This window comes from Arvicola amphibius, chromosome 10, assembly GCF_903992535.2.
Source record: "Arvicola amphibius chromosome 10, mArvAmp1.2, whole genome shotgun sequence".
Classification (NCBI taxonomy): Eukaryota; Metazoa; Chordata; class Mammalia; order Rodentia; family Cricetidae; genus Arvicola; species Arvicola amphibius.
In genome coordinates this window covers 64542655-64831012 of record NC_052056.1, presented here as the reverse complement: position 1 = coordinate 64831012, position 288358 = coordinate 64542655, and the positions used below count along the sequence as shown (strand labels likewise).

The following is a 288358-nucleotide window of genomic DNA, read 5'->3' as shown; positions in this document are numbered from 1 at the left end:
TGACTCGCAAAGGGGTCACAACCCACAGATTAAAAACCACTGCTCTAGAGCCTCTTGAAGTTGTTGAGGTGTGTGTCTAGGGATATTCTAACTACCCGAAGTCGCCTTAGTTGAATCACAGATTCAGCTATATTATAATTGGGTTACAATCTCCATGAAGTCTGGTCTATTTCAGTTTCTCTGGATTGTAGTCTTTGAGAGATTCAACAAGAATTCTAGGAGGCAGATGTCTTAAACCTCTGTGTTGTGTTCATGGCTCTAGTCTTTTGCAACCTCTTCCCTATTTACCAAGTGATCCTCTGGGAATCAATGATGCCTTTTGTGAAAACAACAACAGTAAACTTTATGATTCAACCATGCTATACATACACATCACAAACTAGTATGATGGTCTTGCTTATCATAGTTATGTAACATCTAGGGATAACTGGGCTTTCATTTCAGGCTATGATGATATGGCCTAAAAGTCAGAAAGGAGGTGGCAAATTCTGCATTCACCTTAAGACTTCTATATAGGTGGTATATTCTGTATTCACCTTAAGGATTCTACCTAAAAATGACCATCTTTGCCCCTGTTCTTATTACTTTGTGGAAAAGCAATTTCCATAATCAGTCTTGAAACTGAAAAGTGATGAAGATTCCCCTCTGCATGCTGTGAATACCATTGGTTATTAAAGAAGCTGCATTGGGCCTATTGCAGTGCAGAATAAGGCAAGGCATGAATTCCAAGTAGATGGAGGAGGAGAGAGTAGGTGGAGTCAAAAAGAGCCACTATGCAGCTGCCCCAGCCGACAGATGCCGGATGTTGGATGGAAACTTACCAGTAGGCCACAATCACATGGCAATACACAGATTAATAGAAATTGGTTAATTTAAGATATAAGAGCTAGCTAGCAATACACTTAAGTGATTGACTAAGCAGTGTTTTACTTAATACAGTTTCTGAGTGGTTATTTCAGGTCTGCTTGGCCGGGAAATGAATGAGCAGCCACTGACAACAGATTAACATGCCAATATGTACCAGCTAAATCCATGTAAACCTGAGAGCTTGGAAAGGAATTCAAGACCCAAAAGAATAGAGTTAAGCACAGCTTCTTGGTAGTTAGCATTTTGGGGTGGTGGTAGATGGGCTCTGTTTCCTGGTGGCAATCAGGGGCATTGCAGCTCCTTTAAGAGAGGTCTTTCTGACTCAACTTTGGCAGCAGAAATGTGTAGCTCTTTTAAGAAAGCTTCCTGGTTCTTGATAGTTGTATGAACAGCTCTGGCTCTTTCAGGAGGCCAAGCACTAAAATGGGGTTTGTGAGCATCATTTTACAAACCACTTAATAGCATGACTCAGACCTGCTACATACGTGGAACTCAGGTGGTGTGCATGCCTCACAGAGGCAGTGAACATGCTTCTGCCATGTTGGACTGGGTGGAGCCAAAAGGTAAAGCAGCCTTAGTCCTAGACACTTTAAGAAGCAGTCCTAGTCAGAAAAGGATTACAAACACACAAAAAAGACCTCTAAATGGGTCACAATTTGAATAAATGTATGTAGGCTTGGGAGAGAGAAAAAAAAAGAATATAGACAGTTATAAAAGGAAGCAAATGGTTTTAAAATATAAAGTATTTAATGAGACAGAGTACAGATAGTCATAGGTTAAAAGGAGTAAAGAAAAAAGCCACATAAAGATGGAATATACATACAGAGTCTAGATTATGTATATTATTGTGTTTTCTTGGAATTTTTTTTGACTACAGAGAGCTATTTGCTTCTGGGGGCTGCTAAGCTAAACCAACATATATACTTTAATGGTATATATGTATCTTGATCTCAAAATTTGGGTCTAAGGATATGTTGCTTTGGAAAAGAGGTTCTGCTTTTGTTTCCACAGAGGATGAGAGCCAGTGGATTCTGTCCAGGCCAATGTGATTTGATGGACCAAGACCTCCTGAAAGGTCTCTATAAACCCCATAAAATCACTTTGCCTCTCCCAAAAAAGCAGGAAGCAGTTTGGAAAGAACTATACCCCAATTCCCTAAATGATTGTTTATAAATGTTTGGTTACATTTAAAGGGAGATACAATATAGAGATGAACATTTTGCATCAGTATGGGTATTTGTTTATATATACAAATTTAAGGTAAATTTTGTTATATGTATATTTCTTTTCTTGATTAAGGTATTGTGTTTGTGCAGCTCATTTAAAAATGTAATGTGTAATTAAGAAATACAGGTTAATAGATAATCATCTATATAGTCAAGCTTATAGTCATGTTAGTTAGGTCTTCTAGATATACAGAGATATATTTCAGATGGATAGATATTCTTCAAGCTTTCAAAGACTAACAGAATAGGACATTTAAAATGTTTTAAAAACTTAGGACATTTCGTGACAATGCAACATATCTGCTCCTGGCAGCACCAATCTACTTCAAGAGGATGATGGGCATTGAAGAGGCACCTTATGGAGTTTGCTAGCCTTTGAGGCAAGAAACTACTCTTGCCTAGACTGTTTGATGTTTTACTATATCAAGTGGACACGCAGGACCCACAGAAAAATTATTGCTGAACTTGCCTAAAGGTGATATGGTCCTTTGGGGTTTCTTCTTCATGAAAGAGTCTGCCAGAAATTCTGCAGGACACATAAGAAAGTGACTGACAAACTGCTGATATAGGCAGAACTGTCTTTGAAATTTCCTGCTTCATGGAAAAGTCTGCCAGACACAATGGGCCTGTAGGCTGAAGAAGGATGTTACAGAAGAACTTTGGGTGACTGTCCAGGCAGCAAGATGTTTGTGTAAATTTTAAAGTTTTGGAAGTTGCGTACAATGCTTACAATGTTATATCCTTCTGGAATCTTGAATGGAGTTGAAGAATAGGTAGTTAAAGTTTTCCTTAGTTATGATATATGCTTTGGGCCTATTGCAGTGCAGAATAGGCCAAGGTAGGAATTTCAAGCAGATAGAGGAGGAGAGAGTAGTTGGAATAAAAAAAGAGACACCATGTAGCTGCTGTTGCAGACAGATGCCAGATGGACAGAATCTGACTGGTAGGCCACAACCATGTGGCGATACAGATTAACAGAAATAGGTTAATTTAAGATATAAGAACTTGCTAGCAATACACTTAAGTGATTGACCAAACAGTGTTTTAATTAATACAGGTTCTGAGTGTTTATTTTGGGTCTGGGTGGCCGGGAAATGAACAAGCAACCTCTGACTACAGATAAGTAATTACAGTCTCACTGGATGCCTGGAAGTGGAGATCTGGAATAAGCACTAAAGGAAGATGGATATTGAAATAAAATGTGCCATGATTGATTTATCCTACTCACACAGATTTAAAAAGAGCTACTGGGGCTGGAGAGATGACTTAGCTTTTAAGAACACTGGCCACTCTTGAGGAGGTACTGAGTTCAACTCCCAGCAACCACATAGTGGCTCACAACCATCTATAGCGGGATTCTGTCATAAAGTTGATAGAGCACTCGTATATATCTTTTTTTTTTAAAAAAGAGCTAATGATTCTTTTTACTATTTCAAATATATTGCAACAAATATCCATATCTATGTGCCAGTATTTTTTCAAATACCTGTTTAATGCTAGATTGCAAAATTATAATCGCTCTCTAACTGTGCTAACTCAGATTTTACTGAGTTGTTGTATAGCTGTATATGTCAATAAGTTAGTGTAGATTTCTGGTTCTTCCACATTCTCACTAAAATGTTGTGTTCTAAGATACTTTAATTTCCCAACCATATAGCTGCCACATGTTATGTTATTTAATTATAATTTGTATTCTCCATATTGATAACAACTTCACACCTTTTGTCATATTTGTTGATCATTCAAGGTCCCTCTTTCATAAATTCCATTTTCTGTATACAATAGCTGCCTATCAATGTGTTACTTTTAATTTTTGTTGTCCTTGTTTTTTTTTTTTATTGCAAGACTAAGGAGATAGCTCAGAAGCCAAAATATTTGCCACACTGTGGGTAGCAGGGGTAGCTCTGAGTAGATGTGTAGTATTGACACAATCCCAACTATGTCAAGGACTCTGAGTGTGGGTCAGAGGCATGGGTGAGCTTTTGTCCGGGTCAGGGATAAGCATTTACAAATTGACCAGTGTGTGAAAAAACTAGCAGCTCCAGCTTCCTCCTTGAAAGTGGGTAGGACAATTGATTGCTTTTCTCTTTGGGACTGGAGTAGAACCTTTGGATACTGTGAGAGCTAGTTCTCAGGGAGGATGGGAACTACTTCCAATACTCCTTCGGGTGAGTCCCTCTTCCAGTTTCAAGTCTTTTTTCAATCTCTGTGATACACAATCAACCCAATGCCAAGTAAGCATAGCTTAGTTCAAGAACCAACCTCTATTATTGTTTACCAGGCTGCTCAACTTCACTGAGTCCCCAGGAAAGTAGCCATGACTAGGTGATCTGAATACTTTTACTTTCTGAAGAAAAGCGTTCTTCATACAGGAAATCCCACATCCGGAACTCTCCATATGCTGACGTAGGTCTTATCACTACCATTCCCCAGGGACTAGGGTGAAAACTATCTTCACATCCTCCCTCATCAGCCTCATCAACCTCATAAGGTGACCCTCTTGTGAAATCTACTTCCTCCTGGGTCTTCTTTCCATTTCTTGCATGGGTTCTCTCATTAGCATTCTTCTAGCCACCACAGCCTCGGTGCAGCCATCTCCTTAGCTGCCAATTGCATTTTCTCTTTGCAACATTGGTTCTAAGACACAGACGAGATGGACTTCACTTTCAGATCCCTGCGGACTCCTTCCCCATATGGGAACAGATGGGTGTCTGAATCATCCCATCGATAGCATGACAAGGATTTGATTCAGATTATTTTTGGATATACTACACTGCTCCTCTTGAAGTCGTGGTCTGACTTTCCGGTGGTTTCTGCAAAAGAACTGTGTATTGTAAAAGACAGTGGAAATCTGCTCTGTCAATCTGTCTGCCTGAGGTATCTGTCTACTTGTCTGATTTGAACTCAAATCAATTAATTCATACTTGGAAAAGAACAGCTCTTTGGCATGAAATGGTGAGTTTTGTCCACATTCTTTTTTGATCCAGGACTGAAAATTTAAACTTAAGGCTCTCTTCATTCTGTGTCTGTCTGGTTACTTACTTAGCTGCAATTGATAAATGCCTTTATTTCTGTGTGGCTGGATAATACTTTTATTTCTGCAAGGCATTCATGATAGATTATAAAATCTCTTTAAAGGAAATATATTTTAATTGAATTAAAGAAAAATAAATCCTTATATAAATTGCATTTGCCTAATGTACCAGAAATTAAGGAAGACTGGTGTAGGAGGTCATCAGTCTGTGTTGCTTTCATTGGTTAATAAAGGAATCAGCTGTGGGCCTAAAGTAGAGCTATAGTGGAACAGAGCTAGGCAGGGAAAACTAAACAGAATTCTGGGAAGAAGAGGCAGATGGAGATGCAATGGAGCACCCCCGCCAGAGTCAGACATTTGCTGAGTCTTTACCAGTAAGCTACTGCCACGAGGCGATATACAGATTAATAGAAATGGGTTAAATTAATATGTAAATTAATTACAAGTTAGCCAATAAGAAGCTAGAGCTAATGGGCCAAGCAGTGATTTAATTAATACAGTTTCTGTGTGGTTATTTCGAATCTAAGCTAATTGGGTAGCCTGGACGAACAAGCAGCTCCTTCTCCAACAGAAGTCAAACTTTCAGTGTGTTAAAAACAACCATACACACACACACACACACACACACACAGAGAGAGAGAGAGAGAGAGAGAGAGAGAGAGAGAGAGATATGCTTGTTTACATTATATGTAATTTTAGGTAAATATAAAGTATTTCGCTATGACTTTAAAATATCCTTAGTGCTATTTATTCCTCTTTCTCCCTTTCCTTCTGCATCAATCCCCTGCCTCCTCCATATTTCTATTTTCCTGTTCATATCAGTGCATCCTTTTATTTCTGAATTAATCTCGTCTCCCCCATTTTCCCATTTTCCTGTTCATATCTCATATAGCCTCTTCTCCCCCTTTCTTTTTTTCTTTCGTTCCATTTTACTTTTTTTTTTTTTTGGTTTTCGAGTCAGGGTTTCTCTGTAGCTTTGGAGCCTGTCCTGGAACTAGCTCTTATAGACCAGGCTGGTCTCGAACTCACAGAGATCCTCCAGCCTCTGCCTCCCTTGTGCTGGGATTATATAGCTCCCTTTTCACTTTCCTGCTTTCTCTGCTTTCTGTGCCATATCATTACATCAGAGGATTTGGAGCTAGGAACCACAGATGAGCAAGAACACACAGCATTTTTCTTTCTGCGTCTGTATTGCCTCAATCCTTTTCTAGTCCTGCCTGCAAATTTCATGATTACATTTTTCTTTAGAGCTGAGTAACCTTCCATTGTGTGTATGTGTGCCACATTTTCATTATCTATTCATCATTCTGGGAATTTCCATCCCCTAGCTTTTATGAGTAGCATGACAATGGAGACGACTGAGCAAGTGCCTGTCGAGTAGGATGTCGGGTCCTTTGGGTGGATACTAAGACATGGTCAATCTAGGTCATGTTGGAGATATTTTCATCTTTTTGAGAATTCTCCACACTGATATCCAGAGTGGCTGCACCTGTTTGCAATCCCACCAACAGCGAATGAGTGTCACTTTCCCCATATCGTTGCAATAAGGAGCTATGGGCAATTAATGACTACTGAAAGAGAGAATTAGTCTTCCCCAGGGATGAGCCCCATAAATGGCTATCTAATACCAAGTGGTCAACTCTAAAAATATTTAATACAAATAACTAAATAGACTCAGTAGGTTGCATTTGTGCATTCATTTGCATGTATAACAATATGTATAAAACATATATAACAGTAATAATTTTAAAAGAGGTCACAAATTTGAGAAGGAATGGGAATGTGGAAGGGGTTGGAGGGAACAGAACAAAAGGGGAGTAATATAATTATATTTCAATTAATTTTAAAATATAATTTTATATGTTTGCTTATATTTTATAATAAATTATAAGCAATTTTATTTATTATTATATTCACTTTAATAAACAAGTAATTTAAAGACCTGAAAATTAATTTTATAGAAATGTCTTAAGATATCAAGTTTAGGAAAATTTGCTGTATTAAGCTCGTTAATAACTTTTGGGTTAATTTTATAAAAAGGCACACCTTCTATTATTGTTCAGTGTTGAAGTAAGAATTATTCCCAGATATCACTTTACACAAGTATATTCTTCCTCAACTTATATAAGTTTATTGGCTAAATAAGTTCTTATCACTTCTGTTTCATGTATAATATTATACAAAATGTGAGTTTGCATTTAACCCAATTGAATAATTATTATAACAAAACTCATTTAACAATAATTATGTTTTATAGCATATACCTCAAAGATAATTTTCAAGATCATTAGGTAATTTAAAATCTTCAACTGATACTAAATTGAGTTAATTGATGGGTATTCATTAGCAGCTTGGAATATATTAGACACAGACTGAACATTAATTCCTGACTATATATTAAACACACTTTCTGTCTCTAATTTTTACATAATAGAGGAACTACAGGTGTTTGTTTCTGTTAGTGGAATTGTGCACTTTGACATTCCTAGTTGTTCTTTAAGAAATGTATCTGCCACCAGGGGCCATGGTATTGTCTGGGCCTAAGGTGCCAAGCGTCATATCTGAGTTTGGGGCCCTATGGCAGCCAGGGTCTGTGCTGATGTTCACAACTCCTGTTACAAATTTTATTGTGGGGAGATGCTGCAAGGGTAAAGGACAGATATGAGGGGACTAAGAAATAAAGGGGATTGGAATGCATGATGTGAAATTCCCCCAAATCAGTAAAAATTTGTTTATATGAAAAAAAGAAATGTATATGAGTATAGAAATTACTCTGAAATTGTATAAATAGAACTGTCATGATCAGAACCAAGCGTTGATGGGATTCTTAATAAGCTTTTCAAATACAGCTGCAGCATCAGATACTATATAGTACATTAGTCTTTTATGATCTCATTTTTGCAGCCAGCCATCTTTTCTTTAGAGTACTAGTTTATTCTTACTAAAAGCTAAAAGGTTGTCTTTGATCATTTGCATAATCTACCTGGATACCTATCACTCCCCAGTAACCCCTGATGCCATCTCTTAGCCAAGCTAAAATCTCCTGATATTTTGCCTTATCTAGGCAAATGTTATTAAATCAAGTATATCAGAAATTTCATGCAGTATGTGAAGTTCCGAAAGAGGCACCAGTGTCCTCGAAGTTCATGACATATCTCTTTCCATGACATCACACAAGAATAGAGCATTATTATTCATAACTTCAGTTGTTTTCCAAAAATTGTTAACTTTTGTTATTATTTAATTTGATTCTAACATGTAGATTTTCTTACTTTCTTCTTTATTTTCTGTACTGAGGATTGATCCTAGAGCCCCACCCATGCTAAGCCAGCATTCTATTACTAAGCCATGCCCCCCAGCAAGGCCAGTGTTTTTTCAGTCAAGATTAACAAGATACCTTTGGGATTTCATTAATGGCCACTGATGGCATGTTCTGTCCCAGAACTACCGTATTTTACATCTGGGAATACATTCCCGGTAAAGATTATTTCTATCAGTTATCATAAATGAGACAGAATGATCTACTTTTCTTAGAAAATATTCATCTGGTCGTATTTAAATTTTGGATTGATTTTATGTCATTGCTTTGCATGCTTGTAATAAACATCACTCAGACCTTTTACTCATGCAAATGATCAGCATCTCAAGTTCCCTCCTCTCTGTATGGGTTCCTCAGCTTCCCAGGGTCACCTCAAGTCCCTCCTCTCTGTAGGGGTTTCGGCTGTCCTCGTGCTTTCCTGGAGGCTCTGTGCACCAGCTCAGGTATGAGTAGTGTGTCTTCAATGAAGAAAGACCATCTCTGAGTATGCTCTGGGGTATCACATACACACCTCTGAAAACACCAATGGACGAGTTGGAGGATTGACAGCACTAATGGGAACAGCAGCCATGATCAAGCAGGGTTAGCTGCATTGTTAGTCAATTGGAGATGGTCACAGGTTTAATTCAGAAAGTTGTTCACTGGTTTCTGGATGCACACAAGAGCCTTTGGAGCTTCTCTTGAATGATCCATGCTACTTAACAAAGTAGGTGACTGTACATTTGACATTGAAAAACAAATATCTGCAAACACTACTGTTTTCTCCATGCTTGATCCATCTAGAATTTGGAAACTCTTATGTTTCCCCTCTCATGGCAATACAGGTATTTGTACAGTTCCATAGGAATCTGCTGTCATGGTTAACAGCTATACTAGAAGATATTAGTTTATAACCTAGGCCTTATTTAGACTCTCCTGTTTAAGAATGTTCACTATAACTAGATACTTTTTAAATGTTTTATTTTGTGTTGCTTATTATCAGCATGTGTGCATGTGTATGTGTTGTATGCAGGGGGAGTTAACATATGTCATGACATGCATGTGGAGGCCTGAGGACAACTTGGTAGTCAGTTCTCTCTTTCTACCTTTACATGGTGTGGTGGATTGGGTGAGAATGGCCTCTATGGGCTTATATATTTGAATGCTTGGTCCCCAGTTAGTGGAACTGTTTGGGAAGAGTTAGCAATTGTGGCCTTGTTGGAGTGGTTGTGGCCTTATTGGAGGAGGTGTCATTTGACAATGGGATTTAAGATTTCACAAGTCCATATCAGTCTGAGTCTCTCTGAGTCTCTCTCTCTCTCTCTCTCTCTCTCTCTCTCTCTCTCTCTCTCTCTCTCTCTCTCCTACCTTGTGGATCAGATGTGAGCTCTCAGTTACCATCTGATTGCCAGTTGTCATGATCCCCACCATGATGATCATGGGCTAACCCTCTGAAACTGTAAGCCAGCCCCCAGTTAAAGACTTCCTTCTACAAGTTGACTTAGTCATGGTGTCTCTTCACAGCAGTAACTAAGACAAATGGGTTCTACAGATTGAATTTACATTGCCAGGCCTTTTTGGCAAGTGTCTTTTCCCACTGTGCTATCTTGCCAGTTCCTAAACCAGACACTTTTAAGGCACTGAGGTTAACTTTGTGGAGGCTGTGACTACAAAGTGTTCTTGGGAATGCTGGCCTGGTGCTCAAAGAACACCATTCCTGACTCAAGTTGAATAAAGAAGTTGGCTTGCCGAAAGCCTGAGAGTCTTAGACTATTTAAGGGTCTTTAAGAAGAGAGCACTTCACCCAAACTTACTGGTATTTTTGATCATGGTGTTTTAGCTTGATTCTCTCATCTCAGGAGGCTTTAAAAATCTGAATGACATTCCTCTATGAAGACTTCCAGTCAAGCACACTTGGTATTCCTGGGTTGGTGTGGGAGAATGGTCTATGTTCTGTCAATTATGTTTTAAATAAACACTGATTGGCCAGTAGCTAGGCAGGAAGTATAGGGGGAGACAACGAGACAGGAAGTAGAGGCAGGTCAATGAAAACAGGAGGATTCTGGGAAGAAGGAAGTTCCCTCATCAGTCCTGGACATGATCACAGAAGAAGCAAGATGTGACTGCCTTGCTGAAAAGGATACTGAGCCATATGGCTAGCATAGATAAGAATAATGGGCTAATATAAGTTATAAGAATTAATAAGAAGCCTGAGCTAATGGACCAATGAGTTTATAACTAATATAGACCGCTGTATTGTCTTTGGGACTTGGCAACTGGAGGAACTAGGCAGGACAGAAAACCTAGTCAACACCATGTGATGGGTTTCCATTTGTATTTACCTATGTGAATAAGGAAGGCAGACGAAATGAGCCTGTTCCTCTTTTGTGGTCACAAAAAATCCTTTTGACATTATTTTTGATCAAAGAAAGGACAGTTAGGAGGAGTAATTTTGTATATCAGTGGAAGGCTCTCTCTATCCCACAACCTTATACTTTAGACAATTAATGTCTACCTCAAAGTCATACTATTCTGTACACCTTTTGAAGTTGGTAATTAGAATGTCATGTCTTGACAGAACATAGACCCTAGATATGACCAATCCCATGATCTTGCTGAGATTTTTTTAATCCTTACAAAAGTCTCTCATTTTTCCAGTTTCCTTCAATATCTGATTATTGTGGTATATTTTTTGTGCTTTAACAAATAAAGCTGCTTGAAGACCAAAGTGTGGAGCTAGCCACTAGTTAGTCATAGAAGTCAGACAGTGGTGGCACAAACCTTTAATATCAGCACTTGGAAGGCAGAGCAGACAAATATCTCTGAGTTCAAGGCCACCCTGGGCTGTACAAGATCAATCTAGTCTCAAAGAGAATCAGAGCCAGGCGGTGGTGGATCACAACTCTAAGCCCAGTACTTGGGAGTCACACACCTTTAATCCCTGCACTAGGCAAGTGGAGACAGGAAGAGCTATGGCTGGGAGGAGACAGAGCCATGGCATTCAGTCTGAAGACATGTAGAGACAGGATACCCCATTCGGTTTGACGATTTCTCAGAGATAAGAACTAGTGGCTGGCTGCTCTGCTTCTCTGATCTCTCTGCTTTCACTCCCTAATATCTGACTCCAGGTTTTTATTATTAAGACCCATTAGAATTCACACTACAGATTATAATTCTCCAAGTGAATGTTTACGATTTCCCTCTTTAACTCAGTGTCACTAAGGATCGAGACTAAAGCCAGACTGCCCAAACCCCTCTGAAGAAGACTCCAGCTAGCCTTGTCCCCAGCCCTCCTCGGGACTTAAAGAAGCCCTGTGAGTTTGGCTTGGTCATTTTTACCTCACGAACGTGGCAGATTTTTGAGTCGTGTATGTCTTCACATGATAGCTGACTGAGACTGTGGACCCTGGCATCAAAGGCAAGGACATCCTTCAAGCAGCACAGGAAGCATTGTGGTGGAACCAAAAACCTTCCCACCGGTGCCCTCTTGGGATCTACCAGAGAGATCATCGTGGATTTAACTTCTGGATTATCACTTAGATTGTCTTTGCTATTATTACCTCTATCCATGTGAGACATAGATACAGCTGCCATCTTGATCTTGGGTTTCTGAGGCCCCAGAACCATGAAGCAGTACATTTAAGTTCTTCATAGGTGGCTGGGTCCCTGGTGTTGTAGGGAAAAGCAGGTGGCAGTACTCACGAATGACTACAGATGTCTGGGCCTCCTCCTCTTTCCCCTGAGACAGATTTCCTGAGCCTGTATGTTCTATTGCAATCACCTCAGGAAAGCCCTCTCCTCAGGTGTCCTGTGGGTTTTGTCCTTGACCTCTATATGTTTTTAGTTCTCTTTTTGTTTCTCCATTATTATTTTTTAATGAGTGATGGATAGTTGTCTTGCCCTTTGTTGTAGTTGCCCTGTATGTTTTTAAAACTTTGAAACTGCCTAACTCTTTAAACCACTTTTGAGCATCTGGACATCTAAAATAAGCTGGTTCTCCTCGTAGGAAACCCGATACCAGCTCTGTTCTCTTTCCAGTCTTTGTCGGTGGATGTATTTCATGCTTAGCTCCTTTAGGGCTTTGCCTTTTGATTCACAAAATCCTCTTTATTCTCTTTAAAATAAGAAAAAACCTTCAAGCTTCAACTTTCATAATTTTGCCTCTGAAGTGAGCATCAAGACCATTCTTAGAACTCAGAATCTGAACGCTAACTCTCCTGGCATTTCTTTTACAATGATGCCAATCTTTCTGCAGCACCGATGCCTCTGGGTGAACAGAGGGAAGTCTTTACTGAGGCAATGCAAAAGAAAAAAGAGCACTTTGCTTAATTTTAAATTATCTCAATATGGTCTGAGCTGTACCCAGCTTGTATGTTCTTTTGGTTGCAATGTATGTCTGCTGGGTCTGCATGGAACTATGGGGAAAAGGTTCCTGTCACTCATGCTCTATCCATATGCTGCCCCACCCCTATTCGATCCCGATTTCTGGCTGATTCTCCTCACGTACATCCTTTGCTTTGTTCTTTGAATCAGATGCACCCTCCCACATTTAAGTGTGATGAGTTTTTACTTAGAATGCTATTAATTTCTATATAACTTAAAGTCCATGTATGGTGCACTGCTTGAACAAAACTACTCAAGTATTCCCACCTAACTCCTCTGATTGGTCCTGAACACAAGGACCAGAGGATCCTTTTCAGAAACAGATTTTGGGGGATGAAACAGAAGTGTTGCTAAGGACACGGGAACTGGAACTATCTTCCACATGAAAATGGTGGGCTCTCCTTAGGAATTTAAAAGCCTTACATCTAGTCCTTTAAAGAAATTTTATTGCTCAACTATTAGTATACAATCACTGTTGAAGAGCTATAAAGCGAAAGAGTGGAGTACTGTCCAAAGAGAGCGCTCCTCTCTCTCTCTCTCTCTCTCTCTCTCTCTCTCTCTCCTCTCTCTCTCTCTCTCTCTCTCGTCTGTTTGTGTGTGCCTGTGCACGCTCTCTCTCTCTCATGTCTGTGTGTGTATGTCTGTTCTCTCTCTCTCTCTCTCATGTCTCTCTCTGTGTGTATAACCTAGTAGAAGAAACTCTAGTCATGGACATTTAAATTCTTCTTAATCGTTATCAACAAAATTAATATGATATTCCTTGCAGCCAGTTATTTGTACGGTCATATTGATGGTTCAACCACATGTTTCTCTATTACTCCACATCAGGTACTTATATTCATTATTTGTGATGCAAGAGCTATTAGTGACAGTTTTTTTGATAACTTCCAAGGAGTCAGGATCTTCCAAATGATTAACGTAGATGGCTTTGCTTATTGCCCACTGCTACTGTAGTAGGGCTAGCTCTGTTTTGCAGACAGAAAAACCTTTAAATGGTTCTGACAATTGTTGAAGATCGTGCACTCAGTAAACATGAAAACTATCATTCCTGGTAGTTTTCTTTGAGTTCCAGGGCTGAATTCCCATTTGTTTGTTTGTCGAGAGTTGGCCTTGCTGTTTGGTCTGGGCTAACCTCAGACTCACTATAATCAGCCCAGGCTGGTCTTAATCTTGCCATGCTGACTCAGCCTCTCCAGTACTGGGATTATAGACAGGAACCATCATGCCTGGTTCAGAGACTCAGTACTTAGTGTTTATTCCACAGGTGAGAACACCAGGGTCTACATGTGTCCATGGTCTCACAAGATCTTCATATTACGTATCTATGTGCATAAAGTTGAAATTTACCTTTACTCTAAAAGCCAAACTGTGTTAACATTTTGCCTTAAAGAGGGAACACTAATACATCATTTAATATTTCACATCAATCATGGAAAAGTAAAAATATAAATAAAGTCCGTTTAAGGGCCGCAAACCCCACTCCATTCTCCAAAATGAAGATACTTACTCTTTCTCCCATTTTCACGTGATATTTGTACGGAAGTCTTCTAAACAGATGTGTGGATGACTACAGAGTTCTGAGTCTTGCCTTGGCCACGACACTGATGTTTCTCTGGGCTACAAAATCAAATATTTACATTTTTGTCCCTCTCATGATTCAGACAGCAATCATGTATTACTAGTACCTTAACTACACAAGAAACTTGAGTCTGTACATAAGGTGACCTCCCATCGGGCACAACTGCTGTCATTGTTTCGAGGGGATCAAACACTAAGAAAGACGAGATCCTTAACCTTCGAGACATGGAGACCAAAGCTGATGGGTTGTCCTTTCCTGGCGAGGGTTGCTCAGCATGGGCTCTACACATTTGGCTGGCCAAGCGTTTGCTTCTGGTTGCCAATGTGTTTAAAAGCTGAGCATGCTCAGAAGCATCAGCTGTCTCCAACTGACCTTCTTCTATTACTCAAGCCAGTGACTAGTAGACCCAATAAAGAGGATGCAGAGCAATTGTCAGGTCTGCCGGAGTCACCCACATCATAAGCTGCTTCTGGTCAATGGCGTTGTTATCTTCAGCACTATCCTCTAATGGACTGGTGCATGACATACCATAACATGTAACATGCTGACTCTAATTGAACTGCTGCCATGGCCCTACAGTAACCAGGGTCTGTGTTGATCTCCGTGGCTCCTGTTGCCATCGAGGGCATGCTGACTCCTGGGGTCTGGATCACCACCTGGAGCCACGTTGGTGTCTGAGGGCCGAACTATCTCTGAAGCCATGCCAATCTAGGTGGCTACCGCAGTCGGGGTCTGTGTTGACGTCCATGGCCCTTGTTGCCACCAGGACCCACTCAGAGGCCTGGGGTCTGGGCCGCAATGTGTGGCCTTTGATGAGTCTGGGGGCCATGTTACAGCCAGGTCCATACAGATCTGGGTGGCCTGTGCTGCCACCCAGGGCCATGGTGTCATCTGGGCCTGGGCTGCTGAGGGCCATGTCTAGGTCTGTAGCCTTATAGCAGCCAGGATCTGGGTTGATGTCTGTGGCTCCTGTTGCTACTGAGGGCTGTGTGGATGCCCAGGGTCAAGTCAGCCATTTGAGTCCATGTTGGTATCCAAGGGTCATGCTGTAGCCAGGGTCATACAGATCTGAGTGGTCTACTGATACTCAATGCCATGGTGACATCTGGGCCAGAGCTACAGATGAGGGCCTGTGTTGATGTCTGAGGTCCCCTTTACCATCAAAGGCTATGTGGATGCCAAGGCCTGGGGCTATGTTAGTGTCTGAGGGCCACACTGCTGCTGAGCCCGGGCTGATCTGAGTGACATGCACTGCCACCTGGAACCATGGTGACATCCAGACCCAGCTGCTGCCAAGGACCATGTTTGGGTCATGGTCCTACCATAGTTGGGGTCTTTATTGAAGTCTGAGAACTGTGTTATCACCGAAGGTCACATAGAAGCCTGAAGTTGGGAGCAAAACCTGTGGCCTTGTTGGTGTCAGGGAGCCATGCCACCACCAGAACCACCGTGATCTGAGTGGCCAGAGTGGCCACTCAGAGTCAGGATGTGCCTGGGTTCAAGCTGCTGCTGAGAGCCGTGTCTGGGTCTGTGGCCCAGCTGCAGTTGGGGTCTCTGTTGATATCTGTGGTCTTCTAGAGCTCATAAAGGGACTGGTCCCTTGGGACAATAAGGATACCAGCTGATTTGGGGCAGCTGGGGGATATCCCAGAAGCTCCAGTGAGGGGCCAGTGAGGATGGTGTCACAGAAACCAGAAGCCTCAAGTCAAACCAATGACTGGTAGCGATGAACATTTGCTAGTAAAGCCGACTGGACAAAAGGGTCTACTGTGTGGCATGCCACTCCCAGTGCCACCAGGATGAATGAAGAGGTGTTGGAGACACAGGCAAGTCTGAGGAATGAAGAGTTTTTTTGTTTTGTTTTGTTTTTGCTTGCTTGCTTTGTTTTATTTTGGTTTGATGGTTATTTTTTTCCAAAACTTTCTCTTGGGGGTGGCTATAGAGGTGAGTGGAAGATATGGGGGGGGGGGGATTGAGAGGTGAGCAGAATGAGGGTGCATGATGTGAAATTCCCAAAGAATCAATAAAAAATGATGTTAAATAAAAAACAATAATCGAACATTTGCCAGCAATGAGTAGTATTTGGTAAGACTAGGCTCCAAATAATTTATAAGACATAGTTTACTAAACATTATCTGGAACTGATCCGAAATTCAAGTTTAGCTAGAATTCCTCTCTTGCTATTTACAAAATCTGAAAATTAGTTTGAAAAAAATGACTAGTAGCTAAATCTGCTACTGGTAGGTGGCAGGTGCAAGCAGAGATTAATCCTTGCTCTCTTCCCAAGGACACTATGGTACTGAGACAGTCACTCTGAGGCCACCCTGCTCCAGCTTGGCGCATGCTTACAATCTCAGTCAGTACTTGTTATCCTGCCCAGGAGTTCAATACATCCATGCACTGGTTTGTTTACGTACCTGGTGATCTATTAAAACTAGAAGTTCACAGTAAAACCATTTCTTTCTCTTTATTGGTTTTGGAAGAGTGATCATTTCCGAATAAGATCCCTGCGTCACTCTGGGGGTGGAAGAGTTAATGTCACAACACGTTAAGGGATGGAAGAGCTCTTTCCACATGTCACTAACTGCCAGCATTATTTCTGGTGACCCTTCTTATAACCTGAAGTAGTTAGCTGTTTCTTCTACCATGAATCAAAACTATCTACAAACTTCTCTACTTAAAGATTTATTACAAAATTCCTATGGCACCTTGGCCAGCAATATGTATGCTGGCAAAATAAACAGTCTCTGCTTTAAAGGGGTGTCCGAAGCAGCTTGCACTGATGAGTGACCTCATTTTCCTCATTTATAAGATGAAGGTTTTGGGCTAGGTGATCTCTGACACTGCTTGGCAGCTAGAATGTTCTGGGCTGTAGTCAGCCCAGAAACCACAGACTGTGTGGGAAGGAGCTGAGATCGCCCACAGCCTTGGTGATGGGTGAGGATGTGCAGACTGACAAATGCCCATGAGCTCCAGCTGGCAGAGATGCCTCCCTCCATCACCCTCCTCCCAGAGAAAACTTCACAGCTGATGGATGGATGGCATTGGGTACATTTGCTGGGTGGATTAGCAGGTCCGGGTTGGAATCTTGGCTTTGCCCCTCACTAGCTATTGGTTTGGAGAGCAGTTCTTAAGGTAAACTCTATCCACCCCCTGTAGTTCTACCAAGGTGAATAAATGCCGTGGACGGAAGCATTCTGAAAACAGTAACAGGCATATTTGGTTATGAAAGAAGAGTGGTCTGTGCTGGTAGAGCGGCCATCTCAAAAATAAAAACAGATGGAGCGTGGTTGCCGCAAAGTGACTATCTTAGTACCATAAATGGGACAGCACACAAACAAGGATTTAGTTTTGTTTTTCACAGTTCTTAACATGGAAAGTTCTTGATGAAGTGGTCCGCTGATTCATAGCTTGGTGAGGGCCTGTCTCCGGTTCATAGACAGCGCCTTCTTGCTGCACCCTCACGCGCTAGAAGGATCTAGCTAACAGCTAGCTCTCGGAGCCCCTTTATCAGGGCACAATCTCCTAGGAAGGTCTCTGCCTACAGGAAAAAACTTCTTACTGAAGCAATTGCTCTCTTAACACTATCACCGTGTGTGTGTGTGTGTGTGTGTGTGTGTGTGTATGCGCACGTGCGCGCGCGCCAAGGGGTTCAGAGTGTGAATTGGGGGAGAGCAGAAACATTCAAAACACAGCAGAAGTACACATTCTGCTAGATACAGAAGAGAGGTGCTAGAAGTGTTTGTTGATACTTAGAGAAAGATACTGATCTTTATGAAAAGGGGTGGGGAGAGTAGTGTAGTTTCCAAACCATGCAAAGCACATCCAGGTAATGCATCTAGGTGCCCACAGGGAAGCCTGATGATGCAGTAGAGAGCCACGCCTTGCTCTGGGCTGAAGCTGATGGGACTGCAGAGGACAAGCTTGAGCCGGAGTGATGGTCTCTTCTAGCCAGTCATTCATTGTCTCGCATGACCGGAGATCCAGCACTGTTACATCTTCTAGGCTTTCAAGAAAAGTCAAAATCTGGGGGAGAAAAACAGCTCATTAAAAAATGTTGGAACTAATTAAAATTTTATTTACTGTGCTGGTCAAACAAAATATGCCTGTGGTTCATATTCAGCCCATGAGCTGTCTTTAGAAAATCTTGTCTAGGAAAAGATCTGAGCTTAGGAGGACAAAATAACTTTAGTACAGTCAAGCTTTTTCTGTGCTGACCTATTTGTGTATGCTGTACAAATCTGAGCATATCTCAGATTTTCAGTTAGAAAAAGGTGATAGACACAACAGCTTGAATTGTGATGACTGTGGGGGATGAGAAGAGAAGGGTGTTTATTGCTAAACGGGCTAGGGTGGTATAAAATGGATATGGTGGCTTCAAGAGTGAGGCCAGAGTAAGAGTCAAGAATTCTTCAGAAGCAAGGCACAGAAGTTGTTAAGAGTAAAGCTGGCTCTCCCTCAAGCCCTGTGGGCAATAGGAAGGTTGTGTGATGTCCTGAGCTTTCAAAATAAAGACTGGGTTTGCCCATTTCCAGTGGAGTAAAAAAAAGCAAAGGATAGCGCTGGTGATCTTGGAGGTCGCCCATGGAAGAGATGCGATTTCCAAAAGACAAAAAGATACATCCTACCCCAGAGTAATGTCACTTCCCACACACGGGTAATTGCTGCTCTAGGAAAGTTCTGGGTAGAGAAAGGGCAAAACAAAAGGCTTTGTTTCTGCTAGGGCCTAAGGCATGGCAGAGAAGCTCTAGGTGGTCCATCCCCCACCCCCAGCACTCTTTCCTGAAAAGAGTGAGAGGTGGGAAATAGGAAGTCAGCTTCCCAGCAATTGGGAAGGCTGATGGATCATCCCAGGAGTGTGCATCCACATGGCTCAGACCAAGCACAGTGGCTCTCAACCTTCCTAATGCTGTGACCCTTTGATACAGTTCCTCGTGCATTGGTGGCCCCCAACTATACACTTAATTTCATTGCTACTTCATAGCTGTGATTTTGCTACTGTTTTGAATTGCAATGCAAGTATCTGTGCTTTCTGATGATCTTAGGTGAGCCTTGTGAAAGGGGTCATGCCCCCTGGGTTGAGGACCACCGAATTACGGGAAGTGTCTTTTAGTTCAGAGAGAGTACTGGAAAGTGCAAATCAGGGAAACAGGGAGGAGACAACGTGTGACGGAAACTTAGGGCCTCTGCGGTTTCACACTAAATCATTATCTTTTGGCTGAAATGTGTGCACATAGAGTTAAAACGTGTAACTGTGATATTCTGAAAAAATAAGGCACACAACAACTGTACATACGGAGACTGGCTTTCTTAAGGATGTGTCAGGTACCCCGCGACTCTCCAGGCAAATTGTCCTTTCTGCTCTTTCCTTTGCTGAAGCACTTGGGGCTTAACGACATTAATACGCTCAGGGCCAACCCCGGGCTCTTCTTTCTCAACAAGCAAGCGTTTCAGCCTCATCAGCCTGGAAAGTGTCTTAATGGCAAGCATCTTCAGGGAAATCGGCATTCTTGATTTTCATGGAGTGGGGGTGTGTGGGCTCTAGACTATTTGGAAGTGCTTTCTTTCTCTGCACAACATTCATGCAGAGAGACAGAGAAATGCATTTGTGTTTTGTTCATGAATCTGTCTCACTACCAGAGCAGAGGCCATTGGCTGCACCATCTCAGCTGGCAATCATAACAGATGGCACCAGGGAGAGCATGCTGGAAGGATGCCCTGCCTGGTGACTGCCCATCTAACAGAGTGGGACACCAGAAGGGGTGAGGGACTGAAATCCAGGAAAGTTAGCACTGGATGGATAATTGCATACACACTTTGTATAAATTATTCCATTGTTTTTCTTCTGAGAGTCGCAATGAGATTGATGATTATCATCTCCCATTTGCAGTGGAGGAATCTAAGCTTAATTCAAACGAAGCACTGAGGCTACACAGTCAGTCAGGGCAAGTGCCAGGTTGTTCCAAAACCTGGATGCTGAAGTCCATGGCCCTGGCATGGCATGATTACTGGCCTACAGTCTGGGGTTATTGGATCCAGGTCTCTGTGCAAATACAAACAGTAAACACACATAGGCACAGGTCAGAAAATAAAGGCTTTTCAGTTATTAATAGTCTTCAAAATCAGCTTCTTTACAGTTTTCAAACAACCTGAACACCCATGGGACACTGTCTCTTAGCTCCTTCTAGAAACATGGAGAATTTCATTATCTGCCTCCTGTACTGCTGGAACTCCTGAATTTAGATTTCAGGATGAACATGAGGAAAGATGAACAAGCCAAAGTCTTATTGTGAACTTTAGTTGCTCCCCATCAACTCACAATTACCAACTTTGTGAGCCAGGCTGAACATGGGCATCAAGGGACACACAACCTGCCTTGTTATATGGCACAGGCAACTAAGGGGATCTCCTCTTTCGTTTCTCAGTCACCAACTGGTCTACCCAGCTCTTTTGTTTTTTGTAAGTAAATTATTAACTATACCTTGAACCGTACACATTGTTCTAACTAAAGAGAAATAATGTTTTTATATTTTTAATGGAAAAATTATGGCCCCTACCCCAGAGTTCCTGTATTCTCAAAGGAATGATTTCTTTTAATTATTTTTAGTTATTACTTTGTGTTTGTTTGTTTGCCTGGTAGTCACTTTTATTTTTTAAAAGAAAATTTAACAGGCTCTTGCTATGTAGCCACATCTCACCTCAAACTCATGGTGATCCCCCTGCCTTAGCTTCTTAGTTTTTGGGATCACATCTTTCTCTAACGTTGCACACTTTTTGATTTTTTTCCCATTTCAGTCATTAGCTCTCAAGTCTGTTACTACAGACAGAACTTTATTGAATTTCCATATTCTCCTAGCTTCATCTTTTAATAAAATATATCTTTATCAGTTCCTTGAAAAGATCTTATTATGTCTTTTAGCATCATTATTTTAATTTTTAAGCCTATGAGTATTTTGCCTACCTATATGTATGTCTGTTTGTGTACTTCATTTATGCCTGATACCTGGGGAGACCAGAAGAGGGTCTCATATCTCTGGACCTATAGTCATAGACTGCTGGGAATCACAATATGGATGTTGGTAAACAAACTTGGGTCCTTGGGAAGAACAAGAATTGCTCTTAACTGCTGAGTTCTCTCCCCAGCCCCTCACACAATGCATTTTGGTCACATTCAAACCCTACTCTTCTTCCTAACTCCTCTAAATTCCAATCCTACTCCCTTGCAACTCCCAGAACTTCCATCCTTTAGTTTTAACCCAGGGACTCCAGGGTGTGATGTCCATTTATTCCTGGGTAAGTGAGCATGAATAACTTAGCAACAGTCTAAAGAAAACTGACCGTCCCTTTTATCTGTCTGTAGCTCCTCAGTTAGGGGTGGGGCTTGTGAGCTCCTTCCCCCTCATGCTAGCATGCTGGCTGGCTTGATCTTTGCAGGTAGTCACAATGACTGTGAGCTCATGAGCACATCAGTGCTGTCCCACCAAGAAGACACACTGTTCTGCTCCTCCCCAACCTCTGGATGTCACCGACTTTCCACCTCCTCTTCCACTATTGTCCCTGAGCCTTAGTGTGTGTGTGTGTGTGTATGTGTGTGTGTGTGTGTGTGTGTCCTGGACACTACTCTTCCCTCTGTCTTCTCTCTCCTGGAGGAACTGTTTGTGCCCCAGGTCTGCCATAGAACTGCCATTGTGGGGCTCCCCTTTGCTCTGGTTATGGAACCTTCCTTTTTCTTTCTGCCCAAGGTTCTCTGCAGTTTGGCTGAGGAACAGTGTACAATGGCTGGAAACTCTCACCAAGCACAGCAGATGTCCTGTCTTTTTTGCAAATGGAACTTCCCCGCTGACAGAAGCCAGCCCTCTTTGTTACAGGGGTGTGCTGGCTAGTCAGTCCATATGGGACAATATTTTTATTCATCATAATATTAAGGCATTTCCGAATGTCTCTTACCCAGATACTTATCACTCTGTATTCTCCCATTTTCTATTTCTCAGGTAGTATTCAAATTAAAAGGCTTAAGTTCCCACCCAGCACGTTGTGGCAAACCAGACACATTCCTTGGCCAACAGTTAATCCAATATTCTTCTATATCATGAGGCCTTGCATCCAACTAATGCCATCCTGCCTTCGGATAACAAACATTAGTATTTTCTGGCTGCTGTGTCCTCTCTCCAGAGTCCAGTTCTGAGATCAGAGGTTGTGGATGGTAGAGCGGAAACTGATCTCAGCTGGCCAAACTACTGGCAGTCCAGCACATGAACCCTCCCATCTCTCTGGATTCCCATATCTCCTTGTGTCCCAGTCTCTTGAATCTACAATTCTTCCCGTTGCCAACAGCCACCAGGGCAACACCCAGGATGGTTGTCAAGGCCTCACTGATGCCCTCTTTACCTCATCCATGCTTGGGCGGAGCTCTTGAATAAAGCTGTCTACCTGTCCTGTTCCTATGAACAGAACTCCGTTTAGTCCTTGCTTCACATCTTTCAAATAAGATTCTTGGTCTGCTCCTCGTTGGCCATTATCTCTGGTTTCTCTCTTGAGAGTTTGACTTATGTTCTTATTTGTTCTTAGTTATTACCCATTCATCCTTCCTTGTGGCCAGGTCCACATGGGAGAGCATTTAGTCTTTCTAAAAATTATTCTTATTAACCCATGCTAATTGCACAGTTCTGGGAGCAGTGTGATATGTTAGGATTTGAGTAAAATATGTGCTAATCTAACCAGCGAAGTCAGCATGTCTGTCTTTATAGTTGCTCGGTGTCAGGAGACTTTGAGCCTCTCTTCTGCTTACTCATATAACATATGAGAATGTGCTGGGAATTAGAGTGCCCCACTAGAATGTGGACAATTTCAACTTATTATTTCCAACTACTTATATTTGAGTACCCATCCTCTAGCCTCCTTCTAATGCTTTCCAGCTTCTAAAACCACTGTTATACATTCATATACATTTTTTTCAAAAACACACAAAAAAGGATGTGTGGTATTTGTTTTCTTGTGTCTGACTTATTTAACTCAATGTCAACCCTTCCCATATACTCTATTGAAAATTATAGGTTGTCAGCCGGGTGGTGGTGGCGCATGTCTTTAATCCTAGCACTCGGGAGGCAGAGGCAGATGGATCTCTGTGAGTTTGAGACCGGCCTGGTCTACAAGAGCTAGTTCCAGAACAGGCTCCAAAAGCTACAGAGAAACTCTGTCTCGAAAAACAAAACAAAACAAAAAAGAAAATTATAGGTTGTCATTTCTTTTTAGAGTGACATAATATTCCATGGTATATCTACAGAAGATTTTCTTTTGGTAATTACAGACCTGTAGGCTGATTCCAGGTCTTAGCTATTCAAAATAGTACAGCAATAAATATAGGTGTTTTAGTCTCTTATTTCCTTTATATATGTATTGAGAGGTAGATCATATGGACTTTCTTGGAAAAATTAAGAATATTGGCAAAGTAGTTATCTTACTTAGGGGATACTAATGCTGTGATAAAATATCATGACCAAAATCAGTGTGGGGAGGAAAGGGTTTATTTGGCTAACACTTCCACATTACTGTTCATAAATGAAGGAAGTCAGGACAGAAATTCAAACAGGAAAGGAACCTGAGGCAGATTATTTGGCTTGCTCAGTCTGCTTTATTAAAGAACCCAGAATCACCAGCCAAAGAGTGGCTCTATTCTCAATGGGTTGGGTCCTCATCTTTCAATAGCTAATTGATAAAACCCTCTACTGGCTTGCCTATTGACCAGTCTCATAAAGGAATATTCTCAACTGAAATCATCTGTTCTTAGATGACTTTAGCTTGTGTCAAGTTGACACAAAACTAGCCAGTACAATAGATCCTTTGTCACCTTGACATCCAAACACATCACTGCTAAGCCACAGACTTTCCTTTCTTGTCCATTCCCAAGATCACACATTGATAATAAAGAAATCACAATATAAAACACTTTTACAGACTTAAAAAGTCCTACAACCTTGCAAATTCTTCCCAGAAGTCTTCACCTCAGTGATGCTGGTCTCTTCTTAATTACCAAAAATTTCTTAGTTCTAGCTAACCAACATCAGTTGTCACAGTAAAGCAAAGTTTTAACTTCAATGGTGTTGATCTCTCTCGTTAATCACAGCAAACAACTATAGCTTGTGACAAGTAGACATAAAACTAGCTAGCACAGTACATGATTATAAGATATTGGGAAAGAGACCAGCACAAAGAAATGTTATTACCGCTTTGGTATTTGTATTCTCCCAAAGCAATATTGGTCATTCTCAAACTTGACCACAGTTTTGAAACTCCTATATGAAGCAATGCCCATGGCCAGCTTGACAGCCTGAGCTTTGAATTTAATGAATCATGATAGAATTTGGGTTACAGCATTTTCAGAAAGATGGCTAGGCCATTATAATACTGTCAAGCCTGCGAATCACTATACCATAGAAAGAGAGTGAGTCGTGCAGTGTAAATCTCTCTTGTAGAGAAAAACACAGTGCCAGTAATGCTCAGGTCCAGGTGATCGATGAATCTTCTGACCAAGGTAGTGATTTGAGATGAGGCAAGTAGAGCAGAAAGTATCACTAGAAATGAACCTGCCCCAGGAATGATCCTGCAAGATGAATCCTAGTGTCTATTTGGAAAGCAAACATATTTTATGAACCACAGTGACTTCTATGGCTTCTGCTCCTAGGTCATTAGCCTAGTAATGGACCAAGAGAAAAGAGGGGAAACTGGCACTATGATGGGAGAAAACATAGCCTTGGGGCTTTTAGTACCTGGGCAGGGGCATGGGTTTAGTAACTAGTGTGCCACAGGAAGTTGTCATATATTGTGTATCGTTGGGATTGATAATTGCTGCTCATTAAAAGTAAGGAAACTGACTCATGATTCCTGAGAATGGGACACTCAAAGCAGATTCTGTAAGATCTGGGAAGATTTGGCAATGTCTTCTCTCATATTGCCCCAGATCCTGTGGATGGCAAATTTGGAGAAGATTCCTGGGGCTCCATCTATGTGGACTGGGTTCTACTCAAGGACTAGCATGGAATCAGAGTACAAATGGTTCTAAGATGACCTATGTCAACCTTTTTCAATAAATCTAAGAAGAGGAGGTGAGAGTTGTAACTCTGGAAATAAGATGGTGTGGGGGAAGTGACTGGTAGACTGGGGATGGCAAGGCAAGCCCAGAGAATATTCTTGAAAATCTGTCTTTATGTGGGTTTTTCATGTTCTTTATTTTCATTTGTCATGTATATTGGAAGATTCTTTTTTGTGTAATTAGAGTAGTTGTGGCGATTATTGATTTCCCTCGGCCTCAGTTTTCATAGCATGAAAATATGTCATCTCTAGACTCCCTATCGGCCACCCTCAGATGCAATACTCTAAGTGTCTGGGTGTCACAGAGTATCAGCAGCACTCAATGTGTCACAGGAAGAGGCACAGCAAGCCCCTGCCCCAGTGCTCACAGACACCCCTACCCAGCCGCAGTTCGTCTTTAGTCACTCTTAGAGATCTTGGCAGTTTATTTAAAAAATGGTGTTATAAAAATATCTGTAGTATAATTTCTATTGGAAAAGTATCAAGGACTTTGGTTTCCTAATTCTGGAAAGAAAACTAAGTGATAAAAAAAAATCCAACGAATCACAAATAAGCATAAAAAAGATGAATTCCAAGTCACGAAGATGATTCTGCCCTTTTCTGAACAAAAGCCACAGGAGTGCTGGGAAGTGGGTTAGGCAAGGAAAGAGGAAGAAAGCCAATTTTAGAGGAAAGATTTTTCAAAGTGAAAGCATCAGGGCATTATTTTAAGATTACAGAAGATAATAAGCACATTCTTCAGCGTAAAATTAAGCAATGAAGGGACCCTATCTGCATTATTTCCCCCAATATTTCTAAAGATCATAAAGCCAGAATGGCAGACAGCGGTGTTTGGAGGAAGCAGAGCAATGCACGGATCACTTTTTTTTTTCTCCAAGTGATGCTTTTGTGCAGGTGGAACAAGCTGAAGGGAATGGAGAGGAGGAAAATTATTGCAAGCTGTCGTTATGCTGAGATGTGAAGCGACCCACTTGTCTGTGAGAACCTTAAATTCGGACTAGGTGGTGCTAATATGTCCAGCACCTCCCCCAGGAGTTAATCCCAGGGTAGTAGACATTCTACAAACAAAGGAACGATTGCATGAATGAATGATTGCATGCAATTTACTCTAGGGAGGGAGAAGTGGAGGGAAGGCTGGCTGCAGTGACATTCTGCATGAAATATGAATGAACTAGACTTGAGAATATGTGCTAAGAAGGTATTTTCCATTTTGGCCATGTTTGTGAATTATCATCCACCAGTCAGCAGATGAAGAAGAAAGCAAAGACGGAAAGGAAGTAGTAAAAAGCTTGTGGCTTGATTGTTGTGACAGTGATCCATTCGTTAAGCAAGTTAGACTTCAGAGAAAGTCAATGGTGATAAATATTCCAGAATAACTTCAGTCGATTACTTCTATAGAGGACTGGAGAGATAATTCTTGCCAAGGACCTGAGTTTTGTTTCCAGAACCCATGTCTGGTGATTCACAACTATGTGTAATTCTAGCTCCATGGGATCCAGTGCCGACTTCTGGCCTCTGCAGTCACACGTACACATCCATACAAAGACACAAGAGTAATTAGAAACAACAAAAACATGAAAAAAATCCATCTATACTATAGTCTAAGGATTCTATAGGTTACATGTTTCAAACCTGAGCCCCAAAGTCTTCAGAGCCTCACTTTCCAGGTGGACCCCAACAGTATCAGACTTCCCCCATGGGTATCACCATGAAAACAAATAGTATACTCACAGGTATTTCCACGGTGCTAAACTAACTTCCTTGTTGGGTGTGTCTTGCCATTTCTACCTTTGTGCACTGGGAAGTAAGCCTGATCTAGGGCCTTAACATGAAGCATTATATTTTGTGTGTTCAGCAATAAATCTTAGACATCTCCAAATTTTCAGATACATTAGACCAAGCTAACTTCCTGTGGAAATTAACATTTTAAATTTGACATTGCAAAGTGAGCCTATAGCATGCTTCTAATTAGATGGCTTTCAGATCCCTTTTGTTGTAGCCCCTGCCTGCTTTTCTCTCCCTTTGCTCATTCAGCTGCTTTGGAAGGCCTTCTTGTTATTTGAATACCCCCCTCTCTCTCTTTCCCGCATCAGCACCAGAGGGATCCTCACCAGCATCCTCTAGGAGCTCATTCTTTGCCACCCAGATCTCAACTCATATGACTCCTATTTTTCTTTCTAAGACACTTTCTGTCTCCACCACACCGAGAATTTCATACCTAATAACTCTGTTGCCTTCAAGTATCCATGACCTATCATTGATTGATTACTGCTTTCCAACCAATAATATAAATGCTAATAGAGAAGGACCTTCTATTACTCCTATGTGGACTAACACCTGGCAGCACACAGCAGATAGCAAATATTTGAATTAGAGTAGTGGATTCAATACACTCTTAATTGGGGTGAGGTGAGTTTATATTTATATACCGTGAAGTCAAGTAACACTTATAAGATAGCATTTACATAGTGAGGGTCTAAAGGGGGGGAATGGAAGATAAGACATAAAGATGGCCAGAGCCAACTTTTATCTGTGCTGCTGTTAGCTCTCTGGAGCATGACAAGTCATTTGTTGCTTCTCTGTATTCATCTGAGACTGATATTTAACAGAGGCAAAATCATTGCTCACATCATAAATTCCTAGTTTGTGTTATCATCCTACATGTGATTCTAAACTCAGGGGATAAAGAAAGTCTTAATTATCTTCTTTGTATTGAAACAGGGCAGAGAACATATAAAATTGTAAGGGGGATTTATCTCACACAAATTCTTTCGAAAATCCTTGAAATTCTGTGGTCTGTGACTTCGTTTGCACAAGTATATTTGCATGCCCTAATTAGAGCCATTGGCAAAAATCCTTGAGAAGGAACTTAGCCTTTTGCCCTCCAGAAAGAAATCAATTCTCTCTGAAACAGCTACCATGTGCCTAGCGTTGCCTCTGTTGCAGAAGGCAAGTAGCAGAGGCATTACTTTTGCTTACAGAATTAGAAGGGACAGTTGAATTAGCATCGATTTCCAAATGAAGCTAGATGAGTTGCTCCAAATCAGGTAAATTAGAATTTACTTAGCAAAAACTGTGGCTCTGTGAGTCTATACAATACATCGGCCCCTGTGATGCAGGGAGGAGAACTACCTGGACAGAGAGAGGGATGAGGGTACCAGAACTCCATCTGAATATCTGTGATACACTCTGCTGGGGTCAGGGCATTCTTCAGAGGCTGTTCTAACATAGTCCATGCTTTCAGCTTCACCTCAGGGAAACACAAGACTTGAATGCCTTATCACCCACTAGCTCAAGTTAAAGAAGAGAAGAATCTGGTTTGGGTTGTAAGTCTGTTGTGTGTGACCCCCAAGTATCCTTGGGCTAGTGGCATTTACATCGACTAACCTCTAATCTCTCTGCTACAAATGGAAGTTAAAATTGTCAGCTACCCCATGGGTAGAGATGGGGAGGATTAAATGGGTACCATGTAGAAGTAAAAGGACAAGATATTATGTAAATGTCCCACAGGATACATCCCGCTCTCCATTGCCTATGAAGCCAAAGCTATGAAGAATTCTGCTGCTGCTGCTTCTCCGGGCAGTTGGCTTTACAGCACCCAATGCCAGGGCACTCTATGTGGGACAGGCATATTTTTTTCTCACCCACAAATGTACCAGTTCTCAGTCACAGCACCTTCAACTACCAAGTCTGGAGCCAGTACCGTCATTCTCACTATATTTGTCAAAGAACTGCATTTGCTGGAGTTGACATGAAAGATAAAATTAATTGCTGGCTATCCTTTAAATCTCTAAGACCCATGATACAGTGCCCTGCATCATCTCCTGTCTATTCCACCCTGAGATCATGTGGAATGGGGCACAACACATAGTGATGCCATCCCACCACAGAAAGCCACTTCGCCATCAACAAACACAGGTAAGCAGAGCTGGCCCCAGCAGGCATTTATTACATCTGTGTTAATTTCATAGTGGAAATAATGCAAACGCTCAGGGAAATGTTGGCAATGGTACAACTTATGATAAATCAAATTGCCTGAAGAGATGTGTAGAAGGGCTTTGGAGTGAACAAAGGCTTCGGGACTAAATGTCAGATGACAGGTTAGCAATGGACTGGCTGGGAGTATGTGTACGGTGTAACTGACCAATCTTTTAATTACTGTATGGTTTATTATCAAACCAGATAATTAGATGGCATTTTGGTCCACTGTTGAACCAAACCTTTCCCTTCAGCTTTAAGAAGTGTGTCTTACAGAGGGCTCAGGTGTTAATACTGAGGACATTCTTGGTTTCTGAAGGGTTTTAGTTGCTTTGTGTGTGGGGGGGGCAGGGCCTTCCTTGGTAATCTACCACTTCCAACACTCCTAATTATCAAGGGAAACCTATTTCTTGTCCTCGGGTCTCATATGAGTTGGCCAGGCATGAGGTATCCAATTTAAGGTACAAAGACAAACCATTTCACATTTCCTGGGAAACTGTACTCGCATGACTCTATGGGGGGGGGGGACCAGATCTTGGCTTTATGTCACCAGAGACACAATGGAGAACGACTTCTGTGCAAACTGAAGTCTTTATTTTTTCCTGTTTTATTCCTGAATAAAAAGAAAGATGTGTTTCATATGCAAACAAAGGGCCAAAACTTTTATCTCTACCAGTCCAATTTTCCTACAGGCAATTTATAACTCTCATACTAATATATCTAGTCCCAGAAGTTAAAATTTTAAGCTAAATAAGAGCAAAAGTTTTTTAGCTTAAAAAGTTTTAAGTTAAAAAAGACAAAATTTTAATTTTTTGAATGTAGAGATGACGATATTTATTTAAGATCTCCTGTTAGGGTTTGATTCAAAAAATGTACCTTAGGACAAGTGGATTTTTATTTTGGGCAAGGGTTAAATGTATTGTTAGCTAGCTCTTATATCTTAAATTAACCCATTTCTATTGGAGATTATAGTCCCTTATTACCTGCTGACCCTTTTATAAGCTATCTTTTATCATCTCACCGTGGAGTAGTTAACAATGCCCTTGTAGTTTATAAAGTACTTAATATACCTCATCTGAGCCTCAAGTGGTAGTTTCAGAAATAGAAACATCATTTTCCAAATGAAATATGGCAGCTAAGCTCTAAAGTACTAAGACATTGGACATTAGACTCTGAGTCCTGATGCAGTTTTCTAGAGTTGTAGCCCTATGATAACATATCTGCCTAAAGGAAAAGAAAATGATGCGAATGGGGAATTATAAAAAGAATGACTTAAAACAGGAGGTTTGTCTCCCACGAGGTGTAATCTAGGCCAGGCACTCTTATTTTTCTTCTTTCAGTCTAAAGGGACCAAAACAGAATCAGCGTAGAAAAATCCAGGAAATAAATGTCAGAGAAAACAAGTCTATGGAAGCTAAGTATGTCAAGTGTGGGGTTGGGTGGACACAGCATCAAAAGAAAAGCAGCTGGGAGGAGAGAAGAACGCTGAGTGTCTATTTGCTAATATTTGCGGGGTGTCTTGGTACCTTTGTGATGACTGAGTTAATGGGTTGTTTTAACTGACCAAAACCAAAGCAGCCAATGGCCCCCAGCGCTGGTGAGAGAACGAGCCTGAGCCTTTCCAGGCTGGACTCCCACTGGCTTTCTGCTCTGCTACCACACAATGGACGGAAGTTCTACCAAGCCACGCAGGTCTGGGGGCAGTCACTAAAGCAGGGTGACAAGGACGACTCATGTTATTTTGTTGTTTTCAATAATACAGAATGTCAAAAAGAGTTGAATTCTGCTTGACATCATGATGATGGTTCTCTAAGACTGGACATTTCAGAATGCTGGGAGCATGTGAGCTGGGGAAGGGGAAAGAGAAGTCACTTCCCAAACGCAAACCCTATGGAGTGGAAGATCCTGCTGCTGGTTCACAGCCCATAGAGACCAGCCCACTACAGGCCCTGGTTGCCAGGATCAAAGGATTTTTGGATCCAAATGGTGACTGGTGGAATTCAGTGGAAACCTATTGTCAGACACATGTTCAGTAGTGAATCCACAAACCCATCCCTGAATCCCCCAAAACTGTAGACTAATTATATTAAAGGACTGTGTGTGTGTGTGTGTGTGTGTGTGTGTGTGTGTGTGTGTGTGAATGTATTGGCTTGGAGAGATTCCCTGACTTATTCAAGGCCAGGCAGCTGTTAGTGGGAACATCAAGCTTGAACTAGGAGCCTGAGTTCAAAGTCTGTGCTGAAACAAGAACAGATAAAAAATACGCAGATTCCACACCCCACTGGAGTCAGGGGGCCACAGTCAGACTTCTTTCTTTGTTGCCCCCTCTAAGACTTGGGGACCACTGTGAAAGGAGGGCCAATAAGCATAAACATCAGAGGAAGGGATAGAAGTCTGAGTATTGTTCTCTTCCTAGATAAAAACCTTCTACCTAGCAGGGAAACTCTGGAAAACACAGGATGTTAGAAAGGTAGGATGGTCTAAAGATCGGTAGAACATTCCCTCACCTGCAGGGAATCTCCTTACATCTGAAAGGAAACAACTCAAAGACCTCAGAGAAGTCCTGAAACTAAGTAGATGCATTAAGTCCCTCCCTCCCCAAGCTATAAGGGCCACTGAGAGACACTCAGAGATAGGTTGAGCTCTGTAGAGGAAGCTCGGACAGGCTGGGTTTCCTGGACTGAGCTTCTTAGGAAGGACACTCTGCAGCCCGTGGAGCCGCCCACAGGCTGAGCAGTGTGCTACAGGTTCCCAGCTTTGTGAGCTGTCACCCATCCTGGAGAGGGGCTTGGTGAGGCAGGTGTTTTTGAGTCATTTCTACTCCTGAAAGTAAGCCCTCCCAGGAATTTGAAGTCATTGGCTCACCAAGTTGGACTTTGGTGAGATTTGTACTTGATACATCTCTTTTTTTGTTTGTTTGGTTTTTTGTTTTTTTGTTTTTTGATACAGGGTTTCCCTGTAGTTTCTAGAGCCTGTCCTGGAACTAGCTCTTATAGAGCAGGCTGGCCTCGAACTCAGAGATCCGCCTGCCTCTGCCTCCCGAGTGCTGGGATTAAAGGCGTGTGCCACCACCGCCCGGCCTTGATACATCTCTTTAGACCCATATTTTTGAAGAACACTTGGGTTATGTTCAAGATATAGTAATATATATTTACTTAATATAAATGAATTTTAAATATTAATTTAATAAAATATAGTAAAAATGTATCATATTAAAAGTATTCAGATAATTCAGATTTAGGTTATAGTTCATAACCTAAAAACAGTACCTGTTGTGTTAAAGATTAATTGTGAAATAAATGTACCCTAAAATAAAATTGGCACTTCTTTAACTCAGGACTTGGTATTAATTTAGGGATAGACATGTCTTATCTCTCTGATAACTTGCCTTTGAGACAGTCTCATATATCTACACATACATGCATATGCACACACCACACATGCACACATACGAGACAGAGACAGAGAGAGAGAGAGAGAGAGAGAGAGAGAGAGAGAGAGAGATTATATAAGGAAGGACTATGCTGCACCTTGGCTATTAGCATAAAGCAAAAGGATTATCAATTATCAATGAACGACTTCCAACCATGAAATGTCCATAGCATGCTTCACATCAGTGATGGTTGATTTTTCTCTGTCAATCTGATTGGGTCACAGGATGCCCAGATAGCTAGTCAAATCACTCTGAGTATGTCTGAGGAAGTATCTCTGGGTGTGATTAATGATGAAATCGGTGAGCTGAATAAGGCAGATTACCTTCCGTAATTTAAGTTGGCTTCTTCCAATCAGTTGAAGGCTAAACAGAACCCACAATGTTGACCTCAGCAGCAATCTGAGGGAACTGAACCGTGGGCCTTGAACAGAAGTCTTCCTTCCTTCCTTCCTGCCTGCCTGCCTGCCTGCCTGCCTGCCTTTTTTCCTTCCTACCTTTCCTTTGAACTGAAAGATTGGCTCTTCTGGGGTCCTAATCCTGCTGGTTTACAGACCAGCATTTGCTCCATCAACCCTCTTAGCTCTCCATCTCAGCAGATCTGAGAACCTAGCCTTCATAGTAATGTGGGCCTACTTCTTATTTTTAAAAAATCTCTTTCTCTTATAGTTTTGGTTGAAAGCCTTGCCTTTAATGGCTGAGCCATCTTGAAAAACAACAACAAAAAAAACCCTCTTTGTCTATAAAAATATTCAGATATATGTATATTTCAATTTAATTTTATTGTATTGTGTGGTGCGTGTGTGTGCACGTGTGCATGCACTGCACAGTACAAGCTTCGGGGGGGGGCATGCATGCATGTGTGTGTTCATGCATGTGGAGGCCCTGGGTTGATGTTTGCTGTCTTTCCTCCATTGTTCCCTATCTTTATTCTTTGAGCAGGGTCTCGCACTGAGCTTGAAGCTCATTCATGTGGCTAGGCTGACAGGTCAGTGAGCCTCAGGTATTCTGTCTTCTCCCTCACCCTCAAGGCTGGTGTGGATTACAGTCACACATCACCATGCCAGGCTTTGTATGTATGTTCTGTGGATCCAAACAAGGTCCTCACGCTTGTGTGGCAGGGATGTAACGGACTGAGCCATCTCCCCAGCCCGCTGTATTTTGATGTACATGGGAAAATTTGATCAGGTGATAGATCATGTTAATATCATCCTGTTTTGAAATATATGTAAGTAAAATTAAACAAACTGAATTTTTTTTCTTTCAACTTCCCATTCAGTTTCTAATGGTTTCCAATTGGAGTTAAAGAATCTTTTAATACAAGGTCAGTTTATAACTGATCCAACTTCACGGTGTTGAAATGCCACTCCATCTTTGGGACAGACTGAAAAGGGAAAGCATGATTGGACTGGGGGAGTTCAGTTTCCATTAGTGAAGCTATTTTTACTTCCAGCTTCCTTTTACAGCCAAATTATAGACTATCGCTCCAACCCTGCCATGTGGAAACGACAACAAATCTTTGCCTTTCAATTTTCAGTTTTAATGTGTGTTTTATGTACAGGAGGGTAGTCACCGCAGCAAGGCTTCCTGGTGATAGTTATCTAGACACACTGAAAAATGGGTAGTTTTTCTTCTACATTCCTGGCAAATGGGATTTTTTTCCCTTGGTAACAAATGGAGTGCATCTCTTGACAGTACATGACTCTGTGGATTAATCCTATCAGCATGAAGATTAGTGTAAAACACACTCAATACCCAGGACATTTATTTGTCAGCAGATTTTAACGTGGGCATCATTCATTTATACATAATTCTTTATGCAGGTATTGTTCATATGTTAAAATTAAATATGTATATATGTTTAATTTGACATTTACCCATGCATTATATATTTTCTTTATTTAAAAGAAAGTGCAGAAAAAAAATGCCTACTCTGATATGGATATCCAAGGGCTTAAGGGTTTTATTCATGTCCTTATGGAGGATGAAGAACTGTTAGAAATAAGAATTAATTACAGGATTCTTCCCGTCCTGTTATGTCATTCTTGAGATAAGCTTCTGCCGGAGCATTGTTCTCTCTGCCGATCCCCTCCATCAGCGACCTGGATCTGAGGTGTCTGCCTTTCTTGGTGTGTGTGTCTAATTATAGGTACTACACACCGTGCACAATAGGCTCCTCTTGCATTTCAAATACAATGTGATAATGGGAAACACCCTTCCCATTTCCATTTCTTCTTTTTCTTACCACCTGAAGCTGCTCACACCTAAGTCCCTGGGTTGTTCAGAGGTTTGAATGGTTCTGTGAGAGTGTTTTGTGGAAGTCCAGCAGGATCTAGCAGAGACGGAGACGTCAGAACTAATTTTCTAAAGGGCAAAGCACTTTCAGCTCTTTGGAACCAGTTACATCATTTTGTATATTGTTTTCTTTTGAAAACGTCAGTTTCTAGTTATCAAAAACATTAAAAATATTTTTTTTGTCATGGCTGGGCAGAAGTCTTGTGGAGAGTTAATTGTCCTCACTGTTTGGGGTAGGATGCTGTGCTGGCAAGCAGTGAGACACTCTAACTTGGAAGGATCAAATTCAAAAACAGAAAAAACCTGAGACATGGGTAGGCTTGTCCTTTAATAAGTATCTTTGGGTCTACAGAGGTGGACAGAGGATTTTGGCAATACTCACTGTGGCCTGTGCCTGTTTAGGTGATTGATTTCTAGTCATGTGACACGTATGCACACTTGCTCACTCTACCAATGTCTGATGCTTCCCTTCCTTGGATGAAATAGTACTTTCAACAAACAACTTCAAGACTCTGTAACCCATCAGACCCCCTTTCTACCTCACTACTTTACTTACTCTGTTTGGGAAAGGTTAGATTTTTTTTTAATCCTCAAGAGAATAATGACCTTGATTCAAGCCACAAGCAGTGATGAGCTGAATCTCATACAGTTTTAAAAAGATTATTCCATGACTCCATGTAAACTTGTTGTTGTTGTTTTGTTTGTTTGTTTTGTTTTGAATGACCAGTACATGGCCTGGGTGCATGATCCTCAAAGACCCTTATGTAGAAGACTTTGGCTGCACTGGGTAGTGGGATCTTTAGAAGACAGTCTAGAGTGGGTACTTAAGTCCTCATGGAGGTTGTGGGACTTCCTGCTAATGAGATGAGCAGGTGTTGTTTGCTTACCAACTCGGATGCTCTCTAATATTCCCACCAGAGTCACCAAAACCATGTTCTTTGATAAATGAATTATTCCAGGGACACATTAGTGTAATGTGGAGCTGACTCATATAGCGAATAGGCAAGATCAGTTCCTAGTCATAAAAATCATTTAAAGTAAAACTATAGTTTTTTGTTCATACTTAGTGAAGGATTAAATATCCTTCCACAATGAAAGGAGGAGAGCAGTGGAGTTATGAGCCTGGGTTCACATCATGGCTCCACCAATTCTTTGCTCTATCACTGCATGTATAATACAGTGTGTATGTGTGTGGTATACATATATATGTGTATATATAATAACAAATACCAGTTCTGTTAGGTCTGGCACTGCCTGACTAACACAGCAGCCATGCAGCTTCAGCTCACGAATAGTTGTGAAGCACCCGGATCAATAGCATACTTATCAGCTCTTTGTTATCACCGTGTCTATCCATCCCATGTTAGAGAGAACTGTTTTGAAATTTCCCACATGCACGGGGACAGATAATACTAGGGTTATTTGAACAAGCCTCAAGGAATCTTATTATATATTTACCAAAATTATACATAATATATACATATCTATATAAATCTTCTTTTAAATTATTTTTTATTGATTGTTTGGGAATCTCACGTCATGTACCACAACTGTGCTCACCTCCTCATCTTCCCATGTCGTTGTTGTCCTGCTCCTCCCACTTCTCCTCCCTGAAACAAGCAAACTAACTAACTAACTAACTAACTAACTAACTAACTAACTAACTAAATAAGTCTGTTTATATTTTGTATGGTCCATAGATTCACTGGAGCATGGACAAATTCCTAGTGGTCAGTCTCACAAGGGAGGATGAATCTTTCTCCACCTGCATAGATACAAGAAGCCACACAGTGGCCTGAATGGGGTGGAGCTAGCTCTCTCCCTCCAATACCACCACCTGATACCACAGTGCTGTGGGCTGGTGAGGGGCAGGACCAACTCTCTCTTGTGAGGGGCGGGGTCAGCTCTTCCATGCCTGTCACCATTGGTGCTCCCCCTTCATTGGTCTGTGATGGACAGCACCAACTCTCCTGTACACAGCTGGTACCACCTTATGACTGTCACCAAGGGGCGGAGCCAGCTCTCCTGTACTCACAAACATTAATATGACTTCTGGCCACAGACCCAGCCATGGGCATCTGTATGGGCTTTGGTGGTAATACAGGCTGAGGACATCAACATGGTCCTTGGCTGTATCATGAACACTTACCCACTTGTGGCCCTCGTGGGCTTCATGAACCAAACCATGAGACTCAACATGGTCTCAGATGGTTACACATACCACTCGCATCAACATGGCTCCCACAGGCAGGAAAGCCTGAGGACATCACCGAGATATCAGACATCAGTGCAAACTGCATATGTCCACATAGATCTCAGGCTTCATTACAGTCTGGGGCAGCAGCATGGACCACTGATACCATCATGGCCTCCAGTGGTATCTCCAACCACAGTAGTCCTTCGAAGTGGTGCAATCCAGAAAGTGAATTTTTCCTCATCTCAAGCCTCCATCATTACCCAGAGTTAGGGCAAGCCCCCTTTAGACAGCAGGACACTTGTCTCTCTAGTGCATACAATGTCCCATTTCCTATCTTTCCTACCTCTCCATTACATATTTGTTCACTATAGTGGCACCCACTTGCCCAGGCCAGTGGGGCCTGGTTGGTATTACCTGGTCGGTGCTCTTCCAGGAGGCCCAGGCATTTATATAAACCTTAAAAGAAGCTGTGTAACTTGGGTGTGGCCTGGCACTGCTTCCCACAAGAATCATAGCCTAAAATAATACCATTAACATGTATGTATGAGAACCTCCTTTCAAATGGTTGGTCATGGTAGCCCATGTGACTCCCCAAACAATATAGATTATTGATGTTTCCTGATGCCTGTGGTTGCCTCTCAGAGATTAAAGGTAAGTCCCTATGCTGAAGAAAGTGTGCACTTAGGATACAGAACTCAGATTATTCTAGATGGATCTAAACTGAAAGCCTCTTTTCTGTGGTATAGCTTTCAGACCAAAAAATACTATATAAACTTCCAAGGGAGGGAAGAAATTAATAGTCTTGCACAGTTGCAACAAGAACCAGAATGGCCAGATAATTGATAAAGATGCAGTAGTAACACTCACATGTTGTAGAATAATACTCTTGTACCCTGTAAAGATTTGTCACTCATATTGGTTTAATGAAACATTAATTGGCCAGTGATCAGAGAGTATAGGCAGGATGACCAGACTAGGAGAATTTTGGGAAGAGATAATGCTCAGTTTGCAGTTGCCATCCAGATACAGAGGAAGCAAGATGAGAATGCTGCAATGAGAAAAGGTACCAAGCCAAGTGTGTTTCTTTAGGTCGGAATGACTATGGGACCAGGCAGAAGAGAAACTTCCATCTACAAATGGCACCCAATGTGGGCTCAAACACATGACCCTGAGATTAAGAGTCTCATGCTCTACCAACTGAGCTAGCTAAGAAAGGCTAAGTCTGCAGCTGCCACCCAGATGTAGAGGAAGCAAGATAAAAATGCTACACCGAGAAAAGGTACCAATCCACGTGGCTAAACATAGATAAGAATTATGAGTTAATTTAAGTTGTAAGAGCTAGTTAATAATAAGCCTGAGCTAATAGGCCAAACAAATTATAATTAATACAAGCCTCAATGTGATTCTTTGAATGGCTGTGGGAAAGGGTGGGACAGAAACTTCCATCTACAAATGTCACCAAAATGTTTGGCAAGAATTTCTATATAAAACCTGAGAAAACTTTTAAAAAAGATTCTAGACATACAAAACAGATTCAAGCGTGTCTTCTTGGTAGCAGCATTGTCTCAGGTAGGCTCTATTTCTGGCAGCAAATAGAAGCATGGCTCCTTTAAGAAAGGTTTCCTGACTCAGAGGTAACAACAAAAACCTGACAACACTTTTAAGAGGCTCTGCCACCAAACACTTACATGATGTCTATGAGCAGCCAGCATCATGATGCTTAGTGGTGGCATGAACCTAGAAACTCCACGGAGTTGTGGTAAAAGACATAGCCCCTGCCAGTACTACCACCATGAAGCTAGACAGTCAGAAACCAAGGAGTGGGGCAGATCCAGCCACCAAAGTCGAGGCTTTAATCCTAGCTATATCACTTAGCAGACTAAAGACTTGTGGTCAGAAAAAGATAGAAATATACAGTAAAGGCTGATTCAGAGGAAAAGACAAAAGAAAAAAACCTCTAAATGTTTTACAGTGTGTTAGAAAATATACATAGGCTTGGAAGAGAAAAGAAAACAAGATAGAGAAAATACTTTAAAAAAGAAATTTCATGAGCAAGGAAGTCAGGACCGTGAGGAGTGCGTTTACCCATTGAGACGGTGGGACAGATCTAACAGGAGACCACCAAGTCCAGTTGGAATGGGACTGATGGAACAGGGGACCAAACCGGACTCTCTGAATGTGGCTGACGGTGGAGGAGGACTGAGAAACCAAGGACAACGGCAATGAGCATGAACTCTACAGCATGGACGGGCTCACTGTGAGCCTTGTCAGTTTGGTTGCTCATCTTCCTGGACTTAGGGGGAGCTGGGAGGACCTTGGACTTAACATAGTGAAGGGATCCCTGATGGCTTTTTGTCTTGGAGAGGGGTGGAGTGAGGGTATGGGTGGAAGGGAGGGGAGGGAAGGGGGAGGAGGAGGGGAGGAGATGGAAATTTTTAATAAAAAAATGAGAAAAAATATAAGAAGAATAAAAAATAAAAAAAGAAATAGAGTAGTGGGGGTGTGGTGACACATGCCTTTAATCCTAGCACTTAGAAGGATCACATACCTGTATGTAATCCCAGGATTCGGGAGACAGAGGATCTCTGTGAGTTCTAGGCCAGCCTTGTCTACAAAGTGAGTTCTAGAAAAAACCAAAGATACACAGAGAAACCCTGTCCCCCCAAAAAAACCCAAAAAATTAAAAGAAATAGAGTTAAAAAATATGTAAAGATGGAAAATACACAGTGAGTCTGGATACCGTATGTTATCATGTTGCCTTTGAATTTTTAGAAAGCTGAGGAAGGAGCAACAGCTGCTAAAAGACATTTGATTATAAGTGCTGCTGAATTAATCCAACATATATATTTTGAAAATGCCTTGACTTCAAAATTTAAGTCAAAAGATATGTTACTTTGAGGAAGTTTTGCTTTTGTTTCCATAGGAAATGAGAGGATGTGGCTTTATTCTTGTTTAAGAAAAATAAGGTTTGATCAAGGAAGACCCCTTGAAAAATCTCCTATGGTAATAGATGGCCCAGATGATTCAACAGTTCAGGGCATCTCTGTTGCAGTTTCCTCTGAGTTCTACATTCAGAACAGCCTCAAGACTGCTGACTGAGATGATACAGACAGGCTCAGAGAATACTCCAGTCAGAACTTGACCATATTTCTAAATTTTCTTTAGGTTACCATAAAATTATCAGCAACCCCAATCAGCAAGAAGTAGCCTAGAAAACTATGCCCACATTCCTAAAAATGGATTATGGATGTTTGTCTTAGTTTAGAGTGTTGGCTAAAAATTATTATGGATAATGGTCAGGAAAAGAGCAAACAAAGGAGATTAGATTCAGAGTTCTTGTTTTGCTAAGAAAAAAAGTAGAAGTGCTTAAGATAATGCTCTTGTACAATAAAGATTTGTCACTCATATTGGTTTAATAAAATGCTGATTGGCCAGTGGCCAGGCTGGAAGTATAGGTGGGGTGACCAGAGTAGAAGAATTCTAGGAAGAGGGAAGTTTCAGTCTGCAGTTGCCACCCAGATATAGAGGAAACAAGATGAAAATGTTGCACTGAGAAAAGGTACCAGGCCATGTGGCTAAATATAGGTAAGAATTCTGGGTTAATTTAAGTTGTGAGAGCTCGTTAATATTAAGCCTGAGGTAATGGCCAGATCATTTATAATTATTATAAGCTTCTTGTGTTTCTTTGGGACTGGATGGCTGCAGGACCAGGTGGGACAGAAACTTCTGTCTACACTCACATTTTGGTGGTAAACAAGAGCTGTCTAGTTGGACCTAAGTCCTACTCAACAAGAGGAAAATCATATTTGGTCCTAGAAACACAGTCAACTTCCTGAGGCTGGTGAAGTCATGGATCCTAGAATAGAATTAACTTCTGTTACTTTGCTAGGCCAGCTTAATTCCTAACTATACTCTAAATGCTACCCTTATACCTATAGATAAGTGGACCTACCACACCTCATTAAAGAAGTGTTTCATTACAGCAGATCTCTCTCTCTCTCTCTCTCTCTCTCTCTCTCTCTCTCTCTCTCACACACACACACACACACACACACACACGAGAGAGAGAGAGAGAGAGAGAGAGAGAGAGAGAGAGAGAGAGAGAGAGAGAGAGAGAAACCACAGCTGGATACAATGAAGAGATCAATGGATATGGGGGGGGGCAAATCCCAATGATTGCATCTATATCACTGTTCCTGTATCTGTGGCTCAGGTAATCACAGAAGAAAACTGAGCCAGAATACCAAGAAGTCTGCTGGTTTCTCATAGTATCTCATAGACATGTAAACTCAAAAAAGGTTGGAAGAATGGAAATATCAGTAGACATGTTAACTATGAAGGAGGTAAATCTTACAGGGCCCTTGGTCAAAGAACTACAGCTTCTGAGAGAAGGAGAATAGACCACTCCCAGAGATGAGCCCCTAATTGGTTATCCAATACAAAGTGATCAATTCTGAAATAGTAAATACACAAACAACAAAAATGGACTCAGTAGGTGAGTTTAAATATTTGTGTATACATATACATATATACATATATATACATATATGTAACAATAATAATCAAAGAAGAAGAGGTTGTCAATTTGCGAAAGAGCTTGGAGGAGCATAGAAAGAGGCAAAAAGAAGGATCTTGGAGGGGGATAAAAAGAGGAAAGGGATGGGGGAAAGTGATGTGATTAGATTTTAGCTAAGATAGATACAATATAAAAATAAAACTGGAGTAGGTGTGGACTTACATTACCATTAGAGAGACAGCACACTTCTTCTTGCCTGTAGCTCCCAGACCACATATGATAGCTGGTCATTCTAATCACAGCATAAATATCTGCATCCAAGAAATGATGAAGTATTATAAAATCTGAGCTGTTAAACATGTAAAATCTCTGGGTTCAAAATTTAACAGATAGGCCCAATAGAAGAACAGTTTGTCCACACTACCAGCTTTCAGGTGGGGAATGTGGTCACTGAACTGGACAGATGGGACAGACACCCATGCTTTCTGAGGTCAGTGGGAGAGCAAGTTCATATTGGTCCATGCTTTCAGTATAGGTATCGTCTCCAAGCAGCACGCCAAGTGTGAAGCTTCCAGTGTTGCCTTGTAGTGATGATTGAGGTAAAGCCTTGAAACCTCTTTTGGGTCCTGGGTTTGATAATTTTGTCCAGTGATAATAGTGCAGTTTTATATTTCTACAAAATATATATTTCTCTGTGCATTGTTTGAAAAGTGTTTAATTATTTTATGTATAAAAATGATGGTTCATAGTAAAATGAGTGGTTTTAGAGTTTTACTCTAAATTCATGTATAAAATTAATATTTCAACAGGTACTGAGATTCATATGAAATTTTAATTGAACAACACCTCCAACTTCGTCATATTTGCAAGTGATTATTATGATGATAATAACATATCCAAATGGCATGATCTTATTTACACTTGATGTCAATTCGTTGTCCAGACATGAGGGTAACTCGGACAATCTTATGGCCATTGATCACACATGATCTGGGATATTGGGAATGTATCGCCTTGGGAGGTTAAGCACTTTGATCTTTGAAAGTGTATGACAGAAGCCAAACTGAAGAACAAGTACGGACTGAATTGTGACACTCGAACCATTTAGTGTGTTGCCTTCTGTGGCCCATCCCCGCACGTTTAAGACATTTGAAGTGGATTCCCAATGCACCTCCATAAATGGTGCTTACTCTTGTCTGATTTTAATTCTGCCTTTATCTTTGACTGCCACACTCGTCCATTCTTCATTCCTGGGGGGTATTTGGTCCGAGATGCCCAAGAAAGAGGCTGAGATGCCCATCGGATGAAGGTAAATTTCCGTGGCCAAGCTGTGAGACTGCACATGCACACCGCTGCTTTTGTCCCCGCGTTGAAGGCTTGGTCTGCTGTTTTTCACTCAATACAAAGGCTGCACCTTACGCAACTGCTATCCCAATTGGTAATTGCAATTCCACAGCTACCAACAGCGGTTCAGCTGCACAGGCTGCAGTCAGGTGAGAATTCTGTTCCCTCAGGCACTGACTCTATCACCATGGCTGAGGGAAATGATATCTAAATCTCTATGCTTCTGCAGAACCCAGGATTCAAAGGTTGAGGTGAAATTCTCCTATGTCAGAGAGGCTGAATAGCAAATAACTAACCTCTCCTTGCCTGCAACTCCAGAAAAAAAAGGGTGTTCTTCTGCTCAGTCCCCATTAAAGATCCCTCATTACACGTCTTTCCTACCTACCACTTCCTGTCAGCTAATTGATGACTCAACCTCCTGACCCCAGCTTAATTTAATCAAACAAATGTAATGCATTTTTGCACCATTAACAATAGCAGAAGAAACAAATGTAACACACCTTTACATAGTTAGAATAGTATTCGCCAACATTGGTCCTCAGTGTGGTAACGTGAGACGTGGTGAGACTTTTAGTAAGTGGGACTTTCTGGGAATCTTGCCTTTGAAAAGTCATGAGATCCACTGATTCAATTTCTATAGGAGAGCTGTTCGAAACTGAGTAAGCGTGACAATGCCCCTCCCTCACGCAGACATCTTGTTTAGAGATGTAATCTCTTCTCCTACTGCTGTTACTACCTTTCTGCTATGAGAACTTCACCCGAGGCCAATACTCAGGGCTCTACTGATCTTGGATCCCAGCATGTAGAACTGTAAGACAAGCAAGCCTCCTTTCTTTATAAAATGTGTTTGCTATAGGTACTTTATTATAGTAAGAAAAATGAGACGAACGTGTAAGGCAGAGCAATACACTATCAATATGTGTGCATGTGTTAAGCATGTGTGATGGTCAATTCAAAGTGACAATGTAACTAGATAGAGAGTTACTCCAATAGCTTATAAAACATTTTTTTTCCCTGGGGCCCAGTGAGATGGTCCTTTCCACCAAATCTGATGTCCTGAGTCTGCTTCAAAGAATCCACAGAGTGGAAAGAAAGAACCAGTTCCTGCAAGGTGTCCTCTGACTTTCACATGTGCATCATGACATGATTTTGTCATAGTGCATTTTGTGCATGCATGAAGCGCAAAATAAGTAAAATAAAAAAACCATCATTTTTTGATTTTTAAAAATCAATATTGGCATTTGCATCTGTAGACTAAACAAAGAACTTTGGCCTCAATATCAAGGACAGGTATCATCCGGGTTGTTCACAACTCAGGTAAGACAGAACTGAGGGAAGGTGTAAGTTTACATTCCTTTTCAAACTTGAGCCTTTATATTCTTCTTCCCAGAACACCAGGTCTCAAGTCTTTGAACTTGGGACTTTTCCATGAGCACCCACTGCCCATCACAGGCTTTCCTACTTCCGCATCCTACAGAAGGCCTCCGACAGGACTTCGTGGTCTCCATCATCATGTCCATCAGCCCTCTAGATATATTTTATGTGGATGAACTTTATAGATATTATTGCTTCTGTTTCTCTGGAGAATTTGGGTTAACACTGCATGTTAGCAAATATTCTCACAAATTAAACAACTCACTAGTTAACCACTTACTGAGGGATAGCCTAGATCTCATTGCCTGTGACCACGTCTGTATGGGAATATATTTTGACTGATAATATATGTGGAAGAGCATAACCCATCGTGGTGGCACCATTCCTAGACAGGCGGACCTGAATAAGAAAGCTAGTAAATGATTCCCCTGAAAATGCTGGGGAATATTAGTTTCAAGATGTGTTACATTTGCTTATATTGTGGAATATTTGTTTAATGATTCAAGATGTATTGCATTATTTTATGTTGCTCTTGTTTATCTCTGTGAAGCTGCTTTGCTTCATCTGCCTAAAATACCAGATTCCACGAATAAGAGCTGAATGGCCAATAGCTAAACAGGAGAGGGATATGCTGGGCTGCCAGACAGAGAATCAACAGGAAGAGAAATTAGACTCAAGAGAAGAAGAAGGGGATGTTCAAGAAAAGGAGGAGAGGAGGATGCCAGGGGGCAGCCACCCAGCCACAGAGTAAGAAGGAAAGAAAGACATATAAAATAAAGAAAGGTAAATAGCACAGAAGCAAATATAGTTAAAGAGAAACAAGATAATTTAATTTAAGCTAGAAAATCTGACTAGGAACAAGCCAAGCTAAGGCTTACATTGTACTTACATTCATAAGAAAGTACAAGTCTCCGTGTATTTATTTAGAAGCTATGTGGCAGACCCCCCCAAGAGTAAAAACCAACCAAAAAACAAACCAACAAACAAGAAAAAACCCAACTACATGAGAACAAGTCAGAAAGTAAGCCTACAAGCAGAATACTCCACGGTTCCTGTCTCCAGGTCCCTGCCTTGAGTTTCCGTCCTCACTTTTCTCATTGATAGATTATCACCTAGAAATGTAAGCGAATTAAACCTTTTCCTCAACAAATTGTTTTTGGTCAGTGTTTTATTGCACCATCAGAGAGAAACTATAATACTGGGTCACTTACCTTCAACATGTAGATAGTTTCCATTTTCAGTCATTTCCTTTCTGCTGCTGTGATGTACACCCCAACCAAATGCAACTTGGAGAGGGAAACGTTTTATTTCATCTAACAGCTAATCATTCATCACTGAGGAAGGTCAGGACAGGAACTCAAGCAAGAACTTGGAGGCAGGAACTGAAGGATGGTGCATTGAGGAGTGCTGTTTACTGGCTTGCTCTCTGTGGCTTGCTCATCCTCTTTTCTTATACAGCCCAGGAGCACCTGCCCAGGGGTGACATCAGGCACAGTGGACTGGAAACCCCCACATCAATCATTAATTAAGAAAACACTTCACAGACTTGCTTATAGGCCAATCTGATGAAGACATTTTCTCAGTTGAGGTTCCCTCTACCAAGATGACTCCAGATTGTGTCAAGAGAACAAAAGCCAACCAGGAAACCATTGTTTGGCTATGAAGATGTACATAAAAAATTCCATTTGCCTTAGCTTTTCAATTATGCTAGCTGTATAATCAGAAATGGTATTACTGACAAAATAAACAAATACCTTGCCCAGTTGCATTTATTAGTTCACACCAGGAAAAAGTAATACCTGTTAGTTCTTCATGTATGTGTGTATATAATTACTGAACTTTGTATTCATTGCCATGCTGTAAAATTTTGGGAGTATGAAGTGTGAGAGTCATGAGGGAAGGTAAATTAGTTTTTAGTAATTCGGTCTATTTTGGTGTTTATTAAGATATTGGATATTCTTCCACTGTTATTGCATCTGTGGTTGTTTTGGACTCGTCGAGCCTCTGAATGCAGTCTCTACTAGCTACACAAGATTTCTTACTCTACCAGTTTATGTTCCTCTACTTCAATGCTTCAATTCCTCAGCTCAGTTCTGCAGTTGACCATACTATGCGGATATTTGAATGTCTTTAAATATTCTTTCCAATAACTCAAGGATCTATTATTCAGTACTTCCTGCCCGAGTTGGATGGAACATGGGCTTGTAGGTTTTGTAAAGAAGAGTATTATAACTATTGGGAAAATGACAAAATGAATAGTCTCATACCCTCCTTGTTAACTTCTTAAAACTGGTTTATGTATTTGCAGAGCCACTGTTGCGTTTATCACAACCCACAGCTAAAATGGAAAATGACTCACAACTTCATTGCTGTAGGTATAGATGATCAAAACAGATCACTCCATTACATAAGAAACTGTATCCAGTTCCACAGTGTCCCTGTTCCCTAAAATCCTCCTCAAAAAAGTGTCCCTGATGCTCACTCAAGTGAGAAGTCTATGTCTTAGAGAAGGAAAGAGCTAAAAGGCACTAGACGTTGTCTAACTATTTTCAAATGAAATTGGCCAGAATGAACTTTAAATAAAGAATATCTGGGATGTGAAATATAGCTATTTATTCCCTTGAATTATAAGCATGGGTAAGAAATCACCCAAGCTCACCATTGCCTCTGCGTGCACCCAGTTCTGCCTGTAGCTCCCAAGCCTCAGACTCTGCCTCCTCCTAATCTCAGCAATCACATGGAGTGTGTCTGTCACCAGGCACCAGCCAGCTCAGCTTTCCTCTCTTCCCTGCTTCCTCCCCATATGGAAGTGTTTCTCATCTTTTCTTCGTACTACTGGATTACATTGGGGTGAAAATGTTTAGGATTTCCACCAGTGGCTTACCACTTAACTGAAAGTCCGTGAAACAATAATGCCTTCAGGGATCTGTTCTTTGGAATCTCAAAGCTCCCTAAGCAAAGGTTTGGGTAAGACCTAGCGATTTTGGAAGAATATTGTATTATTCCTGATATGGAAGCTAATTCCAGAAAAGCATGTAGACCCTTTCTTAATGTGAAAACAAGGAACTGGGACAAATCAAAGCTGCAATTAAAAGGAAGTAGATAATGCAGAAGAATGAGCAACACTCCACTTAAAACAGATGGACTTTAAGAAACAGACACATTAAGAAATAATTTTATACACACTTTAAATAAAACTCAAAAGGGTGGTCTATTTCTCAAGCCAGCAGCTAACTATGGCAGAGCTTTACTTTTGGGGAAAGGCATGAACAAATGCCTACTCAGAGAGGGTACCAATAACAGGCCCAACAAAAGATTTTATCCATGTCTTGCTTTGTGAACAAATGAGTTAATATTGAAGTTATTCACGGGAATCTGAATCAACTCACCAAAAGCACACTCAATCATGGGTGATTGTTGTGGGTTAATACTCTTGTACCCTGTAAAGATTTGTCACTCACACTGGTTTAATAAAACACTGATTGGCCAGTAGCCAGGCAGGAAGTGTAGGTGGGGTGACTAGACTAGGAGATTTCTGGGAGGAGGAAATGCTCAATCTGCAGTCACCAGCCAGACACAGAGGAAGCAAGATGAGAATCCCTCACTGAGTCAGGTACCAAGTCACGTGTCTAAACATAGATACAAATTATGGATTAATTTAAGTTGGAAGAGCTAGTTAATAATAAGCTTGAGCTAATAGGACAAACAATTTATAATTAAAATAAGCCTCTGTGTGTTTTGTTGGGAGTGAATGGCTGCAGGACTGAGCAGGAAATAAACTTCCATTTACAGGTGATGCCTCACAAAAGTGACATCCATGGAGCTCCCCGTATAACTGGGAGGCAGAACTACAAAAGTCTCCTATTATTCAGCAATCGTCTAGTGCTTATTTAAATTAATATTATGAAGCCTCTGAGCTCCTACTCTTCCCTGGGTTCCCACTGCTCAGCCCACGTCTAACATACTCCAGGTTGGCTGGACTTACAAACTGTTATTTCTATCCCCACTCTGAGGAATAAAAATGGCATTTATTTATTCCATGCTCATCTGAAGTTCTCCAGAACAGGGTCACAGGGCTTTGTTTCAGCTTCCTTGCAAATAATAGAATCCCACCATTTTTTTTTAACTTTTAAGAGCATCCCTCAAGAAGGGAGTGTTTCGATTGTAGGTACTGGCTACACAACACCCTCTGAAGTACTAGGCACCCAATACCAAACAGAAATTACAGAGGTATACATTTCATTTCCAGGAGATAGAAACAGTCACACAACACAAATCTTTCCAAACATTACAGTTCTGAAGCATTGAAGGCAAATGTGAAAATGATTTCTTTTGACCTCATTATAGTCTGGCACACCGTAGAGTCCAAAGATATATTTCCTTTCACAACTTTTGACATCTGTTATGAAAGTTAATATATTTTACCTATTAAATCCTCATGGCAAACAATAAAGAAGAAAATCATAATGTACCAAAACCCAGAATGGTTCATGCGTGTCTCTAGACACAGCTGCAATAGTGCTTCTCTATAGGTAATTTCTGTGGGTGTGGGAGTTGGAGTTGGAGAAAGGGGCAGAAGGAGGAAATCCAAGCAGATGGAAATGGGGAAATCAATATAAGGTTATATACTTGTGTTGTCGATCTTAGGGAAAGCCATGGACAGAGGTGCTCAGAATTGCTTCCCACAAGGGTTGCTGGGGAGTAAGCGTTGACTCAGTGTCTTCTACAGCCTGGTGACTGGAAGTCTTCCCAGGCCTGTTAACTTCCCAGCACTTTGATCTTCCTGTATGGTTGGAGTCCCATTGATGGCCTGCACAGCACGGGAAGCCCTGGATACAGGAGCACAGGAGGTTCTGAATACTAAGTGTGCTTGTGTGCTGTGTGTCTCCAACAGCCATGAGAGACGCCACCCTGAGTCCCAGAGGTGTCTGGTACAGCAGTTGATGAAACTTATACTACTCGTAGAAAATGTAAATCTAGACTGCTGCAGAATGCAGACCACTGCACTGTTGCTTTTCCTCTGACACACTAAAACATGTGTGAGACAGGCACACACCTGTAATCCCAGCATTTGGGAGGTGGAGGCAAGAGGGTGAGGAGTTCAAGGCTAGACTCTGCTACATGGTAACTTCAAGGTCAGCAGGGAGTACATGAGACCCTGGCTCACATGAAGCCAAACAAACACTAAAGTGATTTTTAAAATAGTAATTATTGATATTTTAGATCTATGAGTAAGGATTGCACCCTTCCCTCACTAACAGAAAAATATTAATCCTGGTTCCATGCTGTGAATTGTGGCCACACTTCCTAATTTCTATGGTGAAGCCCCGATCCCCAGGACCTCGGATTCTCACTGTATTTGGTGACAAGACTTTAAGGAGGGGGTAAAAATTAAACGAAGCTGTTAAGGTGGGTCCTGGTCCAATAGGACCTGATGCTGGTAGAATTACGCAGAGATCACTATGCGCAGTTCCTGGCATGGTACAGAGCTCTCTGACAGTCAGGGAACTCAAGCCCCAAGGGCAAAGGAGTCTTAATAAGCAAAAAGCAGGTGGCCACAGCTGCTAATGTGGCAGCTATCACCACAGGAATAACCCCCGGCCCCAGCTGAGTGAAGCTGGCAGCCAGCAACTGGAGTAGACCAACTTTCTGACAATGCTTTGCTGACTGGTCCTATTGCTAGCCATATGTGAATGCTTACTTCAGGCCAATCAGGGAGCAGCTGTTCTTTGATAAATTTGGGGTACTAAGACTTCATTCAGCATACTGAAAAGTCAAAATACAACTGGGGATGAGGGAAGGAAAGAACCCCAAGGAAGGATTTATTAGAGGCTTCCAGCACCCGAGGGTTCTGCCCTTGGCAGGGAATTGCTGGAGCCTGCTGTGGAATATCAGGTGAGGATGGGTTACATTCATTTATGCTGTGGAATATTTGTTTAATGATGCAAAGATGGGTTGCATTCTTTTATGTTGCATTTGTTTAACTGTGAAGCTGTGTGACTTTGCCTGCCTAACACACCCGATTGGTCTATTAAAGAGTTGAGTGAGCAATAGTGAAACAAGAGAAAGGATAGGCCGGGCTGGCAGGCAGGGGGAATAAACAGAAGAAACAGCAAGACGGAGCAAAGGAGGAGAAAGAAAAGGGGGAGAGGAGGATACCAAGGGCCAGCCACCCAGCCTACACAGCTGGGAGTGGAGTAAGAAGTAAAGAAAGGTATACAGAATAGAGAAAGGTAAAATTCCAGAAACAAAAGTCAGACGGGATGACTTAAGAAAAGCTGGCTAGAAACAAGCCAAGCTAAAGTCAGGAATTCATAAGTAAGAACACATTTCTGTGTATTGAAATATTTGGGAGCTGGGTGGCCGGCCTCCAAAAATGCAAAAAGTAAAAGACAACCAACTACAAGAACAACATGGTCAATGCCTGGAAGCGCAGGGCTCATTCCTGCTGCAACTTCTAAGACCCTGCTGCTGCTTGCATTCTGGCAGCTGCATCCAGCCTTTGAGAGCTGCTAGAAACTAGCCCTGTTATTCCAATTGGTGCCCTGCAAGAAACTGCTACCTGAAGTCCAGAGAGTTTCCTGGGGGCTATTAGACTACCCGAGCTGTAAAGGCTCTTGACTAGGATCCCATAGCTATCAAGAGCTCAAGCTTTTTCTATTGAACTGCCAAATCCCATGTAGCAATTGGTTTAACGTTATCTAACCTATTTAAGGTTGTCAATCCCAAGTAACCAACAAAGCACCTCCCATTTGAACATCCACGAATGTCTGCCCACATGGGAGGAGGGTAGGAGAAGAAGCTAGTGGGAAACAGGTTCATCTCCATTGACTGCTGCAATAGCTCCAGAGAAAAGGAGACCAACTGAGACATAGGGAGACGCTGTGTAGGACCAGGAAGGTCGGCGTAAAGACATAGTAAGAAGGCTGTTGTCTGCTAGCCAAACCTGCTGGCATCCTGTTTTCAGGCTCCTAGCATTTTGAAGTATGAGGAAAGATATTTATATCTCATTCAAATCACACTTGGTGGCATTTTGATAGGGAAGGCCCTGGCAGAGTACTGTCATGCCTGGCGTTAAACACCTCATACACCGTAATCATCACAGGTAACACTTCTCAGCATCCACACCCCTTCCCTTGTTAGTAACAAAATCCAGGTCGTTTCATTGTTTGCTTTCATTTATTTATTTGTTTATTGATCTATCTTTTGAGAAGGAATAACAAGAGCATGGCTTTAGCCATATCCCATGATTAGTTGAAAGCAGCTTTTAAGATTCTGTTCCTTATTTTCTCAGCATCTCTCAAAAGTGGCTAGCTCAGGCTGCAGACATCCAGGAGAAGGATGTGTGTGCTAAGCTGGGAAGGTACTGCTTCCCTGGTAGAAGATGGAGCAATGTGCCCTTTATGATGTGAAGACAATGTCAGCCCTCACCCAAAGCTTCGCTTCATGGACTGGAAGTGTGGTGTGGTGTATGGTGGTGGGTGGGTTGTTGCCTCAAGGGCATTGAAGGGTATTGAAGAAGGCAGACACGACTTATGGCTCCCCTACACCTGCCTGACTCCCACAGCCCCTTCGGTGTAGCTGATTTCCCATGGTTCCTCTGGTCATTCTAGTGTCATCCATTCTTGAACAGTTGCCCTTCTCTCTCCCTCACACCACTGGGCTTTCTCTGCCCCAGCCCTTTCCTAATGTGGGGCAGAGCCTCTTTGCCTCTCTTTATTCCCCATTGGACTACCAAAGCTACCAGGGCAGACATATTGATGATTTCATTCTCCCTTGCAACTCTGCTCTCTCGCAGAGTGCTTAGCACACAAAATGTTTGACAAATGTTTGCTGAAGGACTGAAAACACACTGTAAGTATGCGTCTTGGAAGAAAAAGGTAATTGAAAATGTTTTCAAGTGCATAAACACGAGTCTTTCCCACACCCAACTCTTTATTAGCTCCAATATCCAAGGACAGAAGAGCTGATATATTGATAAGAATATAGAATATTCATTGGACAACCTTTAGTAATATCTCCTTAAATATTGGCAATTCTGACTACTGTACTTTTTCTCCCTTCTGCAGATAGGCATGGTTTTTCTCTTTGAAACAGGTCTAAGCAGGGTTTTTTTTTTTCCTTTCTACCTTCTGAAATCTGTATCTGATGGTCAGATACCACTGCAGATATCTTGCCTTACAGATTCTTTCCCAGAAAAACCAGTCTAGGATTGGGAAGAAGGTGTGGAGCCATATGTCCGCTCCAGGGTCAGTCTCGACCACTTGCTCCAGCATAGCTGACTGTTGAATGGGAAAGCATGACTTTGAGTCCCTCCTGCTAGTTTTCCCTTTCTGTTTTCTCTGTGCGATGCCTATTGGTACAGGTGATGGTAGCAGAATAAGATTTGGGCTCTTCATTTTAGGATACAGGTGAATCGTCATAAAAATGGCAACCCCACCAGCACAGTCTCATCTCTCTGCTTCCCAAGTGGCACTGGCTCACGGCTCAGAAGCTCAAAAGCATTTTCCATTCCTTCAAAGTCCCTCAGGCCACATGAGTGAGATTATTTACTAAAGGCAAAGCTCTAACCAGGTTGAGCTGGGTAAAGGGGGATTATCCAATCCATTTGGGCACTGACTTGCTTTAGTGTTAGGCAGGTAATTCCATGTATAGTGCTATAAGGACCAGGATTCCTCTCATGGTATCAAGTATAGTATTATAAGAAACAAGATTTTCCTCACTGAACTGTAGAGAGCACCAAGGGGCTCATGTAGTCTGTGCAGAGGTGACAGGAATGAATAGGACGAATGGATTGTATTTTTTATCTTTGGATTTTTTTTTAGAAAGTATCTTAGAGTTACTATTGCTGTGATGAAACACCATGACCAAATGCAACATGGGGAGAAAAGATAGGGTTCATTTCACCCACAGTTTCATATAACAGTTTATTATCAAAAGAAATGAGAGCAGGAACTCACCCAAGGCAAGAACCGGGAAGCAGGAGCTGATGCAGAGGTCATGGAAAAGTGCCGCTACTGGCTTGCTTCCCCTGGCTTGCTGAGCCTGCCTTCCTATAGACTCAGGACCACCAGTCAAGCGAGGACGTCACCACTCACAATGGGCTTGTTCTTCCCCTTTAACCTCTAAAATGCCCTACAGGCCTGCCTAGATACTGATCTTACGGAGGGAGGCTATTTCTTAATAGAGGTTTCTTCTACAGACGACTTTAGCTTGTGCCAAGTTGACATAAAACTATTCAGCACAGTAATGTCTTAGCAAAAGTCCTTTCAACAACTTCTGGGTCCATATTGAGAAGCATTATTTAAGCCTCCCTAGTCTCCACTGATCTGGAGACAGGCACACTAGGCATTGCTGCTAGGGAAAGCCACAGCTGCCTCACTCAGCCACGACTGCCTTGCCTCGCACAATCCTGCAAATCTTTTAAGGCTAATGCAAACCTTGCTTTCTCTAGGAAACATGAAGTGCTCTGTTCAAAGCAAATCTTGCTTTATCTCTCTTGCTCTCCAGGTTATATATTAACTAATGTTTACCTTTTGCCTTCTTCTATATTCTTCTATTTATTACTCTGTGCGTATCCTGTATGCGTCTGTCCACTACGAGTGCATGAACATGCATGTCAAATGTGTGGCAGTCAGAGGACAGTTTAGAGGAGTTTGTTCTCTCCTTCCACCTTTGTACAAGTTCTGGGGATTAAACAAGGACACTAGGCCCCTGCAGCAAGTGCCTTTACCCACTGAGCCATCTTGCCTGGCCCTGATTTTGTATTCTTGAAGAGTAGAGGCTCTTCTTAGCCATCACTGAATTCTCCAGATTGGCCAACGCAGTATCTTTCATGTAGCAAACACTGAGTATTTGTTGAACCTGAAATAAGCTAATAACACTAATCAGACTAGTTCTGAGATTTTCAAGGCTTCTATGATGTAGACAGAAAGGGGATGAATGCAAATCCATTTCCGTGAATAGTGTTAATCTGGGACAAGAAATACTTGTTTGGACTTGAAGTGCCTGAGGGTTTTAACTTTGATTAGCATTAGAGGCAGTGCATGTTGTTTTCATTAGAACATAGGAAGACTTTTTGGCATCGTTTCTTGTCATGAACCTTAGCTAGAGGCTGAATCTGATTTATCCAGTGACATTAATGAGCGCGGCTTTCCTTAGTGAGTGCCTGTGTTTAGGAAGGAAGCAGTGGTGACAGTACATCAGACACATCGAAGGTGATGGAAAATAGACTCGCTGATAGGAGCTGAGATAATAAAAAGCAAAGGGGAATATAGGAGGTGTGAAGAGTTAGACCAGACTTGACCGAGACAAAGACCCCAGCTTAGACAGGAAATAGGGCAAGCCACTGCCAGTTCCTGAGACCCTGTCTGCTCAGAGGTGCATCTGGGCCAACGGTGGCCCTGGAGGGCCATCTCTATGAACCTGAATTTACTGAGAGACAAAGATGTTTACTATGAGACTAAGAAAGATCCTGGAAGTTTAAAACGATTTTAAATTAATATTTTCAAGTAAAAAGAATTTCTGGAGACCGAGAAGATGTAAAATGCATTCGAAGGAAGATCTTGAGCAAAGATGATAGGTGCTTTGGGGCCGTCGGCTGTGCCAGGGAGAGGAAACACGATCTTTTGAAAGATGAAGATGGAGGGAGAAGGACAGGAAGCGAGAGTCCATCTGTGCATTTGCGCGAGGGTACCTTGGAGGAGCGCATTCGTTTACAGTGGCTCACTCTGTCCCGAGTTTCCTGTGAGCTCTGTTTTCATTCGCCCATTCCTGCCTGTAATATGAGGCCTCATTTCACCCATGCCTCGGGGCTGCAGACAAACAGAAGTGGCAAAGATGTTTCTTCTTGGAGAAACCTTTTGTGATTGTAATTTTTTCCCACACTCATGAAATAGCCTGAAAGGGCTGGTGATGACGATAATTGGTATTGTTGTTCACTGTGGTGCTGGCTTTGACAAGGCGTCCCTTACAGTTCAGAGGGCCAGCCTAGGTTGTGAATGATTTCCTCAGAACTTCTGCCACAGTTGCCACATGGCAGCCGGAGAAAAGTTCACATGTGCTTGAGCCCAAGAGGTTTACTCTTTTGCACAGAAAAATGGATTTACGGTGTGAAATAATACCTGGGCAACTGGTGCATTCCAATAACAGAGACGGTAGTAGGGACTGACTTTGCCTCACAGTATATAGTGTGTAAATTTTACCCCCCGCCCTGACACCCTTTGTGGCAGATGGAGTTAACTTGCTAAGAAACATGAATTAGGGGTCATTTAAGGTAACACGTTGTGTATATTTTATTTTAGCCTGTTCCTTGGTTTTCAAAAACACAAAAGCCATCAAGATACACGATATTAAAGAGTCTGTCTGAGTCAACAATGGAAAACCTCAGATGCATTTCATTTGGGAGTTAAGATTTCTTTTAAGCATGCAGTTTAAAATCTGTGCTTGGTGTATTGTGCTGAGAAACAAAAGATACTAGTTACTAAATCCAGAGCGGAAACTAACTTCAAAAACTTGCTGTCCCACAAATCACTAGCCGCCAAAAACAAGGCTGGAGACTCACATTACCCAGGGTACAAGTCGAAATGATAATATTCAGTCAACTATGACCCTGGGGAGTGTGCACAGACAGTGCACAGACATGGCTTTGCCATTGACAATTCCCTATCTAGAAAGCGTAAGTTTCCTCTGCAAACGGCCTCTGCCTGGGCTCCTACCTTCCTCCTCCTGGGTAGCCACTGGGTGATAGAACTCTGTAACTCAGACAGGAAACAAGTCAGGCTCATTCAGTCCTGGGTATGTTAATATTCTAGAGTTCATTACTGTTCATCTTCATCTTTCTCTATTCCGAAGCCAAGTTGCCTTCCTCTTTCTTCTACGACAAAGATCAATGCTTGATTTGGATTAAAGCTGTTCTGGAAGCCATGGGAACTAGCATTTCTAGAACCTGCTCCTGAAGCCTGTCCAGAATATAACATTTCCCACTGATTAACTGTCTCAGATCTGTTCATTTTAGGCCTAAGCAAAGCCTTTCCTTTTATAAGAATGGCAAACAATTGAATACACTTTCTTATAATTTCGATACCACCCTTTTCCTCCGTATTGAATATTCACATTTTCCTTACCAGAATCCATTATTTCACTTGATTTTATCGTCTCAAATGTCAATTGCTACAGCACAAAGGACTCAGGTGCGCTAACGTCAGCACACTTCGGTTTGTTCTTCACTTCCTGTTGCACGGGCCTGCCGAAGGCACGCGAGAGAGCCTCATGCAAGGCACTCCAGGAACTATTTTCCTGCCAGCCTGGATTAAGGACTTACTCAGTCAAGGTGACACTCTTCCTCTTACACCGTTTGTGGCTCACAGTTGAATCTGAAGGTGGTGGGGGCGACCACCACGTGGACTGGTATGGATGTCCGTGCTCACGTGATGTGGACTCTGCCTTCTGCCCTGGGTTCCCAAGTGACTGCTCTGCCGCAGAAATAACGTGGGGCTCCTTCTTTGACTTTGCACCGGGGGTGACACAAAGCTCTTCAGGGTCACAGGCCCCGGCTGGTGACTGAAATACAGCATCGCTGTCACCGCGACTCTTATTCTTCCAAAGAACTTTCCAGCAGGGGTAAATTCAGTAAATTTTTTACATTCTAAAGGCACAATTATTGGTGGCTATTTTTTTTCACTATGCATGTAGGAAATTTCAGGAGGTAGCTGCTTCAGGGTGCTCCCTTCTATATTCTTCATTCTGTCACCTGTCTGCATTCCCCCGGCCAAGGATACAAATACGATTACTAAAAATGAGGCTGTCCTTCAGAATCTTGAACTAAATTGTCATGGCGTCAATGTCTTCCTAAAATATCTATGGTTATACCCAAGGACAAATGCTACTCTCAGCCTTTATCCGAGAGCTTTCCTTTGCAGTAGATATTAGTGAACGCAGAGACCCATGGCTGAGTAGGAAACTCCAGGTAGGAAAGTCAAGATTAACGCAACAAAATCAGTTAGCTCTCCTTTACACAGATGATAACTGGGCTAAGACAGAAATCAGGAAAACATCACCCTTCACAAGAGCTACAATAGAATAAAAATCTCAGAGTAACTCTAGCCAAACAAGTGGAAGAACTTGCAATGAGAAGAACTTTAAATCTTTGAGAAAGAAAGAAATTGAAAAGACACCAGAAAGTGAAAATATCTCCCACTCTCTTGGGTAGGTAGAATAAACATAGTAAAAATGGCAATCTTACCAAAAGCAAAACTACAGATCCAATGCAAAGCCAATCACAAATTTCAGCAAAATTCTTCACAGACCTCAAAAGACACTGTTGCTCAACTTTATATGGAAAAGCAAAAAACCTAGGAGAGCCAACAAAACAATCCTGTACAATAAAAGAAACTTCTGGAGACATCACAATCCCTATGTCAAACTCTACTACAGAGCTACAATGCTGAAAAACCGCCCTGGTATTGGCATAAAAACAGCAGGAGGACCAATGAAACAGAATCTAAGACCCAGGTTTACTCCACACACTGTGCCGGCTGCCAGCGGTCGGAGGGGTTAGGGAAAATAACCACGATCGTCCTTTTATAATTAATCAGTTTTAATTACAAGGGGAGATAAGGGAACTTACAGAACCAAGGGTCCAGCGGAGCAGAAGGTACGCGGGGGAGAGCAAAGACCGGGGCTCCTTCCGGGCCCCGCCCCCGATCCTTATTTTAGGGGAATGCTACTCCGCTGGGCAGCCACGCCCTGAACGCAGGGATTGGGCCAGCTGCCCCAACAACACACCTATGAACACCTGATTTTTGACAAAGAAGCAAAAATTATCAAATGGAAAAAAGAAAGCATATTTAACAAACAGTGCTGGCATAATTGGATATCAACACATAGAAGAATTAAAATAGATATCTATCTATTACCATGCACAAAATTCAACTCCAAATGGATCAAAGAACTCAACATAAAGCCAACCACACTGACCCTCATAGAAAAGAAAGTTGTGAAAGTACACTTGAACACATTGGCACAGGAGATCACTTCCTAAATATAACCCAGTAGCACAGACATTGAGAGAAACAATTAATAAATGGGACCTCCTGAAGCTAAAAAACTTCTGTAAAGCAAAGGACACGGTCAACAAGACAAAATAGCAGCCTGCATACTGGGAAAAGATCTTCATGAGCCCCACATCAGACAGAAGTCTGATCTCCAAATATACAAAGATCTCAAGAAACTGGCCATCAAAAGAACTGTAGTGGGGAGCTGCGGGCTGGCTTTCCCGCCGCCCGGCTCCCGCACGGCTAGCTTATACCCCGAAATAAACAACACACAAATTGTATTCTTTTAAATACTGCCTGGCCCATTATTTTCTGCCTCTTACATCTTGATTAACCCATATCTAATAATCTGTGTAGCACCACAAGTGGTGCCTTACCGGGAAGTTTCTAGCGTACATCCATCTTGGGCTGGAGCTTCATCGCATCTGGCTTCTCTCCTGAGGAGAGGCACGGCGGTCTGTCTAACTTAGGAGAGGTTGTAGCATCTGACTGATCCTTCTACCTCACTTCCTCTTCCTGTTCTGTCTACTCCACCCACCTAAGGGGCGGGTCTATCAAATGGGCCAGGCAGTTTCTTTATTAGCCAATGAAATCAACTCAAACAGAAGACTCTCCCACATCATTTCCCCTTTTTCTGTTTAAACAATAAAAAGAAGGCTTTTAACTTTAACATAGTAAAATTACATATAACAAAAACAGTTATCAAGTAAGAATTACAGGTACAATATTTATATCTACTTTATCTTTTATCATAACAAAGGAAAACAACTATAACTATCTATCTATTCTTCAACTCCCATCAGAGACTCCAGAAGGACACAATATTACCTAGGTGAACAAGAAGTAAGCTACTTCCAAAACTCTAGAAATGACAGAGACATCTCACTGCCTGGACAGTCACCCAAAGTTCTTTTTGTACTGTTGGGGCATCCATCTTCAGCCTACAGGCCATAGTTTCCAGCAGACATTTCCATGATCAGGAAATTTCAAAGGTAGTTCAGTCACTATCTGCTGTGTCCTTCAGAATGTCTCGCAGACTCTTTCTTGAATTAGGAAACCCCAAAGAATCATCTCACATTTAGGCAAGTTCAGCAGTCCTCTCTCATTGGGTTCTTTGTGTTCCAGTTTCTGCCAACAGTCCAGGCAAGAGCAGTTTCTTGCCCAAATGGTGTCAAACTCCATAAGGATCCTCTTCGTATGCCCATTTTCCTCTTGAAGTAGCTAGTGCTGCCAGGAGCAGATATGTCTCATTGTCATTGAAAAGCCTTAAGTTATTAAAACATTTAAGTGGAATATTCTGTAGTCTTTGAAAGATATTAGGAATGCCTATCTAAGTAAATATATCTCTATATATCAAGAAAATCTAACTAACATAACTACAAGCTTTACTATTATTGATGATATCAGTAACAACTTATATTTCCTAATTATACATTAGTTTTTAAAATGAACTACACAATCAAAATACCTTAATCAATATCAGAAATTACATATACATATAACAAAATTGACCCTTTAAAATCCATACCAATGCAAATTACTCATATCTATATCATATCCCCCTTTTAAATGTAAAAGATTTATAAACAATATTTGGGAATATGGACATAGTTATTCTCTCCAAACTGCTTCCTGCTGAATGGGGACCGCTGTTAATCAGATCTTTCATGGTGTAACCTGTGTGCCAGGTTCATCTCAGTCATCAGTTGGGTGAAGTAATTTTTTGAGGGTGTTCACAACAACCTTTCAGGAGGGCGTGGTCTATCATACCATATTGGGATAGAATCAATCCAACGGGTCTCATTTTCTGTAAAAATAAAAGAAGAATCTCTTTTCCAAAGTATCATATCCTTAGATCCAAATTCTAAAGTCAAGGTATTTTCAAGATATCTTTCTTGGATTAGTTCAGCAGCATTTGTAAACAAATATCTTTTAGGAGCTGTTGCTCCTTCCTCAGCATTCAAACAATTCAAAAAGAGCATTAATAGCATACAGTATCAAGATTCTCTGTGTATTTTCCATCTTTGTGCGGCTTTATTTTAACCTCTATTTCGTTTATTTTTACTTTTATTTTTTGAGACAGGTTCTCTGTATATCTTTGTCCTGGAATAAACTCTGTAGACCAGGCTGTCCTTGAACTCTCAGAAATCCGTCTGTCTCTGCCTCCCCAGTGCTGGGATTAAAGGTGTGTGCTACAACACCTTGAACTCACAGAAATCTTTCCGTCTCTGCCTCCCAGGCATTCGGATTAAAGGTGTGTCCTGCCACACTTTGAAGTCACAGAGGTCAATCTACCTCAGCCTCCCAAGTGTTGGGATTAAAGGTGTATACCACAACAAACTACTTCCTTTTTCTTTCTTCTTTCTCTTTTTTTTTAAACTGTAAGAACTTTAACTTTTAGCCTGCATGTATTTTTAACTCACTGCAAACCCATTTAGAGGTTTTCTTTGTCTTTGAATCTCTCTTTACTGTATATCTCTCTTTTTCTGACCACACGAGTCTTTAATTTACCAAGCAATATAGGTAGGATTAAAGCCGTTGGCTTTGACAGCTAGATCCAGCCCATTCCTTAGCTTTCAGGCCTCATGGCAGAGGTACCGGTTGTAGCCATGTTTATCACCACAACTCTGTGGCGGTTCAAGGTCCCTGCCAGCAAGCAAGCTGCAACAGTGTTAAACAACAGTCAAAAGCTCCATAGTCAGGACCTCCTGCTTGAAAGAGTAAGAGTTTGCCCTGGCAGGACGGCCCCAGAAAGCTGGCATTTTTAAAACAGCCACAGCTTTTTTCCTGCTATGGCTGAAACCGAAAAGCATGCAGTTAATTTCATCAAGTGTTTCGTAGCTGAACCTCTTAAAAGAGCTGCGATGTTTTGCAGTTGAAGCTGAGTCAGGAAGCCTCTCTTAGATGAGAGTGCTTGCTTGCCAGACCCGAAAAATAGAGCTTTACTCTATTCTTTCCCAAGCTTTCTCAAGCTTTCTGCGGATTCGGTTATCCACGTGGGCGCCATTCTGTAGTGGAGGGGCTGCGGGCCGGCTTCCCGCCGCCAGGCTCCCAGCCACCAGCTAGCTTATACCCCGAAATAACAACACACAAATTGTATTCTTTTAAATACTGCCTGGCCCATTATTTTCTGCCTCTTACTCACATCTGATTAACCCATATCTAATAAATCTGTGTAGCACCACAAAGTGGTGCCTTACCGGGAAGTTTCTAGCGTACATCCATCTTGGGCTGGAGCTTATCGCATCTGGCTTCTCTCCCTGAGGAGAGGCACGGCGGTCTGTCTAACTTAGGAGAGGTGTTAGCATCTGACTGATCCTTCTACCTCACTTCCTCTTCCTGTTCTGTCTACTCCACCCACCTAAGGGGCGGTCTATCAATGGGCCAGGCAGTTTCTTTATTAGCCAATGAAATCAACTCAAACAGAAGACTCTCCCACAAAGAACAAATAATTCAATAAAAAATAGAGTACAGATCTAAACAGAGAACTCTCAACAGAGGAATCTAAAATGACTGAAAGACACTTAAGGAGATTTTCAACATCCTTAGTCATCAGAGAAATGCAAATCAAAACAATTCTCAGATTCCATCTTACACCTGTAAGAAGAGCCAAGTTCAAAAACAATGATGGCAACTTATGCTTGATAGGTTGTGGGGTAAAGGGAACACTCCTGCATTGCTGGTGGGAGTGAAAATTGGTACAGCCCCTTTGGATAACAGTATGGAGATTTCTCAGAAAATTAGGACATAACCTTCCTCAAGACAAAGCAATACCACTTTTGTGTATATATCCAAAGGATGCCCAATCGTATCACAAGGGCATGTGTTCAACTATGTTCAAAGCAGCATTGTTTGTCATAGCCAGAACTTGGAAACAACCTAAATGCCCCTTGACTGAAGAATGGATAAGGAAAATGTGGTACATTTACACAATGGAGTACTACACAGCAGAAAAAAATGACATCTTGAAATTTGCAGGGAAATGGATGGAGCTTGTAAACATCATATTGAGTGAGGTAACCCAGACTCAGAAAGACAATTATCATATGTACTCACTTATAAGTTATTTTAAAACATAAAGCAGAGAAAAACAGCCTACAAGTCACAATCCCAGAGAACCTAGACAGCAATGAGGAACCTAAGAGAGACATACATGGATCTAATTTACATGGGAAGTAGAAAAAGACAAAAAAACATATGAAGTATGAAATCGTCAAAGAACAAGTTAAATAATCAATAAAACCTTCAACTGGAAGCTAGTTCTATCATTCCCTAACTATCAAGTCAGAGTTGTTATAGCTTGCATGTAGAATGCCTCCTCAAAGCCCACTGCTTGGAGGCTTCAGACCCAGCTCCACTCACTACTGGAAAGTTTGGAGCTGTTAGGGCAGAGGACCCACTGAAAGGAGTGCTAAGCACTGGGAGCAAGACCTCATGGGAGATGAAGAGATCCAAGTCCCCTTTGTGCTATTTTTACTCCCTAGCTACCATGAAGTGAGCAGACCTTTGGCCATGTGATCGTGGCTAGCTGGGCATACCAAGTACAGGCACAAAGCTATGGAGCCAATGGCTATAGAGTGAACCCCTCAACCCTAAGCCCAGGCAAACCTTTCCCCCTTGCTAATCACCGCTTGTGTTTAGTCACAGTGATGAACACCAGCACGAACGTTCCCAGTTCTCTCTACAAACTGTATTTCCTTTCACAACTTCTCAAATTTTATTTTAAGGTGGGAGCAAGGTTTAAAGGAAAGAAACAACAGTTCAACCTGACTGTAACTGGCATAGTGTAACCAGTTTCAAATTCCTCACACCACACCCACATCCTTGGCTCCTTACTAGGATCATTCTCTCTTGGAACTTTAACGCCTTTATCCATCAATTTTGGCAAATTCTTTTCCATCCATCACAGATGTGGACATGCTCAGTGCCTCAAATGATGGAGGTCACAGAGGAGAAATAATCCCGATTTGTAAAATCAGCTGTGTTCTCTGACCCCAGCTGAGGCTCGTGATGGAACCAGACAAGATTATCACTGAAGATACTGAGGGTATCAAGGAAACTCTGGGGAATCTATCTAAATGTTTAAGCAGGAAAATGCTCCTTTAGATGGCTGATAAGTTTTAGCTGTATTTTGGAATGATTAGGTTAAAGTAAGTGTTAATTTCAAGTATTTAATTATGCTACCCACTTAACAAGCATAATACAGTGGAGGCTTGTGATCAAGGCCCTAGGATGTTATTCTTACAGAATACCAGAGCAGACTTTACCTCCAGCATGGCAGAGAGACTGCGTGCATGAGGAGACGCCATAAATCCACTCAGTGCTAATAGCATGCAATGGAAGCTCCTTTCAGAAGAGAGATTTTGCACACAAAGAGCCCCAAGGGAAGACATGGCAATGGAAACATCCATCAAGGAAGGAAAGGGTGTTTAGAAAATTGCTCTTCTGACTCCATCCATCATGCTATCAGAAACTGCTGAGTTAATCCATTTCCCACCACTGAGTGCGAGCCCGAAGACGCACGCGGAAGGATGCCCTGGGGAGGGTTTCCAGCCAGTCTTCTGGAGAGGCTAATGTGGACACTGGAGATGTGCTCCTCACACTGAGGGGGACCGAGTGCAGCTCACACACCGACGTGCAGCTGTCTGCAGTTGTTCAAGGGTGAGTCACCGCTTGATTCTGCAGTCTCAGAAGCATCTTCTTTCCTCATGACATTAAGCTGGAGCTATGACTAGGTGCTGCATTCCCACCCCCACCCCTTCAACAGCTTATTAACTTGCTATCCACCTGTGGCTATTAACAAAATGAGCTCTTACGTCTCCCGATGTCACTGCAGCTTGTAAACTCCCCATAAAAGAAAGGTGCTAATTAGAAATGCTACCAAGTTTATAGGGGGAAAAGTCACAATATTACTTTCTTAGCATTTATAATTTCCCTAAGGAGGAAAAGCGCAAGCTAAAATAAAAATAATCCCTTTATTTTTATAGCCTCTCTCTATTTTTATAGTTTCCCCGTCTCACTTGATTAGCTTATGTGTGTGTTCTAAAAGCAAACCATTTCCTCGCCTTACTGAACGAGTCTCTTTCACACTGAATGGACTGAATCTTCTTTCGGATCGAGGGAAACTTGGGGGAGAAGGGAGAAGTGTGAAATACGAGATGGGAAGGGTTGTAGGCACCCTGTGTTCCAGTCGCTTCCAAGGCCTGTTAGTCATGTATGACAGTGAGCGGAAGAAAGAGGCTGTGCTGTGGAAACCATCGTGAGTGCACAGCTGCTTGGGAGAGAAACTGGTTGGCTTGTGGCGCAGCATTGACAAGGGTCATTGCGGGGGCCAGAGCGGTGACTTGGTGATGAAGAGCATTTGCCACTTTCGCAAAGCCTCCCAGTACCCGCACAGCATCTCACAACCGTCTGTAATTCCAGTGTTGGGCAACTTTCTGGCTTCCTAAGGCACTGCACACACCGGATAGGGATACATGCATGCTAGCAAGCGTGCACACACATAAAATAAAATCATATAAACCTTTTTTTATAAAAAAAAAAAGACAAGGTCATTTTCTAGGGAGAATAGATTTTGTTTCCAATCTCTTCAAGGAGTCTGTGAACTCATTAAAATCCCCTGTAACGGTGATCAGATGTGATGCTAATATTATGGTTTTCAATTTTTTTGAGTGTGAACCTGTTTCTGCTATAAGATATTATACAGATATGATGTTTAAATTTTATTACTTGGCTTCTGGAATTATTGTAAGGATCATATGCCTTCAGTAATAAATACATGTATAATAATGCTCCTTAAGTGGTGGCGTTATCATTTCCATGGGTTTCTAGGTAAAACTGTCTGTGGTTGTGGTTGGTTGACAGATTTTTGTTGTACCCTGTTATGTGAGATTTTCCCCAGGAGATGAAACCTAAGCATCTATTCACCCCAGGTAGGGAGTCAGTAGGAGACCAGAGTAACTATTCTACCAAAGCACAATGTGGCAAGCTAATGACTTACTGACTTCTTCAAAGGAGAGGGGATGAGAAGTTACTGGTAAAAGCATGGATGCCTGAGAGAGAGCGACATCACTGAGAAGCCCACCCCAGCCTGGGCAACAACTCACGAAAGCTGCAACCCTAGAGCCTTCTTGTAGGCAGCTTAGCTGCTGACAAAATATTATGACATTAGATAGTGGTGACAGTTGTACGACTTTGTACATGTTCTAGAATCCACTGAATTATACACTTAAAAACGTTGAACGTTTAATATATGCTGCAGATGATTTAACTCAAGTGGAGAAAGAATCAGTATGCTTTCAAAAAGGCTACTCAGAGAAAAGAGTCTGTGAACAAAAGCGGGGGAAAGGCTGACATAAGACCAGTTGGAGTCATAAAGGAACAGGACGGATGACAGGAGAAGGCCAAGATGTAAGTCAGACATGTCCTAAATGTCTTCAAATATATATATATATATATATATATATATATATATATATATATTTGAAATGAGAATGATATATATATTATATATACATGTATATAATATATATACATATATTATATATACATGTATATATATAAAATATATATATATATCATTCTCATTTCAAATATATATTATATATACATGTATATAATATATATACATATTATATATATACATGTATATATATAAAATATATATATATATCATTCTCATTTCAAATATATGTATATATACATATATTATATATATACGTGTATATATATATATATATATATATATATATATATCATTCTCATTTCCGTGCACTAAACAGATCTGAATAGTCCTATCAATAAAACAGAAATCTAAGAGAAAAGAAAGCATCAGGGAACGGTACAGTGACAGAAAGAAGATGGGCTTCCCACCTGGAGTAAAAACATTCTAAAAAGGAGGAGCATTGAAACGCTGGGTGGTTCTGTTCAGCCGGGGAAATGAAAGCCAGAGGAGTGGCCCCAGATCACTGAGAGAAACATACCAATTCAGAACTGTAGGTTTGCTGGAAAATGTCGTCTAGTGTGCTGCCGGAAACAACAGAATGTGCCAACAACAGCCTTTGCTGTACACGCTCGCGCTGTAAGAGGAAATAACGAGGAGAAAACAGACAAAGCGATGAGTAAATCTGAACAGAACTCAACAATGAAAACTAAGAAGGAGGGGTAGTGTCTAATCCATGGCCCATTTTAAGGCACAACCAAAATTTGATACAATGTGTCACGGAAATTGGGAGGAGGCTGATGAGAGAAGTCAATGGAGGGCCAGAACTGGTGGTGGGAGAAGGAGGCGAGGATGAACTGTACGCTGCATGCTAAGATTTTACAGCGAGCACTAACACAATAAAACCGGAAAGGCAACAGAGGATCTAAGCATTTTTTTTTAAATGAGGTGAGTGAAAGCCCCAAAGCCCTGCATCATCTAGTTAGCCACCCTGGGATCTTGTGCTGTAAAACAGAGCTGGTTTATTACTGCTCATGAACTCCTGTATTAGCCACGCAGTTCTATTCCGGCCTAGAGCCAGCTGCTCTTGGATGGAGTGGCTTCTGCCAGGCCTGGTGAGTACGCAGTGGCCTTGTCTAGGAAGGGTGATCTCTCTGCCCCATGAAGTCACACACCCTCAAAGGCAGCGAGCAGCTTGTTCTGTTTCACCTGAGCAGTCAGACATGTTCTATAATAGATTGCGTGCAAGGTCTCTTGAAGCCAGCCTAGTGGTCAGCTGACCTTCTCATGAAGGTCTAGATAGTAAATATTTTTGGTTTGCAAGTTGTAAAGCTAGTGTTTCTCAGCTCTGCTCTTTTGGCAGGAAATCATTCCTAATCAAAATGTAAGTGAACGAGGATGGCTGGGTTCCAATAAATCTTTATTTATAAAAATAGACAGCTGTCCAGATTTGGCCTGTAGGCTGTAGTTTGTTTGCTCTTGGCCTAGGCTTAGAGTTGGCATCGCTCTGCTTCCACCTCTTGCTTGTTGGAAAGGTAGTTCTTCTTACTAAGAGGATTTCTCCACAGGGAAAGAAAGAAATACATCTCATTTTTGACAATGTATCATAATTTCATGAAATCATAAAAGAGCCCAAGAAAAGAAGGGAAAGTCCACAGTAGGAGCAGAAATAAATGTAGAGCACTACAGATAAAGTCAAGCATGTTGTAATTCTCAACTTCACAGTAAGGTTCAAAGGCATCAGCTCTCTGCTCTAAAATATAAGCCAAAACCATTGGCTTGGCAAGGAGGGCTTTTAAAATCCATCATCACTGTGAGGCACTTTTGTTCATTTCTTGTAGTGAGGGGCTACGGGCGGTTTCCCACCGCCCTGCTCTCGGCCACTGGCTAGCTTAAAACCCGAAATAACAACACACAAATTGTATTCTTTTAAATACTGCCTGGCCCATTATTTTCAGCCTCTTACTCACATCTTGTCTAACCCATATCTAATAAACTGTGTAGCACCACAAAGTGGTGCCTTACCAGGTAGATTCTAGCGTACGTCCATCTTGGGCTGGAGCTTCATCGCGTCTCTCTTTCTGAGCAGAGGCATGGCAGTCTGCCTAACTTAGGAGAGGTGTGGCATCTGACTGATCCTTCTACCTCACTTCCTCTTCCTGTTCTGTCTACTCTACCCACCTAAGGGGCGGTCTATCAAATGGGCCAGGCAGTTTCTTTATTAGCCAATGGGAGCCCTCCATCATTTCCCCTTTTTCTGTTTAAACAAAAAAGAAAGGCTTTAACTTTAACATAGTAAAATTACATATAACAAAACAGTTATCAAGTAAGAATTACAGTTACAATATTTATATCTACTTTATCTTTTATCATAACAAAGGAAAACAACTATAATTATCTATCTATTCTTCTTCAGCTCCATCAAAGACTCCAGAAGGATACAATATTACCTAAGTAAATGAGAAATATGCAATTTCCAAACTCTAGAAATCACAGAGACATTGTGCTACCTGGACAGTCACCCAAAGTTCTTTTGTACTGTCGGGGCATCCATCTTCGGCCTACAGGCCCATAAATATCCAGCAGACATTTCTATGCAGCAGGAAATTTCGAAGGCAGTTCAGTCACTATCTGCTGTGTCCTTCAGAATGTCTCGCAGACTCTTTCTTGAATCAGGAACCCCAAAAGATCATCTCACATTTAGTCCTCTCTCTGTGGGTTCTTTGTGTCCAGTTTAGGCAACAGTCCAGGCAAGAGCAGTTTCTTGCCCAAATGGCTGTCAAACTCCATAAGGATCCTCTTCGATGCCCATTTTCCTCTTGAAGTAGCTAGTGCTGCCAGGAGCAGATATGTCTCATTGTCATGAAAAGCCTTAAGTTATTAAAACATTTAAGTGGAATATTCTGTAGTCTTTGAAAGATATTAGGAATGCCTATCTAACTAAAATATATCTCTATATATCTAGAAAATCTAACTAACATGACTATAAGCTTTACTATTATCGACAATTATCCATTAACAACCTATATTTCCTAATTATACATTACATTTTTAAAAGAACTACACAATCACAATACCTTAATCAAGATCAGAAATACATATAACAAGATTGACCTTAATATCATTAACCAAGATTCACAACAATCCAACTTATTTATATCTATATCATCTCCCCCTTTAAAAGTAAAAGAACATTTATAAACAATATTTGGGAATATGGGCGCAGTTATTTCTCTCCAAACTGCTTCCTGCTGAATGGGGGCACTGTTAATCCGATCTTCTATGGTGTGTAAACTGTGTGCCAGGTTCATCTCAGTCATCAGTTGGGTGAAGTAATTTTCTGAAGGTGTTCACAGCAACCTTTCGGGAGGGCGTGGTCTATCATACCATATTGGGTTAGATGCAATCCATAGGGTCTCATTTTCTGTAAAAACAAAAGAAGAATCTCTTTTCCAAAGTATCATATCCTTAGATCCAATTTCTGAAGTCAAGGTATTTTCAAAATGTCTATGGTGGATTAGTTCAGCAGCATTTATAAACAAATATCTTTTAGCAGCTGTTGCTTCTTCCTCAGCATTCAAACAATTCAAAGAGAGCATAATAGTATACAGTATCAAGATTCTCTGTATATTTTCCATCTTATACGACTTTATTTTAACCTCTATTTCTTTTATTTTTACTTTTACTTTTTGAAACAGGTTCTCTGTATATCTTTGACCTGGAATAACTCTGTAGACCAGGCTGTCCTTGAACTCTCAGAGATCCACTTGCCTCTGCTTCCCAAGTGCTGGGATTAAAGGCGTATGCTACCACACCTTGAACTCACAGAGATCTGTCTGTCTCTGCCTCTCAGGCATTGGGATTAAAGGTGTGTGCTGCCACACCTTGAAGTCACAGAGGTCAATCTACCTCTGCCTCCCAAGTGTTGGGATTAAAGGTGTGTACCACCACAACAAACTACTTCCTTTTTTTTTTTTTTTTACTTTTAAGAACTTTAACCTTTAGCCTGCATATATTTTTAACACAGTGTAAACCACTTAGACATTTTCTTCAACTTTGAATTTTTCTTTTACTGTATATCTCTCTTTCTGACTACATGAGTCTTTACTTTACCAAACAATATCAGTAGGACTAAAGCCGTGACTTTGGCGGCTAGATCCAGCCCATTCCCTAGCTTTCCAGCCTCATGGCAGAGGTACCACAACTCTTTGGCGGTTCAAGGTCCCTGCCAGCAAGCAAGCTGCAACAGTGTTAAACAACACTCAAAAACTCCATAGTCAGGACCGCCTGCTTGAAAGAGCCAGAGTTTGCCCTGGCAGGATGGCTCAGAAAGCCGGCATTTTAAAACGACACAGCTTTTTTCCTGCTACGGCTGAAAACCGAAAAGCATGCAGTTAATTTTCATCAACAACATTTAAGTGTTTCGTAGCCGAACCTCTTAAAGGAGCTGCAATGTTTTGCAGCTGAAGCTGAGTCAGGAAGCCTCTCTTAGATGAGAGTGCTTGCTTGCCAGACCCGAAAAATAGAGCTTTACTCTATTCTTTCCCAAGCTTTCTCAAGCTTTCTGTGGATTCGGTTATCCACGTGGGCGCCATTCTGTAGTGAGGGGCTACGGGCGGTTTCCCACCACCCTGCTCTCGGCCACTGGCTAGCTTAAAACCCGAAATAACAACACACAAATTGTATTCTTTTAAATACTGCCTGGCCCATTATTTTCAGCCTCTTACTCACATCTTGTCTAACCCATATCTAATAAACTGTGTAGCACCACAAAGTGGTGCCTTACCAGGTAGATTCTAGCGTACGTCCATCTTGGGCTGGAGCTTCATCGCGTCTCTCTTTCTGAGCAGAGGCATGGCAGTCTGCCTAACTTAGGAGAGGTGTGGCATCTGACTGATCCTTCTACCTCACTTCCTCTTCCTGTTCTGTCTACTCCACCCACCTAAGGGGCGGTCTATCAAATGGGCCAGGCAGTTTCTTTATTAGCCAATGGGAGCCCCTCCATCAATTTCTCGTGGGAATTGACTAAACAAATGGTATAACTGAGCAGCACTGATCCTTGCTCAGCTCTGCAGCTCTGATAATGTATGAATATTCCCACGATCATCTTACATGTGCTTTGGGTCATGTATAAAATGACTCACGGAAGTGTTGACTACCACTTGAAAAACTAGAAGCAGTCACTGTAATTGCTCCATGTGAACCAAGAGGAGAAATAACCAGGTAGAGGCCATTAGTAGGATCCTACGCCAAGAGCAAGGGAAGGATGGCACCTACAGGGTAAATCTCGGGAATGGAGGGGTGTATCCAAATCGTGGTGTGCAAGAGCAATCTTATCTACAAGATGTTTAAAACACATGCAACTAGGCAGTATGTTTGGGGGAATGAGTACATCTGTAATAAAGTCATGTAGTGGGCACTCGCTCCTCAGGTTAGGACGGTAGAGAAGGCACAGAAGAGATCAAAGATGTCTCTTGAGAAGAGTGTCCTTCTACATCCTCTCTTCTCAACATGTACCAGGTCTGCATCTCTAAGATTCCTGACTTCTAATTCACTTAATTTATGTATTACATATCCCAGAGAAGCTGAACTCACCTCAGCCGAGGCAGGGGACATCATGTAGCCTGTGACAGAAAACAGTGTGGATTTTCACACCTGAAAACTCCTCTTTTAGCCTGCAATTGTATTACACAGAAAGTAGAAACTGCTCATTCTCCTAAACAGAAAATCTTTAAGCCCCATTTTCGAATCCTTACTAGAGTTGATCTGTATACTCAGTAGAATATAATTAGCCCTTTATATTTTATTGATTCTGGCCTTTATAGCAGCTTTAAATAAATGTGCACTTAGTAATTTTGGTATTGAAAATTTGAAATGTTGTGAAAGCCCAAAGCCTGCAAACTATGTGTGATTATTTAAGCCACTGAATAGAATATGTTATGGAAAAATAAAATTCAATATGAGTGGTCTCCCTCAGCCAATGCAGTAACAAGAAAGCTTGCCTGTAGCATCTGTAAATTCCTATGAAGGATTCCACGATAACCCACAGACACATTGTGGGAACTCCATGCAATAGAGTGCCACTGTGTCTCAAAAGACACATCATGGACACCCTGCGCCATAAATTAACCAGTTTACAGCTCTGTGATCTTAACTGGGACAACAGAATAAAAAAGGGGCATGTTTTCCAATTGTGAGCAAAGCTTCCCCTGTAGATGTGACCTTCAAAAAATTTGGAATGCTGTGGTTTCAATGGGAAGTATTTGCCCCACCCCTGCCAAAGACTCGCACATTGAACAGGTGGTCCTCAAGTTGTCTCTCTCCTCTCCTTTTCCTCTTCCCTCTTTCCCCTTCCCCCTTTCTCTTTCTCCTTCTGTCTCCTTCCCTTCCCTTCCTCCCATCTCTCAGTGAGAGATATCTGACTCCACCAGCCAGCCTGAGTCAGCCGAACCAACCATTTAGAGGTACTGTGATCGCCTGCTCAGCTCGGACCCTAAACCTTCATTGATCTGCTCATACATATTAATTTTCTGCTGATGTTAAGACTAGTGAATGTGGGTTGGACAGTGGAGACGCACGCCTTTAATCTCAGCACTCAGTAGGCAGAGACGGGCGGATCTCTGTGATTTTGAGGCCAACCTGGTCTACAGAGCGAGTTCCAGGACAGGCTCCAAAGCTACAGAGAAACGCTGTCTCAAAACAAAACAAAACAAACAACAAGAACAACAACAACAAAAAAGAATAGTGAATATGGACAGCACAGCAAGGCCCAAATCCCAGTTCCATCACTCATTAGTTCTATGTTCCAAGCCAGACTGCAATGTCTCTCTGTTCCTTGGTTCCTTTGCTGTGATTGCATTTTTTTTTAAAATGTCTGTTTCACTTTAGACACACAGGAACCAGTTCAGGTTAGCAACTCTTCCCATTGTTTCCTGAGGGGCACTCTGGGGGCAAGAGGAGTTTATGTCTCGAGCCTAAGTACTGACTTGGAGAACCCCTTGGTGTCAGCAGCAGAGCCGCAGTTCTGAAACTTGTCCTGGGAATTTCACACTCTTCAAAAACGATGACGGAACCAAGGCATCTGTGTGTTTGCATGATATAGTAACACTTGCTTTCGTCATAACCAATCTGGAGCACTTTCATATGTGATTAGTTGAAAGTAACAATAATCCTTTCTCAAATATTAATCGGTTTATTTAATTTATCCTTAAATGGCATAGGTTTTAGAGATGCCATGTAATGTGATGAGTGGCATTTCTCTACACTTTCCCACATGTCTCTGATGTCTGGCTCGGCAGAAGCCAGCTGGATTCCCCTACTGGCACTGCATTCAGTCTGTTGTGAAAGTGTCTTGCAGCTTCTGGGAGGCACAGTGTAGTCATGAGAGAGACTTCATATGAAAAATGAAAATAATGGCTCCGAGCTGATGTGAGAAGAGTTTTGACCTTGCACATCGCTCTAAAAGGGCCTCGGGAAACTCGGGTCTGCAGATGATACTTTGAAAACTCCTGCGCTAGAGTGCTTAGGAGTTGAGCAAAGCTGAGCTGGAGAGAAGGCTCAGTGGTTGGGAGCAAAGTACAATTACAGGAGATGCAAGTTCAGTTCCCAGCACTCAGGCCAGGCAACTCATAGCCTAGATTCCTATGGGTACCTGCATTCACAGGTGCACACCCCACATATATACACACATACACATGGACACAGACATGCACATAGACAGATGCATACATGCACACGCACACATGCACATAGACATATACATGCACATGGACACATACATGTACACCACACATACATACACATGGACACATGCATACACACGGATACAAACTGCACACAGACACACATGCACATGAACACATACATGCACACAGACACATATATGCATACATCATATTTCTATAAAATTTGTATAATAAAATTAAATCTACAAAGTAAAAACAATGACCAAAGCAGGCTTGTGTGGTGCCAACTGGTTTCAGTCTGTTTTTATCCTTTTCTGACTCAGGGCTGTCGTGTCCCTAAGCGTTAGCATATACACACCTTTCCCAGCAGGGTCGCCCAGGCCGTCAACTATTGTGGGCAACTCTACACTTGACCACAAAACACACTCCTGTCTGCCCAGATTGCTGGACGCCCCGTGCCCTAATAATTAAACTCCCAGAGGTGGAGCCCTGTCTGTTTTCTCCACTGCTATATTCCCAATGTCTACCTTCTTTTATTTTTCTCTTGTCTCCTACTCAGCCATCAGCAAACCCTGTTGTCTTTACAATCAAACTGTATCCAGAATCAGATCCCATTTCCCCTCCTCCTTTCTGCTACCCTGGTTCAAACACAATGACCTTCCAAAGACTACATCTACAACACAGCCTTTTGAATAAGCTACACCCTCTTTTGTGTCCATCCGCCTGTGTCTATAATCAGGTTCACAGATAATGCAAGCAAAATCAGCCCATGCCTTCGCTTCTGCCATCATGACGATCTGTGTGTTCTTCAAACAGGGAGAACGTTCAGGGTCTTTGTATTATTGTCCCATCTAGCTGGAGAGAAGTTCCTTTAGACAACTCAGTTCTTTACTACTTTTGACACCTAGGACAAATGTCATCTTACTGGATAATGTTTCCCTGATGAATTTTTACAAAACTACAACCTGTTTTCCATCAACATTTTTCTCTACACATCCTAAGTGATTTGTTTGGTCTTGAGTTCTTATCAATATCCAACATGTTCTATTTAGTTCTGCGTTTATCTTTCCTCTCTGAAATGTACATTTCCAGACTACAGAAGTTTTGTCTTCTGCCCTCTACTGGATCCTCTCTGCCAAGGACTGTGCCCAGCACACTTAGCAGACACACTTAGCAGAACATTGGTGAGTTCTGAATGACAGAAGAGGTGACTGGAACTCTGTGAAATGTGGCTTTTCATTTCATGGAATGGAAAGACCTTGGTGTGGGTGTGTCACTGAGCATGAGAAATAGAGGTCACTGGCCTGACTTTCCGCTCCTGCAGACAGACTACCTGATGGTGGCATTTGTCATACACAGTGGAACAATCTTGCTTTCTTGTCTCTTTGACAGAGGATGACATTGTGTTCACCTTCATATTTCCAGCAACCAATCCAATGCTTTGCCCCATAAGATGAGCAAAGTTTGTCAAATAAATCTGAGAATACGCTAATGAACAGCCAGTATCAAAACTGAAGTTTGAAAAAGTAATTTATGGTTTTGTGTCTCTACAAGCTGGCATATGGAAAGGAAAGTATACTCTTTTCTTACTAAAACCCAGAATAGAGGATAAATACAAAATACAAATGAAAATGACAGTAATATTTCAATTTAAAAGGCTATGGTAGAAAAAATCCATTTATTAATTTAAAATTATTTAAGATCCAGTTGCTCGGGTGACTTGAGCTAGCATTGTTACACTATGGGTAGCATAATATAATGTACTTTCAGTTTTCCCTTGTTACAAATAATCTCTTAAAATAAGAACACACAACAAAATGACTTTGCTCTTAGCAAAGCACATTCTGTCGTTAATCAGTTGGGAAGGTTATGGGATTTCCCACTCCTACCTGAGCCTGGTGACTCTGAGAACACTTGACTGGGAAGAACCAAATGGATCCAATAGAATCTGTACTATTTTCCCGGGAAAGATGATGAAATTTCCTTAATCACCACTTCCTGGTACATCACTGTGTAAGTCCATTTCAGGAAGATAGTTATGAGATTTCTTGGATTCCTATGAAAGTGACATTATTTTACTCATAGACAACATACTGCAGAGAGAGCATCCATGCCCTAATTGTGTCACTTACTAGATACATGGCCTGGGTCACATTATCAATTCTCTCTGAGCTGCAATCTCCCGTGTTTAAAAAATTGGGCCATTAGAGATCTGCAGAGCTCACCCAGTGGCTTCTTCTCCAGCCATTTTGGTTTATACCGAGAAGCTGTGGTGGTTTGAAAGAAAATGACCCCCAAAGGGAGAGGCACTATTAGGAGGTGTTGCCTGGTTAGACGGGTGTTACGGTGGGGACTGACTTTGAGGTCTCTTTTGCTCAAGCTTCCCTCAGTGCGCCTGCCAGTTGACTTCCTGTTGTCTCTGAGTCAAGATGTAAGGATTGTTAGCTCCAGTACCATGTCTGCCTGCATGGTGTTATGCTTCCTGTTATGATGATAATGGACTGAACTTCTGAAACTGTATGTGAGACCCCCAATTAAATGTTTCTTTTAGTCGAATTGCCATGGTCATAGTGTCTCTACACAGCAATGAAAACCCTAAGACAGATACCCACAACCTACCTGTGTTACGGTCAAGACAGCAGGCTGTCACAAGAAAAACTATGTTGTGTTTGTGAGAGAGACCATAGCCTGCCTTTCTCTTTTCTCAGCTCCTGGTATACAAAGGCAAGTGTTCAAAGGTTGTAATACAGGATGCCAAGAAATTGTGCTCCTCTTTGCTCTTCATCTCCATAGTCCTTAGCCCAATGAATGTTTATGAAAAACTAAGATGATATTAAATAAGAAAATGTTAATATTCAATTAAAATGCTAAACTAACACAAACTGTGTGTAGGAAATTTTTGAAGCACATACTTTAAGACAAATAAATAGCTATAAAAATTAATAATCAAATTAATAGTCTTCTCCTGAAAGGGCCCACCTTGTGAGTCTTAATCCATTGCCTTTATAAAAGCAGCTTTTCACAGGGCACAGCATGAGACAGCTCAAATTGGAAGACCTCAGGATATTCTTTTCATCTCAGAAAGCAGTGAGGAGTAAAGCCCAGGGCCACTCATTTCAGAAGTCAATAATACGAGTCAATGAGGAAATGTTCATACCAACAACACAGGAAAAGATGACATAATGATGTATTGTTTCCTCTGGAAACAAAAGGAGATGCTCCTTTTTCATTGTGGGATATGGGGGTCCTTCACTGTTCATCCAAGCAAGATGATGTTATAGCTCTGGGGGTGGATGAGCATTGCAGGGACCATTCTAGTCAGGGTCAATACCAAGTGGTGGTTCTGGGGACTTCTTTGTTATGTACTAAGATCTGTTGTCAGTCTGTCTGTATCAGAGAAATTGTTTTCTCCAACAATAGCACTGTCAACTTGGAGTTAGATGGTCTCTGTGAATTATACCTAGAAAGCATCAAACTTGTTGGGAAAATCATTCTCTGTGCTTGGTCTGTGGGTGGAGCATATCAGCTTCATAAAATGATAACACATTTGATATCTCTATGTGGTAGGTAGTTTTCTGTCAGCTTGACACAAGCTATAGTCATCTGAGAGGAAGGAACCTCAATTAATGTTGTAAGGAAGCCACTTGTTCATTTCTCAGCTGCCCAGGCTCCTGAAATAACCACACAGAAACTGTATTAATTAAATCACTGTGTATTGCTAGCTAGCTCTTATATCTAGAATTAACCCTTCTCCATTTTTCAATATTTTACCATGAGACTTGTAGCCTACTGGCAGGGTTTCAGCATGTCTGTCCCTGATGGAGGATCCATGGCTTCTCCCCTGACTCTGTCTTCCTTCTCCCAGCATTCAGTTTAGTTTTCCCCACTTAGCTCTGTTCTATCCTATCAGGCCAAGTCAGTTTCTTTATTAACCAATGATATTCACAGCAAAAAGAGGGGAATCTCACATCAAATTGAGAAAATGCCTCCATAAGACAGTGCTATAGGCAAGCCTGTAGGTCATTTTCTGAATTAGTAATTGATGTGGGAGGGCCCTAGCTATTCTGGGTGGTTCTCCTGTGGGATGGTGTTCCTGGATTCTATAAGAACACAAGCTAGGAAAGCCTTGAGGAGAGAGTTAGTTAGCAGCACTCCTCCATGGTTTCTGCATCAGCTCCTGCCTCCAGGATCCTGAGAAATCTGTCATGGCTTTCCTCAGTGGGCTGTGACGCTGGATATGTAAGCCAAATAAACCCTTTCCTTCCTAAGCTGCTTTTGGCACTGTCATGAAATACTATAACAAAAAAAAGGACAGTCGATTTCTGTGTGACTAACTTCTACTTGTCATTCATGGTCATGTGCTAGAGATGGCTTCTCCATGAAGCCTGTGTAGACGGTCTTGCCGCAAGTGAATTTTCTGCCCTCTTAGATCTAGTTTTCTCTTTTGACCTTGGAATGTCTTCCTGCACTCACTGGAGCCTGTGCTCTCATTCTGAAGGTATCACCTTCTCATGTGAATAAACTCTACTGGCCTTAGCTTTAGAAACTAATCTAGACGAATCTACTTAGTCTAAGGCTCAGTAGACAGAGCTTAGTCCAGAAGCAGCGAGAGATTTCTTCGTGCTCTTTTGCTGATGACCTTGGAGGAAATGTTTCAATGTTAACATGTTGTATCTCTTCCCAAATAGCTAAACTGGAGAAGTTCTCCAATATACAGGTCATTTCATCTGTTTCCTGAGACAAATGGATAAAATTGGATTTGTGTAGGTTGGCACTATTCTTTCATGCTCAGGCAAGAGCTAAAACCTGTCCTCTCAACCTGAACCTGTGCCACATGAATCAGCAGAGGACTGTGTTTGTAAGAAAGGCTAGAAAGAGGTTCAGGGACCTGTGCCATGTGATGGAAATGCCATCATCATCTAAGTCCAGATGCTGAGCACATGCATAGAAAAAATATCTCTGTAGTTACTCATCCAAGATTTCATGTTTTACAGAAAGCAGCTCTAGACCCAAAGGTGAGGGAAAACCCCCACAATATCTAAATGAAAGTATCTGGTTCTTTATCCACAATTATTGACATTTCTTTCACATTTGTAATTCTTTTATTATTGCATAATTACATAGTGTGCAAAAAACTCCTACAAATCAGAAATGTAAAATCTGGAAAATCATGTCTTCAAAACACCAACTCTCAAAGACAAAACATGGTTACTTTAACAACCTGTAGGTTGTGTTCTTATGCTGGAAGAGTAGTACCTTTGAGAGCATGGAATTATGGAGTGTTGCCACCCACCAGATGATCTTTCCAAAACAGCACGAACCTGTGTAGAAGGTGCAAGGGACTAAGCCCTGCTTCTTAAGCCACCGGGTCTCCTAGGTACTCTGCAAGTTCCAGTTTTCTCTAACTTTTCCTTTCCCACAGACAACATACGTTGAAGCTTGTCACTTTCCCATAATCCTCTCTACCTGTCTACACTTCCTCTTGAACCTACTTCCAGATCTAACAACAAAAAGTCTTCAAATTTCACTACTTTGTCCATCTTCAAAGATTCTGAAACAGGTTTCCATCCCTGCTCTATTAAATATGTTTGTTGCTACACCTAAACAAAGGGATGAACTTGAGTGGACATATGAGTAACCATCACTGGGAACCCACAAAGTCTCAGGTTGTGAGGACACAAAGAGTCTGAGACTTCAGAAATGGGGAAAAAAGCTTTCAAGTTCCTTCTTGCTACCACCTACATTAGCCAAGAGTTGATACCTTGTTTTGTTTCCCGTGAATGCTGATGTAGTAGGTAGGAGAGTAAGGACAGAAAGGAACTTGTTTATTGAGGCTTAAAACTTGGTCAGCTTTTCTCTTGCCTTCTTTTTCCTCCCTGGAACGTTCAGTCCTGAAACCACTAGGGGGTGTGATAGTTTGAATGTCAATGGCCCTCACAATCTCACAGGAAGTGGCACTATTAGGAGGTGTAGCTTTGTTGGAATGGGTATGCCTGTTTAGAGGAAGTGTGTCACTGTGGGGGTGGACTTCCTGTGCTCAGGATATTACCCAGGGTCTCAATTGACTTCCTGTTGCCTACAAGATGCAGGACTCTCAGCTACTCTTCTGGTACCATGTCTGTCTGTGTGCTGTCATGCTCCCGACCATGATGATAATGGACTGAACCCCTGAAACTGTAAGCAAGTCCCCTTCATTCAATGTTTTCCTACAAGAGTTGCCATAGGCATGGTGTCTTTTTTACAGCAATACAAGCCCTAACTAAGACAGTGGAACTGAACAAGTTAGGTCGGAGCCATAGCACCTAATGTTATCAGGATGCTGGTCAAGCCTTAAAATGTTCATAGTTCAGCAAAAAAGACTCAAAGACTAAAATTGATAATGAGATAAAAGATTTATAGGAAATAAAATGACTCAAGGGAATGGAATCGATTGATTAGATTAAACAGAGCAATATGGAAAACCAACAAATATACATAGTTTCAAAACCCTTCCCACAAACACATGCCAATAGAAAGTTTAAGGGAGTAGAGAGATGGAATATTAGGAGATGGATCAGTGGTCAAGAGCACCGGCCCTTCCAGAAGTCCTGGGTTTGCGTCATAGTACCCACATGGCCATTCACAACCATCTGTACCTCCAGTTCCTGAGAATCTGAAGTCCTCTTCTGGCTACCAAGGACAGCAGACACACATGTAGTGTCCAGACAAGCATGCAGACGAAACACACATACAATACACATAATATAACAAAGGGACTTCTAAAGAAAAAGCATAACTCTATGATGGGTAGGCCCAGCAGATTTCAACCAAGCAGTGAATGTGGGCATTCAAAGAAAGGCACCAAAATGACAATGGTGCAGCACTGGCTTTGATGAGGCTGAGAAGCTGGGAGCCGAGCTGGGCAGTGTTCCTACCAGCAGTGAATAGCACAGGTCTGATGGGGAGGATACACCTGGGGATTGAAACAGAGGCACCGTCTATAAAATGACTACCCTAGAATCTTCATAAGAATTAAGGCCATGAACATTCCAAATGGAATGATTAAAATGATACACATTGTGTGGTTCTGAACTATGTGCTCTTTCTATCCAGGACAACTAATGAAGTCTCAGTGGATTGCAAGAAGGAAATGCTGACAAATTGTGAATGTGAAGTCTCTCATTTTAATAGTTATATTGTAGTCATAGAGGCAAACTTAATTTTCTTTTCCTGTTTTTTTTTTAACTTGACACCCTGAATTCTTTGCTTGGTTAGAAGGTATAATTTCAGTAAGAGATTCTCAACAGTCCTGAATGCACATGGGTTTATTCTGCATACACAGTGCTTCTGTGCATTTGAGATAATTTCCCAGTTTCAAAACCCTATTCTCAGGCAGCGATTTAAATAGTCCTCCAGATAATGTTCTACTTTAAGGCACAAAGTGCTCTACTTAACTCTCCCTTCCTTATGCTCCTCTTCCAAAGATTGTTTGAGGGACTGAGTGCTTGTGACTGTGGAAGGGAAGCAGATTATGTAACACAGGCCTCTGAAGAAGGGAGATCATCAGATCCTTTTGTCTCCCAGCACTGTCTGCCTCAGCGCTGTGGAACAGAGGCCGGCTTTGTCTAGTGCACAGTATACCACACACAGGAACAAGGTTTACTATTGACTGAGGTTTCTGTTCTGCCCAGTCCCACAGCCGTCAGCTGTTCAATAACAAAGAAACACACAGAAGTCTACATTAATTATAAACTGATTGGCCAGTAGCCAGGCAGGAAGTATAGGTGGTGCAACCAGACAGGAAGTAAAGGCAGGGCAATGGGAATTCTGTAAAGAGAAAAGTTTAAGTCGGCAGTTGTGACCTAGCCTCAGAGGAAGCAAGATGTGACTGCCTTGCCAAAATAGATATGGGTTAATTTAAGTTATAAGAGCTAGCTAAAAAACAAGCCTAAGCTATAGGCCAAGCATTTATAATTAATATTAAGTCTCTGTGTGGTTATTTGAGGAGCAGATGGCAAGACATTAAAGTTCACCTTTAGAGGGTAGAGTTTGTAGCCTTGGATGTTAAAAATTAACTATCAAGTAGTTGCACAGGCCCAGGGCAAGTATCAACAGAAAGTGCCCTTCAAGGCTCTAGGAAGTAACCTATTACTGTTGACAGCCTACTCATCTGAGGTGTTATCAACTTAGAACTGATAGAAAATGAATAAAATTCTGGTTGGTTATGTCACCCTACAGGTCACATCCTCCACCTTCCCACTGCTGCCACAAGGACTCTCAGACTTGGTTGCCAAGCCTTTGACAGAGGACTCAACGTCCTGTCTTAGGGCGATACATGCAAGCTGTCTCAAAGGTGGAAGACTGCAAGGACCTAATTATCTTCCGTCATGGCCATCATATGACTTTCTTGTTCCTGGATATAAAGTTGTTTATCAGTCAGACTTAGAGAAGGCAGTCATCAATTTGAAGGACAGAGCCTAGGCTGCCCAGGGCTGGAGTAAGGACATGCGTTGTGTTCTCCATGGTCACTGCACCATCTCATTCTGCAAGTAGGTGAAGGCTGCCAAGGTTTGGATTTCTCACTGCCTATAATGATAAAAAGCAAAAATCTACAAAATAGTTTTCTTGATAATCTTTGATTAAAAGCTCTAACTTGAATAAACTTATACGTCTCCCGACTTAATTCAGAAAAGAGAAAAGGGAGCCTGAGGAGATGGCTCGCTGAGTAAAGTGTCTACCACACATCCATGAGGACCGCAGTTCGAATCTCCAGAACCCATGTGAAGAATCAATTGGATGTGTTTGCAAGCATCTGCTATCCCAGTGCTGCTGTTTAAAGATCAAAGGCAGAGAACAGAGAATCCCGGAAGGGCATAGGCCAGCTGTGCTGGTGTTCACGGTAGTGAATGGCAGAGACCCTGCCTCAAATGAGAATCCCAGAAGGGCATAGGCGAGCAGTGCTGATGTTCACAGCCAATGGCTGAGACCCTGCCTCAAAGGAGAATCCCAGAAGGGCATAGACCAGCTGTACTGGTGTTCACAGTAGCCAATGGCAGAGACCCTGTTTCAAATGAGGTTAAGTGAGGGCTCACAGTTGAGGCCACTCTCTGACCTGCATGTACACCAAAGCTCAGGGACACATATACTCACATGCAGAAATGTCTACATACATAGTCATGCATCATACGGACACACATAGGGGAAACAAAATGGGGTAATGAAAGAGAAGAGTATAATCTACACATTTTCTCTAAAGAACTTTGTGACTATAGCTAGTCCTCTTTCTGAGCCTGAGCTCATACGTCAAGAGTAAAGTACTACCAAGTTTAAATGAAGCTTATATTTTAAAAATATTTAGTAACCATATAAATTTAATTTTAGTAGATTTATCAGAATTTTCTCTAAAATCAACCTTACAGTTTATGCATGGGATCATTTCATTCATTGACAAAAATTAAAAGTAGATTCATTGGGGCTGGGGAGATGCACCTTGGGTAAAAATGCTTTTCATGCAACCCTGGTAACCTGAGTGTAAGGAGGAACTGACTCCAGAAGTTGTCCTCTGGCATCCACACTGGTGCATCCATGAATGCTCTCACACAAATAATAATAACAAAATCAAAAAAATAGATTCATAGTAACGACTAACCCCCTCAGGAATAACACAGTCCCCTCATAGAATCTGCCATACCGCAGAGTGTAAGAAAGTTTCTCAAGTGATGATTTACTATCTGACTAACAAGAAAAGGATAGCCTAGAAGGTAACAAGAACATCCAGGTAGTAGTAAGACCAGAAGACAATGGTGTAAGACTCCATTAAAAACCATTTAGTTGTGTGTATGTATGCGTGTGCGCATGCGCGCGCGTGCGTGCGTGCGTGCGTGCGTGCGTGTGTGTGTGTGTGTGTGTGTGTGTGTGTGTGTGCCACCTGTGTGAGTGCCTGCAAAGGCCAGAATTCCCTGGAGCTGGAGTTACAGGTAGTGGTGAGCCCCAAGACATAGGTGCCAGGAACTGAACTCAGGTTTTCTGGAAGAACAGCACACTCTTAACTGTTGATAATGTAAGGATGGTAAAAACAACACTGAAAGTCTATGTCCGGGCACAAGCCTGTAATCCCAGTATTTTGGAGGTAGTAACAGAATTACCAGAAGTTCAAGGTCATCTTTATCGACACAAGTTCAAGACCAGTCTGGGACACCTGAGACCCTGCTTCAAAGAAAACAAAACAAACCCCAACAAGGGAAGTAAAAGAAAAAGACTGAAACCAGCCAGAAGCTACCCTAATTTTGTACGTGCTCAGTAATTTTAAACTTGTCAGTGATAAGAGGTCCCCTTTAGGAGGAGCCTTAGCCCAATCCCCCTCTACCCCTGCCCACACCTCAGTGTCTTAGAACAGAGACCCGACATTTCTGCAAGGCTGGTCACAGGCTATCAGACCTAAATCCCCTTTACACCACACAACCACTTAAGCAATGCCCAGTCTGCCTCTCCTGACCCAGCATCCAGAGATTCCTGCAAGATTTCCAACAGGAGAGATGGTACAGAGGTCTGAGTTCCTCTTGGCTGACTTGCTGCACAGAGTGGAAAGATAGCATCAGGTAATAAAAATGACTCCTGCAAATGTGAAAACCGGCTTTGAGCGAGCGTCAAATCCTGAAGCACCTTGCCTGAGGGTGGCCATCCATATCAAGGGCTTGCTTGGGCCTCACATTTTGGTTTTGAAACATTTTCTTCCACTGCTGCTTCTGACATCTGACTCCCTGTCTTTAAGCTCGTGATGGCTCCTTTGTAACTTTCCAACAGCAGCTAGATTTTAATGTTTGTGCCTAGATATAATCCATGTGTTTTTTCTGTCTTTGTGTATAAACTCTGTTCTAGAGTTTCCTTTAAACCCTTCCTACCTGAAAAGTCCAAGTATAGAATCTAAATATGAAACTTGAAACTTTATCATGGAAAGGAATTAATTGCTAGATGTCTTGAAGGTATTTGCTGAAAGAAAAAAAAACCCATGTATTTGTAAGCTTATTGGCACTCTTGCCCACCCCCACCCCCACCCCCTACCCCCCAGGAATGGTATTTTTCAGTTTGGAAACCTGTCTCATATTTCACTTTAAATATTTCACTTTTGTGTGCATATTTCACTTTAAATCTAAAAACATATGAGTAACAAATGTTTGAAGCTCCTGTTTGCCGATTCCTGCATCTTGGTCATCTTAGGATCTATGTTGATCAACTCCCACCTTTAAAACTACCGTCTTCTATTGTGATCTCATATTTAAATATCATATAATTAAAAAAATCATATCCTGGCATTCACTCATCTCCATGTTTGAGGGCATGTTGAATTGCCATGGTAATTTCCTACTGGGTCCCTTTGGGGGATTGATTTTCAGCTTAGTCAGGCAGGGGCAGACAAGGCCTGTGGTCCAGAGATGATATCTTCCACACTCAGGAAGGTCTTCTCCCCACGGATAGTCAGACACAGTGCTTTGCTACCAGGTCTTGCCCAGTTTCCCCTGTGTGGAATTAACACTGACTTTGGCTGATGCCAAGGCTCCCGGCGCTCTTTCTCTATACAGTATCACTTTATTGGGCCTCTGGCCCCCGAGTTCAGGCTGCATGAACACTGGAGATTTCTGCTCCTCAGCGTCATCTGTTCTCCCTGACCCTTCTTAGACAGAACCTCATGCTAAAGGCCATTTATCCTGGACTTCACTGAACGTATTTTAGTTCTCTGACAGTCTCAAAGTTGGTCAACAATTACTTCATATTTTATGATCATGTTTTTATTTGCATGAGTTATTAGTCATATTTCTATACTAGGTTCCAAAGATTCATTTCCTTGCTTTCAGCTCTATTGTTCTTCATTTGTTGATATTTTGTACATGGACTGTACATGTTTGTGTGGGTGTGTGCGTGTGCCAGTGGAGGTCGGGGACTGATACTAGACATTTTTTCTTTAGCTTTTTTTGAGGCAGGGTCTCTCTCTGTGTCCAAGATTATAGATTTGTCTAGGCTATCTGGCCAGAAAGCCCCAGAGATATACCTGCCACTGTTGTGCCTGGCTTTTACATGGGAGCTGGGGGATTCGAACTCAGATCCTGAGGCTTGTGTGGCAAGCACTTACCTGACTGAGCCATTTTCCCAGCCCCCAGTTTAATACAAATTTTAAAATACATATTTATCTTCTAAAAATGTAGTATCCACACACATTGTTTTGAAGAATGTAAAGCAGTTCTGTGATAAAAAAAAAATGACCTGGAAATGCATTTTTATCGACAGTAAAAACACCTCAATGGATTTGGACAAAACCTGTGAAATGTGGATTTCATACTTTTGAGAGTCTGCATTAGATGCATTTTTCAAATTCATTTGACCACAAAATCCACATTTAGCAGCTAGTCTTGTGGGAGGAGTGGTTGAGAACTCTGGAAAGTAGTGTTCAGTGATTGCTATATATTAATTGTATTAAAAATTTATGTGCCTAATTAAAAAGCAATCATGGCTACAACTATCTTTTAAATTAATTTTCAGATGGAAAGTAATCCTAGCTTCTCCTTCATCTTTCTATTGTTCGTCTACTTCAAGGAAGAAGTTTTTGTTGTGCTCATCATATATTTTATACATTATGGGGGAAATAGTTTTTAAAAAGAGAAGGATAGTACATTATGAACACAATTATTTCATTCTGACATTGTTTTCCAAGAGAAAAGGGGCAGTGTTAGACACACACACACACACACACACACACACACACACACACACACACACGCACACACACAAATAGTTAGCATTTTCTTTTCTGGGCAGCTATCATTGTAACACGCTGTTTGATGAAAGAAGTATCAATAAGATATGACAATGAAGAGACTCCAGCAGCAGTGTCACCACCACCATCATCATCATCACCATCACCAACAACATCAGCAGCAGCACCATCACCATCATCACCCTCACCATCACCAACACCATCACTATCATCATCATCACCATCATTATCATCACCATCACCATCAGCATCATCACCATCATCATCACCCATACCAGCAGCAGCAGCAAAATCACCATCATCACCCTCACCATCACCAACACCATCACCATCAGCATCATCAGCATCATCACCATCACCATCATTATCATCACCATCACCATCAGCATCATCACCATCATCATCACCCACACCATCACTATCACCCACACCATCAGCAGTAGCAGCACCATCCTCATCCCCATCATCACTATCATCACCATCATCATCACCAACACCATTACCCACACCATTAGCAGCAGCACCATCCCCATCATCCCCATCACCATCCCCATCATCATCATCACATCATCACCATCCCCATCATCATCATCACCAACACCATCACTATCATCATCATCACTGTCATCATCAGCAGCAGTTGAATCTCTTCTTTACCATCTATAGCTGCTTCCTACAGGGCAGTGCTGCTCCTCCAAGTACACCATCAAATACCTGAGAATTCTCTAGAAACAGCTGAAACATAACAGACAAGACACTTGCCTAAATTCAAGGCCTCGGCACAATTTGACTCCTCCATTAACCTCTGCCAAGCGGCTGCTCTCTCTGGACCTCTGTTTCTCAAACAGGAAAATGAGTTCATTCATCTGGATGGTTTCGGGGGTTTCCTTCCAGCTCCTGTGTTGCACAAGTCTTTGAGAATAACAGCCACTGACGAAGAAGTGGCAGCAAGGCCATTTCTGTGAGGCATTGCCTCCCTGGCTGGAAATAGGGGACAAATGATCAAAAGCACAGGGGAATACATGACTTTAGCAACTGATAGTTTTGTTTCTAGCTTTGTGCCTGTAAACAGAAAAGCCTGGCTTTGTTGATCTGGACCTTCAAGACTTAAATTATTCCCCTAATCACAACCAGTTTGTCCTCTGTCAAAACCCAACCACTCAGTTCTTGCCGTGTGACAGAGGCTATGGCCTTTGCCCTGCAACTTCATTTTGACTTAGCTTCCTGATTCTAGCAGACAGCTATAAGGCAAGGGGGAGAGTTTCCCCCCAAATGTACAGTGGGAATTTGCTGAGAACCAGGACAAAAGGTTTCTGGATTTCTAAATGTAACCAGGAGGAAAAATAAATCTTCCCAGTTTCAGTTGCTAACCAAGGCAGAGAAAGAAAATCCAGTTGCTATGTTACTTGTCCACAAGCAAACTCAGCACCTAGTGAGAATGGATTTCCTGATATAGCTTCCCATTATCTTTGGCTGCATTATTGGCTTGGATTATGACAGAGGGGGAGAACCCAAGATTCAAGTTATTGTATTTCCAAGAGCCTGAAATGCACCCCTATTGGAACTATCTTACATGCACACCCTCAGGGCTGCTGCACCGTCATGCCCTGCCCTGGGGCTGGTGAACCTGGACTGTTGTAAGGCATTGAACACACTGGCCTAGAACAGTGCAGAACAGTAGCAGAGAGAGGTCCAGACCAGACGCTGGCCTAGACGGGGATTCGGCAAGAGGGCAAAGCCTGTGGGGGAAGGAGACGTGAGATCTAAAGCAAGAAAGATGAAGAAGAGACTGGGCCATCTAACAAAAGAAAGACAAAGAAGAGACTGGGCCAAGAGTAGGTCAGGGGATGGGCAAAGGAAATCATAAGGGAAACAATACAATGGTTGAGCAAGAGATACAGAGATATGCGCCAGTTTTTAAATCCTTTTTCTTTCTTTCTTTTAATGTTGCCCTAGCTCCCTAGTCGTGTAACTTAGGTAGGACCCATCCACTACTCCCTCCAGTTTACAGCCACTTCAAGGTCAGCTTCAGAAGTAGGGATCATTGTATTTTGCCCTTACAGGCCAATTGGCTTCTGCTTTCTCTTTTCGGAAGTTTTAAGAGCATCGTGGCTGTGCCTACCAACACATCGTTTACACTACCTGGGGAAAGAGACAGCATACAAGAAGTTTACTCCTGTAAACTTCAGCCTTTTCCATAAAATGGAGAAAACTGACTTGATAAAAATAAAACAGGTAAGGCTGGGGAGACTGCTCACTGGGTGACGTCCTGGCCTCGAGAACATGGGGTGTGTTCATCTTCTCAGCCCCGTATGAAAGACTAGGCAGAGAGACCACCAACCTTTCATTAGAGGAAGCAGGCGAGCTAGACTAGTCAAGCCAGCAAGCTCTGAGTCCAGTGGGGAATTCTGCCTCAGTAAAGAACTGAAAAGTGATAGAGGACAGCCTATGCCAACCTCTGGCTAACACACACATGTGTGCACACACACATGTGCACACACACATGTGCACACACACATGTGCACACACACATGTGCACACACACGTGTGCACACACGTGTGCACACAGACACACAGAGAGAGAGACATGCATACCCTCCTATACCTGTGCCACACACATGTGACTACATACAAATACATACACACTACACACACACGTAAAAAAGATAAAATAGACGCTGTCCCTTGGGCCCGCATGTCAGGGCTAGAAGTATCATGACCATCCAATGACCCCTTTGCCTACTTCCAGCACTGGTGTTAGTAGCTACTGGCTTTCAACTCTATGGAGACAAAGATCATGTCCTTCAGATTCAACAGACATCTCTTGTCCCAATAGAGTCTGGCATATGTAGGCACTTCATAAACATCTGTTGCAGAAACAAGAGGAAGAGACTGACCAGCACACCAGGATGGCTGCCCTGGGTTCCTGCGAAAGAGTTTTGCACAGCTACCAAAGCAGGAAGCAGATTAAAGCAAGACGCTTCTGACCCTGTCTGGCTTGCCTGGGGACTCTGGCACACACCCCCATTTTACAGGGCTCTGGTTATTCAAGCAAAAGTGTCTGCTTTTCATTGCTATTTCTAGCATTTTGGATCACATCTCTTTTATACATGTGTGGGAGTGTAACATGTGTCCCTTGTTAGTATTTTCACACAAACGTTTTTAAATTCATGGTGCTGGGCCAATAGTATAGTAATATTACTTTGTCCTATCTCCCATGTTATTCCCAAAGAGAGCAGCTACAGCAGGCATTTCTCTCCTCTTCTATAATAAAGTGTATATGTGCACAGATAGCTCGTTATCCCAACACAGATTTTACGCACTCAGTTCAGCTGCTCCAAATCCTGCTTAAATCTCTTTCGCTGAATCCCCAACACATCTCCAGGGACTTAATTTCACAGGAAAGGAAAACACAAGGAATCCAGGAGGAGACACTTTGATGGTGGTGCAAGCAGTGGTTTAAGAGTGTAAATGAGAAAGTCTTGGGACAAGAGGAGTCACGGTGACAGACGGAGAATGGAGGGAGGGAGGCCCCGTCACACTAACACAGCGTGCTGTTTGCATATTATAGCCTGCACCATCTTCTGTGAAATCTTATTTTTTCAAAAGTTGCTCCTATCTTTGTTGTATGCTCAGTGACGCCAAGGCTCTGCTTTTTTTCCTGGAGTCTAACATGGCCTTTGACACACAGTAAATCTTTACGGTTTTGCATGAGGAATTGGATGGATGTGTGGATGATCAGAACCCAAACAGGAAATCCCCAGTCTTTAAACAGGAGCTAGCAAAGGATCTAACCTCCAGCTCCTCCCAGGGCCAAGCCCAGGTACAGCCTGTCAGGGTCCTTGTGCTGAGGAAGCCTGACTCTGAGAAGAGAAGGCCAGGGTAGGCATAGCAGTCATTCAGAAGTCTGGGTTCAGCATGACAGACACAAAAGCCCAAGTATTTCCTCCTCTAGGAGTCAGAGGTTGGAGGGAGTAGTATGGATAACAGGAAAGTAAGTTATCTCTTTACATGCACTCATCTTGGTAGCTCTGCTTCTAGATGTCCTTGGCATCACGGCGGCAGGTGGATAGCCCGTGATATTTCATAGAAGAGGTGTTTGGAGTGTGGGCTCTGGATTGGCGATGGGAAACCATGCCTCTGGGTAAGATACAACCTCTAGGAATTGTCTGAGTTCCAAGAGCTATAGTCCCTTCAGTAATGCCAAAGCATACAGATATAGAAATTAGAGAGCTATGGTTAATATATTGAAGCTATAGAAACTATTGGGAACCATTCAAGCCTCTAAACAAAAATGCTTCAGCAGCTGTAACTGAGCGGTGTCTATGATGGCCAAAATAAACCTTGTTCCTATTCCTAATGCGTTTTCATTGGAAATAAATGAATGCCTAAAGATAAGCAGCAGCTATTATTTTTAAAAAATCTAAGAAGTTTGGAAAAATAGAAAAGAATTGCATGTGTGACCCCGCACAGAGGCTGGTGACCCAAACAGTCCGATGCTGAGCAGAAGGAGTCAAGAGTAACAGTGAGTGATTCTGTAGCATCAAGTTGTCTAGACTGAAGCTGACTTTTGAATGAGCAAGGTAACAGTGCAAAGGGATTGGACGCGTTACCAGGTTGTTAAAAGGAAAAGAATTAATGAAGAAATTGGCAGGCTGCTTCAGCAGTTACTCAGGCCCAGAAAGACAAACCCTGCATGCCCTCTCCTTTGGGGGTTCCTAGCTCCAGATCTGTACATGTGAATATATAACTTGGGATGAGCACAAAGACCAGGAAAATAAAAAGTGACCCTGGTAACAGCAGGGGTGAGGAAGGGTGTTGGGGGGCACAGGAGTTCTTAGAGAGAGGGACAACAGGACACAGTCACTATGAAGAAGAAAATGAGAGAAGTGGAGGACAATACCCAAGAAATGGTAAGGAAGGAAGATAAATAACATTAAAGATATTTTTAAAGGCCATAGGGAATTATATTTTGTGGTCACTTAAAACAACATATAATATGTATAAGTGTATGTGCATATGTATGTCTATATTAATTATATATAATACATATACATTAGTTATAATATATTTATTGACATTACTCCACTTGGGGTGGCAATGCTTCTAGACCCCAAATTCCAGACTATCGAACAAAATAACCAATGTCAGACATGGAAAACCCACCTTTTGAGTTGTTGGTCAGCCACTCCCCTGGAAGGACGGAGAGTGGAGGGAGAGGGAGGGACAGAGAGGGCAAGAACTAAATGGAGAAGGTTTAGGAAAGAAGGACCAGGGAGGAGTTAGGGGAAGACTGTAAGGCGAATAAGATCAAAATATATTATGTAAAATTCTTAAAGAATTCATAAAAATATTATGTTTTAAAAGTAATGCCTTTAAATTAACTTGTCTACAGGTCCTCTGATCCAATTTTCAATCGCTGTCTCTATTGTTTATGGTCAATATGGCTGTTTACTAAATTAATTTCATCTGACAATTGATTTCCTTTGGCGGAAAGTTAAGACGTCTTCTCTAGACGCTTTTGGCAGTAAATATTACCTATGAGTGAGGCCGTAAGATCGGTGCTGCTGCCAATGAAGGTTCTGGAGACAGAGCAGCCCCTCCACTACGCTCTCCTTTGTGACTAACTGGTTTGTCATTGTGCCCCACCCCCACCTACACACATGATCCTGTAAATGTCAGTGAAGATGGCAGATGCTAAACATGGGTGCCTGGATGGCTTGACAGAAAGCGGGCCCACAGACCAGGAGCCCCAACTTTGGACTATGATATGAACCAGAAACAAACTTTTCATGTTGCTTCCTTTACAAAATGTCTTTTGGTTTTAGTGATTCTAACTAATGCAAGGCAAAATTAAATTAATTTTTTTTCTCAGTGAATAAAGGACAAAGGGGTCATTTTCACTTTTTTGTTTGTTTGTCTCTTAAAGCCATGATAAATCTGTGCTGGTATCTAAGTTTTAGAACGCAGAAGAATCTCTCTGCAGAGCAAGCTGAGTCTCTGGCTTTTACAAAATGAAGGTATCTCCAAGACGATGAGCTAAATCACCTCTCCTATGTAAAAGTGATATGCCTGAAATTACCTCAGAAATCTCTTAGGAGGGGAATGGAAAGGGTCCCAAGCATCAGGCCATCAGTTTGTTGTGGATATAAGGAAAGTTTTACTTGCTCTTTGTAGCTTGTTATAATTTAAAGGGTTTTTTTGAGATTCTGTTCATACTATCTAACATGCACATACATTTTTAATGATTACTCCATATTAGTTTTATCTGTCTGTGTATGTGTGTGCATTCATGTGTGTGTGTTTATATGTGTAATGATAAGGAGAGTTCTCCTTGTTGGCATTAACTATTTTATTTCCTCAATTAACCAGACATCAAATGAAGTGCGGGGCTTTGCTGTTTAACACAAACTTAGAAGTTGCGGATTTGGCTGAGTGGTCAAGCAGCTGCTGGGGAAGGAACGCAGAGGCTGGGAACAAAACAGCATGTGTTACATGGAGGGAAAACACTTGGTAATGTCGTCATCTGTAAGTTGGAGGGTAGAAAAATGTATCTTGTTTTTGAGTCATAGTGTATTACAGTTGGTTTTAATGTCAACATGCCACAAATCAGAATCACCTGGATAACTAGAGCAACCGAAGAACCGTCCTGATTGCCTTCATTGAGACAGAAAGACCTAACCCTGCTGTGGGAGGCACCTTCTGGTAGCCATGCAGGAAAAGGGGGTGTTGCAGAAGGGAGATTACTCAGCTTTAGCTTGCTTGATGTTCCCTCTTGCTGCTGAGTTGCCCTTTGCTGGCAATTACAGATTCCTTAACTAACATCTGAACTGTAATTTCCAGGCTTTCATCATTGACTAAGGACCAGCAGCTCTCGAGGAATTTTCCCGGTTTTCAGTGCCAAATTGGGACTGCTCAGGCATCCAGCCTCATGAACCAAACCACTACTGGGTCCTAGGCTTCCCCAGTAGCAGACAGCTTCTCTGGGATTACTCTGGGTGCAGAGGCACCCAAACCTCAAGGACAGAATTTCAGTCTCTCAGGTGCCATTCAGTTGTTGCTTTTTTAACCAAAGCTAAGTTCATTACATAGATTCATCTAGGATAGTATATGCAGGTGCACAGCATATGCAGGTGGACAGTGTATGCGGGTGCACAGCACATGAAGGTGGACAGTGTATGCAGATGCACAGCACATGCAGGTGGACAGTGTGTGCAAGTGCACAGCACGTGCAGATGGACAGTGTATGCAGGTGCACAGCACATGCAGGTGGACAGTGTATACGGGTGCACAGCACATGCAGGTAGACAGTGTATGCAGGTGTACAGCACATGCAGGTGGACAGTGTATGCGGGTGCACAGACATGCAGGTGGACAGTGTGTGCAAGTGCACAGCACATGCAGGTGGACAGTGAGTGTATTCAGGTGCACAGCACATGCAGGTGGACAATGTATGTAGGTGCACAGCATATGCTGGTACATATAGCAAGGAGTTATAATAAAGGAACAAGGGGTGGATGAATTGTGAAAGCTGGTAGCTGGTCGAAATAGGACCTGAAAATCCAAAGCATCAGTATTCCAAAGAGTAAGAAATATGTGGAGGCTATAAGAAACAAACACAATGAAAACCCAAGCCCCACTGAAACAAAGCCAAACAACACAAACCAAAGAAAAACAACATAAGACCCAAACCAAATCCAAACAAGTTTCTCAAAGACTTCCCTGAGTGAAGAAACCCAGTCCTTCTGCACAGAGCAAATAAGATCTTGCTGTCCTGTCTGTGCCCACTGTTTTAGGCATACTTCAGAATGCTTAGCTGAAAGCCGTGAACACTGTGTCTGGGAACAAGTTAACAAACACAGGCCTTTACTGGCAGCAAACCCACCAGAAGTCCACTCTCCTTTGAATAGAAATGTGCGATTGGAGAAACTGCAAGTTTAACATTAAAAAGTCCCGACGCTGGAAACTTTTGAGCCACCAGCTTTCCAGGACACAATCCAGGATCTGTTCCAATTCCCTCTCATTGTAGAACTGTGACTCTTCAGCAGACCCAATGATGTTCCCTTCTTGTCAGAGTTCCATGATGCGTGAGGTTCTCACGCTTCCCAAAGAAGCCTATTTATTGGCTTATCTGCCTGGTCCATTTATATACAGTAGGGTAGAGGCCATAGTAGACAAAAGTTGTCTCCTTTGTATGGCCATCCTTTAATAGTCATGTTGTGTGTGGTGGTTTGAACAGGAATGACTCCCAGAGACTCCTGTGTTTGAATGCTTGGCCCATAGGGAGTGGCACTACCAGGAGGTGTGGCCTTTTTGGAGGAATTGTGCCTCTGAAGGGGCAGGTTTTGAGGTCTCATACATGCTCAAGCCACGCCCAATGGAACAGTTCACTGCTGCCTGAGGATGGAGATGTAGAACTCTCAGCTCCCTCTCCAGCACCATGTCAGCCTTCATGCCGCCATGAACTAAACCTCTAAACTGTAAGCTAGCCCTAGCTAAATGTTTTCCTTTTTAAGAGGTGCCATGGTCATGGTATCTCTTCACAGCAATAGAAACCCTAACAAAGACATTGTACACCTGCAGATTCAAAAATAGTGGATTCCTTTTTTCAAAATTTTACCTAACATTTTCGTTTGTTTTCTGTTTACTGCTCCCCAAACAGCACAGCATTTGCCGCTATTGACAGATCCTTCTCTCATCTTCGTCAGGTTGCAAGAGACTGAGGTGTATCAGAAGCTGGGCATAGGTCAGATGCAAACACTATGCCATTTAATATATGGAGCTCAGTCACAAGGGATTTTGGACTCCCCGGGTAGAAGAGGGATGCGGGAACCAACTCCCCCATGGGTACTTAAGGGTAAGTGCACGGCTAAAGAACAAGTTACCATATCCAGGGTGACAGAAAGGACCAGATTGCCAAAAGATTGTGGGCTTAGGATGCTGGCAGAGAAACTAAATGAGGATTTAAGTAGTCTCCTTTGGGAAGACGAGTAGGTGGAGCTTTGTGGGTAAAGTGGTATTTAGAGGGAATTTATACTCTGTTCCATATCATACTAATCTCTATTCAGTCTTATTTGTCTCCTCTTTGAGTCTTCAGAAAACATTCAGGATATTTTTTGCGAATTTCAGAAATAGACTTTTTCTTCTTTCCCATCGACATGGATTTCCAAAGCAGGAACAGAATACTGAGCTCTTACAGGGGCGACCCACATACTGCATTTCTTTGGCTACAGAAGCACAGCCTGGGAAGGACAGCATTAATAACACAGTCTTTTAAATGTCCATTCTGCTTTCAGTCCTTATAATTAAGTTTTTGGCCCTGAGTCCTGACAGTAATTTATTTTTCCCTTCTGCTTCCATGAAGGATTCTAGTCTCCTCCGTGCACAAATAGGTTCTGATTATTTATTTTTAACTCCGGGGTGTTTCTGTCATGAGCTGTAAGGGCAAAGAAAGCTGCTATGTCCCCACAGAGAAAGCATGCTTTGCTTCCTACATTCTGGGGCTGGGGTGGCCCCCAGTTGCACCCGCTTAATCACGCCTGCACCTGGCAATCAATCACTCTTCTGGAGACGGTACCACATTGGGCAGCAGCATGAGGAGGCCCCTTGACAGCCAGAAACAGAGGCACAGAATGCAGTTCCAGTCTCTGAGAGTGATTGAATAGAGATCATGCCAAATCTTTGCCTGGCATCCCTGGATAAGAAGCACACACGCACAGAGAAGTTACAGAGCCGGTGGCTCATTCTCCATTCAGAATAAGGACACATTTAGGTGAGGTGCGACCCTAAGCACACAGCTGAAGGTAAAGAGATGTTTCCCGATAACCCTCCCTGTTTATTGCAGTTTTGGGACAGTAGGAGCACTCTGCAAATTAAACCTCTTCTGCTTCCAGTTAAACCCACAACTGCCACCTCATTCATCTCCTCCCCTAGAGTGCGCTGAAATCCTCGATCCATTTTAACTAGCTCTGTCTTAGAATCACAAAGTCACAAGAATGTTGGCATGAGAACGTCCCCAAAGCACTTTGCCCTGATCCTTTATTTTCAAGGCTGATAAAGAAGTCCAAGAACAATGAAGCAGTTTTGTTTGTGATTTTATTTTATTTTTCCAGGCTCAGTTGGGAAGCCTCAGATTCTGGATTTGAACACCAGCCCCCATTTCCTGGCCTAGGCCTTATTTACTGAGATTTCTGAATATTGGCAGATAGTCTCTGAACTGAATTTTAGGTAATAAGCTACAGGTCCAAGTTGCCGTTCCGCTGAAGAAAGGTGAAGAGACCGCCTCATTGCTCTGTTTGGAGAAGGAATACCCCCTCCTCAGTTAGGAACTGAATCCTTCATACCCACTGATCTTCCTCACAAAGGTGTCTTGCTTGAAAATCTGTCCTGAAATATGCCAGTGTATCAAGAGGAGCATTTCCTCCCAGCAAGAAGTCAGCAACTGCAGAGCTTCGCATAGAAAACAATGTGCTATGGCGATGGATAACTGTTCCGTTAGTTAAATTTCCACTCATGCCATATGATCTGATGATTGCACAATATTATGCTGCGGTTTATAGAGACCAGAGCTCCGGAAGGGCGTGTTTGCCCTCAAGGAGCTAGCATCCACTTGTCTAAGTGCTAAATCCTGGACAGCGAAGAGGGCATTTGGTTCAATAGGAAAGGGAGTCACTCAGATGATTTTGAAGAAAAGGCTTAGGTGGCATATTTCTTGCAGTGTCCGTTTTATAAAGCAGCTGTGGTGTGGTTTGACTGACATACAATAAACCTCAGACTTTAAAGGGACCGGTGTGATACATTTTGACATCTATAAACACCCATAAAGCCACCACAACCATCCAGATGATGAATGTGTACACCAACCTACAAAATTGGCCTATGCCCTTAATAATCTTTCTGTGTCACCCCACTCCCCAGACTCCAAGAAAATTCTGCCCTTTACCCTGTCATAGATTAGGATATAGTCTATATACTATGCAAATGAGTTGTACTGTATGTACAGTTTTGGTCAGCTTTTTTTACTTAACACAATCACTTTAAGGCTAATTAACATTGTTTTGTATATAAACAGTTTTCACCTTATATATGAATGTGTGTATTTATGTTTATATAATATATACATATACATATACGTGCATGTAATTTGCTAAATGACATTCCACTGAATAGGTACCTATTACAATTTACTTTTCAATTCATCTTTTCTGAGAAATATTGTCATTTCTAGTTTTGCTATACTACAGAAAGTTATAAACACTGATGTATCATTTTACCTATGCTTTCTTCTCACTTGCATAAATATTACGGACTGGGATGGCTGGGCAGTGTGCTGCATGTTATGGTTAAGTTTTTAAGAGTTACCAAAGTATTTTAGAAACTGTAAGAGATACTGTGCATTCTCCCAGCACTGTGTAAGGCCATTCTACATCTTTCTTGCACTTGGTGTGGTTGGCCTTCTCCATTTCAGCAGTTCTGAAAATGTCTGCATGTATCCACTCCTACCCACTGATCTACAGAAAAGCTGGCAGCCTCTTTGGGAAACAAACAAACAAACAAAACCTTGTTTTTTATCTACCATTTCTATTCAGAGATATGTGTCTGACCCTCTTTGCTGAGACATAAAACAGACCACTGGGAAAGGTTTGCCTGGAAGGCAAAGGGAACCTGCCTCCATACTTAGACAAAAGAATCCACAGCAAATGGCAGGGCTAAGATGGCTAGGCAGGCAAAGGGCTTGCCATGTAAGCAGAGGACCTAAATGCAATCCTTAGCACCCACATTAAAATCTAGGCACTGTAGTAGGCATCTATAATCCTAGCATCGAGGAAGCAAAGACAGGACAGTCTTTGGGGTTTGCTGGCCAGTCAGTCTAGCCAAATTTGTGCACTTCAATTGCAGTGAGAGGCATTGTCTCTGTAAGTATGGTGGGAGTAAAAGAGGAAGAGACTCAACATTGTCCTTGATTCCCACACGTGTACACTCAGCATAAGCACACATATGCACACACAAACGTTAGCATGAACATATTAAAAAAACAGAAAGAAGACAATTGCAGTGCTGGTGGCCATGTAGTGGAGAAAACAGCTCACGCGGTCCAGTTTTGAGCATAGAGAGGACTGTGGCTCTATCTCTAAAGCTGGATGAACTTGGGCATGCAAGCAACATCATGGAGGGTCTCCCACAAAAAGGCACTTTATCAGTTTGACTTCACCAGTGGTGTCTGTGGCTGAGTCACTCCCACTCCATCATATGGGGTAAAGCTGTTTTCTAATTCTGTCTGGTTCCTGGAGATGGCAGGGATATTGATGAGGATGGAGTTCCAACGCTAAGCAGCACCACTGAGAAACTGTTGGGGATCAGGCTGACCAAGAGCATGAGTTTTAATCAGGACTTTATTATGAAAACAATAACAATCTTGTGTTTAATTGAGAAGGGACTTTGACTTCCCTTCTGTATTTCTAAAACGATCAGGAAGAAGACCACAGTCATTGGTATTTGGCAGAATAAATGAGATTACATCTGTCCCTAATGCAGCTGAAAGCCTGAGACATTTCAGGTAAGATAAACATTTCACCACACAGCCAGGTATAATTTAAAGGGGCCAGAGAGATGGTTAATGATAGCAAACATTTATTGAAAACCTAAGGATGTGGCAGGCAGTATTCATTCAAATGGATGGTTTCATTTAGTCTCTTAACACAAGGTATTTTATATCATGAGCTATAAATCCACAGAAAGCTTTCATTTTCACAGTGAGGGTTTTGTTTCTTCAATTATGGGGATCACAACAATACACAGGCACATTTTCTGTGTGCCTACTACCTGTGATCTACTGATTAAGTGAAGAATTCCATTACCTGATGAGGAAACGGGCTCAGTGAATCTCAAGTTCTTGTTAAGAAACGAAGATCAAACTCAAAGTGCCTGGTTCTACAATCCATGTTCTCAGTTTTTGTAGTGTTGAATCTAAAGATAAATATTAATTCTCTCAAATTTGGAGATGTCTCACCATCTCTTTTAAAATATCAGGAAGAGCTTCATTCAAGATGTAATATTTTAGGTGGTATCTTTGAAGGATTATGACAACAGAATGTTGCATGATTTGCGAGGAGTATTTCTTTCTGGTGCATTGCCCAGACCAATAGTTTGGGTTGTATTTTCATTAACCCCAAATTTGAGCACACTTTCAATAGATGTGGCTTTTATCTAATATAAGTGAATATGCATTAAAGAATATACACATATGTTGTAACAGGAGGAACTGGCTGCTTGTTGTCCCATTGGGTGCCAAACTGTTGCACGAGGAGGGTGGCCCTTTGTTTCATCCCAGTGGCCTGACTAGCTTACACCTGAAATAATCACACAGAAACTATATTAATTTAAACACTGCCTGGCACATTTAACTCTAACTTCTTATTGGCTAATTCTTACATCTTAATTTAAACCATTTCTAGTAATCTGTGTATCACCATGTGACTGTGGCTTACCGGCAAGATTCTAACCAGCATCCATCTCAGGCAGGAGCTAAATGGCATCTGCCACTCTGCCCTTCTTCCCAGCATTCAGTTTTGTCTACCCCGCCTACCTAAGTTCTGCCCTATCAAAAGGCCAAGGCAGTTTCTTTATTCAACCAATGAAAGCAACGCATAAACAGAAGTACCTCCTACACCAACGTATGACTGACTTTTATATAATATAACAGTGTATTAGTTACTTCCACATCAGCTAAGAGCACAATACCTGATGAGAACCAATTTAGTGGATGAAAGATTTATTTAGGCTCATGGTTTCAGAGTTTCAGCCCTCCATGGTGGGGAGGGCAGGGTGGAGAAGCTCAATTCATGGCAGTAGGAGTATGTGCTAGAGGCTGTTCATATCACAGTGGGCCAGGAAGCAGAGAGAGGAAGAGGAATCAATGCCAGGCATAGCCATGAAAGGCACGCCTATAATAAATGACTTGCATCTCTGAGCTTGACCCCATCTCCTAAAGTTTCTACTGCTTTCCAAAATAGCTCTGCTAGATTTAGAACAAGTGTTCAAAATACAAGCTTGTAAGGACATTCAGATTCAAACTGTCACAAACATATGTATGAACATTAATTTGAACGTTTGGAAATTCCATCAAAAATAGGCAGCCTGTGGTGAGAGTTTTAGGCACTTTCCTATTGCTGCAATAAAACGCCATGACCAAGGCAACTCGTAGAAGAAAGTGTTTATTTAGGGATAATAGTCCATCATGGAGGGGACTGTGGCAGCAGGGAGGAAGGCGCGACACTGCAACAACTGTGAGTTCACATCAGGGACAACAAGCCGGAAACAGAGGTACAACTGGCATGGCATATGAGTATTGAAACCTTAAAGCCCATCTTGTGTGACACACTGCCATAGCCACTGTTCTCCTGCTGTAAAGAGACACCATGACCATGGAAATTCTTATAACCGCAGCATTTAATTGGGGCTTGCTTAGAGGTCTAGAGGTTTAGCCCATTATCAGCATGGGGGGACCATGGTAGCATGTAGACAAACATGGTAACTGAGAGTTATGCTTCTGGATCCAAAGGAAGAAAAGACAAACACTGGGCCTGGCTTGAGCATTTGAAACCTCAAAGCTCCACCCCAGTGACACATTTCCTCCCACAAAGCCTCACCTATTCCAGCAAAGCCACACCTCCTAATCTCTGTCAAGTAGCACCACTCCTTCAAGACCAAGCATTCATATATATGAGCTTAAGGGGCCGATTCTTATTCAAACCACCATATTGTATTTCCTGGCTCTCATAGACTTGTAACATTTCATAATTCCAAATGCATTTAGTTCAACTTCAAAAATCCCCATAGTCTACCACAGTCTCAACAATTTTTAAAAGTTCAGAGTCTTTTGGGAGACTCATAGCACTCTTTTAACTGCAATCCCCTGTAAAATTAAAAAGCAGATCACATACTTCCAACACAGAATACCAATTAATATACATTACCTTTCCAAGAAGGGAGGATAGTGAAAAAATACTGAACCAAAACCAGATGGGCAAACTCTAAACCCTGTACCTCCATGTCTGATGTCAAAACGCTCTTTAGATCTCCAGCTCCCTTCATCTTGGTTGACTGCAACACCCTTCTTTCTCTCGGGCTGGTTCCAGTCCCTGTTAGCAGCTTTTCTAGGCAGGTATCCCATGACTCTGGCATCTCAAACATCTTGGGGTCTCCAAGGCAATCCAGACTTCACCGTCACAGCTTCACACAATGGCCTCTCTGGGCCTCCCAGCACGGACATCCCTAACAGCTGCCTGGCCTCAGGGCTTTCCATAGTCAAAGAGGGAAAGTTCCTAACTGGCCACAGCAAGATTTTTCAAGGTCATTTGTTGCCATAGAATGAGTAAACCTGAACAAGGGAACAGTCTGATTCCACATCAGACACTGCCTCTTTGCCCAGAAGTCTCAATTTGTTTTCCTGCCAAACATTACAGTTTGTAAATAACAGAAAACAAATGTATGTTGTTTACACTTGAGTACCATGACAACTGAGAGAAGCTTGGAAGGGCAGTCTGCATTAGTCTGGCAGTTTACATTCAGAAAGGAAGAAAAAGGCAGAAAACACACTCAAAAAATTGATGGTGAGGATAGAGAGGCCATTGCTACCCTGCCTATCTGTGGGGGCCAGCCATGATAAGCCCAGTATGGGCAGGTCACCCAAAGGAAGTTCTTTACTTCCAACCATTATCACCTGCCAGAGTAGAACTGGGCCATCCATAAATTTAATAAGAGGTCTGTAGTTTACCCTGAGGCAATACCTGGTTGCAGGAGGGACCACAAGCTGAGATTAGCTGACCACCACCCAAGAACAGACCATTCAAAGGAAATGCATAACATTCCAACAGCTGTAGATAGGATCACCTGCCAGCACACATTCACCAGGACACCCCTAGACAAATGTCAGCCAGTCAGTGGTCCTGAACCTCGGAAAACACTCACCCCCACCTTTACTACTATAAAAATCCAATTCAAACTGAGTTCAGGGCTCTCCAGTTATTCCAATACGTTGGCATGTGGAGAGACCAAGTTTGCAAACTTGATTAAAATAAAGACTCTTTGTTTTTACATACAGGACTCGGTCTCCTTGTTGGCTTTTGTGGGGACTTTGTGGATTTGGGCATAACACTATCCTCGGTGTACCCAGTCCCCCCCCCCCCCTTGACTCTGTTTCCCCACATAAAAGCATGCATAACCTGGACCTTCTCCTGACAAAAGGCTCTGGTACACCGTGGGGAGTTGCATCCTGTCCTCTCCTCGTGTCTCTGCAAGTCAACATAGGCAACCCCTTTCTTGTATCCTTGACTCTACAGCCAGAATCCTGTGGCTACAGCTGCCAAATTCTGCTGCTTGACTGAGTTGGAACTCGACCCTCTCTTTCAATTAAGTCTGCATCAGCTATCTGTTGTGAAATAGTGTGCTCACTGGGCAAAGATGTGCTACATTTGTTTATGCTGCAGAATATTGCTTTAACTGTGTAAAGGTGTGTTATGTTTGTTTATGCAGCATTCGTTTGATGATAATAGGATATGTTTAATAATGTAAAGATGTGTTGCATTTGTTTCATCTGCCTTGCCTAAGGCACCTGATGGTCTAATAAAAGCTGAGTGGTCAATAGCTAGGCAAGACAGGGATGGGAGGGCCCGGTAGGCAGAGAGAATAAATAGGAGATATCTGGGCCTAAGAGAGGAGAAGAGAACCAGGAGAAAGAAAGGGGAAGTCTAGGGACAAGAAGCCAGGCGGTTGCCAGATAGACAAACATGAGAATTAGTAAAAGTAAGATATACAGAAGAAAAGAAAGGTAATAAGCCCCAAGGCATAAGGTAGGTAAAGAGAATCATATTAAGAGAGCTAGCTAGAAAGGAGCCTAAGCTAGGCTGAGCATGCAAAACTAATAATAATTCTCTGTGTCATGATATAGCAGCTGGTTGGTGGCCCAAAAGAAAATGTCTGGTACAGCTTTCTGTTATTAATGGATTCCCTCACTGCTTAAGATTTTCTTTAATTCCTTTTCACAAGCTGGAAGCTTAGCTGGGTGAAATCTTGCCCTGAGGTCTCCACTCCCTGTATTCCCTTTAGAACCAGGTTTTTCTTTAAACTTTTTATCTCCCTGAGTACAGGACTTAGTGCCATCATTACATTTCCTGGTGCTCTTTTTCTCCTCAAACTGTACATCTTTTATTTCTTGCTGTTCAGCTTGCTCCTTTTCATTATAGATCTGCCTAAGAATGATCACTAATAACCACACAACACTGTCAATACTGGGCTGTCTTGAAATCTCGACTAACACTATTAATCTGAAACTTAGGACAAGAGCAAAGAGCAGCCTTGTTCTTTGCCAAAACGTCACAAGAATGGTCTCTAGGCCAGTTACTAATTTTCTTCCCTCTGAAACATCTTGGGCCAGGCAGGCATAATTTACACTGCTGCCAATACCACTATCTTCCACACTTCTGCTATCGTGGCCCCCTTTGCCCCAAACCATTCGACTGATTTCCTAATCCAAAACCCCAACATCAGCCTTCCACCACCAAGTAGCAAGGCCAGGCCTGTCACAGCGAAATCCCACTCCTAGTACCAACTTCTGTCTCAGTCATTGTTTGATTGCTGTAAAGAGACACCATAACCAAGACAACTCTCATAAAAGAAAGTCTCTAACTGAAGACTTGCTTACAGATTCGGAGGGCTAGTCCATTATCATCATGGTGGGGTGCTGTGGGAGTCCCCTCTGTGTGCTGTGATGACCATTAATGAATAAAGAAACTGTTTTGGACCTATAGCAAGGCAGAATTTAGGTAGGTGAGGAAGACAAAACTGAATGCTGGGAGAAAGAAGGCAGAGCCAGAGAGAAGCCATATAGCCCTGCTGGAGACAGACATGCTGAAACTTTGCTGGTAGGCCATGACCTCGTGGTGATACACAGATTAATAGAGATGGGCTAAATTAATATGTAAGAGATAGCCAATAACAAGCTAGAGCTAATGGGCCAAGCAGTGATTTAATGAATACAGTTTCTGTGTGATTATTTTGGGGGTAAGCTAGCCAGACAGCTGAGAACTAGGCAGCGGGACAAACAAGCAACCTGACCTCTCCTCCTACAGTAGGGAGCATGGCAGCATGTAGTCAGGAACTGGAGCAGTAGCTGAAAGTGACATCCTGTTTCCCAGGCAGTAAGACTGGGCCTGGCATGAGCTTTTGAAACCTCCAAGCCCACCCCCGTATCATACTTCCTCCAACAAGGTCAGACTTCCTAATTCTTGTAATCTGTTCAAACATTTCCACTCTCTCGTGACCAAGCATTCAAGTATATGAGCCTATGGGAGCCATTATTGTTCGGACCACCACAGTACCCCTCCTCCAGCCCTGGGGTTACAGGCTTTTGTTTCTGCACCCTGTTTCTTACCTGAGTGCGGAGGATCTGAACATGGGTCCTCAGGCTTGTACAGCGTGGACATTACCAGCTACCTTATCTCCCTTGCCCTTCAGTGAGATAAAATTTGAAAAGAACTCAGAAGAGTACCTGCCATATTTTAGGCATTCAATAAAAGTTGTTTTAGTACTTTAATAAAATTTTAAAGAAACATCCATGACAGAAATTTTCCTGTGTCCATCACATTTTCCACATTGGGGTACTCTGTACACTGGCACCATGCTGCCACCATGGTCTAGTCGCAGAAGTGGCAAAGCTGGAACTCTGCCTATTAATCAGCTTCGTCTTCCTCCAACCCCGGCCACCACATCTCTGCCTTCTGCCTTTGTGAATTTGGCCATACTAGAGACTTAGTCCACCAGGAATTATGGAGAATTTTTCTCTTTTTTGGCAGCTAGGTCTAGTTAATACAAAGTTCTCAAGATTTACCCAGGTTGGAACACATGTCAGGAGTCCCTTCTTTTTAAGGCTGAATGATATTTAATCATGTGTTAACTAACAGTGGGTTTTCAGGTGTCACCCAAAAGTTCATCTGTTTTCACCTTAATTCAGTGTCGGGAAGTGTGACCTAGTGGCAAATTCTTGAGTCCCTAATGGGTAAAGCCAATTAACGAATAATGCCTGTCTCATCCTTGCTCTCCAAGGACTGTGTTAAACACCAAAAGATGGGTTTTTACAAAGCAAGTCTGACCTGTATGCCTTAGTTCTTCTGCATTTTCCTAATTCCTTTTCGTTTTCCACCCTGAGTTGAAGCAGTCTCAGACCTTCTGGAGAAAGTATGCAATTGCTATTTCTGTGCTCTTAAACCCATGGGTCAAACAGTCCCCCTTTCTTCATAAACCACCTAGTATCAAGAATTCTATTATAACAAAAATAGAGTGAGTTCTAGGCTTATAGCATGTTTTGTTTACCCTTTCATTGGCTGATGTGGGTCTGTGGGTACTTCCACGCTTTGGTTGTGGTGGTGAGCATTTGTGGACAAGTATTGAGTCCTTGCTTTTATCTATCTATCTATCTATCTATCTATCTATCTATCTATCTATCTATCTATCTATCTCTATCTATCTATCTATCTATCTATCTATCTATCTATCTATCTATCTATCATCTATCTATCTATCATCTGTTTATCATCTATCTATCTATCTATCTATCTATCTATCATCTATCTATCTATCATCTATCTATCTATCTATCTATCATCTATCTATCTATCTATCTATCTATCTATCTATCTATCTATCTATATTTTTTTCAGTACATATCCAGAAGTGGAATTACCAGACCACAGAACAGCCATTATTATTATTATTATTATTATTATTATTATTATTATTATTGTTGTTGTTGTTGTTGTTATTATTCTTCTCTTAGTGTTTTTATTATTAATAATACTGTCATTACCCTAAGCCCTCCTATAAAGAAAGAAAACTTGAGCAATTTTGTTGAGCAGCAGGAAGTTTGGCAAACAAAGTTTGTATGTGATCTGTTACCTCAAGCTCCTGCTCCTGAGTCAATCAGCCAAGACTTCAGCATCTCCTTACAGGTTTCAGGTCTCTGGCCTCTCTTTTATGTCCTGTACTAACTGTAACCACAGTTCCATCCTCAATCTCCATAGGGCAACACACAGAATATTCTTCTAGGTAACTGAGTTCCTTTAAAGGTTTGGCCGAAATTTGAGGATGGGTCATCATGGTTTCAGCTCTGTTCTACAGGAAGGAATCTTTTTCCTCTAAGACCCACCACTATCCCTGGAAACAGGAATGCCCAGCTATCTTTTATTTGCAGAGTAGTTTATGAATGCTGTCAATTTCCCCCAAAACTAGCCCATGGCCTTCTTTTTATTTTTTACAATGAAAGACCCATTAATAGAATTTTCATACGCAAAAGAACATTTTCCCTTGAAGATAAATTTTACAATTTCTCTAGAACAGGACTGTGATTGAAGTCAGATGTAGAGTGTCTGTTTAGGGGGTGGGGGGATATTGATTGTTTTCTTCTAGTTCCGAAAGAAACGACTAAGAAATGCTAGTGAGTTTTAAAAAACACCCAAAAGATTGCTCAACAGTTTTATTCTCAGCCTTTCAGGGATAAACCAGAGTACATAGAGAACACTTAATTGATTTTCCAAGGAAGGAAAAGCAACAAATCCATACCCAGAGCATAACTGGGTGATCCCTAAATGCGCTATAATTCGTGTTGTTAACAATTGAGGTTAAATAAATGTACATGAGTTTTAGCTTGCCATTTCAGTAAGAAATCTTAGCATGTTAACAGTGCTGCTCCGGCGTCTTCTGTGCAGTATCTTTTTACGGCACAATCAAAGGCAAAACTATGATATTTAGAAAGGATTTTAAGTAGCAAAAAAAAATATGACCATTTGTGAAGCAATTCTTCGCTATTTGCAGAATTACAAGACTATTACTACAGCCTAGGTACCTACAGGCATGACAAAGGGATGAACTCCCCTTCCCGTAGCAGTTTCTGTGAAAGAGACTGGCTGTACAAAGGTACGTATGGCTGCTTACCTTTCCTTAAAAAATATTTTCACAGTACCTTCACTTTTGAAAAGTTAGGCGAATAATTTAAATTTTCCCCATTCTTCAAAAGCCATAAAATACCACATATTTTATATCAGCATTTAATGAGTTTGCTTTGAGGACTAATTTAATGTGTAATTAGCCAGAACTTAATTGAGTTACAAAAATAGAAAATGATTGATCAGATGCCTGCATGACAGGTGCATATTAGCCGAGCACAGCAGACTCCCCATGTGGGGACTTTCAGGGAAGCTGTCTCTGGTTTGTTTGCTCTGGACAACCAGAGGGATGAGTAGGGTGCCGGGCACATTAGTAGGTGAGAAGCCATCCCTTTTCTGAGAATTTCTTAGCCACCTTCGACTGGGATTGTTTCCAGTCCTTTGGTATTTAAACAGACCATCTCATTGGTGCCAAATTTCAAGAGAGAAAATCACAATTCATTAAGCCACAGATCTCATACGAAGAAATGCAGCTTCCTAGCCTTCTCTCTGACAGGGAGTTGCCACATGCTGCAGGGACCGACAGAGACACCTAACAGATCATCTTGGGGTAGAAGCCAAGAGCTAGACATTTATAGTACTGTGCCTGACAGCTGGGAGAGCACAGACAGCCTCCTAGTGCAGCTGTTGGTCAATACACACTATGGTTTAACTGTAATTTAACCCCTACATTGAATACTTTGGGAAGTTTTCACAGATAACGTTCTGTGAACATGCAGCACATACAGACACCATGGAACGGTCAAAATCAGTTCCTACTAACGTACCAGCAGGCAAACAGAGACGGGGGAGGTAGATGAGACGCTCAGAACCTGGCTGATGTTGGAAGTGCTGACAAGCTAACACTGATGGTGATGGGGGTGTTAGATATTAGTTTTGTTTTGTTTGTTAGTGTGGTTAGTCATAACGCTAGGGGCACATTGCATTTGACTCTCACATTCATTTTGCTCTAAGAGTCTTGCATCTGAGTTAAGGGGAGATGTGTAAGTGGTGGAAAACTGTATATAACTTAGGATTTAATTGGTATCTTTCTGTGGCAGGTGCTATTTCAAACAATTATTTCTTCATGGCAGTATTATGTTAAACATAGGTACTGATAGCTGTATTATCTACTCTTTATCTATCATCTATCTATCTATCTATCTATCTATCTATCTATCTATCTATCTATCTATCTATCATCTAATCTGTTTTGGCTAGTTTTTGCTAACTCAACATAATCTAGAGTCACTTTAGAAAAGGGAACCTTAGTTGAGGATTTGCTTCTATCACACTGCCTGTGGGCAAGTCTGTGGAACATTTTCTTGATTAGTGATTGATATAGGAATGCCCAATCTTCTGTAGGCAGTGTCTCCCCTGGGTAGATAGAACAAGCATGCAGGTAAGTGTGCAAGCAAGCAAACGAGCAAGCAGCATCCCTATGTGGTTCTGCTTCAGTCCCTGCCTTTTGGTTCCTGTCTTAGCTTCCATTGATGATGGACTATAACCTGTAAAATGAAAGAAAAAAAAACCTTCCCAAACTGTTCTTTGGTCATGGTGTTTATCTCAGCAACAGAAAGGAAACTATCTAAGGCACTGTTATTTATCTATGTCTGCATCCTGAACAAAACCAGAAAATAAGAGAACTAATTCAAACTTAAATTTTTAGTAGTTTATATTAGTTACACAAAACAATGGACTTTATTTCGACACCTCACACGTTTATAATGTACTTTTATCATGCTCCACCTCCATTATCTTCCCCACCCCACTTGTTGGTCACCTTCTTCTTAATTCAAACAACTTGCCTTATTAAAACATAATTTTAAGTATACAAGATACTCATTTAAAATGAACATTTCTGTGATTAGTATCACCTGTATGCCATCATAGCACAATTTAAATACCCAACTGCTCAGGAACTCTTTATCTTTATCTATCACTCCCAATTCCACCATCTCCCTGGTCATATGCAATAATCAACCTATTTTCTGCCTATAATATGTTTATTCTAGGCTCTCATATGAGCAGAATTTTATAATTTATGGTATTTTGTAACCAGCATCTCTCCATATGCATAGCATCCCCACAGCATCTCCATGTTGTATCATGCACTCAAATCCTGTTTGGGAGATGAATCATATCCTGTTCTACAGATATAACACTGTTGTTTAGTTTCTTCACTGATGAACATTTGGGTTGTTCCACCTTTGGGCTCTGATGAATAATGTATGTGAGTGTTACTATCCTGAACATTGACATACACATTTTTGTTCGGCGGTATGGTTTTGTTTTTCTTGAGACTGTACCTAGGAATAGAATTGCTGGGTTGTATGGAAACTCCAGGTTTCATCATGTGACGATCTGCCCAATAGTTCTCCATAGTGGCAGTACCATTTACTTTCTTAAAAGCAGTATGTGTGTATTCTATATTCTCTGCACACTTGCCCACACTTGCTTGGTAGTATCCTTTCTGTCTGGACCACCACCCCACAAATATGGAAACTTATTATTAACTATGAAAGCTTGGCCTTTAGCTTAGACTTGTTTCCCAGTAGCTCTTATAACTTAAATTAACCTGTTTATGTTAATCTACAGTGTGCAACGTGGCTTTCATTCTCTCCCATTTTGTATGTTCAATTTATTCTGCACACCTTGCTGGTGTCCCCCACCTTGCCAGATTCATCCCTAGTTCCCCTCCTGCCTAATTCTTGCCTTACCTCTCCTGCCTAACTATAGGCCATTCAGCTCTTTATTGAACCAATAGGAAGGTGCCTTTGACACAGTGGGATCAAATATCCTACATCACCTTGATTTTTTTTTATTCTAACCATCATATAATGTTAGGTGTTATCTCATTATGGCTTTGATTTGCATATTGACATTTCATGTTAATGAGCTATGTCACTAATTTCCGTTCTAATTTTTATTTCTGTTTGTTTAAGTTTGTTTAAGTTTGTTTTAGTTTGTTCTTAGTTTTTCAGTGTTTCCAAATGGGATGTTGGGTTGATGATTTGAGAGATTTCTTCATCCTTAATATAGTCATTTATGTCCTTTTTCCCCTTAACTCTCAGTTGCATTCTTTGACAGACCTTCATTTTTTTTAAGCTTTCAATACTCTAACTAGATGTTTTTCATTTTTAATTGTTTTCATTGAGCTATATATTTTTCCTCTACTCCCATCTCTACCCTGCCGTCCCCTTTTACCCTCTCCTATGATCCCCACATTCCCAATTTACTCTGGAGATCTTGTCTTTTTCTACTTCTCATGTAGATTAGATCCATGTATGTTTCTCTTAGGGTTCTCTTTGTTGTCTAAGTTCTCTGGGATTTTGAATTGTAGGCTGGATTTCTTTGCTTTATGTGTAAAAGCCAGTTATGAGTGAGTACATATTATATTTGCCTTTCTATGACTGGATTACCTAACTCAATATGATGTTTTCTAGATTTATCCATTTGCCTGCATACTTCAAGGTATCATTATTTTTTTTTCTGCTCCACAATAGTACTCCGTTGTAAAAATGTACCACATATTCTTTATCCATTCTTTGGTCGAGGGGCATTTAGGATGTTTCCAGATTCTGGCTATGACAAATAATGCTTCTATGAACACAGTTGAACACATGTCCCTGTGATACAATTGAGCATCCTTTGGGTGTATACCCAAAAGTGGTATTACTGGGTCTTGGTTTCCAAAGTGGCACTCTACTTTGCACTCCCAGCTTGCACTCCCACCAGCAATGGAGGACTGTCCCCCTTTCCCCACATTCATAAGTTGTCATCAGCATTTTCGATCTTGGCCATCTGACAGGACTAAGATTGGAATCTCAGAGTTGTTTTGATTTGTATTTTTCTGATGGCTAAGGATGTTGAACATTTTCTCAAGTGTCTTTCAGCCATTTCAGATTTGTGACTGATCTTCGTTTTCATCATCTTAAAATGTTACCTTCTATCTCTTTTAATTTACTTGAGACATCAGTGATTAAAGTATGTTTTGTTTATATTTCATATATTTGGGGTGTTCCCAAAATTTTCCATGACTCAGCCTCATGGTTCATTCTTCTGTGGTGAGAGAACATAATTTCTTTTTATTTAAATACCCTTAAATCTACTAAGGCGTTATTTCTTAGCTACAGCATATAATTGGTCTTGGAGAGTAACACGTAACACACACTTGAGGAGTATGTATGGTCTGTTGTTGGATGTCTGTTAGTTTCTTGTGAGGTTTTTTTTTTCCTGTGCCTAATTTTACAGATTATTCAAAGTGGGTCCTTGAACCCTCAAACTTGTTTTGTTAGATTTCCTTTGTTTTTGTTTGTTTTTTTCCCCTTGGTGCATTTTTTGTGTCTGTTATTAGGTATGTCTGTTATTTATAGTTGTTGAATCTTTATTTGTTTTACAGTCTATGTGGTCTGACATTGGTGTCTCTCCAGTTTTCATGGAATTGCTATTTTAATCTTGGATCTTTCTCTTTCTTTTTAGAGCCAATCTTTCTGTGTGTCTTTGCATCAAAAGCGTGCCACCTTGTAGATGACTTGTAGTTGAAATAGGCTTTTTAAATTCAGCCTGCCAGACCTGCCTTTTGACTGACTTCCGGTTCACCCATGGTATCACTGGTGACGATCCTATAGGACAAGCCTCAGTACACAGTAGCTGGATCGTAAGAGTTATACATGCCTTATGCACAATCGCTACATTTTAAGAACTAGCTGATCCTATGCTCATTCTCCATCATAGTCTTCCTTGTCATTTGTGCCACAAGGATGTTAATACCTTTAGCCCAGATAGACTCATCATCAGGTGTAGACCGTTGGTCCTGTTGCATAGCTAACGATGTAGAATTGCCCCAGTGTTCAGGGTTGTGATGCGGAAAGCCAATACCAGACAGCTGAAAGGTACCCTAAGATGCCTAGAACAGAGCTTTAATTTGGCTTTTAGTCAGTGCAGGCAAGTGTCATGCAGCGGATCTGAGTCTGACTCAAGGGCACATATTAAGTGGTACCCATTAAGACCACTGAGAATGGACTAATCAGAAAGCATGCAGATTCCTGGGGCCCAGGTTGGCCTTTCATCTGGTGTCTTAGCTCAGGTTTCTATTGCTGTGATGAGACACATTGACCAAAAAGCAATTTGGGGAGGAAAGAGCTTATTTGGTGCACACTTCCACATTGCTGTTCATCACTGAAGGCAGGAACTCAAACAGGGCAGGATTTCAGAGGCAGGAGCTGATGCACAGGCCATGGAGGGGTGCTGCTTACTGGCTTGTTTCTCCTGGCTGGCTTAACTTGCTTTCTCATAGATCCCAGGACCATCAGCCCAGGGATGGCACCACCCACCAAGGGTTGGAACCTCCCCCATTGGTCACTAATTGAGAAAACACCTTACAGCTGGATCTCTTGGAGGCATTTCCTCAACTGAGGCTCGCTCTTCTCTGACGACTCTAGCTTGTGTCAAGTTGACACACACAACCAGCCAGTCCATCTTGGCATTGAAAGATGTCTCAGGCTGCATTCTTCACTTGCTCTTCCTGAGAAAGACGCTTGTGGAAAACCTTAGCCCTCCCAGGAAGGCGTGGCTAAAGCTTTATCATCGCCCTCTATCCGTTCTGGCAAACTTGCTACTTTGTAAAGTTTCTGAGTGCCTCACAGCCTCCGAACCCATAAAGGGTCGCAGAACAGTAGGGGAACGCTCTGACTTGGGCTGCATAGATGGCAGCTTTACAGCCCAGCCTGGAATTCAGCCTCTGCCTCTTCAACTCTGCCAGCAAACAAATCAGCAGGGAAGGCTGGAAAGAGCTCCAGGCACCTCACAGAGCTGCCTTCCCAATAGCTCCCAGGACAGGCCTGGTGACAGCAGGTGATCAGGGCAGCAGCTTCTGCAGCGGTTAATCTGCAGCTCAGAGCTCCGTAGATCATCTCTCACGTGCCCTCCAGGACACAGTCACTTCGCCTTACGGTCCCTCACGTTTCACAGGGCTCGGAGGGACCGCACATTGGATCAGGGAGAACTGGCGCTTGTGAATAGCCAAATGGACCCCTGGCGGGGACAAGAGTAAAGGAAGACAGAGGAGAAAGGGCTTGTTCGTTTTCTCAGTTGGTTTACTATGTATTGAAGCGCGCCCACAGCAGCGGTTCTGAGGTAAGAGGAAGACGCTTGTCGCCGGTTTAGAGTTGCCCTTGACATATAAGAACACTTGCTTGCTTTGGAAACAGGTGACAGGAGGATGGGATGGACATGGTTGCAAGATGCCATCTGTCAGGGCCAGGGAATTGTAAGTTGCTCAGAGCAGCTGGAACATATGGCTTAGAGACCTGGGGTGGCTGTATCAGGGAGGGAGGGGGAAATGGGGAAGAGGTCTGAAAGGCAGTGCCTTCTGAGGCCAAGGTCCACGGGCTTACACTCTGCTGCTTGTAGAAGTGCTCAATCAAGGCAGTGATATGATCAAATCCACCTTAAGAACTGCAGATGGCCCTGGGGTGATTAACCTGGGACAGTGGTATAGGGTGGCCAGAAACAAAACAAGACAAAAATCAAAAGTCAAAAACAAAACTCAAAATGTGTCCACTTTGCTGGTATTTTTCTCTCCCATAAGCTTCTGCTGTTCTTTCTTGCATTTATTCCATTCTTTCCGGGATGGAGATATTGGTACCCTTTGCAGTCAGATCCGAGAGTTAGCATATGTGATGTAATGTGACAAGATGGATCGAATGGGCAACGTCCTGGCAGGCTTAAGCTTGAGCACTTGATTACTAGTTTGTGATACTGTTTGGGAGGTTGTAGAGTTTCTTGGACATGGGGCTTGGCAGGAGAATATGAGATGGTAGGGGTAGGGCTAGGAGGTTCTATCTTAACCATGGTTCCAGCCCCAGTCTCTTCTTCACAAACAACCAATGATATAATAGGCCACACAACGGGCTCTATAAATATGCCAGGCCTTCACACCATTGTGGACTGTACCCTCCACCTGTAAGGCAACATAAACCCTTCCTTAAGGTGATTCTTGTCAAGTGTTTGGTCATAGCAACATGGACAATAATATACGCAACACACATGGCTTCCTTCTTATGCTGAGAACATAATAGTATGGTAGAAGGCCATGAACAATGAATTCAGAGTGTGGAACTCTGATTGTAGCATTGCGCATGTATGTCTGTGCACCTGACCGAGAAGTGACAAGCTGTGCAGTAGCCTGCCAGGGAGCTGGACTATTGTCAAATAAACATACATATGCCACAGTACCCACCAGAAGCCACTCTGCCCTAGGTAATCTTCCTATACAGTAATTCCGTGCAAAATCTCAGGCTATAGTCCCCAAGCTGCCGATATGAGCTCGATAAAATTCATGTCAAGAATCAGTAGCTCAGGATCCCTGACAGTTGTTTTAATGAGACGTCGAAGAGAGTTGGCATTCAAGGTTTAACATTAAAAAAACAAGTACCGCTAGGCAGTGGTGGTACACACCATTAATCTCAGCACTCGGGAGGCAGAAGCAGGCAGATCTCTGTGAGTTTGAGGCCAGCCTGGTCTACAGAATGAGTTCCAGGACAGGCTCCAAAGCTACACAAAGAAAACTTGTCTCAAAAAAACAAAGCAAAGCAAAATAAAACAAGTACCAATCATCATCTTCAGGAAGAGCAAAGCAAAGGCTTAAGGATGAATGAGGGACCCTGTTCCTTGTTCCTGACAGCCTTCAAAAATGCCTTTTTAGTTAAGTGGTCCTAATGGCATCAATCAGTTTGGGTAGAGAAAGAGGTTACTTGAGCAAAGCCTGCAGCTTCACTGATTCAGTTTCTTGGATGGAATGGTGAATAATTTGTTCCTGGCTAAGTTTTCCAGCCAGTTCAATTGAGGGGGGGCAGAGAGAGATTTTATGACATTTGCATTGGCTGATGTCTTTAGTATTTTTTGAAACAAACATTATGCTGTAATTTCTTACTAACAGAATTTACAATTCTGTTTATGTGGGAATAAAATATGCTTCATCTACTTTCTAAAATTGGTTTTATCGAAGACATGTTTCTGCTTGTTCTTCCAAGTTTCTGTTTACTAGTCCTGTATAGATAACTGCTAATACCTACATCTAACTTGTCGGGCCATGTTCTAAGAATTTCCTGTTTGTTAAACTGTTACAGAGTCCACATTAACCTAAAGCAGGCCATCTTCATGAAGATAAAAGTGCCTGCCACAGTCACCTGTCACCCACTCTACACAGCAGAGCCAGAATGTACCTTCCCACCTCTCATGACACAACATGGTCAAGCATTCACCCATGACAATGACAAGAATTAAGTTGAGAATCCAATTATCTCCCCAGGCAAATGTCCACTACTCGTGGTCAGTCTCTCCTTAATTTTGTCTTCAATAATGAGCAAGAAGGACCAAAGCCACTTCTAATAAATCAGCAAGCCTGCTTACTGATACGGAGACATATGTGTGAACCAGGTAGCAGGTCTGTATGCTCACCCGGCCAGACCACATTTACCAAAGGATGCTAACAGCCCTGACGATTTCAATTGGCTCCAATTCACCTGCTGCCCGTTGCGCTTTTTTACAAAAGCTATCCATGCATGGACATGCAAATGTCTTTCATTTCAGGTGTTTGTCCCTCATATCCAAAGCTCCAAAACATGAGAAGTGTGTGATACCTGGTGGCATCTAGAGCCCCACTCTTCCTCACTCTGATTCCAGAACTCTGGTGTTGTGGAACATTGTGTAGGACCTTGTAGTAGGTCTTTCTTTGGATCACCAGCTCCCAAATAAAGACATGGAGACTTTCTATTAATTCTAAAAGCTTGACCTTAGCTTAGGCTTGTTCCCAACTAATTCTTAGAACGTTCAGAACTTAAATTAACCTATTTATATTACTCTAAGATTAGCCATATGGCTTTTTCCTCTCCTCAGTACCATACATCCTAAATCTCCAGTGCCTCTGATTCTCTCCGGAAGTTCCTATCTCCCTGGAAGTCCCACCTATCTTTTCCTGCCTAGTTATTGGCTGCTTAGCTCTTTATTAAACCAATAAGAAGGTGCCTTAGGCAGGTGAGGTAAGAGAGGGACGCCTCTTCACATAGTGTACAAAAAGATTATCCCAACAGGACCTGGTAGCATCTTGAGCTCCTCACTGTCTCACTTTCTGATTCTAGGAGTCTGTCATCATGGAACACTATTGGACACACCCGAGATGAGAAAGAAGGAAGGTCTCCTGGCTTTTTCCTCCTGCCCTCTTGTTCCGGGCAGATTACTCTTTTGCCTGTTCTCTGACTTGTCAGGCCTGCGGAATCCATCCTCCACATGGAGAGCTCACGGGAGCCAAGAAGAACTTCTACTTGGGGCATGGAAATGCTAGCATGAGCTTTAGATTGCTTTAGAACCCGGAGGTCACTGCCACTGGCTACAGCGTCAACCTGCCAAGACAGGAGCTTTGAAAACATTTTGAAAATGAAAAACAAAACAAATCCCTATGCTGTAGTTATCTTGGTGTTTGGTTTAGAAATGTTATATAATAGCTTGATCTCCCAGGCTTGGGAGAAGGCTCAGCTAGAATGCTTGCCATCCAAGTGTGAGGACCAGAGTTTGGGTCCTCAGAAGCCATGAAAAAATGGAGCATGGACAGTGACTGCCTACTAACCCAGCAGTCAGGAAGCAGAGACAAAGGATCCCCAGGGGCAGCTTCCAGCTAGACTGGCTGAACCAGTCAATTCTGGGCTCGTTGAGAGACCTTTCTCAGGATATAAGGTGGAGGACTGTAAGGCTGAGAAAAATCAGCTGCCGTCCTCCGCACGCGCCCACACATAGCAATGTGTTCCTACATGCATGTAAGCCTTTACACACAGATACACCCACAGGCACCCACACATACCACATGTGTTCCCACACACCTGTAAACAATCACACACAGATACATGCACATGCACTCACACATACCACATGTGTTCCTACATACCTGTAAACATTCACATACAGATACACACACATGTGTACCCCCACATATACACAAGCACCCCTCTCTCTCACTCATACACACACACACACACACACACACACACACACATCAAAACAAAATTGTTTGCTCTCTCATAGACCCTGAAAAAGAATCTGAAATAAAGTAGGCAGTCTTGGACTCTCCCTTCCACCCCTGGCCCCGCAGGGCTGCCGCCAGCGTGCCTGCCTAGCTTGGCGGACCTTCTCTCCCTCTTTTTTTCTTTTGAATGCTCCAAGGGAAGCATGACTCTGGCCGTTTTTCTTCATCTGACCACCCCGCTCTCCCCTTGCTTTACCCTTCTATCAACCTCCCTTAATCATGAAAATATATAAGCCATTTTCCCACATAATGACTCGAGAAGTTTTCATTTCATAAAAGTTATTAAATTGGAAAGGTAAGTTATATAAATGGCTGTGTTTTCACGATGCGAAGAGAAGAAAAAGCCAGAGCCCTGACAGATAAAAATGCCTGTGTGTACGGTGCTCTTCTAAGTTAGAAGACCTCTACTCAGCCGTGGGAGAGCTGCAGCGGGGATGAACTAGCCCTGGCATTTTATTGACATTCGGATGTTATTAATCTTACCTTTCTCATCTGCATTTCTCTCTCTGCACTGACTAGGAAATCAAACACATCCCCAGGTCTCTTGGAGATAGGGACAGCCCATGACCCAGTTCTAGTCAATACAATGTGAAGGGAAGACCGCAGGGGACTTAATTCTAGGAAAGATATTTGTCTTCCTAGTAATAGAGAAATGCTTGTGGGGAAAGACTTGTGTCCACTGACTTCCATTTCTGAAAGTGGCATGTGAGCACGTGATGGTGGGAGCTGCAGCAGCCATTTTGCTTCAAGGAGGAGACGGTCCCCAGAATTGCTGAGAAACTGACAGAGGAGTTTTTGTTTTATCATTTGCAGAAGTATTAACTTAGCATATGCTCATTATACATGAGCTATCATGCTAATTCTCTAAGGTACAAACCATGCCACTGTGTGTGAGGAGTTCCATTCCAATAGTGGCAGCGTGGCCAATAGCCGACGTGTGTCGGACAGGGTTTAGAGTTACAGCACAGCCATTGACGTAAGTGAGTAAGAGTCGTGTGATATCTTATATACTTTGATTAAACAGTGTAACTGAGACCTAAGGTCAGGGCCTGTAGCTCTTTTGGGCTCGGGGGCAGGAAAGAGGAAGTGCTCCAGGAAAAGGGGACAGCACACCCAAGTCTGATGGGTCAACAAACAGGCAGATTCCAGAAGCAGAGGGAAGGTACAAGCTTGAGCAACAGGAAAGTCCAGGAGATAAGAGAGATCCTGGGGCCGAATCATAAACTGAGGAAGAGTTAAGACAGAAATATGAAATCACTGGAAGCTTGGGGGAAGTGGAACACCACAGGTTTTGAAATTCAATAGTAACTTTCTGGTTACTGGATATGCCTACCTCACAGGATAGAGGGAACAGGCAGAAACATTTGAAGAATATTGCAAGGAGTACCAGTGCCTGGGATAAGGTAGAAGAGGCAGAGCCGGGAGAAAGGGAACTGGATGCATTCTTCTGATGACTTCCTGAACTTGCCTGGGGATCCACTCACATGTCAGCCCTGCAAGGCATGGCTTTGAATTCCTTGGCAGCTGAAAACCCAGCATCCTCTCCCTTAATGTGCCTTCTGTTACAGCGCCAAGTATTAATTCAGCCCGCGCAAAACTAGTGTTTATTCTCGTGTGCCCTCCCCTGAGTCTTACAATTCAAACAGACTTGCGGCAAGAGAAGATCACACTGAAGCTCTGGATGAAAGTCCAAGCTAGAGCATTCACTTGATTATTAGGCTCCATTAAAATATTAATCAGGATAAAATGGAATTTGAATCCCAAAGAGCTAAAACATATTGGCCAAACGTTGCAAAGGCCATCCACGGCAACAAAGTCATGACCCAGATTAGATTAGAATACAGAATGTGAGCTACTTTGCCATTGGTGTCCCGAGAGAAGGGGCTGAGCCAGTGTCCACACAGTGCAGTAAGGCCTTTTGGGGCACTTGCTAAGTCTTCTCTTGTGCGGACAGGCCTGCAGGGGACAGCGTCCAGGATGGGTGCCCTGCCTCAATGACTCTCAGCAGCCATGACAGAGGAAAGGGTCAGTTTATTGACTGAACCTCGACATGGAGAACTGCATTGGAGCAAGGAGAAACCTGGCACGTGGCCAACAGGGCCATTTAATGCCTTTGAGAGCAATTTGTAACTAAGCTCCTTATAACGGTGAAAAATACAGTGTGTCAACTGCATGATTGTGCATACTGTGTGCACACCACATTAAAAAAAATAGGCACAAATAAACCCTCTTTGAAAGCTGTGGGCAGTTTCATCACAGTGGAGCCACATAACAGTACGCCGTACCAGTCCCATAAACACTTACATGCTTGACCAAGCCATTGAAGCATTTCAAACAGGTGCAAGTGCTGTGTTAGTGTCCCTGCTACAACAAATGTGTGTGTGTCTTTGTCAGGGTTTGCAATTACTGTGATAAACACCACCACAAAAAACAACGCAGGAAGGAAAAGCCTCGTTTCAGCGTAGTGGTCCACATCACGGTCTATTGCTGAAGGAAGTCAGGGCAGGAGCTCAAACAGGGCAGGAACTTGGAAGAAGGAGCCGATGCGGAGGCCATGGAGGAGTGCTGCTTACTGTCTTGCTCCCCCTGGCTTGTTCAGTCTCCTGTCTTACACCATCCAGGACCATCAGCTCAGAGGTGGCATCACCCTCCATATGCTGGGCCCACTCACATCCACCATTAATCAATAAAAAGCACTGCAGACTCATCCACAGGCAAATCTTATGGAGACATTTTTTCCAATTGAGAGTCCTTCTACCCAAATGACTTGTGTCAAGTTGATGCAGAAAAAAACCGACACAACGGACCCCTCATCAGTTTGACACATACAAAATATCACTATTAAATTGTAACCTTTCCTTGTTTGATCATCCCTAAGATCTCATATAAATATTAATACCACATTATAAGAAGCAAATAACTTCAAAAGTCTCACAGACTTTAAAATTTCAAATACTTTAGAAGTTTAATCTCTTTACTATATCCAGTCTCTTTAGAAGTTTGTAGTTTCTCTAAAACAGCTAATGTCTCAATATTTTAGGTCTCTTAACTCTGGGTTCCTGTAAAATGAAAAAGTTAAACAGTTTCTTACTCAGAGAGGGAAGATCCAGGGCACAGTTTCGTTCTGAACAAAGAAAAACCAAAATTAGCTCAACAGTGTAAGAAGCTGGGACCCACTCAGGATCATCTGGGCTCTGAAGGGCCTCATCTCTTCACCTCTGCCATTTGTTTTGCAGGTAGCTCATTTATTTTTAGGCCCAGGACAGCTCTACCCCACCACTGCTGATGTCCTTAGTGGTCCTCCCATGGTATTGACATCTCCAAAATGCTGGTGTCTCCATTGCAACAAGGCAATACCTCTTACTTACCAATAGCCTCTGCTGAGCTCTTTTTAGGGGCTCTGGCCCTGTCACGTTGTGCCAGCCCTCCAACTCTGGGGCTTCTACTTCAACTGAGGCAGTTGATAGTTCATTCACCAATAGTCTCTCCTGGACTTTCATGGTGTTCTAGTGGTCTTCATGACCCCTTCATATCTTCAACACCAGTACCACCTGGGGAAACTTTTACACATTACCAAGTTTGTGTTGCCAAGATGAGATTTTGCTTTGTTTTGAATATAATTTACCGTGCATTATCTCTTTTGGTAAGGGAGTGTTGATTTTTATTTTGTAGGTTCCCACCTTCCTCCAGACCACAGCTTCTGTGTGCTGACCCTGAGGAAACAAGGCCAGAATTTACTTCAACGATGCTGGTTTCTTTTTATCCACAGCGATTTTCTCAAGTCTATGTAACCAGCATCAATTGTCCCCCAAAAGCAAATGTTTCACTTTAGTGGTTCTGAATTTAAAGTACCAATGGTCTTGACAGAGTTTCTAAGGGAACTTTCCCCGGGAAACTCCACAAGCCAGGCCTCCACTGTTTGTGCTTCTCCTGGCAGCGTCTTCTGAGATCTCAAAACAGCTCATTCTGCTCTAGGCACTCAACATTTTTCCAGTCCAAAGTTCCCAATTATCCTCCCCAAAACTTATGCTCAGATCTGTCACAGCAATACCCCACGGCTTGGTACTAACTTCTGTCTTTGTTAGGGTTTTTATTACTCTTATAAACACCATAACCAAATTTGAGGAGGGAAGGGCTTATTTCAGCCTATAGCCCCACATCACAGTCCATCCCTGAGGGAACGCAGGGCAGGCACAGACAGGGAAGGAATGTGGAGGCAGGGTTGATGCAAAAGCTACAGAGGAGTAATGCTTACTGGCTTGCTCATCGTGGCTTGCTCAGCCTGCCCCCTCATACCATCCATGACCAGCAGCCCAGAGATGGCACCATCCCCAGTGAGCTGGGCCCACCCACCTCAATCATTAATCAACAGAGTGCACTACAGACTGACTTACAGACAACTCCTATGGAGGTATTTTTCCTGTTGAGAGTCCCTCTTCACAAATGGCTCTAACTTGTGTCAAGTTGACACGGAGCAAGACAATTTAAAAGGAGTCAGGGAAGAAGCATTCTGGCTTCAAGTTTGAGAGAGGCTTCAGTCTACCACAGTTGCCATTTCTGTTGTCTCTGGCCCTGTGATGTTGTAGCACACCATGCCATGGGGCAGGTGGAGCAACTGCTCCCTCATGGTGGTTAGAAAGGAGACGGGAAAGGCGGAGACAAGGACCAGCCTCTGAGGGCCACTTAAAAACCCACTTCCCCAGCCAGCCCCCGCCTCCCAAAGTTTCCATCACCTCTTACAATAGTGCCACAGCTGGGTCTTTATCCTTCAACACATAAACCAATAGGGGCAAATTCCTACCAAAACTATTGCAAGTAAGGTGCTCTAATTAATCTATCACACTCAATATTATGTCACACATGCGCCTGCCACATCTGAGGTATTGTGTGTGACAATGGCCACCGCACAGGGGTGATGCTCCATCAGAAGACTGAGTGTAAGAACAGTTTCAGAGAGGAGAAAGCACAGTATTTTAAAGACCCACTAACAATTTTATCTCTATTTCCATGTGTCAATCATCTCTAAGTTATTGGGAAAAAATCCAGGACTTGGCAACAGAGGGAAAATGGAAAAAAAAAAAAAAAACAATACATGGCTTTATAACTCGGCTTCTGTGAGCAGTGGCACTTTATCTCATTAGAAGCTTGGTCCTCTCCTAGAACTACTTCAGTGTTCTGCAGGTGGTCCCTCTGACCTCCCTTCCCGCTGGAATTTCTATGCAGTTTACTTTGAAAGTGATTTATAGGAATCACTGGGCAGGATCACATTTAAATCTCCAAGAGTAATCAGTGTGATAAAATTCGTGACATTTTCTTCCGTCATGCAAGAAACATGCTCATCTGTTCCCTTGGAAAACTTTTCAGAGGCTCTGAGGTAGCCACAGATGTTGGGTGGGGGGGGGGGGACTACTGGCTCATCAAATGTTTTCTGCTTAAAACTCAGAGTGAAGGGCAGTGTATTCCAGGATTGAAGAACATGCAAACACACATGTATTTTTTTCCTCATTGATGTCTGAAGCCTCTGGATGTCCCCGTAATTACTTCTAGCAGAGAAAAACAAGCTGATGCATGCCTGTGTAAGTGGCTCTCAGCAATCTCTCAGCCCTCCACAGCGCCATAGCACACTGATCCCCCTCAGCCCAAGGATTAATGCTGTAGACTGTGGGCGCATGCGCTCAGGAACTTCAAATGTTTCCATGGATACCTGAATTCTAGTGCCAGCACACATTTACTATGGCTTTTCTTGTCACCAAGAGTCCTGTAAACACGCGTGCTTTAGAATTTTGTGCAGAAATTTGGATTTTATAGAGGACCAGTCAAAATTACCCTTTTCCTGCTGCCCAGAATGATTTTCCCCTAGGCTCAAGTCTAACCCACTATCTGTGGCATTCTTTCAATGATGTGTTTTTATTTACAAGACCTATAAAAGACAAAGAATGTTAACTGTATTGTCAGTATAACTTTTAAGGGACACACTTATAGTATAAAAGTGTTGAAATTGATAAGACAGCTTATTCTATATTTTAAAATGGAAAGAGGCCATAATGTATATAGATATTTTTCTTTCTCTAAATGATGAAATGCAAATGTGATTTTCAGGGGTACCCTTTGGTTATTTTATTGAGCAATTATAGTTTCCTTACATATGTTAAGCTTTTCATATTTTAAAAAGCCATCCATGAATCTGTGATGATAGCAGGCTATGTTATGATTTTCCCACTTCTTTGTCACATAAGCTCAGGAGATCTGAGGACTGTGCTTTTGTCCTATAGCTAGCAAGGTACAAACCTAGGATTAGAACTCGAAACTTCCATTTTACTGTCCAGACCTTTCCCCTAGGCAGAATGCATGCTACTTCTATCAAAGGTGCATCCATGTTCTTCTCTGCCATGTACTGACAGGTTTCTGTACCTCTTATTTGGATTTTATGAAATTGAAAGTTTTGGTAGCCAACCCTTGACTGCCCCAAGAGTTGCCTCAGTTGGCTAATTTAACAAGCTTAGTCATTTCCCACCAACCTAGCTCTAGGCAAGCAGTAGTCACATAAACCAGAGCCTGAGCAAACCTTATCTACGTAAGGCATCAGTAAAGGAACAGATGTCTAGTTCTAGCCATCAGGACCAAGAATGTGCAATGCAGAGCGAGGAAGAGAGCAACTTGCACACTGAGTGGTCCTTTTCTAGACTTGCACACTGAGTGGTCCTTTTCTAAACTTGCATACTGAGTGGTCCTTTTCTAGAAGGCCGAAGTCAAGGAAGAAGCTTTTGCTTTCACACAATCGCTTGATGGGAAAGAAGCAGGGTTTGGGTTGTTTAAATGACTCTTTAACTCACTCGTGCTCATGTAACCCACAGCTTCTGCAAACTCCCAAGCATTATCTTTATAAGGCCCTGGGGTCATCACAAAGACCACTTACTACACACCAGCTCTTATTTACCTTATATTTATGCAAGTCTTTTATTTTGAGATTATTTTCAGTATATATAGTGCTTATTCATTTTACTTTGATATTTACTTATTTTATTTTTATTTTATATTCCAATCACAGTTGTCCCCCTCTCTTCTCATCCCCCCTAAACTTCCCCCCAGTTCACCCCCTCATTTATTTCTCCCAACAGGTAAGGGCTCACATGGGGAGTCAATAAAGTTTGGCACATTAAATTGGGGCAGGACCAAGCATGGCATGCCACCATAGGGGATGGACTCCATCAAATTAGCTCATATGCCAGAGATAGATCCTGGTCCTACTGCTAGGGATCTCTCAGATAGTCCAAGCTTCACCACTGTCTCCCACATATGGAGGGCATAGTTCAGTCCCATGGAGGTTCCACAGTTGTCAGTCTAAAGTGTTGTGAGCCACAAGCATTATACAGTAGAAGGACAGCTGACAGATCACTAGGAAAACTCACAGGAGTAGTGAGGAACCTATTTGCAGAGCCTTGGGAACCCCTGTCTTCCAAATAGCCACTGTCAGTTCTGTAGAAATCTTGTGAGGCAATAGCCTTTCTCCTTTCCAAAGTGGGACTCATCCCGAAACATCCCAGCAGTGTATAGATCCTCCCTTAGACATGACTTTTCCTGTACCGATGATTGCATGACCTTGCCTCACACTGTGGGGCACTGGTGTGGAAAGCATTCTCTCGTTCAAACCTTTGTTCTCATAATCAGTCCACATAAAGCTAGCCCCATCCTTAACTAATCTTCCGGGAATCTACAGGGGAGCTTCACAGCCACACCCCCTCTGGGAACTGGTGCCAACTCTCTTTGTCAGTCTCTTATCCGTCTTGTTAGCCCTAAGAAATGCATGCTTGGTATCCTTGTTGTTGTTGTTTTCCAGAGAACTGGTAACTATTCCATGTGAATGTTATAAACTGGAAACCTTGTGGGACTGGGAGGAACATCAGAGAGGAATATTAAAGAGGAACATGGAAAAGGAGCAGCAATGAACAGTGAGGAACTTCGAGGGGAACATAGAGAGAACTGGAGAGAGCATAGGAAGAATAGATAGAACTTGATGAAAAGACTCGTGTGAATTAACTTATCCACACTCAGGCCTTTTCAGACAGTTTTCACCTGCTACAGTGCTCCTTCTGAACCCTGAGAGGTTTAGAGGGGCTGGCACCCTGCATAGCACCCTCGACACTAGAGTTCATGGGTTTCCCTGAGCTTGGCTCAGCTGTCTCTGTAGATCTCTCCACCACGATCTTCACCTCCCTTCCTTATGTGGGTGGATGCCCAGAGCTCGGTCTGGTGCTCAGTTGTGGATCTCTGAATTTTTACCTTGATTTCTGAGATATTTCTCAAAAATTTAACCCCAGCCTCTAGCTTTTTGTTTTCTTGTATCAGTTTTGTTTTTAATAGATGGATGCTTAAACATATTTGTGGAGTACTCGATAAGGTTTTAAAACATTTATACATTGTATAATAATCAAATGAGTGCCACCTTCTTCATTGATTTTTTTTGCGGGGGGGAACATTTAAAAATCTTCTCTTCTATTTAAAAATATCCAAGATAAAATAGTTAACCTGTTTCTTGTTGTTATTATCATTATTATTTTCAATTTTAAATTTTATTTTAAATTAAATAATTAAATATTATTATTTTTAATACAAAAGTAAGGCTGTGGAACTCTGCTCTAGATCAGGGGCAGTGCATTGCTGTGGCATGGACGAGGCTGGGGTTAAATCCCAGAGCCACTAAATAAAGAAATCTGCGTAAGATTTTGATTTTGCTGTCCCGTGAAGGAAGGACTCTGGATACAGGATGACTCTCAGCTAAGAAGCCTGACCTCTGTTATAACCAGGAGACTCTAAGCTCAGAGATCCATGTCTCAGGCTTCTCAGCAACAGCCAGGAACCAAGGAGCTAGAGGTGCAAATGGGAATATTTTTCTAAGTGTAAGAAACACACACACACACACACACAAATGTGTACGTGTATGCTTGGTTGGGGGCTTCCATCTAATGCCACACATGTTATTGTTTTTTGTCTCCGTATGGTAAAAAGACAAAGGACGGCTCTTGTTTTCTCCCAGAGCTGTTGCTTAGACAAGAACTTGACATTTATTTAATAAAAGATGTGACTAAATTGTGTCCCTTATGGTTATTTCAATGCTTCAAACCTTATAACCCAAATAGGCTCTGACTCTAACAGAGAAAACAAAAACCAGAAAAAAAAATGAGAAAAATGACATCTGGGCCCATCTGTATTGTGCACAGCTTTTCTGATCCAGGGATAACTCTCCATGTAGACAAACTTTGCCTTTCACGGTCTGGGGGCGTCCTTTCTGAACAGGAATGGTAATTCTGTGCTGTCCACGCATAGAGTGCCTGGGAATGACCAAGTCGCTCCCATCTACAGTTAGAAGGAAGAACTCCATCCTGCACACAAAGCTTTCTCCTGAAAATTTCGTGCAGTATTAGAATTGCATTTGCTTTCGGCCAGATGCATCTTCTCCACACCTGGCAGGGATCTAGCACTGAAATTACAAGATTTATTTCATCTTAATTCTATTATGAGGCATTTAAGTCAAAAATACCCCCCAAATGAAACGATCATTTATCATCTGGCCCTGACTGAGCACCTCTCCTCTGCTGACATTCATGAATCCGTAATGCCGAGAGGGGGCTGGATGATTAAGTGTCCGATTAGAGAAAACAGATTAACCTGGCAAACGTCATAAATTTAGCTCATAAGCAGGATGGCTTTATAAATGTGCACGCTAACTCTCCTGTATAAAATCTTACACCGCCTCCTTCTGTGATGGCTCAATTGGAACGGCTAAGGAAGAGATCCCAAAGGGCATATCTGATTCAGTTCATAACTAAAAGGGAGCCTTGGAAGAAAAACACTAACTCGCGAAGCGCACACCTACTGCCTCTCATGGACTCTCATTTTCCCTGTTGCTACTTGAAGGTCTCAGATGCCTCTTTATGTATGACTTTCTATGCCCTCTTTTTAGAAGGTGTCACAGCTGACCCTGAGCAGCAGGTCTAGGAGACTGACTCCCCAGCCATCTAAACAGAAACGGATCCCTTAATGATCAAGCAGCTGACTACTAGATAGTAGTTCTCCCATGTGGCCAACATGGAAGCCAGCAGCTAATAAGCTTTGCATGGCTGGGGGTATCTTTGGGTTGAAGTTCCGTGTATACCAATGCACAAATCTTGGCTATGCCTCGTTTTAAGCAAAGTCCCCTGCAGCTGTCAGAAAAGCTCAGAGAGCCGTTTGCCCCTCCCCTCTTGGCTGGACTTTCAGGGCAGTCTTTTAAGCCGGCACGGGGGAGGGGAGGGAGATCCTTGTCATCCACAGGTATATTTTTAGCCTCAATGGCTGTTTTTCTGAAGTCTGGTCTTGCCTGCTCTGCCTGGCCTAAAAAGGCAGAAGTCAAGCTGAGTAAGGGACCTCTTCTGTTGAGATCCAGGACATCTTTAGGTTAGACGAAGATGCCTCTTGTCCTTACTGAAGGCCAGCCCCATCTCATCCCAAGCCAGGTAATTTCCCACTTGGGAAAGCAGTACCCAAGGTCTAGGGGATGGAGGACCCCCTTTTACCCTTTCTCCTTCTCTTTCCCCACACTGAGGTTGCATTTGGCATGTGGGTAGGGTCATGGCTGGTCTGTCCTCGCTGACCCCTGGTCTCTAGGTCAGTCTAAGCAAGACTGCTTTGGGTGCATGCATGCAGGTGTGTATGAGTCACGGGTATGTCTACAGGAACCCATCTCCCACTCTTTGTTGAGCACAGACCTAGCCATTTCTTTAGGATGCAGGCAGAGGAGACAAACCTTTGGCCCAAAAGGAATCCGCGTCCAGCTTCGTCCCTGTATCCCATGTAGCCATAATGACTATACCCAAACATTTCTGGACTCCACTCGATAAATCACCCTTAAAACTGTAACACCCAGCAAGGCCAGAGCTTGATAGCACAAAAGTTTGTCACAGAAAGGTCCTGGTTGCTGAGAGGATGAAATCAAGCAGGCACCAGGCTGGGGCTGAGCTGTGAGCAGGTTTGTGTGTCTGCTCCAGCTGGCTGGGAGGGCCCACCGTGTTTGGCAGGCGGGCATCGAGGTAGGGGCATCAAGGTAGGAGCGTGTGGGGGTGGGGAGACGACGACTAGCAGATGGGATTGGCAGCCCAGAGCCCCGGTATATGCCGAGGATTTTGAGAGTCCGGGCCTGCGGTATACAGGAGGATCTGGGGATTTCTGGCCTGCGGTGTGCACGGAAAATCCGGGGATCCCAGACTTGTGTCCTGTGCGGGGGATCTGGGAAGGGCTCAGGATTGGGGCGAGCGCGGAAGACCTGGCACTGAGAGCCTAGGACCCGCGGTGCAGTGCAGGAGCCGGGCAGGCGCGCGCCAGAAACCGGCGGAGGGAGCAGGGGTTGGCGCGGGCGCTGGCGTTGATGCTGGGGGAGGGCGACTGTGGCCTAGGCGGTGGCCTTGGCCTCGGGTGGTGCCGATGAAGTCGCCCAGGGGCTGCTAGTGGCTCCGCAGCGAGGCCTGGGAGAGCCTGGGAAGCCGGCCGCTGCCTCCAGGGCCACAACACAAGCCAGTTTGAGCAGGGAGGTGCGTTGGGGGAGGGGAGGGGAGGGGAGGGAGGCGCTCTAGGAGCTAAGCAACCTTGTTTAGACCCAGGAACCGAAGGAAAGTTCAGAGGCAAGAGAGAGCAGCAAGAGAGCACCTGACATCCGTCATTCAGTCCCCTCTTTTTATAAATGGGGAGCAGGGGGGATAAAAGAGACCTGCTTCCAAGTCGGGAAAAATGTTGAGAGGCAGAACAGAAATTGGAAACTCAAACCGCTGGGCAGGGGCGATTTCTCAGCTCTCTTCTCACCTCATTAGTGAGGACAAATAGGTGACAGTGTTGTCTTAAACCTAGAAACCGTCGGTGATATTATTCTTTGGCATTTAGTACTATGATTATAACTCAGGTTCTGGAGAAACGTGAACAGGTCTCGAGTTCTCGGTTCCTTTTTTTCATTTAAAGGTATTTGTGCCTGGCACTGTTCTTGAAACTGAACCTCTTAGAGATAAACAAGAATCATCCCTCAGTATAGGAAAACAGAGAAGGTCTCCAGACACCAGTTACAAAGGCAGGTTCAGGAAGGGGATGGGTGAGGAAAAAAAATGAGCATACCAGGGAAATTTAGGAGGTGTCATTAGGGCACGCTGAGAGATGATGGGGGCGGGGGAAGGCCTCAGAAGATGGCATCCTGACTGGATCTAAATTAAAGAGAAGGAGGCCAAGATTACTATGGAGGAAGCACTAGAGAGCCCAGGAAGATTCAAAGCCCAGTATGGTTGTGCCATGCCTGAAGGTTGGTTTGGGATGGATGTGTACCCAAATGAAATGTGTACCCAAATGTCAGGTGCAGGTTAAATGCTGGTTTAAGGACCCATGCTTCTCCCAAGGTCTGAGTGTAAGGCATTCTAGACACACTTCTTCACAGAAGCCTCCCAGTGTGGTACTGCTGTGGATGGAACTGGGAAACCATCCGAACTGAACTGGGAAACTCTTGGAGACTGGGAAGCCTTTGGAAAGGCAGTGATGGCGTTTCTTGCTTCCGCTTCCGGTAACATTCTTGGAGGTAGTCCGTCAAAAGTTCTCCTGGGTATCCATCCTACAACACAGGCGGCCTTGTAGACATCTGAGCAGCACTCGTGAAATGTCCCTATACCCGTCTCTGCACTGGGCCCTTGTTTCTTTTGATGTATCCCCAGGTACATCTGACATTGTGCACTAAACAGAGCAGCCCGTTTTTGTAATTGAAAACTAAATCCCTCATATGGTTCCGTGCAAGGGAGCTTTTGAGTAAATCTTCATAGCCCCTTGCCCAAGGTCTGATCCTGCAAACCAGAAAGATGAGTCTAGCATCACCTGGAAAGGCTTCCAGGGCAGAAAAGAAAAAGGGACTCCCCAGCAAGGCTCCCTTGGTTCATATGTCTTTGTGCTTTTGAACCTTCTCCCTGCAATGGACCTCTGAGAAGCAGGAAAGTTGCAGTGATTTTTTTTAAGCAACATTTCCTCTGATTAATTATTAATTATATTTGATGGTGTAAAAGAGCATGAAATTGGCATAGGAAGATAGACTTGAAATTGAATTTCAGGGTTGTCACACCCTGCCTGCATGAACTCAGCTGGTCTCTCCAACACAGTCACCATCTCAGTCCTTCGGCAGCCATGTTACAGCCACACCACTTTCCCTCCCGTCATTTCCTTAAGCTCCAAGGACCACCATTTATCCCCTAAGTTTTTAATGTTGTCATTTCAAGAACATTACAGAGTGGACACAAAGAATGCAACCTTCTGATATTGTTTTGTATTTTTAATTTTTATTTTTTTTTCCACTCGGCATAAGTCTCTGGAGATTAATTCAGGTTTTGTTGACGAGTATTAGTTGTACATATTAAAAGTATTATATTTCTATATATGTGTAGAGTATACACCAGTTCCTTTCAGCTACTTCTTCCTCCGGTACCAGTGAGTTCCGATCATTACTCTGCTTTCAAATAGACTTTTCAAGCATCTGCATGGAAAAGAATATGCAGAACTTGCCTTTTTTATGTCTGGCTTATTTCATTTATTTGTTTTCTTGGACTGTGTTTTTGAAATTCCTTATATATCCTGGATGACAGCCCTTCCTTGCCAAACATACAGTTTAAAAATACCCTCTCCCATGCCGTGGGCTGTCTATTCATGCTGTTGCATGCTTAACTTACTGTTTGGAAGCTTTTAGTTCGGTGTAATCTCGCTTGGCTGTTTCTGTTGTTTTCTATGCTTTGGGCAGTCCCATGCGGAAAATCATTAGCCATGTTTACATCTTGAACTACCTCCTGTGTTTTCTTCTATGACTTCTGGAGTTTCTAGTCTGCTATTAGGTCTTTGATCCACTTTGAGTTGGTTTTTAGATAAACCTCCTGTACATGAATGTGAGATTTAGGGATGCTCTCAGCAATTATTTCATTAAACAGATTTTCAGTGCCTTTTTTTTTCATCTTTTCTGGTGTTCCATCTGATATATAAATGATACAGTTAGACAGAGACAGATATAGATACAGATACAGATAGATAGCCTTCAAATTCACAGACTATTTCTTCCACCATGTGTAGTCAGTTGTTGAGGCTTTCAAGGGTTATATATTTTTATTTGATTCATCAGCTTCCTCATTCCCAATGTTTCTGTCTGGTTTTCCCTGCAGAATTCTCATTTATATCCTAAATTGTCTGCCTAATTTCATTTAGCTGTTCATCTGTATTCTTCAGGATCTCATTTTGATTATCTTATAATCATTCTTTGAGATTTCATCCACTTTAATTTCTTAGGAACCTGTTGCTAGAGAATTACTCCATTCTTTTGGAGATATCGTATTACCTCCTTTTCATATTTTTTTGTGCTCTTACATTGAGATTTGCACATTTGCTGGGTCAGATGTCTCTACCACCTTTTAGGGGTGACCTTGGTAAGTGGCTTTCTTCTGAAGATGTGTCATCTTAGAGTGTCGGTTTGCTTTGCATTGTTGACTTTGATTCTAGCTGATTTGATTAGAGTATTGTAGTATAGTTTCCCTATAACTTCCACGACTATGGCTTATGAGTTTAGGCATGATACAGAGTTCAGGCATGATATAGAGTGCGGCAGAGTCTGGGACCCACCCCCTCTGAGTGCCGTGAGGGTGGAGATACTTTCGCAGTTTTCTTGGTGGTCCCATTAGATGTTGATGTTTCCATCCAACTATTGGTCTTCCACCACTGGCAAGGAGCCAGGATTCTTACAGTGGGACACACTGGACTTCTATTGGGGTGCTCCTGCCCAGTCCTAATAGCATTAAAGTCAGAATTGACCAGATGGCAGCCAGACAGAGTGGGGTGGTAGTAAAAACTCCAGTGTTCCTCTCTGCTACTTCGATGACTCTTCCTGCCAATGAGTGAGACCAGGGGCAGAGTTGAGTCACATTTCTTTCAAGAGATTCTATTTGACTGTATATGACTAAGGCAGGAAGGACCTGGACTTGTGATATTATCCAGGACCTTCCCATCAGGCCCCTGTATGCTTGAGAATCATGGGCATTCACTCCCCACATTATTCATAACAGGTACATGAATACAAGTCTTGGGGAAAGGGCCTTAGATACTATGTGACATCTCCCTTCAATCCTGACACTGTCCCTCGTCCATAGATGACTAACTGTATCCTCAGAGAATAAATATGCTGGTATCCGGGTGTTCAGAGGCAGCACCTTCCAATCTCCTCTGGTTATGGCTCCCAACCCGTACAGAGCAGGGTAGACATCCAGCAGGATTAGTCACAGTTCCCCTGCTATGCTATGTTGGGTTCAAGAGGCAGCTATCTGCCAAGCCAGTGCTGGGGAGTAGTTGTGTAATACAGGAGAAGAAAGTATGCAGGAATGTTTCAGTTCCTGAAAATATCAGCTCACTTTTCAAGATAGGTGGTGGCTACCCTGCCCTGGACCTTCCCTATGGCCATGTGAAATCCATTTCCAAAGCCAGGCTTCTGTGCAGCACTTGGGCTACAAACTAAATGGGCTGCAAACTGATCATTCGGTAGCTAGGATTATCAGCCTCCACATGGATGGAACCTCCTAGAACACTCTATTTTACATCACTCCTCCAAAAGGAAGACTCCCTTACTCATACTGTGGAGCTGGGGTGGCAGATGCTGGGGTATTTTGTTTCTCTCTCTTGTTTTTTCTTGCTTTTTTTGAGGGGTACCACCCAGTTCCCAAATAAATCACTCACACGGAGGCTTATTCTTAGTTATGAATGCCTGACTTTAGCTTGGCTTGTTTCTTGTCAGATTTTCTTAAATTATCCCAACTACCTTTTGTCTTTGGGCTTTTATCTTTCTCTGTTTCTGTATACCTTTCTTTACTTCTTTTTCCATGGCTTGCTGCACAGTTGGATGTCTGGCACATAATGTCCTCCTCTCCTTGTTCTTTTGCTCCTCTTCTCCTTTGTTTCTCCTATTTATCCTCCCTGACTGCCAACCCTGCCTAGCTTCGCACTTGCTTTACTATTAGCCATTCAGCGCTTTATTAGACCATCGGTTGTTTTTGGACAGGCAAAGAATCACAGCTTCACAGAGTTAAACAAAAGCAGTGTAAACAAAAGCAACACACCTTCGAACAATATTCCCCATCATCTTACTATGGCCCCACGTGTCTGAATTGAACTAGACTGCAGCCTCTGTCCTAAGGATTCCCACTACTCTCTCATAGCTGTTGGCCTCTCGTTGCAGCTCTGCATGGGTTGCTCAGGTTGTTCTCTGTAGAAGGGGGGTGAATATTGGGCATTTCCTCTGATTTTTTTATAAGACACTCTTACTTTTAAAAATACTTATTAATTTACCTTTTAAATTTATGCCTCTGTGTATGTACATGTGTGACGTTATGGGCCTGTGACGATGCCCCAGGAGTGGAGTCACAGTGAGCTTCCTGATGTATGTTCTGGGAAGCAAACGCAGGTCTTTTCCAGGGAGTCAAGTGCTCTTAACTACAAGCCCTTTCTCCAGCCCCACGTAGTAAGCCTTTCTATTCAGCCATCTTGAATCTTGAGAGAGTACAAGTGTTGGTTGCCATTCACCCACTGAAGGTCAGCGGAGCTGTTTGAAGCTATTAGGAATAAAGCCACTGTAAATATTTGCATACCAGTTTTTGTTAAACATAAATCTTCTTTGACTTCGTCCCTTGAGGTAGATGCTTAAAGATAAAATTGCTGGATTATATCTTGGTAACAAGGTAAAAACGTAAAGACATGGGCAGTCTGTTTCCAATGTGGCTGGATCATTTTGTCTTCCCCCTGGCAATGAACCAGTGAGCCAGTGGCTCCACATCTTTGCCAGAGTTCGACATTACCTCTCTCGTCCATTTGAGCTGTGCTGGGGGACATGGAGTAACGCTCCATTGTGGTTGTAATATACATTTCTCTAAGGGTTACTGATGAATACAGCTTGTTTGAAATCTGTTTAATTTCTGGAATATGAAAGGTGTCTTCATTTCTTCTGCTTTCATCCTAATTGATCTGTTTGCCTTTCCACTGTTGAATTTTGAGAAATTTGTTTATTCATTTATTACTCTTAATTGTGTGTATGAAGAGGTGGGGATGGGTTTATGCCATGAGTGCACTGTCCCCAGGGGCCAGGAGAGGGCATCAGATAACCTGGAGCTGGGGTTACAGGCGGTTCTGAGTCATATGATGAGGATACTAGGAACTGAACTCAGGCTTCTCCAAGCAGCCCTTTCTCCGAAACCACTGAGCCACCTTTCCAGCTGCATCCTGGGAGGTCTACATGTGTTCTTGATGCTGTCTTCACTTTTGCACTGCGAATATTTTTAATTTTGAGGATAAACAGTTTATTGAGTGTTCCTTCTACAGATTATACGTTTGACAGTAAATATAAGTACTCTACCAGCTTTTAACACCAAGGCTTTTTCTCCCTATTTCTCATGTGTGTGTGACATAAGATCTACGCTGAAGTCTATTGGTGGCGGTGGGCTAGCTTCCACTGGAGATAACTCAATTACCCCAGCACCAATTGCTGAAAATCTGTTGTGAGACAATAGATAATTCTCATCGGTTGAAACTATTTGCTGAGTTCACTTTTCTTTATTTTAAGAAACAACGGCTTTGAACCTGGACCTGCGAGCTGTTATTTCAGCTACATTGAAGTTCTGCGATCCCAGAAGCCACCTTTAGGAAAGCGGTAAGCTAATAGTATCCGAGCTTTCGTCTCGCTCCCGCTTGCTAGGATATGTCAGAGGTCAGTGTGAGAACTCACACACCCCTCACATGTGAGGGTTTTTCTCTCAGCTTCTGGAGGGTTACACATGCTTGTTGTCCTGCCGTCTGTTTTTATTAATTATGATAAGTTTTGTATAGTAATCCGCTTGTGCTTTATAAGTCAGGCTTCGGACAATATGTCAGAGAATGAAGAACATTAGATATCAAAGCTCTACCATGAAGTCACCCATTCCATAAAGTCATACAACATGTCTCAGAGACAGAACAGGGACCAAGTCACATATGAAACATGGTCCAGTATAAAGTAGACAATAGTATGTCTTACCTACCTGTGAGTTCCTGCCGGTTTTCTCAAGGTGTTCTTAAGAGTATGTAGAGTCCATTCACAAGGAATACTTTCCACCGTTTTTTGAGATAAACACGTCATTCTACTTGTTATGTTCATCTTTGTTGTGGTGACAGTTGTGTTGTTGTTTGGTTTTTCAAGACAGGGTTTCTCTGTGTAGCCCCGGCTGTCCTGGAACTCACTCTGGGGACCAGGTTGACTCAGAGATCCATGTGCCTGTCTTCTAAATGAGGCAGCTGAGGCTCTGCCTGAGTGACCTGCATAGTAGCAGAACCTGCATGTGGCAAGTAGAATTCAGGGAGCTTTATCAAAAAGTTGGAGTTGAAAAGACAGCCTTTGATCTGTGAAATGGGCTAATAGCATAATAAACTCAAATAGAAATGAGGGTTTTTCAGTTCAATGGGGTTAATTGAGATGGCGTTTTGTAAAGCTTGTTACGTTTCCAAGTATCCACCGTTCAAATGGGGATATTTAATTATTAATGGTAGTTATTAATAGACACTCGGCTAGAATAGGCTTCGATTTCCGCAGCTATTGGGGGCTTGCTGATTTGTACTCATGGAAAATATGTTTGTTTATATCATAGTCTAGTATCTGTTTTTCCTAGTAGGGACCAAATTGTGAACTTCCAAATTAAATAAGGCACAAAAAAAATTGAGAGGATGGATGGACTTAATGCTTCCTAGAATTGCTTTAGTAGTTATTTCTCAACAGAAGGACTGTTACATGTGGCTGCATTTCTGTGACATTGTGCTGAGCGAAGACGTCAACTAACAGCACGCTCATACTCAGGGAAACGCCCTCCAAATGTTAACTGTTGCTGGAAAAACCATCAGACTCCTAGAGAGCCAAGAAAGACAGACAGAAAGGAAGGGGGGGAGAGAGAGAGAGAGAGAGAGAGAGAGAGAGAGAGAGAGAGAGAGGAAGGAAGAAAGGAAGGAAGGAAGAGTGTCTTCCCAAGTCCTTAGCCTATGCTATTACAATTGTAATTTAGGTGAGTTTGGAGTTCCTGGCACTTGCATTTCTTTGGTGGGGAGCCTGCAGAGCTGCACAAGGGGGATATGGTGAGGAGCATCATTGTCGAGTAGAGGCTACGCATGTGTATGACGTGTATTCTTCTACTTTGATTGTGGATAGACGCACACGGCTTCCTCTTGCTGACTCATTCTATTTCTGTGAGTGCACAGAAAGTGTAACCTCTACAGAAGCCAACTGTCAGACCCTACGTGCCTTCTAAAAGGGTATCGATTTAGAAGGAGAAAATGCTGCCACCTTGGACATTCCAGGCCGTGTTCATCAATGCAGTGAGCTTCTCCACTGCTCAAACTGGCTGCTTCTGCGGCAGGCCACCTTGCACTGTTTCTGGAATCACAAGTGAAGCAGGAAGGGATGGGGTGGGGCGGGTTGTCATGGTTACAGTGACAAAAAGTTGTCGCGGTGGAAGCCAGAGTCTTAAACACGCTACAGTACAGAGCACATTCTGAACTTGGAAGAAGTGTTCCAGAGCCTGCACTGCACCTGAATGTCTGACTTGACATCCATCTGGCTTGTCACTTGTCCCTGCTTAAAATAAAATGGCAGGGTGGGTTTTGCGGGACAAGATAGCTCTTACATATTTTAATGTTCACAGTGCTCAGCATCCACCCACACCCCTGCTTCTTAGTTGTATTGTGCAGCATGTAGCCCCCCGAAAGAATTCTAATCTTAGACTCTTAACTCCCGACTTCTTTATACAAAGAAAGCAAGAGCAGACTGATACTTTCTAGTATTTTTAGTACATTTACATACAAAACAAACATACATTTGCTTTCTCTTTTTTGTTCTTCCTGCTCCAAAGAAGACATACTTCCATACTTAATACTACTACAATTTAGAGTAGAGGGAAGTTCTACAAACCGTGAATTCTAGATTTAAAGAATGGTCCTGGTAAGGAAGCATCATTGCGGAGAATTACGTAAGAGCTAATTTGTGCTTGCATGCTAGTTAGCACAGACAGAATCATCCAAAGAAAACATGCTGCGAGTCTGATTCATTACCCGGGGAAGCCATCTCAGGAATTTCTGTGTCCCTCTGCTAAAGTGGAAGGCTTCCTTGGACTCTCTTTCTGTGAGCTGTACCAGCAAGACCATCTCCGTGCCTGTCATTGCAGATGGAGTTTAGTGACTGCTTCAGTCTGGCCTGTCCTCACAACCCTCGCCCAGGAGACTTGATTGAAGTGTTCCGCCCCGGCTATCAGCACTGGGCACTGTACTTGGGTGATGGTTATGTTGTCAACATTGCACCTATCGGTAAGATTTGTTTCCAGGGGCCTCTGGGAGCTTTGGGGTTGTTTTGAAACGAAAAGGAATCATGAACAAAATCATAAAGCAGATAAAATATAGAAACTAAGTCCAATGAATTTAGAAAATGATATTCAAAGACCAAGACATCATTTAAAAGATTCCACCCACATAGCCAGGCGGTGGTGGCGCATGCCTTTTATCCCAGTACTCAGGAGGCAGAGGCAAGTGGATTTCTGTGAGTTCGAGGGCCAGGACAGGCTCCAAAGCTACACAGAGAAATCCTGTCTCAAAAAAAAAAAGATGCCACAGACTAAATCACACAAAATTCAAAGAAACCCCTATATTAAAAAAAATCCTACTTACAAATAAATGACTGAGGATGACATTGGCCGCAAACGTAGCTAAGTTCTATGTCCTTATGTTTCACACAAGCGGGTGGTTTTAACTAACTGGCAGCTATTAATAGGTTGTACAGTATGTGCCGAATGCTAGTGTAGGCACCGGGGCTACACGGCTGTATAGACAGCTCCATGGCGGTGCTCACATTTTTCACAGACAGAATCAGAGAGCAAGAGCAAATTATAGACGTGTCAGGAAGGATGTGGAAAAATAAGTGGAAAAGGTCATTTGTGACGCGCTGAATATGGGAAGATGGGAGGTAGGGAGGGGGAGGTAGGTAGAGGGAGGGGTGCTGCAATTAGGAAACTTCTGCGAGGAAGCAGCCAGGGAAGTGAAGCTTCAAAGAAATGAGAAAAGTAGTTCCCGGCATACCTGGGAGATTGGTGCCTCCGAGGAGAGACAGCGAACACCATGATCCCAAGCCACAATTAGGAAAGTTTGGAAACACTTGACAAAATAAGAGAACAGCAATTTCAACTTTGTATTCATCTGCAGGTTATAGACAAAGACACTGACCGATTTTGTGCCCATCTCATTAGAAAGGGATAAAATGACAGCATCTGGTCGAGACGGACACAGTGAAATTAGCGCAAGTGTATCGAAGGAAACAGAGAGTGTTCCATCAACAAGACAGCTGAGCAGTATGCGTTAAGAGCCTTAGAAGATTTCTTAAGCTCTGTATCTAATTTTGCTTATAGGAGTCTGGGGAAACATTTAGACCTGTGAACAAATTTCATTTCTAATGGTTTAAAAATGAGACGATACCTTAATTTTCTGTGGGAGAAGGGGGCTGGCTAAGCACATTAGGAGTTAGCCGCTGGGGATTAGGTAACTGTGTTTGTTAGAATTCTCTAGTGTACGTAACAAGTCCATGGCTTCCTGGGAGGAGACATCAGAAAGGGTGGAGCTGGCCTCAGAAGTTTCCAGGAATCTAAGTGTGTCTAGGAATGTCATTACGTTAGGACCTTCAGATTCGGAAGTCGCTTTCCTTTCCTGGGTGGTAGCCTCATTCCCCTGACTTTGTTACAAACCAAGACTCGTGTTCTTAGAGTTTCTGACTCAACAGGAAAGAGCTAATCTGTTCTCCGTTTGTTGGAGTTTAGAAATCATGGAGAATGACTCTTAATTGGTCCATTGTGAGCCCAATGCCATTTCTGGGGAATACGATATAATACAGTGATTGGCTCTGACAGTCATCTCGGGGAAGAAATAGGCAATGGTGGAATGGGTACTAAAGTCACTATAATAGCCATTTTTAAAGCATATTTTTGGACTTGTTTAACTGCTTAAGAAATAGTCTTAACAAAGAATTTAAAAATTTCTAGTTCAAGTACAATATGTGACATAATACCCCTCTTAAAAAGAATTCTATGTACATCTGTGTATGCAACATCTGTTCCCGTATGCAGCGAATGTCTACCGTATTAACTGATGCCTGCTGCTCTGTCAGGGAGACCAGTCGTCAAAGAATATGATGGCCATGCCCAGCATGTAGGCACATATAGGGAGAGACTAGGTCCTGGCACTAGACCAAGCCATGAGGAGTCATCTTAGTCTCTGTTACTGACATGATAGGACCGGATACAAAGCTTCCTGGGCGTGTAGGGAATGCCTACCAACAGAGATATCTCTGATGAAGAGAAGAGCCACGGAGGATTGTTTAGGCAGTGAAGACATAGCATGGGGCTCCATCTATGTGCAGTGTCTGCTGAAGTTAGCTTTGGGTTTAAAACGTTAGTTTGCCGGTCAGAGGAAACGACAGAAGAAAGGCGGGAATTTAGCTGCTTCCTCACAGGGCTGCAAGTGCTACATCAGGAAATCTGGACTTACATAAAAGCCCAGGGAAAAGCCAGTGTATAAAGAAGTGGGGAGTGCAGTGAGGTGGTTATGTGAATGTAGCATAACTAACCCCTAAGATCTGGAAGACTTCAGATGCTGAGAAGAAGCAGGCGCCATAAAAAATTGGGCAATAATCTTATCCATACCCTGCTAAAACTATCTGCAAAGCTTTCTCATAATAATACCAGTCATTAGAGTGCTTACACCCCAAGACCAGGCAGGGAGTTTTATGCCACTTATTTTCTCACTCATACAGCACTGTAATTAATACCACAGAGCGCACAGCTGAGATCAGGCACTTTTGGTTCATTGCGTAAGGACCAGGGGTCAGTCTAAGTTCCACAGCATCTCCGGCGTTCTAGATGACACTGGTCATCTCTGTGGACTGGATCCCTTAGCCCCAGTAACCGACATTCTCCCTACAGATGGTATTCCTTCAGCCTTTACAAGTGCCAAGTCTGTGTTCAGCACCAAGGCCTTAGTGAAAATGCAGCTTTTGAAGGACGTGGTGGGAAACGACACGTACAGAATAAATAACAAGTACGATACAACACACCAACCTCTCCCCATGGAGGAAGTGATGCAGCGGTCCGAGTTCGCCATTGGGCAGGAGGTGGCCTATGACTTACTGGTCAACAACTGTGAGCATTTTGTGACCTTGCTCCGCTATGGAGAAGGAGTGTCAGAACAGGTGAGGTTTTTTTCTCTTTTTTTCATATTTAAGGCGGTATGAGAAGCTTTTCGTGTTGAGAAAATCCTGTTAGGATAAAGTTTTTAGGCTTCTACCAAAAGGCAAACAAGAGGTAAATGTGGAAAGTGGGAAGACTGAAGGGAAGAGGACTCTGTTAGAATAGAGTAAGTGAGTGAACGGACTAAAACCTGCACATCTTCAAATTTGGGCTGGAAGGGACTTGAAGTAGAATCAAGTCCTGTCAATCTTATTGACTCCTCTTAGACAGTTTTCTCTATTACTCCCTATACAGCAATCTCAAATCAACAACTCCACATATTGAAAATAATGTAACCGAAAGGAAGGTGAATGGGGGTTAATTTGTAGATTCTTCTCCAGTAAGGAATAGCGGTGACAAGTGACATGTCTTGATGGGTTGGTAAACGTCTCCTATTTCCTTATGATACTAGTTTTCAGTGACATGCTATGATTTGACGTAGATATTTGATTCCCTGAGCTTCTAAATGACTTCTACTATATTAACTGACTGCAGAGTAACGTGCAGTCTTGTGCATTTCTAGCACTGATTTGCAGTATTGTAGCAGAGTCCCGGCAAAGAGAGCGTTCACCTCCCTCACCTTTACCAGGCCTGTCCTCGGGTCAGAGCAGTTCCATCTCTGAGGGTGTAACCCAAGCATTATTAAGGTGATGTAAGAAAAACTTAGGCACTCTTTGTCCAAAACACATACAAATGTGTTTTGCTTTAAACTTAAAAGGCCCAAAGAGTTGAAAGACTACTAACCTCCAGTAAGTTGCTTCTTAAAACAGAGACTAAGACTCAAAAGTACAATACCAAAACTTGAACACATTTTAATATCCTCAGCTTACTCAAAGCTTCCTGTGTCTTGGGCTAGCTATTAAACGACATCCTAGAGAGTGAGGTTCACTTCTTTTCAGAACTAAGTTCAGAAAAGTAGGAGACGGAGCATGATGAAAGGGTGTGTGTATTTTCTTTAGGAAAGAACTCATTGGCTGTGTGTTCCCATCAGGAAGTACATTAAAAATGAATACTCATTCAGATAATAATATATCTTTTGAGGCACAACACAGAGACCACACTTAAATTCCTCTACGTCTTTGTGTTGAGAACACTTGCACTGTTGTTAAGAAACAGATTCCATCTGTTTAATTGGCAATTATCTAGCTAAGTGGTATTATTTACCCTAATAAAGAGCACGTGTTATGCTTTGGATATATAGTGTCTCATGGAAGGCTTGTGTGGCATATTCTTCAGCTGGTGGCTGTTGTTGAGGCAGAACCAGACTTAGGGGTCTTTGGTAATGATTAAGTTGTCCACTACATTAACAAATAATATTTATTCATGTAATTTCTACAAATAGGGAGGGGTAGTGGTCAGAGAACACAAATTTCTGTCATATCAAAAAAAATCAGTTCCAAGATCTACTCTGTGACATAGTTTCTATGATTGACAAGCCTATGCTTTTATTATAAATTTATTTTTTATTTTTATTTGTGCCAAGAAGGTAGTTCTTAGGGTTAAATACTCTTACAGCAACAACAGAGTAAAAACAAAAAAAAAAAAAAGATAAGTCCACCAACCAACCAACTAAAATTCCAAACCAAAAGAACAGAATGATTGAAGATAGCTATAAGAAACCTGTGGAGATAATAGATAACTGTGTAGCACTGATTATGATGACATTTACGGATGTAATCTTACCTCCAAAAATACCAACCTGTACATATTAAATAAATGTTTATAGCACTTCGCCTGTAAATAATGCTTCAATGATTTGAAAATGTGGTTGAATAAGAACAGATTACAATCATCTTGCTTTGCATTTGGTCTGAAATTTGCCCTCATTTTACTTTTTATATCAAGACTCAAAACCCCGGGGCAATCATTTCCTCAACAAATAGTGGAAGCTGTTTCTAGCAGGTACTGGTTAAAGTGGAGTAAGGGTATCCTGAGTGCCCCCACTCTGCTGGCAAGAGCTAGTGTCCTAACTATAGTCACTGGCCGGATGACTTTGAGCACACTGTACACGCTTTTTACTGCACCCTCAAGTTACTTTTCTTTTAAGGATTATAGAGGTATGTGAAGATGCTTGTTTAGCTATATTACAAATCATTTGTCCAATACATGTGTGCTATGCTTTGGATATATAGCATCTCGCCAATGGCTCGTGTGGCATGTTTCACAGCTAGTGAACTTTGTGTTGAGAAACAATCAGATCAATGTCTACTGTCTAATCAATGGATTCCTATGGCATTATTGGGAGGTGGTGGAAAGTAGGTGGGGCCTCGTTGGAAGAAGCATGTGGAGGGTGCCTCTGAAGTAGGCATCTTGTCTCCACCCTCTTCCATGTTTCTTTTATTCCTGCCTGTCCCGAGGTGAGCTACTTTCCTCTGGTACCACCTAGCCTTACTGTTGAGTGGCCTTGAACTTAGAAATGTTTTCTTTTAAAAAAAATGCATAGAAATGATGAAAAGGGGAGAAAGACTATGATCCTGTTTAACTTTTGCACTGTTTTTTGTAGTTGTACAAAATCAGCAGGCAATCTTTTGGACAGTTTTTAGAATTACAAGATTATCCCTGGCTATAGAGCAATCTCACTAATGCCTGCACATATATAACCTCCTCCATTAATGTCTCTATCACCCTAGACCTGGGCAACTTTATTGGATTATTTTTAATTGCATACATGTCTTTATCCTTGTTGAATCTCACCTAGTTAGAGACAGGTCAGGTCTTGCCTTATGGTGGTTGTATTAGTTTTGCATTCCTATGAGAACTAAATGACATTTTCCATTATGTTATATCCTTGTCATGTTTGGTGACATCATTTAAGCTATTCTGATAAACCTGCAAGTAGTCTCTATCTCATTTCCTTAATTTGCAGTTTTCTAGTTGCATGTGATATTGAGTATCTTTTCATGTGTTTATTTTCTCTATGTGCATCTATTGTGATATATTGCGGTGATATTTTGTCTACATCCAAATTTTGGGTTGTTCATTTTCCTATTGATTTTTAGGATTTCTTTGTATATTTTGGATGGCCTTTTAACAAAGTTCTCTTTTGTAAATGTTTTGTAAAATGTGGCTTTTTTCCAATGCTTTTCAAATTTTTTATAAGCAGCATTTTTATTGTTATAATTCAAATAAGTCACTAAAATTGTCTGTCTCTATATAAGATGATCACACCCTTAAGTAAGCCTAGACAAGTCATATGTAAATACACCAGGCCTGTTCTTTAGTGCATCAGTGAGTCACTGAGTCTCAGAAAACAGACATGATCAATCCTACGGACATGTATGACCCGCTCTGCTGTTGTGATACACAGCCTCAGATTCAGTCTGTTTTCAGTGGGTTCCAGATCCTCAGAATGAGGACTTTACCATGGCCTCAGACATAAAATCCTGAAAATATTAAGTGTCCAGGGTCAGACTGATAAATTTAAAATCCTGATCAGGCCACGAAGTAAAAAGTCCCCGTATGTGTTGATCCACCGGGACCACCGTGAGATGTTCAAATCCTGCAGGTCAGCTCCCATGCTATGTAACTTCTACAGATTGTTCTGGTTATGAGGGATTTTCCTATCTAGAATGAAACTTGAAGTAAAAGAGCATTTGGGATTTGAGGAAAAACATGCACTACACTCTTGGGAGGGCCTTTGTCATAATGGTCTCTGCCCTGCGATCAAGTTGTATATTCCTTCTCTATGCCTCATATTTATGAGATTTCTCCAGTATCTCAGATTTCTAGAGGGCAAAATACATCTAGTCAGTTTGGGTTGCATCTTGCTGGAGGTTACTCCAATCCCAGGATGCTACCATTTTCCCAGGGTTGGAATCCTCTGTCCTCTGACTCCATTTGGTGCCTGTCATATGCTCATGTTTTTCAGTTCCTGCCCCATGTCCCTGGGTCAGACTTTCTGTGAGTTACGAGGATATGATCTGATTTACAACCCTGATTTTGGCCTCTCTCTTTCTTGTCCTTGGGAGTTTTCTATACACTGCATTTATTTCCCTCTCTCTTTCTCTTGCTATGCCGCATGGTTACCTTTTGACATTTTTGGCAAATAGTTAAGGTAATGGTTATAAATTTTAGATAAAATGAACATAAAACACCCGGGTAAGTAAACGTGAAACGACAGAAGCAGATGGAATTTTTTCAGGTAAGGCCAGGTTGTTTTTCTGACTCTTCTCTCCACGAACCAGGGACGAGACAGAGGCAAAGTCTTAATTTCATTCTGTTCTAAAGACCAGAAGCATCCTAGGGTAGGAAAGCCTTAGCTTACAGGTTGCTGTCCACCACTGAGGAATGTCAGGGCAGGAAATCAAGCAGGTACTTTTGATCTGTACTTTAAGGCAGTCCTGCATCGATGTGAGATAAAGGCTGGTGGAGAAAACCCAGTCCAGGGGGAACAGTGGGACGGGGAATATTTGTAGCTACATTGCATGCTGTTCCACACAAGGTTATCTCAAATATATGAAATTACTTCACATACAAAAAGTACAGCAATTCCTGATACCTGGCTTGTGGACTGGTTTATACCTAGCTAGCTTTCTTATGCATACCAGGACCACCTTCTCAGGGAATAGGATCACCCACTGTGGCCTGGGCCTTGCTACATCAATACCCCACAGACATGCCCACGGGCCAATCCGGTCTGGGCAATCAGTCGATCGACACTTTCTCCTCAGGAGATCCTAAGCTGTGTCAAGTTGGCAGTTAAGCAGACTAGAAAAGACAAGGAGTCCCAGTTGTCAGCTTAGTCCCCTCTGACCACAGGCTAGCAGAACAAAGGGGACATATGCTGTAAACACACGGAGCCTTCCACATGCCAGTTTGCCACGGGGAAGCAGCAGTGAAGAAGAGAGTACAGAGTTTCAGAATAGGTAAGTGGAGGCTCTTACAGTTAAAACGGTTAGACAGAGGGAGCTATCAGCTGTGACCTTGACCGAGTTTCCAGATGTTAGACCAGTCCCCAGATATTTGAGAAAGGTATTTTGCTTTATTTGAAAGCCCTGACTCTTGAGTCCTGGAGACTGCATGTTGTCTTCTGGGTCTGAGATGACTCCAAAGCATCTGAACATGACCTTTCAGTCATGAAACTGCTCTCAAGCCCATGAGGATGCAAGGCAAATATTAGCTGAGTGCCATGGAAACCATGAATATTCATTAGTTGCCCTCACCGTGATGATGGTTAATACCCTATTGGCCGTGAATGTCTGAACTCTTTTATGGACAACTCAGTTTGAGAATGGCTTATTCTGTCTATGTGAAAACCAATTCTGTCTATATCAAAAACCATGGCAGTTGACTAATATTGACTCACCTTGAAGCATACTTAGTTTCCTGGGAGAAAACACTGCCTGAAAGTACAATTTAAGGATTAGTGTTAAGGTTAGGGCAAAAAAAAATGTTTTTGTCAGCTTACAGGGGACAATTCATCATCACAAGAAGGTAGGACAGGGATTCATGCATATGCCAAGTCAGAAGCCATAGAGGAATGCTACTCCCTGGCTGACTCTCCATGGCTAGCTCACCTTGCTTTCCTTTACAGCCCAGGACCTCCTGCCCAGGGAGGACACCTGCTGACAGTCAGCTGAGCACTCCCACATCAATCATTAGTCAAGACGGTGCCCCCCACACAAACCCAAAGACCAGTCTGATGGAGGCAATTCCTCATTCGATGTCCCCTCTTTCCAGGCGACTCCGGTTGTGTCAGCTTTACACAAACTGACCAGCACATGTGTTTACAATATCCACCAATAGATGTAGTAAGGAGCTTATAGCTATTTAGCTCAGATCCCAGTCCTGGGCTATTGGAGGAATAGGCATCGCACACTTCCGAGTGAGAGTGTGCGCATACACCCCCCCCACACACACACACACATCTTACTCTAGTACTGTGTGGAGGCTGCTGGAGGGATAACATGCATCTATGACACTTTGACTTTCACCTAAACATCTTGATAGTATGATCTTGAACAAAAGAACCATTTTCTTACACCCTCTCGATTTTGCAGAAGAGCGTAGTACTCTTCTCTCTCATGAGAGGATTATGATGAGCAACAAGGACTCATGTTCATGACGAGTTAAACACTGCCAAGTGCTCTAATAGTGTCTAATAAGGGTCAGGAATAAAAAACTATGCATGTTTGTATCTTTTGAATAATTAAAAAAAATTATAGCCAGGCAAGGGAGGTGCACACCTTTAATCCCAGCACTTGGGAGAAAGAGGCAGGTGGATCTCTCTGAGTTCAAAGCCAGCCTGGTCTAGAGTGAGCTCCAAGGTAGCCAGCGATACGTACAGAAAAACCTTGTGTCAAAACAACATATATAATTTTATTCACACCTTATTTTACCTTGGCACTGGACTTTAAACACATTCATTGCACATTAAAATAGATCTTTGGTTTAGGGAACAAAGTAAAGCTTCAAGGGAACACTAACATCGCTAGAATAAAATCCTTCTTTTGCTTCTTGTTTCCTTTTAGGCCAACCGAGCAATAAGCACCATTGGGTTGGTGGCGGCTGCTATTGATATCTTCGCATTCCTCGGCTTGTTTCCAAAGAAACAAAGAACAAAATATTAGCAATTTACTGAAGAGATTGGAATTGAAGGAATCTGTGAGGAGAAAGAAATTCTGGGACGAATACTTATTTTGAATGCATCATAATTTCTCCCGGTCCCCATGATGGATGGCAGACTCTGTAATAAATTGCTTGCTGATTTTAATCTTATCATTGAGACAAGGAAAGTTTTTCCTCCCTGCCGCTAGTATAGACTTGCTGTGGCAGCTTGAAGAAAAAGCAGTTGCCTTTTGATTGAGCCGGTTGAGGAGCTTAACAAAACCAAGATCACATTTTATCTTCCACTGTAAATATTGTTTCCCTTCCCCCAAAGGACAGCCATTTTGCCAGAGGGGTGAAAGCTATTTGCATATGCTTCTGAAAGACAGTTGTCAGGGCCAACGTCTAAATTCATATTCCTTTTCTTGTCAGAAACAAAAAAAAGGAAAGTGGATATTTCTAGTATTGGTTAGGCAACAACTCGAGGATCTCTGAATGACAAAGCATCTGATAGTACCCCCATACTGCTACCCCTGTGGATGCTTGAGCGTGTACAAAGAGGATTGGAAGGGCTTTTGTGTGTGCGTTGTTTGGGGTGCTTATAAATGGTGTGCATGTGTGGCGACAGTCGTGGGTGCCAGTCTTTGCTCTCTGAGACAGGGTGTATTGCCTTTCACAGCTTAGGGAAGGTTGCCTAGCCCATTAACTTCCTAAAGGTCTCTTGTCTTTACCCCTGTTTCAGTGTAGGAGATCTGGAATTACAGATGTGCACTACCAAGCCAAGCTTCTATGGAAGCTGGGGATCTGAACTCAGGGCCTCAGGCTCATGAGTAAACGGCTTTCCCCACTAAGCCATCGCCTGGATTTTTGCAGTGTTTACAGACCCAGTGGGTTCCCTGGAATCTACTTGTTTGACAGGAATCAGTGATGGGCAATGGGTTGTATTTTTATTGAGCTAAATTGTTCCCTCTAGGTTGTATAGTAGCTCAGTGGCTTGATCTTTGAGCCTTGGCAAGTGATCATTAATATTGATGTAAAATGTTATATTGGGGATACAAAATCCCATATCCCTTTAAAGACTTTTACTCTAAGCCAAGGAATCCCATTATTTTATGCTTTCATCTTATTGATTATGTGTTGAATTAAACTACCTTTAAATACCATGCCTGTGGAATTCTCAGCAGCAGCGAGTCCAGGAAAAGTGGAAGGTAAGTCTTTCTACACGAAGGTGGCGTCATCATAGCATTACACAGGCAGCCTGTTTGTACCATCATTAAAAGCATGTCAGTCAATAAGGAAAATATGTCTGTCGTGGGGATAAGATGTGATTGGAATACAGTAAAGTAACTATATGAGACTCAATGGAAACCTCACACCTGTGAAACTGGTTTTACGCTGCGGCTAGGAACACTCAAGCCAATGGAGGTGGGCAAGAGTAATGGTTAGCAGAAGTGTGTGCTGCCATCCCAGCCCGAGACCCTCTGTCTCTTCCTTAAATTTCCTTAACAGGCCCTTCTTATTCTAACCCCTGAACTCATTCTTCTCCACTTGGGTCTTCTGGGAAAGCATGAGGTCACTTTTATCCTGGATGCAGGTCTCTGTTCCTGAGTAGCAAAGCATGCGCCATTCCCTAGGATTGTCCTCTTAAGGTGACGCCAGCTGCAACCGCTGGGTTACTTTCCACTTGTATGCCAACTTCTCAATAAAAGATCTTTAGAGAAGGAAACCAAGCTCATAGCACAGCATTTATCTTTCACAGAATTACTCCACTAGAGGGAGTAGTAGAATTCAGAACCAAAAGCCTCTTCGGACTCAAAGTCAAGCCTTTCTAGAGAAGACTGGTGTCTCTGTTGTGGGATAATGCTTTGTGCGCTTGTAAAGATTTGTGACTTGTATATGCTTAATAAATGGTGATTGACCAGTAGCCAGGCAGAAAGTATAGGCAGAGCAACCAGACTAGGAGAATTCTGGGAAGACGAAAGGCAGAAGAGAGTCAGTCACTAGCCAGATGCAGAGAACACAAGATGAGAATACCTCACGGAGAAAAGGTACTAAACCATGTGGCTAAACATAGATAAGCATTATGAGTTAATTTAAGTTGTAAGAGCTAGTCAATAATAAGCCCGAGCTAATAGGCCAAACAGTTTATAATTAATATAAGCCTCTGTGTGTTTCTTTGGGACTGAATGACTGTGAGACATTTACACATCTCCACTCCAGAAGATAAGCAACACATTTTTTAAAAAAATGTCAGAAATTCACTTTTTAATTCATGGGTTCGTTTCCTCCAGCAGCCTCAATTTGCCATGGGAATGGCCAGTCTTAGGATGAGCAGCTCAACACAGCTGGCTTTGCTTTCTTGTAGGTACTCATTACCCATGGGATTCATGTGACTTGTGCTTAGACCAGCTTTTTCCCCTACTCTATGATATATGGTTGGCATACATTTAACAGTCTGTAATAGAAGTTCAACTCTATCATGTTCCAAAAAATGAAATGCAATGATCATCTATATCGGGTGATAGGTTGTTGGTAAGACTGAGAAGGAAAAGCCTGTATTTTACTGAATGCATACATTTTACAAATAAAGTCTGCTATCTAAATGTCACACCATATCAACTGAACCTGTTCATTCCAAGAGTCAGTTTACTGAGTTTGACTGTCAGCTAAAGGAAACTTTCACCTCTATACTTTCAAGGATGCTTTACATTTTTTAAAAATGATAAGCTAATGTGCTTTTAAAAACAGATTTATTTTGCCTTTTATGTACAGTTGTGCACACATGTGCACCTGCAGAGATCAAAAGAGGAGCTGGAGCTACAAGAGGTTATTAGCTCAATGTGGTTGCTGGCCTCCAAACTGCTCCTCAGCAGTGCTCAACTGCTGAGCATCTCTCCATCCCTAAAATCTTTTTAAAAGGACTATTAATGTTGTTGCTTTTTGCTAGTCACTGTAACAGTAATTTCTCTCATTGTCATTATTAAATACCTACCAGAAGCAACTAAAGAAAAGAGGGGCTTCCTTGGCTCACAGTTTTGGAGGGATTTCAGTCCTTCACACAGGAAGGTATGTGGGCAGAAGTGTGGAGCATCCGGCCACACTGTGTCCACAGTCATGACATGGAAGAAAGGGACACAGGGGCTCAGCACCCTTTCTCCTTTTTATTCTATCAGGAACCAGCACCATGGATGGGCAATTCCTCTCATGTCAGTAAAAACTTTGAAAACATCTTCAAAGACATACCAGAGATGTCTTCTCTACATGAGTCTATTGAACTCTCTAAGCCCAATCAACTTGACAATGAAAATCATTACAGCCAATAAATCAGACAGATTTAAAATTATCCTTCTCCAAAGAGCTGTGAACATACAAAAAAAATCTTAAAGGCAAAAGTATTATTTTTAGGTATGCACATTGGTGCTGCTAGTTTGAGTAGTGGTGTCCATAATGCCATTTACAGCTGTAGTTTGCTAAAATGTTGAGAACTAGAGATTTCAGAATGGTAAGCCAACAGCCATCTTATAGTGAATCCATCCATTGTGGTACTAGTCTCATAGTCGCTATTCATGGGGTTCACCTGATAACTTGCCTATGATTGCAGATGATCTGTTGAATTAACAAACTTATATTTAGCATTTAAAAGAAAGCCTAGTAGTTAATTTCAAATAATCCACCAGAAATACTGCCTCTGGAGCTCACAGCCAAGGTGATCCTGTTAAAGGGACTAACTCATGGGGAGGGCTCGCTGTGAAGGATGCTTTCTTCTATTGTCTTTAATGGACAGCTACAATGATCTACATAATCCAAGTGATGAAATACTTGCCTAGTAGCCTGGAGTCTCATTCAGGGATCAAAGCCTTCTTTAGAATTTTGTTTTTAAGATGATCAATGATGAGATCAGGGAAGTTTCTAAAGTCAGATTTTGATACTTCTGTGTATTATTAATAACAATAAAGATGGGAACGTACTTTATGAAGTGAAAAACACATTTGAACAGTTTATTACTTTAGTCTACTTGGAACTGCCAAGTTCACTGGCCCCATACAATAAACATTGGGAATGCACAAAGTTGGTGTAGTTTGCTTATATTTTGGTAGTGCCCACACCGTGCTTATACATGATTAGCGCTGATCTCTATAGTTCTCCACTTCCACAATCTCTGGCTTCCTGTGTAGTTAGGGTGGAATTCTTCCTTCTTTTTTTCTCCTCTCTCTATTGAAGCCATACCAAAGGCATAAAAGAAGGAGGAATTTGGTGAACCTGGGCCAAAATAGGTACAATAATGTGCTTCACAAATTAGCATAAAATTAAGGAAACTTAGCATCGATAAATGCATCAGGGAAACTTTCGAATACTAAATGCTTTGGTTTTTCTTCTCTCTTGATGTCCATACATCTAATGTCATTGCATGAGAGCTGTGCAGTTAAAAAGAAAGTTCAGTATGATACAGTTTATTAAAACGGTGATCTGAGCTATGCAGGTACTTCTCGTGCTAGTGAGGGTATAATGAACGTAGGGTTCTTTGATGCAAAGCTCGATATATTGAAGTGCTCGGAATGCTTAGATGGAGAGACAAGAGAGGGGTCTGCAACTTTCACCTCTCCACAGTGTTCAGTTTGGAGGATAAAAAGGTGATGATGTGGAACAAGCCTGACAGCTGCTCAGGTCATAGTCTGGTCCAAAAGTGTTGTTCTGAAGCTTGCCCGGCCAGCCTGAGTCTCCCTTTAGGGACCTGTTCAGGGCTTTCATAGGCTCTGTTGATGTAGAATCCATTTTTGCCATCATCTGCATAATCTGTCCTGTTCATGGGAGGCCAGGTAGAGTCTTCTGCCAGCTTCCTCTGCAAGATCCTGTACTGACTTTTTGAGTAGAATCCAAATTCTTTCTTTATAAACAGCCAGAGTTCTCTGTTTTGAAGGATGGCATCCTGAAAAATTTCGGGAGAGGTGATAATGAAATCATTGTGGCTACGTAAGTGAGCCCCTCATAGCCAGACAGCACTGGAAGCCTGGGACCCAGGGCTTCCTCTCAGCTGAGCTCAGTGCTGCTGCTGTTGCTGTTTCCCCTGGGAGCTAAGATGTTTACAGGCACAGAAACCTGCTGAACACTAGAGGCCTGTGCTTTCTTCAGATTTCCTGGTGAAATCCTGGCTGGGGATTCATTTACGGTTCTTTCACTAGGGGGCTCAAACTAACAATAACACACCAAATATCAGGAAAACAAGAAGAGATGGGAAGAGAGAAAGGGAAGGGGAGGGGAGGGGAAAAGAAGGGAGGGGAGGAAAAACAAAGAAACCAAAAACGGAGTTCCACCACCTTGTCACATACAAAGTGACAAATTTTGTTGGTTGAATGAATTAGTCTGTAGCAATCAAATGTTTTTCAAATTTATTTGTATTTATGTATGTGCGTATGGTGGGGTGGGGGTATGTGTATGTGCCTACAAGAATCTGCAAAGGGCAGAGGGTATCAGATGAACTGGAGCTGGAAATACCCAGGTGGTAAGCTGTCTGATAGGGCTGGGAGCCAAAGTCAGGTCCTCTGCAAGAGCAGCAAGTACTCATAATCATCGAGTCTCTCTTCCCTCAGGCTTGTTTTGCTTCTCATCCTTTTGAGTTCCCTTTAATTCTTTCCTTATGCGATTTTTGCAAATGATACAATTGATCCAGTTTTGCATTTTACTTTCTTTTATTTACACTGATTTTCTGTCATGGACAACCTTTGTAATTATATCTAAGACATTTTATTGTGGTTAACGTTGTAGTTGTGATCGTATTATCTTTAAAGGCTAATTTCTTCAGATTGCAGCATAAGCATTAAAACACACCATTTGAGTCATATTTTGCTGTCACAGATAACACTATCATAGATCTCTTCATACAAATTAGGATTTAAAGCTTTTCAATCTCATTAAAAATTTGATATAAAGGTGGAATTCTGAATGAAAGAGTACAAGAAATTTACACACACACACACACACACACACACACACACACACGCCTACTTAATTTAGTTAGTCTTTTCCCTCAAAGGATGTGCTAATAATTTGAGTCCCTCCTCTCTCTTTTAAACTCCTTTTAAGAAGCACCATCCAATTCTTTTACTGTGTGAATAAGCCATTCAGTGGTCCTGAGAACCGTGGACTACCCGTGAGAGGTCCTCCACGGGTAACAGTTGATGACAATGAAAGTGGGTTTCCTTTCTCTCCCGATTAGAGGAGGCAGCCCTCCTGAAGATGCTGTTTCTCTCCATCTAAAGGTCTCCTCATATTTCAGAGCTGCTGGGTCGCCTGGTCTCCCTGCTAGGTGATGGAGAATAGTCGGGAGTGAAAACAGCGCCTCTAGCCACAAGCATTGGAACTGAATCGATTTTTCAGAAGAAAGACACCAGGGCTATTTCTCAGCAGCCTTCACAGAATTTTAAGTCACACTCCGAAGAATTCCTCCCAACAAGATCATGCACAGTCTTCAAAATGCCTTTACTAACCCTCTTTTGGGAACTGAAGAATTTACTGTAAACAGTGAGTGTAGGTTGAGAGCAAAACAATTTACATAACTACCTTAAAATAATGAGAGGGGCCGTGTACTTTACCTCCACAAAGAAGGCCACACAGAACTGGACAAGGGCTGCCACCAGAATTGAAACTCTCCATGACAGGATGGTTGGGATGAACTGTTGAAAAAGAACGGCCACCGTTATATATTTTATATTTTACATTTCGAAAAGCTACACCATGCTTGCTATTATTTAGAATTTCTGTATTTACAATAACCCTGAAGTTGAGGGTTGGCATTGTTTTCTCTACTTCGCAGATAGGAAAGCTGAAGGCTGGCCCACCTTGTCCAAAGACTCACTCAAAGCCAAAATCTAAACTAAAATGGACTCTTCCAGGCCTAAGCTCCCTCCATAGCTAAATGGCTTCTGTCAGGTGAGCAAGACGCCTTGGGCAGTGAAGCAGAGGACACTTCAGAGGGGTCCTCTTCATTTAAGCTTTAAAACATTAGGGAGAGGTTGTAAAATTTAGTAGTTCTTCTCCAGTTCTTACTGGTTACTGTGCTCCTAAGGCAAAAATTAACCTTAATTTCCTCCAGCAAAACTGACTTGTGGGTAAAAACAATCATAAGTCATGACAAACGATTAAGGTTGCTTTGACTGAGTATGACGTTTTGTACAAATGCTACTGGTCCCAAATTTAGCTGCTTCATGAAAATCTAACAACCTGTACAAATACTACAGGATCACAGACTCACCAGGAAACATCTCTGTTTATTAGACATAAGAGCTATACAACCCAGTTTTTAATGTGCAGAAAGTTATATGGAATGTGTAGGAATCTGAGGTCTAAAATCACAGAATCCTCCACCCCCATAGTGTCTAACCCAGTGGTTCTCAACCTGTAGGTCACGGCTCTCTGGAGGTTACATACCAACTATTGACATTCGATTCATGGCAGCAGCAAAGTTACATTACTGAAGCAGCAGCAAAAATAATTTTGTGCATGGGGGTGGGTCACCACAACCTGAGGAACTGCATTAATGGGTCGCAGCATGGTTGAGAACCATGGGTCCAGCCACTCATTCAAATGCTCATCCTGGGCTGGACTGTTTCAAGGCACTACTTGGTCATTTGTTTCCCTGCTCTGCCTGGGCTTTGAGGAGCATCACATCAGGTGGAAGGCTTTGGGGAAACAGGATCAAACTCTGGCCCACTCAGTTCTCATTGCTGCTCCCACCGTAAATGGGGAAGGTTTTTCTCCACCCCTGGGCTGGGAATGTACTTGGTTTGGAATTATTCATGGCAATAATTTGGAATTATGCAGAGCAGACGTTCATCACTTCTAAATTACTCAGAGCAACACTACTTAGCTTCTGATCGTGAACCAAGCACATCGCGAAGTTCTGTAACTCATACACTGTGAAAGGCTCGCCTGAGTTTTCGTTTCCTATGTGTCTCTCTATCACCTTGCTTGACGGACCTTGTTTAATGAATCTGTCTGAAATATCCTTCCAAGGAACCTTCAGCATCTCCCTGTTATTTTGGCAGAAAGTACAAAGCTGGTTGGCTGTCTCATAGGGTACCTGCCTCCCTTCGTGTCCTGTCTCCAAACTCCACAGTCTGGCACCTGACTCTGCTTTAAATACTTTCCTACAGTTCTGTAGAGTTGTTCTGCAAAGCAAGCCTTTCTTGGAGTTTTTTTATCCCTATCACCCCACATTCTTTCCATTTCCACACCCAAAGTTGTTCTTTTAGAAACAAAAGCTCCTCAGCCCTTTCTCCTAGTGCTGAGGCAGTTCTGCCCAGCAGAAACAGCCTGACCTGGCAAGATCCAGCCTGTGTGTGGGCCCGCACCAACCAGGTTTCTTCCCATGAAGCCCTCGCGGTTGTCACAGTGACAGTGAGAATTCCTTCCTACATCTCTCCCAGCTCTACTTAGATTCTCTTTAATTCTCTTAGATTTTTAAACAGCTAAGCTTGAGAATTAATTATATTGGTGCATTGTTTTCACTGTATTGATAAAATATGGAAAGACAAAGTTTTTATACAAGATAGTTAAAAACATTTTCTTACATTTGACGTGCAAACATGAGTGTGGCCGTGTGTATATATGTGTATAAAGGGACATACATGCCATAACATACATGTACACGTCACAGGTCAATGTGTGGGAGCTGGTTCTCTCCTTCTACCTTGTGGGTCCCAGGGAATGAACTCTCTGGTCATCAGGCTCAGTAGCAGGCACATTTTCTCAACATGTCATCTCTCTGGTCCCAAACAATGTTTTAGGCATTAACACTATAAACATGCTAAAAGATGACACTATTTATATGAAAATGTATGTGAAATACAGAAATATTTCTCTTCTAGAGAATAAAAGTTCGTGGTGTTTAGTGAGTCAGAGAGAATGATTGACTTAGGACTGGCAACGCAAGTGCAGCTTTGGCACGTCTGAGTCGTAACGGATGCATAATGTACAACACTTACCTCCATTCCACGGTATATAGCTGGAAAATCAGAGAAGAGAAGGAAAATGGTGAGGCCCACAGCAGATGTCAACAGAAGTGAGAACAAATCTGCAGACACACAAAACACGATTTTCAGGTGCTAAGAGAACGCCTCGCAGAACTTGGCACATGTTAGCAATCAGTTCGTGTCGGGCAAGTGCTAGGTGGATCTTCAGATGTTTGAGACATCATCATATGTTTCAAAATATGTTCTAATGTTTGCAAGATAAAGGTGTCATATTAAAAAATCAAATCCTTCCATGTAAAGATAGAATCAAACATGTTATAGAAACTTCCAGGCAGAACTCATCTTCACTGGGGGTGTCTTGGGTGCAAACATCTTGCCATGACTAGCCCATCTGAATAGATGCCAGAGAAGCCCCGCGCATGATCACACCATCTAGTGAAACACACCCACGTGGGACTCACCCAGTACCCATAGCTTCTTATATTTCACTCTCAGGAGAATAAGGTACAAGAATCTGCCACTGACACTCAGGGCTTTCCAGGGTCAGGCCCAACAGCCTTTCTGAAGCCCTCTGTCCACCTCCATTCTGTTCCCTACCAAGAGCTCACTTACTGCCAAGGGTAGACAATATTCCTTCTGCCATGGTCCGTTCTGTTTTCCTGTACTTAAAGAGCCGAATTCACATACCACTTTCCTTCCAACTCCTTAATCCGCCCTTTCAAAGCTTATTTCATATCACACATCACATTCTGATTTGTATGGTCTCAATTGATCTATCAGTTAGGCTGCAGTTGCTCCAAAGTGACTGCATCTGGGGTTTAGGGACTCTGACTTTGGAAAGGGAAGTTAGAAATAAGTATTTGGAGCTAGAGAGTTAGCTCAGCAGGTAAGAGCACTGGCTGCTCTTCCAGAGGTCCTGAGCTCAATTCTCAGCAACCACATGGTGGCTCACAACCAACTGTAATGAGATCTGGTGCTTTCTTCTGACCTGTGTGCAGGTAGAACACTGTAAAATAATAAATAAACCTTATTTTAAAAAAGAAGAAAATGTTCAAAGGTGCTAGGCTCCTCTCTTCCTGTATCCACCACTGCTTGACTATTGGGACATAAACCTCCCTGGTGTATCATATCAAAATTCCCATTCTTACCACCAAAAGCCCACCTGCTCCTGTGGCTAACCAAGGAAGTCTGCAAATAGTGCCTTGGAAATGTTTTTGATAGGGGCAGGCCCAAAATACTAGAATCCACTCCATGTTACCACTATAGAGATGATTCTTAAATCCTCATGAGGTGTGTCTGAGAAGCCAAGCACCACTACCTAGGTTTTCTGTATCTGGACCAACTAGAACCCAAGATGAGTCCACAGAAACTCTTTCTGATGACTCTACGGGTTGGCCTCACATTTAAGTACCTGTACCCATCTTAGCATTTATCCATCCATTCTCAGAAGGATGACCTCACTTACTTAGAAGGAGGGTGAGGCAGAGATAGAGATAGAGAGAGATGAGAGAGAGAGAAAGAGAGAGAGGATTGCTCCCAAATAGAGCAATGAGCCTATGATCACAGGAGACAGCAATGCAGTCTTTGCATTTGTTCCACTGTGGGGTTTTCAGGACCCAGGAGCTGGAAAAGGAAGGTGGCATCAGCTGTGAGTCCTGCATCCCCCAAACTGTAACGCAGACAAGCACCTCCCCCACTAGGCGCTTTCTGGTCACATCCTTGGCCACAAGAATAAGAAAATAAGAAAGGAATGTGGAATGCTCCTGTGTGGGAAGATTAAATTATATAAATCCATAAATTCTTCCCAAGGTGTCAAGACCCCAAGGGAGAAATGTTGAAGCTGGGCACATTATTCTACAATTCATATGGAAGAGAAAACGTGAAAGTGAGATACTGTAAAAAATGAAGAGAGACGAGAGCCTGCCACCCACATGCTGCTTATTAATACACCAGGAAGCGATAGTTGGTAAAGCGCCACTGCACACAGGACCAGTGAGCTAGAAAAGACAGTGTGGAAGCCGACCTGCTCTACACACATATGTAATATGTGCAGGTAACACAAAGGTACATTATATAATACAAATTACCTAGAATTAAACAATGACTTACATGAACATAGATATGATGAGGCTGGTATTACTCTCAGTGAGGGAATAAGTGAATGGGAGGAATATTAGATATTCAATAGTACAAAAATCTGCTAGAAAAATTGATTACTTGGGTAGACTAACTTGACTCACAGTAAACATACCTCACTGTATTAAAATTTAAAAAGCATTAAAATAAGTAAGTTTAATCTGTTCTGTTTTGCAATTAGAAAAACCTTTCTGTGCATAAAGGCAATGAGAAAAAACAACTACATACAGAAAAATAAGGAAAGTAGCAGAAACCTAATATGAAAATAGATTAAATGTATACAAACAAGTCAGAGACAACATGGTTAATAGTACAGATATCTATTTCTCTTCATTGTTGATAAAAGATCAAATTAAAGCTAAATTAAATACCATGCTTTAAAAAGTCTTATCAGATCAGCAAAAGTTTGGTTTTAGTAAGCATTTTCATATTCCTTATTGGCTGTACTGTTACAAAACAACTAAAAAGCAACAATTAAAATTGCTACAAATATTCTGAAATCAATATAAATCATATCTCAAAAGCTGAAATACTTATTTTCACCTGATTTTACCAAACAGTTATGCTGGTTTTCTCAAGGAAATCGGAGGTCAGTTGAAATGATTTATAGGAGTTTTTGCTTTTGCTTTAATGCTTTGTAACCCAAACTGCTTCAGATTTGCCATGTAGCCCAGATGCCCTTGACCTCCCATCCTCTTGCTTCTACCCCCTAAATGCTAAGAGTGTAGGCATGCGACACCACTCCTAGCTTTATGTGGTACTGGGGACTAAACTCGGGGTTTCTGGCACGTGAGGCGAGGAGTCTAGTAACTAAGCTATACTGCCTGGCAGCATGAGGACGCTTTGACGTGGAATTACTTAACAATGCTGATATGGCAAAGCCAGCTGTGTGGTAGACAGATGTTCACACACCTGAACTTCCTAAGGCTCTGCTTGAACTGCCATAATCACTAACAGTGTCTACTTCTGCTTTCAAAGGTGTGAAAGGACACACTCTGGATGGTTTGTTTACCTGACCCTAGGTCTTGATTGTAGCTTCGAACACCTTGGGCTTTTGTTTTGGATTTGCCTTTATTTTACTTAGAGAAATGTATTGGAGAAGACAGGCATATTTTTTTTTAAAAAAAGCACATATTATAAATGTGAAGATATTCCTATGTGTTTCACTAGGCCCTTTTCATAAAATGCTTTATTTAATTCTTACCACAAGACTGAAGGTCATACAACATTTCCATTCTACACATGAGGAAACTGGGGCATAAAAGACTTAATGTAACTGTCCCAGCTTTATGAAGCTACTAAGAGGTTTTGTGAGTTCCTTAAAAGCCTTCTACAAAATCTCTTGATATATAAGCTTGTGTGTCGAATGACTCATTTGAACATTTAATATCTGTATATCCTCAAATGAGCAGGTTTTCTGCCCTTGGGTACTCTCTCTCCCATCTAAGGCCATTTGATCGGGTTTTACACCAGAGACATGCAACGTCTCATTTGTTGGGAAACTGTGACTCTGAGGAGGAAGGGGGGACAGGAAAAGACTCAGAATGGAACTTTAAACTTTTTACACTTACAGTTTGTGTAGATGGGTTTCCGAAATGGCTTTCCCTTAGAAAATATAAACGCTACTGAGATACAGTTGAAGGTGACGATGGGCCACAAGGTAGTGCTCTCAAAACTTAGAACGGAAGCAGGAACCAAAGTTGCGTTTCCAGTCCAGTTTTGCTCCACACTCATATTGGTTGAGAAATTACTTTGGTTGGTCAGGAAGCATTCACTATGAAAGAATTGCCAGTATTTATGAATATTTTCTATACTTTCTTAAAAAATCTATTAGATGACAATGTAATTTAATTACTACCAGGTGACTTCGGCTTTTAACCTGTCCCTGTTGGTGGCTGACAGGACAAGTCATGTTTACTTCTCATGATGACAAAACAGAAATAAAATTCAGAAGAAATCAAAATTATCTCTTATCTGTCCTCCAAGTAGAACAAATAATATGTCTTGAGAGGCCTTAGGTGACAATTTCTAGGGAAATTGCTGTCAAATCAAACAGTAAATGTACCATATGGAAAAATGTGTATTTATGTGTCTGTTTGTGTGCTTTTGTGTGTGTGTGTGCGTGTGTGAGTATGTATGTGTGTTTAGGCTTATGTGCTTATGTGCTTATTGTGGATATTTATGTGAATGTGTATACGTATGTATATGTCTGTGTTGCGTATATTTGTGTGTGTATATTCTCTTTTATTTATTGATGTAAGCCTCTTGACTTGCATCCTGAGCTGTTTCCCTGCTCCACTCTCTTCTCGGAAGCTAAGGGACTGTAGTAAAGACCCAGCATGGTGTTTCTGATTGTGAGGTGTCTCTGGCTTTAGCTTACTGACAAGGTAAACTCAGACTTCTCAGCCTCACTTAGAAGACTTGCATATTCTGCCCTTGATCTACCTGGTCTTATCTTTTCCAAGTCCCCTACTGAAACCTCTTATTCTGATAACACAATAACGGCTCTTCCTAAACTACTACAAAAGTTTGAGATGGATGTATTATTCCCATTAATTGCAGTTTTATTTATTCTTCACCCCTCATTATATCTAACTCTGGATGGGAATTAGTTCTAGTCCCCCTCCCCTGTTCTTTCCTCTTGCTGCATTTAGCTCATTATTTTGTTGAGTTTTTTTTTTTTATTTTCACCCATATATTATGAGTCTCCTTTGTGGTTTTTGTATTAATTTACAACAATTTTTGGGGGCATCAATCATAATGGGATCATACAATATTTACTCAGCAAAATATGTCTTTACGATCTAGGCTTTGTCGGGTCTGATTGACCTATTTACAATGCTCTTCTTTATCACAATGACGAAACCTGAAAATTAGTTCTAGTTGACTTTCTTGTTTAGCTGGAAACTTTTAAATTAGTTTTCATCTGTTTATAACTTATTTTCCAAATAACTCAAATGTAAGATGACTTCTTCTGCTTCTTTCCTTACTTCTTTCTTCCTACTACCTCCCTTTCTCCTTCGCCACTGCCACCTTCTTCATCATCGTCGTCTTCTTTTTTCTTCTTTATTCTCTTCTTCTTTGCTGCTGCCTTCTTCTTTGTCATCATTGTCTTTGTCCTCCTTTTCTTCTTTTTTATCTCATCCTTCTCCTCTTCCTCCTTCTTTGAAATAGTGGCTGCTTAGCTTTATGTCAACTTGACACAAGCTAGAGTCATTTGGAAAGAGGGAACCTCAACTGAGAACATGCCTCTCTCGAGTTGGCCTGTAGGCAAGCCTGTGATGCATTTTCTTGATTGGTGATTGATGTAAGAGGGCCTAGCCCATGGTGGTGATGCTCTGGGCGGGTGGTCCTAGATGGTGGAAGAAAGCAGGCTGAGCCAGCCATGAGGAGCCAGCCAGTAAGCAGCACCCCCGCACAGTTTCTGCTTCAGTTTCTGCCTTCAGGTTTTGCCAGATTCTGCCAGTTCCTTCCCTGACTTCTCTCAGGAATAGAGTGTGATCCTAGAGCAGTACACAGAAAATAAGCCCTGTGCTCCCCAAGTTTCTTTTGGTCATAGTCTTATGTCACAGTAGAAAGCCTAACAAAGTGAGAAAGCTGGCATTGACCTCATTATCTTTCTGCCTCAGACTTCTAAGAACTGGGAATATAGGTATGCATCACTATGCCCAGCCAGGTTTAATTTTTAATACCTTGGGGTCTATATGATTTATAAATGTGCTTTGTATATAGTAGGTGTTCAGTTGCAAAGATCCAGCAGTCATAGTCTTGATATGGGTGGGTCCATAGGCTAGAGGCCCTGGATCTCAGAGCTTAATACCAAAGAGTTTGCGATTCTGTCCCATCACATTTCAGATGAGGAAGGTGAGTGCCGGTGTGGGGCTAATAGTGATAGACCCAGGGCCATCTTGGTTTCCTGGCCATGCCGCAATGGCTCCATCCTGCTTCTTCCTATTTCCAATCACAGTTGTACTTCTCTGTGTATATTTGCTCCAAATGGGGGGGGCATTTAGTTCTGAAACTTTGTGGGGCTGTGTATTCCAGGTCACACTTGAATTGCGGACATGGGAGTCTGAATGAAGATCTTATTTGTCACTTGCTCCACTCCTGTTTCTGTGCTCTGGGGTTCTGATGCCATTAGGCTCATAGTGGAGAGTACAAGCTTCAGTTCAGAAGGAGAATAATATTTCCTCAGGAAAAGGAAATCCTGAACTTCCATATTGCCTATGGCTGTTCCTGTACTACAGTAGCATCATCAACTAGTTGCCAGAAGATCCTCCACCTCAGAAAGCCTGTGATGTTCTCCCCTGACTCTGTGCAGGATTGTTTAACCAAGCCTTGGTCTACATGAAATCCAAGCCCCAAGGAATGGACACATTCAGTCATCTAGCTGTTAGATCATCTCATCAGCAACCATGGTGACAGATCTTTCCCTGCAAACTCCACGTGCTCACCCAGCATGCCACCCATTAAATGCATTCTGTCCTATCATTTATGATTTGCAGTATGAAAGTATTGTTTTTTTTGTTGATATCAAGTTAGATAATGTCACGGTGCACTGCTTACATCTCCTTCAGAACGGAAACCTAAGGGAGTGGACTCACCTGTACTGATAGGCCTCACAGTACCAGGGCTGCTGTTTCACAGAGAGAAAGGCAGACACCAGCACAATGCATGTAAAGCAGGAATTCAGGAAGACCGAGAGCAGCAGCTGAGGAGAAAGCAGTTGTCCTGCTGGTCTGTATGGCGCCAGCTTCGGGTAGGCATGATTTATGCTCACTGAAAGACAGGTATATGTTTTTCCTTTAGAATTTCGTTTTGGAGGCTGAAAGATGAGATGCGTGGCCTCTTGAGTCTCTGAGTAAGACTCAGCTTGAGAAAGCACCAACTGAAGGGTTAGGCCTACACCAGCTATGATGTCATCGCACATCCATTTCTACTAATCTTGGTCTCCTCTGTGCTTTGGCTTTACCTTCAGAAGTAACACGCAAAGGACTGATAGGCCCTGTAATTGACTACAAGATGCTCATATTTTTCCTATGGATCCAGCAGAGATGATACATAAAGCAAGATGAGCAGTACCATCCTAACGAATCCCTGTATGGTAATTAAAAGAAAGCATCTACTCTGCTCTTCAACCAATGGTATCCAAGCACTTTAATGGGCCAGGCACTGTGATAGATCTTATGCTGTGCTTGGTTCTTTTCTGAATACACATGTCAGGGGGAATTGCTACTACACATTCCATTTGGTCTGGTACAGGAGGCAGGCTCATAAAAAACCTTGTTTTCAGATCATAAAGCTAAAACATATTGCATTTTCAGCCCTAAGGTTTGTCATTTAAAGTGATTGGAAATACAAAAAAAAAGAACATATAATTTTTTAAATATGACTACATCCTTTGTAGATGCTTGGTGCTCTAACAGACCAATGAGCATGGAATGTTGCTCTGCCTTTCAGGACAGAGCAGGAAAAAGGCATGGGGAGTTACCAATTCAGACCATCTCATTTAAAGATTGACATAAGTCAGGCTTTAATCTCTGTCTGCAAATATGTCACCTCATCTCCTTTCTCGGCTTGTTACTTTTCAATTTTAAGAAATTACAGCATGTGTACTCCAGTTTACGTTCATGGGTGTGGAGGTGAGGTAGAAGGGAATTGATGTGGACTTTGGGATAAGAAAACTGTGAAATAGATTTCTGTTCACTGTGTGATCTGGGATAATGACGTACACTCTCTGGTACTTGACATTTTCATGGAAAGTAAGAGTATGGTGTAATGTTTAAGCGCTTCTCAAAGGTCCTCCCAACTAACTTGTTCTAAAGCTCCTCTATGACTGCCTAAGGCATCGCTGTTACATCCCAGTGTTTCACAGCAGGTGTTAGAGGCTGGGAAATAGGCAGAGTCTCGTACTCTGACTTCCCAGTGCTAAGTCGATTGGATGCACAGAAACTATGTTTATTACCAAGGAATACGATGGGCACAAAGGTACTAATTTAGAGTACAGTTTGGTCCTGTATCATCCATTTAGCAAAATACTGGTAATAAGTTTATCCTGGGTCCTGTGAGTTCCTCAAACATCAGTTCTTAGCCATATTCACAGTATCAGGCACACATTTTTTTCTACTTAATTATAAGCAGAAAGTGGTTGGTTGCCTCTGTAACCTTTGTGACACTATTGCACTCATGAACAATTCTTGCAATACGAGATACTAGTCATCTAGTCATTATGTGGTTCACAAAGTTCACAGCTGATGAAACTCTGTTGATGACTTTTCCCTCAGCAGCCTACATAACGCTTTCCAGTGCTAGGAAAGATAGGTAACAAGGAGGAAGCTTCCTTGACCGTATTAATTTGATTTTTCTATGTCCTATGTGTTGTGTCTTCAGTAACAAGGTCTTACCACCAAGTTGTGGTGGGAAACCAGAGCAATGGCCATAGTTTAGGTTTCTGGGGGGGGTTATCGCTTGGACACTCCTATTGAACACTATGCTTTTTATAGGGCAACCTCTTTATTTAACTTTTAGGAATGCTATCCCTTATGTAGGGTAACTACAATACTTCTATACAAATATATATATATATATATATTTGTATGTGTATAGAATATGAATATATATGAAGCTTATAAAAAGAGTGGGTTTGCATATGGCTTTTTCAAACCTCGTTAGTGTTAATTATCCCTTCTTCTACCCCTTTCTCTCTCCCAACTGTCCATCCAGCCTATACCTTCCCTTCTCATCAGTCCTCAGAGAAATGTATCTGTGCAGTGGATGGTTGTTAACTCAGAAACACATGCTGATCAAAGTGCAGCAAATACGTGGCATGATTCAACCACAAAAGGGCCATCTCTATTCCACCACCCACAGGGCTCAGGAAATATGACAGAAGAGGGTGATTGAAAGATTGTTAGAACCAGATATCTGGGAGGACCAGACTGAGACAATGTCATTTGGACATGACTGGACCACTGCATTAATGAATTTATAGCAGCTCTGTTATACAAATAATATATAATGGCATAAGGTCAAGCAAGACAGCATTATAGCATGGAGAGAGGAGAAGCCCATGAGACCACACCCATAATCAAGGAGGTGGTGACAGTTTGCTATGACGTCTGATGAAGACAGTTTTCTTTAATGGTGTTGCCTACAGTAGGTGGACCATGCTTCAGCAGATGGCCCCACACCCACGGGTATGTGGGCAGCATAAAATGGACTTGATGAGCTATTTTATTAATAGAACATGAAGTTGGAAGGAGGAAGATGAGCCTTGAAGGTGTCAAGGATAGGGAGGAAATATAATAAAATGACATTCTATGAAACTGTCAAAGAATTAATAAAAAAAAACTTTGCTTTTAAAAAAGAATATGATGACAGACTTTTATCCCTAGATTCTGAGATACATCCCCTGAATCCTTGACATTTTCTAGCTGAAAGGAACATCTTTATTTTCACAGTGGGTGCTAACAGTTTACTAATGCTAGGGGCTGGGGAGATAACTCAGTAGTTATAGAATGCTTGTTGTTCTTGAAGAGGACCTGAGTTCAGTTTCCAGAGTGGTTCACAACTGTCTATAGCTCCAGTTGCAGGGGATCTGATTCTCTTCAGGCCTCTGTGGGCTCTAGGCACACATGTGGCACAAATACATACAGACAGACAAACACCAGTACACACACACACAGAATAAACCTAAAAGTAGCTTTTAAAAGATGATTGTGGTTTTGAAGAGAATTGGAGATAACCATGTCATGCAGAAATGCAGCTGGCCACAACTCTATAGACCAACTCTATAGTAAGACTGGGGCTTCAGGCAACACATCTGCCTGACCTGGAAGAGGAGAAGAGCCAGAGATTGAGTTCAGTCTTGTGGCAAATGATTCAGTCGCTTGTGTTAGATAACGAATCCGCAGTACAAACTCCAGATGTGGAAACTTAGTTGAACTCTGGTTGCCAGTATTCTGTACATTATCACACGCGTGTGTGCCAGAAAGATGAAGCAGTTGGATTTCACAATGGAAGGACAGTGGAAGGAACCTTTAGGACCCTTCCCAGAGTTTGTCCCAGTGTCTCTCCCCTTGTCTAATTCTAACTTGTATCATTTTTCTATGAATAAAACCATGATAATAAATATCGCACTTGTGTGAGCTCTGAGAATCAGCAAATTATTGAACACCGGATTACTAAATATTGGATGATATTATATTATATATTATTGATTATAATATAATATTATATATTATATCCTAAATTATAGATAGCTAGTCAAAATTCAGATGACTTAGGAGCTCCAAATGTTGGCCCTGGTGTCTGAAGTGAAGTTATTCTTGTGGTTGTGTCCTCAGCCTGTGATATCTGGTCTAACCATGGGTAGCTGGCATCGTGGCTATTTGAGTGCACTGAGAAGTGGACGGTGATCATATAATGTGCATGGTCATAAGAGTGCTCATGCAATGTGGGCAGTGGGCAGCGCTGATGCATGTGCAGCGATCTTGCCTCTAAGTCACAGAAGGCAAAGGCTGCAGTGCTTAGGATGCCTTTTACACCTCACCATCTGAGATGCAACTATCAAGTTCACGAGGAGGCTGTGAACACTCAGCACAGGTGCCATCACAGCTCTGGGCGATGGCTCCTTTCTCATTGATGTACTCTCCCACACATGCTCAGTACAGTCTCTGCCTCCCTCTTCAACACAAAAACCATAGGAGATTGGGTAACTGGCTTGATAGAGATGGCATTTAATTGGGGCTTGCTGGTTATGGTGATGTTAGCATTCGTTTCAAACATTCTTGCATGGCTCTGCTGAAAATACTCTGTCTGGTCCTTCACAGTGGCCCTAGAATGAGAAAGGGGATTAATCTGAGCTCAACTTGATTGAAATAAATTATTTCCAGTGTAAAACATAGCCGAGAAACCTAGATCCGCTGAATGACAGTCAACATCTAGGCCCATAAACTGGAAGAGAAACTGCTTGGTGACATAAGTCACCGAATTTGGGGGGAGTTGTGACGCTGTAATATTGTGGCACCAGCTGGTTGTTATTTTTACACTGGGTATTTTAACATTTTCTGAATCAGAGATTCCTAGTATTTCTAACAAGAAATCTGTATTCCTGGTTATTAGAAGAAAACAATTACTGGTATGGGACACCCATTAAACTCCAGGGATTGTGCCAAGTGATTTTATAAGCATTATCTTTGCTTCCTTAAAAAGCAATGCAAAATAGGTAAGTTTCCCAGATGAATAAACAAGTTAAAGTTTCTTAAGGACACAGTGAGTAGCCCAGCAAGGGTATGAACACAAGAGAGTCTGATCCTAAAGCCTGTGGTCTCTGACTGCACAATTTGCAACAGGATGAATTTTCTAAGTTTAAGAGAACACAGTGGGATTCCTGAACCAGCATGGAGAGCAGCGTGGTTTATAACAAGGCAGGAAAGTTAGAATTGTCCAGATTATCTTAAAATGAAAATGATAACATTTGTTATTCAGATTGTATGCCGAAAAATGCAGGCTTATGAGATAATATATTTCACCTAAAATTAGTTGTTTCCTTTTCTGAGCTCACCCAGTGTGTTATTCATGTTGGTATTTTACTGCAGGATGTTGTACATTAAACCATATTGTTCACACATGCGACCTTGCAGTCTGTGAACTCCCTGCGAAAGAAACCCTGCCTTGTTCCACTTTTATCTCTCACCAAACCTCACACTGAGCCTGCTACAGGGGAGAAATTGCCATTTCAAATTATGATCTTTAATTGTTCAAAATCATTGGATGCATATATATTGGAAATTATACATTATAATTCATGTGCTCCAAATTTCAAGGCGATCATAAATCTATAAGCCAAGCTCTGAGTGTTCCTCATGAGATTCCCAGGTTGTACATCTCCCACAAGAGTCTCCAAAGGATCATACACAGAAAAGGTAACTGCATTTGATGAGGTTTGTGTAAAAGATGCCCATGTATGATGGACGGATGCCTTCTTAACCTAATTTTCTCCATGTGGCCTCTTCCTATCTACTGAAATACGTTGTCTTACTGGACCAGGCTGGATCCCATCATCAGCTACTGCAATGACTGTCTGAAAACCATGCTAAATAAACATGTTATCCATTCCAAAGACTTGCTGAAGAGACAGTGAAAGTTTGAGATCATTAGTTGTGGGGGGGGGGGGCAAATGAAAATGACGGTGCTTCCTCTGGAGTATCGCCTCTTAGGACATTGGCCATGGGGGTGACCCGTGAGGATGGGGATGAACAAGCAAATATAGATGCTTCTCGTATTTATGTGAGGAGAACACATTAAAACTGTAAGTTGCACTGAAGAAGAGAGAGGGAATGGCTTGAGAATAAAGGGATCCCATTGTTGACCCTTTAGTGTGCAAGAAATATATCTTTATTACCTCCTTCCTGTATGTTCTTGATGTAGTCTCACTAGATCTCATAGAAGGCAGCAAATGTGTTCCTAGCTCAAACTCCCACGCAGACTGGAGTCAAGCTGGACTGCACACTGAGCATTTTCTCAATTGACTTCCTCCTGGTATCTTTTCTTCACTTTTTATTTACTGTATTGAAGGCGTAAGTCTTCATACCAGTTTGGAATTATGATTAATAGAATGGTTATTTATTTAAAGGGGAAAACCTTACAGATCACCGTCCCAGACAACAGCCCTCTGGGCCATCAGGAAAGGAGCCTAGTAGCCGGAAGCAGAACCGGAAGCAAGAGAGTGAGCTCAGGGCAGTTGCTGCTTTTTTTAAAGAGAGAGAGAGACCACGCCCCAATGGGCTGGTATCTCAGCGGCTATTGGCTAAAGGAGCAGAAGGTGCTCCCGCAACACTGCATCATATCTTGTATTATTAGCTGCATATGCTCCAACCTCTGGGATCTTTGGCAAGTTATTTAAGAAATAGTAATTTCCCTGAGTGAAATGGCCCTGCCAGGTTCCACAGTTCAGCTAAAAGGATGCTGATGGAGGGGCCACCACAGTACATGGAACAGTAGACTCACGGCGTGCTGAATGAGCTCACAATGAGTCCTTCTTTTCCACCTTTTGGGAAGACTGGCCATCTTGGTAAGCGCTTGAGAAGAATCAAACTGTTCAACAAGGCTGGTTTCTTTAGAAAATGAAAAACATGGGCCACAGTTCTAACCTTACTTCAGAATTGGATGGAGTTAATCCGGGCTTTTCTGCACTCACTTGCATGGTATTAGTTATGGAACAGACCGGCACAGTGGTAGGGCCACTGACCAGCATGAAGGTGGGGCTGCCGCACCCCTTTCCGTGGTACTACCCTGCTGACTCTCATCCCAACTGTTTGCCCTGTGAAACTCAGTGTCTCCTCAGAGCACAGGCTCAGCTAGAGACTAGGAGAGACTAGGATGGCTAGGTTCAGGGCCATAGCTCCCTCAAGGGGAAGAGTTTCTCAGAAGGTGATAGGTCAGACACTGTCCCGTTAGGACAGTAGCATCTTATCCTATCACCAAAAATCATGCAGCACGTTCAGTCAACAGGCTGAACCCTGAGGAAACCTGGGACAGTGAGGCTAAAGGCAAGAAGCAGCTATTTTTGCTTGTTCATCCCCCTTTGCTTTCAGACATTCTGTTTTCCCATTTCCATAAGCTTAGTCATAGCTCAGGTAGATCTTTTCCTGGTCGGTATCGGGTGTTGGAATGATCCCACCTTTTGATGTGAGAGACCCAGTTGCTTCACTGCCTCTAAGATTCCTTTGCTTTTCACCTTACTTCAGAGAATGGGGGCAGCCAGGGGGAAAGCTCTTACTTAACCTTAGTTGCTGTTTCCCTCCTGGTAGATGCTCTCTAATGCGGCAACTATCTAAACTTAGACAGTCTGCACAGGGCTCACTGGTGGGTTCTACAGGGCTTCCCTGTGGACTGGTATAGACTGGTGTGGATGATAATACTATCTGGACTGGTGTGGATGGTAATCACATCTGGACTGGTGTTCATGGTATTCACATCTGGATTAGTGTGAATGGTAATCCCATTTGGACTGGTGAGGATGGTAATCCTATCTGGACTGGTGCAGATAATAATCCCATCTGGATTAGTGTGGATGGTAACCACATCTGGATTAGTGTGGATGGTAATCACATCTGGACTGGTGAGGATGGTAGTCCCATCTGGACTGGTGTGCATGGTATTCACATCTGGATTACTATGAATGGTAATCACATCTGGATTTATGTGAATGGCAAGCTCTCCTTCTGACTCCTCAGGAATGTTTTCTTCAAATATCTCCTGGAATACACACCATAAAGACCTGTGCAGCCTGCCCCCATTAGGCAGCTAATTGCTATGATACTTCCAGCTTGAAAAAGTTCTGTGACTTCTCTTTTACCTACAAGATAATTGATAGATGGCTTCCACTCATGGCTCTCCTCTCTTTCCTTCTTATTACTATGAAGGGGTGAGCAATACACAATGCCCCCTCAAAATCACCCAGACTTTCCTAAAACACTTCCTATGACTCTCTTTCCTTGAGTGTGGCAATCCTGAGAGGAAGCAAGACTTCATACCTCTCCTTTCAGTTCTCCTTAAAGCACCCCTTCATAACCATGGCTATAGTTCTTCATTGGACCAATATGCAGGTAGTGGATAGAGGGGGAATGGTTTTACAAGGGAAGGACCAATAAGGATCTCTTGAAAAGGTACTGTAGAGATATTGCCATTATCTCTCTTCATGCTCAGTGGGCACTACCATTCATTGTTCTCAAATATTCGGGTCAGCAAACCTCCACCCAATAGGAAAGCATCATTCAGCACCCACCCACACCAACATTTTCTTCTTACTCTGTGTTAGACACATATAGACATCTGGGGCATAAGATGCTGATGGCTCAGGTTTAGAGTTTAGTTGGGGAGGTTATATTCATGAGTTGAAGAAGCACAAATTCAAATTAAAGAACGGCCTGATGGCATACACTTAGGAAGTTCAAAGAAAGGAGACTTGGTTGTTTTAATGATGATTTGTCATTAGAGAAGAGAGAGAAGAGAAAGACTAGTGGCAGCTTCAAAGGAGAAACAGGATCCACTCTAACCCTAAAAATATGGGAAGGTTTCAAAAGTGCTCGGGACTACCGAGATGTCTCAGTGGTTAAGAGTGGGTACTGCGTACTTATAGCCCATAGGTACTGTAACACACACAAGACATACACATGGTTTGGTATTTTTAAAGAGTCTTTTACTCAAAGAAGGACATTTCCAGTAGAAGGAACAAGCATGCATAAGAGGCAGTAGATAAATATGGGATGCAAAATTTTCAGCTTGACAGCAATGTAGGGTAAGTGAGAGGAAACAGCAGAGATATCATCTGAAAACTGAGTCAGGCCAGATCAGAGAGTGGAGTCTTGACTGCCAGGCTGAGAATGTTCATCTGCTTCCTTTAAAGCTGACGAGTATTGGATATGACCTCTATCAAGGACCCTCATCAAGACTCCTTATGTTTCCAAGTCCCAGTGTAAAGCTTATACTGGGGAAAGGCAATATTGCCATCATTTTGTTATTTACTTACATATCTGTACATGCCATGTCTTGTTCCCAGGAGATATTTGAGTGATAGAAGACAGCCATGGCCTTCAGCCCATAGCACCGCCTGCTAATGTAAGCTCTGGAAACTCCTGGGCTTCCTTCCCTTTCCAACATCACTCATAAATAAATCATTCAAATTGCTTAAAAAATACCCAGCATCATAGAATCATTATCACTAATTCAAAATTATTCAGCTCGGTGACTATTAATAACATTGTAGTAGAAAATATAAAATAGGCTTGGAATAGGCACTTCGACCTAATAATCAAAATTGATATTAGCTATATCATAGAGAATGGTAAGTTTTTATCATTGGGTAGATAAAATAGATGACTTCAATATCAGTTTTGTACTTTAAGATGCGACATGAAACTGTCAAGGTTATTAATATCCCGAAATGGCAGATATTTCATCTGTTGTTTCTCATAACACCTCACTGTTGAACAAAGAGAAGGTGACAATGCCATTCTTCTTCATGTTCTCTGTTGAGACAGTCACCTTTCTCGCTTATTAAGAGTCAGCATCGAGCCCCGAGTTCTTTGATCAAAAGCACTTTATCAACGTCATCTCGGGAGAAGGAAGCGAGCAACAGCTGCTGCGAGCCACACCTCGCACTAGAGAGAACGGTACCAGAAAAAAACAGTGGCCTCTGTTGTCACGAGTCACAGAAGGAGCAAAAATCAAGTTTTGTGTCAATGTGAGACGGAGTTGAATAATGGAAAATGACCTTTGGGTTTAAAAAAAAAAAGTCCTTTCTTGATTCCTTACCCATTTTTCTATGGACAGGACACAAAACTACAAAGAACTACGAATATATTGACAAGTTTTTAAGACAAAGACCTATTTATTATCAGGTTATTTTGCCACAGGGCTAGACGCCCCAAGCTTCCACTCGCTCCTAATGTTACTTTAAATAAAATCAAACACAGTGAGGTTTTCGTCATTATGTTGTTATTTACTTATAACGTTCTTATTTGTGCATATATGGGATTTTACAAACAAACTTACACGCATACTCACTTACTTGTTAAGCTGACCATCAGTGTGATAGACACGTCTTGCATGAGATACTGGTAATTACCAAAGATCTGCAGTTGCTGAAAGAAGGGAGAGCCAGTGTAAGTCTCATGCCTGTTATCGTCGTATTTCCCATTCGCAGTGCTCGGCAGGCAGCTGCTAGTTCCTTCTTCTTTTCCAAAAGAAAACATGGTCTGAAACCCATCGGTATCCCATTAGACTAAATGACCCCAGGGGCTATTTTCTCCGTATTTAACTCATCTCTTCATTACCAGTGGCATAATCAGAACCCAGCCAGCCTCCTCCTGGCCACGTTGGCCATGGCAGGCATCACAACAGTCTGGACAGCTGAATTCTCAGCACAAGATGTAAAAGTCGGAAAGTTTCTAATGGAACTTTAAACAAAATTTAAAGTCAAGGCCCCAGTTCATTTAACTGTGTAGGCCTCCACTCTTGAGTATGATGGACTACTGACAGCATAATGAAGCGGAGTTCACTCATGTCCCCAAACTGAACAAGGCTTTCCCCTACTAACTCAGTGGTTCTCAACCTTCCTAAGGCTGCAACCCTAAAATAATTTCATTGCTACTTCATAACTATAATTTTGCTACGGTTATGCAACCTAATGTAAATATCTGCTCTTTCCAATGGTCTTAGGCTACTCCTGCGAAAGGGTGGCTCGACCCCCACAAAGGGTTTCAACCCTCAGGTTGAGAACAAGTGCCCTGATTAAGCCACCGCAGAATTTAGTCTGCTATCTCTGCCTGCCCGAGTCTGGCTACACACAGAACTTAGCTTTCCAGTTCACATTTTTGGAGCTGAACTCATAAGGCCAAAAAGTCAAACCCTTATTCTTAGGGACTGTCTTTGCTGGAGCTTGGGCAGCCAGGCCTGGGGACCTGCTCCATAGCTGATGATTGAGTTCCATGCTGTAATCTGGTTCGGATGTATTGCAGATGTCTGCAAGCGAGCGTCTGCTGGGCTTTCCAAAGTCGTCTGGCTGAGGTGCTCAGATGACACACCCATCAGGCTCCGGACAGCAGTGGAGAATTGCTGAGCAGACGGATTCCAGCTCTCCTCAGTTCTGTGCCCAGTTTCATGAAAAGGTAGAACATTTTGCCTCTTGATCCCCAACTGTCCTTTATCCACTCCCTCCCGTGTGTGTGTGTGTGTGTGTGTATGTGTGTGAGTATTGAACACATTCTGTGTGCACTTGCATGCAAAGGGGTAAATGTCTGTGTATGCATGTGTGAGGCCAGAGGTCAGGATCAGGTCTCCCTCTACAGCTCTCCATCTTATTTATGTATTTATGTATTTATTGATTTATTTTTGAGATGGTCTCTCACTGACCCTGGAGCTCACTAGTTGACTAGACTACCTGGCCATCGAGTACCCGAGATCTTCCAGTCCCTGCGTTCCATCACTGGAACTACAAGGTGTGTGTTAAACCAAGTTCAGCTTTTTATGTGGATGCTGAGCCTCTGAACCCAGCAAGAACTTCACTGACTGAGTCATCTCCCTGGCCCCGGGTTACTGTCTCTTGTCCTTTCTCCGAGTGGGAAAATTGCATGAAAAAAAAAAAAAAACCACAAGGAAAACTATTTACCAGCAGCTATAGAGTTTTCAATAAGAACAGCTCTCGTGGAACTGTGCAGACGTGAAAATAGGGTCACTGACTTTCCGGAGGGGGGAGCTGGCCAGGGGCAAGATCCGCTTTGCATTTTGGATTGAGCTAAGGCTTGAGGGTGGTTTCCTGACTCCCTCCCTACCTGCTGGCTACTTAGCCTCCCACCTGTGTCCTTGCCAGCAATAACCAGCGATACACCCTAATCCTGGGTCTCCCGTTCACCTCTAAATGTCCTCCCCAAAGAATAAAACAGCTGAATTCCCCAAGTGTCCTCTGAGCCTGTTGGATTCTTTCATTATAGAGCAAACTATGCTAGAAATAATGAAGATTATTTTTAATCTATACACAGCTCCTCTGTGCAGCTAACTCCTAAACCAAGACCACCATTTGTTTTTTAGAGTCCTTTGTTGTTTTAAGGAATCACCACTCCTTCACTGATGTATCTAACCCTATTAAATTCTGAGTAGGTTCTGCAGGACAGCCCCACTGTGGGAGAGTGTTAGCATTCCTGTCCTTCAAAATCAAATTCAAAACCTTCTCTTCCTCTTTATCTCTTTTGAGTCTTTTACCAAAAATATTCCACAGTTGGAGGCAGATCCATTTCCTGCGGAGTTATATTTAGGCTGCTCTCAAGCTCTGTTTATACCCCAAGGAAGAGACAGGCTTGCAGAGGTCAAGAGTCTCGGATTATCCAGAGAAAACCAACACCCTAGACAACAGATCCAGGGCTACTGACTGCGAGCCTAGGCTGCACGAAGCACACCGGGTTCTCAAGTTTGTGGGCATCTGTTTCTGAGAAATGTCACGTATTTATAAACATTCGACAGGGTGTGGGATCCACATCCCACAGCTATAAATACAATGAGATCTGAGAAGAAATGATTTTAATTCATACCCAGTAGAGAAGTGACGTCCCAATAAACTGGATGATGCCATACATGGTCAAGTATTTAAATACACCAAAGGACGAAACCAGCGCAGCTCGGCCCTCCCTGTGGAGAGCAAACAAGCACAAAATCTGCTTAGCTAGGCCACACAGCCCCTAGTCTTAACATTTCAAAAGGAGTTCATTTAATTTTTTTTTCATTCTTTGGCAATTCCCATGTGTATATAATGTATATAATACATTTGACCACTCACCTCTCCACCCCCCCATATCCTTCTCCCACCCTTACCAAGACCCTTACCCCTTGCACCAAATCCCCATCCCACTTTTGTGTCTTTGGGTTCTGATTTTTGTTTCTGCTTCATTTTAAAGCATTGCATTACAGGTCTAACCAGAGCCACCCATATGAGCATGCGTGTGAAGCTAACCACTGAGGCATGCGTAACAGGCCACTGATTGCACCTCTGAAGACAGCCCTTGACTGACAGTAGAGTCTCATGGAGGCTGCCCCGTAGAGGCCATGACTGAATGTTTGCATAGTAGGTCATGCGCATGCCCTGTGCCGGCAACTGCCACACTTCTGAGTTCATGTGTGGCACAGCCATCTCACCCTATCACATTCTCTCTCTGGCAGTCTTTCTGCCCCCTCTTGTAATGACCCCAAGCTTTAGAGTGTGATGCAAGTGACCCACCAGAGGAGGTAATGTGGGTGACCCACATAAGGCTGAGGAAGGAGTTCGTGTTTAACTGCCTGTCTTAAACTTAGCCATATATATTCATTCTTTCAACTGTTTTTTTTTTTAATCGTATGCTTACCTTTTTTTTTTTTTACGATGCTGGAAATCAAAATCAGGTCCTTCCACATGCTAGGCAAGTACTTTACCACTGAGCTATGTCCTCAGGAAATTATTTAATCTTTTTTTCTGTATGATTCCTTAAATTTTTATTTGTGTGTGTTACATGTATGTTAATATACAGGTACATACACACATTGCACATACATGTAGAGGCCAGAATAGGCTGTCTTCTTCAATCACTCTCCAACCAGTGGCTTGAGACAGAGTCTCTTAACTGGTTAGAAGTTTCTGGTTTTGCTAAGTGGCTAGTTGGCGAGCTAGTAGGGTCCACTTGTTTCTGATCCTCAACACTGGGGTTCCAGGCAGACAAATCTATGCCAAACTTTCTGTGTCAGTGCTTTGGATTTGAAATCAGGTCCTTAAGCTTGCGAGCCACATGCTCTGACCCAATGAGCCATCTCTCCAGGCCCTTGTTTTATTCATTGAACTCCTGATGCTTCTACCTCCACCTCGCAAATGATAGAACTACTGCCATCTACTGGCTTGTGCAGTGCTAAGAATCAAACCCAGCATCTTGTCCCCAACAGGATGCAATTCACTGTATCCCAAGACCTACTTAACCCTTCATTCATTTGTTCATTCTCTCACTCAGTTCTTAATTCCCCCTTTGATTCTTCATCCATTTTTACTTAGGTCTTATGAAGCACTCACCTTACACCAAAACTCATTACAAAGGGATATGAAATGAGTCCGGCCCTGTCCTTTCTGGGAAGTCAGAATATTATTGTGTATATTCTAAGCATAATGCAGCATTATGATAATCTGCCGTGGCAAGCATTGACTTGATCCTAATTTCTTCTAGCTCAACACGTGCTTCCCGGAATGGAGTGAGATTTAGCGGCTCTCAGACACACTAAGCTAAAATGATTGGTGCTCTTCAAAGTTTAGATGCAACTCTAAAATTTGAGTTCTGACGTTTCTGCCATCAGTTGGTTTGTTTTTCTGGTGGAAACCAAGGTACTATTCTAAACTGGCGAAGAGACCAAAAGATGAAGCCTGCTGTAGACACTGCAGCTTGGATACTGCATCTGCATTATTCGGGGGAAATGAACTTTCGCTGGGGTTTGTTGGATAGTGATGGATCTGAGGACTATGTGAGAATGCAGCGTGATGGTTCTGCAGCTTCCTGTAGCCAAGGCAGACTCAAGCCCACATGGCTTTAGCTTTGTTTCTAGTCCCTAGTGACAAGGGCACCTGCTCAGCTCAAAGATGTTACAACTATACAGAAACATAAAAGGGAAAACCTGGGAGCCCAGCTACTAACTACTTGCCTCAGGCAAGAGGAACGTTAACGTTGGGAGATGGGCCAGGGTACTTGAGGCAGATGTTGCCCACCAGGCTGTGAACAGCTAGCATTTGCTTCCAACAAAGGATGGAGGAGAAAACAGACCGAGGAAAGAATGCAGAGCCTAGATTGTTTCCCCAAGTCTGACATAAACATTATGATTTCATCTTTTTTCCCCCTGCAGTCGTATATAATTTCAAGAAAATTAAGACAGACAGATTCAAAACAAGGCACCAACACGGCTCCGAGGGCAGGACGAACGCTGTCTTCGTGAACTGCCAGGATCGCTGCCACTCTTAATGGTTATGAATTTTAGTCGCTCATACATGTATCTGTGCATCCTGCAGCCATGCATCTACTGCTCTGCAGTGCCAAGCTTAGAGCTAGATACAATGCTTGATAACGAGCTGAAAGCAGATAGCGGCTTTCCCCTCAAGGACTTGAACAACCGGTGACTCATGCTCTGAAGAATGACAATGAGACCTGTGGACCTGGGCCTGCTCGTATAACACTTGTACCTCATTACCTTTCTAGATCTCTCTCGGGAATAAGCATGTGTGGAGAATACCAATGGATAAAAGAACTGAACACAGAACCATATGTAATATTTTGAGGCTGTGAAATATAGAAGGGAGGAACCTCTTCCCTAGAGTCTTAACAATAATCCATCTGGCCCTAACAAATTTTGTATCTTTACTTGTATTGTAAACCAACATACTTCATTCTAAATGCATTCTAGATGCATTAAGGCATTGGGTCACAGTTATGTTTTGGGGGTATGGGAGTGATGGTGCTTAAGAATATAGAAAAACGCAGGTGTAGATGGCCAGGGATGAAGCACATGTGACCCAGATGTTAGGGTGACAGAAAGGACAGGGTATTTCAGTCTGGATGACTTCCAGTCATTTCTCTGGGGCACCAAGAAACACAATGGAGAGTCATGCGACTGCCCTTTCAGTGTAAGCTGAGTGATGCCTTCCAACCCACTGGCCATGGAGAGGCTCAGCTACCAGGTATTCCAGGAACAGCATGGGGAAAAGACTTATGAACAAAATATAAAGCTGGGTGCTTTATTCATCATCACACTTAAAATGTAGGTAGAAACGAGGTTAGAAAAGAGTGCAGGGAAGGAAAGCAAACACATGCCCCTCCTTCCCTTTCTCCAGTCAAGTACAATACCTTCTGCAGCAACATCCCGGATGTGTTTGAATTTTTATTTTAGAGTTATACAATGGTATTGGGGAAAGCTATTTAATGATGTGTTCTCATCCTGTTTTCTTAAATACCCCAAACTCATAGTAAAATATCAAAGAAGGCATCCACTATATGAAAGTCAGAGAAAGAGAAGACATGCAATCAGGTTTTAAGTATCAAAACAATCTTCTACCAGTCTACCTGACAACCCATCTATTTCTTAAAACTCATTGAAAGTCAGCTTCAAGGTTTTGCCAGTGTTTGCAAGCAACAGGTTATCATTCCTTGGTTAATGGTCCTGCAGCACTAGACCCACACCTGTGCTGGCTTTTATGACTTGAAATTAGTGTCCAGTTCCATCTATTTCCAGAGCCAGAGAATGAGCCATAACGATGAGGTAGAGAGGAAGGGGCAGCTTACCTGATGAGATGAGGCACACACTCAATATTGGCTGTTTTCGAGGTGAAGGGAGAGGCCACGGATGCTTCCTGTTCTGATAGCGAGATGCCTGCATGAGCCATTTTCAAAGCCTGGAATGATCCAACCAAATCAAACCATGACTCCTCAGAACAGGCTCTTTCTACTCAAATACCACAGCTATTTGAAATAGGTCAGTTCAACACAATGTGTGGCAGTTTGAATATAATTGGCCCCATAATCTCATAGGGAGTGGCACTATTAGGAGGTGTGGTTTTGTTTGAGTGAGTGTGACCTTGTTAGAGAAAGTGTGCCACTGTGGGGATGGTCTTTGAGGTTTCCTATGCTCAGAATACCACCAGTGTCTCAGTTGACTTCCTGTTGCCTACAAGATGTAGGACTCTCAGCTATTCCAGTACCATGTCTGTCTGCATGCTGCCATGCTCCCCACCTTGATGGTAACAGATTGAATCTCTGCAATGGTAAGTGAGCCACCCCAATTAAATGTTTCTTTCATACAAGTTGCTGTGGTCATGCTGTCTTAGACAGCAGTAGAAACTCTAGCTAAGGAACTGCCATTGTCCATATTCAGTTTATGGTTCATGCTATCTCTTCATCCATATACCCCATCTCCTCTGGTCCATAAAGTCACAATGAAAAAGAAACTGACTATGCATGATTTATAGTAGAAGTGTGTGTGTGTGTGTGTGTGTGTGTGTGTGTGTGCGCGCGCGCGCGCGCATGCACACACTTCCATACATGCTTACTTCTTACTTAATGTACTAGCTGTGTGGCATGCGTATAACATCAGGAAATGGAAGAACCCATTTATAAAGTCTGTAACAGGAGGACAGAAGGGTTGGAGAGAGGACAGCACAGTGGTTCTCAACACTCCTAAAACTGCAACCCTTTATCACGGTTCCTCATGTTGTGCTGACTCCTTACCAGGAAATTAATTTTGTTGCTACTTCATAACTGCAATTTTGCTACTATTATGCGTCATAATACAATATCTGATATGCAGGATAGCTGATACGTGACTCCTGTGAGAAGGTTGTTGCATCCCACAGGTTAAGAAACGCTGACTTAGCAGCTATCAGTCCATACTCTTGCAGAAAACCCAAGTTCAGTTACTCCCACACTGGGAGGCTCGCAGTTATCTGTAATTCTATCTCCATGGTATCTAGACCCTGTAGGCACTTGCATTCTCTCTCTCATGCACACCCACCCCCCCACACACACACTTTCACATAATGAAAAAAGAGAATAAATTGTTTATAAAGGATGACATGAATTGGAGACTCCTACTATCTCATTTCTTACTCTCAGCAGAACCATCCTCATGATGGGGAAAGATATCTAACCCCAACTTTCCCTGCTGATTGATCTAGTCAACTGGTTAACTGCTGGTAAAGCGTGTGTAGCAGGCAGCATCACCACCAGATGCCCAAATCAGGCCACACCCATCTGTAGGCACATGGTGGCACACGCTACTGTACAGATATGAGGATTCATTCAGTTCCTATGAAAGTGAAAAGCTGGCCAGAGAACATCCAGCGGACTAGCCTGTAGGCAAGCCATAGAAAGAATGTAATCCCACAGGAACTGCATGACTGTGAGAAGAGGTTTTGTAGTCAGGTTGCCCTACAGTGCCTGGTCGCATGGTTTGGTAGGCAGGAGATTCCATTTCTATAAATCTTAGAACAATGCCTTCCTCTCCCTTAGTGTTTTATACCTCTACTGTATGATTTAAGATCGTCCGCCGTATGTTAGAGTTAATTTAATGCATGATTCCTCCATCAAATGAGTGCCTTTTGGGAGAACAGAGGCTATGTCTTTTTGATATTTTTGTTTTGCTGTAAATGTCACATAGTGAATAGCTTTAGGTATTCATCCTAGGTTGAATGAATGGTCTAACAACTGCCCTCTAATGAAACACAGGCAGAAAAATTTACCCTAAGTCCTTAAGTATGAACACATTTTTTAGCAGACACTGGAAAAAAATATTTAAGAGGAAAATAAAATGAACAGCCAGATTCTATTAAGCTTTTATGGATATAAACATATATAAGGAATAGAAAGCAAGTTTCTTCTCCCCTCTGCCATCTGTCACTCTTCCCTCTCCTCTTCTTTATCCTCTTCATCTGTGTGCACTGTTTTGATGGGTTGAGCATTACACACGCTAGGTAAATGCTCTAGTATTCAGCTATAACCTCATCCCTCGTCTTCAATTCCTGTACCACACTTACCTATTAAAGTACATATATACATATTATATATATATACATCTTTTATATTTTATATATATATATATATATGTTTCTCCAAGCCAACTGTTATTTCACCCACATCTTCCAAAGTCAGAACATAAAATGTATACTTCACTTCTGATAAGAATGAAGAATAACCTGAGACTCATCTAATTTTAGTTTTGCTCTAGTGTGTAAAAACCATACCATTTAGGATTTCATAACAATTTAGGAGAAACCTAATTTTCAAAAATTAACCTCAGAGTGGGTTTGGTGGGGATAAATGCAATTTACACATAATTAAAAACTTTATGAGTTTCAACCTTTTCCTTCTCTAAGGCATTGCCAGCTGTGCACCCTGTGCAAAAGCATGTCCCCTCCCAAAGGCTTTCTCTCCTTATAAGTGGCATTAAAGGCTTAAAGCAGGTAATCTTGTGGAGTCCTCAATGGGTCTGAACTTTGGGAGTGTCAGCAAATCACTTTATTATTCTGGGAATTGGCAGAAGACAGCGGAAGTGATGCCACCTCTTTCTGTTTCCAACCCACGCTGAGGGAGAGGTAGGCAACGGCCCAGTGGCTGCTGAAGGAAGGATGAAGAGGCCCCAGGGGTTTGTTGGGGAGCTCAAGAGAGATTCCAGAGTGCTGCCCGGGTTAGCCGAAGCCATGTGTACTCACCCCACAGTCATTGGCCCCATCTCCGCACATTCCCACACAGTAACTACAGAGAAAAAGATAGAAGAATCAACGGCTCAGAAGCTCTCTTGAATAGCTTCCATTATAACTAACTCCAGTGGTGTGTGGTGTGCGCGTGCATGAATGTGTGTTCTTGAACAGATGTGGAATCAAGAGTATGACTTAGAGAATCTCGGTTCAAGAGGGAAAACGTCCTCAAATCAATCACTGAAATGCCAGTGACAACGGCACGGACATCAGCAATGACGGTAATCACACATTTGAAAAGGAAGTCAGGTTGATTATGCCCACTATGTCAAGCTCAAGGGCATGGACTCGTGATTGCAATGAGGTCATGATGACAGCACTTCTCCCTCAGTTTAAATAGGAAATCACAACCTAACCTGGCCAAGTTGCTCTCACTGATGCCTAGAGTTCACTTTCAACATTAGGAGGAAGAGTCCCTGGCACGGCATGGCTCGGCAGATACACCTAGAGCATCCACGTGTTCTGGATGCGTCTCAGAGAGGCAGTGAGGTAATGCGTACCCCTTGTATATCAGCTTGGTAAGTAACCAGGATCTAAATGGAAGAATCCCTGCCAAGGAAAAGGGATTTCTTATGCAGAGTCCTTTGTGCCTTCTATTACAAGTGAATGACACATTATCAACAGTGACTCGTGACAATGCTTTAAATGATTCTGTGGCATTTTTCCAGACTCAGATCATAGGTGATAAAAGTGTTGTTAGAATATCCTTATTATGAGCTGATCCATAGGAAGTTACCCTTTTGACCTGCTCTGTAGTTCCAATGTGAACCAAATGTAGACAAATTGAGCCTAATGCTGGGCTGGTGAAATCACAAGCTTTTGCATACCATGGCATAGTGTCCCCTCTACCTGTGGTCATCTAATTTGCTTCCCTTCTCAAAATTTAAAGCCCATCACGAGTGTCTGCATCACTCCTGGAATCTTACATCTTGTGTGTTTCCTGGGTTTAAAAAGAGAATCCAGAAAGCTTGATCTGTAAGACCTCAAAGAGGATGATGGGTAATTGAGAAGACAGCTCATTCTGTCCCAGTATGTGGGACATTCCTAAGCTGTTTCAGGGGGATATACCTTTCAGAGTGTTAGCCAACAATGTTCCTCAGGCATCTGAGACAGGGACAATTACTCTCTTTAGCCAATGTCCTGTAATGGCGGTGTGAATGAGCTAGCCACTTACACCTGGTCACTTACACAGTCTGAAAGCATAGGGAAGCTAATGGAAGGCATTTGAGACTTCGCTATGAAGCTCAGCCAATAAAATGTGATAATAAGAGGAAGGATCCTGATTCTGAGAAGAGTAAGCTGCAATTATCTTGCTTCACAACTCCCTGGGCCTTTTGGCTATCTGAAAACTTCAGGCTAGAAATCGTTAACACTTGCAGCAAGCAAGGAATGGGTAGGTCTGATTTCCACAAGGACTTTCCATTTAAATGGATCAGTGCTCTGAGAGAGTTCTGAACTCGCCCTCTGTCTCTGGTCCCTACCAGCTGCCATTTCACTTTATGCCACGAGGGTCTGAAAAGACCACTTACCGGATCAAGCAGATGACTTCCGGAGAGAACCCACACACTCCCGCCCTTCCCGTTCTCGGCCATACAAACCCTCATTATTTCTTCCCTCTACACTTAAGCAGACAATCTTCCTGCAAGATAGGTTCTATGGGCCACAAAATGAGTGCTTTTGGGGGGTAGTAGGTGTCTTAATGTGCCTCAATTGTTGCCGCCTCCTGTAATTCATGTTACTGTGAAATCTACTCCCTTGAGTATGGGTGGGACCTAGTGACTCGCTTTGAATGAAAAGAAGGCAGTCTACATTCTAAGATTAGGGAATGAAAATGTAACACCATCTCCTCCTTTCCCCTTCTCCCCTGCATCCCCCTCACCACCTCTATTATTATTCTTGCTTTCTCGCTCTCCATGTAGAAGGCAGTGGTAACATTATGAAATGGCCCACATCTCAAGGAGCTCAGACTGGCTTCTTCCAATGAGCAGTAAAAACCAGTGTCTCTAGTCCAACCCATGAAAGGAGATTAATCTTGCGAGAGGTGGTGGCAGAGCCATCCCTCCTAGTGCTACCAGACTCCAGGTCTGGCTAACAGCTGATTACCGTCCTTTGATAATGTACATCCTTGGTTACCTAGCCAAGGCTTACCTGAGCCACATTTGGACAGCTGATCCATAGAAGCATAAAACAATCAATGAAGTCACCCTCAGACACTATGGGGTTGGCAGTTATAAAGGGGTAACGGACAGGGGTGGCCCCTTCCCCACTCCTGTCACTTACTTTAATTTCTGAAACTCTTCCACAAGGCTTGATTTCTGCCCAGGAGACATCCTTGCAAAAACGGTTCCATTCACCAGAATCTAAAAAGAGAAACAACCATCGTAGGAAGATTAAGAAGGGGAATGTTTCAAAAGTGAAAAGCCTGAAAATTCATTCCTGGCCATTGATTTAACACAGTGCTGAGCGTGTGACATTAGACCCAAAGCCAGGAATCAGAATGAGGGATCTAATGCTTTAATATTGAACTTGAAGTCCTCCATTACAACTCCATTATTTTTTGGCTGGACACAATTATTTCTTTTCTCTTCTCCAAAAAGGGGTAACTTCTCATTAACATAGCAACGAAGAGGCACATGAGCAACTCATTTCAACTACACACTCTCTGTTGCCACGGACAGAGAAAAGCACAACTGACCAGATGTGAGAAGTGAGGCTCTCTGCCCAGATGTGTCCCAACTCACTGTGCAAACCTTAGTTAAGTGACTTAACCTCTCTAAATTTCAGAATAAGAGCTTTCTCAAAACCTTCAGGCCGCACCTTCTTTGGTCCTTGACTTACCAAGGAAGGTAAGGAGGCAGAGAATATTTTAGCCTCGGCTTAGAGATGGCTGCTACCATCAGTTTATATGCCCTGTTTCTCTAACACACTGACAGCACAACCCTGCTCAACACTATTTTAAAGCAGGACACACAGAGAACAAGATAATAAATGATTTTGAAAATAAACCATGGTGGTTTTTGCTTCTTTCTGCTGTGATTTAAGACTCCAGGCAGCAGGGGAAAGGAGCTCCGCCTGATGCAGGCTAGTGGCTAGAGACTGATGTACAAGGAAGGCTGATGTGTGGGTCTACTAAGAAGCTGTGCCAGGTAGGGAAGGGAGGAAGGAGGGAATCTGAGCATGGGCTGGATGTACGGCTAACCACGTCTATCAGTACTGATGTCTAAAGGGCAATGGTGTGTATGTGCAGGATTTGGAAGGTTTAGACATGACCAGGAACCTCCTGGGCCAAAATGATTTTAGCAAGGCACATTCTCAAACCCAAGCCCACCTCGGTGACCCATCACCTTCTTGGTTCTTTATATTCCACTCTCTTGAAGACCCTGACAGCCACCAGGACTTACTTTGGGTAGAATGCTGTAGAAATGCTGAAATAGAACTTGGTATGACTTCCCACTCATTGCAAAATGGTAACCTTTCCCACCAGGTGCAGAACTGTTTCCGATATCAATGTAGGTTTCCTAAAATCAAAAGGCATTGTTTATCTGCATGGGCTCGTAAACGGCACCCGCTTCCCTGTGAGTCATGGAAGAAAGCAAATGTGTGTTGCACAAAGAAAGAAGTATCAGCAAGCAGAGTGGGGGAGTCATTTGCCCATGGACCATCAATCTGCAGGAAGAAGACAAGCAAAATGCCCCCTAGAATTATATTAATATATGATGCTCTAACAGTGTCCATCGTTTCCTGTGATTGCGTCTTCATGTCAAGGTGCCAAGAACGTCTCTCTACTTCCTTTTCATGTATCCTTGTGTTTCCTAATATCTTGTAGCATTCATTTACCCAGTTCCTTCACTGCAAGGAAGTATAGTTTGGTTCTAGATCTAGCTTGTGACTGGGTTCTGACTTTTGTTTGTCCTACTAATTCCCTCACGGTGCCCAGAGCTTCTTCCACACCTATGGTCCTGTGCACAGTTGCCATATGCTCCCAGGCCCTTCCCTCCTTGCCATCTACAGGTAGCCCCCTTGGCTGTGCTCTGCTCCATCCTGGCTGATGGCACAGCAGGACACATTGGATGGTGTCCATTGGCTCTTCCCGTCAGTCATTCACATTCCCTGCTGTCAAGATTTACCAGCGGGCTTTGCATTCCTGTAGGGCTGGGTTTACACAGTACAGGAGGTGAGACAATTTTATTCATCAAAGAAATACATATCATAGAAAACATTGTGTTTTCTATGGGGAAGGGAAAAGCAACAGGAGGGAAAGCCCATCCTCCTCGTCCACTGCCAACTGCAAACCAATGAAACAAGACAAAAATCCCTTCTCTTGGAGGAAGGCAAGGAAAGAGCCAGAGGTGAGGAGAAAAGGCTAGCACTCCGAAAAGGTATTAATATTATGAGTGTGGATGCAGCCAGCCTGTTTGTTAAATTAGTGAAGGCCCAGGGTTCTGGAACACAAGGAGATGCAGAGACTGTATGAAGCAAACAGGTTCACAATGAAATGAGTACTAGAGAGACACAGAAGGCGCAGGGGCAACCATCATCTCTCAGAGTGACGTGGGAGGGTCTATCTTTGTCCTGGAATAACTCTGTAGACCAGGTTGTCCTTGAACTCTCAGAGTTCCGCCTCTGCCTCCCCAGTGCTGGGATTAAAGGTGTGTGCTACAACACCTTGAACTCAGAGATCTGTCTGTCTCTGCCTCCCAGGCATTGGGATTAAAGGTGTGTTCTGCCACACCTTGAAGTCACAGAGGTCAATCTACCTCTGCCTCCCAAGTGTTGGGATTAAAGGTGTGTACTACCCAGACAAGCGAACAGGAAGCTTGTTTGCTGGATGCTACTACTGTCAGCTTTCCAGCAAGGTGCTATGCAATGCAGATGCCTGTGGGGATGTGTGTGGTGTCAGGGCTGTGATCTGGTGTCTGCTGTGAGGCTTACCAGTGTGCCTCGGCGAGCTTATTGCCTTCCTATCCGGGGACGCTGACTCAACTGGTGCAGCTTGCGGTAGGAAGTTTGTAAGCTCCCCAGGCGATGACAGTGTATGGCTGGGTCTGCAAAAATGTCACTGGAAACATTTTGCATGGTGTCACACTTGAGACACACCACCCTGAGCTGTGATAACTTCCAGGACTCAGAAGGTTGTGCCATGCCAGGGCTGTGTTCTACAAACCCGGGGCCAGCCAGGGGTCTTTCAGCATCTGCTCACCTTTCTTGCAGGGCTGGGCTCTTGGGTCCCTACCAGCTGCCAGGTCACAGAGGCAGGAAGGAGGTCTCCTGGCTCGTTAGCCTCAACAATGATGACCTGGTTGCCATGAGGAATCATTTCAGAATTCTTAGCAACAGTGATGGCGGTTTGGAGGTTGTCACCTAGAAAACAGAGATACTTTTAAGGACAGACCTACAGCCACTGGAGTGAAGATGTCTCTCCCTCATTAAATACATTTAGTGCTCTCTGCACTGTCTTCTATTTCCTCTTACCCAAGTGCATGCCTCTAGTGAGCAAACACCAGGTTCAACATCTCTCCCACTGTGTTTCCAAGACATGCATAAACGAATGAAGATGTGTGTGTGTGTGTGTGTGTGTGTGTGTGTGTGTGTGTGTGTGTGTGCGCGTGTGCTTCATGGCTAATATTGACATAACAGCTAGCTCTTAGTGGTGAACATATGACTCCAGGCTAAATCACTGTATGTCCCTGGGATGTTGACCAACAACAAGAGGAAACACTGAGGATCAGGAGACACTTGGGTTTGCTTACCATGCTCTATGCCTGGCCATCTGTCCCCATGTGTAACCCCCCCATGTGTGTGTTGTGTGTGTTTGTGTTTATGTGTGCATGTGTGAGTGTGTTTATGTGTGCATATGTATGTGTTTGTGTGCATATTCGTATATGAGGTCAGAGGTTTCTTCATTAATCATACTCCACATTTTTGTTTTGTTTTGTTTTGTTTTGTTTTGTTTTGGCAGAGTCTTTCTTTGAACCTAAAACTCCTTGATCTGCCCAGGCTATGGCTAGAAAAAAACCTCAGGATCCTGTCTCCACCTTCCAGGCCAGTACACAGGCATGAGTCACCTCACTCCGTTTTTATTATTGTTTATTATTATTATTATTATTATTATTATTATTATTATTATTATCATTACTATTATTATTAATAACATGGGAGCACAATTTCTGAACTCAGCTCTGCTTGCATGGCAAGTCCTTTATGACTGAATCATCTCACAACCTGTGTCCAAGTATTTCTCCTCCTAGAATCCCAGTCAGGATCCGTAGTGCTGGGCAGAGAATAGGATCCACACTGCCTCAGAAACTGCTGCTGCTGCTCGCGGGAACTGCAACGGTGGCAGGGCCGCACAGCGCACTTCTTGTCTACCTCAGCCACATGGATTTGCTCAGGTCATGCTTCCTTGCATTGTGCTGCTGGCCAGGCTCTGGAACCTACATACCTGTAATCATCACGGTCCTGATGCGGGCCTCGCTCAGCTCCTTCAACACTGGCTTTGTTTCTTTTTTCAAGCGATTCTCCATTATGAGAAGTCCCAGGAATGTCAACTCGGACTCCACTTTCTCCCTTAGGATTCAGGAGAAAAATGAACATTTGAAGGTGGAGCAGTGCAGTGCTCATGGCTGATTTATTTCTTTTCTTTGGAAATCTATCTATGTTTCATCAATGAAATGGTACACAGATTAAAAAAAGAAAGGAACCAGGATTTTATAATAAAAGCCAGTGGCCCTGTCTCCATACCATCCTTTGTCTCTTTCCCCAAAGCAATCACTTCCAGTTTCCTACTACATGTTAGAAATGGTGTTCTTATCTTCCCACTTTTGTTGATTTAATTGTCAACCATGGAAATTTTTTTCTCCAAAAATTTCAGTCTTTTGAAATCCTTCAGTATTTGTCCTTGACTATATATGTGTGTGTGTGTGTGTGAAAATATGTATGTATGTATATATATATATATATATATATATACACATATATACATACATACATACATACAGTTTGACAACTCGGAACATTCTACATGAATGTCATCCTCACCACAATATCTTATGATCATAATGTGCCCATTAAGTACTAAACTGTGTTCGATTTTTGCATTAAAATAAACTAATATTTTCTTGCTAATTAGAAGTGAAAACTCACCAGTTAATTACACTTATTGTTTATGCGTGTGCTCGTAGGCGTGTGAATTTTTGCCCACATGTTTGTATATGCACAACATGTGTGCCTGATGCCATGGAAGCCAGAAGAGGGTGTCAGGTCCCCTGAAACTGGAGTTATGGGTGGTTGTGAGCTGGCACATAGCTCGTGTGGAAACTGACTGCACAGGACGGCAAGAGTGCTTTACCTTCGAGCCATCTCTTCAGTCCCTCATCAGCCACCTGACTAGGCATGCGAGGAACTCGTTGTGCTTTGGATTTTCATTTCCCCGATTGAATTTCAGTGCCTTTTTATGCATTTTATGCCCATGTGTATCACATGTCTTAGTCGAGTGTCTACTTAGGGCCTTGGCTTTTTTTTAAAAAAAAAAATTCATACTTTTCAAATTATGAAGTTATGCTCCTGATAAACTTTGAATAGTGATTTCTTATTAAATTACGTTGCTGGGGGCAGGCCTGGTTCAACCTGTGCTCCTCGTTTCCTGGTTGGCTGCCATGTGAACCTCCCTGGGTCCCTCTGCAGCACAGCAGATAGAGGTACTCCCCTCTGCTTTCCCTGCTGTGACTGGCTAAAATCCCACTGAAATTGAGAAGGGGAATAAGCCTTTCTCCCTTGCAGTGTTTCTGTCAGGTATTGGGTCCTAGCAGTGCAAACGTAATTAACCCAGCACGCGAAGACAAACTGGAAACGAACTGAAGTTGCCAATGTAGGACTGAAAACCGAAACTCAGAGAGGAAATCACAAAGGGACATTTTCTTGAGATTAACCTTGTCAATGATTTTATGGTTATGACATCAAGAGATGGGCAAAGGAGTGCTTTTGTTTCCAATGCAATTCATCGCCTCAATCAGTTCTCCAGGCAACTGAGCCTCTACTGTGGGACCACGCCATCAGCCATTGTGCCCACCACCCTGTCCTTCAATGCCCAGCCTCTGGCAAGTTTTGTCTGCACTTATTTAACTCACATTTTTGTTTAAATACCTCTCCCCAGAGGATGTCTTTGACCTCCTTAGATGAAACTTTAGTGTGCATTCTTAAAGGTTCTTTCCACTTGGTCCATTTCTCTCCTATGAGATATTTAAGAACCACCAAGAATACAGTTTATTATAGATGTATTTTATTATCTGGTTCCCCAATTAAGATTTAAAATACTTGGGGTCAAGGAGTTCATTTTATTCATTTCTGTAGTTTCTGAACATTTAACACAGACTGCTCGTTAATAGACATTTAGTAAACCAAGAAAGGGTTAGGCTTTTTTTTCATTTCTTTTAAATTTTTTTTATTTTGTTCAGATATATATTTTTCTCTGCTCCCCTCCCTTCCTCTATTCTCCCCTTCTACCCTCTCCCAAGGTCCCCATGCTCCCAATTTACTCAGGAGATCTTGTCTTTTACTACTTCCCATGTAGATTAGATCCATGTATGTCTCTCTTAGGGTCCTCATTGCTGTCTAGATTCTCTGGGATTGTGATTTAAAGGCTGGTTTTCTCTGCTTTATATTTAAAAACATTTATAAGTGAGTACATATGATAATTGTCTTTCTGGGTCTGAGTTACCTCACTCAATATCATGTTTTCTAGCTCCATCCATTTGCATGCAAATTTCAAGATGTCATTATTTTTTTCTGCTGTGTAGTACTCCATTGTGTAAATGTCCTGCATTTTCCTTATCCATTCTTTGGTCGAGGGGCATTTAGGTTGTTTCCAGGTTCTGGCTATGACAAACAAAGCTGCTATGAACATAGTTGAGCACATGCCCTTGTGGTATGTTTGAGTATCCTTTGAATATATACACAAAAGTGGTATTGCTGGGTCTTGTGGAAGGTTGTTTCCTAATTTTCTGAGAAATCGCCATACTGTTATCCAAAGGGGCTGTACCAGCTTGCACTCCCACCAGCAATGTAGGAGTGTTCCTTTTACCCCACAACTTCTCCGGCATAAGTTGTCATCAGTGTTTTTGATCTTGGCTATTCTTACAGGTATAAAATGGAATCTGAGTTGTTTTGATTTGCATTTCTCTGATGGCTAAAGATGTTGAGCATTTCTTTAAGTGTCTTTCAGCCATTTTAGATTCCTCTGTTGAGAGTTCTTTGTTTAGATCTGTACTCCATTTTTATTGGATTATTTGTTCTTTTGATGACCAAATTCTTTAGTTCTTTGCATATTTTGGAGATCAACCCTCTGTCCGATGTGGGTGTGAAGATCTTTTCTCATTCTGTAGGCTGTCGTTTTGTCTTGTTGACCGTGTCCTTTGCTTTTCAGAAGCTTTTTTAGTTTCAAGAGGTCCCATTTATTGTTTCTCTTGGTGTCTGTGCTACTGGGGTTATATTTAGGAAGTGGTCTCCTGTGCCAATGTGTTTAAGTGTACTTCTCACTTTCTCTTTTATGATGTTCAGTGTGGTTGACTTTATGTTGAGTTCTTTGATCCATTTTGACTTGACTTTTCTCCATGGCGATATATATGGACATATTTTTATTCTTTTATATGTTGATACCCAGTTATGCCAGCACCATTTGGTGAATATGCTTTCTTTTTTCCATTTGATATATTTTGCTTCTTTGTTAAAAATCAGGTGTTCATAGATTAATATCTATGTAGGTGTGTGAACTAATATCTGGGTCTTCGATACAGTTCCATTGGTCGTCCTGTCTGTTTTTATGTCAATAAGGCTGTTTTCAGTACTGTAGTTCTGTAGTAGAATTTGAAGTCAGGGATTATGATGCTTTCAGAAGTTCCTTATTGTACAGTATTGGTTTGACTATTTTGGGGTTTTTTTGCTTTTACATATGAAGTTGAGTACTGTTCTTTCAAGGTCTGTGAAGAATTTTGCTGAAATTTTGATGGGCATTGCATTGAATCTGCAGATTGCTTTCAGTAAGATTGCCATTTTTACTATGTTAATTATATCTACCCAAGAGCATGGGAGATATTTTAATTTTCTGGTGTCTTCTTCAATTTCTTTCTTTAAAGATTTAAGGTTTTTGTCATACGGGTCTTCAACTTGTTTGGTCAGAGTTACTCCAAGATATTTTATGCTATTTGTGGCTATTGTGAAGGGTGTTGATTTCTGATTTCTTCCCCAGCCCTTTTATCACCTGTGTACAGGAGGGCTACTGATTTTTTTGAGTTAGTCTTGTATCCTTCTACATTATTGAAGGTATTGTTGTAGAAGCTCCTTGGTAAAATTTTTGCGGTTTGCTTATGTAAACTATCATATCATCAGCAAAAAGTAAGAGTTTGACTTCTTCTTTTCCAATTTGTATACCCTTAATTTCCTTTTGTTGTCTTATTGCTGTAGCTAGAACCTCAAGGACTATATTGAATAAATATCCAGAGAATGGACAACCTTGCCTGCTGAAAGGGTTAGGTCTTAAAGAAGCTTTTCTTCTGTCATTCAGTGTTGGTTGATTTCTAAGTTCTTTCAAAAATCTCTTAATTTCCTTGGTGACTCCAGTTCTCAAAAAACTTTTATTTTTCTAATTGTAAAAAATTGTTAAATATAATTTTATCTTAATAAAAATCAAAACAATGTTATTTTACCCTGCTCAAGAAAATCAACTACATAACAAGCAACATTTTGGATCTTGGGAAAACTTGTAATGGGTGAGAAGATAGCATAGTCTACTGTTGTTCGTGTGTGTGTGTGTGTGTGTGTTTTCATTTCTAGTCATGTGCATTCCCCTCTGGCTCTTAAATGAGACTACAGCTGTGCTTGTGTGTCACAGCTGGACTATCTAGAGTCTATCACTGGCTATGTAAATCTCTGGTTCACTCATGACCTTAACTCTATTATTGAAATTTGTATATGGAGATTTACAACATCCCATGAGTTACGAATCTTTCTGTTTGCTCAAGGCTAGCCAACATCTGAAATGTTAAGGACATGGACGTCACTCTTATCTGAATGAGCTCTATGATTCTATTTCAAAAACAAAAATGTCTTATCCGAAAAGCTCCCTGAAGATAACCCAATCCTGTTTTATAGATGGGGAAGCAGGCACCATGTGAGGCACCAATTATCTTAGGAAAACATAGGTTGCAGATAGTAACATTGAACTAAATACGTTGGTACCCTATACAAAGGAGCCAATTATATAGGAATGAGAACATCTGAATTAAAAATACAAATTTAATAAATTGAATATAAGGACTATAAAGGCTATCACCTATTTAGTTTTCCTGTTCTTTTAATGTAGATCACAGAAAACGAACCTCTAAAATCTGAGAGAAAGCAGTGTGTAGATTATCTTCTAAGTAGGGCAATTCATCCCCTTAATGTAATTAAAAATACTAAGTTTTTAGTTTCTATATGGAATTCAGTTTGGACTCACTACCTCCCTCCCAGATTTGAGGGAAATAAGAAAGCTGGACCTGAGAAATTCCAGAAAGAGGGAGCGGTCGTCCGAAAACTTTCCAAATTTTCAGCTGTGTTCTCTAGAGGGACACCTCAGTACATGTGAGATCTCCAAAGTGTGTTGGCCACATGGTGTTCAGAGGTGGGATGAGCACGTGTTGTGAGGGGACAAAATCCAAGACTATGCTCTGTAGGGCAGGGCAGAGGTGAGCTGTGGGGTCTGGGAGGTCACAGCTGCCATATTTGTTCTTTCACAAACCACCATGTGACCTGGGCAAGTCCTACCTGCAGTTGGCCATCTCCAAGCCAGAGGACTGGATGAGAACAGTTCTCCACCCAAGAGCTTCCTAGTGATGCGGGCAGCCATCAGTCCACCTCCAGGGCTTCTGCCCTGTGTGTACAAAAGCCCTCCCCGGTCTGGATTTCCAGTTCCTTACCTTGCTAAACGGTCCACATCGGAAAGCTTCTCCACATTCAGGGTTTTATGGGCAAGGGCGATGACACGGAAGCCTTGCACTGTGTAATTCCTCAGCTCCTGTGGGAAATTCCTGGGCACTGTGAGGAGAGAGGGGGCAGGGGCTGTAGGGTCGCAACGAAGATGACCTAGCATCCAAGTGACTGCAGGAACCGCAGGATGCCTTCCAGCACTTCAACTTTCACTTCGTAAAAAACGCTTTATTAGAAAACATAGAGCTTCAGACAGAGGTCACCAACAGCGTCACAATACTCTGATGAGGAAAAAAACGGCAAACTTACGCTGTTCCTTAGCTGTGCTATGTCCTGGTTCTGTGTCCTAAACTGTGTTAAAACCTCATATGGCTGTACTTGGACACAGACCTTTGGAAAATAAATAAGCCATGAAGGTGAAACTTTCTTGGGTGGGATTAAAGTACAGGATGATATAAGAGATGCTCTCTCCTCACCAGGATACAACAGCAAAGAGGGCATCCGCAAGCCAGGAGGCTAGCCCTCACCAGAGCCAAATTATCCAGCACAGCACAGCACAGCTTCCAAAACTATGAGAGATAGGCATCTGTCGTATAAGCCACCCAGCCTGAGGCACTAAGTTATAGCAGCTCCCTTAAGATGACTGAGATGAATCTGACCAGTGTCCAGTATACTGATTGGGTTCATGAAGGACAGAGTTCATAACTGTGTGCTCTTGAGTGAAATCAGAGAAGTGGCCAATCTTCCAGATCAGGGTTGATAATGTTCAGGCTACATTTGATGCAGTTTGCTCTTTTCAATAAAGTTTTGAGCTATGTCCACTCGCTTGTTTACTGTCCATGATGGCTTTGTGGCCACAGTGGCAGAGTTGGTTAACTGATGCAGAGACTGTGTGACCAGAAAGGCCTGAAATATGCACTGAGTGACTCTTTTTTTTTTTTTTTTTGAGACAGGGTTTCTCTGCAGCTTTTTTAGAGCCTGTCCTGGAACTAGCTCTTGTAGACCAGGCTGGCCTCGAACTCACAGAGATCCACCTGCCTCTGCCTCCCGAGTGCTGGGATTAAAGGAGTGCGCCACCACCGCCTGGCGCACTGAGTGACTCTTTACAGGAATAGCTGACCATCCATACTTTAGTGTGTGTGTGTGTGTGTGTGTGTGTGCGCGCGCGCGCGCACGCGCGCGCGTGTCTATGTGGATGTCAGAGGGCAATTTTGAATCTTCACTTTCCTCATTGTTCTGAGACAGCATCTCTTCTTTTGCTTATTGCTTCATAGACCATGTTAGCCATCCTGAAAGCTGCTGGCATTCACTTGTCTCTGGCTCCTGGCTCCTGGTAGGGGCTCACTGAGGTTACAGATGCATTCGTTACACATCTGGCTTTTAAGAGTCAGTTCTAGGGATCCAAATCAGTCTGTCAGACTCCTAGCGCTTTACCCACTGAGCCACGTCCCCAGCCCACAATCCTGCTTTACATGGATGCTGACACAATTCTTTGTGGCTTCTAATGTGCCTATATGAGGGAGTCAGATGAGATCTGAAGCACAACCGTGGCTGTGGTGGCCTAGACAGTGGCACAACCGTGCCTGTGGTGGTCTAGACAGTGGCACAACCGTGGCTGTGGGGGTATAGAAAGTGACACAACCGTGGCTATGGTGGCTCAGGCGGTGAAGCAATTACGTTTTATTCTCCATTCTACTCCCAATTTACTTTCTGACTTCAACCTATTAAACCTCTTCTGCACCTTGGCTTACATCTACAACGTGAGTGGTGAGTAGATCTTACTTTCCCGTTTATCTTAGACTCTGTGTATTTCTAAAATATTCCCAGAGGCATGGATCTAATTTCAAGGAATCTTCTAGCCCTCATCTCTTTATAGTAGAGGTGGGGTGAAAGATCAAAGGTCAAGGCGAAAGGTAGAATTGTACAGGCTGTTGTGAAGATAAGAATGGCAGATTGGAGGCTGAACTCTTCCTGACATAGAAGGGGCAACAGGGAGATTCTCACTAAAGTCTACATAGCTAAACACAAAAGAGAATAAAATCAAATATAGTCTATACCCTGTCTGAGACATAGTTAATGGGATTTGGGAGGAAAGTCAACATCTGGACGAGAGGTCCTTTCTTTCTCATTCTGGAAATCAGATACATATCTTGTGCATGCTAGGCAAGTCCTTCATCCTTGACCTAAGAAGGGAGACATGTGCCCAACTGTGGTGGCACAAGCCTTTAATTACATCACTTGGGAGGCAGAGGGAGAGGCAGGCCGATTTCTATGAGTTGGAGACCAGCCTGATCTACAGAGTGAGTTCCAGGACGGTCACTGTTGTCAGAGAAACCCTGTTTCAAAAGAAAACCAAAAAAAAAAAACCCAACAAAACAAAAGAAATAAAGGGAGACTTACTAAACATTCATGAAATTTAGAATTCTGGGCACAGCTGGAGGCTAATCATAACAAGTAGATGAAAGCCAGAAGAAAAAAAAATGCCAGTTCCATCCAAGTGAATTTATTTGAATGCACAAATTTTCTATAAATTTGTCCACCACTTAGGATATGCATATGCTTAGGAGAATATTAAATAACACAGCTCATCTCAGAGTCGGGACGAGAAAGACACAACATTGCTGGGGAAAACCATCTAATTTAGTCTAATCACTCCCCCCTGAAATATTTCTCTTTTAAAAAATATTTCCAACTAAGATCTGATTTGATTTAAAGCTCATTTCATGAGCTAGACTCCATTATCAACACTGCTTGGGTGGCCAAGAACCTAGGACTAGATAGGCGTGGGCCTGGCGGAAACCAAATACTGTTGTTCTGCTGTAGGAAGACAGCGAAGAAATGATTCCACCGGCATTTGGTTATACTCACACAACAGTGCCTTGCTCAGCCATCATCAGAGGAGTTTCCTCCAGCAGCAGCTGGGAACAAAGACAGAGACTCATAGCCAGACACTGCAGAGTGAGAGACCTTGGAACGCTCAGGCCTAAATGGGACGTCTCCACTAAATCCCGCCCCTAGAGTTCAGAAAGCTCCGCAGAAAAGGGGGAGTAAAGAGTATAAGAGTCAGACGGGATGGAGGACACGAAGGGCACAGAGTCTTCTAAACACAGAAGCACTAATGGACATAGGAACTCACAAGACCGAGGCAGCAGACACAGGGCTTGCACAGATGTGAACCAGATGGGGCCCTAGAGCTGTGAGAAGCAATGGGCACATGCCCCCATCCCTACAGAAGCTAGGTTCAGTTGGTAACCACTTGCACATGAGAAACTAGTGTTTCCCCAAAGGAGTTTCACTAGGGAAACCCTTAAGGGTGGGCCCCATGCTCAGCAGGAGATGCCAACACAGAATGAACTCAACGGCATCTTTGGAGGTTCCTTGTCTCAAAATGTTGTGTCAGGGCCTTTTTCTTTTTGTCTTTAATAGCTTATAGGTCCTTTGTGCATATATATATATATATATATATATATATATATATATATATATATATATATAGGCTTCCAGTTCTGTGTTTCTATGGGATTCCTGTGTATGTGAACATATGTGTCTTTACATTTATGTGTGCCTCATGTTTTTTTCTGTTTGTTTTTTACCCTTTTCTGATTTGTTAGATTTTGTTTTATCTTGTTTTATTTTATTCCTTAGATGTCTGTTCATTTCTAGCAAAAGACAGAAAGGATGTGGATCTGGATGGAAGGGGAGGCAGGGAGGAACTGAGTACTTGGGGGAGGGGGAACCATAATCAGAATATATTGTAAGAAAAAAATCTATTTTCAATAACAGAACAAAGTAATTTAAAAAAATTCCCAGGGTGGGGAGATGGCTCAACAGATACAAGATTCCAAACTTGATCTGAGTACAAGTTCTGGACCTACATGGTACATGGTGGAAGAAGAGAAATGACTCCCACAATTTTCATCTCTCTCTCTCTCTCTCTCTCTCTCTCTCTCTCTCTCTCACACACACACACACACACACACACACACACACACACACACACATACAAACATGCACATATGCATAGGCACACACAGACAGACACATATTTCACAGACATATATACACACACAGAGAGACATACATACACACATGTACACAGAGAGACACAGACACACACACAGACACACACACACACACACACACAGAGAGAGAGAGAGAGAGAGAGAGAGAGAGAGAGAGAGAGAGAGAGAGAGAGAGAGAGAATTTCCTTTCTATTGCTCTGTCTCAGCTCCTAATAGCAGAGCCAGCCCTGTCCCCTTTGCTGGAATGCACAGTACCCTGTTGTTCAGATCTGGCCAAGTGTTCGGATCCCACCCTAGGTTCCCCACTAGTCATCCAGCCCAAGTACCTCCTGCAGCTTAGCCTTACATCTTCTGCCACGACATCCCACTGTGGCTGTACTCTGCTGCCTGTGTAACAGCCAGATGTTTACTCTCTACCTCTGCACCTTCCAATCGGCCCCTCTGTGCCACAGGAGCTCCCGGGCTGCTCTCACCTGCCTACAAACCAACCGGCTCCTTTTACTGGCTTTGGTGGTTGATATCTTCATGCACTTTTATTGCAGTGGTGCAGAAGTTTGCTTTCTGGATTTGGCCTTTAAAATGGTTTTTCTTCTGAAAGATAAAGTCAGTACCTGTTTCGGATCGGCAGAACCTGGCCACCATTTCCGGAGCACCCTTCATGTAGACCTGGAGGTGAAGGTCACCAGCCAGCTGAGCGATCACAGACATTCTCTGCAAGCCAGAGGAGAAGGGAAACTGGCGCAGGACAGTAATGGCGTCCACAGGACTCTGCAGGGACATCAAAGAGGAGACCAAAAAGCCTTCAAGCGTTACTCGGCCAACCAACAGGGTTTCTAGTCCAATGTGCCCAGCCACATCATGGCATATTATATCTGTTATAATGCTTATATTTTTTTCTAGCCTATTCGAGGGTGACTCACTCAATATATTATCTGGTCTCAAAACCGCTTACTGGTGGCTGTCTGGAGAAATCCTAATCTCCTTCCAGGTCATCCTCTGTGATGGGATGCTTCTTTTTCCCAGAAACACTATTCATTCCCAGCTTGGCTCTCCCACGGCTCGTTTGTCAGCCTTTATTACAGCGCTTGGCAGGGTGTACTGCGCTGACTTGCACTCGTATTGATTTCCGACCACTGCGTGCTCTGCCCATGCAGAACCCAGCAGTGAAGTCTAGCTCGGTGCTCCAGTGCGCCTGGACACTCACTGAGTGTTTGCTGGAACACTAATGAGGGAAATTGGGACTGTAGGCATGGTCATAACAACGATGGAATAATATATTAGGATAAAGCCTAACAGGAGAAATGTAAAATATGTGCAAGACCAGAACTATCTCTCCGGTGTCTGGGGGAAGGAAATACGTGATCGAAGGAAGAAAATCGTACCTGACTGGCTTTTGGTCCTGGTTTTATTACGGTGTTTGAATCTGACAGGCCCAATTTGCAGGAAGGCACTTGGCAATCTTCCATATTCTGTTACAAAATGAAACATTCATAAGATTCCTTGGAGACAAATAGGAAGAAACAGTTTTCCATGTGCAATGTGCTAATATTTTCAAAAACCCTTTTCAGGTAGCTTCTCTTCCCAGATGTTTCCTTAAATACCACCAGTGTCAAGTTTCTGCCATTTTCATTAACAATAAGGACTTCATTGTAAAAAAATGTCAAAAATCCCAAAGTACTGTGAATACAGTAGGGTAGAAAGGGATGGGGAGGTGTGGGGTATGGGGTCACTGCTCTTCCCAGTGGCTGTGTCTAGTGGCTGGAGGAGGAGGTCAGGTCTTTAATCTTGTTCAGCACAATAGCTCTCAGCTGTGTTAACAGCTGTGCCCCCAAGATAAACACAACAACACAATTTTATGTTACCCCTGTGTTACTGGTCTAATTTAGTTAGCTAGAACGCTAGCAAGTTGTCCACTACCAAAGTAAAAAGCACAGTTGAAAATGGATTTTATTTCTTGGCTAAAACATCCAAATATAGGCATTAGTATTATTGAGAAATCAACATTAACCAATATCAAAATATTAGAAAAGAATTTACTGTATTTTTTTCTTAATATTCTGTAAGGATATTGTCCCTCCCCCTTTATGTCTAGAATATTCCCAGCTAACAAAGGATTAACTCAAGGCTCCATCAGATCCAGACTACATCTCAGTGAAAAGTGTTTTGTTTAGAGGTGAATATGACCATCTTGACAGTTTTTACAGATTAAAGATTCATGTTCACAAACAAGTTCTCAAAGTGTACATCATTAGAGCAGGTAGAAGGGAGCTTACTAGGATCAGGATCCATGGGACACGTAGTAACAATGTCTGCAGGTCATCACTACATCAGTTCTGCTGGCGCTGGGAAGGCTCTGCTCTTTAGTCATTCACTGCTTTTCCTTCACTAATACCCAGGAAACTGGGTATGATTCTTGCTTTGCATCAAAGCCTTCCTCAGAGCCTCCAATCGCATCTCAACATACTGATTTTAGGAATTTCCCTTATACCAGGTTTTCCTTTTTAGGCATTGGCCTTCTAGAGAGCCAAGACTTCCCACTGTTCATCTCTGCATTAGCTTCTTGGGAGGAGTGCTTCACACTCTGGCAGTCATTTAATCCCATTATGTTGATCCTAACATTAAATGTTTTCCTGTGAAATATGTTTGTGTGTGTGCACGTGCGTGCACGTGTGTGTATGTATGTGAATCCAGGTGTGCAAGAAGATGCATGTAGTATCTGTGATGGGTTTTAGATAGAGTCTCCAACTGGCACCCAGAACTCTGATTCAGCTAAGCTATGTGACCAAAAGCCCCAGAGATCCATTTGTCTCTGCCTTCCCAGCTCTAGGATTACAAGTGCATGACACCATGCCTATCTTTTACCTGGGTTCTAGAGATCAAACTCGAATCCTTGTGTTTGCAAGACAGGCACTTTTCTACCTGAGGTCTCTCCCCAGTTTTTCCATGCCTTTTAAATATTATTTTAAGTGTTTTTGATGCCCCCTCCCTTTCTTTGGAGGTCAGCATAATGTCCCTAATCAAGGGACTTATTAAGGAACACTCACTATTTGCTTGGCACTTTATAATGCCCAAAGTCATTCCAAATCTCAGTACTCACCCAAGTCTGTGAAGGAGGTGTTCTTACTGCAAATGCAGAGATAGGAGACTTATAGTCTTAGATATAGATCCACAGGCCAGGGACAGGTGGAAAGCAATATTCACTGTCACAGCAGCACCCAGGACAGCTTTATGGTTTGTGCCCTTCAACTGTCACTCACACCAGGCTCAGACAGTAGGATTATTTTGAGCAAGGTTCCTCTTTGTTCGTGTATAAACCTCTACTGCACAATACGCTACCAGCCACTGTGGCTACCTAAATTAAATTTACTAACAACAACTGCAATCAACAACTCAGTTCCTCACTTGCATTTTCATATTGCAAATGTGTGTTAGCCACATTTGGGAGTCTGCTTTAGAATTCTCTTTCTTCCAGGTTGTTGGAGAGCATCAGTATCAGCTTATGGCCTTTCTAGAAGGATTTAGGGTCAAATAGGTTTCGTGAAAGCTACATGTCATGTTCTCCCTGGAATATTCAAAACACACCATAGTATATTAAAGAATATCCCTAATCAAAAACTATATTTAATTTTGTTTAAAGAGCAGTTCCCCAAATTATGAATTTAGGGACTCCTATACCATGTTATACTCTGTAGCATAATTCTTTGAAAGAGAGGTTAACAGATCCTGTCAGGATAATACTAGAATTCATCCAAAGAAGATTTCTTCTTCTTCTTCTTCTTCTTCTTCTTCTTCTTATTATTATTATTATTATTATTATTAATAATAATAATAACATAGGTACTGCAGGAGCAGATGCTGGAAAGGTGCCACTGTGCCTCTCTACCTCATATGCTGGGGCTGAGGAGAATCTGATTCTGAGAGAAACTTTCTATGATAGTTAACTTTAATTGTTAATTTGACACAACCTAGAATCATCTGAGAAGACAATCACAATTATGGACAAATATAGAATGGACTGTAGCCATCTTTTAATTAAGTGATATGAGAAACCTCAGAACGCTGTGGGTGACACCATTCCCTAAGCAGGAGAACCTGAACTATATACAATAGGGTAGAAATCAAGGAGAACACAAACAGGTGAGCAAGTGAGCATGTGTGCATTCGTTTCTCTCTGCTCTTGATTGTGGATGTGATGTGACTAGTTATTTGAAGCTCCTGTCTTGACTTCCCCACAACACTTCACTGAAAACCTAGAAATTTAAGCTGAAATCAACTGCCTAGGTTGTTTTGTGTTAAGATATTCTTTTTACTCTTCTGTCATGTGTTACATCCTGACCACAGTTTCCCCTCCCTCCACTCCTTCCAGTTCCTACCCCACCTCCCCTCTCCCCCAAATCCACTCTTCTTTCATTTCCTGAAAGGGGGGCTTCCCAGGAGTAGCCATTGAACAGGGAGGGCATAACAAGTTACAATAAGACGAGGCGCAAACCCTACTATCAAGACAGGTCTAGGCAACCCCATACGAAGGAAAGGATCCCAAGGGCACACCAAAGAGTCAGAAACACCCTCCACTCCCACACTTGGGAGTCTCACAAGATCACCAAGCCACAAAACCATACTATATATGCAAAGGGCCTTGCTCTGACCTTACAGGGTGCATGTTTATCACATCAGTCTCTACGAACCCCTATGAGTCCTGTTGATTCTGTGGGCAGTGTTCTCTTGGTATCCTTGACCTCTGGGGCACCTACAATCCTTCCTCCCATCTTCTCTGGGATTCCCCTGGCTCCACCTAGTGTTTGACTGTGGTTTTCTGCCTCTGCTCTCAGCAGTTGCTGGATGACAATGCCTCTCTAATGACAATGGGGCTAGGCACCAATCTATGAGGACAGACGAATATCCTTAAGAATCATTTCATCGATTTTTATTTTTGCCAGTTGTGCTTGGTCCTATTTTGGGTCTCTGGGCTGTCTCAGATGTTTTTATTACAGCAACAGAAACGACACTAGAACACTACAACCAAGCACTGTCACATCTTCTAATCCGAAAGGCCACTCCCTCCACTAAGTGTCCGACTGCCCTCAAATTCTGTGAACAAGGAAACAGCTGACATGAGCACAAACTTGCGCAGACTGTGGGCCCTGGCGGAAAAGCATCCTGAGCTCTGGGAACAGAAGACTATCTAGCTGCGAGGGAAAAATACAAGCATGTGTCTGCCTCCATCTCAGACCCTGAAAGAGATACAGCGGAAAGTGTGGCCACCAGCAGAGCAAAGCAGAAGGACAGCAGTCAAGAGGACACTTCATGCTGAGTGCCGGAGATACTCATTCTGAGTAGCAGGGAACAACTTTCAAGTCATGTCCACACAGGACTTCAATGGAGCAGAGAAAATACAGGAAGCAAACTGTATACAGTCATTCTGCTTCGACCTGGTTGAGCTCCAGACAGATAACAGCTGCTTTCCCACCAGCAGAGCAAACTTCAGAGATGACCTAGGGGTAGGGGAATCATCCTAGACAGGAAAAATATTGACTACTAGTATTCTGTTTTAATTTTTTGCTTTGCTATTTTTGTTTCGGTTTTGAAGTCACTTGATTAGGATTTACAACTATGCTTTATCTGCACCTATTCTCTCCTGTTCTCAATTACTTCTCAAAGCTTAAGCCTGTTGCTTTACCTCTTATTCCTACTTCACGTCCTCCTAGTTTCACTTATTAATTATTAATATTTCGAGTCTTAGTAAGCTTTGAACACCTACTTTATCCATCAATAGCTCTTTTATTTTCTTTCCTCATTGGGAATGTAAATGATGCACCTAACTGCTTTTCACCCTACTACCCGATTACTGACAAAGCATTGCTTTTGTTTCTGTTCTTTGTGTCTTCCCTCTAGATGGCAGAGATCAGACTCTCAAGAGAAAACTACTCAGTAAGAAGAACCACATGAAACAAAACGAACAAAAGATGGGGGAAAACCATAAAAGATGCATCTACCCAGACAGACGTGCAAATCACACGTGAAACAAAACAAACTCCGAAGTTACTAAACGCCGGAAACAAATTACTAAAATTCCAGACAAATAATTTAGAATCCCACTTTTAAAAATGTTCAGTGACTTCATAGAGGATTAAATGAGCAGATGAATGAAGCAAGAAAATTAATTCAGAGACTGGGTAAGTAAAGTGTGCATTGTCAAGAATAAAGACGAGTTCAGAATCCACTTAAAGCCAGGCACAGGACCACCTGCATGCCAACCCAACCCAATGTTGCTACAGTGAGATGGGAGGCAGAGACAGAAACATCCAATTGAGCTGGTGGGCAAGATAGTCCGGATTACACAGTAGCACATGGGAAGATTACATGGAAGATGGGGACTGATACCTAAGGTTGTTCTCTGCCCTCCATGCATACCTCACACACAGAGAGTGGGAGGGAGGGGGAGTTCTGCATGGAAATGGAGATTTTGAAGAAAGTAAAAATTAAAAATGTTGGAAATGAAAGACTTCAATCAGTCAAGAAGAGGTGGGGGAAAGAAAACCCAACAATGGAAACCACTACCAATAAATAGAGTAGGCCAAAGAATATTAAGGATAGAAGATAAGGTCAAGAAAGTGTTAAATTCAGATAATAATTTAAAGACAAACATGATCACAATTTGCAGAAAATCTGGGACACGATTAACAGACAAAACAAAAAATTCATGGGGTAGGAGGGGCTTGAAATAAAATTTAAAAGTACAGAAGAACTATTGAATGAATTATATAATTCATTTCCCCAAATTTAGGGATATGTATATATGTCTGTATGCATATGTGTATAGGTATATGTATGAGGTGGGGAACCTCCTTCAGCCAATGGCCTTTCAGAGGCTGGGCCAGGTTGGGCATAACCTTGGGTACCTAAAAGCCCACAGGATTACCCGCTTGCTCTCTCACTTTTTGCCCGCCACACCTGGATGTTGGATTTTGTTCCTGTTCCTCGTTGTGATCTGTGAGTTCTCTTTTAATAAAGAACTTCTTATTATACCGTATTAGGAGTTATCATGAGATTCCTTTATTTGCATCATCCCCCCATCTGATGTATTCCCCTTCATGTATGGCATTTAGAACTCTAAAGGAGAATGGTTGGAAAAGAACATCTCAAATAGATTGTTATGAAAATGTCAAAAAGACAGAAGAAAGAAGCAATATTAAAAGTTGCAAGGGGGAAATCCCAACTTACTAGCAAGAGCAGAACTAGCAGAATAGATCAAACTTTTCAGTAGAATTCCCAAAGCCAGGAAAGCAGGGAAGGAAGTATTTCAAGCCCTGAAGTATAAAACATCCAACCAAAATTATTACATACAGTAGAATTACTTTTCAACTTAAAGGAGAAATCAAGACATCCCAAGATACGTACAAACTAAAGCATTCCATAGCCACTTTGTCAGAATTACAGAAGATATTTATAATAATTCTACATACAGAGGAGGAACATAGTTACAACATGATGGCACAAGGAAGAAAAAATTTCATGGGAGAACAAACAAATAAATAAAAACTAGGAGTCAAGCACACCCAGTTCAACAAACCAGCAAGCTCCATTGCCCCGTGAAAACAATAAATAGAAAAAAAATAAACAAACCTACAGGAAATAGTAAGTATATCTCAATAAGAATTCCAAATATTAATGGCCTTAACTATCTAATTAAAAGACACAGACTAGATGATGGAATCAGAACACAAGATTCAACCATTCGCTAGTTGCGAGAAATACCTTTCACTGGCAAACACACAGAAAAGTTGAAAATCAAAGATTGGAAGACTTTAAACCCTGCGTCAAGTAGATGCAGAAAACGGGCAGAATTAGCCAGTCTTACATCTGACAACGTAGATGTCAAACCAAAATTAGTAAGAAGAGATAAAGGATGTTACTACATGCTACTAAAAGAAAACAAACATCAGCTAAGAAGATGAAAAATTTGAAGATAGGTCCAGTGTTGAGGCGCCTAATTTCATAAATCACGCTTAAAAAGACACATAGGGCCATATGCAATAAGACTGCATTGATTCATTCACTGCTCTCATCAATAGTTAAATCTACAGTTCATTGTTCAACTATACCATAAACCAGACAGATGAAATGGACTGATGGGACAGACATCTGCACAACACTCTACCAGCTGTGAATATGTGCCGTTGTCAAAGCCCATGGAACGTTCTCAAAAACAGATCTTATTTTGTGCCACAAAGCAAGTCTTGATAAATAAACTACATTTCTTAAGTTTTATAAGCTCACAGTAGAATAAAACTGAAAATCAATAGGAAATAAAGCTACATGTATGTGTGGGTAATAAATAATACTCTCTTGAATGATCAATATGTCACTGAAAAAGTCAGGGAGGAAATTAAAAAAATTCCCAGAGTCAATAAAAATAAAAACACGATTTATTGTAACTTTTAGGACATAAAAAAGTTAGTTCTAATGGACATGAATTAGTATGATTTCTACACTTAAAAAACAGGGAAACCTCAAGTACATAACTTAATGGTTTGCCTCTATTAAAAAAAATAAGCCAGGTAGTAAATTATAAGGGTAGAGCTGAAGTAAATAAAATGAAGATTAAAGGAGAGTTTAAAAAAATCAGAGGATTGGTTCTTTGAAAAGATAAACAAGTTCAATAAAGCCTTAGTCAAATCTACTGACAGAAATAGAAGATCCAAATTAATCAGAGTGGGGATGAAAGGGGAGTGGTCACAACAGATTCTAATGAAATCTGATCAATAAGAAATGCTTTGAAAACATATATTAATATCAATAGTATGGAAAATCTAGAATAAATAGGTCAATTCCTAGACATATATGACCTACCAATGTTAAATCAAGAGAATATAAACATGTAAGCAACTTATACCAATCCATGACAATCAATAAATTGAACAGCAACAAAAAAGTCTCCCAACTAAGGGAAGTCCGGAGCAGACCAGTTCACTACCAAATTTTGTTAGGCCTTTGAAGAACTGACTCAAATGCATCTCAAACTACTCCATACCACAGAAAGAAAAGAAAGTCAAGTGAATTAACTCTGTGAAGCCCTTGTTAGCATCACAGTATAAAGAACCAATAAAAAGTTTATTCAGCTACAGATCCATTTCCCTGATTTAATTCCAAAGATCATCAATAAAATACTTGTAAACCCAATCAAAAAAGACACTGGAAAGATTGTACATCGTAATGGAGTTGTTTCATTCTAGAGATGTGGACGGTTAGTCAGACAGATCAGTAAATGTAAAAAGCACAGATGGACTAGGGACCGAAGCCACTTATCATTCCAACAGATGTAGAAAAGACCTTTGACAAAGTTCAGCAGGCTTTCATGATAACAGCTCTGAAGAAATCAGGAACAAAAAAAACATACTTGAGCAAAATTGTGGCTGTATGACTGTGGGAGCGGCATAGGGTTTTGTGCTCACAGATAACCACAAGGAAACCTTCTGGAAACAGATGGGGCTAATAGCCTGGTGACCTCTGCACATTCCCCCTGGCTCCCCTAGACCCATATCTTGAATTTATTTAACTCCATCAATCTATATATCACTAGCCTTCCCCGGACCCTTATCACGGTCTTTTTTACCTGGGGCCTGCTTTCTTAGTTGATCTATAGAACCCATTTTTGTGCAAGAGTTTACTTTATAAGTACTTTATAAGACTTTTGATGTGATCATGTCTTAAGCTTTGTTGTGCACTCATAATAGGGTTAATTATCAGCAGGAAGAATTTTTCTAAATTGTGCTGTGCTTAGGTACACCTAAAACAAACGACCCAATGTCAGGCTCTTGAAGTTTATAGCAACACCAGCTACCGAGTCATGCCGAACCAAATTGCCTTCTTGCCTCTCCTGCTTCAACACTCTGCTGGCGCTGGTGTTTGCAGAGACCCCCACATATGGCAAACATACAGCCAGCATGTGAGCAAGAGGGGAAAACTGAATCTCCTAGAAAATGTGTGCTTTCTCAACTCTCCCTCAATCCAGTGCTTGAAGTCATAGCCAGAGTAATCACAAAAAAAGAAAAGAAAAAGAAAGGCATTCAAACAGGAAGAAGCCAAATTATCCCTGCTTCCCAATGGCATGATCCTCTATTGAAGTGCCTGAATACCTCTACCATAAAATTCTTCAATGTGATGAGCGATTTCAGCAAAGCAGCAGGATGCAAAATCAACAAAGAAGTTGCAGTAGCTTTCCTGCATGTCAACAGAAAGAAGGAAATCAGATGGTAACCTCATCCATAACAGCTGCAAAAGATACCTTGGATATGAATGAAATTCTCAAGAACTAATAGAAATATACATAAAAACATAATAATAAGAAAAAATTAAACTTTACTGGAACAGTATTGAAATTTTAACAAATGAGTTTTATAACACAGCAAAGCTTTTCCTGATTCATCCAACCCAGATAGATAGCTCTCCTATGTTCACTGATACACAGAATCAACGTTATATACAGTGCCACATTACCAAAGGCAGCCTGCAAATTTAATGTGATCTCCACAAAAATTTCGAAGACACTCTTCACAGAGCCAGAAAAAAATAGCACAAAGGGGGCCAGAGAGTCAAAGCAAAAGGGAAAAAGAACAAAGCTAGGGGTGTCACAAAAGCTGACATCAAATTATACGCAGACTCACGATGACAAAACCAAGGTGGTCCTCACATGTCTACTAACTGTCTACTACACAGAATCAATGTGGTCCTCACATGGCTACTAACTGTCTACTACACAGAATCAATGTGGTCCTCACCTGTCTACTAACTGTCTACTACACAGAATCAATGTGGTCCTCACATGGCTACTAACTGTCTACTACACAGAATCAATGTGGTCCTCACATGGCTACTAACTGTCTACTACACAGAATCAATGTGGTCCTCACATGGCTACTAACTGTCTACTACACATAATCAATGTGGTCCTCACATGTCTACTAACTGTCTACTACACAGAATCAATGTGGTCCTCACATGTCTACTAACTGTCTACTACACAGAATCAATGTGGTCCTCACATGTCTACTAACGGTCTACTACACAGAATCAATGTGGTCCTCACATGTCTACTAACGGTCTACTACACAGAATCAATGTGGTCCTCACCTGTCTACTAACTGTCTACTACACAGAATCAATGTGGTCCTCACATGTCTATTAACGGTCTACTACACAGAATGCAGACCGAAGAGATAGAGAAGACCTAGAGGTGGACCAGTTACAACCATCTGGTTTTTGAAAAAAAAAATACACAATAGAAAAAAAATCATTTTGACAAATGGTGCTTGGAAATCAGGATCTGCACATGTAAAATAAAACTAGATTCCCATCACCTACCTGGTGAAAATATGATTCAAAATGCATCAAAGACTTTAAGACCTGAAATTTTAGAACTGTTTGGGGATGGGGGGAACAAAACTTCACAACCTCCACAAAAACACAGATTTTTCAGAAAAGAGTTCCAGCAGCTCAGAAAATAGTAGCAAAAATTGACAAATGGGAATACATGAAATTAACAAGCCTCTGTGCAGCAAAGAAAACTAAGAGTGAAGAAAGCCCTTAAATTGGGAGAACAAGCCCAAACCAGCACTGATAGGGATTTAAAGAAAAAGGAACCTCCATATACCGTTGGCAGTATTGAAAATCATTATCAAAGTTCATGGAAAAAGCTAAAAATACAATTAATATATGATCCTGTTACATCACTCCTAAGATCACCCTTGAAGGAATCTAATTCAGCACAACACAGAGACATCTACACACTAATGTTTATGACGGCACAGTCTACAGCAGCCAAGAATCAAACTAAGTGTACACCAGCAAATAAGTGGATAAGGAAACTGGCACGCTTACACAATTTTATTAGTTCATAGAAATGAAATTGTGTCATTTTGAATAAAAATTGATGAAACAGGAGATCACATTAAATGAAATAAACCAAACTCAAAAAGCCAAGGATTGAATGTTTTCTTTCCTATGTGGGACTTAGATAGCACACACATACACACACACACACACACACACACACACACACGCATGCATGCACTCACACATCATAATTATGATGTGTACACACGAAGGAAACGATTTACAAAGAGAAGACAACCCAAGAAAGGTCAGGAGAGAGAAATGAATGTGAAGCTCATTAAAGTACATGATATTGATAAAGATGCCATAGATCCAACCACTTTGTATGATGAACTTATACTGATAAAATTTGGGAAATATATTTATTTGCAATATTATTCATCTATAACAATGACTAATGATAAAGTATGGCCATCTCAATTTGTAACTGAATTAAAAAGGATCTGGTTTTACTAATAAAGTTTTCTTCAAGTTCTCATTTGTTTGATTGATACAACATCATCACCTTACCCAGCCAGTGCCTTCAAACATTTTGAGGTCCAAAGGGTCTCCTTGGATGGTGCCATCGAGAAGGATCAGGGAGTGGCAGCTGGTCATGGCTGCACACAGCGGGCCCCAGGGCACAGCCTGGCCTGAGGCGAAGCTGTGGACTGCCTGGAAACTGGAAGATAATGTTAAATTTTCAATAAAGGATTTGTATGCTCCTCTATCTGACCTTTACCCTAGACCCCTCCAGTGACCTTCCCATATTCTCTACCACTGCTTCTTAAACTTGAGCTATGAAAAATACGGTGACAGTTAAATGTTTCTGAATGCCAACAACCATAAGTTAATATAAAATCAAATTTGTAATGAATCGGAGATGTTTTGTGCAGGGTTTAGCCATGTTGCCTCCAGTGACTTCACTGCAGCCGTGGTTCTGAACATATAACATGCCCAGGTGGCTGCCAGCACATGAGGTGGAATCAAGGACCAATGCCCAGAACGAACACCTTGGCTCGGAATATAGACTACTGTTAACGTTATAAATTGCAGGGCTTGCCCTCTCCACACACAGCTTTTGGCTACAGTACATGATGGGTTCTTTATGGAAAGCGAAGACCTTGTAATATTTTCCTGCTGCCATTTCTGAGCATGCATAAAAGTAGCATACTTTTGGTGATATTCAATTAGAACATTTGTTTTAAAGTTTGCTAAGTGAGTTGCTAGGAACTTGTGTTTCATTATAAAAAGCATTTAGAGAACTTTGGTTTGGAGTCAGGACTGAAATTCCATCATTTTATAGTATGAGTTTATCTAAAGCAGCAATCTCATGATTGTCGATTATAAGAGCAAAACACTGATCAACGCAGGAGAGGACCCGGGATCGGGTCCCAGGATGCACACAGCAGCTCACAGCCCTCAGTGACAACAGTCTAAGATTATCTAATGCCCTCTTTGGACCTCCGTGGGAACCAGGTTCACACATGATGGATATGCCTATGCTGAGGCACCCACACAGACACACAAAATAAACAAAATGCCCATCAATACTGAGTATGTGCCTACTGTACCAAATATTCAACCAAGATTTAATTCTTTATCTAAAAACAAGAACATTCACATTCTTACTATGCAAATTTGCTTTTGTCTTTAATAAATGGTAAAATTGTATGTATATAAAACATAGTTTTAAAATAAATTTATGATTTATTGTCAGTAAGTGTTTGGTTTGTATATTCATTTTGGTACCTATATACCCAGGGCTACATACAGATGTCTTGGATGAAAGGGATCGTATTTGGACACATTCCAAGCCACCTGCCAATCAAGGCTACCTGACCTAGCTCTAGCTCTTCTTGCAGCTGCTGATGCTGCTAATATCCTCCTGCCCCGAGTCTAGAGCTCGGCTAAGCATCTTGTGTTGTCTCTCCTTATTCAGAGATTTCTCTGCTCATGCTCCTCTGCTCACTGGAAATTTTCAATTTTCAACCGGAGTGTTCGACCTGCAGAGTAATGTTTACACATTACTTCTTTGAGTTCGATGTGGATTTTCTCTTTGACATAGACTGCCACTGGTCAGTCACAAACCAAATTTCAGGGGACTTAGATATATATGCACACTATATAATTTTGTGATGTTGCCTAGAAACCCATGGAGCTCTCTAATACCCGACATGCCCCAAGCAAGAAGCCTTTGGATTCATGAGGTAATTGGTGCAGGGAAGAACCTGCTTAGTGCTTCCAAGCAACTGAAAACAAGCAGAGGCTTTAAACTAATTCTCATCCCTCGGTTCCATGGAGTCTACCACCATTTTCCGAAACTGTAGTCCACACAACTTTCCACTGCAGCTTCCTCTCCTCACTGACAGTATAGCCTGGCATCATGTGGTTTCCTCTCCTCCTAGTTTCAAGCTGAATAGTGATTGCATTTAGCTGATTCTACCCCTCGAAAGCTTCAGCATGCAAGCGCCATGGGAAGAAGATGGGAGTGGGAAGATCATCCTCCTCCTTCATTGCTCTGGACCACAGGCACCCTGTGTCTGTGGACAAAGGCCTAATTGATACATCTGAACAGGCAGGAACAGACACACATGAATAAAGCTAGAAACCGAGTCATCCCTCGTGCTCAGTCTGGGCTCTCTCTGCAACATTGCATGGTACCTATGTCAATTCTGGCCCCAGGGCTAGTTTGCTGGACCAGCCTGGCTCTTTCTCTGACTCTGCAGCTGCCTCAGTCACTGTCTGGAGGTGAAGTAGGGTTATCAAAGCTGAGAGGCAGAAGCCATCACCATTGAGAAGGTGCAAAGGCATGCCTCAGTCCTGCAAGAAGGAGCAAGGACCCTTCTCCTTCCCCTCTCCTGTTCTGCTCCAGGGTATGTATTTATATGGTTATCTTCTTTGCTTTACCACGACAGTCTTTAGCACACATCTGTAAAATTTCAACCTAGCTATTCTTTAAAATCTTCTTCATATGCCATCATGTCAAGAGTCGTGATTGGGGCACTGAAATTAAAAATTTCTACCTTCAGCCATCATGTGTTATAAGAAATCAGAACTATGTATTATATCAAGGGATTTTATTATTTTGTTCCCATTCTGATTTTCTGTCTCCAAAGTAATAATTTTCATGGCCTGCGTTACACATCTAAAGTGAATCCATTCATGTGTTTTCATTTCATTAGACTGTGAGTTCCACAGGAAGGCGATGGAGCCTTTGTTCTGGGTCCCCGAACACATTCATCTGCCCAGCCACCCAGGAAGCCTTGCCATCTTTAAGCATGGTTTTGAGTTCACTCCTTGATCCTCTGTCTTACTAATTCAGTTCCTTAATCATCTACCTCATTCTATTCCATTTTTCATGCTGAATTTGCAGATCTACTTTCTTTGTCTAACTCAGAATTTGGGACATATTTAATTAAATTGGGTTAGACTAATTGGGAGCCAGTGTGAATCTCATTCCTCAAGCCTGCAAGGGTGGGTTTGAGCATCAGCATAACCTCCCCACCACATCTCCCATCTTAGAGTCCTACCTGTTGCCAGCCGTGGGAACAGTCCCCCAGAGGTCCAGCCCATCTTCTGTCAGTGTTCCTGTCTGAATAAAAAGTTATAATTGACTTTTAGGAGGACACTAAAAGCTTTGATATCATGATTAAAACAAAATCCAAGTGTGCAAAAAACTATGCCACATCCAGTCATCCAAAACCTTGTTTATAAACATTCGCTTTTAAATCTAGCGAAGGATGCCCAGGAAGTTCCAGTTTCTGTGTGACTCTGTGCATGAGCTTTGTTTGGCTCTGCTTATTGTCCTGTCTGATGCTGTTGGTACAGTGAGACTTTGAGAGGAACCCCAACAGCAGCCACCTCATAGCTGACTCTGCAGGAGGCACCTACTGTCTTTTCAAAAACATAGTTTGTGGTTTTGTGTGGGAGGGGTTATTTATTTTGCTTTTTTTTTCTCTTCCCAAGACCAGTTAACCCACCCTTTGCTATTTGGTTCACCATTATTACTTAAACTACGGCTGATGCAGTCACTGTTCAAATAGTAATGAAATGTTGGTAAGAAGCTTTCGGTCCATAGACGGGAATGAAGTGCTAATAATAAAAATTAATTAATGCCTGGAAGTGATTTTTATTTTCAGATCAAGAGGAAAGTGGTCATGAGATATTTCATATTATGGGAAAGTATTTGACATTTTATGTAACCTAAAAATCAAAATAGAACTGAGTCTATTATATCATTTTTTTAATGTGCCAACTATTCATTAGCTGTTTGCCCTATAGTCCGGCAGCCTTAGGCTAACCACCCTAAGCCTGCTCCGAGGAAGCAGAGCTGCTGCTGCTGCTGCTCCAGAACAGGCCAGAAAAGACCTGACCTTCCTAAGTACAGACACCAGCAGCTCCCCCATGCACTATTTAAACACATTGCCGTGGGTTTCCTGGTTTTCTATTAGACGGCATCGTCTGTCATCATAGCGCATCATATCCATGTGATGGTTTACAGGCATGGGCTTCCAAATCCTCATAAAACTGAGCAAGCCCAGGAGAGACAGACAACTGCACCCTACCAGGAGACAGTGGTCCACAGCCAGGAAAAGATGGAACTAGAATCAAGACAACCTTCCTCCATCAGCAGGTATGTTGGTGAATTCTGCCAGGAATGTGGGAAGATAAAGCCCGTTCTTAGTCTCCACATTACAAGAATTAAAGAATTCTTCTTTCTTGAATACATTCAGCCCTCCCAAAGACGGGCAGCAGGCTGGAAGAACTCATCCCTTAAGGGCAACGTTTGTAAGGAAGAGATTTGCTGCGTTTTCCTCCGCATTTTCTAAGGTGCCAACCTGCATGTTCACCATGCAAATCCCCTTGGATTGTTCCATTTAAAAAATATATCAGCTTAATTTTAACTAAGATATTCTCCTTGGGAGGTTATGCTTTGAAGCACCAATGTTTTGAGCATGAACATAGAACAACTTGGCAACAGAGTGAGAGAATTGAGACCGTGTTACTTCTCTATGTGAAAATGACCTCGTAATACAAAAATAACCTCAAGTTAAAAGAAGATGAAATTATAGTTCTAATCTAAAAGGAATAGAATGGTCCAGGAGAAACTCTTACCATAAAGTACAAACCCAAGCTCAGACTGAATTGAATAGAGAATCTGTCTTAGAGAGCATATAACAAGGAGAGAGAGACAGAGAGAGAGAGAGAGAGAGAGAGAGAGAGAGAGAGAGAGAGAGAGAGAGAGAGAGAGAGAGAGAGAGAGAGAGAGAGAATACACTCAGAAGCCCAGTGATACAACACAGTTTGAAAGTTAATTGTAGTTAATTGTGGGGTAGTCAACTGAAACATCATGTTGATAGAGTTTTATAATTTAAAAGGATTTAAAGATAATTATAGCTCAAGCTTTTGCATTAAATAGCAATGTAGACACTTAGTTTTAAACTCAGGGTTAGAGTTCTCATTCTGCCATGCCCCATCAGGTGTTCCAGCACTACAAAAAGCTTCCACACCTTGTGGGATTCAGTCGAGGGGGTGGAGAAGCAGCCCCTCCGGCCATCTAGCAGATGATGGCATCAGGATGCAGAGAAAGGGGCCACACAGGAAGTAAAATAACAGTCGCTGTGGGAAATTAGTCTTTGGGGCAGATGGCTATGTCAGGGACGTGGTTGGTACAACCCTCCGTAGTCTAGGTACTCATGGGCTGTTGGGTGTTTGAGAAGAGAATCTATCAGAAAGCTGACAATGAGTCAGAATCTGACCATCAAGCCAAAGCCAAACTAACTGCTCAGCTAACTCTCTGGTTCCTACCTGATGCAGACTGACTACTGGTTTTGCTAAATGGAAAAGGAAGAGAAGGAGAAATTACAATAATCTGAGAGACATGCTGCTTCTACCTGAGCGGAGCAGTGTCAGGTGTCCTTGTGTGGCTCCCCTCACTCTCCAGGTATAGGACCACGAAGGCTTTCTATTGGCCCCAGGTAGTCCACTCCCCTGCATCCCTCCTCTATCCCTTCTGTTACGATGTGAATGTTGACTCTCCCCTACAGGCTCACGGGGTTGAATATTTGGGGGCACTGTGTTGGAACACTGTAGAACCTCTGGGCATAGATCTTGAAAGTTATAGCCCGCCTCCACTTGCAGTCTAGCTCTCTGCTACCTCTGGTGCCCCAGTTGTGTGTGAACACTGCCATGCTCTCCTTGCCATGACAGACTGTCCTTGGAGCAAAGTGAATCTCTCCTCCCTTATGTTGCTGGGTTTTTTTTTTTTTTTACGTGTTTGGTTATAATGACAAAAAAGTAACTAAGAGCTGTCTTATAAAGCTCCTATCGAAAGAACAAAAACTAAAAAATTCTACAAAATTTCATGTTTTCCCCTGATTTTTCAAGACAGAACCCTCTACAGCTTTGGAGCCTGTCCTGGAACTAGCTCTTGTAGACCAGGCTGGCCTCGAACTCACAGAGATCTGCCTGCCTCTGCCTCCCAAGTGCTGGGGTTAAAGGCGTGCACCACCACTGCTCAACTTGTCTTATTTTTTTCAAGGCCTCACATTCATCCTCAGGACACGGCCCCCTGGTTAGCTTGCCACATCGGCCTTCCAGCACCATTTTGCTGGATGGTCCAACTTCTTGCCCTGTCCTGTGATCTTCTGTCCCTGAAATTGTGGGTGCCTTTTACAGCCATGTGTTCCAAACTGACCATCTTGAAATCTGTGCCATTCCATATCCTGCAGCTCCAAAAAAGCCTCTCCCCCACCCCCTGGTGACAGATCAGTTCCTGCTGACGTTTGTTTAAACCTCCATCAAGCACACACCTTGGAGTATGCCGGTTGTCTCTCTCCCATATTCCCTGCACCCTTCATTAGATGCTAAACCTCCCCCAAATGAAGAATGACCACCCATGACACTCTATAGGCACTGTGAGCAAGATTGGCTCTTGAGGATGGGGACTGGCGGAAAAATAGCCAAAATGTTGGTTAATATTCCAATACAAATGACCTTAAATGAGGAAAGACCAGCCAAGGCGCAGTGCACCACGGCCTGTCCAGGTGGGCACAAAGTCTGCATGTCAGAAGGCTGACGCTGGTGCCATTCCTGGTTCCCATGGGAGAACTGTAGTGTCTTGGACCACACCCAAGAGCAGCTGTCATCCTCACCCAGCATGTATTCTTCCTCTGCCACTTCTCCAGACCACTGAGGACAGACATGATGCTTCCCTAACCTAGAGTCCTGACCCCTGGAAGAAGGCGAGAGAGGGTGGTGGGAGAGGTGTCTACACTGGCTCTGCTTTTTCTTTCCAGGAAGCCGTGAGTGGAGGTGCAAGGGATTGCTCACATAAGTTCCAGACAGGGCACTTTTAAAACACAAATGTTTCCCACGTTTTTGCCTGAAAAGGAAATTATCGGACCTTGAGACTATTTCAAATCAAAACACAGGCACAGAAAATACTAAATTCTACCGTGGAAAGGAAGTCATGATGGGATGGCCACAATGCCACGCTCCCCCACCCCCCGGGCACCAAATTTGTTTTCTAGACTGTGACCTCACACAACCTCGCTCTGTGACTGCCTCTGGCCTCAGTGTCTCAGCCATGAAGTGGGAGCCCTGGGACAGATATTCTCCTAGGTCCTTCCCGGCTCCGCCATGTATCAAAACCGTCAAGCCCAGCCCAACCTGGAAAGCTCGGAACTCACTTTGTCAAAGCACACGAGGTTGATCTGGCCGCACATGTTGATTCTTTGAGGGGAGATACAAAAGATCTTCTTCTTCTTCAGTCTCTTCTGAGCATACACATTGCCGATGGTCAGGGCGGCCGGGAGCACGGGTGGGACAGTGGCTGTGAGGAGGATCAGGGCCATAGTTGCGGTTTCTCTCGGAGGAACCTGGAAAGGAGAAAAGGGTGTGCACAGGGTAGAGCAGGGCAGGATGGCGCCGCCTTTCTTCCAACTGCCTCCTGTAACACCTAGGGCCATGGACCTGAGCTCAGAGCATTCCCGGTGAATTGGGGGGTTTTCTTGGTGGGGCTGGGTGTCTCTTGGCTGTTCCTAAGGCATGCACATATTGTCCCTACTATACACCAAAGGAGACCTTTTGACCCCGTTTGAAGTCTCCGTGAGCTTTCCTGACTCAGTTTTTCTCCACCTAAACACCCATCTGTATCTCTTCTATTCATCCTCTGAACTTCTGGGGGCTCACATGGCCCCCACTCTGCTCACACAGACAGTTTTCGGTTGTAACATTTCACTCCAAAGCTTGACATTCCTTTTCAATTCTCTCTCCCTCACCAGCCTGCAAATATCCTACATACAGGAGCTGTAGCTCATTCACGTTTGAATCCTTGTTTGTCTGAAAGTTCAAAGGCCAGCTCAGTGTCTGGGGCAGAAGAAGTACTCGGTACACAGACGGAAGGAATGGTGACCTGATAAACCCTGGGACCAAGGCTGCTGAGATCACCGTGTCACAGTGTGTGCTTAGCTCTGGGGAAGCCAAGGCTGAGGTTAGTTTCTCTCACTACGGCCGCCACGTGTCTGCAGCAGATGCATTATTTAGTTGTTTCCTGCAACCACTGCTTTCTCCACTCTCTCCAACTACTCACACAGAGGACTTGTGATCCTGCAGACTCCAGCCTGTCTCCTTCTGAACTTATGCAGATGGGGGCAGCCATGGGACCAACGTTACTAACCCATGAGGTCTGGCATCCAACTTTCAGCTTTGGTGTGGATTGCATGTTGATCTCTGTCCAGGAAACCTTCATTTCTAGGTTATGCCGAGGCTTGTTTTGCTTTTCTGATTGGTGCCTCTTCTCTCCAGGTGAAACGGAACACTACATCACATTCTGGACTTAATGGCCTTGGTACTCTGCCTACTTCTCCCCAGATTCCACACCAGTGACAAACGCACTGGACTCCTTAGAGCTCCTTCTCTGGAGCCTTATGCCAGTTTGAAATGACTATTTAGAGGGTTTTGGCATGTGTGTCAACTGGAAAATCTTTGGATAATGTCATTGTCCACCAATATCCTGGCTGCTTGCACACTCACTGACACCAGCACTTGCTGGTACTGCCAGTTTGGACAATGCCCAGCTTCACACCCAAGCTTAACTCATAATTCTCTCTTCTCCTCGACCCGCCCATAGGATCCCAGCACATCTTGGAGGCCACATGAATGAACAGTAAAGCAGGTCTCAGGACCAGGAAAACTCTCAGAGGTTAAAATGACAACCTCTTCCCCCCTGCTACCATTCAAAAGAAGCACCCACATGAACTTGGTACCCTATTGAGCATCTACATGAACTTAGTACCCTGTAGAGCATCCACATGAACTTGGTACCCTGTGGCTTAAAGGGAAGTAGGGATCCCACTAGGCATCATCAGCTCTGGAAAGGAAAAGCAAATGTATAAGTCTGCCTCAGATACCAAAGAGAAATCACGAGTAAGCCATTTCTGTCATGTCTGGGGGTTATTTGGGACACCACTTTCCAAAATGCATGGAAAATGTTAAAGCTGGAGGTGCCATTCAAGATCTCCATCATTCTGACCTCTTTCTACCCTGCTAGGCATCTCCCTTAATTGCTTGCCAGTTCTAGGAGGCACTTAGGGATTTCTGTGGTTTTGTTCATTTTAACTACTGTGCTCTTCCTGCCCCCTGACCTGATTAGCACATTTTTCTTACCTGTTTGAATGGGTGTTGAAAACATGTATTTCCTATAGAGCTCTTTGGGTTGCATATTGCCTATGTCACCCCTGGAGTAACCCCTCATTCGAAACCAAACGGTGAGGCAGCCAATGAATTGTGCAACAGCGTGTGTGCGTGTGTGCGCGTGCGTGCGTGTGTGTGTGTGTGTGTGTGTGTGTGTGTGTGTGTGTGTGTGTGTGTGAATTAAACCCAGGCAGGGCCTTGTACATGATGGTCATTGGGCTAGCTGTATTTCCGGCCACGTCTTTTCATTCTGGAGAGATAAGCAAAGAACATTTCTACAACCTAAGAACGTTCTTTTGGACAGCGGCACTGACTCCCAGAATTATGGGAGGTAGACTCAATCTTATTTAATCATCTGGAGTTAGGTCCAGCTCTCAGAAAACTATAATTGACAAGATCTAGTCACAGTACTTACTTCATGGTACATATAGACACCCAGGGCATAGAAAAATCCCACAACACCAATACAGGCCAGGAACACCATGAACTTGAAGGCTTCATTATACAGTTTGAAGTTCAGAGGTCGCGGATAGAGGATGGATCTCACCAAGTCCCCTTTTGCTGTATTATAACCTAGGAAGATAAACACAGAGGGATCAAGTCTCTGCTTCTTTCCAAACATAAATGGTTGTACCACTGGAGTCTGACAGTGGCTGTGCCACTGGGGTCTGAGAGGGGCTGTGCCGCTAGGGTCTGAGGGAGCTGTGACACTGGGGTGTCAGAGGGGCTGTGCCATTAGGGTCTGAGAGTGGCTGTGCCACTAAGGCTTCAGAGGGGCTGTGCCACTGGGGTCTGACAAGGAAACAGCATTGCTCTGACCTAACAGTGCATTTGCCTTCCTTGTCAACAATCACAGAGAGCAGTCCGTTGCAGTCACTCAACCCTGTGTAATTCCTTTTGTTCTGGGAGTCAGTGCTTCAGTGACCCCCACAGTACAGCCATCCACCCATCTGCAGGGCTAAGGAAAACCAGACTTGCGAGTTGAAAACTGTGACCCAGAGAAAATAAGATGCCCAGAGAAAAGCAGGTGTGTGCTGAAAACAGGCACAAGTGAGGAAAGAACTGAGAAGAAAAAGAAGCAGAAGGCAGAAGGCAAGTCATTTCTTTACGATGTAACTGCACAGGCTTCTCATCATGACCCCCCAAGGCACTGGCTTCCCTGGACCAAAGCTTAAAGTTCTAGGCATGGTACTGAAAGCCTTTCCCACATCATCCGCTTCTACCTCGATAGACTAACTTCACTATTCAACGGTCCCAGAAGACCCCCGCTCTTTTTACTCCGAGCCCGTCTTTCTAGTTCTCAGACAATTGTCCAAACACTCCCTCACCTTATCAGGCTTGGCTTCCTGATCAGATGCTGCCTCATTGGAAAAGTGTTTCCTGAATTCTGTGTCCATGCTTGAACCAGCAGTAATTTATTTCCTGCAATACATGACCATATGGCTTCTCTCACCACTCCACAGGTTAGTTAACTGGGAGTTACTGCAAGTACATCCATCTGTCTCTTATATCATAGCATAACCTTCCTTAAAGGAACAAGCGCTAGTTTGTTACCTCATATAACATTCAGTATATGCTTACTTCTGTCTGACTTATTGGCTAAATCAATTGACCTGTCTATATTTTAAATATGGGTCATTTACTGTATAGGTACATATGTACGCACACACACTCACACAGAGTGTGCCTTATCTCTGTTTCTTGCCACTTAAGCACTTAGAAGCACCCATAGAAAGGTATGGTCTCTTAATTCAGCATCTTGCTAAAGTGAAAATAGCATTGCTTTATAGGAATCTAACCTTTAGTTTCTGTTTAGACACCTGGCTGGGGGATCTCAAAACTTGTTTTAACCTAGAAGCCATATTTTAAATTAAAGCAGTATTCAGCAAGCATACCTAAATAACAGACCAAACTAAAGCACAGTATCAAAGAGCAAGATGTGTTTTGTGTGTGTGTGTGTGTGTTCATGGATGTGTGTAGCAGCACAAACAACCACTCAGCCAGGGCCAGGGCAAGGGAGGCACTGGTTGTGCATTGTCATATAAAAAATGAAAATAGATATAACTATGGAAACATTCTGAGCATGATAGGAATACACAAGCCCAGCTCAGGAAATGTGACTGTGATGACAGTCTTAAGTAACAGTCTAGAGAGAGAGTAGAGCAAAGGCTGAAAAGAAAGAGTCGTCTTTCTGGTAAAATGCTGTGAATGTGGAATGGCAAAGCCTGCATAAACCATAATCATGACAGAGAAAGCAAGGGCACCGTGACTGAGCAGCTGGTAGCAGAGTCCTTAGGATTTGATGCCCACTTGGTCTGAGAGAAAGAGAAAGGTTAAAGATGATACTAGCAGCTGGGCAGGATGGTGATGCTGTTTGCAGAGAGGCAATGCAAGACAGAGTTCATGTCTAGACCCCTGACTCAAAAGTATCTAGCAAGAAATGTTTGGACATGAAAAATCCTTCTGAGTTGTAGCTGACATTGCTCTACAGGGAAACCTTGAGAGGAAGAATTGAGAGTAAAAGAGAAGCCTGCAGACACAAGCCTTTAAGGACATTTGCAACAACTATGCATGTCACTCAACACAAATAAGGGTTTAATCATGAATATTTGAGGTGGTGACCACTTAGAATCATAAGGGTCTGGCTAGAAAAGCACGTGGCTATTATTACCAGAACACGGCAAACTCCAAAATCCTAAGCGAAATTTCCCACCTTCAGTTTTCCCTATCTTGAGCACAGCTTAAGTTTACAAAAGTTGAATCCACTCACCTGTCTGCAGAACAACGGCCCTAACAGGTCCCTGCCCAGATGGCTTGACCTGGATCACTTCCGTTCCACAGAAAAGTACATGTTTCCGGTAGTCCTCTAAGCTGTGGGTTTTCCAGGGCATAGTTTTCTCCGTCTGAGGCAATGGCGTCTTCGTAACAGGTATGCTTTCTCCTAAAGAAGATTGCATTTTGTTGATTCTGTGTAAGCTCAGGTTAGTTATTCAGAACAGAGGTGGGCCAGTTCCAAGAAACTGTATAGCCATAACCAAACCCATATTAGAACTCATCCCATGAGTCAAACAACTGGTCAATGATGCCCATGGTTCATGCAATCGAAGGCTTACTTCTAGTAAAAATATTTTCTTAATCTCTGCTTAGCACTCCTCTACATGGAATATGTGCTTTGTTGGCATGATTTAATGAGCAGTTAAATTATCACGTAGCCATGTCCCCAGCATCCATCACCCGACATTGTTCCGGAACTGGAAACATGTGCGCTTGTTTCTATTCGCCTTCCATCTGATCATTTACACACACACACACACACACACACACACACACAATTTCCCCCTTTATTCCACAAATACCTTAAAGTGCTTTCTGTGCCAGAAATCAAAGTTCTTATTCTGTGAAGAACTGGGAATATAATGATAAACACGACACAGAAACCTGGTCCTCATAAAACTCCTGGCCCCGAGCTGGAAAATGACGATCTTTCCACACATTTTCCAGGGGACTCCTAACAAAGCCACCTCTTCCCCCTTGCCATTGAAAAATAGACCCCAGACTCCCTTCTTCCATTCCCAGAGCCCCAGAGTCCCAGTGGACCCCTGGGCTTATTTCCAAACAAGCTGCAGCTGAGCAGGGCCCTTTCTGACTTTCTAGTCAACCTCCGGGCACTTCCTAGCCTTGGCTGTCACAGTCTCTGTCCCCTTCTCAAGCAAGATGACATTCTGTTGGACAGAATGTTTTAAGTTTAAAGAATGCAAGATAAAACTTCATTTCACAGTAAAAAAAAATGTGTGGATAACTTCCTAGGTCCCAGATTTAAAATGCACTAGAGCAGATTTAAAATTTCATCAGTCTCTTGTTAAATGTTCGATTAGCAAAATAATATGTCATCTTTCTAATTTAAAATTGGTGTTATATTGATTATATTTACAGTTCTCTCTATGAGGACAAGAACTTTGGCATAAGGAACTTTCTATATTCCTCGTTTTCCTCTAAAGCATATAAAAGGTTTTAAAATGTGTTTTCTGCTTAGTCAAATAAAAGAAATACTTAGGTTTTTCTATTACCGTTCTTTCAAAGCTAGCTTTCCTAGCACAGAGAATGTTTACATAGTAAGGAATGAGAAACTCTAACATTTTATTGCAGACTTGCATATTCTTCAACAAATCCCTGAGGTGAGCACTGTCCTTGCTCCATTTTCTTTAAAGGGTGACGATGCCCCCTCCACTCTGTAGATTGACCAGTCGCATACAAAATGGCTCTGTAGAAGAGACAAGCCTCCACATAATTGTACCACATTGTTTTTGAAAGTCAGCCCCTGTAATATGTAGATACTTACAGATTGCTTTGTGACAAGAAAGATTAATCCAGATCATTGTTTTGCCTAATATGATATTAGCAGCTAGTTTTCTTTTATATGTCCTAGAGAAATTAAAATCAGACAGGTGCTGATCAAATAAAGTCACTTGGAGATAATGTTAGGGAAATGATACTTCAGGCAGATAAATTTACACAGAATTAATATTGCTCATATATTATTAAGACTCTTAAGCCTGGGCTTTTCTGGTGGAGTCCCAAAAAGAGATGAATTCACCTAGAAAAGATTAGGGTGCAAGGAATTACTTTGATTTTGTACTCTCAATTATAGAGTTGGTGCAAGGGACCTGGAGACCTCAGCATCTGTCAAAGAGAGGTTCTCTCGTGTCCCCACAGAGCTGGATGCCACTTCATGCTGACAATGCTTGAGATGCCATGCTCCTGTTCATTGCATCACTGGGACCATTTGATGGGAAATGGTGTGTCAGTGGAGCCAGTTCTCTTTTATCTCACTGATCCCAACACAGTGCCTGGCACATCGTGGGCATTCCAGAGCTTGTGTCAAGTAAACATATATGTAAGCAAGACAAAGGGGGGTGAAAAGAAAAGAATAAACAATGAAAGAAAGGGTCTTGGAATAGGTATGATCTACCCGTGGCTAACAAGCTTGTGTGGCAAAATATCAATTCAGAAAGACCGCAGAGGAAAACTCCTGTGTGTCCATCTCAGGTGACTGCATCCGTCCTAAACTTAAGCTCCAAATCAATCAGTTCTTTCATGAATAGAGGAAGAAGGAAGAAGGCTGCCCTCTCTCACATGAGCTTCCCCAGGAGAATCTAACACTGGCTAGAAGCATGAGCTCTGGGGAGGCAATGTGCTGGCTTGGGTATTGCTCTTCACAAAACAGTTGTTAGGAATGTGTGTCATTTCTGACTTTCATGATTTCCATTTGCTCCAAAAGTCTTCCCGGCCCGGCTCATGGCTGTAGCCCCAGTAGATTTTCTGCTCATAGCTGGCGAAATCGGGGAATGAACAGCCCAGCAAATGCACCCAGGTCTCAGAGGCGCTGCTTTTCTTCTGTGTGCATACTGGCAAATGATTGCTCCTCTCCTGGCCTCATATCCACCCATCTAAAAGACTGTAGAGTAAATGAAACAGTGCGCAAAATGTTGGTAGAAAACAGCACACACAAGCCAGGCAGTGGGGGCACACACCTTTAATCCCAGCCCTCGGGAGGCAGAGACAGGCGGATCTCTGAGTCTGGGGCCAGCCTGGTCTACAGAGCGAGTTCCAGGACAGGCGCCAAAGCTACACAGAGAATCCCTGTCTCAAAAAAATGAAAACGAAAACAAACAAACAAAAGAAATAGCCCATACTAAAACTAAGAAAATGGTAAATATTAATGGCTTCTCCCTCGTCATATGCCCCTTTGTGTTTTGTCTGTTCCCCCTTGGGGGAAAACAAGGACATGAAGGAGGCCATTTCCTCAGAGAAGGAGGCAAGGGAGACAGGGAAGTAGGATAGTAGCTTCTGTGTCCTGAAAACCAAGTCTAAGCTCAATCACAGACTCCAGGGACATCAAGAGAGTAAGAGAGCCCTTCTCCTCCCCCATGCATTTCCTCTCCTGCATTTTCACTTAAATTAGCAGTCCTGAAAGAGTAGGAAGGGGATCCAAAGGAGACTTATGCACATGTGTCCCTAAGAAAAGGGACCTGCACCTTAGGAGGTTATGAGAACCCCCAATAAGACCATAGAAGCTGGGTGTCAGGCCTCATTCAGCCTTCCAGATGTGGGGAGACTACAACCACATAAAGAGCCTGGGTCTAGATTTCCTCCTGTCCTGCTGGTTTGTAGGACTTGAGTAGCTAGAATGAAGTCAAGAGTAACTGAGGCAAGATCACTGACTTGTATCAAAATAAACACCAAGCCAACAGCATGATGAAGTGAGATATAAATGCTATTTATAAACTATGTTATTATAGGATACTAGGAGTATCCGCATATTATTTCTACATAAATAAAACTTCTATATCTGCAAAGAGTTACTTTGCAAATGGAAAGTAGATGCCTCTGAGCTGTGTTTGTGGACACGCGCTCTAACACTGACCATATTTCAGCCAGGAGTCTGATTCTAACATGGTGGCTCTGTTGGGATGCTTTTCACTGTATGTGTGCCAGTGGGTCCATTATGCTAGTGCATGCTGGGATTTACACGTTTTCTGAGAAATTAACAAGATACATACAGTTAGTTTCATATGCATTTCTATTTCACTGAGTCTGACTCTGAAATGGATCATTTTATTTTATTTTTCAGCTCTCAGGATATTGGTGCTAGTGACTTCCCTTTTGCCATAAGTGAGCCTGGGAAAAGCCCGCTGTCATTCAAGGTCATTTTAGATCAGTTTTAATTCTCTGGTGCATTCTGGCTTTTTCTGAGGCTCAGGACAAATCCTGTGGATCGGGAAAGGATAAGGGACAGATGGAAGGCCTGAGCCGCACTGTCTTTCCTGCCTCTGATGTCCCCACGTCATGTTCTCTGTTACCCAGTGAGGGAAGCGTTCAGAACGCAGGCACACTCGGGCTGCAGGAACAAGCAGGGTAGAGTCCAGCCAACATCTTTCGTAGCTCGAGGTCTGCACACTGGATACTATGGCAACATTCATTGCCACCATCACAAGACAGGTTGATTTCAACATATTAGAGATAGTCTGTAATTATACCAAACATATTTAGGTTTACCACATCATGTGCCCATTTAAAATTAAGTAGAGCCTTTCAGAAATGTTAAGATCTGCTGATGTTGAGCACGTGAGGAGCGGACAATGGGTTTCTGTTACCCTCAGGTTATGTTCAAGGTTTGTGTAAACTTCTTCCCATCTTTATACCAGATGGAAACAGGAAAGCCTAACAATCCATCTGCACAAAGGACAAATAGCTTTTAGCTTTGGGTTTCCAAATAGTCTCTCGCTAAAATGCTCTGTGCTGCAGAATTTCCTAAACTAAAGGGCAATTGTATAAATAGTATCTTCCTACTCATACAATTACAAAAAGCCTTTAAAACCTGTAGGTGAACACTCCATCCCTCTGTGTCGCGACGTGAGATCCACCGGGGCTGTGAGACTGAGGAACAGAGCACCGGGCTGTTGACCGTGCTAAGGCTCACTAGAACTTTCCTGTGAGTTTACCCAGCTCTAAGCAGTTCCCACCTGTAGAGCACAGGGCTAGGCAGATCTCTCCTCTTTCTGCCTGGGACCTGATGGTCTTTTAGGCCGTGCTTTGTTTCCATGCAGACAGAACTATTCTCAGATTTACAACGAGACTCCATTTCCACCTGCTTTCGTGCCCACACCTCCTTCCACTCGCTCTTTCAGGCCACCGACCAGCAAAAAAAAAATCCCACAGGTTAGTAAATGTGTTCTCTAGGTTTCTGTTTTGTGGCTTAGTCCTATTGTTAACCAACACTGCTTGTGTGTTCTGTGTTTTTGCTTGAATAAAAGGGAAGCACAGATTTCCCTTATCTATTTCATATCCTAGTGAAGAGCTTGGCTCCAGCCAAACAGGAACAGTTGATCTGATCTGATTTGGTTGGCTGTTGGGTAAGAAAGAGGATGCTGGGTGATGGCAGCCTACCTGTGAGCATCCCTTCGTTCACCACGCAACTCCCATCGATCAGGACAGCATCACAGGGCAGTGAGATTTTCCCTGGAAGGATGAGAATATCTCCTGGAACCAGGAGACGGGACTCCAGCTCCTGCAGACCTGGGTGACAGCAAAAGGCCCATGACTGGCTTGGCCTTCTCCTGTTTTCCCTTAAGAATTAAAATAACTAAGAACTCTTATTTGCTTACTTTCCTGTTGGATAGGACCTACCCCACCTGTTCACCTGCCCAGGGCCCCTTTCTGCTCAACTGAAAATCACCAGGGAATTAGATTGGGAAATTGTTGCTTGGGATCTAGAAATGCATAAAAAAAAGTTCCTGTTTAGAACCTGGTACGCAGCCAGGCTCTGTGCAAAGTAAGGTTTTCAGAGCTTCAGTCAAAAGGGAGGCGCCCTCTGGCTGCTACTTGCTCTGTCTGGGCACTGGGACTCTGTGAGTAGCTGTGGGGCTACATGGAAACCTTCCAGAGACCTTCTGCTGCTCTCAGTCCAACTCTCTATTCCTTATACACAACCGTGGCTACCCTGCCCCAAGCTAAATTCAAAGCCAATGCCAAGAGTCCAGACAGTGCACATCAAAGGCTTCATCCAAGCCTACACTCTAGATGACAACCTGGAACATAGGATGCAAGGTCTGAAGGATACAGCAAGTTGAAAATGATGTAGGAGCCTTTAGTTTTCACATGAGTATCTAATTGTCTGAAATATGGAGGACAGAGGGAATTGGAGACTGAAATCTATGGCTAAACTTCGGAAGGAGGCGAGGCAAGCCAGGCCTGGGGCTCTAAGCTGAACAAGGCAGTCAGTCACTCAGGGTCCTGCAGGTATTAGGTGGCATGTGAGGTCTTAGCCTCCTGCCATCTTATGAGTTAGATGTGTCACTCGTCTCATCATGCTTGCCATCCCGGGTTCAGTCAGAGAGGAGTTCTGTCCTTGATAGGGAGGACAAACTGCCTGCCTAAGACTGTAGAGGCTGTAAGACTGTGCGGAGAAGGTAGCCTGAGCCGCTCACCTTTGCCTTTTACAGTGATGGTGACCTGGACTTTGTTGTGGTCCTCCACGAGGTTGTGTAGCTTCACAGATTGCTGCCAACAGAAAGACAAGGCTTTACCAGCACATAGTCTGTATCCTGACAACCACCTAAGTACAGCAAAGGACGAACGGCCTGGGCAAATGACTCAGCTTCCACTTAATCTATTCTTTTTGATCTTTGAGACAGGATTTTGCTATGTAGCCTAGGCTAGCCTGGTACTCACTATGTAGCCCAGGATGGCTTCAAACTCAAAACAATCTATACGCCTTTCTTGGCCTCCGAGTGTTGGGGTTGCACATATGGTCTACCACACTCAATTTCTACTTTGGCTTTTGAAGCTTCAGTTCCCCTTCTCCCACTCCCAGCCTCTTGACATGACTTTAGGAACAACTCTCCCGATTCATTTAACACAACTTTACTCCAAGGGGTAAAAATGATAAACTTCTACGGAGTTCAGGACCCAGGGAGAGGAACCAAGGTGAAGAAACAAGCATGGCCAAATTATGAAAGTGTCTGAGTTTGCTGTGTACATGACTGTCCACTGGGAAGCGAAGGCTCTCTTCACGCTTGCTCACACTGGGTAAGCCGACAGACCGGAGTCATGCCTCCAGATTTGGAATCCTGAGGCTAGCACGAATGAGTCAGAGAGTCTGTCTAACCCCATTTCGCTCACCTGAAAGGGGAGATGATAATATAAGCCTTTGGAGGGGTATTTTGAGTTTGCAGTTAATTAAATCTCACAGAAACCTATTGTGCCGCGTCACTATGCTGAGGGCACGTGAGTGCTAGCCACTGCGAAGGAGTCAGCTGCTGGACAAACTGCAGCGAGACAGAGCCTGGAAAACCTTGCCGGGGTAGAACTTCCTGAGATATGACTGTAAAAGGTGGAGGGAATGGAAGCAGCAGTTCCGAGGATAACGGAGGACAGGACAGCAGAGGCAAGAGGGGGTTCGGTTCACACACTTCTCATACTGACACGGTGTGACATCAGCATGAGAAAGGGGGCACCGGCAAATGGGGGAAGGACCGACTGCTGGGCAAGGTTCTGCCGCTTTCCAAATGGTGTCAGAGAACTGGATGTCCCGAAGAAGAAGCAAGTCTGGCTCCTGATGTTGCTACTCCAATTCAGCCTAAACTAAGCCGAACAGAACCCTTTTCTCTTTTACAGTTAAGCTACTTTGATCTGTTCTGTTAATGACTTCGAATGTTATAGATCTTTCCAGACTGATAAGCACCATGTACACCCAGGTGCCTGTCCCCAGAGAGAACATAATGAATTCAAGAGTAAGATTTCCATGGGATAAAGAAGAGTATTTACTTTAGTTCCGCAGGAAAAACCAGACTTCACTCATTTGGGTCAACTGTGCGGAAGAAGTGTTACAGCTATTAGTTACATATTCGTCACCGTAAAGTGACTGCCTGGGTCTTAGCTGTCGGGTGCATTCATTTACACCTGGCCTTACCTAGGAAGCTGAGAGAGTCAGCCAAGGTTCTGTGTGAAGGACCCTGGATTTGGTCAAAATTATTGAGTTGGAGGTGTGGCTTACCACAGCAGCCAGCCACATCCAATGTGTGTTAAATGTCCCCCAAGACGCTAGTAGCTTCTTTGGTAAACAGCTGGTAATAGCCTGAAGTTACCTGCAAGCCTTCAAGTGACATTCTCCTGGTGTGTTTTACATGCCAGGGACTTCTCCCAAGCCTGCGAGGCTTCATCAAGGAGATCCATAAGATACTGTAAAAGACTCAAATGACTATGTATATAACCACTCATAGTATTGAGTTGCTAGTACATACTAATGGCTGTGGAAGGCCCTTTAGAAAAGCTAGATACGCACAAAAATAAACAAAAATGCTACCTCTACCATACATGTAAACACAGAGGCAAAAGCCTGGAGGGGAAGATGCTGAAGTGCTTTGCCACAGTCATGCACTTCTGAAGCATTGAGGGTGACAGTCAGAGAGAGTCACCTGAATCAAAGCATATTCTTAAGTGTGTTCTCTTCATGCTTAAAATAGCTCCCCTTTCCTTTCGGAGCTGTTTTTCCCTGCTAACCTCCTTTCGGTTTCTCTCTGTTCAGCCAGCTCCCTGAGCCTATGCCACGATAACTTCAGCTGGAGAGGATGCTAATCAGCACATTTGGAAGTGGAGAGGTACGAGTTAATAGCGCTTGACTGTAATTCTCAAACCTCATTATGCTGGGAAGCTGAATTTATTTATCAGACTTAGCATTCTGGGGAATCTGCCATGCTTCCATGCCTCTGCTGGGGCTATTCCCTAGAATGTTCATCCCAGCTTGTTGCTAGCAAGCTCTTTTTAATCCTTCCCATGAAACTCTGTGTAAATATGAGCTCCCCCCACAAGGATCAGATCCAGGAAGAAGGAAGAGCTCTGCTGCTGGCTGCACACCTGTGATGGCATACTGATAACTTCCGGTACAGCTACCTGTTGTCCTTTTTCCCTTGTGAGACACCCAATTCCCAGGGTGGGAAAGGAGCCGTCACCAGACTCTGTCATGTAGAAGACCCTCAGTGAAAGTGTCTTTCATAGACCTGGAGTGTTCTACATCTCCAACAACACAGGGATAGGCTAATGTAAGCATTCTCTTTGAGCTAATGTACTAGGAAACCATAAGCATGGGTTTCTATGACAACCAGCCAGCCAGGAGAAGGCAAGCTCTGTGATGCTCGCCATGGCTGCAAAGCTCATTGCCTGATTTTCATTGGGCCCCCTCTTGTTTATACAGTCCCTCTTCAGGGGGACCAGGATCAGTTTCCACAGCTCATTTGCATACTGTTATTATTCCACATCTGCTGCCGGATATCTTTGTGTTTGCTGTGGCTGGATTTTCTCCAGAGATATTGGAAGTGGTGCATTAACTCAGGTGCCCCAGGGCCCTGCTAGGTCAAGACTGAAGGGGAAAGGGGGTACAGTGATACCCTCAGTCCTATGCTAGCAGGTGCACTGGTAGAACCCAGATATACTGTGTGCAAAGTAAACACAGTTTGTGGTTTGCATTCAGTCCCGGCTTGCATTCTCCTAACTTCTTAGGAAGAGACTACAGCTCAAGTGTTTCTTAGCCATGATAATGTAAGCTTTCTCTAAGTGGCATAATTTGTGGTAGAATAATCAGGCAGGGAGATTATCCTTCTTAGCTTCAATTCAGAGAAACGATGAAGTCAGCACAATGACTTAGATATTCCTTCCTTCATTCCTACTAGCCTCTATTCCTCAAGATCTTACTGTTACCTCAAAGTCCACAGGTCAGGTTATGAAAATACACTCAGTGCAACAGCATGTAGCACACTGGGAGCTGGGAAACCTGGCCACTGTTTCTCATGTGGAGAAGAGCAAGATCCTCTCAGATGGGAAGAAACTATTCTATGACATGTGTCTCCTTCTATAAACATTGTGCCCAACATATGTATATGATGGGTATAGGGACCATGAAATCATAAATGGCATTAATGGTTGAAGGCTCGTGACTGAAGCGGTGAAGGAAATAGGCTCACTTGGTGTGGCATCACAAGGTATTTGATGAGTTAGGTCAGTTAAGTTTTGTAAAGGAATACCAGCTGCTAAGAAGATTAGCGTTTGCCTTCTAATTCCTCTTCTTCTGAAACCCTTTGTCGCGCTGCCATTAAAACTCATGTTCCCACGTGGCTCACTGTGTTAGAGCAGAGTAAATTAGGGATTCTGTTAAGAAGACATGAGTTTTCATTTTTAAATTTTTTTAGATTTATTTAATTTTTATGTGTATAGCTTTGCCCACGTGTGTGTGTGTGTGTGTGTGTGTGTGTGTGTGTGTGTATGTGTGTACCACTTGTGACCTCGTGCTCCCAGGGGCCAAACGGGCATCAGATTCCCTGAACTGGAGTGACAGATGGTTATAAAGCACCAGTGGTTGTTGGGTCCTCTGCCAGAGTAATCACCACTCTTAGTCACTAAAGCATCTGTCCAGCACCAAATGTTTAATTTCAATACATGGTTTAAAATACAGGAAAAAAATACTAAAAATACCTAACTTTGGATAATGTTCTGCAACAGTTCCATCAAAGATTAAAGCTTTCCCTCTTCCAGGGAAGTTCCTTAAGCAGGAAGGCAAACAAAAATAACTTCAGGAAGTCCCTGAAACTAACCAGATTCACTAGGCCCCTATCTGTCACAGTTAAGTCACAGAAGCTGAGATGTCCCCTCAGACAGAGGGAAGCTGAGCTGCAAAAGACCCTGAGACCAAACCAGTTGTTTGGAAGAAGCAGAAACCAGCAGAGCTGCCTGGAAGCGGTTTAAACCCAGTCACTAGCAAAGGGCAGAGCCCAAACCTGTGGAGCTGCTGCATGGTGCTCCATGTTCACAGCCTTGTGAGCTGTCACCCATGTTAGGGTGGACCTTGACGACACAGCTGCTTTTGAGTAATTGCTGATTCTGTAAGTAACTCCTCACCCATAATCCTGTAAGAAACCCCAACACAAGTTGGACATCGGTGGTAGCCATACTTTGGTCTCTTGTGGGATCCCTGTCTGGGGTGAGTAGATGTGGGTGTTGCATCTCCCCAGCACACGTTTTGTGATGCAACAGATGTGCAGATCAGGAAACCAGAAACCAAGACAGAAAATACATTTGCCTCTGTATAATCATTAGTGTATGAAAAAGGCAAAGTAGAGCAGGAAAAATCAGCCAAAAGTGAAAGTTTTCCATAAGTGTGGTGGGTATGAGAGGCCCTCGAATATAAAAGAAAAATGGAATGCTCAGGTAAATAAAATACGTCTCTTTCATTAGCGATCTCTTAGTTCACGAAGACTTCCACATGCCCGTATCTATTACACAGTGCAGGTGAGGATCTGGAAAAACTAATGATCTTGCATGTTGCTGATAGGAAGAATTATTTCATTTTGATAAAATTTACACTACAACATCTATTTCAATTCCAAGTATACCTATCCTCATAGCTAGCAGCCTGACTTTTGGTTGTTATACTAAAAAGAAATACGAAGTAGTATCTTGTGTCTTGGTTAATGTGAGCTTTGAGTCACTGCCCCCTCCAGCCTTGGCAGTAAGACCAGCATCAGTTCATGCAACATTCTTCACACCTACTCACACACAACCTCAGCGTCCTAAGTATGGTCCAGTTAAGTCCCAGTCGATGACCAAACTTTGCAAAGACTTTTGAATCTTCTTGATACTCCCAATGCCCTGTCCCCCACATGTTCCCTAGTAAGATTTGCTAATGCTACTTTATGACATGTGTTGGACAGAGCTGCTCCATGCTTGGGGAAGGGGATTCTATAGGCTTTTTGTTGTTGTTGTTTAGCCAGAAGCTAAATACAAATGGAATCCAACCATGATTTCAACTCTTACCTGTCTCAAGTCATACACACTTAAGACTATAGAGATAACGGTCAAAATGATGATGGCCACAGAGTATTCTATGTAACCCTGAGACAGCCACAGAGTAAGGGTGAAGGCTTGGAACACATAGAATGGATTTAAAACCTGTAGGTATAAAAATAGCACAGGAGTCATTTATGTGGTAGATATCAGAATTATATCATGACTTTATAGAATGTCTTTTCATTTTAACAACATATGATGACTTCTTCTATTTAAGAATTCCCTTAGAACTTAATTAGCTCAAGCAAATGCAATGCCAAGCACATAGAAAGTGATATGGTAGAAGTTACTCTAAGTACTCAGAGTCATGCTAGAACATTCCCTCTTCTTACTTCCTAAAACATACTTCACCAGTAAGAAAATCTAGCAATTGGCCATTTATCCGTATGTCGTGCAGCGAACTCCAGGTTAAAACCCTCCATTTGGGAGGGAGACACAAGGTGTAAATGGAAAAGTGAAACAACGGGGTGCTTTAGGAGAGGATCTTTACAAGGGGGGTGTGTTAGGAGAGGATCTTTACAAGGAAGTGAACCAACAGAATGTTCTTGTGTTGATGGGGGCATTCCATTTGACAGGAACGTGTCATTAAGACGGGAGGTAAACACTTAGGATAGCTTCAGGAAGTTCCAGAAACTGACTGGATTTACCAGACTCTTCCTTCCCGAAGGATTTATAAGCACGGAAGACTGATGAGAGTAAACTGAGCTGCTTAGCAATCACTCTGACCAAACTGCTTGGAAGAAACCCAGATCAGCCACAGTACCTGGAAAATGTCCAAGCCCCCGAGACACTAGGACAAGACAATTCTAACCCGTTGAGTTGCCTGCACATTCTACAGTTCACTCCAGGTTTCTAGATTTTCTGAGCTGTCATCCATCCTGGGGTGAACTTTCGTTGGTGCATCTCTCTTTGAAGTTTTTATGCACTCATAAGTAATCCCTCACCCATGTTCCTGGAAGTAACCCTAACCAAGCTAATTGGTTCACCAAGTTGGACTTCAGTGTTGTGAGTAGTTTGCTGTCTGAGCTGAGTAGATTTTGCTCATGTCTGCCCAGGAATAGCATTATAATGGAGGAAAAACATAATTCAGTCTCATTTTAAAATCATAGGTTTATCTTTATGTTCTCCCATGCTGTGAACTTAGATTAATTGTGCTATGGAAATGGAAGATTCTTCTTTTATCCAGGCTATTTTAAGATAGCATATTCTTTCTGTTGAAGGCCATAGTAAGATCCTTTTAGAGGCAGTAGAATCAGCATGTTCCTCCCCTTAAGCTCAGAAGGACCCTGAGCATCAGTGGCTAAAGGGACTCTGATCAGCTCAGGCATGGAGAGCATGGCTCTGTCAGGCCTTGCCCTTCTCTCCATTCCCTCTGCCTTCCAAAAAACCATTAGATTATATACTTACAGATAACCACCGAGGTCTATTTCCTTATTTGGCCATTTTCTCCTTCTGAGAGTGCCTAGCAATGTCTAACTATCAAAGTAGTTAAGTCCAGGAACCAAAAGCCCCCTTTGTCTCAACTAATTAACATTGCCAATTAAAATTAAACACCTCATTCTAACACAGGGTTTCCCCTTTTACCTTTGTAAGCAGCCATTTGCCTGTGGACCAGTCTGTCTCCTGTCCATGCAGAGGCAGTCCTTTGTCCCTCCAGGACAAATAGCCCTTTCCCTTCTTCCTTGTCCCTTTTCTCTTCTCCCTGTCCTTTAGCTCTGTCTTTGTCCCATATCTCTGCCCTTTGTCCCTGTGGGGCAAATAAATCTCCTTTGTGCTGAGAATTTGGCCTTGGAGGTCCTGAATCCAAACTTTCTCTTTCAGTGGCTTTCTCAAAGCTTTAGCAAACATCATCTGGGATGGTGTCACCAACTCCAAAGCTGATCATCAGGCATGGGTGTCTCCATAGCACCTTTCTCTCTTTTATCCCCCATATTTCCCATTTTGGTCTTAAGGGTTCCTATGATGATTACAGTAGAACGCTGGGGTGAAGCTCAGCTGTAGAGTGCCTGTTTAGCATACCCAAGGCCTTGGATCAGCCTCAGTGCCCCTAAACAGATAAATATAACAATCCCAACCTCAGTATCCCTAAACAGATAAATATAACAATCCCAACAGGGAGAGCAGCTCTTAGGGAGGAATTGAAAGAAGTTTCCACAACACACAGAGGCAGCAAAAATGAAAGCACCCGCTAGGATGAAGTGGATTCCCTTCCTGAGGAAGGGCTCTTTATCATCCTTATAAATTAGATGAAATACTGGCTAACATCGGGGGTATGCTTTCCAAATACTGCTTTCTGCAATTATCTCACACACTGAATAAAATTCCACTTTGCTCCTAACAATGAACTGATAGCTACTTAATAAGTTAATAAAGCTACACATTAAGGGTTTCTCAAGCCTTCTGGATATTATTTATAAATTTAAAAAGCTTTTGTTTCTTGGTGTCTCGTATTATCCCCATCTCAATTGCTTTACTTACAAATTATAGCTCTTGAGTTCACTTGGCATAAAATGCTCTAATTATAGATTATGTACTAATGATAACATGATTCTGGATTTATAGGAATACAGTGGAAAGTTGTTTAAATATTTCTTCGGAAGAAACAGCAGCAGCGTAATTAATTTATCCCCCTTATTCAATACCCTTGCAAACTAAATGCAAAGCAATTTACACCCCGCCCCCACAGATACACCTTTAATTTTGCTAAGGTTCTGACTGATGTGGGCTAAGAAATACCAGAGTCCTTTTGAAAAGGATCAAATTTTGATCCTTTGAAAAATACTTTGAAAAATACTCTGCAGTTTTCAAATGCATTTGGCTAGCAGCTCAGAAGGTGGCCTGCCTTTCCACAGTTGGGGAGGCTGTGTGCGTGTGGGGAGGAAATAAACGCATGAGAAAGCTGTGCCCCTCACTCCCTTTGGCTGGGAATAAAGCACAGTTCTAAGATCTAATGCTGGAATAATAACAGCCTGGTGTTTGCTCCAGAAATAGAACAATGGTGGATGATATTTTATATTAGACAGATATGGCCATTCTCCAAAACAAAGCTGACCGTTTTCAAGGGTTAGAAAAAGACTCAAAATATGCTTGCTGGCAAGATGGCTCAGTGGATAAAGACATTTGACAGTGCAAGCCTGTGGGACCTGAATTCCATCCCTGAAATTCATGTAAAGGTGAAAGGAAAGAAGGAACTAAAAGTTGTCCTCTGACCTCCACACATGCAAGCCTTGGTACATGAACCTATGTTTCCCATATGCTCATTTCCACTTCACACATCATGCGTAAACACAGATACATATGATCATATTTTTAAATAGGTTAAATTGTGGAGCATTGTGTGGAGCCAGAGAGCGGCAGCCTGGATCAAAAATAAATAGCACAAGGGAGGAACACATTGCGAGAGGAAATAGGGACAGAAAATCTCCCATAAGAGGCAAGGAACTGAAACCAGGGCTATGGAGAGAAGATGTATCAGTATGCTTCCTGCCCCAGCGTGGAGGTTGAAAACACAGCCAGCGGACGATGGAATGGGACAGAACAGGGCCCATGGCACAGCCATGACTTGCACCAAGCCCCAAACAGACCAAAGGGCCTATAGATAAAACTTGTTCTCTCCAATATAGGCCTGGCTCTGACCCAACAAAACACTTGGGACCAGATGGAGACAGGTACAAAGTCATCAGAGAGGGACAGCAAGCTCAGAGAGTGGAAGGGGGGAATTTTCCCACCGAAGGTTGGCTTACACAAAAGTACTAACAAAAGTGTCAAAACACACCACACTATTTTTTTTTAAAAAAAAAAACTAATAAAAAGTCACACTCAAGGAGATAGAAATAGTAAAATAATGTGTAAAGGACCAAAACTATGAATTTCAAAATCTTAGGGATCATAGCTGTAATAACGTGACTCTGTGGTTAGACTGCATGCTTATGGCCTCTCCAAAAGTCTTCCCTTGTTGAAACATTGACCCCCAGTGTAGTGGTACTGGGAGGTGGGGCTTTGAGATATAATTTTGGTTACATAGGTCCTGAGAGGCAGAGATCAGTCCTTCTTCATGAGAAGACACAAGGAGAGGCTGCTGGTCCACAGGTCAGTAAGTGTCTCTTGAACTTGGATTTCTACCCAGTCTTTGTGATTGTGTTGTCATACCCTGAGCAGATTAAGATGCCACAATAATACCACAACAGAAACTAAAGACGACAAAAGGAACAAGATATTACAAAACAGGAATCTGACTCCCACTTAGAAGAGTATTTCAACTTAAATAAGTGTTGTTGGGCTGATGAGATGGTTTAGTAGGTGAAGGCACTTGCTACCAAGCCTGGTCACCTGGGTTTGATCCCTGAGACCAACTTAGTGGAAAGGAAGAACTGAGTCCTGTGAGTGGTTCTCTGACCTACACACACACACACACACACACACACACACACAAAACACACACACGACTATGTCCCCAAACACTAGATGATAGATAGATAGATAGATGATAGATAGATAGATGATAGATAGATAGAGCAGTAAATAAGAGGCAGTTGTAAAGGATCAGCCATAAATCCTGATGTTTGTGTGTTTGCTGAGCTTAAATAAAACTGAAAGGAAGCCTTAATAAACAGAAAAAAAATATAGGTTAGTGTCAAGCAGCATCACGAAACAGATAGCATTCCCACTAAGGGATGTGTTATTTACAATCCCTCTGGGCCAAGAAATTAAGAAGCAAATTCTGTTTTTCAAAAGGAAGAAAATTGTCTAGTTACCTGTTTAACCAGCAGCTTCCATATGGGCTGGATCTCCACCTCGATAGCGTTGGGCCCACACACTAACCTTCTGTGGGAGATTGATATCTGTTAGTGTCAGCCTAGAAGCCCAGTGACAAGTGAGCACAGGCAAGCTGACCAAAAATCAGCCACCTCTGTCCTTTAGGCATCTTATCCCTTGATAACTATAGTCTTATTCTAAACCATGATTATACCTTTAAAATGCAAGTTGATACATGACTAACAAAGTTGGTTTTCTCCTGCTTTAAACTGTCTTTACTACAACTCAGTCAAAATGAAATTAGAAAGACATTTTTAAAAATAATCTGATTACATCCTAAGAGCAGCTAAAAAGACACAGGTCTAAAGACATTCCTAGACTCATCATTCATTCAATTTACCCCAGGTTTCAATGATGGTGTCTGCCTTACCCTGGAATCTCCCAAGGCAGGTTCCTCACATGTAAACCCATCAATGCACCAGAAAAACGAACAAATTCCCAGGAAGATGCTCTAAGCTTGTCACTTGCAAGTGTCTGTCTCCCACACAAGGTACATGACACATGTCCACTACAAAGAGAAGCCCTCATGTTTGGGATACGCTTTATGATTTTTCAAGGTTTTGCAAAAGATTCATTTGATCCTTACAGTGTTCTATAGAGTTCTAAAGGGCCAGTCTTTCTAATAGGAAAAGACACTGTGGGTCTTCAGTTAAAGGCTCATCCCGCTAATATTAATTATGACCAGGAACTTTGAAGTTTCATATGATCACTGTTTATAAAGAAAACTGAAGTTGGAGCAAATTAAGTAGCTGTCCCAAGTTAAGACCAGAAAAGAAAGCTCCACCTAACCACGTCCTCCACAGCATCAAATTCACAACTCCACCTCTGCAGGGACCAGCATGGAGAGCCTATGTGAGGGGCCTTTGGTCTTGCTATCGGATGACAGACTGACTGAGTTGAAGTTCACTTGACTTTTAAGGCATGTTACACAGACTTTCATTATTTCTTGCCACGGGCAGAGATGACTTACTCTAAAGTCTGCTAACTCCATAATGGGGGGGGGGGGGTGCTGAGGCTCAGGGGCTGAAGAAGCAGAGTGGAAGAGGAGCCTCATTGCTGTGTGAATTTATGAGCCCTAAATCTCATTCTGGAACCTCAAAAGACTTGAACTCAAGCCACATTGAGTCTGTGACAACAATCAGTTATTGGCCAACTGTCAGAAGCTCTCAGACCCAAGGCTTGTTTCGTCCACCTTCACCCACCGCACCCCACCCCACATGCGTGGTGTGCTTGCCCACAGTCTTGTCTCTGTAAATGCTACTCAACCTTTAAAAGCCAAACCTGACAAGCAAGCCAAGTAGCTCAGAACGTTGAGAGTGACCATACCTCCCTCCACACCCAGCAAGCCTCTGCCCTTGCTCTTCCTTCTACCTAGACCATGCATCTTTGCATGACTTGCTTCATTCAGAGCTCTAAAAAGTACTTCTCCTTCTTGAGGCCTTCCATAACAATCCTATGGAAAACAGCCCTCTCCCAGGCCTGGGGTTATGGCGTCATGGTAGAGTATTTGCCTAGTACGTGCAAGACCCTGGGTTTGCTCCCTAGCACTGGGAGTGGGTGGAGGGGCAGGACCTACCTAACTTTCCTTAATTTCTTTAACCTACCTTACTTTTCTTTACAGCACATGTGAGTACCTGAACATAGGTCTTATTTGAACGTATGTGTGTTCATGTGTACATGTGTGGGCAGGTGCATGTGCACATTCACATGTGTGTGTGTGTGTATGTGTGTGTGTGTGTGTGTGTGTGTGTGTGTGTGTGTAAACCATATAGGAAAGCCTTTACTATCCTTCGACAGAGGCTGTTCACCTGTTTTATTAGACAAGGTCTCTCATGGAACACACCATGTAGGCTAAGCTGGTTGGTAAGAAAACCTCAGTTCATGTCTGTAGCACTTTCTAGCAGTGGTATTCCCAATAAGCACCAACATGCTTAGTTCTTTTCACTTGGCTTCTAAAGATCACACCCAAGTCCTCGTTCCTCCAGGGCAAGCGCTTTCCCAACTGAGACTGTCTCCACGGTCCATGCCTTCTTCCAATGTGTTACTTGGCTGTTTCTGCCATTATAATAATGTAACTTTTGAAGGGGCGCTTAACAGATCCTGCAGAGCTAAAGTAGAGCCTAATGCATACAATGCAGGCACTATCTGCTTAAATTAACGGATAGCCAAATTGGAGGTGGGAGAAACCTAGTTCCCTCATCTGAGAAATGAATCTGATAAAATATGACTAATAAAATTGTGATCAATCTCTTAACAAGATAAATATGCAACACAGTTGTCAAAAGTATGCTGAGGACATGGTAAATTCCAGATAAACGGCAGCTGTCTTTGAAAGACGATTCTGTCTGACATAATCAACTTTTTTCTCTCCTTCAACAACTCTTTCCTTTTCAGTAGCAGCACTTACCGCATTGAACTTAAATATGTATTTACATGTTTCTTCCTCAAATTGCTTCAGCTGTTTTTAAAGGCAGAAAGAGAGCTTTTGCGGATCTGTTTTTCTAGGATCTGGGGTTAGACATAGAGTATGTTCCCCAAAAAGGTTGGAGTTAATGAAAATCATGGAGCCCCGTGTCTGGAGTACTTTCTCCCCTGACAAGATTCAAAATTGAACCCTGATGGACAACTAAGGATATATTGATACTACAGAAATCGAACTAAGAATGCCAGCTGAGGATTGAGAATCCCATACCCCTGGTTTCTCCCTGTCTGGTGATATAGTTCCTGAAATTTCCATTGAGGGAGGAGCTTAGGTCATGGAAACATGAAGGATGGGATAGGGTGGATCAAGCCTTGCCTGTGATTGATGCTTTGGGGCTCATCTGGAACCATGATGGAATCACAGCCAGCCAGCCCTTTGCTCTTTTGCCATGTCTACTATCCCTTGCCAAAGGAAATTCTCACATGTTTAGAGATTGTGTACCCATATCAATCTCAGAGCCAGCCACAGAGAATTCTCAGGGATGTTGACCAGCAGTGGAGCAACCAGAAGCAAGATTAGGCTTGATGCCAAGTCACACAGGGAAAGGTCAAAGCTATATGCCACCACTGGAGATCTGATGAGGTGGCAGAGAAAAGAGACTGAGATCATTCTGTGTGGCCTTTCCAAACAGCGTAGGTCATACACAGCTAAGTAGGTTTTGCTAACATCCGTCACTATCTATTAAGGGGGAAAACTGCTGTGATGGCAGACAGCTCCTTCTCAGAGGGTGGATATGACCAGGTCCACAGCTGAGAACTCTGGAAGGGAATGTCATTCTCCCTGTGAATTTGGGTTTGTGAGTCTGGGTTCATAAGGGATTTCCTCCAGTTCTGAGATATTCAGATCTTGTGGAATGTATGGTTCTGAAATACCAAGTGTGAATGGTTAGGAGTATTTTCCTTTGAGGAATAAACCAAATGAATACATCAATATATCTCTCAAAGAATTGCTAGAGTGATTTGTGTGAGGCCCTGGAGCCCAGACAACTAGAGTCGGGATCCTTACCAATGAAGTAGAAGTGTGCTCCAATCCCTGGTGCCCTCTCAACCTTCACAACAGCCCTCAGCTTTTGCCCCACTCTTTCCATTCAGGCAGCCTGCTGGCCTGCGAGGGTATCTCTGGCAGGAGAGATTCCTGCAGTTTCCCAAGTAGTCAAGGCCAAGCAGAAGAGGCCAGCATGACTCAATTCTGTAGGAAATCGAACTGGAAAAGCTCCTGGGGGTGTCTGCTGGCCTGTCACCCACTCACTTCTTCAAAATTCCCGCTTTCCAAAGAAATAGAGGTCGAAGATGCCCAGGCTATGACATCCGGTGCCTGGTATTTGGGCATAACTGCATAGTACAAGTGGGTTGTGTTATGGTCTTGGGTGGAAGGTGGTCCTAGAAATCCCCCATCATAAAACACTTTGGGTATGCCATGAGAGATTGTTCACCAGAAGAAATGTCCAAGTTCCTTAATGAAGCAGTGATATAAAGAAATCCATGTCTCTAAATGATGTGCACTAACAGTTGCTTAGCTTTTCATCCTGATCCTCCTCTGCTGTCTATCGATTTCTTTCATTTCCTAAATTACAAGCTTCCGTAAAATCGGGGGAAACCAGCTCATGAAGGAATCTGGCTCTCAGTATGAGCTAGTGAGATGCTTCCAAGAGTCTCTGCTGATGGAGAATGCCTGAGCATTCCGTATATAAAGGCCCAGAAGGGAAAGAACCAGAAAGTTGTGGTGAAGGTACAGCGAAATCTAGGCATCCTCTCCATCATGCCGCCTACAAGGCTCATCAGGACGTACACACACTGCTGTCTCCACAAGCTTCTGCACTGGAGCTAGGTGGTTTTATACTCCCAACAGACCCAGACCCACAAAACTGTGGGCCTGAAAATTCCAACTTATTGAAAAGAGACCATTGACCTCAATTTACTTGGTTTTATCAAATTATATTCTAAATAAAATATAGTCTTTTAAGATAACTTCCTATCTCCTAGTTGAATATTAGGGATTGAGATCATGTTTTTGGCTTCTAGAGGATGAGTAAGACTTCTCTCCCATTCTCCAACCAGCTGTAACTTACTCCTTTTTATAAAGATACTGTGGAGCACACACTTCCTGCTCTTCCTGCAGGGGTTATTCTCCCCGGATACTGCCTCTCTCTTCCTGTCCCTTCCCAGCTTGCACCCAGAACCCCCCCCCTCATCCTCCCTCTTTGGGGCCACAAAATCCCACAGCTCAGCCTGTTTGGGCGCCGGGGACCTGGAATTGAGTGCACCCAGGTCGGTGAGAGGTCCCCTCCTTCATTAGCCTGCCTGCAGCAAGGTAGGAAAACAAATAAAGATACTGTGGAGGCTGAGCCTGTGTGACTGGACCATTCTCTCAGAGTGCAACTTTCAAAGGCATAAGAGTAACCGTTGTTTCTCTTTCCAGCTTTGGGCCCACCCACACCTGAGGAGTACCACAGGAAAATCCCATGGTGGTCATAATTTCTCTTTCCTTCCCTCCTCTGTCTTCCAGGTGGTTACTTTTCTGTTTTCAGGAGCCTAAGCAACAGGTCAGGAGCAGGATGGGCTGAATGGCAATGAAGGTGAAAAGATACCCTACCCCTGTCCTAGGAAGAAAGCCTAGCGAGGATCAGATAGATGCGGTGTTTTCATAGGATCCCTTCTTGTGAAATGAATCACTTAGCCGTCAGTGAGCCTGTCCAGGATGGCTACGATGATGCAAAGCAGAGTTCAGCTCGTGAGAAAGTGAGGATCGGAACAAGCCAGTTCCTCAGACCATTTACGTACACACTTTTTGATGCCTTTTGCAATTTATCTGCTGGGTAAAATCCACTCTCCTGGTGGCCTGATAAGCTTTTGCTGCCGAAAAGTGAGAACGATGAACATCCTACATCCCGTCTCTTTGCCAGGCTTCTAGGATCCCCACAGGGAAGTGTGTGCATTTAGATGCTGTAACGTATCATTTTGTCAGATTTTTGCCTGCCTTTCTTCATCTCTTGCAGTGAGCTCTTGGTTTTTAACGCAAGCAAGCTCAGACTCAGTTATTGAATTTTCATGCTGTCCAATCAATCAGTCCCTTTTAATTTCTCTAGAAAGGCCCCCAGCTTACTCTAAGGAATAAGGGGGAAATGTGCCACATCCACCGGCTCCTTTTGTCCTTCAGTATGGCATGCCTACAAGATAAAATATGCCTCTGCTTATGAGATTATTTCTCAATTCTTCATATTTGGGATACTGTACTCTGTCTTGCTTATTAGATTGTCAAGTTCTTTATGTGTAGACCAGATTTAAATTTAATTATGTATGATATTTATTAAAGCTTGGCACTTGATAAATAAGGACAAATGTGAGCTAGCTATCCCGATGGAGAATCTTTCTTGTGGAAATGGTTTCTTGTGCGGAATATGTTGGCATCTATCATTAAGAGCTCTTAAATGTTCTAGATCAATCCTCTAAACATCTTGCACTACGTATTATTAACTAAGTTTCCTTTTAATGACTTTGAAAAGTCTCTGTATCTCAGCGTATTAAACATTCATTTCTAACACATTTTGCAACATTGTTCTGGTTATAGACACCTGCTTCACTTCTCGTAGCATGTCTACAAAGGAAAAACTGAAACCAACACTTCATGTTTCCTAGAAATGTATAAGAATTATGGTGGTGGGCAAACAAGCAGGATGGCTCAGTGAGTAAAGGCTCCCGCTGCCAAGCTTGTGAACCTGAGCCAGCTTCCTGTGACTCACATGGTAGGACAGAACCGCCTTCTGCAAACCTGTCTCCTGAACACTCCGCATGCTCTGTAGGCTTACGTTACCACACACATGCCCCTAAAATACAATGAAAATCTAAAATGTAAGGAAGAACTCGCGTGAGGAACTTGCCCAAATTCCAGCGTTCTTTGTCTCATCTGTGCTGTCTTGCTCCTACGGAACTCTCAGCGCTGTGGGAGTACAGCCCAGAAGCACTGATTCAACCAACATGTTTCCTCTTAGTTTGACAATTGATGTTTCTGGTGGATCACAATGATGTCTGGCAAACAGTGTCCCTGGAAGTGTCTGAGGAACTACAGATCATCAGAAGGGCTCAGCTGTTTCCTTTGGAGCTCACCAGCATCGGATATTTCAAACGAGAGCTGAGGGAAGCAGGGACTTTTCCCTCTGGTTAGTAAATTAAATGGCATCCCCTCATCTCTGGCAGCATACAGACACCAGCCTCATGATTCTACTCCCTGCCCATCAATAACTATGTCTTTTTCTTTAGATCACTCCTCCCTTGCAAAATACTTGACATATCAGAGACACACTGATAATAACTCAAGGAATGCCATCGCTTATTTGTTTCTGCTGCATGTATCTGTTGAGCTCCTTGAAGGGGTTCCAGCTGGCCTGAGCAAACATGGCTCTGGCAGGCTTTGCCCTTCCCCCATTCCCTCTGCCTTGCAAAACTGTTAAGAGTATGTTTCTAAAGCTGGTTAACGCCATCTCCTCCCTTATTTGGCCACTTCCTCCTTCTGAGACTGATCTCCAAGGTCTAGCTATCAAAGTATTGATGTCCAGCAATCAAAAGCCTTCTTTTGACTACCCTAATTAACATGCCTAATTAAAATTAAACACCTCATCCTAACATGGGGTTTCCACTTTACCTTTGTAAACTATGATTTTCCTATGTGCCACTTCTTTCTCCTCTCTGCCCAGAGGCAGTCCTTTGTCCTCTAGTGCAAATATCCCCATCCCAGCACCTTGCTCCCTTCCCCTTCTCCCTCATTATGTATCTTCTATCTTTGTCTCTTATTCCCTCGCCTTTGTCCCTCTGGGGAAAATAAATCTCCTTCATGCTGAGAACTTGGTCTTCAGGTGTCTTGTGCCCGACAACTTCGAAGTCCTTGCAGTAATGCAGGGACCCACACACAGCAGGGTGCTCCCTCCTGGACTCTGGACCTTGGATTATGGCACAAACTATGTCTAAACGCCTATTTTTTCACAGAGATCCTTAATTAAATGAGGAAGAAAAATTAAAGTGGCTGCTTTCTGACTCAGGCAGAAAAACAGCAGCAAATAACCTTGCAAGTGTGATCTTTAAGAAGAGGAAAAAGGGAGGCCTGTGTTAGAATGGGCTAGGATGTGGTGGTGTGTTTTGATTGGGCGTATTAATTAGGTGAACCAAAGGGGGCATTTGATTGCTGGACTTCAATACTTTGATAGCCGGACCTCGGTGATCAGCCTCAGGAATGACTCTGGCATAAAAAAGTTTTCAAATACGGGAACAGAACTGGGTGACTAGCTTAGGGAATACGATCTATGGTTTATAAGGGAGAGAGAGGGAAGGGACTGTAGCCCCATGTTTGCCGAGCCCTTCACTCCTGTCATGAGTCCAGGGTTATTCTAGATACAGCATATGCAACATGGAATGACAGAGCCAAGTAAACAGTAAGATGTTCATTTCCACACCTGTTGGTTCACAGCCAAGCATGATCCGGATACTGTCTTTTTGGCTCTCAGTCAATGCAGGAAGATTAAGAAACCAATGTTCATGAAAAGACTCAGGAATATTATAAAGCCTATTCTACAAGCCTGAGGAGAAGGGCGGTATTTTACTTGAGTGGCTTGTTCTTTCAGTGTCTTTTGAATAAGTTTGCCTAAGAAGAGAATTTAGAATGTCTTTCTGATGCCAGCAAATGGCATCAAGCTGGCAAAGCATTGTGCCAGCAGCACACCAATGAGCATCCATTTGATACTTCGTGCCAGCAGGGTGAGGCTCAGTAAACATCCTTAAGCCTACCTGACCTCTTGGTCTTCACTGGTCAGACCCAATCCAAATGTGTGGTGGATGTCGAAGCAGGAGTTACTGTCTTCTAGTAACCTAGGAGATAGTTGGGATAGAAACCACACATCAGTTTACAGTCTCCAGTGAGTCATTGGTCTTTGGCTGGGTCTTAAGATGGTGGTGAGAAAAGGTTATACTTACCCAACTTTCCGAAAGCGCTTCTCCGAGAAATCCCACACGTACCTGATTTTCTGCACTTGGATGCATTGTAGCTGCAACCACAAACAAGAAAGGGAGAGGCGTCATTCACAAAGGAAAGCGGGTTAAAGGGGAATGGTGCGGTCCAGGTTCCCATGTGGGTCGCACACCTAACTATCAGTCCAGCGCAAGCGTATCATAGTCAGAGCCTTGACCATCAAACACACGCTCTATTCTGTTTCCACAAATGTGCCAGAACAGCCCACACATTAGATAGCTTACTTTTAATTCTGGCTTCATTACAGCTCGGTTTATGACAGAGTGGCGGTCCGCCACCAGAGGTTCTTCTAGGTTCTTGCTTCTAGGGGACTTCAGTGCGGATAAGTGGAGGCAGAAGACTTTTTTCCTTATGTACCTTCGAAATTCATCCTTAAAAAGTCAGCAAACAAGAGAGCGGTCTCAGACCTCAGTCAGAAGGCAGATTCTTAGGCACAGTCTAGACTTCGTGGAGTGAGGAACTCAGGTAGTGGACTTGGCAGTCTGTGTTTCAGTGAGCCTTCCAGAGGCTTCTGCTACACACAGAATTTTGAGAAACACTGATATGAGTGGGGGGACTTTGTAAGGAAGTATTATGTCTAAAAATTTTCTGAGATGATTAAATTTCTTTTTATTACTTTATTTAGTTTTTTGACACTGAGATTCACGTGTCTAGACTGACCTTCACCTCTCGGTTAGCCTGCCCCAGCTTCCCACAGCCTGGGACCACAGGTGTGCACCACCATGCCAGGCTCCAGTTACTTTTAAATGCTATCCACAAGCTTACATTACCTAGTATACTCCAAAGCATGCATTGTTGAAAATTGAGCATTCCCACATTATGTGGCCTCTGAGAGTTGTAACAATGACAGCCACTGCCCATGCACTGGCAAGGAGCAACATCCTTAAACCTAAAATATCAGAGATTTCCCCAGGCTGAAGGGAAGAAAGTGTCAGCATTCCTGGGTGGGACAAGAGATAAAGAACAGGAAGCTTGCAGAGATAATCTTTCCTTCTCTTGATCTGGCCTAGGTAAACTGTTTGAATGGATGAGATCTGTTCAGGATCTCTGGAATATTGACTAGTCATTGCTAGACTACAGATGCAGTATTGAAGACATCAGCATAGTACGTTTTTTTCTTTAAAAGTTTCTTTTTTTTCTGGGAACATTCAAAACCCTCTCCACCAGCTGTTTTTAAAATCTGCTGTCAGCCACATTATCCTGTGAGGCTACAGGGATCCTCCTATTCAACTGTAGCCTTGAACCTACTAATCATTTCCCCTCTATCTCCCCTTCTCCTTCTCAGGCTCTGGGGAATCAATATTCTACAATGCCAACTTCATAACATCCATGTGTAAGTGTGAACTAGCAGTATCCTTCCTTCTGTGATGGAAGGAAGGCATTTGAAATGGATAACAGAAAATACATACTGTTGTTCTCAGCAAAACTGTGTCTGCTTCTTGCAAAGGGCACGGGATGCAACTGGTCCACACCCACCACTCAGGCCTCCAGTAGAACATCAGCTGAAGGGCGCCAAGAGTCAGGATGGCTGTGACAAGGCACAGGGCTCTCCGGAGACTCTGGGTATGGTAGCCAAATACCTCCTGAATAATAAATAGAGCATCCTATGTTTCAGTAGTTACATAAACATCATTTTGATTCAGGGGATACATGCTTTGCGATGCAGGGTTCTTGGTTGAGAGAAATCTGGCACCAGTTGGTAGAATAAGGTTGACTGCAGCTGGCAGCTGACATAATAAAAGGAAAGAGATGCATAAGCCCTCCTACTGCCCTGCCAAGTGAAATTAAACATGAGATGGAAGGGAAAGGGAAGATCTCCTTGCTTCTGTGCATTCATAGGTGGTACCTCAAGTGTTTATAACATGCCTCATGTTTTGAAGCAGATTTATTTCCTCTAGGTGTTAAAGGAATTGATAATATTAAAGAAAGTGATTGCAACAAACATGACTCACACATATCCACCTTCATCTGTATTCACATTTGGTTATAAAAATAACTGAATATGATTGAAAGTATGAATAAATGAATTGGTGTCTAATCCAGCAAAATGTAAATTAAAGGACTAGTTGCAGCCATGAAAGGCCCTTGAAGGATCGATTGCACTTACTTATTCTTTTTTAAATTATTTTTTTGTATTTAAAACCATTTTAAATACGAACATATTTTGATCATATTCTTCACCTCCCCCAAGTTCTTCCAGATCTTCTCCCCTTTCCTAACCACCAAGCTCTAAGTTCTTTCCCCAAAACTAAAAACCCAATACAACAACAAAACCAAGGACACAAAATAAAACCATCACCACCCCCCAAAAAACTACCTGTTACCAAATAAAAGCACACAAGCGCGCGCGCACACACACACACACACACACACACACACACACACACACACAAAACCCTCGGATTCTATTATACGTTGGTGAACTAATCCTGAACATGAGGCCTGTCCTGGAGTGGCTGATGTCACTCTGTTGGGAAAATGACCCATTGTCATTCTACTGGAGAAAACTGATTTTCCATCTCCCAGCAGGAATAAGTGATATTTCAGTTGCTAACTTACCCTAGTGGCTAGGTTTTCATTCTTTCCTTCATTCCGTTTTTAATATAAAAAAATATAAAAAGTTAAAACGAAAACTTATACTGAAGTTGTAAAAGGCAAACCAACAGAGGGAAAAGACCCCAAGAGATGGCACAAGAATGAGACCCACTCATGTGCACACTCAGGAGACCCATAAAAACACTAAACTGGAAGCCACAATATTTATTACGAGGATCTGCTGCAGAGCCCTGTTGGCCCTGTGCCTTCTCCTGCAGTCTCTGTGAGTTCATATGAGCTTTGCTTATGCTGTTTTCTTGGTGTTCTCCACCCCCTTACACTCTTTCAACCTCCTATTCCACAGGGTTGACTCAACACTGAGGGAAAGGATTTGATGGATACATCCCATTTAGGGGTAAGTGTTCCAATGTCTCTCAGGTTCTGCATAATGTCTGGCTGTGGGTCTCTATATTTATTCCTCTCTGCTCCAGAAGGACGTTTCTCTGATGGCTGAACAAGGCCCTGATTATGAGTGTCACAGAGTAACATCAGGAGTCATTTGATCACTAAAGTTTTTTTTATAGGTATTGTTTAGTTTTATTCTTGGGCTATCTAGTCTCAATTCTTGGTTGCCCAAACAGTTTGGGAATGGGTTCCACCTTGAGTGGGTCTTCAGAAAAACCAGTTATTGGTCAGTTACTCATGACACTGAAAAGCCTCTGCATAGCAAAGGACACCACCATGGGACAAAGCGGCAGCCTATAGAATGGGAAAAGATTTTCATCAACTACACAGCTCATTGAAAATGGAGATGTCGCCATGTGGTGGTGACACAAGCCTTTTATCCCAGCACTTGGGAGACAGAGACAGGCAGATCTCTGAGTTCGAGGCCAGCATGGTCTACAGAGCAAGTTCCAGGACATTCATGGATACACAGAAAAACCCTATCTCGAAAAAAAAAGAAAGAGAGAGAAAGAGAAAGGGGAGGGAGGGAAGGAAGGAAAGGGAGAAAGAAAGAAAGAAAGAAAGAAAGAAAGAAAGAAAGAAAGAAAGAAAGAAAGGAAGGAAGAAAGAAAGAAAGAAAGAAAAGAAAGAAAGAAGAGAAGAGAACGTACCTGCATAGAGCTGTCACCCTTACGTTCCAGAACCTTTGATAAAGGAAGGAACAATGCATGCTATCAAAACAGAAACACCGTAAACACCAAGCCAGTCACAAAACTTTTACTGACAATGTTGTGCTGTCTGCAAGATATTCTAGGGCACTTACTTATTCTTAGAATAACAAGCTATGATATTTATACCTTTAGCAATAGGTTAGCTAATATTTGTCATAAATTAAGTGAGTTTGAGATTTGTTTTAAGGGGAAATAGATTTTGTTGTTTAAAACTAAAATTTAGTTTCTACCATCTTCAATGAGGGTTCACATAGCATTGTTTCACACATTAAAAAAGCAGAAACTTTTTAGAGCACTTTGAAATACCTGAGGGATGCTGATTATTAAAGTTGGGTTACAGAGTGTCACCCTACAGGGAATGCTCATGTGTTGATGACTTTGCTTTCAGGAGCACTTCTGAGAGATGATTGGGTCATGTATATATCAGCTTCATCCATTGATTAATCTGTTGGTGAGTTCTTAGCCGAAAGGGCTACTGGAAGTAGAGCCTAGTTGGAGGAAGTGGGTCAGTAGAAGTTGTGCTATTGAATGATATATTTGAGAGAGAGAGAGAGAGAGAGAGAGAGAGAGAGAGAGAGAGAGAGAGAGGGAGGGAGGGAGAGAGGGAGGGAAGGAGGGAGGGAGAGAGAGTTTTCTCTGATTTTCCTGGATGCCATGAGATGAGCAGCTTTGTGTTGACTTTTTCACTGTATCCCTGCCTTGACACAGTCACAGACTTAAAAGCAATGGAACCAGACAACCATGGACCATTGATGTGGGATGTCCTTCTGTATATGTGTTGCTTTTATTGGTTGATGAATAAAGCTGTTTGGGCCAATGGCTTAGCAGAGTAAAGCCAGGCAGAACAGAGATATATAGAGAGAGTAGATAGAGTCAAGAAGACACCAAGTAGCTGCTGAAGAAGAAAGATGCCAAGAACCCTTACTGTTAGGCCACAGCCTTGTGGTAATACAGAAATTAATAGAAATAGGTTAATTCAATATGTAAGAGCTAGCTAGAAATACACCCGAGTCATTGGCCAAGCAGTATTGTAATTAACATAGTTTCTATGTGATTATTCGGGCATGGGTGGCTGGGAAATCAATGAGCAGTCTCATCACAGACTCCAACTCTGAAACCATGAGCCAAAACCCGTCTTTCCTCCTGAAGCTTGTTCACCTCAGGTATTTTGTCAAAGATATGAAAACTCACTACCACAGAGATAAATGTGTGGCGTACATGCTATACAGTGGCTTTAAGCTGACCTGGGAATCTCTGTCTTTGTTTCTCAACAACTCTAAACACCCATGTCCAAATCTCAGAGCTGTAATATCAGCTAATGTCAGCACAACAGATTTTTTTTTACCGTGTTTATGGAGTATTTTTAATGACAGAACTTCTTGTATTTTATGCTGGTTTAGATAATGCATAATATAACAAATCTCTTTGCTTAATTCTTCGGAAGGGTATTCATCTTCGATGACATTTTTATTAGTTTTCTCTAATAACTCAGTGGTGAATAAAGAGTCTAATAAGAGGCGTTGAAAGCAATCCATAGACAGAGTAGTAAGGTCACAAGTTTAAAAAACAAGGTGTAAGTCTGAGTCACTGCTCTGCTTATTATGGGTTGCATGACCTCCGGCAACTCATTCACCTCTGGGAGATCCCAGGGAAGTTTTTGCAGAAAAATAAGGAAGATATGCAGCATGGGGCTGCTGAGCTCAGCCATGGCAGCTTCTGCTTGCATGCTCTGTATGGTGAGCATGAGACTGGCAATTTCGCACTACTGCACAGTTCATGCAGGGAAAAGTGCTGGTTGCTGGGTAGTAGAGTCCTAATTTGATATTATTGGCAAGGGGGCTCTGATTTCACTTAGAAACATGCAATTGCCCTAATTTACGAACACTTCCAAGATCTCTTCCTCTCCCTGTACTCATTCTGCTTCTATAACTCTTGGTCTTATCTGTGTATTATAGGTTAATTAGGTCCAAATAACATAAATATGCCAGTTCTCATATTGTGTGATATGCAGTCTGTGATTACAAACAGTGTAGAGGGCCAAGGGTGTGCAAAGCAGAAGCCTATTAATATTCGAATATGAGTCCAGCTCATAGCTGGAAAAAGCTCACTCATAATCCCATTTTCTGTCCACTTTCACACAGCAATGACACTCATCATCACAATTCTGTTGCCTACTTAGGTTTTTTTCTGCATAGCATTTTCTATTAAACAGGGGAAATAAAAGCCTAGCAAGGCTGCAGTGAAACTGGTAGAGCCTCGGACTACTGATAACCTCTTCAATGGAAACAACTCCTCGGGGAAGGCAAAGTTACAAATTCTATCAAGAATTATAAAGATGTTTCTACTTTTAATCAATAACTCTTCGGTTGGAAGGATGCCCTAATGAAACAACACACAAAATGGAAAGTAATGGGCACAAGGTGCTCAACGCTGCGTTGTCTGCAATAGCAACACTATTGAGGAAATGAAGTGTCATCCAATGGTTCAGTGAGTTTTGAAACATCTGAACAATGTTCTGTAATGAAGCCATTAAAAACAGAGTGAATGGTATCAATGTAGGAACCCAAGACCCCCTATAATACAGTGGTGAATGAAGAGAAGACATACAGAATGAATGGAACCACATAGCAGTAGCATAAAATTTCAACCAACTGTATCAGAAATTACATTAAATGTAAATGGTCTTAATACCGTGAGTGAAAGTTGGGTCTACGAGTGAGCTCTTTCCAACTAGGAGCTGGACGAATAGTCCAATACTATTATCATTCTGCATTACACATACTTGGCCCTTGACACTAACTGTTTGGACTGTTTGGAAGTAGCTCACAGACTGCATATCACGTAATATGTGAACTGGCATATTTAGATCTAACTAACCTATAATGCACTGCATGCTGTTTATAAGAGACATACTTTATATATAAATAAGAAAGTTAAGAGGGAAAACAAGAAAAAAGCCATAGCATGGAAATATTCATGAAGAAAAGCTGAATGGCTATATTAATGTCGAACAAAACATTTTTCACAGGTATTTAAAGAAGGAAATATGAGAGAAGAGAAGACATTTCATGGTAACTTCAACCGGAACACAACAACTCTAAACAAAGAAAAGAAAATCAGTCATTAAATTATTCTTTAATCCAAAATGATTTTAGAATCCTTTCGATATTTAAGGTTGAAGTGAAAGTGGTCTTGTATAAACTCCTTTATAAATGGGGGATATAAGAATGTTCCTACAGCAGGACCTGAACCTCACCTGGGCCAACCTAGTTGGCAGGGGCTTGGGTGAACCAACCCTGAAGTTGTGAACATGGGAGAGCTGTTCCCATTACCCATCTATCACGCAGCAGCATGGGTGAGGGAGAAATGTCCCCCATCAATGTCTGAGGCCATAGGAGTAGGAGAGCTAGTCCTGCCCCTCACCAGCTGCAGCACTCAGGTGAGTGGCTCCTACACTATGCCCGGGCAACACAGTAGAGCTGACCCTGAAGGTGTAGGTGTGGGAGAACCAACCCTGAGAGCATAAAAGCAGGAGAACTGGCCCCATCCCTTGCTCATCACTGCCAGGGTTGTACTAGGCAGGGCAAAGCAGGAGAGCTGGCAGGCTGACCAACTCTGCAACTACCCAGGCCCAGAACCAGGATTATGAGTTGGCCCATCCCAACATCCACCCCATCTGTGATCTGCTGGAGTATGTGAAGGGACCGGTCCTGCAAACCCAAAGCTGCAGGAATGCCACAACACAGGGTAACAATAGGATAACCAAGAAGAGTTCCAGTGAAGATCCAGTATTGACAGTGTAGAAGAAATCAGAGGCCTCAAACCAGACCAAGGACTCTTTACAATGAACACTTGCAAGTAAAGATATATGAATAAAGTTTACTGTGTGATTCACTGGTCACACTACAACCTCCATTTCCATGAAAAGATTGATTTTTTTCCTTTTCATTTCCTTCTTTTTCTCTTCGGTTTTATATTATTTTATTTTGGGATAGGAGGTTTCAAGGGCAGAGGGCAGATACGAAGGGGCGGGGAAATGAATGGGATGGAGACGCATGATGTGAAATCCACAAAGAATAAATAAAAGGAAAGTTTAAAGTGTATGTTCCTAACTTGTCATAATGAGGCCAGAATTGCCAGACAATTGAAGCATGTTGAAAGTTTAAGTTATGATTTATGTCACTCTATATCAAATTATTGTAAAATATGTTATATAACCAATGCTTGGGCATAATGAAAAGGTAACATTATTGCTCAACGGTATTTGTCTTAGGAATGCAGTGATTTGAAAGCCAGTGTGGTTCTCTGTGTTAGCACTCAGGGCAAGAATGAAAAGGTTCGTATGAGAGGCAGGGAAAAAGACAGATGTACATAGATGCATACAAGTAATCTGTTTAAGGACAGATAGAGTAACTATTTGTGATTGTTTGTTTGTTTGTTTGGTTGGTTGGTTGGTTGGTTGGTTGGTTGATTGGTTTTTGAGACAGGGTAGCTCTGTGTAATCTTTGCTGACCTGGAACTTGTTCTGTAGACCAGACTGGTCTCGGACTCATAGAGATCTACGTGTTTCTGTCTTCTGAGTGATTTTAACTATTAATAAGTGAATCCATTAAAGTTGTAGGATGGTAGGTAAATATTAAAAACACATATGTATTTGTATATATTCATAGAAATTTGAAAATTAACTGAGTACAGATAATATCAAGAAAAATTTGATTGCATTGTACTAAATCTGAGAAAGATGTACTAAGCCTTTGAACTGAGAACTTCATATTACTGCTGAGAAAGTAAGACCTAAATAAATGGGAAGATGCAAGAATTTTGGAAAATGATACTACATTCCCACTTAAAGGCTCATCAAGTGCTTTTCTGGACACTGGTTAAATGATTCTAAATTTTCTAGGAAAATACCAAGAACCTAGGGTAGTCAAGAAATAAATTCAGAACAAAACAGAAGCATGTAGGACTGACAGCATGAGAATCACCTACAAAGCCGGGTGATTAGGAAAACTCAGTTTTCCTAAAATACATGATACGGAAAAAAAAAAGGATGAAGAATGACAGAACAGAGTGGAGAAAGCACCTGAAACATCATCACTGTATTTCCAAAGACGGAACCACTGCAGTCAGGGGCCTCGGGTACTTGTCTGGGCAGGATGGAGCTAAGGGAAGGATGCTCAGGAAAATGAGATTCCCTTTTATCTACGTGTCATACACAAAAATCCACTTGCATTTAAATGTGAAAACAAATCCCTTGAAAGAAGACTTGAGAAAACTTTAGGTAGACTAGTAATTCTTAAAACAAGAAAAACATATTTGATTTCATTGAAGCTAAAGGCAGCTGTTTTTCAAAGGCTCTCTGGAGAAGATAGATTAACCACTTATGAGGCCTGATTGTTTATTTCCTATGAAGTAAAGGAAATGTGTATTTGGAATCCACAAAATAGCTACAAATCAATCAAAAAGAAATAAAACTGAAAATAAAGAAATAAAACTGAAAAATTAGGAAAAGACTTAAATAGGCAACTTCAGAAAGCTGGAAAATGATCTACAACCTTCAAGAGTAAGCTTGGGACTTTGTTAAAGAATTGGGAATGAAAGCCACAATGATATGTCACAGGCTAGTACAGCCAAGACCAGACCAAAGAGAAAGAAGCCAGAGCTCTCACACACCATGTTGGAGGACTTTGGAGTTACACTGATGCCATGATAGAAGACAGATCAGCTAAAATTAAAAGTACTGAATACTTCTGGTGGCAAAGATTGGGTAAAACTGGTAAAGTTCAACCAGCATTCAACTAAAGTCACTAGAAGTGTGAATTGGTGTAAACATGTTTAAAGGCAGTGTTGCTATAGACATGAGTACTCTATTCAACTCTTGGCATTGTGTACAAGAAAGATGAATGTCTGTTCATCTTTACAAATCTTGAGCTGAGTGGTGGTAGTGCACACCTTCAATCCCAGCACTCAGGGAGACAGAGGCAGGTGGATCTCTGTGAGTTCAAAGCCAGCCTTGTCTACAGAGTGAGCTCCAGGCCAGTCAGGGGTACACAGTGAGACTATGTCTCAAAAAAGAAGACAAAAGAAAAAAGTAAAAAAAAAAAGAAAGAGAAGGAAAGAAGGAGAGAGAGAAGAAAACAGAGTGAGGGAAGAAAGGAAGGAAAGAAGGAGAGAGAGAAGAAAACATGAGTGAGAGAGACAGGAAGGGAAAGAGAGAAGAGAAAGAAAGATTCTTAAGTAAGAGTATTCAGAACCGGCCTGTATTTATAAAGCCAAGGAAGGTCTAGGCAATAGAAGATAAGATAGGTAAATGTTGTGCTGTCATCCAATGGTAATAATCACAAAGCAGTTTGTAAAAGTGACGTCTAATACTTATTACAATGGATGGCATGTGGTTCGCAGACAACATGGTGAGTAACTCAAAGTACTGAAGAAGCAGTATATGTACTCCAGTAACAAGTCAAGATTGAACAGGAGTGATTGACAGCAGCTGCTGAGCTGGATCTGTGAGTACCATACTTCATCGACAATCACTGTGTTATCCATGCCACTAAAAATGTGGTAAGAGGAAGAAGTGGGGGTGGTTTGTGCTTACACGACACTATGTCCCCAAGCAAATGGAAGGAACTTTAATGGTTTTAATGGGAATATTTGAGAAATATAAAGGGAAAAAAAGGACTCAAATCTAAAGCCTCCAATAAATGAAAAGACTGAACTTGGTGTACATACCTTAGTGGCTCTGCCTCACAGCACTTAGTGAGGTTTTAGAACACTCTGGACTATACAGCAAGTTCCATGTCAACCGGGCTCTATGCTGAAGCCCTGTCTCCAAATAACAAATAAATGGAAGTTTGGTGGCCTGTAAATCGGTAGCTGCTTGCTGACATAATCTTGGCAGGAACTGACATCTGTGAAAGTAGAGGTAAAATCATATCCTACTGAAGAACTGCAGAGATACGTAAGAAACAGTAGTGGTTTGAATGAATGGCCCCATAGGCTGGAGAGGTGTTGCCCTTGTTGAAGCAGGTGTGGCCTTGCTGGAGTAGGTGTGGCTTTGTTGGAAAAGTGTGTCACTGGGGGTGGGCTTTGAGTTTCAGATGCTCAAGCCAGACCCAGTGTCTCTCTCTTCCTGCTGCCTGCAAGATGTAGAACTCTCAGCTACCTCTCCAACACTGCATCTGCCTGTGTGCTGTCATGCCGCCTGCCATAATGACAAAGGACTAAACTCCTGAACTGTAAGCCAGCCCCAATTAAGTGTTTTTCCTTTACAAGAGTTGTTTGAGGTCACGGTGGCACATTCACAGCAACAGAAACCCTAACTAAGACAAATACTTGCAGGACTTATTTCTGAAGCTAGGAACATCTTATTATCAAAATGCCACCCAACTACCTGGGAGTCTGAGGCAGATTTCTAATGCAAAGCCTGCCTGAGGTACAAAATAAATTCAAGGTTAATTGGGAAACTCAGTGAGAGCCTTGTCTCAAAAATAAAAAGTCACAAAGGTCCAGAGATATAGCTCAATGGCAGAAACCTTGTCTGACAGGAAGAAAGTCCTGAACTCAGTCTTTAGTATGAGGAGGGGAGGAAGAGAAAAAAAACTGGAGGAGGGAGGAAGGAAAAAAATGCAGGGAGAATAGAAAGGAAGAAAGGAGCTTATGAATATCAAAGTAAATATTCTGAAGTAGTGTGTTTCCTGAGCAAAAGAGGAAGAGAGGCTATATTTTTTGCTTCCTTGACAAATGAGACTCCTAGCCCTTGGTGAGAGTTTTTTTGTAAATTGCTTCTCATCTTTCCCCAGGTGTGAGGTCTGGAGTGGGATTTGATGTCTTACTGAAAACATTGCTGGCATTCCATTGTTCTAATGATCCCATTGGCTAACCAGTGCTTTCTGATTACGTTTATCAATAATACAATTGCATTTATGCTGATTAATCTCAAGTATAATTTAATTTTGATGACTCTTCCTCCAAACAGGGTCACTCGATTTTTTTTCCTAATGATTTGTATCATACAACACCAGTAACGTCCATTAAGAGATGGAGTTTAGAAATGGGAGGGAGGAAAACAACCAGAGATCATTTAAATGAAGATATAGGGAAGGGGATGGGAAGATAAAGTTGTCCTTTCTACACAGTTCCTTGCAGATACTGAATCTTGCCGCCTGTTACCCATGTGATTTCTGACTTTGATTTCCAAGTCCGTTTCCATCTCTCTACTCTGGATAACACCGGTAACACACACCTGGGGGAGTGGTCATGACAAAGAGAAGGATGTAAGAAAGGTAAAGGAGACTCCTCGTGAACAGTGGTTTGGTAAGAGCTTCAGGCAAAAGAGAGGTGGCTCAGTTTCTGATTGCTGCACGCCAAGTTAGGGCTGGCAATGGGATCAACCTACCTTCCAGGAGGCCAGACACTAGACGTGCCACCACGTAGAGGCAAGATGTCAGGTGACTCAGTTTGAGAGTTTTTCTCTCTAAACACCGCCATTCTTTGGTTTCTTGATTCTGACTAGAGTTCTGAATTTTAGACACCAGGAGGTAGATGTCAGCTCTGACTGTTTTCTCTAAATCCAGGACACAGAACCTGGGATCAGGAGCGACAACGAAGTACACGCATGCTGTTTCTACAGAGGCTGTTGTATATGTCATACTTCAGAGCCAAGGCTCTATACAGGTCTGACAAGATAGCCCTGGGTCTTTATGCCACATCCCAGTGCCTTCTAGAAGCTCTTTTCTTCTATTCCTTTCTCTACTACTTGCCAACTATGTCTTAAATTGGCTGAAACTTGGACTTCTCACGTAAAAAAATGGAGCCGTTTATAGAATACAACAGAAACAGTTTGGTATTAGTTAAAGGCTGAGCATGTGTCACGAGTCAATGAAATTCAAATCAACTCCATTACTTAGGCAGCTGTATGACTTCAGTAACCCATGGAACATGTCCTGGTGCCTCCTTTTCCTCCCTCATAAATGGCAATAATCAATAACCATCTTCTGAAGGTGCACTGAGATAGTAATAAGACAACCCCGAAAGCATGCGCCCTGGTCCCTGCGGCGTTTTGAGCACTCAGTATGTGTTGAGTTAATATCGTCACGGCCGCTACACACTTCAACAATATTTCCGCAGATTAGCGGCTATTTCTTCTGAACTCACTGTAGAATAATTTGGCCACAGGCAACATGCAGAACAAAATGTTATTTCTAAAGGTGATTGATCCACTGGCTTAAGTAGATCTTTTACTTTCCCCAAAGAGAACAAGTTGTCAAAGTGTAAGTCGAAGACAGGCCCCGAATAACACCGCTTGCCTTTATGGTCTATGAAACTGGAGAAAAGGGCTTGAGGGAAGACCAAATTAATTCAAAGATTAGCTGAATGTAGCAACTACATACTAAATCATGAACTCACACGCACACACACACGGGGGCGGGGGGGAATAGAAATACAGCTTGTATAAGAAGAAAGCAAAGTAATAGAGCATCCTGCCTCTGAGGCTTACGCAGTGTGATCGCATATATCTTCTGTTACTTAACTGAGCCCCACTTTCCACAGGCATAAAATAGACATCCGATGAGGTACTGGCTCGTGAAAAGCACTTCTCACAATTCTTCTTTGTTCTCACACATGTAGCTCCTACTCTTGCCAACAGAGGAGGATCCACAATGGGTGAGATTCCCGAGGGAAGAAATATTCGAGAGTCAGGACATTCCTGCTCTGAATTTTTCATTGTGTCTGGAATAGCAACTGCCTAGTTTGCACGGCTCCTTGATTCTTGTCTTCTGTTCATGGCTATGGCCATCTGCAATTCTTGGTTAGATATGCACAGCTGTAGGCACAGCAGTCCATGAGTGAATTGCTCAGGAACGAAGGCTTTAGTTTACAGTTCACAGCACATTCCCTCCGCCTTACATTGTCATGGTACAAAGTTACTTACTCATCCAAGACATAGCAAAAGCCTCCCCACTGCCGTTGCCTTCTGGAAAGAGCAGTGAGAGTTGAGTTTGCTTTCACTTCTGTTTGTGTTTTGCTTGTGGTTTTCTTTGCTATGACGTGTCTGGCTATTTTATGGGCGAGAATGTTCTGACCGCCTTAGAACATTTCTCTGTGCAAACATCCTGCTTTCGTCACCTTAATCAAGGCCGAGGAGATCAGTTTCTTTCTGGGAGGGCAGAATTCATTAGATGTTATCTTTTCCTTTCAAGCACCGAGCCCAGCACCACCTTTCTGTTTATTAACAATTCCCCACGTGTCTCATCTGTTTGGACACAGCACATCACATTCCCTTAAGTTTTCATGGAGAGAGAGATTCCTAAAACTCTGCTCTCTTCTCTACCTGTGCCAGAACATCAAATTTCTCTTAGATGTCAAGGCAATATTATGCACGTGAAGTGGATCACTCTGGTGTGATCTTCATTCACAAACCTTTTACCTCAATTTGGCTATATGTAGTAATCTATACTATCACTGAATACCAGCCTAGGCATATCTTTGTGCATTGTATCTTGCATTCATCAATGGGCAGCACGTTTTGTAGAAAGAGGAAGTCTTTGTTTTATTTAGATTTGTATGTTTACTTATTTTTGGAGATCTGAGACGGAGATTTTCCCTCTCTGGCCTGGAACTTACTATGTGGATGCGACACTGGCTCAGAACTTTGAGTGGCCCTCGTGGTTCCTCTTTTCTGCAATTACAGGTTGAACCACCACACCTATAAGAGAAGGCCTTGAATCACCTCTGCTTATGCAAATATTTCTTGATTGTTTACTTCTCTGTCATTTAATTTTCATAATAGTGAAAATGGCTTTTCTGGTTATTTAAAATAAATATGATTTATATTTATAAGTTATTCTGTTTGTAGATCAACAAACTGAGTTTTGGTGATGTGAAACAGTTGTTAAGTTGTTCAGTTCACTACACTCTGCCTTCTGTTTTGTTTATAGAGTCAGAGACACCCTTGCTATGAAAAAGATTCCTTGCTATGAAAAAGACAACAATTCTACATTTGGCAAGTGGCCACCTAATGTGTGCTTCAGAGGGTTTCAGTCCTTCACAGGCCGTGTATACCCTTGTAGGCCAACTAGCTTCCTAGTGCCACTTACTGACCATAGCTGCTTGAAACAACAGAAAGTATAGAACAATGTATTCTCCTTTTTTTTTTGGAAATTGCTGTAAAGTTTACTGTGAGAGCACTGGTTATAATACATTGAAATGGAGAAACTAAAATCTATTTTTCATTGTTTTATTCTAACCACTAATTTTAATTATTTTATTATTTTATTTTTTATTATTAAAAATTTCTGCCTCCCCCCCTGCCTCCCATTTATCTCCCCCTTCCCTCTCCACTCCCCCTCCCTCTCGTACCCGAAGAGCAGTAAGGGTTCCCTGCCCTGTGGGAAGTCCAATTTCCTCCCCACTCCATCCAGGTCTAGGAAGGTGAGCATCCAAACAGGCTAGCCCCCCCCCCCTCCAAAGCCAGTATGTGTTGTAGGATCAAAATCCAGTGCCATTGTCTTTGGCTTCTCAGCAACCCTCATTGTCCGCCATGTTCAGGGAGTCCGGTTTTATCCCTAGAATGATGTATTCTTAAATCTTTTTCTGAAAGTGTGTTTCACTACGAAAACCCAGGTGTAAAACTCTCAGCTCCTTCTCCAGCACCATGTCCACCTGTATGCCACCCACCATAATGATAATGGACTAAATCTCTGAACTATAAGTCAGCCTCAATTAAATGTTTTCCTTTGTAAGAGTTTCTGTGGTCATGGTGTCCACTCGCAGCAATAGAAACCCCAACTAAGACAAACACTGAAGATAACTTCTCAGAAATTTTCTCTTTAAGCCCAGACTCAGCAGAACCAGTTTTATTTTTACTATTCTGTCAAACACACTGCTCTGGAGATCTCCCGGAACTAATTGTATATGGCTATAGAGACTGGTAAAATTATTCTTAATAAAAATCAAACACTTCTCCTGCTGTTTCATACACAGCTAACCGAGCCCATATCTCTGCCATGCCTCACCCGACAGATTACTAGACATTTAAATCTAATGAGGCCTGTTAAGGTATATCTACAGTATCTGTTCCACAATCCAGCCTAAAGGAAATTTTAATCTTCTTTCTATCCCTGATATTATCTCTCCCTCACATTCAGGTATCACATGGAGATGGATAAGCTTATTTTCATCCAAATTGTTCAAGATATTGACTGGTACCACTAGGAAGCCAGTAGAACTACCTTTCATATTTGAATATGCACTTTTCAATGTTGATCCTTTGGATATCTTTGAGGGAAGGGGAGGGGTGTCCTTTAATGGGTATAAGAAGTGCAATCATTGCGTGCAATGATCTATAGACTCACGTCTGATTTTTTTTAGCAACTAATTTTCATACATTTTGTCTCTATGACGGTGGCACTCAGGCATTTTCCATTTCCCAAGCTTTCATCCGAGAAAGGGGAAATACGTTGAACACAGCCTGTCTGCCTGCATCTTCCCATTTGCATATTCTAAACATAATGTAAATGAACCCCGTTCTCGTCATAGCATTTTCCATGTTCTGGACCTGACCCTCACAAAACTTACCTGGTAGAAAGGCAAATGGCTCTGATATCAGGCAACCAAGTCTAGAGAGATTTCCACAGCATTTGATTCACAGGAGCTCCTTGACTGCAGCCCGGATCCCCTGCCTTAGAGAAGTTCCTGTCTGTGGGACAATCATTACCACCATGTGAAATGTTGTCCTTGTCCTTCTATGTCCTCCACGCCAAAGAGTCATTTTCCTTTTTTTGAGTTGTTCCCATTTGTGATCTTGACAGGCAAGCAGTCAGTATCAGCATCAAAGGAGAGGACGGGCCACTTTTTGTGAGTGAATGTGATACTGGTGACCCTCATGAGGCCCAAGTGAAGACCATGCTCAGAAAGTATGCAGAGTTCTCATAGACAGAGGATGCTGAAGGAGAGGCCAGTGTGCACACAGTGTGCCTGCAGACCTGTCTGGATCACAGGAGATGAAGCAACCTGGGGATGATTTTCTCAACAATGGCAGTGAGTCCACCGGTGATGTGAGCACAGAAGCAGCCAGCAGCTCCTTCATTCCCAACATCCAGTCCCTAAAAGCTACCGAAATCACAGTCAGTACCAGACGCCGAGGGGCTTGCTTTGTGACTCAGATGATATACTTCAAGTTTCAGAAGATGAACAGTCTCCTGGAATGTACCCCAGGATTGGGAAGCTTGTTGAAGACCTCACTTTCAAATCAGTAGAGAGAAACAGAAGGGCGAGTGATGTGTGCCTCAGTGCTGGGCCTTTGCTGGTAACTGGACTAAAATGATAGATGAAGACCTCTTTCCTGCTGGTCTTGCCCATGTCTAAAATCTACCCAAGATAACTGTTGTCTCAACTCAGGCCCGTTTTACAAATAAGAAGCACTGTGTCTCTGTTTACTGTGTTTACTCTCACTGACAACAATCCGATGGGTGCGGTGGGGTAGGAGTTGGTTAGCAAAGGTATGTGGAAGACTTGTACTAGTTTTGGATTGTTGAGTGTCTGCCAAAAGTGGATGTTTTCTGTCTTTTGTACATTGTTTTCCCTTCCTATAGCTGCTATGCATAAACATAAGCATAGGTCACTTTTATAAAGAAAAGTTGTAACTATTTTAAAGTCTTGTTCAACTTTAAAACCAGTGAAAAAATAATCAGAGTGAACAAACTTATCCTGTTTGAGGTTCTTTTAACGGTTACAGGCCAAGGATTTTAATATAAACTCTTGCTTTATATCTTTACATTCTTCAGATACACTTTAACCAAATGTATCCACCTTTGGGGACAAGAGATTAATTTTCTGATCCATAAGTAAAAGTAAAAAATACATGTCATGCATTGAGACTGTCCTTGCTTTTCTTATTGACGTTCATAGAAGAAAACTCATGGAATCTACTGTGCACATTCACACCCGAGTAGAACAAACACATTGACACATGTATGCACACATGCATGCCACAATGTACATACACACATGCGCATGAAGGATCCATTGGATCCCTATGCATGAGAATAGAAACACAATGATGTCTCATAAAGGATCAGAAGGAACAGTAATGTATTCTAGACTCTGGGATTCACTGTTGCCTACCTTCCTGCCTTTTTCACCTAGAATCTCGCAAACCAAAGTGGCAGTGGCAGTGGCAGTGACTCTGGCTAAGTAACACTGACCTAACAACCAAAGTTTAAAACCCCAGTCATCCTGAGGCCAAGAGCATCCCACTGGGCCTTGTGATACAGTTAGCGTGTCTGTGTTATGCCCAGCTCTTGGTATTGTCATTGAAGCTGGGGGCCCTTCCAGAACACTAACAAGAGAAAGAAAAGTCAGCCTGTGAAGAGTGGGGCTGGAAGACGCACCTGGCAGAGGCACAGCTTTAGGACAAAGAAAATAAGGGGAGAGACCCAATTAGAACTGGGTTTGGGAAGCAGAGGAAAAAGGTTGGGAAAGGCCAGCAATGAATGCCTGTGAAGTTAGTGTGTCTATCTTCCAGTCACTGGCAAAAATGAGCCTCAGATCACCTGGAACCGTGAAAGGACAGTGGGTGTTCCATTGCTCTACTTTGGAGGACTTCGGCCTGAGAGTGGGAAGTCCAGAATGACGATGGAGCTCAGCTCTCCAAGCTAATGCGAGGCTTTCTAGTTATGCTGAGCTCAGCAGAATAACCCCAGGCCTCCTTGGGAGAATTCCCAGGCCTTCCCCATCTGCTGAAGATTCTTCCCGGGTATTGGACTGAAGCGATTTATTATTTGCTCTAACAGTGTGTACTATTCACCTCAGATTCTCCCGCCCGCTTGCCACAGATGGTCTAATAAAGCAGAAGCAGAAGTCACACGGGGCCTGAGAACCTTCAGGGCTGGGAGAGCAGGCAAGGAGATGCTGTAAGTGTTTATTTTCTGCCAACCCACATGCGAACACTAAGCCAGACCCAGGACTGACATGGATCTAATGGGTTTTTTTTTGGTTTTTTTTTTTTTTTTTTAGAAATTTCATTTTCCACAGCATATAATCAGGCTCTTTGACTGTTTGACTAAAAGTTCCAATGTCTTCGACGTTCCTCCTCTGAACTCTGCAGGTTCCACAGCACTGAGCAATGGACTGCAGGACAAACAGTTTTCTGGAGCTGGGTCACAGATTCCTGGTCACCTCATGCAGTGATCAACAGGCTGGAAGAAGCTTTGCCTCTGTGCTGCTGCCCCAGAGTAAGGTTTGTGGAGGAGGCTCCATGGCCACCCTCCCGCCCAGAATGCCTTGACGATGTAAGGCTATCAGAACACTGCTATCCTAATAATAGTCCCAGTAGGGTTTCCAGCGGACAACTCTGCAAAGGTTTGATCAACTGTAAAACACAAAGGAAACCCTAGCACCGGCCCATTCCCAGCCCCTCATTGCCCCTGTAAAGGGGAGGACCAAAACATCAAACGCAACACATAGTTAGGAAACAATTGAACCACACGCGAAGCTTTCAGGACCGCTCATCTATGTGAAAAACATCAGACCATACAGTGGTGAACGGGGGAGGCAGATCCTAGAGCGGGATGCTATCGCCAAGTCCTGTGTGAGGTACAGTGATGCCTAGGAGTGGGCTGCCTTTGTCATTTCTAATTCCCCAGAAGCTCCAATAAGGAGTGCAAAGAAGCTGATAGAATTAACTTGTATAATAGATTCTATCCCAACTCAATCTACTGAAATATCGTTTTTAACCCGGTAACCAACACAGAAATTATTGACAGGGTATTTTAGCTAATTCTCTGTCTAACATGTCTTTAACACATAGGGCGACCTTTTCGTTTGGATCAGCGCTTTCGTCGCACTTGAAAGAAAAACACAAAGTAGCCGTCTTACTGCACAGCATAGCTGTAGATGTAATACTACTTATTTGATAAATAAGTATAATTGATTCATTAGTTACCAATATGATAAATAAGATTAATAAATAAGAACAGTAGAGCTACAGGTGAAGATTTCCTAAGGGCTGAAGAGACCAGGTGGGAACCTGGCCCTTCTGATATACGAGCCACGATTCTGGGTCATTTTGGCCTCTGTTTAGTCTGCTGTCCCTTTGTCTGTCATTTTCTCAAGTCCTCCTCTCATTGCCCCCATCAGAGACACTGCTGGAGTGCGGACAGGCCAGGGTGTAAGAGCCAAGGAATGGGCTGGATTTCCAGTCTGATGACCTTGGATGAGTTACCTAATCTCTTGGTCTCAGATTTCTTTTCTAAGTAATAGGATTAGCTCCTTCAGTACTGCACGTAAGGATTGGTGAAATCATAAATATAAACTGCCCAGCATCAAACGGACACTATAGAGTTTTCAACTGTTTAGTGACTATTTTTAAGTTTTATATAAGTTTAGAATGAGGGCAGAAGGGAACACAAGGAAGCAGGAAAGAAAGAGGAAAATTGAATGTGCTGAAGTCTCAGACTCAAGCGTCGCTTCTCAGCACTCGGTGCCTCCAGTCTCCCTTGATCTCAGTAACTTGGTGACTTCCGCCAGAGCACCAAGCCCAGGCTGTGCAGACAAACCAACAGGAGAAGAATAAGAAAAGAAACTTCCCATTTCACCAGTGTGTCCAATGCCATAGTGACCCAGATGGCCAGGGGGGAGACCTCAGTGAGCACCGGACGGGACATACCCCCGTGACTCTAGCAAGTGTCTTGGACACTTGACACGGTCCACTTCTCACAGACTGTCCTCCAGAGCTACCACTTGCTTGGTCCCTGCAGGTTCCCCACCATGTTACCAGACCCAACCCCTGCCGGGTCCTAGAACTGGCACCATGGCCACCACTCTCTCTCCTCTACTGTCCCTGCAAGCAGCCCTGGCCCACCCTGTTGAAAGCATGATGCAGAGGGGCCGACTCACAGCTCGTTCTCCTCTCCCTCATTGAGCAAAGCCTGGTGACCATTCTTGCTCTTCTCCATCTAGAGCAGGTGTGTGGCTTCGGTCCCGACTACTGCGTGGGGGACTGCGGGAGCCACTGCGGCTGATGTGATTCAGGCGCTGCTTGTCATCGCTGCTCCCAGGTGCTTACAAAACCCGCTGGCACCTTGCCGCTTAGAGCAACAAAGGAGAAAGGGAAGGCTCTCCACAGCCACGGGATTGGTCTGCTAATTTATCTGCTTGATGTGTGTTTTTTTCTTCCTAGTGTTTATTTACTGAGCTACATGTGAAGTGCCTCCAGACTGAAGGAATGATGGGGGGGGGGAGCTGTTGCACTAAAAAGCAATTTCACATGCAACCCGTGGAAGTCCCCATCGAAGAACTGGAATGGCCACCACGCTAAAAGGACAAGGCAATCGAGTCCCATTTCTCTCCTGAGCGCTGCGGAAGCTCTGAAATTTAGGGAAGCTGTGAACACAGTGAACATGGCCATGGAAATTGGAGGAAGGGGGAGTGGGACCCCTCCTGGAATCAGGGGGAAGAAATGGAGTTTTAATCCCTGCTCTGCTGATGACCCTGGATAAATCACTTATAATCTGAGTTTCCGGTTTCTGATATGTAAAATGTCAGTGGTAATTATAGGGATGCTAGGAGGGTTCGTGATGATGTTTGTGAAAGGGCAACTGTGGCTTCTGCCTCCTCCGGGGAGAGACAGGCAATCATCTTTGCCGCAATCATAGCGCTAATCAAGGAGAGGTGCTTTGGAAAATGAACCACAGAATAGCTTGATTCCACAGTTTACAAAACTGGAAGGGAGGGCCAGAAAGCAAGAGACTGGGTACTAAGGATATATAACTGAATTTTCCACCCCCTGAATAATCACTTTTGAATTGATGTTTTTCTCAAAGGGAGTAAGAAAATGGACCCATTCTTGGGTTAGTTAACTGGTAAACTTTAATTAAGCACAACAACACACAAACACACAACACACACACACACACGCACAGAGATGAGAGGAAAGAGAGCCATGAGAGACGGAGAGAGATGAGGAAGGAGAGAGAGAGAGGAGAGAGAGAGAGAGAGAGAGAGAGAGAGAGGGAGGGAGATTTTCCCATTTTCCTTGTGGTTTCTTGCCTCTAGTCCCCTGAAGGGAATCCTTGACCCTTTGTCTGTGGAAGAAAGTGACTAAGGTAAAAGCATCACCTGTTGCCTGAGTGCACTCATGTGTCCTCCTCACACTGAGGGCAGACCAAGGAATTCCTGACCCCTGGGAGGCATCACTTGATGAGAACGAACACAGGGTTACAGCTTTTCATGTCAGCAAAGCGACTGAGACCTAATGGTGTCCCAGTGCTGCAGTCCAGCGTCAAGTCAAGTTCAGATGTGAGGATTTTATTAAGCCCTAGTGAAAGGCATACATGGCTACTCTTGGTCTTTTACTCATGATCCCACTCGTTGTTTCCTGCTGAAGTAATATCAGTTTGTGTCTGGGTGGCTATGACTAAAATGAATGTACCTGTGAGTCGTGACTTGTCTAAAGTGGGCCCAGGACTGCATCCTAAATAATAACAATAAAGATAACTAATGGCAGCTGAGGAGCCAATTGTCCTGGTATTGAAAGGAAAAGTGTTTTGTTTTTTGTTTTCTCTCTCTCTCTCTCTCTCTCTCTCTCTCTCTCTCTCTCTCTCTCTCTCTCTTTCTCTCTCTCTCTTTCACCTTCTTTCTTTCCTCCCGTGAAAATGCCTGTGAGGATGTTGTGTTTCAAGCACAGGAACTGTGTGACCAAAAGGAAAGAGCGTATCTCCGGCTCTGGTGCATGAGTCTTACTCAATAAAGAGGGTGGGAAAGGTAGAGCAGGTTAGACCCATGCCTTACACTCTCCTCGGCAGAGACAAGTTTCTCAATGCCCACTTCACAGTTTAAAGCAGTGGTTCTCAACCTGCGGGTTGCAACCCCTTTTTTGGAGGTCGCATATCAGATATCCTGCACATTAGATATTTACGTTCCAATTCATAACAGTACCAAAGTTACAGTCATGAAGTGGCAACAAAATGATTCTATGGTTGGGGTCACCATAACATGAGGAACTGTATTAAAGGGCCCAGCATTAGTTTGGGTGAGAATCACTGCTCTAATGGGAAACCAGATTTGGATGTCTGATCTAGCTCTAAGGGCTCTTTTGTTATTGCTTCTGCTTACCACCATAGCCTTACTGGACTCTACTTCATCAATACTGTTGAGTTACCTTCAGGGAAAAATGGTTTAATTAAGACAGACAGTAATAGCTTCCAACATTTCAAGGCTTTCCATCTTTGACACTACAATCTTCAACTGGTAAATTCTTAGAGCTACACCCTCATGAACGACAGGGGCAGTGAGCTAAGGTTTCTATAGACCAGTCTTGAAAGAAGTACTCCATACTTATGCCAAAAGATGGGCCTAATCTCGGGCAGATGACCACACTTCCCTGCAAAGTGGCCTACAATATGAAACAGGTGAATGACAGGAAGGAGACAGGGATTTGGTGACCATCTGGTCAATCTCAGAGAGCAGCAAAGGGAATAGGTCAGCCCAGGTCACTAGATTCACAATACAGAAAGAACAAAATGATACCACAAGGGACGCGCTACCGTGCAAGGCAGAAGTAAGCAAGGCTTGGAGGCTGACAGTAGGAGGAGGAATAGACATTGAAGAGCCTCTGCAGCAGGTGACAGAGGATGGGAAAGTTATGGTCTCATTGAATGGCCTATGATCTTTTTGCAGCAATTACACAGGTAAAGAAGGGGTATGAATGTTGGTACATGGCCAAAACATGGAGTCAAAGGCCCATCCCTTGGATCAGAAGCAGAGCCAACTGTCCTTTACTCTTCCCTTCTTACATCCTAACAGGACTACGACAACTCACATATTATGTACAGATAGAACCGGATAGAGACATGTTTTTAATGGACTTAAATATGGCTGTTCATAGCGAAAGTGTAATTGTGACTTTTCCCATTCTTCTCTTTTACCTTCAAGTTAGAAAATCAATAAATTAAGAATTTTGTGACCAAGTCATAGACAGGTAGAAAGAAAACCACATTATCAAGGGACGTGAAGGGGAAAGAGACCTTTAACTCCCTAAAAGGTTTGCAAGTGGCTGAGAGATGGTTTAGCAGTTAAAAGCATTGGCTGCTCTTCCAGAAGTCCCAGGTCTAATTCCCAACACTGACATGGCAGCTCACAATGGTCTTTGGCTACAGTTCCATGTGGCCCAACACGCTCTTCCGGCCTCCACTGGCATCAGGCACAAAGGTGGTACACAGGAAAACATACAGCCAAAGCAGTTATACCTATTTCAAAATGTTTTAAGGGGCATTAATGCTGTGTGTGTGTGTCCAATGTGTGTAGGTGCCTATGAGTACCAGAGAGGGCATCAGATCTCTTGATCTCTTGGAGAACAGTTACGGGCATTTTAAACCATCCGACATGAGTGCTAGGAATATGAACTCAGGTCCTTGGAAGCACAGTCTTAACCACTGAGCCATCACTCAAGACTCCAAAGAACCTTTCTGTATTGCCTGCCAACTTCTTGCCCTGTTAACTTATGTCAAAGAGAGTGTCTGAGCTTATGAGTCAGTGTTAGGATTGAAGATGGATCAAAAACAAATCAGACAATAGCTTTGTTCTTAATGAGTTCAAAGCCCAGGCAAGAAATAAGACAACGGGATTCTGTTGTTGGGAGAAAGTGGGCTGTGCCAGAGGGCTTGACTACAGACAGGGCTGAGACCGAAGGAGGGCTCCGTGACTCATGTCTCGTCCCCGTAGCTTGTTCAGATGAACACAGAGCTTGGAGAATTATATGACATATGTAGATCTTTCTTTCTCCAAAATAAAGCACACATATGTAACATGTGCACATTTTACTTACATCAGAGTCTTCTCTATGTCATAGTTCTTCATAAATTTGTTGAAAATGCATACTAAATATATACTGAGCTTTCTCTCCCTCACTGTCCAAAGTGTTGAGAGGAGAGTTGGAGAAAGGGAAGATAAAAAGCCCGTGAGGTGACTCAGTGGCTCAGAGGAGCTGGCTGCTTAGCCTTAAAATCTGAGCTTGGTCCTCAGACCCACATGGTGAGGGGAGACAGAGAGAAAGAAGGGGGGAAAGAGAGACAGAGAAAGAGAGAGTAGAGTCCCACACATTGTCCTCTGGCCTCCATGTGTACACTGGACATGTGCACAGCCCGTGCACACATATATATGTATGTGTATAAATATGTATGTGTGTATGTATGTATGTATGTATGTATATAAAAGGAAATGAATAAAAATCACTGGCTCTGTGAAGTTGATATTTCAGTGGTGAAGGAACAACAGATAGAACAAATTGATAAGTTGGGTCCATACTTTAGTAAGCAATCATATGTCCATGAAATGAATAAAGGCTGTGTGAACCCAGCATGCTAGAGTGGGAGGAAGGTCACAGGAGTAGGGGAGACAAGGGGCCAGTGGTACAGCATTTTTAAATTCAATGGTCAGAGCTGGATTTGTAGAGGCCTGAGGAGGGCACATTTAAGGAATGCTGTTAGACACATCGGCACAGGAGACCACTTTTAAAATATAATCCCAGGAGCACAGACACTGAGAGCAGCAATTAATAAGTGGGACCTCATGAAACTAAGAAGCTTCTGTAAAGCAAAGGACATGATCAATAAGACAAAACCGTAACCTACAGAATGGGAAAAGATATTCACTAACTTGACATCGGACAGAGAGCTGATCTCCAAAATATACAAAGAACTCAAGAAACTGGTCATCAAAAGAACAAATAATCCAATAAATATATGGGACACAGACCTAAACAGAGAACTCTCAACAGACAAATCTCAAATGGCTAAAAGACACTTAAGGAAATGGTCAACAACCTTAGCCATCAGAGAAATGCAAATCAAAATAACGCTGAGATTCCATCTTATACCTGTCAGAATGGTCAAGATCAAAAACACTGATGACAACTTATACTGAAGAGGTTGTGGGGTAATGGGAACACTTCTCCATTGCTGGTGGGATTGCAAACTTGTACAACCCCTTTGGAAATCAGTGTGGTGTTGTCTCAGAATATTAGGAAACAATCTACCTCAAGACACAGCAATATCACTTTCGGGTATATACCCAAAGGATTCTTAATCATACCACAAGGACATGAGCTCAACTACATTCGTAGAGGCATTATTCATAATAGTCAGAACCTGGAAACAACCTAGCTGTTCTTCAATCAAAGAATGGATAAAGGAAATGTGGTACATTTACACAATTGAGTACTATACAGTGGTGAAAACTAATGACATCTTAAAATTTGCAAGCAAATGGATGGATATAGAAAAAAAAACATATTGAGTGAGGTAATCCAGACCCATAAGGACAAATATAATATATACTCACTCATACGTGGCTTTTAGACATAAAGCAAAGAAAAACCAGCCCACAGTCCACAACCCCAAAGAATCTAGACAACAAAGAAGACTCTAAGAAAGACATATATGGATCTACATAGGGAAGAGTAAAAGACAAGATCTCCTGAGTAAATTGGGAGTATGGGAGTCACAGGGGAGGACAGAGGGGAAGAGGAGAGGAAGGGGAAGCAGAGGAAACTGTATAGTGCAATAAAAACAATTTTTTAAAATGAATGTTGTTAGATGAGCATTGGCCACTCTGCTGCCGATGCTCAGGATGTTGTCCATCAAATGACTGTCAAACATCAACATCTGGAAGCTGGGGCCTGAGAAGGGCAACACGCTGAATGTGTGCACACAGGACAAACTCTGGGATCCCGGGAAACCAGGTGGCGGTGTGGAGACAGCTTATGTGACTCTGAGAGATGATAATTCTTTCCACTGTCCTCTTTTATATGACAAATGTTTCAACGGAGTAACAAAGTGAGTAGCAGCAATGACTAGACGAGAAATAGACAACATAAATGTGATCTTTCACTGGGTTTTGTATTTATGATCTGACAGCTGATAGAAATTCTTAAATAAACATCAGTATGTGAAAGGAAGTCACTTATTCTTTTCGACTACGCTCAAGGCATTTTATAAAAGGAGAAAAAATGTCTATTGTAATCAACAGCAAAACTGACGCAACCAAAAACTACATTTTAATAAAAATGTAATTCCTTCCAAAAGTAAAGCATAGAAAGCTACTAAACCATCACATTAATGGAAAATTTTCTTTTCATAATCTACCTTTTGAAAAAACTTAAAAAATGGGCTAGTGGGATGGTTTAGCATGTAAAGGCACTGGCTGCCAGGCCTGACAACTTCAATGCCTGGATTCCCCGTGGTGGAAGGAGAGAGCAAACTTTCATGTGTTGCTCTCTGACCTCTACATACTCTCTCTCTCTCTCTCTCTCTCTCTCTCACACACACACACACACACACACACACACACACACCATACACACATGAGAGAGGGAGGAAAAGAAAAAATACTTGAAAAATAAATACTTGAAAAATACAATTGCAAAGATAATATTAAATTTCAGTAATATGTTTCAAGGAATGAACTGAAATTTGTACTTAATCATACAAAAATACTACAACTTGTAATCTGGCCTCCCTCTTGTCCTTCTAGAATTTGTAAAGAGGAGCTTTGAGGAAAAGTCTGAACATCTGGATGGTCCGACTAGAGATCCAGAGGATGGACATCTGGGATGTCTGCTTGAGGAATTAGATCTTGTGTGGTCACCAAAAACATCCCTTGGCCAAACCTTAGTAGATTACAACCTCTTCCCCTTCCCTTAGCTCAGTTCTGCCTCCGTGTGAAAAATGGTCACACGTGAAGCTCTGTCCTCATCTCAAAGTGAGACCCAGTGGTGAGCAAGCTACATACTGGTCCTTGAGCTCAGTTTCCTGGCAATGCACTCCTGGACCCAAACCTTTATGAAAAATGTGTTTTCACTCTTAATTAATGCATCATCATACATATTCATGGAGCAGCGTGAGGCATTTCAATACTCATGTACAAATCAGACAGTACAATTGGCCTCATCTAACCCTTCAGGCATCTGTCCATCATTTTCTATATGGAAGATACTTTGAAATATGCGATTAACTTTTTGTCAACCCTCATTGTCCTGTTGGTCTAGACAACACTAGAAGTTATTCCTCTATCCATCTACATGTCTGAACCTATCTCCCTCCCAGAGATCCTTTTCATGCTCTGACAATTATTTTTAAATTTTATTTTTTTAATTTCATTTTAGATTCTGTCCCCCACTTCCCCACTCTGATAACTTTCTACTCTAGTTCTCTAAGGTCAACTTTCCTGTCCAAGAGGCTGTTGGCCTCTCTATACTTGCCTCATTTTGTTTAATCTAACAACCTCTTGTCTATCAATGTTTCAGCTAATGCTAGCATCGCATTCTTTATGTGCCAGAATGATACTCTGTGATGTAATATACATGTTTGATTAACTCACCTGCTGAGCACCTAGGTCAATTCCATATCTTGATTACAATGAATAGAACTCCAATAGAAATCTCTTGCACCTTCTGACTTTGGGGTTGCTACACTATAAACCAGTGTTACCTGAGTGCAAATCTTATGTGTTCTTCGTGTGTCATGGAGGTCATCCTGTGACCTTTATTGTAAAGTTCATCTCTTGTTGTCAGATCCAGGCTTGAATTTCCACTGCTCTGTGTGTGCATTGGAGTGTGCACTATACTTGCTTAGCCGTCTCCGAGTTTTCTTCTTTCTGGAAAATCCGGCTGGAGATTTCTTCCCAGAGTTTTTGTGTTTGAAAGTGGCTGATCACTGAATTATCTGTAGCTTCTAATGGAAAACAAAGAAGCCTGGGGTCTGCTGATTACAGCGGAAGGAGCTAGGAGAAAGGAGTGCTTCATTTACCCACTCATTGCTGACTCTGGACCTGACAGGAGAAGGCTCCCTCCCTCTTCTACCAGTGTTTTCTCTGGGGCTCTCATTTCTGTACCTATTCTAGGCATGGCTGCCCTTCCCGCTTCCTCCAAAGGGGCAAACACATGGCTCGGGAAGCTGACTTATCTTTTTATGGCTCTCCAGGGAGTCAAGTCCCACAACTCCGGTTTAATCCTATGCTATGCCTGGTTTTCACTATAAAATGTGGCTCTGCGCTCTGCAGATACTGTTAATCTGCTGTGCATCATTGAAGTGGTTCTTCTCTTCTTATTACTTCTGTTTAGAATTTCAAAATCGCTGACTCTCTAGTCACCAAGTAAATCCTAATTGATTTGCCCTCTTACAGAGTCAGTTCTGTTCTCCAAGTTCTGTATATACCCAGAGTCAGACCTATTTCACTGTTGAGCAGGCCTCCAGCTTTGCTTTGAGAGTTATCCTAGTGGCACCTGACCCAAGTTAATAACAATGATAAATCCATTCATCTTCAAACATAAGAACATAGCCCAGGGAAGGGCAGATGTGGTGGACGGTCAGTACACACTGTATGAACGGACGATCTCATTTTCCACCTGTAGGCTGCTTGTTCTCGTCTTGGTCACTGGCAGAATGAGAAAACCAGCGGTACGCGTTGTCTTTTGTCTGCTCAGGGCCTGTTCGATGCCCTGGATGCCTAACGTTGGCAGATCTTCTTCAGGTGGCCCAGTTCTACAATACATGTTAGAGAAGCACCTTTGAGCACTTTAGCTTGGTTCTCTTTTCCTGTGCCAACAAGTGCCAGGAATTTACGATGTCCATATTCTGCCCAAGCAGCTTCAGGCCAGTGACTGATGAAGGCAGGAGTCCAAAGGCCTGCTCCTTTGCTAACAACTGGAACAGAGCGAAAGGGGTTCATCTCCTAAGCCTCCCTGGTGGTATCGTGCAGAATCAAAACTTGAATCACTTCATTGGGTGTATCATCTCCCGCTCTCTCGCCAGGTTCTCCTGGGAACTCGTCCTTACAGATAAATGATCCTGGGACTCGAACTTCAGAAAAGAATGTTTTCCCCTCATTGTCCAGGTAGACGTCACTAATCTGCTCTCTTTGGGGAAGAAACCCACCTACCATTCAGGCAGTTTCCATCATTCGACTCTCTCCCTTGACTCTTGGTCTCCCACTCTAAGGCCTCCAGTTTCTTTTCGCCTTAATTTAAACCTTCCCATTCACCTCTGATGGCTATAACCTGACCCTGCCTTCTGATGAAGCGGTTAGAACAATGGCACAGAAGTTCGATGTTTTATTTTACATGGCTAGAAATGTATCGAGTACTATTAACCCTGGCACATTCCCTCGTGCTCTGTGCACTCAGCTGCACAGGAACAGAGTGTCTGTTTTGTTTACTTATGCTGAAGGGCTTTCAGTATGACGAGCCGCAGGAATAAACCTACCCTAACTGCTAGCTGTGGGGCTGCAATTTGTCTAATGAGAAGAGAGAGTGCCAATGAGCGTGACGGACAAGTGTTAACTGTACCTGTCACCAGCCTGAGTCTGATGTGGTCCAAAAGACGCCTGATGCCGTCAGCCCCTTCCCTGGGTTAGTGCTGTGAACTCATCTCTCTTCTCGTTCTGCTCCTATCCCCAGACACCAGCAACCAGAGAGGAGTGAAAGTTGCAGAACAGAGGGGAAAATTGATGTTGCCGCCACAGGTAGAGCAAGGGTCCAAATGCACTTTCCAATGCCAAACCCCCAGGAAGAAAATAGCTGGGAGGAACTATGTGGCTATAAAGACTGAAAATATCTGTCTCAAGATCTGTCCTGAAAGTATAAACCTCAGCGTTGCTAACCCAACACAAACTGATTTCTTACTAATCAGTTGTGAGGAACCTAACCTGCTTGGTGTGATGAAGACTTCCTTAAAACAGTCCTGCCTGGAGCTTGTCTGGGAAGGTTCTTTCTCTCCCTTCTCTGAAGGGCCAGCTAATCTGAGTATCTTCAGGAACAGTTTTGCGTTAGTTCTCAACTATCCTGAAGAATGAATGCCAAGTACTGGGCCCCCTCCAAGTTCCTGCTATTGACATGTGGCGGTGCGTTTGCACAGAACTTGGTAGGAGAAGTCACTGGAGAAATAGGTTTGCACAGAACTTGGTAGGAGAAGTCACTGGAGAAATTGTGGTCAAGAACGCAATACTCAGAGTGTAGCAAAGGGTGGGGATCAACAGACTTATCTCTGGGAGAGAAATTATCAATGAGATTCCTCACCGGGGCCTACTTTATCATATAGAGAAGGCACGATGTGGAACAACAATTCCAAAGGAAATATACCCCCAAAGTTCTTTCAAAGCAAGGCAAGTCAGCAGGGGAAATTGTAAATAAGTCTCTACGGGGGGCTGATGTACATTTAAAGAGGACCATTTAGTTATTCTCTTAGCCTGAAGTCCCTGACTTTGAGTTCTCAGAATCACCTGGGGAGCCTGATGAAGACACAGCTCTGCAGGATCCAGCACAGAGACTCCAACTGTCTGTTTGAGACTGGGCCAGGAATTTATTTCTAACAAGCTCCTTGGGGATTTTCATGTTGGGTCAAGTCTGAGAACCATGCTCCAAAAGAAAGCTTACGGGTTGTTCTAAACTCCTCCATGGAATGAATGAGCTGGCCCGCAGTGTGGGAGCAAAGAGGTCATGTAAACATTACCTAAAACTATGCCCAGTCAGTCTGGACACTTTGTCCAGGCCTCTGCATCTCACAGAAGGACATCTGGGCATTTGGAAAGATCTGGGAAGAGCCAGTTTAGCATATAGTTCTTCATGTGATGGGAGGGGAAACTGAAAATGAAGTCTAGAAAATAATCAACTCTTCTGAGGTGCAAGTAGTTCAATCTGGAAGTAAAAACTGGCATATCACTATATTTTATTTTAAATAAGAATAACCAGAATTAGTTTTTTTTAAAAAAAATAGTAACTTTAAACAACTAAGAAAACTTCGATAATGGAGAATTGTGTGCATTCAGGCATATACTTCTGTAATGGATTAATCAATTCGTTCATTCTTCGCTTACACATTCTTTTGTTTGCTCTCTTATTGATTCACACAGCAGATGAAATGGCTATTCGATGGACCAGAGCAAGACCTGAACTCTCCTTATAGCCTGAGAGATGGAAGAAAATAAATCGTGCTACATTTTCTTTTCTTTGATTGCTTTTGTGAGGTGACACTGAATGTCCCAGTGCCAAGAAAATGGCAACAGAGAGCTCTTCCTACAAATCAAAACAACACAACCTAATGAAATTTAAAGTCAGGCCCACATAAATTACTTTTATCCTTTAAATTCTATATGTCATTTTTCAAAAGCAGTGTTTTGGAGATGACTTCCAATGACGTATTCGGTGCTAGCGCACCCACCCCCAGAATCCTGCTGTCCTGGTCCGTCCTCTGTAACCCAACCACCCATGAATTTTCCTGCTTATGATGAGAAGATGAATTGGGGATCATATGAAGATCTGGTGTTCTCACAAAGGCCTCATGGTACGTAGCCCCAGTTGACCTCCAGGTTCCACTGAGGGAGACCTCAAGCCTGCCAAACTATCCTCACTTCAAACTGGTTTCCAACTAATCATGCCATGTGCCCAAATTCTTTGTGTTATTTTTAACCTATTCTCAGGGCGAGGCTTTGGCTAGACCAAGAGGAAGTTGGCTCAACTTTGTGTTTCAACCAGCTGCTGAACCACCTCCTGTGCTGCCAGTCCCTCAGAAGTCCAGGCTTCGTGTGGCCTTGCTGCTCAGTGGCACTTCAGAGAAATCACTCTTTGGGTTCTCTTCTGCAGACTTTTGCTCTAATGGAACCCGCATTTTGTAGCCATTTTCTCCCTAGCACTATATTTTATAATTCTGTGGCCCCATAACCTGGCATGGTGGTTCAAAACAAGACCCCAGAAACCTCTGCTCCGTAACCCCTTCTGAGTCATTGAGAAGATCACAGGAGCCACATGGGATGCAGAATGCAGTGCTCCTGGGTGCAGCATGCTTTCCCTCCGCTGACTTCTGTTGAAGCCATTACGTCATTGGCAATACTTGGAGGTGATCACCTTTCATGGTCAGGCATCTGTGAGTTTTGCCTGATGCTGAGACTGATTGATAGGGATCCTGGGATGCTGTGACATGTGTGTTTATTTTGTCCTCTTTCTCCTTCTACACCATGTGATAGAGGGCAATAGATTCTGTCCTCTCTGCTTTTATTACATTCTGATAAGCAGACCACAGACCCTAAGATAAATCTTACATTCAATCTCTTTCTCCAGTTCGCTCTCTCTGTCTCTGGATCTCTCCCACCCAAGTGTGTGTGTGTGTGTGTGTGTGTGTGTGTGTGTGTGTGTGTGTGTGTGTGTGTGGTATTTGGGGTGTGTGTATGTATGGTATGTGTGTTTGTGTGGTGTATGTATGTATGATAGGTATGTGGTGTGGTGTGTGTATGTAGTAGTATACTCTGTGTGAGGTGTGGCGTGTGGGATGTGTGTATAGAATGTGTGTGTGGTATGTGTGTGGCATGATGGATGGATGTCAGTGTGTGGTGTGTCTTTTATTCAGGACTTTCTATTCCTTAGACATCTATAAAATTTCTTCCAAGTGAGGTGAAATCAGAGAACAGAGTAAAATTGCCTGCCTTTGTGCCTTTGAACTTTTCCCTCAATTCCTTTATAGGCCATGCTTGGCTTCCAAATAAACTGCTTTGAAATAAACTATTTCTTTGGGTTGAGTATTTTCCTATGAAGATCCTCACTTCCTTATTAAAAACCATATGTCTTACCTGTATCGAGATAACCTCTGTAGTAGTCACCTGACTTTCTAGTTCTCTACCACATTTCCACACTCTCACTATGTAAATGGAGCACCCGCTGTGGTAGACACAACATTGTAATCCCTGGGCTTTGCCTTTATGGTTGATTTTATTCATAGTGCTATTGTTTGAGTTCAGTTTCTTTGTACTAGATGGAAAACAGCTGTTCATAGACAAAGGAGAAAACATATCAATTGGCAGACTATCCCAGATTATACCTTTTTATTCAGTCATGCCACAGCTGCTTACTGAGCATGACCCCACGCTAGGGGCAGAGCGGGAAGAAGACATCAAGCAGGCTTGCTCCCTATCCTCAAAGAATATACCCTCTAGTCAGAGTTGTGGTTGGGTGGGGCGAGCAGAAGTTGTGACACTGTAAGACCATACATATAAGGTTAAAATGTAGAGCTGTACATGACGGTTGTGTACGTCGGATATGATGGGTGTTGCAGACACAAGGGCATCCCACTCCCTGTGCCATTCTCATCAGATATGAAGAAATAGGTGGGATTTGGATGTGCTGAAATGAGAATTAGAATTGCTGGACTTTTGGATAGAGTATGAGCCGGGGTGTTAAGGTGAGGAAGTGAGCCCTGATTCTAGAAAAGAAAAATGAGTTTACTACACCAGGATGTTCAAGAAGAAGAAAAGTCTGAAATGAGACCATAGCCGGGCAGAGCAAAGGACCTTGAATTCCTTAGTGAGCAACATGCACTTTATATGGTAGATAATTCAGATCACTAAGCAGTCCTATCATGGGCACAGCATCATCAGATTTAGACAGTAGAATTGATGCAAAAATGAAGGAGAAAGAGGAGAGCTGTTGGTCAGGAAGTCGGTTTAGATGCTCTTTTAGTCAGGAAGTGACTGAAGCCCTTGTAGAGAATTTCTGCACACAGGGCACTACCAAGAGAGGGCATGAAACTTAGGGCCTCCGTGCAGGAAGAATTGGTGGCGCTCTTCATAGTGCACCTGTTTTGGTGTGCATCTAAAAACTCCCTGGTGCAGTTTGGGTTGGTAGTGCAGGATAAAAGATGTCCCCACAGTTGCTCAGTGCATACCACACACTACAGGAGTAAGGCTCTCTGCCATATGGCCACTCTTACCCACAACTTCAAGTCCAACACTGTCCCTAATCAATATGTGTGTGTTCTTTATCACAACACAGTCATCAGACATTCCATGGACCCAACACCACAAGGAGAGAGAGGGGAAGGAAGGAAGAAAGGGATAGATAGAGGGGAGAAAGAAGGGAGGGAGGCAGGGAGGGAGAGAGGGAGGGAGGGAGGGAGGAAAGGAGAGAGGGGGAAACAACATGGAAACAGAGCTAGAGTCTGGATGGCTTCTCTAGAGCTTTGTATTCAGGTGTGGAAAAGGCTCAGCAATGCTGTGCGTTCTCCTAGCCAGTGGGTCAGCTAATGTGATCAGCAGACTCTGACCACTGAAGGAGATGATAAAGAATCTTTTTTCTTTCTTTTTGTTTTTTGGTTTTTCGAGACAGGGTTTCTCTGTGGCTTTGGAGCCTGTCCTGGAACTAGCTCTGTAGACCAGGCTGGTCTTGAACTCACAGAGATCCGCCTGCCTCTGCCTCCCGAGTGCTGGGATTAAAGGCGTGCGCCACCATCACCCGGCCCGATAAAGAATCTTGATTTAGAAGCCATAGACCTGGATTTTAGACTCCACTGATTGATTTTCTAATGAAGTGCTCCTGAAACAGTCTCTTCCCATCTCAGTCACCTATAAGTTATATACACATGGTGCAGAAAACAAACCAAATGGGCCACCGTCGTATCAAATGGCCAAGAAAGGTTTCTCTGGAGGAGAGGAATGTGGCTGAAATGAGCAGTAGGAATGGCTCCATCTGAGGGATGTCGGGTAAGAGAGTTCAAGACAGACAGACGGGCCAGCACACTCTTCCTCACACACACTCCTTGGACAACGTGTCAGCTGCTCCTCTGTTGCGGTAACGAGAATGCCATGACCAAGGGAGCTTGTAGAAGGAAGACTTTCTTTGGGTTTAAGATGCCAGAGGGATGGGTCCTCCATGGCAGGGAAGCATGGCAACACAGCAGCAGGCATGGCAGTTAGAACTGGATGCTAAACCCTCACAGTGTGAATCTCAAGCAGGAAACAGAGAACAAACTAGAAACAGCATAAGTCTTTAAAGTCTCAAAGCCCAGCAAAGCCACACCTCCTAAACCTACCCAAATGACATCATCAACTAGGGACCATATATTTAAATTCCTGGTACTATGAGGGTTTCTTATCTTTTAAACCACCGCAGGGATCACCGGCTTGATGTGTTAATGGCCTGGAGGCTCACTCCAAAGGCTGCGACAGCAACACTCGCAGAGGTGTGTTCTCTTCTTGCTATTTGCACATTTGTTTAGTTTTAAAGAAACTCTTTCTATTAATCCCATCTAGAAGGTCATTTGCACAAGTGCTGTGGAAACCAAAGGCAGACGGAACGTTGCATGGTGGGAACTTTCAGGCATTTTTTTTGTGTGTGCACACAAGTTGAGCATAGTTAGTTCAAAGCCAAAGGAGACTCTAGATGACCCTGACAAGCTCTGCAAAGGAGAGGTTGAGCAAATTCGAGCAGAAATGTCAGTATCCGCTGGTGGAGGCCAAAGTCAGAAACCAAGGCTTCCTCTGACCACATGAAACATGTTCACAGGGCGGCGGTTATGACTTTCCTCTCAGCTGTGGGAGCTGACCTTTCCTCTGATTGATGGTGGAGTTCCAGAGAACTTCTGGGAGAAACTAAAAACTCTTCCTGGACAAAATTATCCTCATGGCAGCAACTGGAGAGTTGCCATGGCACTTGCTTTCCAGTGCTCCAAGCGCTTCATCTAGAAGAAAATAGCATTAAAGAACCACACAGCGGGGGAACCCGCTGATAGAAGAGCTGTCTGAGTCCAGCTCTCTACCCCTGGCTGTGTGCCCTTGGCTATATTATTGAACTCGGAGAGTGTCTGACACCTCACCGAAAGGAGGAAGATAGTAGATTTCGCCTGACTTTTTCTCCAAGGATGGTAATGACCTTTAAACAAGAGGATAAATATTGTGAACTACACATCTGTGTATAAAGTAGGAAGTAATCCCCTCTGTGACGTTATGACCGCCTGGAACTTTGGGACAGATGTTATATTGATTAGATACTGTTGGAATGGATCATATCTATTTGTTAAGAAGAGTGAAAGACGAGAGAGAGAGAGAGAGAGAGAGAGAGAGAGAGAGAGAGAGAGAGAGAGAGATTTTAGCAAACCATGGTTATAGGTTTTAATTGCATCTTCTTCGTAGGTTACTTATTATGGCGCATACTGAAAAAAGTTCTGCATAAGTTATCGCTTTCCCATTACCACATGAGCAAGTGTGCACGTGCACACTGCTGCCAGCACACATGGAAAAAGTGGGGCCTCTGTGTGCGGAGGCAGGAGAACCTAGGCTATGTGCTCCTCTGCAGGCACAGTGGATCCCTCAGATGATTTGTATCATTTGGCCAAATTATTTTCTCCTCCATGTCTTGGTCAGAAAAGTGCACCAGTGCCAGGAAGAGCCACATTCATATTCAGGACACTCGCCATGTTTTTTTTTACCCCTCCCCTTCCAATACACATCCTATTCTGCCTTTTTAACCCACATTACAGCCTAAGGAAGAGACATGGAGGATGCCAAGCCTGAGAGAGATCCTGCAGCCAGCTGAGTCAGAGCTGGGACTTGATGTGGTAATTTGAATGTAATTGGCTCCCATAGATAGATACGGAGTGGCACTATTAGCAGGTGTGGCTTTGTCGGAAAAGGTGTCGCCTTGTTGGAAGAAGTGTGTCACTGTGGAGATGGGATTTGAGGTCTCATATGCTCAAGCCACGCCCAGAGTGACAGTTCACTTCTCATTGCCAGTGAATCACGATGTAGAACTCTCAGCTCCTTCTCCAGCACCATGTCTACCTGCACGCCTCCATGAAGACAATGCTAACCCTCTGAAACTGTTAGCTAGTCCAAATTAAGTGTTTTCTTTTATAAGAGTTGCCATGGTCATGGCATCTTCTCATATCATTAGGACCCCTACCTAAGACACGTGACTTCCTTCTCTTTTCACTCTTGGAAAACTTCCTTACATCTCTGATGCTTTGGCGCTCAGGCTGTGTGCTAGCTCTAGTCTCTGTTAGCCTGAAGATGTCCCTGTGTGTTCTTTATCCCTTCTTCTTCATCTGCCTGCTCAGCAGTCCTGTTCTTCCCTTGGAAGATAACTCTTCAAACACTTGATTATAGATCCCTAATTTGGTGGCTTTACTCTCCCCAAACTGAGCCTACCATCCTCTTAGTCCCTTGGCAGTGGATTTTAAGAGAGGGTAGCCAGTAGAGAACAAGCCTCTCAGGCAGCTCCATGCTGCCCATTTATATTTTGTTTTCAGTGGAACCTCTTAGGACCAAAGCAAGAGCAACTCAAAGTTCAGAAACACCAACAAATGCTTATTTTGTTCTGCTTTTATTTTATATATACCTCTAGTCTTGTCTGGCAGTACACCTGGCATTCATTGAAGTCTTGCTTCAACTTGCAAAGAAAAAGCCTATTTTCTGCCTGATGGTGCAGCCACACTGAACACCTTGCCTTTCTAGAGTCTTACAATTGGAAGATGCTAAACAGCAATGTGTGGCTTATTTAGGAGACCTGTTCAAGGCCTGGGTCTTCTCTCATCTCTTGTTTGGTGGGGAGGGTAAGCCCTTCCTTGTGGAGTCCCAGAACTGCAGGAACTTAACCAGTTAGTGGGAGGGAATGCCCCTGGCCGAGGAATCATCTAGGCATGAACTGTCTGTGTTGTCTTCTTTCTGATCACATTGCATCCAGAGGCACTCACCCCAAACCTTCTCTTTTGGAACAGGAGAAAAGCTGACAATTCTATAAAGACGGTCAGAGCTGCCATATCGGTGGAAAAGCAAAAGAAAATATTTCCTTCTGTGTCAAGGATGGTAATGACTCTGTAGCCTTGGGACAGGGACCTCTCTACATGCCCTATTTGAAAAGTAGGAGAGTGGAAGGAGGGAGAATATGAACAAGGAGGTCAAGACCATGAGGGTTTCACCCACTGAGACAGTTTTCCTGAACCAACCGGAGCTCACCAACTCCAACTGTACTGGGAATGAATAAGCATGGGATCAAACTAGTCCCTCTGAATGTGGCTGACAGTTGGGACAGACTCAGGGGCCAATGACAGTGGCACTGGAATTTGTCTCTACTGCATGTACTGGCTTTCTGGGATCCTATTCTCTTTGGCTGTATACCTTGCTCAGCCTAGATATAGTGGGGAGGGCCTTGGACTTTCCACAGGGCAGGGTGCCTTGCCCTCTCTTAGGATTGGAGGGGTGGGATGGGAAGGTGTGTGGAGGGAATGGGAGGAGGGGTAGGAGTGGGAATTTGAATTGGTATTTTTTAAAGCAATAAAATAAAATATTTTTAAAAAGAAAAGTAGAAGGAGTGAGGTGTCCTCTGGCTAGGAGACACCATGTCCCCCAAATTCAGATATGGAGCCCCAAACTCTTACAAGAGCTCAGTGAGGAGAGGAATGCTTTGAGGTGCTACTGATAAATAGTAAAGACTTTCTGGGTCAGAATGCTTACCCCTACTTACAATACTCATTCAGGATTTTATGCTTATAATAAATAATTTGTTTTACTTAAAAAAAAAATCTGTGTGTGCTGTGTATACCAGGCTGACGTGGGATTCCCCTCTGTATGCTGTGAATACCATTGGTTAATAAAGAAACTAGCTTGGCTTGATAACGCAGAGTAGATCTAGGTGAGGAAAACTAAACTGAATGCTGGGAGGAAGAAGGCAGAGTCAGGAGAAGACATGTAGCCCCACTGGAGATAGACGCTGGAACTTTACCTGGTAAGCCGTAGTCTCATGGCAATACACAGATTAATAGAAATGGGTTAAATTGGGATGTAAGAGTTAGCCAATAAGAAGCTAGAGCTAATGGGCCAATAAGTGGTTTAATTAATACAGTTTCTGTGTGGTTATTTTGAGCCTTAGTGCTGAGCCATTGGGAAATAGACAAGTGACCCCCTACAACACCAGGCTGACCTTGAACACACAAGAGTTCTCTCTGCCTCTGCATCCCTAATGAGATTAAAGGGGTGTATCTCCAGATCACCATGCTTTTGTTTGGGCTTATTTTTTCTTGACTCTTTGGTGTTCATTTTGATCTTTTCGTCTGAGACACACACACACACACACACACACACAGAGAGAGAGAGAGAGAGAGAGAGAGAGAGAGAGAGAGAGAGAGAATAAGAAGTTTGATGGGTCCAGAGGTAGAAATGGTGGGGTGGGGAGTTGAAGGACGGGGGAAGGATTGAAAACTAATTTTTAAATTAAAAAAATTCAGGATGTTATCCTGAAGTTCAGTGTTGCCCACAGACCTAAGAGACAGCTGGGTGTTTTCTATGCTGAGTCAACCCCATGTAATCCAGTTGTCTGTGGTGGTAAAATAAGAAGAAGTTTTGTTTTCTAGAAACAGGTCAATCTTAAGCCAGAAGGGCACAGGCTGTGTAAGGACAGTAACAGCATATAATGCAGAACACATAAAAAGGAGCATTCTGAAAACAGCAGCACAGGGTATAAGATGAGGGGCTCCTACCCCAGGGGTGCATTCATACAATCAGAGGAGCAATCCATATTTACGCTCTTGGATACCCTTGTGTCTTGTCCCTAGAACACAGTGAGACAAGTATGTCATTGTGGATCCTGAAAGTAGGGGGACTCTAGCACAAAAGTCTACAAAATAGAAACAGCCTCACACAGTAAAACAAGTATGAGGATCTTCTAAGCTGGGGCTCCTTAGCTACAGGTCTTACTTAACCCTGGATACAAAAGACTGCAGTGCCCAGCTCCTGGGCCAAATATCTGCTAATGGGTGGGAGTAGACGTGGAGACAGCTGCTGTTTTGAGGGTGAAACAGTGACCCTCCCCCAGCTGTCTGCACTTTTCCTGTCCCTGCTCTGGTGAACATAGAGTCCCTGTGCTGCAATGGTAGACTTGTTTCTCTGGAGTGATCACCACCCTGGGGACAGCTGTCCCAGAATCATGAAGCAAGAGAAAAGCTCTAGTATGTGAAGGCCCTGAGATGAGGGGGGTGTCATTGTGGCAGATATGCAGAGGAAGACCAAAGGGAGAAGGAAGGCTGTGGATCCAGACCCAGAGAAGGGAGATTAGATGGTGCTTCTCTTGCATTAGTTGTCCATCAAGAGACAATTGGGAACTGATCCTTGCCGTGTTACAGCTCCATGAACACACACTGTATGACCTTTCCTAGATTCATTTATTCTCAGAAAGAGTTAT

General features: G+C 42.6%; 2 protein-coding genes across 2 annotated transcripts; one reads left to right on the top strand and one right to left on the bottom strand.

Annotated features, from left to right (window-relative positions):
* Window positions 1–137845: 137845 nt before the first annotated feature.
* Plaat1 (phospholipase A and acyltransferase 1) lies at window positions 137846–147513 on the top strand. The gene is made up of 3 exons (XM_038344582.1): window positions 137846–137984; window positions 140642–140907; window positions 147415–147513. Exons 1-3 carry the CDS (start codon window positions 137846–137848, stop codon window positions 147511–147513), a joined length of 504 nt encoding a protein of 167 aa, XP_038200510.1.
* A 4643-nt stretch (window positions 147514–152156) lies between these two features.
* Window positions 152157–250744, bottom strand: Atp13a5 (ATPase 13A5). The gene is made up of 30 exons (XM_042055824.1): window positions 250598–250744; window positions 249070–249243; window positions 247885–248031; window positions 247606–247676; window positions 247420–247500; window positions 239103–239172; window positions 234316–234450; window positions 228939–229011; window positions 227899–228027; window positions 222722–222892; window positions 220367–220524; window positions 217947–218135; window positions 213786–213847; window positions 210784–210934; window positions 199764–199850; window positions 198993–199149; window positions 194350–194467; window positions 188841–188965; window positions 187599–187759; window positions 185800–185916; window positions 184679–184758; window positions 182354–182396; window positions 179433–179542; window positions 175686–175782; window positions 173171–173243; window positions 163200–163374; window positions 160167–160369; window positions 156472–156560; window positions 154081–154161; window positions 152157–152417 (listed from the first exon to the last, which is right to left on the bottom strand). Exons 1-30 carry the CDS (start codon window positions 250742–250744, stop codon window positions 152157–152159), a joined length of 3735 nt encoding a protein of 1244 aa, XP_041911758.1.
* Window positions 250745–288358: the final 37614 nt, after the last annotated feature.

What these genes read in the sequence shown, in the direction of transcription:
- Plaat1 (XM_038344582.1), top strand. Translation starts at nt 137,846, where the DNA reads ATGGAGTTTAGTGACTGCTTCAGTCTGGCCTGTCCTCACAACCCTCGC. An exon ending in TGTCAACATTGCACCTATCG is followed by an intron (nt 137,985 to 140,641) that starts GTAAGATTTGTT and finishes TTCTCCCTACAG; the next exon opens with ATGGTATTCCTTCAGCCTTT. An exon ending in GAGAAGGAGTGTCAGAACAG is followed by an intron (nt 140,908 to 147,414) that starts GTGAGGTTTTTT and finishes GTTTCCTTTTAG; the next exon opens with GCCAACCGAGCAATAAGCAC.
- Atp13a5 (XM_042055824.1), bottom strand. Translation starts at nt 250,744, where the DNA reads ATGTTACTCTGTGACACTCATAATCAGGGCCTTGTTCAGCCATCAGAG. An exon ending in CAGGACCGTGATGATTACAG is followed by an intron (nt 187,760 to 188,840) that starts GTATGTAGGTTC and finishes TCTGTTTTCTAG; the next exon opens with GTGACAACCTCCAAACCGCC. An exon ending in AGCCCAGCCCTGCAAGAAAG is followed by an intron (nt 185,917 to 187,598) that starts GTGAGCAGATGC and finishes TTTTGATTTTAG; the next exon opens with GAAACCTACATTGATATCGG.